General features: G+C 42.1%; 1 protein-coding gene and 1 non-coding gene across 3 annotated transcripts; one reads left to right on the forward strand and one right to left on the reverse strand.

Moving 5' to 3' along the window:
- Window positions 1-984: 984 nt before the first annotated feature.
- Window positions 985-200,736, reverse strand: JARID2 (jumonji and AT-rich interaction domain containing 2). Of its 2 annotated transcripts, XM_065752299.1 has the most exons (18): window positions 200,593-200,736; window positions 115,585-115,720; window positions 89,450-89,591; window positions 58,480-58,649; window positions 46,479-46,655; window positions 35,753-35,982; window positions 27,512-28,529; window positions 22,650-23,152; window positions 18,595-18,687; window positions 17,823-17,941; window positions 17,612-17,682; window positions 16,719-16,833; window positions 14,016-14,121; window positions 12,897-13,079; window positions 7,061-7,191; window positions 4,896-5,079; window positions 3,386-3,493; window positions 985-1,875 (listed from the first exon to the last, which is right to left on the reverse strand). In XM_065752299.1, exons 1-18 carry the CDS (start codon window positions 200,635-200,637, stop codon window positions 1,699-1,701), a joined length of 3,708 nt encoding a protein of 1,235 aa, XP_065608371.1. In that variant the 5' UTR covers window positions 200,638-200,736; the 3' UTR covers window positions 985-1,698. The 2 variants fall into 2 exon arrangements, with proteins under 2 accessions (XP_065608371.1, XP_065608372.1); XM_065752300.1 differs by lacking the exons at window positions 985-1,875; window positions 3,386-3,493; window positions 4,896-5,079; window positions 200,593-200,736 and adding an exon at window positions 164,335-164,441 and having other exon boundaries at window positions 7,057-7,191.
- Window positions 200,737-254,139: 53,403 nt separating this feature from the next.
- On the forward strand, window positions 254,140-254,229 carry TRNAY-GUA (transfer RNA tyrosine (anticodon GUA)). Its single transcript is given in 2 exon segments — window positions 254,140-254,176; window positions 254,194-254,229. It is a non-coding gene; the product is annotated as a tRNA-Tyr (tRNA).
- Window positions 254,230-288,358: the final 34,129 nt, after the last annotated feature.

Genomic DNA, 288,358 nt, shown 5'->3' on the forward strand with positions numbered 1-288,358 from the left:
AGAGCAGAGCAGCGCTAATAAATTAAATGTCAAACTGTAAGCCATAGTCAGAAGTTTACTGTCAAGAGGGAAAAAGTACACAGCAAGGCCATAAAAACCAGACAACCACATTTGAAAACACTTGACTCTGTTTATGTTATTGTTAAATATTCCAAAACAGTTCAGTCTTCTGCAACAACAACCAACAAATCGTAGTATAGGACTTTCCTGACAGTCACCACTGGCAAGCTCAGTGCAATATGGGTAGCTACGGTATCGCTGAATTCAATTACGAAACAAAACAGTTTGTGAAAACATTTTCCCTTTTTTATTCCACACATACTGTACACACAACCAGAAAAGGGCAACAGCTACTCCATTATTATTTTTTGTTGTTGTTCAGTGATGTAAGCAGCACTTATAAATGTTACAAGAAAAACCCTGTAAGCATCCAATCCAACCGATGAAGAAAGTGAAACGTAAGGCTTTTCTTCATCTCGTCTCCTCGCCGTCCCTCCCCCCACCCCAAGAAAAGGCTCAAGTATTTAAAAAAATTTACAGGCATATGTACAAAAGGTGTGATTTTTTTTTTTTTTTTTGTTACAACATGAAGAGAAAAAAGAGACAAGATGAAAGCAAATGCATTTTCACATTCAAAAGAAATACGCAGACCTGCTAGTGGCTCTAAACGTGATCCGATCATGAAACGAATTCGAAACAAAAATTAATGCTCGACGGTGTCAAGGTGTGAAAAACAGCAGTGGAATGGAAATGGAATGTTAAAAAGATTGCACGTCTATGACAAAAGAAGCACTTATGGCTTCGATCACTTTTTTTTCTTTTTCTTTTTTTTTTCTTTTTTTTTCTTTTTTTAAAGGATGCTATTGAAGGGTTTTTGATAAAGTAGCCAACAGCACCAAAAAATAACAGAATGGATTTCCTAATGAAATCAGGCACAGTTTTCCCTCGCGTGACTCCTCAAGGCAGGCAGTCTTTTTTTCCTCCTTTTTTTTTTTTTCTTAATTTTTTTTATTAGTTATTTTCCCCCTCAAAACAGATGCATAGTGATGTGCTGGTAAAAGAGAACATACTCCAACTCTCCTCCTTTTGCCTACAGTTAGGAAACAAAGTCCATCTTCAGCTGCCATAACCTCCCAAAGAAAGTGTGTATTCTCCAATTTAAAAAATTACAAAACTCCGCTTGCTGTGACAGAATAAAAGACAGCCAAAGTAAAGCAATTTCTTTCAAGTTTTTTTTTTCTTTTTTTTTTTTTTTTTTGTCTCCCATCCCTTTCCTCTCTAGAAAAATCTGCTCACATGACTGGAGAACAAATTATAAAACACAGCCAACTTTAACCTAGTCAAAAAATGGGTTAAAAGCCTTTCTTCACAGTTACCAAAAAGGCTCTTTATTTCCTCAGCCATGGGGACAATACAAATTAATATTTATCAGCCCCTCTCGCCGCTTGTAAAACAGTGAACGTACGGCAGTTTAAAAAAATCAGACTGCTGTATCTATCTATCCTAAGTACAAAAAAAAAAATAAAATTCAACAGTTTAATGCTAAAACAAAATTAGTTCTCTAAAACCAGAAGAAAATCTTCTTTAGAGCTAGTGCAAAGACAGCTTGTATTCTACAGCAAGTACTCCAAACTATGGTATAATAATTACAAAAAATATATATAAATTGACAAAATGAGAGTGTTGGCATCTTCAGGATTAACTTGAAGCACTTTTGGATGAACTGGAGGATGAAAGCCTGGATGATGGCACGTCGACTGTCGCTCTCTTCCGAGGTCCTCTTTTTGGTGTGGGCTTGCTGATACAGTTCTCAATGCTGCCATTTTTACCAGATACTTTTCCACAGATTTGATTGACCAGACTGATTATTTGTTCCTGTTCAAGGAAGTGGGAAAACAAAACACAAGTGAGCATCCTTCCTTTTTCCGGGCACTTCTGTTTGATGCAGCGATGGAGCGCTTTGAATGACAGCACCTAACCAGGAGGAAATATCTGCTTCTTTGCTAACTAACTGCACAGCAGCCCACACAACCGTGTGTACTATGTCATAGTGCCATAGCACCTAGAATGGCACCTTTGGTGCAGTTTCATGCCTCCAAATACAAAGTCAGTGATGGGTGACAGGACTGTGATGAATCAGGGCTGCACAGATACAGCGCAGCAGAGCCAAAACTTAATACTGCAGCTGACAACGCTTGCTATCTGCTGATCACTGAATACTTACTTATTTGAAACTTAGGGAGAAGGTCCTGCTTTCTCCTATCCAGACTGCTGTCATGCTATTTTGCTTTACTGCTGTCTAGCAGAAGCAGAACAGCACAGCACAGTCTCTGCACTGCATCTCCACTCCTCCTCTCGTGGCAGTCAGTGGTTTGATGAAGTCTGGGGTAGGGAACTGTCCCCCCCTGGCATGAACCTTAGGAAGCTGGTTGTGGGCAAAGCTCACGAACAGTTAAATAGATTTAACAGATGGCATCTGACGTGCAGGAGCTCTCTCTCCCTATTTGCGGCGCTCAAAAAAAATTACATAACATCCACCAGGCACACAGTATCCTGCCGAAGTGCACGACTTGAGAGAGTCTTTTCATTTGGGGAAAAAATATTATCCAGTATTGAAGGAGAGATTTTTCCTTTCCCAACGTAGCCCCAAATCCCTGCTTTGTAATTCTAAAACCAATCATTGCTTTTTGTGGTGCTGGTGAAGAGCAGCTCTGAAAACCTCAACGGAGTTATCAGTCCTGTGAAGACCTGGATATAAGAGCCTGAAGAAGCTCAGGAATTAGAGAAATACATATAAATGTCCAGGAGCCTCCTGATGCACCCATACTGTGTTACAAAGCCAGTTCCACTGTTGCCTGGACATCCTAGATTCTACCTGTCTGCAGCTGCAGCACATGAAGCACAATGGAGCCCACAGTGAAAAATCAAAGCCTGCCTGAATGGCACAACTTTTCCAAGCTTTCTCTATTTTTTAATTTCTTTTCCCCCCTCTGGACCTCTGCGCACATCAGAAGCTGCTGAGCCATCCTCCTCAGAGCTGCATGTATCAGCACTGCTCTCAAAGAGCCAATTTGGTAAATTCTCCCGCTGCGCCCCTACCCACGGCTCACGCTAACAAACAGCTCCTCCTCCATCCACCCCACCCACAACACAGTTCTTCCACAGAAGGTGCTAAGTGGGCACATAAGGAGCTGTGTCTGACTGATCCGCAATGCAGCATTTGCCCGGTGTCCAGGCACGGTCCTAAATCACCGCCGTGAGTTCTGCGCTCGTTTATCTGCCTGCACACTGACTCCTGGCCATTGCTGGGCCTCTCATCTACAAGTACTCTGTGAGCAGACTTAAAACAACAGCAGAAGAGGAAAGCTGTGACGGTTGCACAAACCTCATCGTAGCGGTACATCATTTTCAGTCCCCGACAAGACTTCTGTTTCTCCACGTGCCGCAGGGCACACTCCAAGCAGAAGACAACGTTTTCATTCTCCTGTACAACCTACCAAAATAGGAACGGGTGGGGGAAATGCAGTGAGCTCCAAGCTGAAGCCAGGTTGCGTCCTCACTCTTTCCCTTTGTGATGTATCATTATGTCTGTATTTCATTAATAAATCAGTGAAGTGGGGGGGGGAGGGGCGTGGTTAACAAGATGCACACGCATTGTGAAGTGAGTGCTAATGCTGGCCAATGCCTATCAATTAAAAAACACCAGTAGTAACGAAGGATAAATCTAATAAGTGTTACTGCATGAAGCCTTACTGGTATCTAACATGTGTCCTGACAGCTTCCTGAAAGCAGCAGTTTCTCATTACTTTAAACGCCACCTTGAGTCCGAACAAAACCAGCAGTGTGGCCCCAGGACCCCCAGCTGCCATCTGAGCCAGTGGGGGTCACACTCAGCTGCTGGCTGCCACTCCTGCAAATTCAGCCTGGAAGCAAGTTGGCTGCTTCCTGTCACTCGCTGCCATTAAGAATGAGAAAGAAAAATTATTTCCTTGATTATATTTACACGATTTCAGTGTGTCCACAGCAAGCTGACCAGAATCAGAGTTTCTGGTTTGGTTCAGTATTGTTTTTTTTTTTTACAACTCATTTTGAAGTAACTTCAAACTAGTTCTGCTTAAACGTGTCTGGCATTCTGTCCTAGGGAGAGAAACAGCTACAGCTCATCATTTAACATTGTATTTCCCTTAAAAAAATTAATATTTAGGTTGGAAAAAAAACTAAAGATTACAGAACAGAAAGGATGGAATATGGAGATACTGTATCACATGTATTTAAGTATTTAATCTTGGCATTAGATGGTGCAGGGAGCAGTGGGAAGGGCTTTTTGTGTGTTCAATGAAACCTGCCATATTTCTGATTGTTCTGCATACAGCCAAGAACCTGACCACTGGCACGCCTTTACAAGCAGCAGGCAGCTGCCTCTGACAAAGTTATCATGTGTGACTTTCTGTTTTCAGACAGAAGTTGTTACAGCATCTCAGCTTGATGGGTAAGGGGACATCCAGGGCAACCAGCAGCACGGGCTGTGTGCCCGCAGCTCGAGGCACGCATTTTTGTTGCTGGTTCATTCATCCTGAGAAGTGCTGTGCTGTGACTCGCTGCTGTCAGCAGCCTACAGATACCTTTGTTACCTCTTTGTGCAACATGGACACACTTGAGTGCCTGAAAGTGGCTCAGATGACTCCTTCCTTCCTTATGGGGGAGGAAGCTAGCTGACACTAACCCTTGTTTTCTGTCACCACTGCCTAAGGTGACACAAACCGACACCGGCAGCCTGTGTGATGTGTGTGAGGTGACCCCAGAGTCATGAATTTTCCCTCCAATGCTTACAGACCGCTGCAGTGTGTTACAACAGAGGCTGCAGGCCCCCAGGAGCGGCTCGGGACTGTACTCACCATGGACAGATAGCACAGGTGCTGACAAATCTGACACCTTCTCTCTGACGTTTCTAACTGCAACCACTTTCGAGGCTTTTTCTTTCCATCCACTGCCGTGCTGCTGCTGTCGTGGCTGCCGTAGCGTGCCGAGGAGTGGAGACCTGCCTCGTAAAGCTGCTGCCGCTGCCTCAGCTCCGTGTCCCTGTGAACAGTGGATGCAATCAGAAACCAGCAGTTCCTCGCAGCACCACAAAGCCAACCACAGTCACCCTTTTACCACCATCGTCCCTGAAGTCGTAACTGCACGCAGCAAAGCCCTGAGTGTTGCTGGAGGTTGGTGCCATTCCCTATATGCATGCTGAGAGCCAGCCAGCACCACAGGGATGCTGCCTAACTGCAAAAGGCGTCTCAAGATTTAACTGTGACCACTGTATCAAGCCAGTGGTTCTCAAACTGCTCCGCAAAGCACCGGGGGCTGCCGAGTACTTCCTCGAGGTCAGTGGGTGCCCGGGGAGTGTGGAGAGCTGAGCGACGTGGCTGACAACGCGGCTGCCTTTCCTGAAGTTGCCAAAAGCTACCTTGAGGAGGAGGAGCCGTTGCCACACACAGCCACCTTCAGCAGGAGGCCGGAGAACCAAGGACCTGCTGCCGGGAGGTGCTTCAGGCAGGAAAGGGGGAGCAGGGCAAGCTGCTGTGCCAAAAGACGAAGACCTTGCTGTATACCCGGGGGAAAAAGAAGGACATATCAACTAAAAACAATCACTGAGCCCTCGGGCCGCCCTCCACCCACTGTATCTGCAAGGCGGCCAGCGCGTCCTGTACGGAACTGTGCAGCGTTGCGAGAGCAGGTGGGGCCGGAGCTGCGTGGAGTGAGCTGAGCACGTGGAAGGGGAGCATAGGGATGCTCACCACCAGACACTGCCGAAGATGGGTGGAGAGCCATGCTAAGCAAGTGGCACGGCGGGTCAGGAGAGGAGAAAGCGAGACACAGAACAAACAAGCAAAACAGAACGGAGAAAAAATATATATATATGGTGCATTGTTCCACTTTGGTTGTGCTTTTCAGGTTTGGGGTTTTGTTTTACATAAGCAGCCACGGGAAGGACTGATATTCTCCAGAGAATTCCAACCTCAGTATAAGAACAAGTTTGAGAACCACTCTGATAGAGGTCGATGTGATCTCTTACAGCGAGCACCAACATCTCTGTTTCACCTTTCACACTTGCAGACTTTTCCTCTTCAAGGAAAAAGAAGTGCTCATGGAAGTGATTATTCCTGCAGGGGAACCAGCTGCAGGTAAAGCAGTCAGCACACCTGGGAGGGGGAGTCAGCACACCTCTTTGTATTTCTTTCTGAACACTATAACAACACATGGGCTGTATTCCCCTTCAATATGTCACTGGAAATTTTCCAAATGAACATGCTAGTTAGTTAAATACAGTTTGTAGATTCCATTCATCAAAACTTTCTTGGCATCTCGAGTACCAGTTGTCACAAACTTGAAAGATAGGTAGCAACTACATGGTAGGGAACAAAAGAGAAGAACATTACACAGGAAGCCAGGCAACATCATATTTTCTATTTTACCTATCTTAAGAGAAACCCTAAACATGTTTCCTTAATCACTGTGGAGAGAAAAAGGAGCGTGAAGCATTTGTTCTTATAAGTGTTCAAATGCATACAAGCTGCTCACTGACTGGTTTAAAAAAAAGACATCTCTCTGCATACAAAGTACATTGTGCAACTGCAGTATAACAATCTTGAAGCTGAAGACAAGGGTTCCTGCTGCAAAACCCATACAACTGGCATGGATTGACAGTGGCTACTGATGCCAAGAGGTTAAAAACTAAGCGGTGCTTAACTGCTTGGCACCATGTAGCCCACGTAACACATCAGGAAGTCTCGACTCTCAGCACCAAGGATCAACAGAATAAAAACCCAAGCTAAGCCGTACTTAATTCTTTGATGGTGCCAGAAGTATGGAATTCTTAGAGTAAGACATCCTAACCACGGGCACCCTCACATCAGCCAGGGAAATTGCTTCTTCCACATGTGGCTGTCTTCAAATAGATTTGCTCAGTTAAGTAGGAGCGAGATACGCGTCTAAAATGGTTACTTACATTATCCACCTCTGGAGTCTGTCAATGAAAAGAAAATAGGTACAACAGGCCCCGATTCATTACCTGAGCTCTCCAAGAAGTGATGATATCGTACTCAGAGTCGGTCCATTTTCCTTTTTTGCTTCTGCTGTTGCAATCTGATAAAGCAACTTTTCCATTGAAAATGGTTTGGCTATACGTCGTCTCTTCATTTCCTGAGACAGAAAGTTCCCAATTAGTTCTTCAGCAAATTTGAAAACAAAAAAAAGTTACCCAGGATTAATTCAATACAGCAAAAAGTACCCTTCTAAAACAACAAGAAGCAGAAGTTTTCTGTATTGCAAGTTAAGCAAAGTGCTTATGCTGCTAACTGAAAGTCAGCTTAGAACCAACTTCACACTGAAATAAAGGTGGTTATAAATCAGACCTTTCAGTGAAAAGCCAAGTACCCAAATGCTCTGCTGAACTGGACCTCTTCTTTCTGTTGCAAGGACTATGAAGAAAGATTTTCTGCAAATGCTTTAAAGTGAACCAATGCCACAGATTAAAAAACACCAGAACCAAATACATTTAGAACCATGTACTAATGCTACTCTCAGCTATTAAGACCTCTTCTTCTGACCTTCTGAAGACTCCAGCTCTCAAAGCACAAGATACCACAGTCGGTTAAGAAATACAGACGACAGCCACAGAACAGGCACGTGCCAGGAAAAGGAGACAACTGGCAGAAGAGTGAGCTTTAATTCTGCTCGGTTCTCCCTTGTACTGACTGCTCTGTGCAGAAGCTGTCAGGAGTTTGTTTTGTTACTGAGCAATTTCGGTAGCTTAAGCCCTTCTTGTATTTCTTACGTAGGCAAATTACTTGATTTGCTCTGCAGCTGGAAGAAACCTGACGTTTCCCTGTGTCTGAGGAGGCATACATTCGACTACACAGCCTGAGAATCTTCAAATGACACTAATGCTGGTGTGTAATGTGAAGGTACCACTTTGGTTAGGAGCTAAGCCCGCCAAATCATCACAAACAAAAAAGATTCGTCTTCAGCCTCAAAATGTTAATCCTGTTTTAGCCCACTCACACGCTCTCCTATTTCTTTTATTAGAGCCAATGCACCATTTTATAATAGCGAAGACTGCATGCATTGAAATGATAGCAAGATCTATCTTAACACGAATTAATAACCTTTGCTGATCCAAAAGCATTCAAAGAATGTTCACAGGTAAGGGAAGCGTTCTTCACAATGCATCCTCTTTGGCAGAGCTAGCTCTCTGGTTGGAGCAGCTGCACTTTTGGGAACTGGGGGAGTTTTGTTGTGTGGCAGATCTGCTTTGTGTATTGTACGGGGCTGCTTAAGAACAGGCACCAAAAGTGACCGGCTGCAAAATGCTGCAACAAGGGAATGCACTGCTGTGGTGCACAGCTGCTGCCTGGCAGTACAGGGACCTGAGCCGTGCACATTTGTTCTGTGACACAACTCACTGCATCTGTGCCTTTATCTGAATTCCTGAATCCATGTACATTATTCTCTTCCATACAGTACTGAAATACACGGATGAGTATTTTAAAACAGACTTCTGCTTGGTCTCGACCTGCTGCCTAATTGTTTCTTTTAATGACATATGAGTGACGCTGAACGTTCACATAACAACAGTCATCTCCCTGCTACTTTATATTTGGTCTTACTATCATCTGCTTCCATTGGTCATCGATTTTCCACGGTCTTCTATCTAACAGAGGGGCTAATTCAAACCTCTAATCATCGGTTTCTGCTTTACTTTTTCTAGTTCCATTCTCTTCTTTCTGCAATTAGTGATTCAGAATTGCAGTCTTCAAGTCATGGCCATGCCAAAAGTCAGTCTGTGTAGCGACACAGCAATGTTTTTGCTGTTTTCTATTCCATCCCTGTAATTCTTAACATAGAGATTTTTTTTAACCTCTCTGTAGCACTGTGCCAACAGTTACACAGGAAGCCAAAAATCTCTTCCCTCAGTACAAGAGTTTGTTTTGAGCCCACCACTGTGTCTGTCAAATTAGGATTATTTTCTTACTCTCATGAAAGTCATTTAAAATTTATCAGCATTGAATTTCGTCTACCATTTTCTCACTCAGACCACTCAGTCTCGTGCAGTCTCTCTGTAACACCACACTGCTTTAATTTTTGCTGCTAGTAACATTAACATCCTCAGTATAAAAGATTAGTTCTGCTTTGCACTTCATTTTCTAGCTTAGTTATGGATGTGTTGAACTGTTCTGAGGGACAAAGTAAGAGCCCTCCCTCCTCAACAACACCTGATCACGTGCTCCCATCCTCTGCTTATCTTTACATCGGTTGAGTTATTGTGTGACAGGTTAGTTTCTTTAAGAGCCTTTTCTGAGGGACCTCACCAAAAACCTTGCAGAAACTCTAGCAGATTCTGTCAACTGGATCTCTTTTGTCCATACATCCTTCAAAAAGTTTCAAGGCCTGGAGGGCGTGAACTCTCCACAAAAGCTGTGTTTGACTGCCCCTTTCTCATTCTTTTATACATTTTTTTTTCCCTTGTGCCTTTAGCAAGTTGTTCTTTAGAATCTCTTTTTGGACTGCATTAGCCTGTGTTTACCTTCATTTTGCTAGAGCCCTGGGAGGGTGAGCAGTTGTGTTATTTGCATTTTCAACTTCTGGACACAAAAGGGATTTTTTTTTTTTTGGTCCTATTTCAAATGGACTCCTTTGTCCTAGTGTTCAGCCGTGCCAAGTTTAGTGGGGGGCTGGCCCGTTGTTTTGCGAGGCAACATGCATATGTTGTGTTGTGACCCTCTCACACAGCATCTTAAAGCAATTTCTAAGCTGCACGCAATCGCTTGATCCTTCTTGCTGCATTTTCAATTTAACAAGCTTCCTTGATTTTATGCAAGGCTGTCTTCTGAAATGAAACACCACGGTAGTGGGTATTTCAGTTTTTTACTGTTCTTTCAAGCTGTGTAATCTCTGCTCACCATCACAGAGCAGCTCTTTGATACCGATGTTCTGAACCACCAAAGGTTTGTCCAACATTGCTGGGAAGTGAAAAGGCAGCTTCTCCTCATGTAAGTTTCCTGACTACTTGCTCCTTGAAGCCATTTCAGTTCTTGTATCTCACCCCAAACATGAGCACTGTTATCTAGTTGGGGAAGGACACCAGCATCTCCATTATCGCTGTGTTTCCTGTCCCATCTCCTTTTGTATGACACACTCTATGTGCTATTGAGCACTGAGAAACAGGAGAAGTGGATGTGCAGAGCAGTATGGCCAATGCTGAGGACCTCAATACCAAGAGGATGTGCCTGTAAAGCATTATGGCTCGATTTCAGAGCAGTGAAGCCAAGTCCTGAGGTCATACCACTGTTACTGCTGGACATCACGTGCAATTCATATGACGGCAACTCTGTCTGCTCAGGGTAAGCCAGCTCTGTGACAGAAATCAAGGAGTGACAATTGTGTGGTGTTTTAAAAGCACATCCCTAACCCAAACTCAAAGTTCGGGGGAAACACATAAAGGCCCTGCCAGCATGTGGCTGGACAGTCAGGAGCACAGTGCTTCTGCTGTTCTGGACTGGAAGATCAGTGCTCAAGGGTTATATTCCTTGTGGCAGAGTTAAACCCAGCTGATTTGTCTGCAAGCTCTCTCTTGTGTAACAGCCACACTGCCCCAACAGGATGACTAGCTCCATCTTTCCTATGCATTTCTTGTTTTACACTATCTGCTGAATCTCTTCTTTCCACCAAGTTTCTGGCAGGCCCTGTGCTACCAAAGCCCTCCTGGAAAACCACACATTCTAACTCATTTCCATTGCCTCCTGACAAGCGAGCATTTATGTAGACCGATTTTCTTTTTTCCTATTTCCTAAATGAATTCTACTGTCTCAGCAAAGTGCCTTATTTGGAGTTACTCCTTTGCCACTGAAAAAAACACTCTTCCATACCCTGAAGCTTTCTCAGTTTAAAAACTCAAAAGCTCTTTAGGTGTTTTACCAAAGCCAGCAACCTGGTCTGACGTTTGGTGTCAGTCGACCTTTGGTGAAACCTGTCTGTCCCTTTACACAAGGCTTTATGCAAAGTCCCTTTACCCCAGCGATTATCCCAAGTCCTTACGAACTGGAATCAATGCAATTTCAGATGCAGAATTTCTTTTTTCTTTTTCTTTTTTTTGCATATATTAAAGAAGACTGAGCAGTCATTCAATACATGAAGTGAAACAACATTATTTAGTTATATAAAGAGTCACTATAAAAATCAAGTCACAGTATCACAGAGGGAAAACAAGGTTAATATATCAAACAGCTAAAAACTGTCAAGTATTGCTGTCCAGAACTGAAAGACAGTAGGGTACAGTTGTTTGTCAGAGTTCGTTAACAGTCCAAAAGGGGAATCTTGCTCATTACACAGAACTTTTCATAACCTCTGAAAAGCGTAATCCCGGTCAGCGTTTGAAAATGGCAAAGCGCCTTGACAAAGGCAGAACTTCCAAAGGGAGAATTTCCAAAAGTTAAAGAGAGTTGAGAATAGAGGAGAGTTTGAAGAAAGATGAGGAGGAAAAGAAAAGACGGAAAGGAGCAATGTAGTAGGTGTTTCCAGAGTTATTTTGATATAAACACGCATCTGTGGATCTTGTAAAGTTTGTAAGAGCTGTGACTTCGATTTCCAAGGTAGGTTATCACAGATTAGCATCTGCTGGATTTTCAGTCATATTATATCTACCCAGTGCAAAGCTCTTAAAAGTTAATCAAAAGAAACTGTTCTTCAGAATTTGAGGCACCAGGAAGAGCTTTTTAATTGCTGCATAGTGGTTTCTGTCTCACAAGAGTAGCATTTTCACAATATCGAACAAGTATTCAGTACAGCAATAAATACAGTATATGAAGATAATATAATAGTATACCTTCGGACACAAAAGGTTAGTTCAGGATTCTCATTCCTTACCTACACACATATACAATTCCCACCTTCTCCCAAAATAAATCTGTAATAAAATAACTTTTATTTCCAAGTAAGTTAATATACAGTATATTAGTATAGCCAGGCTGGAAGAATTCCATTAACTCTAAAGAACCAAAACCTAGGTGTGGGCATATTATATTTAATTACTTTCTAACCACTTGGTCTGCAGCTGTAAATAATAATTTACTATTGGCTTAGCTAGAAAAGAGAACCAAAATAACATCTGTAACCCATAGTGTATCTGAGGAGGTTGGACACGCAGTTAGTAGCATACATTGCTTGACCCAGAACACAGAAACTTAGCAAAAAAAACAATGCCTGGGCCATTCAGCTGTTTGTTTCTGCAGACAGTCAACCTCAGCTGCGTGAAAAAGGGACTGGAAGTCTTATAGACAGCTTGGTATCAGATGGGCTGGCCAGTGAACCTAAGAACTTTCAAGTTGATTAAAATTGAAATTGCCCTGATCAACAGCATTTCCTGAATAAAGGGGCAGAGGAAGACAAGCAGTACAGCTGTGAGTGTTAACTGACTCTGCCTACCATAAAAGCTAATAAGCACAGTTATCCAGATACTTGCACCTGAGATTCTAATGGTTCTAGAAAACATCACCTAAAAAATGTAGTAAGCATCATACAATATATTATTGGTAGCTCTGACAGGATTTTTGAAAAGCTTCCTTGCAAACCGGTCTGCAGGCATAACAACCTTCTGATTGTTACAAATATACAGAAGTTTTTAGTTAACGATTATTAACTCTCTTGCTTTTCTGAAAACACTGTATCATCTTATGCCTTGCAGAGTGTTTTGTTTTTGATTTTTTTTTTCCTTTTTTTTTATTTAATGCTCCACAAAAATAGACATCGTTGCACTAGTATCACAATACTATCTGTCCTGGAATGTCTGTTCTGCTGTTGTTTTAGATGGCAGGGTGCTGAATCCATTTTAACTCCTTTTCTCAACTTACCTTGGCTGTTTTAAAACCCATACTTGTCCACTGGGTGGTAGCAAAGTGCACTGTTTCAGAAACACTATAGCCACAACACACTTTAGACACAAAGGATCCAGGAAAACAGACAACAAACTGCCCGCTCTGCTGTACAGTACGGTGCACCCTGATCCCCTCCTTACACAAGATTTCTGGGGAGATCTGGAAAGACATAAAAGCAGTGAACAAAGAAGCATCAGACCTTTGCTGTACAGTTCAATCTCTTCCTTCCCAGCTACTGCTGCACGTTACTTGCTCTGGAGAAAAGTTACGCTCTGCTAACAGCTCTGCACCGTTTCCTTTCTCTCTTCCCTTTAGCGCATGTGGAAATTTAAGTTATCTGAAGTGAGAATTACACGTGACTCTTCTGAAACCTTTCACTTGCAACCGCAAAACACGAAGACCCAAAAACAACGTTTGTAAAAAGTAATGCAGGCCATTTGCTTCTCCATCTACAACTTTTCAGACAGGCTTGTCACTGCACTTTTCAAGGCAAGGCTGGGTGTGGCTCTGAGCAGCCTGCTCTGGCTGTTGGTGACCCTGCCCACGGCACAGGCCTTGAAACTAGTTGATCTTTGAGGTCCTTTTCAATCCAAGCCATTCTATGGTTCATGCTATGATTCTATGAATCCATCTTGCTTTTACATTTCTGTTAGAGATGTTCACGAGGACAACCAAGGAATCTGCTGAGGGTTCTCAAATTCATTCTCAAATGCACTGAATGGAAATTATAAAATAAACGGGAGCTAAAAAAAGCACTCTGAAATCCTTCAAAGTATTTGGCTTCTCACATTCATGACCATTACCGTAAATTGTCAGCCACGGCAGATGAACTGATTACAAATTTCACTCTGTGAATTTTATACATCTTAGATGTATAATACATCACTTAAACGGGCACTTACAGTTCTGTCATGTTTGTTTCTTATTTCAGTATTGTAACACATAAGCCTTGTTAAAAAAATGCCAATATGAAGCATCCAGATTTTCAAAACAGCATCAGTATGACGTAAGGAGAAAAAAAGAAGTCTGAACACCAGTATTCCCATTACCCTTGGATTCTCAGCTGGGAATACCTCTCCCCCAGTGTTAACCTACCATTACGTTACTTTCAAGCATTTCCAGCCCTGGAGTGCCATTGGCTTGCAGCAGGGTATGTACCACATCATCAAGTTTGTTCTCCTCCGCAGCAGGAATGCAATACCTGTAGTTTTGTCAGAGGAAAAGACAGAGATGTACTGTGAAATAAATAATGGTCCCCAGTAACGGGCAATTTAGACCAGGACATTGATTAAAAGGAAGAAATTAAGCACAGGCATTCCCACACAGTTCTGTTTTTTTGTGTTTTTTTTTCTTTTTTGCAAAACATGGAGGATTAATGGAAAGCTGTTTATTTAAATTCGGTCTGATGGTGTTCACTAGATGCTGAAGGACACAAAATCCCCAATCAGAGCAAATTCAATGCTCTATACAACCGGAGTAGAAAAATCAGCAATAGCATGATGCGCATCGTAATGGCACTGGAACACCTCATTATGAGCAGAAGTTTGCATCTCTTCAGCACCATTGTACGTGCTGTTTTATCACAAGTGATTATATTTATTACCTGTGTACGAACAATTTCTGTTCGTAACAATCAAGAAACCACAAATCAGACAAATTGGCAGCACACAAGATGGCTTAACAACACCTCTTTTCCTTTCTTACTAAACAAATCTCGCATTTTTTTCCCTTGCAATGAACGAAAGACCTGATTAAAAGCAGCCAAAACAGCAAGAGAAATTTAAAACCATGGGGTATATCGCAGAGTTGCACATCCTCCTGTGAAGCCAACAAACCAGCAGTCTTCTCTGTGCTCCCTTCACAGAAATGACAAAAAGGAACAAAGACAACTGAGGACTTTGCCTCACACATCTGGAGAACTGCTACTTTGTTGGATGCAGGGATGAAATACAGTGAGAGTTCACTGCTATTCTATGTCCCACTCCTGCTTGCACCCTGCTGGAAGGGTATTACTTGATGACCAGTGTGGAAATGCCTGTTCCTAAGACGTGGCACTTGGTGCCTGAGCACTACAAACTGTGCAGCACAACTTGGTTGGAAACACAATGAAAATCCCAGGGTTGCCATACTTGCCTTGAGTTTCTGCCTCGGTAGGGTTTATCTGCAACATTACTTTATTTGGATTTGTTATGCTCAGGCAAATAAAAAGCATCACCTAATTTATCAAGACTTATCAGAGTTCACTTATCATGTCCCAAAGGAATTTTACATGCAAGTTGTGTATCAAATACTTCACAGAACCTGTGCTGTCAACAGCACGTGCTGCAGAACAGCTGCACTTGTATAGAATATCAGTTACACTACAAAAGACGTTTTAATGGATATTAAAATATTTTAAATTTAAACTCAGAGTCAGAGTCAGAAAATATAGTGGGAACAGCCTACAGACTCAAGCCTGCAGTCCTTTAAACCATGGGCCCAGGAAAATGCATGGAAAGGATGTGTGAAAAGGTGGAGCAGCACTGAAATGCATGGTACTGACTCACTATCAGCAGGACTGAGGGAATTCAGATCCCTTCCAGCTACGGCATATTCTGCCATTTCATCCACTTGATATACCCATCAAAAATATGAAGTGAGGAGCCAAAATAGACCTCTGAGTGTCATGGCAGAACAAGATCATTTCTCTTTTCAATGTTTGCTCTTTAATGGGCTCTGAAGATAACTGACAATGCAGCCTGGCAGCCTCACAGAAGAATAGTTTTGACAAAGTAATGCTACTTCTTCTCTGGTCTGAGCTACTCCTGTTTATGACCCACGTTTCATCAAGGCAAGCATTCTTAAGTACATCTGAAACTGTCTGTATATAAGTTAACCCATCTATGATGGGTATGCAAATGGCTTCTTTGTTTTCTTCTTCTTGGCTTGGGAAAACAGAAGTAGTACCCTCCCCTAAAACTCTGGCCGGATGCATTCCAATCTTTTCAACTCCAAAACACTGCATTTTACAAGCACAGCATAAAGAATGACCTCAGAATTTAGTCCAGATATCTTGAATTTACAGTCATTAAAGCCTATACCTATGTCACAGAGGGAAACAGACACAGAGCAGGCATTAAAGGTGACTTGGCACACACTTAGCACACGAACAAAGAACGGCTGACACTGCCAGTGCCACTCCATGGGGAACTCCTGGATGCAAAGGCCTTTGCTGACTCCAGCAGGGCAGCACATGCACTCCAGGCCCTGCACATCTTCTCCTGCAACACTGCTCGATGAGCCAATGGCTCCCATTGTTCAGGGTTTCAGAGAACTGCTGAAACTGATGAAAAATTCTCATCTTTGGAGGGGTCAGCATTTTGGTAACTTTTACTCTCCATCTGATTGATTTTCTCTGGTCAAGAAATAGTTATATTCCTTATCTGTTCTCACTGATGATCCTCTTGAGTAATAACACTATTATCATTGGAATGTAACAGAAAGGTATGTGACATCCCAGCAGCACCTGCTTCCACTATTCTCTCCATCAGTTTGTAATCTAATTCATCATGATCTGAAGCAGTACACATGCACTGAATTCAGGAAGGATTCACCACGGAAGATAAACTGAAACTTTTCTTCCAAAAAAGGTTTTTGACACTTAGTTTATACTATAGTTTTCATTAAATCTGCAGTCACGAAGACTACACTCCTAGATGACTTTCATTCATGCAAAAGGTACTACACAAACTGCTGCTAACACCAGCTTACAGAGAGCCACCGTGGTGAGCACGCAAACAAACATGCTATAATACCTACCAAATGCAATCAGCACCAGTGTGTAAGTAGTCAATGTATGGAAGGTGATTTTGGTCTCGAGACCAGCATGAGGTAGAAAAGACCATGCCAATATTTAGCCAAGGAATTGTCACTCCTGAAACAGAGATTGAAAATGAGTTTTCAGCAACTGCAATTTCTAATTAAAGGAGTTTGAGGGTATTTCAGTTGAAATTCTTCTACCTGTGAGCTGTCTTCCTACCAGAGTGAATAATTTATTTAACAAAGTCAGCATTTTCCACTACTGCAATATCTGCCAGATGAATACAGTGCCCTTGAACATATTTTCTAAGAGCTGCAAAGTTTTATCCTTTAGTTTACTTACAAATATCCATAACGCAAGCTCAATGATCAAAGGAGATTGCTTCACATTGTCAAGTGTAGACATAACATGTAAACGTGAACCCTTTGTCCCCACTGGCATGGTCCAGGCTCAACATCTGTACAGGTGACTGGATTTTGCTGTCAGCTGATGTTTCTAATGGTACAGATGCAGCTGGAGCTCGTGACACTTGCAACAATTCATTTAAAAAAACTAGTGTGTGGCTTTACCCAACATTTGTCTAGGTTTGCACACAAAAAAGCTGTATGTCTTTCACCGCCCTGACACAAAACAAGAACACTGACGTACTGACAACAGTACACAGTGATATTGCAAGCACAACCAGTTCCTCCCAGGTATATGGTCTTAACTGTTCATTAATTCTTTATCTACACACCTGATTTCCACCCCACAAGCACCAACTGCTACTTACAACTGCATCTCTACCTGGGCAGCTGCTCAACAAAAGGACCGAAAAGATCAAGGCCTTGATGACTACGCTACCACATTCAGAGGGCACAAAGGACAAACACAGAAAAAGAGACCTGCTTACCAGGCACAGCACCAAGATGTCGCAGGATGGATCCTGTATTATTAGGAAGGACTGTGAGGTTCCACCCATGCCTGTTCAAGGGGACACAGAGAGAAACACACGTCAGCACCATGCCCCTGCTGCCAAACCAGCTCTGTGCCGCCCTGCAGGCTGCACGTTCCCACTTCTGGTCACACAAATGGGGCAGCTGGCACAGACTTGGTGACCTTACCTAGAAAATGGTTCAGATTTCCCCACAGGAAAGCCACTCCCATGGGTGTTGGTATCTACTTTTCCACAATGCACTGCTACATGGCTATCTTTCTGTTCCACTAACCGCCAATATTCTTGCTGTTGGGAGAGAAAGAGTTGATGGGTTTTGAATTCATTGAACCAAGTACTTCTCATAAAATGTAAGTCACCTCAATGAAACTCAACATGAAACACCACTTAGAAATAAGGACGAGAGGTAATGGCCTCAAGTTGTGCCAGAGTGAGTTCAGGTTGGATATTAGGGGAAATTTTATCTTGGAAAGAGAAGCATTGGTTAAGCATTGGAACAGGCTTTCCAGAGAAGTGGAGGAATCACCACCCCTAGAGGTATTCAAGAAACATGCAGATGTGGTACTGAGGGATGTGGTTTACTGGGCATGGTGGGGATGGATCGACAGTTGGACTAGATGAGCTTAGAGGTCTCTTCCAACCTTAATGATTCTGTGATCTGACTATTTAAAAGTATCAGTGGATTGTGAAGACAGAAATGAGACCCCCTTACTCCTGTGCTTCACTGCGAAATGTCTTAAAATGTCTTTCTCTGTTCATCAGCAACTTTATTAAAAACATTAAAAAAAATGAAGGGAAGAATCACTACCATGCCTACATAATAAATTACTTTTCTCCCACACTAAATTGTTAATGATACTGTCTAAATACCAATTACAAAGAACCCCTATGCACATCTCCACGCCAACAAAAACATTCACCACCCCTCGTGCTGGTCTCACCTCTACTTCAGCTACTGTAGGCTCCTTTGTGAAGCACATGTTCATGATGTTTCTTGCTGTTCGGTAGAAGGTTGTTAAAGAAACAGACCTACCCTGTGGAAAAACAAAGCAAAATTAAAAGAGAAAATAAAATCAGGTGTCTCCATCTCCCCTGACCTCACTCTTTTCCTTACATACTCAATCTCTAATCACAAAAGAGGAAAATATCTTCAGGAAGCATGTGATGTTTTCTTATTAGATTCCTCAAAGCTTAGAGAAATCTCATTATATAAAGTGACATTTAATCTCCCAAAGTAATATTGACAAACCAATCCTTTAGAAGACCAACTGAGCATTCACAGAAAGCCTCGTACACCGCTTCATCCAGCACAATGCTCTGTGTCTGAAAGCTACAGCAGATGGATGCGTGACCTCGCAGTCTACGACATGCTGCAAATGAAGCAGTACCCAGCCCTACCTGAATTTCAGACTCAGATCCAAAGGGCTGTGTGGCAATGCTCTTGACATACAGAGAAACGGACAAAAACAATTAAGAAAATTCACAGAAATGTTCAGCATTAAACCAGTACTGTCTGAGATAGAAGGGGTGGGGTCACAAAATGGTAGTTTACTGAGATTACAGTAATCATCTGAACACAAAAAACTAGGTATGCTCCATCCAGTAGAAGTGGCACAACTACAAGGAACCATTCATTACAAGGCTGAGAAAACTAAAATACAGTAAAATTGCCAAATGAGCGCATCTTTCTTGGCACCGCTGCAGGACGCCTGCTGCATGAGAAGAAGATATGCCTTGGTTTGCTGCTTGAGCTACATCTAACTTTCTGGGTACCTGCTCTTGTCCATCTGTAACAGCTGCAGCTCTGTAAGGCATCCTCTGCAGACACTGAAGGCGGGAGCACCGCAAGTGCCCAAGACTGAATTGGGAACAACTACCCAGCAGCCTATCTATCACTTTGCAAAGCTCCTACAGCTGTAACGCTGTCACTTTTTTAATTGATCGCAAAGCAATCAGCTGTAACAAAAGTTTATGAAATGCCCACGTCCTGGGGCCCTCCAATTCCCATAAACTTGGATGCTCGGTGATACAATAAGCAATTCCCTTCATCTTTTAATGCCCTCATGAATCAGTTACCGAGGCATCCCCTTAAAACAAAGGCTCTCATAAAATGCAGGGCCCACACCAACAGTCATCAAACTTGAGCATATACATCACAGCTCGCATGCTGACAAACGGTCTGCAGCAGCTTTCTCTCATCTTACAAAGAGAAGCAAGAATGAGGACTGATCTTCCAAGATTAAGCACATCCTTCCTTTGAGTTGCAGCAAGCAAGGAAAGAAAGAAAAATTCAACAGTTTAGCCCTTTAAAATTGCAGTTACCAATTTTCCCTCAATCAAAATGTGCTGTCTTGTTAGCCTCTCAGAAGCTGTGAAACAAATGTAACAGCTGAGGGTTTCTGTCTTTTTTTTTGTTTCTTACGTTAGGGATCTTACCAAAATTTTCTAATGATTATTCTGAAAATAATTTTAAATGCTCTAGTGGAGCATCTTGATCAGAACACGAAATTAGGCGCTAAGAAGTAAAGTTTCCTTTGAAATGCCCTCACAAAAAATGCTTCAACAGCTCAGCAGCTGCCCTGGGAACTTCAAGCTACTCAGCAGAGTCTCTGTTGCTGTGACAATATGACAGGCAATGGCTTAAGGGACTAAATTTCCTCTTCTGATTTTTTTTTTTCCTCATGGCCTCTATCAGCCTTGAGAATTAACCCAGGGCACCATCAGTAAGTCTGCATGGAGCACAGCACTCCCGGCCACGGTGTGGAAATGGGAGGAAAGGCAAAGAGAAGGATCCTACAGTGCTACAAACATTCAAGATGTTAGAGGGACTAGAAAAATGAGCAAGAAAATGAGATATCGCCACGGTTGCAGGTGGGAATGAGAAACCTATGCTAAGCAGAGGGTAAAGCTAGGTGAAGAGAGTTCAGCGTGGGGTTTCTGGGCCAGTTTCCTGCAAGTGCTGGTAAAACTTGCTTTGGTGATTTCTCCTGCTTGTCCATGCAACAGATCTGCTAAGAAGCCTTCAGGTCATCCTGTACAACAACCAGTGCTGTTTTCAGTCAGCTCCACTACGGATTTTTAAACTGTTTTCAGAGCTCACACTGGGGAAGAAGAGGATAGTGAAAATCTTGCAACAGACAGCCCTCTGATGACTGCAATTTACTTAGTGTACGTACACCAACAACACAGTATCACAGTTGAGTAGAAAAGCCATACATTAAGGGAGCAAAGAAAGCAAGCGCAGCAGCCCTCAACATACATTTAAAAAAAGCACAGCAGGCCTTATAGCCTGGAAAGGAGCAACACTGAAAATAATTTGGGAGTCCTGGCAGAAAATCAGCCAAACACAAAGGAGATTTACTCTAACCTTGACACACGATACAACGGTAACTGCTCCTGGAAGACTGCATGTCTCTTTCTAAAATCGTGTTCCAGCTCAAGCACATGCTGACTGCAAAAATCACTCTGCAAAACCCTAAATTTATGACCTCTCCCATATGGTCTGAGGTATAGACTTTATGGTATGAACTGGGCTACACCCATATGATTATCTAACACACTACTGACCTGGACGTTTGCAGCAGGGGGTGGCTTTGTTTTGTTTTAAAGCGAATTAGAAATGTACCATTACAATCCCATCATCTGCTGAAACTGTAACATGAGGATGTGTTCTGTTAAAGAAGACTTTCTCAGAAACATTAGTAGGAAAGTAGCACTCCCCTGTCCACACACACACGCACAGAAAAGGAAACCATAATTTCAAGTGAGAAAAAGGAGAATGGAGGATTAAAAAGCGTGTTCTGTAAAACTCTGTAACGTACTCTCCACCTAAATGCTTCAGCCAAGCACCACCTCGGCTTAAGTCTCCTCAAACACCCTAGTAACAAACAGTGCTCATTCCACAAGTCTTGTGAGTTACTCCATTGCATGATTTTCTTCTATTTATATTTCCCTCCACCATGCTGGAGGTGATTCATACAGCAGAGGCAGAAGAAGTTATATTGAACTTTTCACTTAACGTTATTAAGAACAGTATATTAAGCTCGGAAATGCCACTTCAGTATTCACAAATGCCGCTGTCATTAGATAAGCTTCTGTCCAATAAGAACATGGCAAAGAGCTTGCTTTTCAGAGGTAGAATTGAGGACAGAGTCCCCAGACAAAAGAATTTTTGGCTGATAAATCATAATAAGCTGCAAAGAAGCCTGTAGCAAGCTTTTAAAGCCCAAGTCATGAGCTCATGCAGTGTCTTAAACTGCTTAACGATAAGCCACTTCCGACTATATGGCTTCACTTACAGTGATGGAAGCAAGATTGGGGGAAGAACAACGTATTCCTTTACCGGGCACTGACACTGAATGCTATATATCTCCTCGAGTTTGGCTTAACAATTCAACACAACTCAAAACTGTACTGCAGGCTGCAGTGCCAAATACTGCTCAAGAGTCAGAGACTGCCAAATAAAATACAGCCAACGAGTCAGCATTCTTTTGTAAATGGGTGTACTTGACATGTGGAGGACTAAGCACTCATGTGACTGTTAGTGCTGAGCAAAATTTGGCATCAGAGATGAAAACAGTGTTTGCATTTCAATTTGCCCTTTCTAAATGTAGTGCATTGCCAGTGACGCTAGTTTTGATGTGGAGCACTACTACTACTACAAGAGACTCGCAAAGAAGCAAGATTGAGAAGGCAGAACATCGCTCTGAATGTCACTAGAAAATGAAAACAAAAATTGTGTCTGCAAGGATAATTGGACAGAGAGATTCAAGGAACCTCTCACAAGGAGACGGAGTGGGGAGCCTAGTGCAGCATGTCTTACAATGACAGTAACAGCCTCTAATTTTCAGACACGCCACAGGAGCCAGGCAGATGAGAACAAAGCTAACAGAGCAGCCCAAGGTGACAGCCCACCAGCTCCCCAACACCCAGGTGCGACCCAGACTGCAGCAAGGGCAGTTCTCCGCAGCCAAACCAGCAGAGCTCGCCTCGTTACCTTGTATATACACTTGTGTAAGTCACTAAGAACTCCCTCCTCCTCTTCCTCCTCGTCCTCCTTTGTGGTCTCCTTTTCCTGAGCGAAGAGCCGCCGCCTGCCCGTCTTCAGTGGGACGTCGACCTCTTTTAACTTGTTGCGGAAGCCATTTTTGTGAACCACGCCGTTGATGAGTCCGTTTTTGGGCTCAAACCGGGGCAAGGAATGGAACTTGTAGGCATTCTCCGAATGTCCCTCCAAAGGTCCTTTCCTCTTCTCCAAGATTTCTTTTTCCAGCAAGACCTCCTTCTCCAGTTTCTTGTGCTCCTCGGGGGAGAGGGAGTCATAGGAGAGCAAGTACTGGCAGTAGGCTTCCTGCAGCTTGGCCAGCCTGTCCTGTGCAGTTTTGGGGATGCGTAGCATGTCTGCCAGTTTGTTCCATTTCTTGAGGTCAGTCACTTGCTGCATCCCCCCCATCTCGTTGATCAGCTGGACAAAGCAGGCCAGATCGAGCTCGCAGCCTCCTGAGGTATGCATGCACGGAGCAGCAGAAGAGGGAAAGGGAAACACAGGAGCTGGTTAGGAAACCTGAAGGCCTCAAGCAACAAGCATTCCTGCCAGTGGCACAGAACCAGGCTGAGCACATACAAAATGTGCCACCCGTACAGCTCTGGTCACCTGGGCGCTGCAGCAGAATGCTCCCTGTCTTGTATGCGTCCCACTCAAGACAGGAACACACCACTTTTTTGGTAACTTGATTGATTTGGTGAATTATACAATTAGCAATAGCATCCCCTTCAGCTGAATTTACTCTTTCAACACCATCTCTTTTCAGAGTATCCCCAGCCATCAGCTGGCATGCGTCTTTCCTTTGTAACTGTGCACTGGTACAGGAGGCAAGAGTTATCCAACTCCTGAGCATCCACACTGCCACCCTCCCCAACTCATCTGCCACCAGTCCCACAGTTATTTCATACAGGGAAGAAGCAAAACAATTGTCAAGAAAGGAGCTGGCAATCAAAACAAGTATCTGTCCTTCCTGGAGATGAAACATCTGTTACCTGACATCTGTACAACTCTTTGAAGACAATGAGTATTTAAAGGAAGCACAATAACATCATCATCTTCACTACAGGTAGAAAAAAAACTCTTTTTTTTTTTTTTTAACAATGTTTTCATAAGAAGAGGGGAGGAGGAGGAGAAGGGCTGGTGCCTGCAAGAAAGCTGGCAACTGCTACTATGTAAAAAGTTCCAGATGCATTCTCCCACTTTGAGGCCATCCATATTTTATATTCCATTACGGTTTTGTATGTTTTAAGATGACTAGCACATTTCACACCCCAGTCAAAAAAATAAAAACAGAAGATTATACAAACTTCAGCATAAAAAAGCAGCCAAATGGATGACGAACAATAAAAGAAGCATCGTAAATACTCTCAAAGCACAGAAATGAATCACTGCAGAATTAAGAAGCTGGCCAAAGACAACCTACAATTCAACAGGACACCGCTGAATGGAAAAAAGAAAAAAATTAATATAATACAAAACTGGTGTTGGCATCGCTGTCACATTGTCTCTCCTTCCTGTTTTTTTTTTCTTTGACTGAGGTATAAAATCATTAGGCCGCAGCAGTTTCAAAGCACTTAGAAATGCTATTACAAAACAGAAGTGCAAGAAGCAGCATTATGGTAAATATGCCCTGTTGGATGCGCAGCTACAGCACCTTTAAGGTCCAGCTTTATCACTCTGCTTGCTTATGCAAGCAGTATTACTTTCTTCAAATCTCCCCATGCTGGATCTCAGTTGTCGATCCCAATTTTCAGCCTCCTTCATTCTTCTTCCTTCTGCCCTTCCCCCTCTTCCCACAGCTTGCACCAATCCCTCACGTCCAGATGACATCGGCTGCAGAGGTTGCGTGCTAGCAGTGCCCGCACAACACCGGTCAGGAAGGTGAGAAAAGGGGGAAGGGTTTCTGGCTGCAGACAGGACAAATGTGAAGGCTCTGAGGTGTACATGACAAAACTGGAGGCAGAGCCACAAGGTAGCTCGTTAATCTTGGTGATTTATTTATAAATTTACTATTTTTTAATAGCCACAACGTTTAAGTTCTTGAGGAAAGAATAGGTCAGCGTCGCTGGAAAAAAAATTTTAAAGGTTTTCTTTCTTTCCTCTTTAATCTTCCCTAAAAAGTAACACTCAAGCTGGCCTCTATTACAGAAAGTACTTTTTTTGGTCTAGTAATATATACATGCACAGTTCAAATACAGGGAAGATATAATTTAAGATGGCTTGTCATCCCAATCGATTCAGCCGAATACATAAAGTTGAGTAACATACTCCAAACTTGGAAAAAAGCATGTTTCAGGTTTCCTATGATGCGTGTTCTGCAGTGCAACAAATTGTGCACACCTAGTTGAAGGTCCTAGTTTCAACACTATTTACAGTGTATTTAAGAAACGCAATATTCTCCAGCATAATGGAATGATAGCTCATAATCACTCTGCAATATAAGAGCATAAGTATCACATCATTCAATCAAGTCTCATATATCTAGCAGATGCTCCACAGGGCCAGCTACAGCTCAGGTTTACAAAATGGTCTCAATTATAATTCCATTTATGCAGTCATAGCTTTTGGAAGCATTTATATCTCATGCTGATGTTTTCCAGGCCCGGCATTAGTGTGTTGTTTAAACTTTCCTTGAAAGGTTGAAGAGGGAAAAAAATAAAATAAAATAATAATAAAATAACGATAAATAAAATAAAGATAAAAAATAAAATAAAATAAAATAAAATAAAATAAAATAAAATAAAATAAAATAAAATAAAATAAAATAAAATAAAATAAAATAAAATAAAATAAAATAAAATAAAATAAAATAAAATAAAATAAAATAAAATAAAATAAAATAAAATAAAATAAAATAAAATAAAATAAAATAAAATAAAATAAAATGAGACCTGGCACATGTCATGCAAGAAGAATCTTTAAAATAAAGTCTCAGTTTCGCTACATTACGAATAATTCCCAATTGTTTGGTGAGCAAGCCTGTTAAAAAAATATTAAATCTTAAGGTATGTGTTTAATACCAAGCCCTAGCACTACACCAAGTTATTGGCAAAACTCCCATTTGCTTCTATGGAAATGTGATTTGACCCTGAAAGGGGGGGGGGAATACGTATGAATGACTACTTAAATAAGCGTACATTTATCATCACGGATGATTTTATATCTTCCCTGCCGGAGCCAACAATTTTCTAATCTTTGTACAGCGATGATCTCCAATTTCTTTACTTGATTTTGCTTTTAATTTTAAACCAAGATAGGTAGGAAATTACTGCAGAAAGGATATATAGGATGCAAATTTTATAAGAGATCTCTGTTTGCTCCAGTTATATAGTACCCAGCAGAATAGAAACCTTGCCTATTAATTAGGCTCTTAGGCTCTTAAATAATACAAATAATTAACAGTAATGCTATCCTAATGCCGAGTTAAGGTATTTCATTAAAAAGTTAACATTGTTCCAGGAGTGTTAATCGAGCTGTCTTGCACATTTTCTTCTCACTCTCGCCAATGTAAATTTAATTCATTACTCTTCTCTATTAGCATATAACCATTGCATACATTAGGCATACAAAATGTTCACTTATTGCTGCTTGAGTGATTTTAATTTTCAGATTTCCTTGAACGTTTTTACGTGGCTGTTGCAACAGAGCACTAACCCTCACTCCTCCTCCTCCTCCAATTCTGTCATCCTCTGTAGTGCCCTTCGCTGGTTCATCATAAACTTCATCATCTCTTTGTGTGCTTTTACGCATTTGCACCCACTTACTATACGTGATATAAGATGGAAGTTTTATAATTCAGGGTGGAGGGAGTGGAAGGGAGAGGACGGAACAATTGTGAACAATTTAAACAGAAAAGTGTGTCTTTAATCCAGCTAGCGTTGATAGCTGCCTCTGACGGGATAATGCCTCAAAGGCAAAACTCTAGCCTCAAGTTGCAACATGCAGACCCTGCATGCTCTGACTCAAAACACTTCAAAAGCAAAGAAGAAGGTTAACGCAAATCAACAACAAAACTTTGTTGTTATGTCACGGCTGTAAAGGCAGCCGAGATGGAAGTGAATCATTCCACAGTTCATTTGTATGCTGCTGTTGTCGTGTTTTTACAAACTACTGTCACATTTTTGTCACGTGTCATATTTGACAGCAGACCATAAACCAAGAATTCTGTTAAATAAGTGATTCTTACTCGGGCATTAGCCCCGGCAGACACCTGCTGCGAGAAATAATGAAACCTCCATTTTGCAATCAACCACATTTTACTGCCTATTCTTGACACTTAATGGTTGTTAAATGTCAGCAGGTCACTGCATATTTGTGATTTGAAGTGTCTGAGTACCCAAATAGAAATCAGTTTCAAGATATTTTTTCCCCTTGGTTAAATGCTTTTAAAGAAAGGGGGGGAAAATATTTGTATTCTAGCTTGGCAGCATTGTAACCTGTTTGGAAAACATCTTTGGTACAGTCCAAGAACATTCTGAAGTAACCTTTAAACGAAGACTATTAATATCCACAGCTGTACTACTTAAACAGTAGGGGAGAAGACCCTGAAATGTTAAGACCAGGATGCCGTAGCAGCATTTTTCCCTGAGCAAAATGGAGAACTGGAAGGAGGAAGGTGGCAACGCAAAGCCTCCTGGCAAAGCTCTCCCACGACCTACCCGCACCAGGTCTGACTGATGGACAAAGAAAGAGAGCCAGGCTCTGCAATGTTAATTCAACAGGGGTTTGGTTAAGCAAACAGGCAAACAGAGCATAAGGTTGCACATGGATTCTAACAAGCAGCTGCAAAATGCCAAGGAATCCACAGCCCTTACCTATGAGTGGGAGTTCGTCCATGGTAATGCCCTGAGATTTGAGGTGCTTCTTGATACAGGCCAGCCGCTGCACGTTGGGTCCCCAGCGCCTGCCTAGCTTGTGTATGTGCTGAATCTGTGTCACAAACCGCATTTCATCATTTAGCTTGCACTCAGGTCTCCAGTCTGGAGGAGGAATCACCCTGCACATCCCATACTTCTCTACCTGAGCTCGGACTGACTCAATGTATATCAGTGGGTCATGAAATTCCTTGGTGGAGGGCCTAAGTATGGGAATCTCCCCCAGCATCCCCCACCCAGACTTACTACTGCCCTTTTCGTGCTTTCCCATTGAGTCTTGTGGCTTGTGCAAGGACTCCGCTTGAGAGGTAGAACGATTTTCACAGGAGGCATTTTCAGTTTTGCCATGTGCTTGTTTCCCCGGCGTACTCTTTCCAGCAGTGGCTCTTTTCGGCCTATTTCTTTCCAAATTCTTCTCTGGCACTTCCTTTTTAAGGTGTCCATTCAGCAAAGGCTTTTCGACGACTGTCTTTTTGCTCGCAGCTTCTGCCAAGTTGACGGCCCCTTTCATTCTCTTGGTGGGCGACTGTGTTTTGTCTATGTGATTAGTCTCTTCCAGCCTCCTCTTCGAATTGCGCAGCCCCTCCCTCAACTGTCTCCCCACCTCCTTAGTGCATGTCTTTTGGTTCAACTTGCCATTGACTTTTACACCATTAACAGCGGTATTGTTAGACTTGGATGCTCCAAGGGATAGCACCTGTTTGCGGGTTTTTGCATTGCTACTTTCTAGTTTCCCTGAGATTGTGTGGTTGACAGGTGAACTGGGTTTGTGGTGATTTAGTTTGGTTTCCTTGACCAGTTCTTTCTTGGCTTTGGTGTATGTGACAGTTCCCTTTGTCACCGTTGCAGTGTACTTCACAGTTTTGGACGGTGAAGGTCTGACGTCTCTCATCTTTTTGGCACTGGCTGCATTTGCACTCGGGGATGACATTCGAGTGATTCCGTTGACTTTAGAAACCTACAAAGCCAGGAGCATTGCAGGGGGAGCAGAAGGAAGGAAACATAAAACAGAAAAGTAAGTTAATAAGGTTGCCATTCTGCCACGGTTTCCCGTTTGCTGGATAACCATATTCTGCAGTCCTGACTCCTGGCCCTTTAGTACAGTCTTCCTATAATAATTTTCACCCAGATAAGAGGAGAGATTGGGCATTCAGAATATGAAATACACATTAATATTATTGTACAATAAACCAAACAGTCCCCAGAAAGGTGATCTTGCTTTTGGAGGGTATAAAGACTCTAGCATTAAGAAGGGTGTGGTCACTTGCTAGCAGTACCCTCTTCTTTCCCTACCAGGAAGCAAGTTACACTATCTACAAACTGATACTGTTAATTATCTTCTTTTCCAGCCCTCAAAGACTAACCCCTCACCCACCCAACTTCCCTTAAGTAAGTGCACACACATTTTCCTATATAGTAAACAGACTAGCCAGTGTGTACCATCTACTCTAACTGGAACGGGCACATTTTGCAAAAACCACATACTTGGATTCAAACAAACCTCCTCTCTATGCATACGTACATATAAAAATATACACTGAACACTTTATTCACCCAACAGATCAGGATAGCCGTGAGGGGTCCAGTCTGTCTTATATATCAAATCCAGGGAGGTGTGCCTTGTTGCTGAAGTCATTGATACGGAATAAAAACGTATACAGGAGCTCAGTGCATTTTTAAAAAGGTGCTTTTGCTCATTTGGTTTTGAAGTTTGATATCTGGGCAGTTTTAATGACATATTTTATCATTACTCACTAACGTGCCAATGCAATTTACAAGAACTGGACTCCGCTTCTCTCTGCTAGGCACTTCAATCCCATTATAAAACTAAAATTAGTATTTTAATTATAAGACGTGTTAAGCACTGAGAGCAACCCCTTCAGAAAGCAGCCTTCAGCTTCAAAGGAAATTGTGACAGCTGAGCACTGTCAAAGCAAGCCCCACTGCTAAGAAAACGAAAATTCAAGTTTAAACCTTTAGAAAGTATAGCATTTAAACAAGTTTGAACATTTTTTTCTGACCTCCTTAAACTACCATGAGCAAGGAAAAATACAGCCCAAAATCAAAGGAACATTGATAAATGTGCTCAAAGTGAAAGCATACAATACAACAATCACCCCTTACTGGCACTCAGGTGAGTAGCACGATTTCTGCAAAGTTACAGTACTTTCCTGTGGGATTTCAAAATGCTTGTCGAGTCAGTAAGCATGGCAGCTTCAAATAAAGAATCCAAGAACTTGAATCACTTACAAAATTGGGATGTTATAAAGTAGAGATGAAATAGAGACCGAAAAGATCACACTACAGTCTCCCATTAAGTGTGTATTCACCATTTTCCCTTGAAATTTAGACAGTAACATTTGAAATGGAGGCCTGAGTTTGACTTTTACAGAGCCTTTTCACACTGCAGAACAAACACAGGTAGAGATCTGCTGAGACATTGCCTCCTGCCTGCAGCTGTCAGCACAAGAACTCTGGCTTTATAAATAGCCAGGAACATCGATTACAGATTTGATCTAGACTAATTGAGAAGAATTGATTGAGGACTGGAAGGGGAAGGTGATCCGGATGACAGTGATTATGAAATGAGTTTTCAATTCTAACATATGACAATAGGAGAGAAAAGACAACAGATTTTATGGGGAAAAAGAAATGTGCAGGAAAAAAACAAACCCCAAACCCAAACAATTCCCACTCAGAAGAAGGATACAAAGTATAGACCATTATGCTTGTTCATAAAGTTCTAAAAAACTGTAAGGCCACAGTTAAAATGGAAGCAGAATTATGTGACTAAGAGCAGCTATAGTGGAATAGGAAAAGCACGTAGGAATAAAATCAGAAAGGTCAAGGTGCTAAAGGAATTTCACTTAGCAGAACAAAACACAGAAGATTTTATAAATACTTTGACAATATCAAGCTAACGAAGGAAGGAAACAAATGAAACTACAAGTGCTTGCACTTCTTTTGGTTTGTCCTCAACACAAGTACCACTGTTTAAGCCAATACTTACCAGACATAAAAAAATCAACTTAAAAAAATAAAAAATAAAAAGCCATAGGAAGGCAACTGCAACAATCTAAGGTGTATTTAGTTAACTTATGGCATGGGTCCCAGATAGAAATGCAGGAGGCAGGCAGACTGCTAACTTCAATCCCTAAAATGATTCCAGAACCAACGACAAACAGTTAATTTGTAAACACATAAAACACAGTAAGATAATGATAAAAACAAACAAAGCAAACACACACATACACTCCACCTCACAGTTTAACACTTCAAGCTCATTTAATCTTTTTTGGATAGACACCTGGTTGAGCAGGTAAAGAGGCATCTTTGCTTCAGTAGAGCTGCCATTAGTATCCCATTAAACAAGCTCTGGAGGTACAACCTTAGTGTAATTACTATGAAGTGGTTTTACAGTAGATTGAAGAAAGACTTTCATCATTGTCATAGCTCCTGGTCATCCTGAGAGGGCATTTCAGGCAATTTTTGGCAGATTTCTGTCCTGGCCTCAGTTCCACTAAGTCCTCCCATTAGTAACTTAGACCATCATAAAACGTGCCTGTGTTGCACACTTGAAAGGAACTGTAAATATTCTGAAGAAAAGGTCAAAATCAAAGGCAATCTCAACGTACTTATGTCAGAACATTTCTAAAATAAGAGGAAATGCTAATTTTAGGAAGGACAAATCAAACACAGGTAGGGAGGAATAATATTTGGAGTACACGGTAAGCTGCTAAACGCAGCAGCAGTGAAAAGAAGCAAATCTCTCTGTGAAAACTATAAATCAAAACGTCAAAAGCAAGAGGCAGGAGCACAGGCTTTCCTACGAAGGGCTGTGCTCAGTGCTAGGCCTGCCCTGTAACAAGAAGTTACACACTGGAGCCAGTCTAGAACAAAACATTTAGGTATTTAGATAGTAAGGTTTTTATTGAACAGCCAAGGGAGCTGGGCTTATTTTGTATAAGAGACTACTAAGAAAGAACTCTGTAATGGTCTTCTGATGCATAAGGATCTCCTCTGAAAAGAGACAGTAAACACTACTTCCATGTATGAAAAAAACGATGAAAATAACCCCTTAAGTGTCTACAAAGATAATCTAAAGCGCAACTTGGAAAACTTTGGAAATTGGAAAATATTATAAGAAGCTGACAGTGGATGTCGTGGAATCTCTACTAACTGGAGGTTTTCAAGAAGGTTTCAAGGATATCATAGTTATAGCACTGTGCTATGGTTAGGTTACAGTGAAGAAAACACCTTAGAGAATGTCCACGCTATTTGGAGGTGCTGTCATCCCAGATTTCCTACAACTTTTTTTTGAAGAGTCATAACCAGAATGCTGAAGGGACATCCATGTCGCTCCTTCAGAGAGATAATGGTGGCAGTCGGCCTACATAAATACCAGTCACGGAGCAAGTGCTAATGGAGAAAGGCAAGATCCTCACAACTCATACTCTGAAAGAAAGCACACCATCAGCACCCTCAGCTTAAGGCCAGAATTAAAACTGCCAAGATATGAAACTTGGAAACTGAATTTATTAATAAATATATTAAGAAAACAGCGACTTCTCACAACTGGTTAGAGTTGTCAGAATACCTCCACACAATGAAAGCTTAGATCTCTCAGGGCTAAACCTTGCACTGAACAGGTACATAAGCTTCAGCTATCTAGCCTGCTATCCTACATTATAAACTCATTTCTATTCAGACCAAATGAAGTCATTCAGGATGAACTAGTCCTGAAGTAGAGGAACACTTGGCTTTGAGAGTACCATAATGAATTGAATTGTTTCTGTCTGGTTGCTAACTAAGAAGACCCAATAAGAAAGAAACACTTCTGGAAGCTTTCTCAGAACCATCATCTTTCCAGAACAGACACAACTCAAGTTTTCAAATGCTTCTCCCTCTCCCCTCCCCAAATGTCCACAGGTATCAAGCGCATTGAGAGAGTGTAGCGTGAAAGTTAAGATACAGCTGTAGTATATAGACCATTGCAGACCACACTTCAAATGGGAATGGGCTGCAACAAGCATCCTCCAGCTGGAAACAAAGGGAACAAACAATGTGGTCATTGCCCACCATCAAAGCAATGGATAGATTCAGGATTTCACACTGACAAATGCAAAACTCTGCCTGGTCAGCAAACACCTACATGTTCCTGGTCTGTACTTGTCTCTGAGGACCCATCAGACGATTGGAACCAAAAGAAACAAGAAATTGTGGTAGCCATTTTCTTACCTTTCTACTGTTGATATGTCTCCCCCCAAACCAAACAAACACACACAGAGTCAGCCTAAAAAACTGGCCACACTGCCAGGTGCGCAGGTTCACCAAATGGGAGTCTATGCCACAGCTCCATTCCGAGGCAGTGCTTACACTGAGCGCATAAGAAAGAAGTCAATTTAATTCAAATAGTAACAAAATGATTGACATTAGCCTTACATGACTCAAAAGTCTCGAGCTAAAGGTGAAACTAGGGATACGGATAATATCAGCAGTTTTCAGCTATCTTCTCAGTTGTACTGACATATTTTTGTCTTCAGAACACTCTTTCCTCCACTTTACTGAACACTCTCCTTGCAGTAAAAGATGGTACAATAACTTTTAAAAACTGTCGGCTGTTAACAGGTAAATAACACAGTATTGTAGAAATTTGTACATTGGATTCGAACTGGTCTACATACACACCTCTGTATAGCACCTGGGATCCACCCTGCAGACATAGACACACACACGCACGCACAAAATAAGGACAACAAGCAACTTATTAGGTAACAGCAACAGTAGCAATACCAACAACAATTCTGGTCTCCAAGAAATTTATGTTACACAGCTGATCTTGAATTCATTCATAAAAATACTTCCATTGATGTATGTGTTTTGCAGATCTAAATTACTATATTAGGCCAAGAGAGGGCCCCATTGAACTACATCTGGTTTGCCTACAATCCCTTTGAAGAAGGGAGTTCGGAAAGATAGCAAGGGAGGAAGAAAGAGAGAGGAAACGTGACAAGTGCAAATGCACACCAGAAGAGGAAAAAAAGAGAGGAAAAAAGAAACTCTTGTAATTTCCTGCATTCTGCTTTTATTTTCTCTAAGACTTAACAAAAAAAAGGACATGTACATAAATAAGCTGGTAAATGCACACAAACATGAAACAAAAACATACTGGAAAGAGGACAAACATGCAGCGGATATCTTGAGAAAACAACTCTCCTTTAGGAAAGCACCAAAGCTGTCAACAAAGACTCCCAACGAGCAGAAATTCAGTGATGCCTCAATTGTTATGACTAAGGTTTTGCAGAAAGCTAGATTACTTTATCAAGCAAAATGCATAAATCACTTTCAAAATCACTTTTACAGCCACACTTTTGTTAAAATTAGAAAGAAAGGACTTATATCACTGTGGACTGCAGAAGAAAACCAAAATATTTATACTTTCACTTAAACAACAACAAAAAAATCACCATCTGAGCTTACAGCCCCTTTACTTTCTGAAGCTTGAGGATCACTTCATGAGGTGTCTATGTAGTGTTACCGTTGGTTGCAGCACATTGTGCTTAAGCTTCTCTAATTTTTTTTTTTCAAAATGTAATAACAAATATCTAGTATTCTATAATACAAACCCAGTTGGATCACAGACAGAATTTTTCTACAGCTGTTTTTTTCCTTCTTAGAACTGCCTTCACAAGAGATAGCTGTAAACTTTTAGAAGAATTTTAACCATTCATACTTTTAGAACAAAACGATAAAGTATTTCATACGAGTGTTCCTGCAAGGTGTTCTCAAGTGTCTTTACATTCTGTGAAACTTCTTTGACATGAAGAGCTCATGGCTGAGCATGTCACAGCAAGGACAACGGGATGTTGGCAGTCACAAGAAAAGATACAAAAAGAAGGCAGGTATTCAAGCTGATGACTCGATAAGCAAAAACTGCCACGGGGGAATCAAGATTGGAAGGTTACACGGGTACAGAGAAATACACTGCACGTACCCTTAGGATCTCAGATTTGATTTTAAAGGTAATACAAGACCAGTAGAGGCGTTTCAGGAGAAGCTGAACATCACTGAGTTACAGGGCATGGAAGATTTCCTTGGCAAGAGCAATGGTGTTTTTCTTCTTGCTTTTTTAAATTGCCAAGCCTATGACTGAAAAGTGCCTTCCAAGGCCTTGACAGCTCTCAGAAATGAAAATTCCAGCTCCAGTGAAATCCAGCCTAGCCTATTTGGAAGAAAAACCTATGCATGCCAGCAAATAAAAACTGCCTTTAAGTGGCTTGCTGAGAATTAACCACCAGAAAAGAGGGAAAAAAAGTGTAAGTGCAGGAAGCCTTCTGTACCACACTGCCCCAGTTCAGATACTCCACTAACCCACCCCCCAGACTGAATTATCTAATGAAATATAACAGCTGAAAGAATTTAAAAGGACACTAATTGAGGTTTTTAAAACTTTTTAATAAGAAAATGAATTTATCAGTTACTATACTGGAAGTTTAATAATCTATCCTCCAAAATACTCACAAAGACACATCCTGCCCAAATGCAGGTCACAAGCATCAAAAGACTTCTGGACCCAAATCAAAGTCAGACAACTTCTTGATGAGTCTTCAACTAGCTAACATGAAGTCCTGAAATGCTTCCCTCCTGGTATGTCCACTAGCAAGAAGACAAAATCCTGGAACATTTTATACACTGAGCAAGGTATTTTTCACAGACTGTGAGGTTTCAATTGCCCACACGCAACAGAAGACAACTGAGCATAATGTCAGCTTCTCCACAATGTCAGTAAGCCTCTAAGATAACCCAAGCAGACCAGCTGTACACTAGAGGAATTCATTTCCTCTGTGCGCTGCCAGCCTTGGTGTTGTCAGCCAAGAGGCCAACAAAAGTATCAGTCAGGAAGGCTTAAAGTGATGTTTAAACTTCTAGCTTTCATATCTACACACTATATAATACAGAGAGTTGCAAAGCATATTTTAAGCAACTTACTATACATAATACTTTTCTTTTTTCCTTTCTCTCTTTCTCTCTCTCTCTTTTCCACTAGAAATTAACTCCCCACTATCTTCATATCATGCTTTGAAGGACCACAGTGTTTCCTCTGTGCCATGCAGTGAAAAATGAAACTAGCACCTTAAAAATCTGTTTCCCACGTGTCCACAGTACAGTATAATTCATTACCTGTTTTCTTAAGTCCTGAGCCGATCTATGAAGAGTGTGGGGGTTGTTAGCAGTGAGCCCTTTCGTAGAGGAGCCAGTGTTTGTAGTAGGATGGTGATTAGCAGCAGCCTGGTCTTTTCGGCTCTCAGCCTTATGTTCGCTGTTCTTCTCCTTCCCTGGTGTGGCCTCTTTGCTTTTGTGTTTCTGGGCAGCTTCTTTCTCCTTCAATGATTTGCTGGATCCATTGAAAACTGAGAAGAGGGAAAATCAGAGCATTAAAGGAAAAAGAAGTACATACAAGATGAAACAGATGAAACCTTTGATTGAAAACAACCCAACTTTTTTTTGCTGTCAGTGTTCGATAATTTAGTGAATGCTTTATTATAACTAAAGTAAAAGCAACACAGAAATAGAAGCACAATTTTGCATATTTATCTATATGAACAGATTTACCAAAGCAAGCTACTTCCTTTGATTCTTAAGGTACCTAAATTAAAACATATAAGGTATGTTACTATTTTGATTGCCCTAAATATAGACTTATCCTTTTGATTTTTATTTACGACAGGTTTAATCAACTTCCTGCTGTGGCAGTGAGGAAGTGCTGAACACAAACAAAAAAATGACTTGATTTTGCTTTAACATAATGAAACGTTCCATGAAAAAGAATGTTTTGTGTTCATCATATCCAAACTGCTCAACTAAACTGACTGCAGCTTGCTAATAGCAGACACGGTGCAAATAGGGAAAGGTACTTCACAAATAAAGGAAAACAGTAACCTGGAACACATCATACAAAGTAATGCAGGGACCTAAGCTGAGCATCGTAGCTTTCTGCTGAAAGGCATAAGAATGAACAGAAACCGTATTTTTTTATACAATAAATGTTATGAACGTGTATAAAACTATATCTCAAAAAAGTTTTGTTCTTTTCCCACTGCTGAATTTATTTAGAGGGATATACATTCATCTTTCATTGTCAGGGATCATCAAAACCATCACAATCCTTTTGTCTGATTGCTAATCAAAAAACATAGTAAATATATGCCAGTGCTGCCTGTTCATCAGTGAAGCACTTGACAGAGGTCTGTGAGGTGTGTGATCCGACATCCACAATGGCAAGTGCTCTCCTGACTTCTCCATTCATCTAGCCTTGTTTGTCACTCATCTGTTTTGACATTGTTTAAGAAAGGAGGTAAATAAGAAAATTCATAAATACTTAACAGCACAAACACCTAAGAATAGTAAGTATTACACACAACACACACTATCTGTTCGAGAACATTGATAGAATGAATTAAGACGTTGCTTTCTCAGGAAATGAAAGCCTTATTTAGTCAATAAGTATGATATACCAATGACACATTCCTTTTTATCTAAATTGCAAAGCTTAGCTGTGTCTGCAATGGTATTACAGGAGCAGCAGCAGTAACAGTAGTAATTTAAGCAACCAAAAATCCTGCTGGACAGAGGAGCTGCTGCTGAGGTGCATCAGGGCTGCTTTAGCTACCCCTCTACCTTCCCACCATGCCTCTAAAAGGAAAAATTCCAGCAAGTTATCAACAGAATCGATATTTGCATCACTTATCACATTCAGGTAGAGGTAAGCACTACAGCAGATGATGTTAAAAACAAAACAAAACTCACAAAAAAAAAAAGACACTACCACCTGCAAGCACAAGCCTGCATTATTGCACTTCTCTCCCTGCTGCATAAATTCAATAGGAATGAGAGAAATCCCGTCAGCAGTCAAGTCACCACCAACTCCCCCATGGCTTGGGAGCTTGGGAGCAACTGGCGCTGCCCCAGACAGCTGAGGACTTCTCCCTGATTTTAGTCAAAGTCTCATAACCTCTCTGTCTCATTTCCAGTGATGGAACTGACAATAATTGCCAACCCCTCTCGGGGAGTTCACGACAATACATTTATCCTCCTTTGTAAGGAGTTCTCACATCAGACGGAAGGCACCACAAACGCACAAAGTGTGACTATTTATTTTTAACAGGATATGGCACAAACAAATGATGGCAGCTTCGTTAATACGTATTTCATCACTGAGAGTGATATTCCTCTTCAGAGGGTACAAACTGTATATACCGACCTGCTCACGTGGAAACGTTAAGTCAGAGAGATTAGTCTTCTGTATTTGGTTGCCACTTTAGAACTAGAAATTACTAAAACAGAAAACACAGCCAAAAAGCCAAACTGTGCACTTTTATGGTTCACCAAAAAATAAAAATAAAATCCAAACCCAGTGAACATGAGAAAAGGTATATTTTATATGCAACAGCTCATTAATTTTAAGTGTCGTGGGAACCCTGCCAGTTTTACCCTCTGAGTAATTATCTTTTGTCTTAATTTGTAAGATTCTTGAAAGGGGAAAGAGAGAAATGGGAGAGAAAAAACGTTCGCTCTCACAGGAAAAGCTTAAAAAGCTTAAACCCTGAGAACATTAAAAAAAGGGCAAGGTGTAGATGCAAAACAGTCCTTGCCATGCTGCCTCTAGTTAAAGAATAGAGTATTAATTTATAAAACAACCAGTATTTCTTTCTTTGAGCACCTGTAATACTGTTATATGCAGGTGTAAAACTCTTCCTGAAAATACAAGGTCTGCCAAATTCATGATTGTGCTATGTGAACAAGAATCAGCTGATTAATTACCAAAAATATCATCAGTCAAGCATGCAAGGTAAAAAAAAATATATATATAACCCCCAGAGCACGATTTTGCTCCCATCTGATTAAAAAGTTATTTTGACTTACAAAGTATGATACAGGATTAAACCTTGGCCCAAATAACTAGTTAGACATTTCCAGTAAGAGAGAAAAGATGAAATCACCAGGGAAAGAAGACCAAAAAGTGCCTCAAGAAACATCACTGTAGAAAAGTAACTAAGAATGAAAAACTCACATCTCAAAGGAAAACAAACAAACAAACAACAACCTTTCATGGATTATCACTGAGCCCAGATCTGCTTTATGAATTAAATGATTACTAATTCTTTGTGTCTTCTTATACAGCAAATTGCATTTCCCATGAGGCCTGCCAGCCTTTTTCTGAGGCACTTAGAAAAGCAGGAAAGGTGTATCTCATATTTTACTGAGCTCAGATAAGGATGTGCTACAGCTGCAGTCTTCCATCCTAGGTATAACTCTTGACACGCGCAATATCCAGCATTCAGCTCCCAGTTACATTTTTTCCTTGTGCAAGAGTAGTCAATAAAGGTTTCACCCTTGAAGCAATTCTTTCATTTAAAGAACATTAAAAAAAAAAAAAAGGAAAAAGAAACAGACAAGAACAATCTACAACCCACACCAGAAATAAAATTCATACTGTTAAAGGAGAAATTTTTTGGAATCTTGAATCACCATCATTTTATGCTACCTTAACCAGCTTTTTATTTCCAGAACAGCTTTAAATTAGAGTCAAGAGCACTACAAACAAACGATGAAAAATACAAGCAAACAGTAAGCATTGAGAAGCTTCAAATACAACAGGAGTACATAATTTTATCTGTATCTACCTACACGTTCTTTACAAAATGCTGCTTCCTCTAAAGCAATTATTATTAAGCTGAAACAATCTGAGTCCCACAGCGAAATTCTTGTGGGCCTTTTGGTTAGCAGTGATGATCAAACACAAAGAAACTGAACCACTACATTCAAAACTTGCAAGCACTGGGGGTTTTTAAACCACTGATATAATTTATAGCAGCTGAGCAAAACCTTATGGCAAGCATGATCCCCATGGATGCAGCACAGTTCCCTCTGCATCACAGGAGCTGGACTCTGGGCACCAAATATTCACACAGTATCTCATCCAGAGATTTCAAGGCACCTTATTTGAAGTCACGATAAAGAATCCCTATACCAATCAATGTAAACTGTACAAATCATGCCTGTAACTAGGTGCAGCTGTAATAATGGCTAATAAAAAGTTTGATCAGTAAAGCCACAGACGTGCTTGATTACTACAGATTAACTTGGCATTTACTAAGAGAACTGACACTTTACTAAGCAATAAACATTTATTACATTTTCAGCAATTTTCTGAAGTATCCACAGAAATAAATACACACACAAACATTTCATAGGGTATATAACCAGCCAGCCACTCAGAAATCCATTCATAATATGTACAATAATCAGGTTTTCATTATTTAAACAGCAGAGTTACAGCACTGAGTGCAGCCAACAGCCCACTCTATGGGCAAAGCTTTCTCTCACAAGCCCTTCTTGAGCTGATTCCTGTACCAGATAGCTCTGCTGTAGACTCCCCCATTAGCTCAAGCGTAAGAAAAAGCTGAGCACTGATTTATGATCATTTTTTGTGTTGTGTTAGCATTCTGGAAGATAAAGGCATAGATCGTATACACACGCAGTATGTAGCATAGTTTGTGCTGCGTAAAGCAAGTGATTGAGAAGTCATAAAACTATCCAAAACAAAGAAGGAAGAGAAGAGTGAAAGGGAAAAGTTTTGTTTTTAGAAGAGGGAGCCTGGCCAATTTTGTGAACTGGAGTCAGCTATTCCAATGCAAACCTCATGTTGTTACACAGATCATGTTTGGGAAGAGATGTAATATTAATCAACTTTCTGGCATTAAGTATCCGTTACTGTACAAAAACATTCTTGCTCTGGCTTTAATTCAGTTTTAAGTCACTGTGAAAACATTTATGTGGCTCTCAAACTGCCTTAAAGGACCCAAGCAATAATTCTTTTCTCCTCCCGCAGGAACTAAAACAGCATTCTACTTCCATAAAACAGAATATTTTAATGCTGTCAATTGTTCTCTCTGAGTGTTGGGTCTATAAACCATTGCCAGGGATAGGAACTGTCTTCCTCAAGCAGCACCTACGTACATGGGGGCAGAGGCAAAGGAGCATTGCAGGCGAAAGACAGCACAGCACTGCTGGTGTTAAATGGTATGAAAACACACAGCACAGCTATTTCAGCACTTCTCAAGCCCTAACCCCATTTGTAGGCGGACAACTCTGCAGTGACATTTCCCTAGCTGTACACAAACAGAAGGCAAGCAGGAGAACTGTAGCTGATAACAACGGCATTTCTTTTTGCTGCTATCAATAACATAGCTCGATGCCCTTCACAGGCAACAATACACTGGCCTATTGCAAGGAGTATCATTGGTATGAGACGCCACGCCACCATTCGCAAAAATTCAATACCAAGTGTCTCATCTTAACACAAATTCATTACTCTCACCTAACCATTATGACACAAACAACATCGAAAGGGTCACTCGCTAAGCAGCAAGTCCATACGAGAAGTGCCTATCTGTTATCACAAGTCTCTCACCAGGATAACAACCCGATTTTTTTTTTGAGCAACTTCCAGCTCCCCTATTCTTCTCCATAGGTCATACATCTAGCTACTGAAAATCCGCAAATCCCCAAATGTGTTGTGTCTGATTTGCATTTTTAAATATGTAAATTACTGCAAAACGGGTAATTTTCATGTTACATATTTTTGCAGAAAAATTAAATGTGCAAAATGTTTATTGCAACAATTACTGGTTCCATGGTATTTCAACAAAAGGCAGTAAATCATCAAAATAATTGCCTACCCATTAACTATTGTAGCACTGCGCCTGAAATTTTCTCATTCTGCATTTTAGCTGGATGCAGTGAATATTTTTCTCCTAAATGTTTACCTCCTTGGGAGTAATTCTGCTGAAGAGTCCAAGACTCTGTCTTATGTACTCACCTACAAATATCTAATTTAGGTTTTCATTTGGTTGTGGGTTTTTTCAATTTTTTTTTTGTTTTTTTTTTAAACAATATTGTATGTAAAAGATCTACGACTTAAGCCAAGGATATACCAACAGCTCACTGAACTACATCCTGAAAGAAGAAAAACGTATCTGTGGTTTTTCCAACATGATCTTTGCTATTGCACAGGTAAGGAAATTACTCTGCTAAATTATCCAGTGCAAATTGAGAACTGAAACATTCTCTAGCATTTCTGGTAGGCAAGGAAGACAGCACTAATGCAGAGTATAATATTTCTAGTGATGCCTGCTTACTATGCACTACTGCCAGAATTGTTTTGAAATCTGAGCCATTAGAAAAAAGGCATCTTTACACATTCCCCCCTGCACATTTCAGGGAAAAGGCACGCAGACCAGTAACAAAACATGCCACAGATTAGTAATCGTTTTTGACACAGTTGGCCTGCTGACACACTAAAATCTGGCTTGCTCTAGATAAACAAGACTCATTCACAAAGAAGTCTGGTTACAGATAATGATGACTAACTCTGTTTTCCTAAGTATAAGAAGAATTTAAATAACAGAATCATAAAATGATAGAAAATCTCATGAGGAGGAGACCCACAAGCAAGGGCAACTAACTTTGGGCCATGACCATGACCCTGGGCAGCCTGTTTCCAGGGCCTGAACACCCTCAGGCAAAGAACCTTTCCTTAATCCCCAACCTGTCCCCTCCCAGGTCAGGGGAGCCAGTAAGCTGGCTCAAATGCATACTTCTTCCAACCTTTGAAATTTGCTGCTGGTGCCAGAAATACAAAATCCTGCAATCACTTACCTGAGGATTTTTATTTTTAGGAATTGTAACTTGTTGCATGCAACTTCAAAGTTGTCTACTCAACCGGATTGGCAGATGATGCTCCTCCTGAGGCCCATCTCCAGTCCACAAGCCCTTTCCTGCTCCATCAAGTGGAGCAATGCCTATCCCTTTTGCTCTTTTCATGGGACCAATAACCCAACAAATCCCTAAGCATATCCTCCAGCTCCACTTCCCACACTGCCTAACAAAACACTTGGCACCTGCAAACATTTTTCTTCAGGAGCCTGGGGAGAAAACCTTCTGTTGTGCCACAGAGTGAAATCAAAGGATTTATTTTTCAGATAATTAGTTTTAAAGTCATAGGGAGCTAAATCTACCCTCTTACTTACATTTGGAATTTCCTTTGAGCAGCAGGGAGATGTAGTTCAGCCATGGTACCCCCAGCCCCAGTGAAATGAAGTGTAGATCACTTGCTGAGAATATGCTTTCCCTACACATTAGTTAGCAGAAGGTTAATTTTCTATTAGATCAATGTGTTCCCATCTCCTCCTCCATGTTAGCAAGATGCCTCGTCATCCAGGCTGTGGTTGAAAAATTTCCCCCCACACCTGGCAGCCATACTGAGGAAAAAAAACACATTAAGCCAATGTAGCCACTCGGGTTCTTCCATCAAATTCCTTGCACAGAATCCGTGAGCTAGTCTCAGATGGGCTGATGTTTTTTTGGGATGGATACAAAAGGCAGGCTGGGAATTGACATCTGAGCAGCATACAGGCATCTTGTGACTGGGCATCTTGGATCTAAATACAGGGAATAACAGAGGTTCCTCTGCATGCTCAGTAGGGTCAGTAACAGGGAGGCAACTACAATAATCATTGGTATTTCTGCTTTATCTGCTGCAATATGTGCTACATCATTCCTAATTTTCCATATGCTGATTTTGAAATTCACCACAAACTTACTTGTTAAGGAGGTTGTAAGTTAAAAGGGAACAACGTACTTTAAAAAGACACGCATCTTTGACATGCTTTCCATAAAGCTCTTCTAATATCACTTCAATATACTGAAACAGCAAGATGGATTTCTCTCTTCCAATTAAACATTCTTATGGTTTCTAAGCTGAGAAAACAGTCTTCTGAAGTCAGGAGCTATACGAAAACCAAGTGATTCACTTTCTGGCTTTTCATCATTTTAATCCTGCTAGAAATCCTAACTTGATTAAAATCATTCTGGTTAGGACCAAAATTCCACATAGAGTTTTAGAAAGCTTCTTAAAAAAAAAAAATTCTCCTCCCTCTCAAAAGACACATACAATTAAAAACACAAACCTTTTCTAATTTTATTAGTGAATTTGACAGAACTGCTACTGATGGCGTTTTTAGTGTATGAGGTCAGACTAGATGACCTCCTGGGGTTCTTCTCTGACCTGAATTAATCTATGACAGCTAACTCGATCCATAAGCAAGCAATAAATATACATTTTACTCCACATTACAAGAGAACAAAACCTGAAAGCCAATGTCACTCCTTCTCTTATTGAGAAATGCTTATTGTAGATTTAAGTGAGCTGAGAAAGACAGTTACAAGAAAAGCAAGCCAAAACCTAGGCGTAAAACAACTCACAGCGTGAGAGAGATATTCCCAGAACTAATACTAGTTTCTAACCAAAGCAAAAAACCACCACCAATGACATCCAAGTCTTTATCTGCTGCTAACTTATCTCAGCAAATATAAGACCTGGCCTAATCAGTTGAAGTTTGGCAATGACATGAAACCAATTTTTAAGAGTGCAGCTCTGGCAATTTCCCTTGTGGCAACTGCAGTGATATCTTATAAAACAGTTTCACTGCAATGCTATCACTGCCTGCACTAAGACATTGCATGAAAGAAGTCTTGCATGTTGCTACATGTTCCTTTTCCAAATGACCATGGGGGTAATGGATAAAAACTTGTCACGAATTTCACTCTACTTTTTAACAGTTAGATACTTGTACAGCACATCAGTAGTACTAAGGAAGAAACAGCACAAATAACAATCTGATTATTCAAATAAACCTAGATAAGAAGCTGGAAGGTAGTAAGTTAGTTCAGCTAATTACTCCAACTTGCGCAGCAAGTCATGCCCTGTGCTATATTGGATTCTTACTCACACTTTGGCATTTTTGATTTAGTTAGCTGTCCAAAAGGTGGCTCAATCGACTAATCTGGTGTGTAACCCTAATAACATCCCCTATTGGTGTCAGAAGAGGATACTGACAAATGACTTCACTCAGGAAAGCTGTTATGGCCCCAGTTTAGTAGAATGCAATCATTTGACACTGTCTAATGACATAAATCAAGCTGTGAACCTTTGTTACTGTATGTCATAGCAAATGCTTAGCATTTTCAGGTCCAAAGTACTTAACTACACAATGTACATTAAAAACAAAAGACTTTAATTCATTAAAAATAGACTCTCACGCTAGATTAAGTTCATTTGGTGCACCCGTCCCTGGTCTGCATTTGTGTGTGGTCTCATTTAAAAGAGACACACACGTGAACCAGAACCTACTTTATTCACTGGAAACAAAAATACTACTGGCTGTCAACTAAAATAACAGACAGTGAAAAATGGGAATACCCCTGTGTAAGGAGATTTTAATTAAAAAATAAAAAGAAGAATGAAAAAAGAAAAAAAGAAAAAAGAAATGACAATGATGAAGAAGCAGCAGCAGCTGCCTTCTCTGGGAATTCCTTTTTCATCACCTTTGTCAAAACATCTCACACAGTCTCCTATGTATTTTATAAAGGTCTTTTGCACATCTATTAAAGCAGCAGTTTCGCTTATGCTCAGTCTGATCTATATTGATAAAGATTATGAATCCATTAGATGGCTCATTAAGTTTGCCTTTACTTACCCCCAATTAAGATTTCAGGTGTCTGGTTCTGAGATAATTTCAAAGTGGCAGCCATCTGGGACATTCTCAAGGAACATGATCAGCTCCTTTTGTAATGATATATCACATTTAAAACTCTAAGGCAGCAGCTCTGTTAGGCACAACCTCATTCTGTACACGCAGAAGTTTGTGGCTGTTAATTTGTTTGTTTTACTTAAAAATCAGTCCAAAGTGCAAAGTTTTGATTCATGGCTTTTACAACATTAAAGCACCTGCTTATAGCTGGCAGCTGAAATATTATTAGGTACAACATCCACTTCTCCTCAAATAGTCCACAAAAGAGAGTATTTGAGGTAGCATGTGCAATGAAAAAGCAGATTCAGACACTGTCTTGAAAAATAATTGTGGTTTATATAACAAGGGCTTCCTTTACAGAAAATTTCTTTTTGAAAAGCAGAGATGAGGACCAGCACAGTGAAGTAATTGGGATCAATTCATCTCTTCTTCAGAGCACAGAGTAGCATGAAAGAAGGAAGAAAAGAAGGCACAGGTCACAACCATCTCTCAAAAAGTATTCTGTAGAAAAACCATTCTTTCCAAACTGTTGCTAAGAAAGAAGGTGAACAAGCAGTCACCAGAAGGAAAGATTTTCAAAGTAAAACTAATACTGAGGAATCCATTTAGAAATGACATCAGCCAAAGAGGGCATAGACTTGTTACGATTCAATAGCTCTTGCTGGAGATGGAAGCACTCAAAGTACTCAGCATGGCTTTTAGGTCCTCCATTTTACACTAGGCAATGCTGCAACACACACTTATCGATTTATCGAGATATGATATGAGGACGTTGTGACAGAAAGCTTTTGCAACAAATGCAGTTTTTGTCGATTTGCAAATAAACAACTGACAATAAAACATCAGTAAAAGTTTTCCATTACCATCAGCAAAAACGCAGACCCTTTACCTATTGTAACCACAGTATCGATTTTACCATTGGAGAAATGTAATTGAGAAATTAAGGGCTGCCCCTTTCACGTATTTTGATAACACTTATGAAGTACTCAGATCCTTATATTTATCTTAGATATAATAAATTCATCCTAGATTAAACATCAGTCTCTAAAAGAGCTAGTGAGTTCCTGCACTGAGGTCAGACTGTCAGAAAAAAACAGGTTTAAACAAAAGACTCTTAACACTACATCTCATTCCATTTTCCCACTATGCCCGTGTCCTTTTTCACTCAGGTCCACAAGGATGGACAAGGATTAAGCACATGCAGTTCTTTCTTCACTAGGCAGCACATGAGAACAGCACTATTTAGGACCTACCTTGCCCATTTGGAACTTGTTTATGCGTTTTTCCTTTCCTGGGGGTTGACTGGCATGATGATGAAGCATTGTTTGTGGCTGTTTTTGTGTCCTCCGTCTCCTCCTCTTCCTCTTCTTCATCCTCATCATCCTGAGAGCTTCCAAAATATACCATGTTGCTGGGCAGGGCTGGAGAACCTGCTCATTAGAAATAAATGGCTCATTAGCATCACTGCATTCACTTATCGAACCACATTGATCATATTGTTCTCGAGCACTATGCACAGCAAGACAGAGGGGGACCCAGAGATGGAAGGTCACAGTAGCACATGACTAACTGGAATCTTTTTTTTGTTTTGTTTTGTTTCTACCAAAAGAATATGTACGTGCTTGAAAAGCAGGTTTCTCCCCCTTCAAAAAAGCACATTCTATTCATACTTTAGACAAGCAGTCTTGCTACAAGTCCTAATTAATAGGCTTGTGTATTCAGCAAATGACCAATGTGCATGCTTAATTTCAAGTGCATGCTTAAGTCCCTTACTGAAGTCTTAATGTACAAAGTAGGAGCTTACTGCCTTTCCAAACAGAAGAAAAAAAGAGCATTTACAAAACAACCTGCACCCCAGTAATATTTTTAGGTGATTGTTAGGATAAAATATTAGTGTTCAAACTTCACAGTGCTTTGCAGTCCTCTGTGGTATTGTGCACAATGCTTTACAATATTCTGATTCTGTTTTACAGAAAAACTGACACTGAGAAGTTTGAATTCGCCTTGCACACCCCTAGCAAAGGACAGAAAACAGTGAATGCCTCTTGATTTCCAGCGTGCTCCTCGTGAGGATGCTGCCTCTCACCTCTCCCTTAATTCTCATAACGTGCCTTGTTTGTGCAAGAGTAAGATACACCACTCAATACGATGAGAAATAAGTGAGGATCCACAAATCCAATAATGACATACTAATAATGATATAGAATTGTAATATAAATCTACCTTGTGCACAACATTTATTCTATGCAAGAGGACAGGCTTCCCAGGACTGCACCAGGACACATGATGTGACTTTAACACTGTCTTAGAACGCGCAAAGACTATCAACAACTAACAGATACCTTTCTTTATCCCAGATGTCAGTTTGCACTTCTAGGAGGGACGCATGCCCTAGGAGCCTCCTACTTACTCACAGAAATACTTTTTTTTTTTTTAAACCAAGAACAGGAAACAACAAAATCTACAGAAGAGTATAGTGAGGACTTATCACTCCAAATTCCCCTGTAATAAATAAGACAAATGAAAAAGACAGCTAGACTACAGACTAACACCAGATAGTGACTAATTGCCTGATGCTTCCTTACCCAACACTTTTGACTTAAAGCTCTTTCAAGCATCAATTCTGTTGAGTTCAATTCCAAACTGCTGTCGTTGCCAATGCCAACAACTAAGGAAAATAACCCAGTGGAGCAACTCCTTCAAATAAATATGAGGAAGGAGTCGAGGAAGAATGGACAGGCAAAGCTGCAGTAGGACATACAGTGGCTATTTCCAGAGGGAGCATGGGACCGTAGCTGGCATTCACAGAAATGGGGCACTACTATCCACAAGGCAAAGCCAGTAGCAGTCATCTTAGGACATAAATCTTCAGCTAGAACAACGTTTTACAATTCTTTCCAATCAAGAACTATGAACAACAATGGTTAAACTGCATTCCTTGGACAGCTGGGACTGTTTGGAGAGTACATTTGCAGAAAAATTAGACTAGCAATGTCCAATAACACAGGAGAGTCCCGCTAGTCCTCATTTTACTGATCTAATAAGAGCTCTGCAATATGAGACCTCAGAAAAGCTGCTGTTCACTCCAGGTCACCTCTTCCCCTCCTCCTCCCCCAGGCTTTTCCTGCACATTTATTAAAGTTGACTTGCTAAACAGAAAAGAAAGGAAAAAGAAAAAAAGAAAAAAAGAAAAAAAAATACTGCACTCAGACATTTTTGTTCTATTTGAGCATCATTACGGATGGAAGACACTGCAAAACTCTAAAAGCTTTAAGCTTTCTTGCACACTCTTTATATTAAAACTATTTTGATCATCACATAGCTAGGTGATCACTCACCTTCTCTATTAAAAAGATATTCCCATCCTGTCTATCCCACATCCTCTCTGAGGCAGCACAGGGATGTGCACCAGTTGCCACTGTCCACCTCTGCAGGGAATGCCTGTCATTGCTCAAAGCATCTAACTTTGTATAAACAACACTAAGTAGTGTTATTGTAGCCATAGATATCTACAACCACTGGAGATCTGGGAAAGAATGCACTCAAAAGTTCTTTTATTTTTTTTATAACCTCTATCAGTTGGTCTAATAAAATAGATGTCCCTTCCTCATATGTGTTGCCCATCTTCACCTGTAGTGAAGAACACAGTGTTTGTCCTTGCAGACAGACTTCAGTGACAGTTGTTGCTCTCATGTGTCTTCTTGTCATGACAATGACACGTGACACCAAAACAATCCAAATTCACCAAAATGGCATGAAAAATAAGGAATACTGAAAACTGCCCAGGCTCATATATGCACAAATGTTCACAGAATACACAGTTGTAGGCACTTTCTTTTTTAAACTACTGCACACTTTAATATATTAATTGTATATGTCACTTTTTCTTTCTTTGCCTAAACACTCAGCAACACACAAGCAGACGAGGCAGAGTGACACTAGAGCATTCTTACACACATTTCACCAGCCAAGCAGCATGAGAAGAGAAACGGCCATCTCCCTCTCACCCAGCACCAAGGCACGATTCTCAAAGCCTACCCAGGCCAATCGGGAGAGCAACATTAGAATTTAATTGATAACAAAAGAGCAGAAGAGAGGAGCTCCTGTACTCCAGACATTTGTGCCCAGGAGTTAGTGCTTGCCAGGTCTTATACTCTAAATACCTAATACCTGCTTCCTCACTTTCCACCCCCAAGAAATCAGCAGAACATCTGCAACAGGGTTATGAGAGCCTGCAGCTGCACTGAATTTTACAGGTATCCTTCTGTGCTGGGAGTCCCCAGTTTGTGCAGACAGCTGCAACCACAACAATTGCCATGGATGAAAGTGGAAAGCCAGGAGCCAACACTTCAGCACCTGGGCAAAGCCTGTGAGTGGCCCTTGACACTGAGGAACCCTCAGCATCGCTTGGATCAACAGGTGCCTGGAAAATGGGATAAACCCGATGGTCACCTAGAAAGCAAAGATCTAGAAAAGAAGTTGAGAAGAAATTTCCTCCATGGAACCACTGAGACATTTTTCTTGGCATCAAAATTGATCTAGGAGAGCATGCACCCCATCTGGCTCTTATTCTTAACTCCTGTGCCACCACCTTGGCTGGTCAGAATAATTTTTTTGCGGGGCCACGTGGTGATCAGGGAACCAATTCAGATTAAAATCCCAGACTAAGGAAATGAAAGTCCATTAATAAATACCGTAACGACAAAGTAATGCTAAAAGTTCTCAAGATTTTGAAAATTTCTGAGCACACTTTTTCTTATTGAGTGTGTAGCTTAATATCTCACTCTGTTATTAAACAAAATACGAAACACGGTATGTTTCCAATCTCCTGTAGGAGCATGTACATTCTGTCTTGATGATGTCTAGGCACGTGCCCTCTAACTGCACTTTTTTGGAAGACACTTCCTAAAAGCAAACGCCATCACCAAAGAACTGGATGAGGCTATTGCAGTAGGATTGGTGGGAGGAAGAAAGCATGGCAGAAAAATTAAGCCAAAAGAAAGGGCATGGAGCAGCACAGCAGAATAAGAGTGAGATGCTAGGAAGACGTGAGCTACCAGGTGACACAGGCTGCTGGAGCAATGGGAACAGGAAGATGCTGGGAGAATGACTTGACAACAAATAGCAAGAACGACATTAAAGCAGGAAGGACATGGTTTATTTATGAGCAATAGCTTCCGGATAGCTCCCCTGATAGTGGGGATAACCCACTGCCTGATCTGGACACATGCCATCCACCCTTTCCTTGGTTAACAAGGCAGTGTTATCCCACAGCCAAGTACAGAAGCACTACTGCCAAGGCCAGGAAGGCCAAGCCACCAAAGCTGGCCTGTGTGATGCAGTTCTGCAAGCCTAACAAATTGTCAAGGGACTGAAAGCCATGCAAAAAGCTCAGCCCACTAACAAAATGCCTGTCACTCAACAGTGCCAGAGCAGGATTCACCCCTAGCATGGTGGGATACCACTGTGCGTGAGAAATTTAGAGAAAATCATCCATGGTGATTTTTCTTTTTTAAATTCACACATCAGGGTTACAATGAACTATGAATTTTTATTTTTTTTTGGGGGGGGGGGGAGGGGAGAGGGGAGAATGATATTCTGTTATATAAAAAAACGAGTTTTGAAGTATTGTTGGCAACTGTTTCTGCCAGGATCTGCAGTTTCATTATTGAAATTCCCTCGAGTATTTTTGTCTTCCCTCCTATTGTGCGAGAGCAACACAAAAGAAAACCTAACTATATAGGAAAAACAATTACCACAACTTGTTGCCTAATGGATATGAAAGGATGACAAATGTATTGTGTCCTCCGTTACAACAATTTGATTCTTGTACAACAATAAGTACAAAGCAAAATACGGATTTTTAAGTTGCAGTGCTGCTTTTAGAAGCCTTCTGGGAAAGATGCTGTTCTCTGTACGTGTAAAATTCAAGCCTGCTACTAACAGCAGGCACAACTGATGCTTACACAACTTGTATGCACCGATGCACTGAAAACAGCAGCAAGTGCCTGATTAATGGAACAAACTATTCTCTTTTTCAAACATTTTACTTGACTAATGAAGCCATTAATTTTTTTTTTATTTGACAAATGCATAATTTGCCCTCCTAAATTACTGTATGTTTTGTTTCTTGTTAAATTACATTAACTTTTGTCTTGGACTAGGAAAACATACTAAAAACTCCAGATCTGGAACTGAAGACTGGAATCAGAAGTATGGAAAGCGCACACGCTTTGCCAAAAGCGCTATTTCATTACTTTTCAGAATTAGCTGGCAGCTTTTCTGCAGTATTTACTGAAGTACAAACCAAATGTTTTCATCTGGACAGGATTCAAACCGTGGTGTGTTACAACCACAACAAAAATCCTCTCAATCCAAGAGCCTTCTCTACAATTTGGGCTGTGGTTTCTGTAAAATTGGAGGAATCTTCTTTCTGAATTATTTACACCAACTCTCCCTCCAACTCCTCCATTTTTTGCTCCTAGCAATTAAACATAACCCAGATGTGCTTTGGAAAAATCTTAGAACAATTCAAGCCACCAGAACGATATAAGCACAAGGTAGGTCAAGATATGTGGGACCAAAGCCTGCCCTGATAAACACAGTGGATGCCAAGGTCCACAGCCAGAGGTTTGGCTTCCCCTCTGACACACAGCCCCATCTGGGGCTGTACACAGGTGGAAAAACCTTGCTTCCCAAACACTCTGATGTTCTGCCATCTCAGTGCTTCAAATTTAGGGCCCGATTCTCTTTTATTATACATCCTACTTATTATGTTTTGACAGGACAGCATAAAGACCCCGAAGTGCAAATAAATGTAATTTATGCCCACACTTTATGGCCGCTTTACAGAGCGAGGCTTAAAGAGAATGAACTACATAAACTCTATAGTAAAGAGCAATTGTATCTCACTTATCTCACTCCACCTGCAGGAACAGTCCCAGAGGGAGCACCGTGGTGCCTGAACAAGAGGGAGGAAAAGGCCATCTCAACCACAGAAACAAAACAGAGCTCGTAAACAAACAATTCAAAGAGTGTCTGCTGTGCCACTGCACAAATCACAGAATGCTTAGTGTTATGGCCAGTGTAATGGCCACTGTAATGACATAAAGCCCATTTTCTTCTTGTTCTGTTCCTCAGAGCAGTAGAGCAAAATCCAAATTAGAAGAAAATCGTTTCTTTCTTAGGGAAATGGAATAAGGGGAGGGAATGTGTGGATTTCCTTGAGAAAAATAAAAGGTTCACTTTCCAAAGTTAACAAAACATACACCAGAGTGACAGGCTACTGAATAATAAAAATCAATAAGAGTGGCTTCTCACATCTACAATTCATATCTGACAATCTCAAAGCAATATACCTCCAACTCATCTGGCTGGCTTTGGAGGCAAACCTCAAAACCAATCCTTCTCATGTACACTTGAACCCCTGACTTTATGATCTTCTCCACCATAAACAAGGCGTGTCTGTACATTCCCTGTCACTGTACTGACATTCCAAAAAAATCCACCAGGCTATTTTTCAAACCCTAGAGATCCTCAGCCCTATCACTTACACAAAACCTACCTTTTGGGGGGCACTGAACCTTCCCACAGGGCCACAGCTTGCTGAACCATGTGCACACCCTGCTGGTGGGAAGGAAGGGCAGGAATCCCCTTAGCCAAAATACACGAGGCTGCTCACCTGGCTATGAATTGTGGGCCCCAAGGATTTGAAGCACGGCTTCTACAATCACAGAACTGCAGTTTTCAGCTGGGTAGCTTATTCATAATCGACATCCAGCTCTGCCAATAGCTATACACACAGTTATAATGCTATCCTCATTTTACAGAAGAGCTAAGCAGCTTGCCTGGAGACTCAGATGGAGCCTTTGGCAAATACAAAGACCAAACCACAAGATTAGTCTCCCATTTCAACAAGCTAATTTTTCCTGTGGCTTTTTGCAGGAGTAAATACTGGAATCATTAACAAGGGGCCTCAAACCAGGAGGAGCCAGAGAAGGCGCTGATCCTGCTGCAGCACATGCAGGCTGCTCTGCTGTGCCTCCTGCAGCCCTTCCAGCTCCTTAACTTCCTTGGTCAGCACAAAGTGATGCCAAGGTGTACACCTCTGCAACACATCTGGAGAGGTGGCCTTACAGTGGTGCTCCCCCCCTAGCAAAGAGTAGCCTCTGCGTACCTTCTGCTCTTCTCAGAGCACTCGCTCCTTGCCTGCCCTGATTAAATTCCTCGTCCTAAATCACCATGGGAGCAGCACACTCCATAAGCAGACTAAACGGCTGCATGCTTGATGCATCCCTCATCCCACACACAGAAAGGATCTTTCACATTTCAGTGGTACCCCAACCTTAAAATAGAACTTCAAAGTTGTGAGATTACAGTCACTAAATGCAAGCTTGTTTTTATTAAATGGTTTGTGCAATGAGGACTCTACACTCCAGAGCTTATCCTTGCCTTTTCAATGCATCCTAAAATTTCATTCTCAAGCGTCATATGATTTAACAACTCAAAATCTATAAAATGTCTTCCTCCAGTATTTAAAACCAATCACCCTAAGTCTTTATGTTATGATATTACTTTGAAATTATAAAAACCAGCCTAGGCTGCAAAGCCTATAAAACCTTACATTGTCAGCATTTCACTGCATTGCTTCCAGCCCAAACAAATGGCTGTGCTGTTTACTGTGCTCATCCCAACCTGATGAGCATGAATATGTGGTCGTAATACGCTGCCTCTGAATGTTGATACCTCAAATAATGCTACTGATGCTGCAGTCTTTGACTCTCAAGGACACGAAGGATGTATCTTGGCAACTTCTCTCTTCCCAATCTGTGAGCACACATTCAGGCATGCCACAATGGCACCTCCCTTACATCCACCCATAATGCCATCTATTTCCAGAAAGGTACCTAAAGATAAAAAAAGCCCAGAGGCCGCTCAATGAGGGCGATGCATCCAAACGAGATAGGAGACACAATACTGGGATCCATGGCTCCTAAGTCTACCTCCTAACCAAGGTGGTTGAAAAAAAAATTAAATACATAGATAGATAGACAGACAGACAGGCAGGCAGATAAATAAACAGAAGGTCTCCAAGAACAAACAGCAACAGGATTGCATCACAGAAATTTAGAAGTTTCTGAAGTTTGGACAGTGCTGCTAGCAAAGTTCTCTATTTTGGTTTTGTCCAATAGTATAAATCATCATGTTGTTAAATCATTGGAGTACTCAAGGAACAGTCATGCGTTTCTCAGTTAAAACAGTCTGAAAACTCAACTTGTGAGATCTCAATTAAATTATCCTTATTTAGGAATCCCTGAAATTCTCCAGCATGTAGGTCCCAGAGGTCTGACTTAATTAGAAAATTGATCATGGGAAAACTTTTTAAAATGTAGGCTCCTAATCATAGCTTTTCTGTTATCACCTTTTGCCAAAGATCCATTTCCCATGAGGGCTTCCTTCTCCTTCCCTTTTTAGCTCTGCATTACTCAAATTGCAGTATTTTAAAATTGTAAATAATTACGGAGAATAAAGGCAACTTAAATGCACTGTAATGGAAGCTATTAAGAAAAGTCTGATCAGAAGCAAAAAATACAGTAAAAGTGAATGCCGTTGTGTGTCAGCATGCAGATGACACGCCGTATCTACACACTACTGAAAGATACTAATTAAGCCCCTGGCAAAGGGCGTACAGGCTCCTTCAAATAAGCTATTTAAAGATAAGAACACTGCAGACAAACACTTCAGAGATATCCGCTCTATTCCCTTCCTTCTTGTGCTGGAAATTCTAGGTCACAATTAAAAAACAAATGAAAAATAAAAAGGAGGAAGGCTTTATAATAATTCACAGAAGGTGGTGCTTGCCAAATCTGGTCAGCTAGACGTATTCCTGGGTGCACAGATATTCATCAGTTGGTACAGCTTTTCATTTTACTCTGCTTACCTTCTAAGAAGTAATTAGCACACTGCATTGTCAAATTGAGGATTCAAAAAACAAACTCTAATTAAAAATATGTTTAAAGCCCCTAGTATTCTTGATAATGAAACCAAGCAGGTCATCTCGGTTAAATTACCTCCCTTTGAAACTCCAGGATGCTATAAATAAATAAATAAAGACATAAATAGAAGTGCCGTGGAGCATTAGATTTTCTGACACATAGTTGAAGCCCAGTTAAATAGGATTCCACTTCCTAAATGCTGGAGCTTGCACACATAAAGGGTCGTGCTTCCAAACTGTGGCACGACAGTCCTGCTCCACTGTGTGTAAAATTCAGCTGCTGCCGCCTAAAGTAAACTCCACAGAGTACTGAAGAGTGAACTTCTAGATTTGACTGTGATTTTTACATTTCTCTGTTTAAAAATGGAAAACGAAAGTACAACTTGATACATCAAACACAAATCTTACACCATGCTTCTGACACTGCTGCTGGGTGTGGAGGTATAAGCGGAGAGATGTGACCACAGAGCCATTTCCCCACTGGTCCTGGTGAACACACTTTCACCAAAGCAAAGCTTTGACCATGAGCATACTATGATGATGAGAAAACTTAGAAGGAATAGGACTTGAGATCTCTCATTTTAAGAACTACACATATTTACACAAATATGAAGATTCACTGTCTGGTATTTTACAACTACTACCACACTTCATACAAAACAGTTTTCAAGGATCTGAACTTACATCTTGTCACCAGGCACTTGTGAGTGATGCGGCACATTTCCACGTGGCTCTGTCTCACTTTGTACAAATACAAGTTTTTCTGATGCAGAGGCTAAGCAAGATACTCTTCGTCTCTCCAAGCTCACCAGGTACCACCAGAAGAGTGCCACCAAAACAAGCCAGCCCACACCCTTGGAGGCCACTGATTTGTCCCTTCTGGAGCTGTATGTACCAGTGGCCTGATGCATGAACTCCCTACAAACACATGAAGAACCAGCTTCCATTTCTTTTATTACAACAGGCACATCAAGAGGGTCTGCCAGTGCCTGCACAATTTCAAGCAGCCGGGATTGCCTCACGAAACACAGCAATTCAGACACAGAAGCTAACACCAATCTCAACCACCACACTCCCTTGTCCCTCCAAGTCACAGCCTCTGCTTCTCCACAGAAATGCATTCTGGTACCACATGTCCAAGATTTCTCCCTGTCTTTTACAAGATTTTCTCAGGCTTTGTACAACAGGGGGGATGGAGCTATGAGCTTGTGAGGGATGAAACACAAGGCCAACAGACTCTTTCTGGTTTTCTTCAGTCTCTTTAACCAGATCAAGAACACGCCATGTGTGACACTCATGTGTCACACATCAACTAGTGTTGATTTTCCGTTCCTGGTTTTTAAAGTAACTGTAATTGGGATCTTAGCGTCTGAATGCACATGTTGTCTGAAATACACAAGTACTTCTGCCTACTGAAGAAATTGGAATGAATTTCAAGTCCTTAATTGACAGTACAAAACATCAATTATTCTACAGATGAATAACAAAGAAGAAAATTACAGGTGCAAGAGCTAAACAGCCACTGATTAAAATTTGAAAAAAACACAAAAACACCTTCTGAATGAAGCACTAAAATAGGACTAAAGTACCCATGCTTTGTGTTTCCAACGTAAAAGCAGAGCACTAAGAGACAGTAGGAAATGAAAGCGGAGATAAGTCACATCCCCACTTAGGTTGCCTTTTTTAAGTGCAAGTGCCTTCAAAGCTATAAATAACACATGCTTAGTTAGCAAGCAGTGGAAACAAGCGTGTGAATGCAGCCATGTGTGCTCATACACATACACACCCTTCTGAATTTTCCCACCAACAACTGTGGCAGTTGGCCCAGATCACAGCAGTGACATGCTGCCAACAGACCGATCAACCTCACAGCAGACTAAATTAGAAATACATTTCCACAGATTAAATTTCAGAGAACTGCGATGCTACTTTAAACTCCATTAATTTCTGCTCCTTGTGATCCTTTAAACAAACATAAAAGCTAGGTAACAAACCCTTCCACCCATCTGCTTTATCAGAAGTCCCAATAGGAAGGAGGCTTCATTTCAGACCACTGTCTAAATTAGCTACCAGTCTGAAGATGCTCACAGAATAAAACAATAAAAATAAATAAATAAATAAAAACGATGCTGCATTAAGGGAAGATTATCTCGTCAGAAAGCTACAAGTAGTGTTGACCAGTGCTGTCACCAGATGCAACACTGGAGATCTCAGAACTAGAAACAGTAGCTTAAACACAAGTGGGAGCAACTGGCTATGAAGGATTCAACCCCCTACATAAGACTTTTGCAGACAAGCAATATCTGAAACAAACACAGAACCCTTCACTTTCAAAATCCTTTTTGTTTTCATGACGAAATAACAGCACGAGGCACTACTCCATCATTTCAAGGACAGAGCAGCAACTAACTACAGTTAGGCACCTGCCAAAACAGAAACACACCACGGGATCCAACATAACAATTAAGGTTTAATTGAATTACATTGTCTTCAGGACCTGACTTGGGGCACAGAGGCAAAAAGAGTCCCAATAAAGATGACCACCAGGATAAAGTGTCTTTAGCTTAATCTGGATGGTTAGCCATACTTCAACATAAGGATCCCCAACTCTGCCACGCAAACTTGCAGACACATACCAATAACTGCTCCCACTAGGCTCAGGCACCTGCTATGAAATAAGCTGGAAAAGTGGGCTGTCTCTCAGCACAACTTCAGATACCTTATCTTCACTAGGTTTGCACAGTGGAACAGTTAACGTTTTAATTATTACCATGGTAACAGTCCTGCTTTTAGGGCAGTTATGATTAAGAACAATGGCAATACTTCTCCATCAGATGAAAATTATCACCCAGATAGAACAGCAAAGACAGTAAATTGGAAGAAAAAGAGAATTTCCAATCACATTTTTTTCACTGCAAGGATAATCACTCGATAAAGTTAAGTACCTCTTCAGTTTACAGTTAGGCAAAAAAATGAGGGTGGGGAGAACTTAAGAGGGAGCTAGAGGAAAATCCATTCAAGGCAAGAGTGCTAAGCATAAAAAGAAACTCCTTCTGCACTATTACAGACTCGTTTTATGGTCTTCACAACCACAAACTTGGATGCTCCTTCTCCAGATATACTCAAATTGCAGGAGCTGAAACGCACATAATACATTCAAGCACAATACCAGGACATTTGTCTAGCTGCTATGCAGCATATCGTGCTGCTGCTTAGTTCCTGAATGAGATTGTGCCCCCAGGCTGCCGCAAGAGTCCTACCTCGAAGACAGAGGAAAGTAAGAAAATCTTCTGTCTTGGGCTTCCTTTTGGAGAGGTCAGAAATCTGAGTGGCGGGAGGGGGCAACAACGGTTCCACTATCTTTATCGGAGTTGTGCTGGGACTGTTTGGCTGGGACTGAGCAAACTTCCTTTGTGCTTGCAGCCTTGGCCTGTGGAAACAAGGGCACACCAGAAGCATGTTAGACAGAACTTGCAGGAGATACATCAGAGTATCAAAATCAGTTTGAACAGAGATAGACTACAGTATACGTAACTGGGTCGATTGTGATACTTTTGGTATCTTCCACAGCAATTCAGGAAACCAGAAAGCAAACATCTTGATTATAAAATCTGTGACTACTGTTTCATATGTTCCAAATATTTTCTTGCACATCACACACAGTTTACTATTTGCTTATTTGGAAATTAATTAAGATCTGCTTTTTGCATGGGGAAAGTGTCTGGTTTTTTGTGTTGTTTTCTTTTAAGTGTTAAGTTTTCTTCACCTCTTGTTATTTGGGTGTTCTTTTTTAATCTCAACCAATCTAAAATGAGATGTATTTTAACCTCATTAAAATTCTGAATTTATTCCAATCTGTTAGATCTTATTCAGATAATACAATACATATTAGTATGGTATCTGTATTTGTGTCCATACCTGCAAAAACAAAGCAAAACCTTCAGGAAAATAAGTTTTCAGTTATGAAAGTATCAGGCAAAAGCCATTAAATTTTCATTCCAGCTTGGAAAACCATAAGCAAGGAGGTGTAGTTATTAAGTATTTGTGACAAATTCATAATAACAAAGGACATGCACAGACTGAATTTGTACCAGTCCTGGTACTGGCCATACTGGCCATTGCCTGACACCCTTTGCTAAGTTTTAGAGCGTGACCATATGTACGATTATGGGAAATGAACAGAAGCAAGTGGTTTTGGCAGTCAGACTGCAAATTATTTCAAGCCTATCTGAAGGTTTTGATTAACTACTAGGTGGCAATGAATATGATTTTCTTTAATACGTCTGGAACACAAATTGGCATTAGGGAAGGTGCTCTGGGGCAGGACAGATACCCAGAGGGGGTCTCGCCAGGAACCTGACTCAGCTCAGCATTTAAGAACATGCTAATTTCTCACTTAAGCAACTGGGACTCTAATTATGACTGTTATTACAGCTTCAAAAAGGAGAGAATCTCCTGAAAGAACTTAAAATCTCATTGAGAAAGGATGCAATTTTATGTCATTTTCTTCCCTAATAGCAGCGTATTTACATAATGTAGAACTTAAACATGTATCAAATAACACTAAAGAAAAAGCCAGGTCTTGTCATTCCACTGCAGACTTTTGTGTTACAACACAGCAAAAGCACAGTTATCACTCAGCACAGAAGAAACACATAACTGGTAAACAACTTTTGCACAGATATTACACTTAAGTAGCTAGGTAGGAAGAAGTCTGAAAGCATATTTTAAACTTCCTTAGTTTTGTCTCAGCAATGTTTATACCCATCTCCTAATGACAGCAGAGAACAAAAACAGCATTCAGCAATTTTCTCCCTAAGCTGCACATAAAATTGTCTGTGTCCTCATGATTCACTCCCCTCTCAAATAACAAGAAAAAAATCCCCACCCAGTTCTCACAGCCATTCGTACTGTTTATTGGCATTTCTTTAACAGCAGGTATATTATGGTGTTTATATATATATATATTTAACATAGTGTTTTTCTGTGAACTGGAACTAAAAGACAACACATATATTTCCTATTATCTACGAACAATTATCTTTCCAGAATGGAGGTCTTATTTACAACTACCTATATATCCCCCAAATTACTCAAATTGCATCACAAAGCACTGTTCCTCCAAGAAGACTCTTGCACAGGATGAATGAGATTTTAATTTCAACCAACTACACTCCTATCAGCAAAACCACACATAGCCAGAAAAAAAATTCTTTGTGTTGGCTTCTGTTCTGCACAAAACATACACTCTAGCCAAAAAAGCAGACTATAAAAAGGTCAGAAAGTGAGATCCCCGCTGTCATCTGCGGAGCAATTTTTCCCCACAGCCACGGTGTTCTGGCTGGGATGTTAAAAGCACACACAGCCTCGGTCGGCCAAATGTTTCTCAGAAACTGTCTGCTGCAGTGCAATGTGATCACAGCTAAGTAGTGAGGAAGACTCTGCAGCCCCTTCAGAAAGCCTGTTTCATGGTTCAGAATCAACCCTCTGCAGCAAGGCCAGGCCAGGCCTGCCTGCAGCATCCCAGTTACTGGTCCCTGGAGCAGTGGAAAGGGATTAGGGACAGCCACTTCTCACCATCCTCCATGCTCTGGCAGGAGTCCTTCATCTCAGTGCCCACAGCTGAAAAGCTAGGTCTTTCTCCAGCTTCATTCCAGGCCACAGCCATGAACTTTTGCCACTCGCTGGGAAGGCTGCGTAATCAAACGTGTCAGAGATGCCTCCTCTCATGCAGACAAATGTGGAGCACCACTGCTGATGTGTGTCATACACACACTTGGCTTTCATACACCAGATCCCCAGAAACAGGCCTGTCCCTTCCAAACACTAATATCTTAGTATCCCCAACAGTAAGTATTACCAATTCATTTTAGAAAAGCTAGCAAATGAAGGTGCCCTCTTACAACTACCATATTGTCAAGGTTTCTGCAATAACTCCTGTTTTATGTATATTTGCTCCACGGGCTTCCACCTTAATGTCATCAAGCAGCTCTTGCTCAGGTCTGTGTAAAGATGGCCAGTTTCAATGGTGGGCCAGAAAAGGAAAACACACACATTTCAAAACACGGCCCCTTGTGAAGGAATGTATGCATCTTAACAACCTGATATTTCACCATGAAAACCTCCAGAAGCATAAAACCAATTATTTGGGGTATGGTTTCATGTTACACTTAATCCAATGTAAGTGTGAAGCTGTGCCAAAAAAGGAGGCCGGGCCCTCTGCTAGGGCAGATCAGACCTAACAGGCCACAGTGCTCTGAGCTGGGCAGAAAAAATAAAGGAAGGACAGAAGTGCTTAGAAAGACTTTTTGCGTATGATAAGCACATTACACCACTGGTGTGGTTTCACTCTTCAATTGTTAAGGCAGGAGATTCTGCTGGAATGGCCTGCTTAGCATACATCGGGCAACAGGGGACAGACTGGCACAAGTGGAAAAAAGAATAACAACCACCATGTTTCCTTCCTCAAAATAAATTGCTCTCCCTGTCCTCATCTAAAGGGTACATGCTACATAAGGCTTGCAAATATTCAAACTGAGGAACTATGCAAGAAGGAAAAGGATGCGGGAAAGTTCAATACCACATCTAAACATCGTGCACACACCAAACAAACAGCCAGAAATAACTAGACTATTTAAAAATAAATAGTAATTCACCTTCTCTCAACAGAAAGTTGTTTTCCCCTTCTACTATTTTTGACAGACCTTACACACCTCCCTATGACATGAAGTTCAAAAAATCCTCTGTCTGAGAAAGTCTTCGCTTCCCTTTGGTGTGCTTCTCCTCTACATAACCTACTGTTTAGGACTGAGTCTGCAAATTACAACTCGAGACTAAAGCCGCACAGCAAAAATATCCCTACAAACTCAGACTAGGCTAAAAATCATCTCTCTCCAATGTGAAATACACTATTTGATGTTTTTCTAGACAATTTATTTTTGTAGAACATTTTAAGCAAAAGATGTTATTTATAATCAAAACACTACAGTTTTCATTTAGCTAAAAATACTTCAGAAATGTCTTTTAAAATAGAATCTCCTAGCACCATTTCTTCACCACACAGGCATATTTAGTAAGAAAACACTAACTATACAAAGGCCGGATTTTCTTTGCAAAGTACAGGTTGGTTATGCCAGTTTGTAAATATATTTACTAAACATTAACATTCCAGATAACGTGCATGCTGCGTTAGCTACAACGCATATTAAATATCATATAGTTATTATATTATAGTTACACATTTATATAATCACAATTATTAGTCATAATTCTTATTTTAGTTATAATTATTATATATAAAATCATATAGCAGATGCACAATTGAATTTATACAAGAATCTTCCACTGTTTTCAATTTATTACCCTGTAACTCCTAAGTGAAAGCAAAGCATAGGAACTGTAAAACACACAGAGTGAAGAGCCTTATGGTAATATGTACTATTGAAGTGATACCATGCACTCACATATATCTTTTTAAGGAAAATTTAGGGGCTGAGAAGCATTTTGCATACCTAGACATCTCAACTGGAAAATGATCTGCAAAACAAACTTTATCTTTTTCAAATATTCTCCTATGTCTAGTAATGTGCAGATTTTCATAAAACTTCCTGCTTGTGATAAGCTGCAGTGTTTGCTTTCTGTTTCCATCTCAAAACCTTTAGCTTACTCTTTGAACTTCATTTTTATCCTTGTTGTTGCCTGATGTTTATGTCCTTTTTTCTTTTTCAGGGCACCAATAGAGTTACATTTCTAAACACTAAAGGAACAGTAGCTTGAGTGTCACCATTTCAAGATTAATTCACATTTCCCTTTTTGATACAGCCTGTTTTCCACTTTTTGAGCTGCTAGGGAGCAGCCCGCAAGCTACCACACTAAGGACTCTGTGCCTCTTCCTCGAAGAAGTGTCAGCATTTTTGACTGATACTTTTGATTGCTTCTGTTGCTTCTCCGACTAAGCGATTGCAAGGCAAGTATTTGTAGATAAGTAATTTTGTTACATTAAAGTGGCTACTAGCTGGTATGAGTTTTCACCAAATGCTGTTTAGTAGTTACAGGATCACTGCCTGACCTAGGATTGGATATTGAGGAAACACACTGTATTGCAATACATCCTGTAATTATGTGCAGACAGCTTGGGCTCTTTATTATTCCTTTGTGAGGCTTTGCAGTTCCCAGGTCTGCTGACCTACCAAAGCATTTTTTTGTGTCTTTTACTTATTTCCATTGATATGGATCCTGCTTGGAGTTTACCATCTTCTGCTCTCATCATAATCAAAACAAACTACACATTCACTTTAATAGCACTGCATGACATGACACTCAACCATGCAAAACGTGCTTGTATGCAAAGATTCCTGTATGCATACAGCTTTGTTTAATAAGGCATACATATCTTGAAGTGTGATGCTTTAAGATAGGTTCAGCTCCCCTGTAGATGCTGCAAGGCAAGCCCAAGATGAGCATGAGAAATAAAGTGCTGGAGGCACCATTCTTACGAGACTGTGGAAAAATTCTGACTTATTCTGACCACATGCCAGTAGGAAGTGCGGCCAAATTACATTTTGCCCTTTCATTCCCAAGAACAAGCCTAAGATATTCACCACAAACAGAATCATCACAACAACAGGGCTCCAGAATTCAAACCAACAAGTTGTCAAAAGCAAAACTGCAAAACGGCAAAAACAAACAAAAAACAAACAAACAAACAAACGGTTTAAATATAACAATATCAAAAAATGACACAGACTACAAGAAGATGATTTTGGCTCTCCCTGAAACACATTCGAGACCGATGCTTATCTCTAGCAATACTAAGCAGTGTTTCTACCTGCACAGATCCTCACAACTGTGCCCTGGTTTATGACTTCAGGCAAAGTTCTGTGAATACACAACATTACACCAGGAGCAGAAAGATGGAGAACAAAGAAGTGCTATGAAATGCATTTCTTCTCCAGCATCCCTCTAGCTTTTTGGGTAATATTTTTTGCCCATATCAATGGTAACTATTGTCTTTCCAGGACCATATTTTGCTCAGCAAGTTCACAGCAAAGGAAATGGGGAGTATGCCTTTTTTTTTCTCTCCATTTATGTGTACTAAGGATTTAGAAGCTAAGACCATTATGTGCTTCTGTTAACACAATTGCAGGTAACCAGTGTAAACCATAATAACACTGCCTGATTACTTCAAAATGACTTCCAAGACCATGTAATCCAAGACACAACTGAGACCTGCCTAACTAGGTGAGAACATAATCCTTAATCCATTTGTTTGGTTTGAAAAATCTGGGTTAATTTTTTTTTAGGAAAGTAAAAGAGTTACAGTACACTTGGACATAAAACTTTTTTCAGAAATGACTTCTACTGAGCCCTTTATTCACTTAATCTTCCCAACTTTCTCAGGTCTAAAGTTTTTTACATTGAGCCTAATTTAGTACCATCATTCTAAGACAGCCTTAAAATTTCAAGAGAACAGATCATCATAAAACATGAAGAACACCTCCACTCAGTCCTTCACTATGGATCCTTAGAGAGCACATTCCATATACAACATTTCTTGCTCTAAAACCTTAGCCACAATGAATGGATATTCATTTTCCTTTAGTGACTTTTTTCCCTTTTTTTTTTTTTTTAATGGAAAACAGTTGGTGTCTGAGAATCCCCTCTCCTACAAACAACAAAAAAAGTGCTTGGGAATGACATTTAATGAATGATAATCAAACTAACCCATATGCTCAAGGACTAGATCAAAGTACAGCTGCCACCTTAAATGTATGCTAAATACTGCTCAAATTATTGTTAATTCTGGAATTATCTACTTTTCCTGACCACATTGATATCTCCAAAACTGCCTCACTTCATGTGGTTTAGCAGGAATACTTACATCCAGTAAGTGAAATAGCTTGCTGCTAAACACTTAAGATAGCCCTGGGCAAAGAGGGAGCTTTTAGAAGTCTCTGCAAACTGTTGACCACTTGCCATTATGTTAACAGTGAAGGAGCTGACAGATTGTAGCTCTTGATTCAAACAGTTCAAGTGTTTACATGGTCCAGATAACCTTTCCAGAAATTAATCACACTGGGTACTAAATGTCACCTGAGACATCCATGGTGGCCAGGAATTTTTGACAGCACCCTGACAAAACAGTACAATTTCCTGGCCTGAGTTTGAATTTCAAGACACACAGAGAAAAGAAGAGCAAGAAGCAACCCAAAAATAGGAGACCAGTTAGCCAAGCTTGCAGTCCTTCTCCAGGAACCCAGGCCTCCTCTCATCCTACTGGCACTGCTGCTTGCAGCTGGACTCTGATTGCAAGAACCATCCATGGTTATCATAAGCAATTTGAATTGCTGCCACGCTCTGCAGAAGGTTACAAGCACTTGTCATGCTCAAGCTAAAATGGCACTCTGAGTTACCAAGGTGTACTCCAGCCCAATGTGATCACAAAACCACAGACCTATCTTTGAGCACCTCAACGATGAGATGCTTCAAGCCCAACTTCCAGCTGTTGGACAAAGGCTGAGTCTCACCAAGACTGGACAAGAATGTTTTCTCATCCATATGGGCATGTGGTGAACTGTATACGGCAATAGATGGCAGAAGAGATCCTTGTGAACACCAGAGACAGGTGGTGCCACCCTTCCTTTGTCCTGCAGTGGTTCTTAAAATTTCCTGTTCTGTAGTAGCTTCATTTCTGCTATAAGAATACAAGTGCAGGCATTTTAACCTTTGACAGTGCTATGGGTTGTAAATCAAGCTGTGATTATATTGCAACAACATTGCTGGTTGCACAAAACTACCCAGGTTAAGCCTTCAAATTTACCAGGTCACGTAGGAACCTAAGAAAGCTGCAGACATCATATTGGTCCTGCAACGGTTCTCTCCCAAGTTCCTGGTTACTGCTGCCACAACCAGAAGCATTCATTTGGGCCAGCTCAGCTATGCTTGCAAAAGTTACAAGTGTGAAAGATCACCCTCACAGACAAGGGGCAAGAAACAGCAGCACACTACAGCAGTTCATTTTGACAAGGGCTGTGCACTGGGCACATCTCCCTTCTTGCTCTTCTTCAGGCACTGAAACCCACATTAATTGATTAGCAAACCGAGATCTGAGTTACTGAACGATACGCTCAGAAAAGAGAATGACTTGAGGTTAGGTCTGCCCTTTTATGCCACACTGATGGTCAAAGAGCATCACTGCGTGCTAGAAAATGAAAATGTAAACCCAAAGCAGCAGAAACATAGAAGAGAACTTGTTCGTGCTATTTTGTGTTTTAATAATCGTTAGCAGATGTCTGATTGGTTATGTCCTGACAATCCTTTCTTCAAGGAGAAAACCACAAATATATATATTTTTTCTACATTAAGCACTGTCCCATGTCCTGGAGGCATACAAAGTGAACTCCAAAGTAATAAAATACCTTCCACCCTGGGAGGATTTAATTTCCACTTCCCTTGCAAGGCCTCCACCTACTGGCAAAAAACCTGCAACGTCCTGCTGTCTGGGCTCCTTGCAGGTGGAAGAGAAAAGCAACCCCCTTATTTTTCTCATACGTTCAGTAAAACCAGTGTGGAGAAGCCTAAAGGCATTAAATGCCCCTTTCATTTCACCTGCTCTGTAATGCTATCCTTTTCTCTGTGTGGATCTTGAGCAACTGAGGTCCCACAGATAAATTTTTGAAGAAATCTTTCTGGTCCTACTGAAAGATTTTCCTTCAGAAAGATTTACTGCAGAAAAGATTCTTCAGAATGTTAGAAGGCACCTATTCTTCTTCAATTTCAGCCTTTCCCCCTCTTCAGTTACATGGAATCAATACTATTTTTAGCACACACAAGGTACCTTGCAACCTCAGTATTCTCCTAATGGCATTTTTAGTGTTCTAAGACATCCAAGGGACTTTAGCAAAACATATTTGCTTCCCAGTTCCTAAACCAGGAAACACTAAACAACACTGAAATGGTTCAGATGACAGTGCTTCTTACTTCATTACTCACGCAACACCCTCCTGTACTTTATCTGAAAATCAAATCTGTGACAAATTCAGTGCAATCCTTTGTTCCATATTCCTCTCCAAAATGGTTGCACATTCAGACTGAATGGAGAATGAGACACCAATACCAACTGTATCAGCAGCTCCCTCTCTAGTTACCTGATCAAACACTAAAAATTAAGAGCGCAAGATTAAAGCCAGGCAACAGAACAACAACAACAAAAATCTCTTCTCACTTTGAGCAGCCTTTTGTCTGCCAGTGTGCCTTAAAAAAGAAAGAAAAAAAGGTTACTTTACAGTTACTTTACAGATCATTTCATTCTTGTTTTCCAATCCTCAGAAAAACATGCTTACTTCATCTGTTGCAATCTTTCACCTTTTGTCCTAAAAGCAACCTCTGCTAGCCACAGAGCCAGAGACTGCTTCTGGCAGAGATGTCAGAAGTAACAGTGTATGGATCATTTTAGCCATCATCCGAATGGCTGAAAAACTTCCTGTTCAATTAAGTCCTCCATTAATCCCTACCATTTGAATACAATTTTCCGTCTGCTGGCAGGAAGTGATAAAAGTCACACGGTCAGTAGGTTGCGGGCATTTTAACCTCTCGCAGAGGTTGCTGCTTGCAATCTAACCATACCTGAAACCAGATATCCCCACTTCCCATGGGGCTGGCCTCCCGAAGGCTCCACTGCATCTGGCTTTTACTAGGGACTCAATGTTTGTAAGACTGCAGCATTTAGAGAAAGCTAAAGAAAAGACGTGAGACACCCTATACCTGCCTCACAGACTTTGCTCTGATAAGCAGCAAAGTGACCATTTCTGCACAGAACACCCATCAATCATGTTCACTGTCTTGCCAACATAGATTACTAAATAGAAACACACAAATGAGCTAATAAAACAAAATAAAAAAAAAAGCATTGTCAGTGAAGTTTAATCTATACTATCCTAATGCTTTTGAGGGGTAAAAAAAACCCCAAAACTTCAGCAAGTGCTATCTGCACTTTTTTATCACTACTCTTTTCCTACAACAGTCTTTTTTTCATGAAGGATTTCTTGGAAACAAACTGCCACCCTCCCCAGGCATCAAACAGCCCATTCTTGTAAGTCAATCAGGCAGATGCAGTCAATTGTCACAGTAACTCTCCTCATGCCTTCTTTCAATCCACGCCACATCCTGCTACCAGACAAATTTGCCTGAAAAGAAAAGGGGCCACGCACCCTGCACCTCTTCTTTGAGGCACGCTAAATCCGATGAGAGGGGGCTGGCTAGACTGCAAGAGCATGCTGTCTTTCTCTTCCTCCTAAAAGCCAGATAAAGTGGTTGGGAACTAATGATATGATGGAAACTATGGTAACAATTCCTGTGCCACCACAATCTATAACCTTCCCTGCAGATTTTCTTTCTCTACCTGCTGTAAGAAGTATACTCAATACTTTCTTGATTCTTGCAGCCTGAGTTGCCCTGCCTTGGGAAACTTGAAAAAAGAGATGATAAATACATACTGAACCCATTTTGATACCAGGTGATTATAGTAAAAGCATATTCATGCCAATTGTGCATGCACAGCACTGATTTGTCAGGGGATCGGATACAATTCCTCTGAGCAAAGGTTAGATTTATCAAATGCTTCACCTTCCCTAAAACCCTTCTTACTTTTACTCTTAGGATATGGCAGCATCTCAGAAGCTGGATGCCTGACATTTGATGGCACAAAAAAGAAATATTGCTGCTGGCAGATGTGGAAACCCACATTCTTCCTAGTCCATATCCTACCACGAAGGGTGAGAACACAACATCCAGCTAGGAAGCAAAGACGCAGGACCATACCCTTCCAGTGCAGCAAACCACTACACTGGCCCAGCTGCGTATTCCTGCCCTAAAGGAGGGGCTTGGCTCAGTTTAAACTGGTTTCAGCAAGGGCTGCTGATGAAAAAATGTATGGTATATGCTCTTTGCTTCATCTCCAGCCACACGTTCCTGTTTATGCAAGTGCTAGAGCTCCAGAGACCCAGTAATCAGCTGGCTGAGGAAGGCAATCTAGCTTAAAATTAATTTATAGGTTGATTTTTTTTTTCTTTGCTAGGTTGGGTTTCATAGCCACAGAAGTGCCAGTGTTGGCACAGAAAGGTGGTGAGAACTCATGGGAGGAAGAACAGGACTGCCTTTTCCAGTAGCAGCTTGCATTAAGATCACCTTAAGCTGACTGAGAAACACATTGTTACTGAACTGTAAAATTTGAGCAGAAAATGTGTCTGGCAGCAATGCCAGTGCTGTCCCCTTTCTTGTCAGCCCTCCTGCTGTGGCAACCTTGTCTTCATGAAGATTTTGAAGCAAGGAAGAAATTTCATTTTTACATGATAAATTGATTTTTTGCTGAAGTAATGATGAAGTCTGGTTTCCTGAAAGCGTGCTGCCATAAGAGGATCACCATTCTTTCCTACACAGTCTGTCATAAGCTCAGCTTACAAATGTGAAAACAAGAAAGAGAGGACAGCATCCCAGATACTGCAAGCACCAATGGTGCTAAGCACAGCTGAGCTGCATGAAAGCTGAATATTTGCTGATCTAGATAGCCAAAACCAACAACAGCCCTACCCAACAACAGCTGGCGTGCTGGTTTCAAATGGAGTTTCTTTGGAAATGTTCCTGATGTGAAATTGCCCCATCCTGGCCTGCTGCCTGTCACTTGTGTCTGACCACTACTTCCTTCCATGCTCAGACATCTAATGGCAGAGAAAATGGCTGACATAAAGCAAGGAAAGGCTCCCACAAAAGACTACCAGTGATTTCCAGGAACACGAGTCCCTCATCTCACCCAGCAGAGTCTTGTATACTTGTAAAGGTCCAAAACCCTTTGGGGTTGCCACGTGCCTATCCTACTTTACCCACAGTCAGTTTTCAACAGGGAAGCACCACGCTGAGTCAACAGAAGAGCAGCTTTAACGTTTGGTCAATGATTTACTGTACGTCCTTGGGCAAACCACGTTTCTGTCACACTTCCTCAGCAGAACTTAGACATTAGCCAAAAGAGGGCAGGCAAAAGGATTAAAATCCAATGGAAAACTGTTGTGGTGGGTTGGTATGGGCATGCTGCTGTGTTTAAATCAGATCACAACTCAGACCTGGATTACTACACGACTGTGCAATAAGCTGTGGCTGTGTGCTCCCACGCAGGAGCAGGGAGAAATTGGCAATTACTTCAGCCACGACTGCCACGGCTTGATGAACTCTCAGCATCAGTTCATTTAGATCTAAAAACCCATGCATCTGCAAGGCAACTGGTGAAAATGTCATCCAAAAAAACACTGAAGAGTGAAAAATCAAAATTGGAAAGAACACTTGAGCAGTGAGAGAAGCAAGCAATAAGGCCAGGAGCAACTAAAGAAAAGAAAACACTGCTAGAGAGTGCAAAGAGCCATGAGTATACTCAGGAAATAAAATGGAAACCCTACAAGGGCCAGAAGATGGAGTGAGGCAGAGAACTACGATACAGCTGACAACACACCTGACCAGAAAAAAATATTGCAGAAAAAATATTTTCCATAACCAGTCAGTTGCTGAGAAGAACCTAACCTAAGGTAAACACATTCATAGAGTATTTATATATATATAAATATAACATAAGTATATATATATATACATATATATATATATATAACATAAGTATATATAACATAAAAAAAATTGTATTTTGAATTATGTTACTTTATGGATTCAGAAACTTGGGATACCATTCAAAATAACAACAAACGCAACCACAATAGATTGTATAAGTGACTGCCCTTAGGATTAAGGAAATCTGAATAGCTTGAAGGTGAGAATTAAGTCAACAAAGTCAAGAAATAAAATAAATGCATCTTTCATCACTCCATTACCAGGGGAAGAAAATGCCAAAAGGCAGAACAAGATATGCTTCTCCTGAGGCCTCGTTTGGAACACAAGATTGCCCCAATTTAATTAAATAAGTTTTGTTAAATCAGTTCTAATCCACATGGACTGTTATGGGTTAAGAGTAGGTTAAATCAGTGCTTTGTTGACAGATAAATCAAAAAGACAGCTTGTCCAAATAAGTCTCTTGCTCTGGTTCAACATCATTAATTTAAAGGCTATGTCTTGAGTTAAATTAACAAAACGCATCTAGAAAATTTCCATGACTGATGCTCAATTTGACTTTGGATCCAAAATCACTTCTAAAATGACCCCAGCCTCCAGCCCACCTACTCCATGGGTTCTGTAATGCTTTTCTACTTCAGACATAGCCCAGATTTTATGTTAGGTAGAAATACAGACTCTGATTTCTCAAAATGTACAAATTCTGTACTTCAGAAAAGGCATTACCTCCAATTTCATGTTTTGAATGCAAAAGGAAAATTTTAAAAACGAACCAGACTGCGACATCTCTGGCCTCGTAAAGGGCTCCAAGCGTAGTTTTGAGTTTTGCCAAACACATTCATGCACAAATATGTATCTTGTGCTTTCACAAAGGCTCTTCCCTCCCATGAAGAACTCCTCAGAACAAGGCACTTTTAAAAGCATTCCAGCTATTCAGTGCCTCATTATTACATAAATCTACTAGATGAGGAGCTACACTGGAAGAAACTGGGTCACCATGAGTATCACTCCTGATAGACACTGCGTGGCCCCAGCCAGCATATGACTAATCTGGCTCACAGTGCTTAAGCTGAATGAAATTCAACTATATACCTAAGTTCTACTCTAATCAGTACTTTATATGTGCATATACATACACAAACATGCACACACAAGCACACATATAGATTTATAATTTGCAATAAAAAGCATTAAAGATCAGAAAAAGTCGAAGTTTAGATTAATAAACTCTGCAAAAGGTATTTCATAATATAATGACACAACCAACCATCATAGTTAAGTGCACTTTATATACTTCTCCCCTTCGAAAACAAAATGCCAAAGTCTACACTCACTGGCACTGAGGAACCCACTACCAAATAGGTGAACCAGACATCCCAGTTCCAGCAAAGCTGGGCACTGAGGGAAACTTCAGGTTTAAGACCCTTTCCAGCTCTAGTTCTTTAAATAAAGTTTTCTAAAACTGGCTGTGGATGAACTGTCCTCACTCCCAAGTGTAGATGCAAAGAAAAGCAGCTGCTGCTGCTCACATCCTCACCCAGCATCAGGAGTGCCAAATTAAAAACCAGTCACAGTTTCACCAAGCACTGTCTTTAGAAGGATTTAGCAGCCAATTATTACATACAAATATTTCCCTAAATGCAGGAGGTTTCAAAACAAAAGTCATTTGGGGAAAAAAAATAGAACAAACAGATAGTGAATTATGTCTTCTTTGTAATCAGCTAAGAGAAGCAGAGAAAGAGATCAGCAGTGCCAATCCACACCACAGCGGCCATGAGGTTCCCTGGGTTGTAGGGGAAAAGCAGTAAGTCAGAGTAGCTCTTACTCCATATCCTCTTCTCAGCTGACAGCAAGAAACACATAACTATTTCTTGGCAATGTTTCCAAGCTCTCCATTCTTGCAGTGAACAAAACTCATGCAAGAAGCACAGCCAACTTGATCAGCTATTGGCCAGAACAATCTCCCTGGTCTAGAGAGCTGCTATGGAAAATGAGACGTGTCAAAAGCTAGGGTTTGTTATTATTTAAATGAATCACACAACACCACAATAAAACAAAGTGCTACTCTCTCTAACTTGTCAGGTTTCTAGACAAGAAACAGAATGAAAACTACAGTAGCTTAATTTATAGCATCTCAGGAATGACCCCTAGGGAAAAAAACCCATCAGTCTACAAACACTGCTCAGGTAACAACATAAATAGGAAAATGGAACTACTCAGCCTCATAACACAGTAGGGCAACAACAGCTACAAGAAAAACGTGGGCTAACCATAGTTTCCTGATGCTGACAGCAACTGTCAGTAAGGTAAACATGATTTCTTGATGCTGAAGTTGGCATAACAAAGCAATCTGCTTGCAAAGCACAGGACTCAGCCTGGAGAAAGGTGAGCCACTTTGGCACTGAGATGCAAACAAAAAAAACCCAAAGCACTTTTTTTTTTTTTGGGGGGGGGGAACCTCCTGCAAAAACTTTAACTTTCACTATGGGAAACTGAGCTATTCTGCTGCCACCTGGTACAGAAAGGCTCTGGGATGCCATCAGTCAGGGAGTGGTTTATGCAGATATCAGTAAGCAGTTTGTTTTCATCAATAACACAATATGCCTAGAGTATCACCAGTTTTTCAATGCTTGTTGTTTACTATAAAACACAACTGTCTTATCTCTGACTAGCTGGCTTTTCTCAAGGTTCCTCAATCTTTATTTTTTTTCCCCCAAAATCCAATAAGCATATTTACAAATAATACAAATAACATAGGCTAAGGAGAAAATAATGCTCATGCTGTGGGAAGACGGTTGTATGAGTCTGGAAAATTTAAAGCAACAATTAATGTATTATATTATGTTTCACATATCATTAGATAAGGCCAAACTCTGTAAGACACTGGCTTGATGATGCTCCCCTCTGTAACAGGCAGATGAGCCCCAGACAGACCCAGAGACGTGCCACACTGCATTATATAATAATGCTTTCCAAAGGAACAAGCAGAGAGTACTTTCTGCAGTGAGTGGAGAGCTTATGAGCTGTCACTGTGCACTCAGCAGCATCTCCTGCAAGGACTGCATAACAGAATCAAGTAACTTGTGGGTGTTTTAAGGAAGAAGAAATGACTGTCAAGTTAACCCATACATTTTGAAAAGCAAGCAGTGCTAGCTTCACTGCAACAGCTAATTAAAATCCCTGTGAACACCAAGTGGAACCTATCCGTAGTTAAGGAAGTCACTTATTCACCTCAGATATTTGTGATGCCCACCTATTACAATGACAGAGAGCAGCTGTATCACAACATGCCCTTGATACACCAGCACAGTGCCACTGATTTCTGTGTACACACACATCGGTGAACAGAACATAGAAAGCCATCCCATCCCATCAAAGAATCCCAATTGACTGCCAGATGACGAGGTGTGCTGCTGAGGCTGAGCGTTGCCAATGCTCGGGGCTCCTTGCTCCATGCTTCACCCACCTCAGCAATCCAGCTGAATTCTTTATAAATCCTCCCTGTGATATTCAATCTGGAAAATAACAACTGCGATGCAATGCTTTGGAGCTTTTCACTTCTACACTCATTAAAATAATTAAGGAACTAAGACTGACATTAGTTTTTCTTGTGGAGTTTTCCACGTCCTCGTTAAAAGGTTCTATGGCCGACATGACTCAGAAATTCAGAGCTCATTATACAGAGGCACCTAAATTAGTATTCCGTTCATGGGCTTAATAGGTATTTAAACAATGTAAGAGACAGGTTTTGTTTTGTTCTTTTTTAATTGATAGAATAAACTGTATTCAAATGCTCTGAAACTCTCAATTGTCTGTGAAGTAGAGCGGGCTGAATGAGTCCAGTGCAAACAGTTCTACAATCCTTTGTTGCCAATAAGGCAAATGAAATGAGTGGGTTTCCTCCTCCATCTCCAGGTCGTTCGTAATTAAAGACAACAGCTCACCTATCAGGAAACACCATAAACATTTGGTTTCATTAAGGTTCACATTGAGAAACCATGCAGATTCTGTTGATAAAACCTAGCAGAAAAACATTTTAGTAGAAAAGGTTGGGATGGTCCAAAGAAACAGCAAAGTAAGGAATAAACATGGAAGCAAACAAAGCAGACAAGTCAGCAACCACTTCACACATCCTGGGACTGTCTAATATCTCCAAAAAGCACAGAGAGGAACACAAACAGAAAATTTGTTTCTTTTAAGGACTAAATGGCTCAGTGCTTTTCATATGAAATTAAAGCAAAAGTTAACCCTCAGAAGATGTTAATTCAGAAAATCAGAACATTCTTCATATCATGTTAGCAACAGGAACCTGAGCAGAAAACAGAAATTGTGGAAAGAGACCCTGATGTTCTTATTACTAGGAAGAAAAAAAAAAAACCCAAGAAGTCAAAAGAAGGCTTTCTTTTTCCCACATTTTATTTGGAATCAAGAATAATGCTGTTTTCAACAAGTGCCGCTGAAGTTCTGCCTTCTCGATATCTATCAGTCTCTCTCCTTATAAGCTCCCTTTCAAGTAATGGAAGCCCATAATGAGGTCTCCCCAGTGCCTTTTCTTCTGTAAGCTGAACAAGTCCAGCTCTCTCAATATAGGTTCACTGGAGAGGTGTTCCTGCCCTCTGACCATCTTCATGGCCCTCAGCTGGACCCAATCCAACAGTTCTATGTCTTTCTTGTGCTGGGCCCCAGGCTTGGACACAATACTGCAGATGGGCCAAGTAGAGGGGGATAATCACCTCCCTCTCCCTGCTTCCACCTCTCTTTTAATTCAGTCCAGGACATAGTTGGCCTTCCAGGCTACAAGAGAACACTGCTGGTTCATGTCCAACTTTTTGACCATTAGGAACCCTAAGGCATTCCCAGCAGGGCTGCTCTCAGTTCTTCTCCTTATCTGTACACATATATCTGCGACTGCCACAGCCCAAGTGCAACATCTTGCACTTGGCCTTCTTGAAGCTCATTAGGTTCTCGTGTGTCCACTTCTCAACATGTCCAGGTCCCTTTGGATGGCACTCCTTCTATCGTGTCAAGTGCACCACTCAGTTTGGTGTCATCAGCAGACTTGCTGAGGGTACACTCAATTCATCTATCTATGACACTGAAACAGATGCTGTAGATCAATAGTCCCAAAATTGATCCCTGGGGGATACCACTCACGACCAACCTGCACCTGGACACAGAGCCATTGACAACAACCTTCCGGCTATGACCATCCAAAGAATTATTTTTTCACCTAACAGCTCAGCCTGCAAATTCATATCCCTCCAATTTAGAGATAAGGATGTGATGCAGGACCATGTTGAAGGCCTTCCACAAGTCCAAGTAGTTGGCATTATTTGTCCTTCCTTCATCCACAGATGCTGTCACTCCATCATAGGCCACCAGATTAATCAGGCACAATTTGCCCCTAGTGAAGTTGTGCTGGCTGTCTCAAATCACCTCTTCATCTTACATGTGCCTTAACATATCTTCCCAGAGGATCTGCTCCATGCAGGCACAGATGTAAAGTTCAGTGGCCTTTAGTTCCCCAGGTATTCCTTTCTCCCTTTCTTAAAAATGAGAAAATGACTAGAGACTTCACCTGACAGCTACGACATCTCAAATATGATGGAGTGTGACTTGGCAACCAGACCAACCAGTTCCTTCAGGACCCTACAATTATTAAAGGGGGAGAGGGGACACAAATCTCTGAACAGACATTACCTTTGCACTACTATTTACTAGTAGGGAAATACAATTTTTCTTCTAGGAATCATTTTGCTAGAAAGCCTTGCATGATTTCCGACCCCCCCAAAAAGTGCCTGACTCAACAGGTATCTGTAATAGAAGAAAAAAAAAGGATTATGGAAGGTGTCCATGTTCTCCAAATTCCACTTCAGGAAGTTTTTGTTGGTTTGCCTATCAAGTAAGGAACTATATATTCTAAAAGGCTGAGCAGTTAGAAGAATCTTATAAGCACACTCCAAGGACAGGAGAGATCAGAACAAGCTGAAGTATCTGCATCTGGAAATCTGCTCAGTTACTGAAATATTGTTGCCTGCCCTCATGTCAAATCCTACTTAAGTCCAAAGAGCCTTTCAAAATTGCTGTATGAAGATATGGTACATAAAGATTAAATTTGCACTTCATTTTAGAAGAAAGAGTAACAAGACCTTCTAAAAAGTTCCCTTTTAACTTGCCTTTTTGATCTTAAAAATTAGAAATAATGATGTGATAGAACTGCAATTCTAAAAACATCAGAGTGCAGGTTCAGGAAAAGATACAAGAAGAGTGTGTCTCTTCCAGAACTAAGAAGACATACAGCAACAGGCCCAAACTCTACCTATCTCACTCACTAAGCCCAGCCCAGAAATGTCCTTCCTTCATGGCAAGCAGATCGAATACTTCAGCAGTTTTGTAGAAACTGAGAAATTAGCATACAGCTGCATCCCCAGTCAGGCAGAGCTGTGAACGGCATATAAAAACTCAACAGAGAAGCAAATCAATCTAAAGGCTTGAACTGAAGACAGCACATAACACCAAAGAATGAGAGGCACAAACCACAGCAGCTAGAGCGGTTAAATTTCCTACAAATGAACAGTTAAAAAGCAAAAGAGGGTGAGATGCAGCACTTAAGAAGATGCAGCTACAAAGAAAAAAAAAAAAGTGATGATTATAATTTGGAATAAATTCCATACTAGGAAGTTTCTATGCCTGAAATTGAGACATACAATGAGCTTTAGGAGATGCAAGGAATGTTCTTGTTATCTATTAAAAAAAAACAAAAAACTATTTGCATTGAACAACTGTGCAACATCAAATAAAAATGTAAAGGAAAGATTATTTAATTTTTACTAAGAATGTCATTCGCTCTCTGTATTTCCACTAAACTATTAAACCTACACATAAGCTTCAGAGGAAATGTTGCAGCATAGACCTTCAAACAACACATGGCTCTGAATTAACAGTCCAGCAGGTGAAGAAGACATCTTTCCCTGCAACTAAAATAGTCAAGTATCCAACAAATACGAGACACAGACTGTCAGCAATTTGTTCAGTAATGCTTGGATGTGGCCCTGGGCAACCTGGAGGGTGGTAATCCTGTCCACAGCAGGAGAGCAGGAACCCAAACCATTGAACTTCTTGGAGTTCACACTGACCAGCTCCGCAGCAACATGAGGCTGATAAAAGCCTGGTGGATAATACCTTGCATCACTTCCTAATACCTTGTTCTGTGGTATAAAACTCCAGCTTCTGTAGGAAAGTATCACTGAAAAAGAAAACAGGACTCCCCACTGGAGAATCCAGAAAAAAACGAGGATAATAGGAAGTGCTGCTCCAAGTGCTGCTTCAACCAGAGGCACTTTACAGTAGTTTTCAATTTTCAGGTATCTTAAGAGAATGTTTGTCCCACTGAAATCACTAACAAATACATTCTTTCAGCAAATCCAGAGATTAACTCTTGCTGTTTAAAAATGGATTCGAATGAATATCAACTGATAAAACACTGTCAATATCCTCCTTTAGGGAGAGAATTTTTACTTTAGTGATATACATCTCCATTAATTTTATATCACCACATGGAAGTAGAAAGATAAATACATAAAGCAGAAGAGACATTTCTTACATCTAAACAAAACGAAAAGAACTAAATAATACACTTTAATTTTGCATTTCCCTTTGAAACTATAAATAAATACTACTCCAACCTCAAAACTTTCAAGAATACAGACTAAATCTGAAGGTAGAAAAGAGGTACAGAGATTAAGTGACATGCAAGAGAATGCTGTTTAGCAAGATTTTGAATATACATCTTCCCTACCCCGCACCTAGGCTACTGGGAAGTACTGTGGATTTACTGCACGAGTATTTGAATTCTTCTAGTAGTTGGGCCCTGTGACTTTAGGCATAATGGTAGAAACAACCTTTCAGTTTGTGTGTTCTTTTTCTAAATTATTCCAGTCAATTCCCCTGATGAGAATAGCGTGGCTTTTACTGAAGTGCTAGTTCTTCTGTTTTTCCACTTCTCATCTGATTTGCCATTTAACATTATTTTGCAGTCCATCTGGAAGCTGGAAGGAATTAAATACTCTTAACCTGTTTTTGCATGTGGTACAGTATCAAGAGTAAGCCTGACAAGAGGATTTCTAGATAACAGGAATGAAATGATACTGAAATAAAAAACAAACCACCCTTGCATATGTCTACTTATGGCTTAGGCTTAATGCTTACGATCTAATTTTCAGGTAATGAGAGGACTTCATGTAGCTAGAGATATAAAAGTGAGGTTCTTGGAAATTTTGCCACATCTCATTTGCCTCCTTTTTGTTTTATTAATCCTTCAGTTGAGAGGAATTAGATTTCAAGAAAAATCAATAGTGGTCATTTTTTCTAGCTTAAGACAAACATGAGAAGTCCAAGCACAGGAAGATACTGCAATTAGCAGGCCAGCTTAGCTTCAGGTTTCTGATGGAAGAGCCAAAGTTTTTGTAAGATTTCTCAATCACAGTTAGAAAACTTCATGATTTTCTATGTGCAGGTGTAAAGAAGATGACACTAAAAATAGAAGTCATCAAGGAAGTCCCAGCTGCTCATTTTCACAGTAAACTAGACGAATGCAGAAGAAAAACATGAGACTCCTTTCTAAAAAAAGAGTTGATTAAAATTTTAGAGTAATTTATTTTTAAACACACATTTTGCTTGACAACTTGCAGGACAAATTGTCTCATGGCCAAGAGAAATCTAAGGCATAAGAAATAGCACAGACACAGAAGCACAGGGTTTATGAGTCTCTTCCTCACTTTACTAAGGAAAAGGAGGCAATGATGACTATGTTACCCAAGCAGGGTCCTGATCTGACATGGCTCTTGCCAGGTGAAAAGCTGAGCCAGAGCCAGCACAGGGGCACAGAGAAGCACACATCCTTGTCATACACTCCCTGGCTCACAATGAGCCACTAGGCCATAATTTCATCCCAATGATATCAAGAGGAGATGAAGTGATTTTCACTAGCTGGCCAGCAACCCAAGGCAGGGTATTCACACAGTTGCAGAACAGAGGGACTTCTCAGTAGGCTCCTGAGTATGGAAAGGCATCAAAGGAAAAGAGCACACCACCACAGTTCATGGTCCCCTAGGGCAAAGGCTCCATAGGGAAAGAGGGAAAACCTCTGAAGATGCAGCCCCGATAAAAAAAAAAGGCCGTTGTCAGAAGAGCTGCACAGCTTCACCAGCACTGGGATAGTCCATAGGACAGGTAGCTGTGGTCAAGCTTCCTGCCTAGAGAACGTATTACAAGCGTCTATTTAAACCATCTACCAAACCATCACATCCACGTTTCTCTGTTAAAGCTGGAATATATAAAGCTGGATATCGAAATTATAATGAAGTGCAAAGAAAAGCCTCTCAAAAGGATAACGATGTGTTGTCTCAGTTTTCGTTTCTTCATCAGGGAAGTTTTAACTTGCACCAGAATATGTTTATACTGAATGCTAAAAGCTGTCATTTATAATAAATAAATTCTAAAGCCTATCCTAGACACTCAGCATACATACACATACAGACATTACCAGTTAATCCATTTTACAGACTTATGACTCCAGTGACCAACTATTCAACTGTGAAAACAGATCAGATCAGATAATAATTTCAGCAATGACCCTTTAACTAGGGATCTTCTCACTCCTATCCCAATATTTTATTCATATAAACAAGTATCAACAGGATTTCATAAAAGAGAGAGAATTAGAAGCAAATAAGATGTCACAGAAGAAGAGACATTAAAAAGGAGATCACTACAAACTTCACTTCATTGAAAAGAGAAATAACAGCTGCAGAAGCTCAAGGAAAGCAGGAGGATAAGGGAGAAGAAGAGTGGACAGTCACCTCCATTGTAACTACCATGAAGAAACTCTGAGGAGAACTTGTCTTCAATCTTAAAGAAAGAAGCTACTAGTGGAAATGGACTAAATCACAAGTGGGGAAGAAGTTGCAAACAACTTGCCAATGATCCCTTAAGCTTTAGTTTATATAACCAGAGCCAAGAACAAACACTAAAAGAGAAAAGCAAGGAAGGAAAGCATAAAATAATAACATAATGATAATCTGGTCATTACTGTACAATGTATTTAATAATAAGCATACTGCTAAAATGGTTAAAATGTAAGCATTCGAGTTAAGAAGAGAAATGAACAAAAGCCAGCTTCTATTAGGAGATTCAGTGTTATTGGATGCAGCCAGCAATGGAGGAAAATAAAGGAAAAGAACTATTTCAGTGTAATTACACCAGATACATACAAAATGCCCAGGCCTTCTATATCAGCACCAGAGACATGGGAAGATTCAAAAGAAGTTATCTGTAGTAAAAGAGAGCTGTGCTTTTGAAATTCAGTTCAGAGCTAGAAAACCCTTACCCTCTTAAGCTACACAGTTAACAAGGGACTGCTCAATCACTGACCAGAGCTCACACTACTCCACACTTCTCTCAGTGAGAGGGCCTCACCCCTTACTTTGTACAAAACCTGATTTGATCTGATACAAAACAATACCAACACACACACTAGAGTCATTTTTGGTGAATCAGCAGCCATCCATGTTCACACTGTCATTTCCAAGTAACAAGTCAAGAACATATTCCTACCACTCACTGTGCAGGATCTGGATGAGCACACTGTTTGCAGAGCATATATGACAAAAGTAGTCAAACCCAGGTCAGCTTTTATCTCAGCATATATATATGAAACACTTCGTTAGAATAACAGTGAAATTACTTTGTGTACAAACTGCCCATAGTAAATCTCCTCTAGGCAGCACTTGTCTAAATCTTAACATAACTAGAGGCCTCAATCATAGGTTCACTTAAATTTTGGTGAAAATGCAAGCTAGGTCTTAGTGTGCTTAGAAGCAACATCTTCAGAGATTTTGTGTGGAGAATGAAGAAGCTATACCAATGAAACCTACTAACTAAAGCATATTCAGCCCGCCAAAAAAAAAAAAAAAATCTAAAAATACCTTCTGGCAAGCCAGCTTTGTTTTCCAAGCACTGGGCTAAATTAGAAGATTAGGAGCCCTCTATTACTGCATATTATAAAACAATCTTCAGATTGTCCTTCTCTTCCCATACCTTTTGCTTCCTAATCCTCTGAAAGACCGCTATAATTGTTAGTAAGTGTCATCTAAGCAAAACTACTTCCTGACAACTATGATTGCATTTTAAATGCTTATTTCAGAAACAGGTTTCAGCCTCTTTGTTCTTTACCATTTATCCTCACTACAATTATTTTTACCCGTTGACACCTTTTTAAGCTCCACATTGAATTTTATGCAGGAAACTGAGTCGGTTCCATTTAATTCTGGAAACTCATCCATACTTGAAGGTGCTGAATGCTTTACTAAGTATTCTCTTCCTTTTGAAGAGAATAAGACCGCTGCAAATGTATGGCTAATTCTAGGTATCAACATTTTAAAACAGACTCTCATTCATTAAAATAACCTAAAAGAAAACAAACAAGGCATTGTGATGATATTAAAAATGCAATTCAATGCCTTTTTTTTTCCTCTTGGCTTTGATTTTAAATTCATTTTGGGGAATTATGAATGGAGGTATAAAAATGTAAAGACACTCATCTGTAATTATGTGTTTGTTTCTTTCTCCACTCATGCTGCAGGACCAGAAATAGGCAAAGCACAGCAACGCAACTAGGCCATTTCTGCTGAGGTTATGAAATCCCTGGAAACATCCGTCACAAGCAACTTTTCTTCTGATGTAGCATGGAACTTTGGGAAGAAAAAGCACTCGTAGACTGTTCAAATATAGACCTCGATAGAAAATGATTTACTATCAGCTTGTCTTTTTGAAATGCCATTAAGTAGATTGGCAACAAATGCCTTACTGTTTGGACAGGAGAGGAATAGAAAGATAATTTTCAGAGATGTGTGAAGTCAAGAAAGTTCTGAAAAGGATCAAATCAGAGAGATGCCTCCTCTGCCCCTAGTGATGGCAGGCTGAGCACTGGGCTGGCAACAGCTGAACTGTAGCCTCAAGGTAAGAGATGGCCAAACAACAGCACAGATGCACATGGAAAAATGACAGAAGACAGACACAACAAAGAGTTGATGTTACTCCAAAACACTGGCGTAAGTATACTACTGACATTCATCTAAAAACCTCTTTGTCATTGATACAAATTTGCTAGTAAGAAGTGCATCTCAGTGCAGGTTCAGCTAGATCCTACACTAGTTTAGAGAAACCTCTCACCAGTGTTCAAGCAACCACCATTTGGCCTGCCTCTCTCAGGGGTCAGAATAAAAGCAAATGACAATAAGGATGAGTTATCAAGCAGTGAAAGAGCATTCACCAGAGAAAGAACCACAGAACCAGCTGCACCCACTTGGTCTGGCTGCGGAAACCCCCTTGGAAACCACCTGGGAGAGGCAGGGAATTGGAGCTGGAGCCCAGGATCACAATGTCCTCCGCCTGCAACCCTGTCTCCTGAAGAGAGGATGGCAGGTGAGGACAAGCGAGTTTATGCTTAATGTTCCTCTGCTGCTATAAATCATACCCACACAATTACTAAATCACTACCAGGACAAGTTGTTTACATAGCTGTCTACCCACAAAGTTAAAGTGTTCCCAAATTCTTGTACGCTGTTATATCTTGGGCTGTCAGAGAGAAGAATCCATGTCAACAACTTCTGTTTGTTTCTTATGAAAACGCTGAATGAACATTAATCACCTGCTTTTTTCTTCTCATACTACATAGAATGATCTCATTGACTGGCATTATAAAGAAGGTGATCCATCTTTTTGCTATTCTTGCATAAACCCGCTCCAATGGACTATTATTGTTTTGTTTATAAGGCTTGTTATTTAAATATAAACGTGCTGCACTAGAAATATATTCCACTCATACAAGAATTTCCAGAGGGAGTAAAAAAAATTATGAAACATAAATCTTACTGCCATTTTGCTTTTACTGTGGATTAATATAGTACTTCTTCATAACCCAACAAGTACTGTAGATTTGCATAGCCTACTAAAATTACAAAAAGATAATGTGAGCACTTGGTTGATAAGTGGGATTACATTATATAGTAGCAGGCAACAGCTGAATGCAAACACATTATATAGTGTTTCAATTAGAGAAAAGACAATTCCCTAAAAAGGTCCTGGAAAACACTTATTAGATATTACAAGCGATGTCCTCCTTTCACACCTGAGTCATAATACATGGTTCCCTCTCATTGCCCAGAATATTCAACAGCAATCCCTCACATATGGGAACATGAGTGACCTTGTTTAATGTCTTGCATGGAAGGTGCTAAATCTAGTGCTCGAGAGACTATCATTACTAACTATAAAAACAATCTGACAAAAAAAAAAAGAAAAAAAAAAAGAACTAGAAAAAAAAAAACACTAACCCCAAGACTTCCCAGTCTTTTGACAGTTCTGCTGTGAACAAGACTTTTGCAGCCCAAGTTGAAAGGGATTACAAGAAACCACTTGCCTAATGCACAGAACCTGGCTTACCCTCACTGGCTTTTTGTTGTGTCGAAGCTATAACACAGCACTGCCAGTCCTGAAGCAGTGCAGTCACCAGCTCCTCCTATTCCTTGGCCACATACTCCCACCCCTTGGCTTGGCAAGCTTCACCACTCATCTAGCCCCACAGTGAGCCAGCTTGGGGAGCTAAAATTAATAAAAGGAAAAGGAAAATTGAACAGGCAGCAGAAAGCCAGCATGATGCAAGGGTTAGAAGCACATCCTACATCTTGGCCTTGCTGTAACACAGAACCACGCTTGCCTGAGACCATTAGCAGAAAGCAGCTGTATTAATTAAAGGCCTCAGAGGGTTCCTAATAAACAATTTCTGCCTAATCCAGCTGTGGCAGCTTGCAACACTACCACTCCACAGCGGCTGTGCCTTCCTCCCACTGGCAACAACCTTCCCTAGGGCAGAAGAGAACAAGGAGTGCTGTCTCTCAGGAGCTGCGGGTGACTGGGATCCAGGTGGGATGCGCATCCACTCTGCTGCTCCTGCAACAGGGTGCCAGGGGCCACTAGGGACAGAGAAGGTAGCAAGAACATGCAGAATCCAGTGGCACAGCTGTAATGCAGAGAAATGCTGGAGGACAGATGGGAGAAAGACTGTGCACGTTCCATGCAAAAGCTTCAATCCCTCCTTCCCCTGTCTCTTAACTTCACTTCCCAGGCACTCATGTTTGAGTCTGCATGCAGGACACTGTCAATAATTAGGCCAGCATGGAGACATTACATGCAAGAACAGAGCAGAAACTATACCCTAAGTGGTCCAGGGACCCCCCAAGCTTTAAGAGCATCATACTGGTGTCAACCACAGCAACCAACTTCACCTGACACAGCAGATGAGGGTAAGGTTGCCATCACCGAATGAATCTGAAATAACAGAGAGCAGCTGTGAAGAACAACAGGCTTCCTACTGGAAAAACTGACACAAGACTGGAAGTATGGGGACTGGTGAACATTTTCAGACTTTCTCCCCTGTGTTTTGTGTTGAAATTTCTTTGAGACGATTTTTCTTCCTTCTAACTAAATGAATCCTTTTCTCTTCCTTCTGGAGAAAATATATTGACAGTGAGTATAAAAACATAATGTAAAGCTTAGTGGCTACTCAAATCAGCCTCTTGCTTCTCAGAGCCTCATCATAACAGAACTTTACTGTAAAAGAGGAAAGTGTTCAGCAATTCCTCATGTACACTGCTGGGGAAGGGCTCATGAGAGTGAATAGCCCTGTCACCTATAATGAACGTACTGTCACATCCAGCCTGATCTGTACAATATCACCCTGGGTAAGGTGAACAACTGTTGCTAAAAACCATACAACTGCACTACGTTATAAATACTTCAGTGGATGTACTCTTCAGAGAAGGCTCATAGAAATGTAACAACATCCTCCGCACAGTGACTCAAAACCCTTTGGTCTGTTACCTATTGCCCTTCTCAGCTGGGAATTAGAGCTACAAAGATGGAGAGTGATACCAAAAAGAACATGCAGTTACACTGAAGTTACACTTCTCCTTCTGGGGCAGCTACCTTTGTCACTGCTTTTTCAAGTAGCCTTTACTCTGCAAAGATCATCCAATTTTTGTTCATCTCTCACAAAAATATCTTAAAATAAGTAGCACCTGCTCTCTCACACACAGCAATTAGATGACAACGTATAACACAACAGATTCTGTGGAGCATTTTTAATGCAATATTTGAATGCTTTTACTAAAGGTTACAATAATGTTGACACTAAAAGTAGTATTTCCTACTCAACATTCACCCCCTTCCATCCAAACCTGAACAAAAGCAATGAACAGCTCAGACCAAAGCAAGTCTTTTCCATTCTCTGAGTTGGAATTCAAACCTATGCACTTGGGTGACCTGTTGCTACCAGTCCCTCAAGCTCTATTTATTCTATAAACAGGGTTTATGTGACAGATTTGGAGACCTTACACAGGCGAAGTCATGAGTACTTCTGTTCTTCCTTGCCACCACCAAGCAATCACAGCTGAAACCTTAGCTTCAGAAAACGTAAGTTGTGCATGCTCTGTTGAAATCTAAAATCCTACAGTTGAAAAACACGCACACACACACACAAAAAAAAGGAAATGGGACTTTCCCCATTGACTGCAAACTCAGCTGAATAGAAAGATGTCTCCAGTTTCCAGATAAAGGTGTTAATTACTGGCAAAGTCCCCATAAAGTCTTGTTTGAGGCAACTGAAGCCTCAGTGCTACATTCAAAAGCCTGGTCCATCAAAGAGATTTCCTATGCAAGCTTCTGAATAAAAACTGAAGCATTATACCATCATACTTTCACCAGAAGTCCTTTATCCCATTATGATGCTCTCTTCATGATGTATGGGGCTGTTCAATTGTTTCTGAGCTGAAACTGATCAAACCACAGATGTGATAAACCCGGAGCTGTGCTTGGCTGGGTGCTCTAATGTTACATTATGTGATTATGTGGGAAACTCAGCAAGAATCTTTTCATCAGACAGGCAGGTATGGTTTACCACCCCACAGATGCCTGTCACCACCTACCTATCAACAACTAATCCCCTCATCAGTAATCCACTGGAAGCACATAAGAAAGTCCTGCCAGATCAGTCACTTGAACCACCCAATCTGGAAGCCTGCAGACTGCCAGGCAGGATAGATGGAAAAGAGACCTCCACAATACCAACTTGTCATTACACTGAAGAACTACAAGCTTGAAACTTCTAAACAAACTGGGACCCTTACAAGAGCAGTTAAAAGACAACCAACCATGCAACTCCAGTCCTGGGAAGGGCAAAAAACTTAATGGAGTACATGTGACAGCCAGTGTTTCAGCACTAAAGCACCATTAGTTGTACACACAGATGAACAGACAATTAGAAGTTTGATTTTGAGGAAGCACAAGGGGAAGACAAGGAGGACATTACCCCATAAACATCCTCTCTGTCAGACAAGTTTAGAACAGCGGCCATTTCAAATCCTGTCCCCTCTCATGACACTCTTGGGTATCTTTCATCTGCCCAGTATTTACGATACAACTCTTTGTGGGATCCTAAGATGACCATGTTCAAGGAAACATTACATGTGCAGCAAAAGAAAAAAAGAAAAAAAAGAAGAAAAAAAAAAAAAGGAAGGAAGGAAGAGGATGATGCCAGAACACTCAGCATACTTATGAGAAAAAGCCCAGAAGAGGTATGTCTGCAGAGGAAGCCAGAAGAGGAAGAGAGACAAAAGTTAGGTGTCAATGGAAACAAAATAGGAACATTTCCCTTCACAGTAACTGCAGCAGCAGAACTAATGCTATTTCAACAAATCATGAGGTATGAAGAACTGAAATGGTGTCTCATCTTCCACAGAAGACAAAAATATTTTCCATCTTGGCTTCTGTTTTCTTTGTTTCATTTTTAGCTTGAAAAGTACCCTATGGTTTTTCACTAAAGATCTGAAGGATTGAATATCCAGTAAATGAAACAACTGTGGGCCTACACCACTGAACTTCTGCTCCAATATCTGAATCTCACAGGCAAAACTAGCAGATATTCCTCCAGAAAAATTTCTCCCACAGCACTCGAGTGCAGTTTCTTGGGATGGGTGATGTAACAATCCCACTCATTTCTGCAATTGGACCATGAACAGTATCTGAAGCAGGGGTGGAGCAAGGGAGCCCCATCCTGCCCTTCCACACCCACATCCCACCCCCAGGAGGGAGCAGGGGGTGACTCTTGGTCGCACTGGCAGCTGTTCCTGCAGCCAGGCTGTGAGCAAGAGATGCAAACACGCATCTTAAAACAAAGAACCCTGGTAAAAAGCCTGAATTCATTTTCCTCCCACTATTGGTTCTAATCCTAAGCAGCTCCTTCAATATATTCAACGTGTGACCTTGCAAGCGGTAGTGTCAGCACAGCTGAGAAACACCGGCACTGAACTGAGGGAACGACAGAGCAAGCACAGAGAATGGTAAAACTTCCGAAGATAACGTGCTAACATCAGTGGCAACAGCATTAAATGATGATCACTGTCTCCCAGGGCTATTATTTCTACATTTCTAAGAAGAAATCATTTTCAAGCCTCTGTTTTAACTCATAAAGCTAAAAAATAAACATACATATATTCTTCCCTTGACCTGCAGTAGGATGCAATAAGCCTTACAGAATTTCTACTAGTATGGAAAATAGCAGAGATTTTATTTAGATACACCAGAAAAGTTAGTAAGAATATTCAGAGCTAGATTTTGGGTTTGTTGCTTTGGAGTTAAGAACAAGAACTTGTTGGGAAAGGGGTGAGAAGCACAGGGGCATCCAGAAGAGCATCCATCCTCCCAGAGAAATCATAAGGTCACACAGAATACTTCTTTTGTTTGAAAGAGAACTTATGTTACAGTTCATTTTGGCTGGGACTAGGGTGACAGGAGTGTGGAGGAAAAACGATAGAATTGGAAAATGCTTTCTCAATCCTTTAAATGGCATTTTTTAGGCAGCCTGTTTTGGTTCTCACTTCATAGAGGGGACAACTCCCAGCCTCTGCCTGCATTTTCAGCATATTTTCTGTAAGAGATTGGCTTGGTTCCTACAGTTTTAACCCACATTTAACACATTCAGAGTAAGAACTTGTAAGAGTTCAACAAGGGCTTCATAACCGACTTCTAGGAAAGAAGTACTTTATGACAAGTAGTCCTTTGCAATCAAATACCCACAACACTGCATAACTCTAGTTTCTCTTTTCAGAAGCCTTTTTTTTTTTCCTTAACTTACTATGGTTTCATTCACAGAAAATTAAAAACAACTAACACTACTTTAACGATACTTTCCTTGAAATTATGCACATATACTTACTGATATGTCCCTAAGATGCAACGCAGGTGGACAGCGGAGGCAAAGAGAATACCAAGCCATATAATTTAGCAATCATTTACCACTTTTCCAAGTTCTCCAAACAAACAAACCAGCAAGTACTATGCTAATGGATGAAGCCCAAACTTATACTATTACCAGAGGGACTCCACACTGTAAATAGTAGGGCAGTATTTAACACATATATATTTTAACGCATATATAACACAATCACAACCTTATAGCACAAAAGAGACAAAGCAGAGAGGCTACTTCTTTAATTGTGATGCACTACTGACCTTTTCCTTGAAGGCCCTTCTTCAAAATCTGAGGAACTAATATCGTTGCTCGTTGAGGACACCTGCGATGCATCGTCCTTTTCATTCTCCAGCTGTTCTGAACCTGGTCCTAATCCTTTAGATTGGCCATTAGTGAGAAGTCCTGCAAAGATGACAAAGCAGTACACAATATTCAAAACCTGCATTTCCAGCACCAAATGGATTTTATTAAAATTCACACATTACACTATCAGTAGAGAGTCAACTCCCAAAGCAATTGTCTTGCAAAGAGATATGCTGATAACATTGATTTTGCACAGAGGTACTTCAGTAAGAAACTGGCTGATTGCATGTTTCTGATTTGGTTAACTGCAAGCCACCGGTTCCAAACAACTCTACTACAGGTGTCTGCAATCACATTTATAATCTTGTCACATCCCTTACGCTAAAAGGGGCACAGTTTAGAGTCAAACTCATCCCTGTGTAACAGAATGTCTGTTTACTAGCACAGTACAGAATCTTTTTCATTTATCTGTAGATCAGTATAAAATTAAGTTGCCATTTGGTTAATCTGTCATCTTCGTGATCTTCATTCTGCTGCTTCCAACTATTGTAATTTATAATCCTTTAAAGAATCCATAATCCGAAAGGAGTTAACAGTAAACATCCATTTCTCGACACTGAATCTCTGACTCAATATCACTCAGACACAGACTCCAGATCACAGGCTGAGGTGTGCATCACAGGGGAAACACATGCTACAGTTACCTTCCATTTTGTGTCTTTTCTCTGCTGGAAGAACAGTATAGCAATAAAAATCAAGTAGATGGAAGAATGCATGGGCCTCCATGTGCCCAACCACCCCCTGGTTAAGAACCTTTCCCTAATGCTCCCCTGATGCAGCACCATGCCATTCCTTCGGGTGCTGTCGCTGTCACCAGGGAGCAGAGCTCAGCACTGCCCCTACACTCCCTTTCTAAGGAGCTGCAGTGGCCATGAGGCCTCCCCTCAGCTCCTCTGCTCTGAGCTGAACCACCCAAGGGACCTCATCTGCTCCTCATGCACCTTGCACTGCAGACCCTTTCCCATTTTCATGGTCCTCCTTTAGACACTCTCTAATACCTTTACATTCTCCTTATACTGTGCAAACCTGCACCCATTGCTCTAGGCGAGGCCACACAGTGCAGTGCAGTAGAGTATATGTGTGTATATATATACATATACTTTTTTTTTCCCTTAGCAGTATTTGGGACAGGAGAAAGGAATGTTACTAACAATATTATCAGCTCAGTATTTATTCACTGTTTACAGTGCTTGGTACCAGAGAAGCTGCAATTTCATCCCATTCTCAACTCTTTGAGGGAGGGGGCTGACTGGTTCCAAGATAAGCTGGGAAGCAAGGCTGGTAAGAAAACAAAACCAGAAATGCTTACTAATAACAGCAGTTCAAACAGCATCAGAAGTATTGCACCAGCACTATGCCACTTCAGACCTTCTGTTTTCAGGAAAATATCGCTTAGCATTCTCAATACGTTAATCACATAATGTAATATTCATGCAAACTCAGCTTCAGGGAACCCATTGGCAGAACTACCTTAACAGCAAAGGCCCTGTTAGGCCACGCTGCCTGCGGAAAGCCCAGTGCTCTCCCCCCTCCTCAAGCTCTTTGCTCAGTGCTGCTTGGACACTGTGACCTGGTACGATGTATTACCTGCAACCAGGCTCCCAAGCACTCAGCCCTTCTGATTCCAGTCTAGCCTAATGCTCAATATGAAGACCACAAAATAGAAGTCAAAATGGAGCGAGGCACTGATTTCAGCATTAAAATGTCTCTTCTAACCAGCCCGAGACGGACACAGCAAAGTTCAATGACCACATTTACATTTTAACTCCCTTTTTGTGAAATTGCTTTTGGCATTTCCTTCCCTTAAAGAGATCCCAAATTGTGACCTAGGAGGTTTCGGGGGTTGATACTATGCAGTGCAACCCGGTGATATGACATGGGTGACAGCATTCCTTCACCGCATTCCAGAGGAACAAAAGTAGACCTTTTAAAAAACATTAAAAGGATTTTATGTTTAGCTGACTGCGCCCTCACTGGAAGCAGCAATACCCAAATCTATTCCTAAACAAGAATAAACTTCTGCTCTGCCTTTTTCCATGAAACTACTGCTGATATAATTTACCATTTTAAAACTCCAGAGAAGCCTAAATCAAGCATATCATTTGAGACCTGATACTCAGTAATTTAACTCTTATGACAGAATTTGAATAGGTTTTCCAAAAGCAATATTTGTTCTGGAGACTTGCCACATGTAAAACCCAGCAAACTGAAGTATATGAGTCAAGAAAATCACCTTTTGGGCTGTCAACTTGCATGCACTTGGAAGGCAATTCTTTTTAGTTCTTTCTCCCTGCCAAACCATCAGTGCACTTGGAAGACAAGCATGATTTGTGCCCCTTAAGGAGAAATATCAGTTTGTCTTCTATTATTCATCATAACCAGCACCTTCCCAAACTGCAATAATACTGCAGATAACCAAAGTTAGCTATCGTCAACCGAAACCAATTAAAACAAGTGCCCTAGAAGGGAGACATAAAACTACAAATGAGAGATACTGAAAAATAATGGGAGCGGGTGTCATGTTCTATAGCTTTTCAGGGTCAGCGTAATTGCAAAATTCACTCAGAAGTGATGAAAGGCACAGACATCCACAGTCCATGGGAGCTGTCTCCTTCCAAGTACTGGAGAGAAAGCACATGCTGAATTAAGCTGTTATAAAGTTTACTGTCACTCAATCATTTTTAGATCAAATGCGTTCAGTTTGCCCCCAGATACCTGTCCCCTCAAACACCATTCCTGCTATCTCTAACTGCAATAAACTGCATTCTCTGCCACGCATCAATCCAGAGCTACCAAGGGCCTGGAGCCCAGATGCATCCCAGGTTGTGGTGAGGACCTCACAGATGTGCCAGGTGACACTCAGACATCCCATGGCCCTTAGTGGGCTGAACACACAGCAGGAACAGAGGGCAACTCTTGTATCTCTGTGTGGCTTTGGCTCTGCATAGTTAACCAAGCACTAGGAAGCAGCATGCATTTGCATTTCTTAAAAAGCAGAGTACTGCATGCTGTATGGATGTAAAGAGGGAAAAGCAACCAAGCAAGAAAATGCTTTTTTGCTTAGCCTGAAGAACGGAACCTCTTTTTAATACAGATACTTCAGAATACTCAGCAAGCCAAGGAACCAGCACACCATCAGAGAGAGAAATAAAATCAGAAGGGACAACACTTCCTCAGATGCTTTTCTGCACTCTCCAACCTCTAAACCAGGGTGCAGGCGAGCTCTGGTCCTCGGTGCACCCCATGACCGCCTCAGCTCCCAGCAGTCAGCAGCTGGCACCGGCTGCCTGCCCATTCCCAATGGGCTCCACTACGCCCGGGCTCTTACCACTCCTTCCCCAGCCACTGGGCTTGTGGCCAAACACCAGGCCTGGATAACTGGCAGAATAAAGCAGAGCTGGAAAAGATATATTCTGTAGCACAGAGAGTAAAGCGTTTGTTTTTATAACAAAGTCTAATGTGACTTTTTAATATTTTTTCAAAACTACGTGACATTTAATTTAAATTTGAAAGTATGGCAACGCAGATCGTAAATCAGTGTAGAATTTCACGTATGAAAATGACATACATGAAATAATAAATCATACATATAGTGATACAGTACATGATTTGCTGCCAAAGTTTTAAAAGAACTGAAACTCTTTTTTGCTCAAAGTAACAGAATAAACACTGCTTTAACTGAACCACTAATAATGAGTTCCTTAATTAAGTCAAATAACAGAAACTCACATATCAAATGGTCCCATAAATTGACTATTCTGGCTTTAACAAAACAGGATTAGTTATTTTAAACAAAAGGCCAACTACTGGTTTCTAGTAATTAAAAAGGCTGCCTTAAATTTGATCCACATTAACATATTTTCTAAAATGCATCTTAGACGCATGAATCTGCCTTCACAGTTTTGGCTGAATTCTTTTCTAAACTTCTGCATAACCTGTGATAGCAAACTGCACGCTGTTTAAAACACACACATAAAAAAAATCAGCTTCTAACTGCACTGAGAAAACAGCAGATGCAAATATTACACCCACTCTGCCGCAGCCGTGAGAAGCAGAAGAGCCCTTCCTGCACACCAGGGTTAGGAGACTGTACTGCTGCCACCTTCCTTCTATCTGCCTTTCACGTACTGAGTCTTTTTGATCCCACCTGTGGCTACAGGCATGTTTTTGGTTTGGTTTCCCCCCACAGCTGCCCCACCACCTCTCCACTTGAGCAGAGGTCTTATTAACCCTTCTTCAGTGATGGCCCTTTCACCAAAAAGCAGTATTTGCAAAATGCAGTTAAATCATCTTAAATGAGCTTACGTTTGGGGGCTTTCATGGATCTAAGCAGACTGCTTTTCACAACAGTCTAGCAAGCAGACTTACTATTTCAGTGTGGCAGAACTTCATTTGTATTGGTTCAGATGTGCTAACTGAACCATTTTTGGTGATACACACACAACTCTGTGCTCCTGAGCTGGAACTAACACATTTCTGGAAACCTGAGAAACACATAGGGCTGGCTTGAGGAACACCAGGCTGTCTGAATACATATATGATGCACAGCAGTGCTGCAGAACACACAGAGAAGAGAAGGGAGGGAAAAGCAGGAAGGAACAACACAAGGCAAGATGCAGAAAATGCAAAGGACAGTTTGAGGTCGGTTAGGCAATTTTAAGAACAGGTAAAATTACTGGTACGTTCAACGTTATTAAAGCTACTGAACAGTCAGGAAACCAAAGGGGAGGAGCATCTGAACAAATCTCAGTATCATGTGGTTAGCTGGACACCGTGGTTGGGTGAAGGGGCTTTCATCATATTTCCAAAACAGTTTCTGCATCGCTTACTCTAATGTCAATGAGGCACCCAAATCTGAATGTTTCCATGACCTCAGGCAACATGAGAACAGGCACCTATTTTGGTTCCCTGTGCTCAGGCTGCTCAAGAAACAAAAAGGTCTCGAAGGCAGAGGCAGCCCACAGAGTCACCTCCGGAGAAAATCAACAGTCAACAATACACAAACGAAAGCCAAAGACATCAAAACTGACCTAAATAAGGGGGATTTCAACACAACCTTATTCACAGCTTTCTGTCTGGGATGAGGCCTTGTGCCAGCCGGCCCACCCAGATGGCTGGAGGCAGGGAAGCTGTGCTGCACAGCTCAGCTCCATGTGAAACCCACAGCTTGCCCCACAGCAGTCCTTGCCCATGCACTTGCCACTCCTCCTGCATTCTTCCCTGAATGCTGCAGGCTGGCTGGTACAAAGGGCCCAGTTTCCAGGGCAATTGGCAAAACAAATAAACACAAGCTAAAAGGAGCTAAAAAAAGTGGTTTTACTCAAGCAGTCACACTCTGGCCACACCAGGATGACAGTGTTATGTATGAGGACGTGCAATAGTACCTAGTAGTAGCACATCTCAGCTACGTCAGCCTTCTTTGCTGAAGGAGTAATATGCCTGTCTCAGCTTCAGCTATGTAGTCTTGGCATTACACGGGAAAGCTTTGTAGAAATATAAATACATAAAAATGGCAATTTAGGTTCCATCTTTTTGCAGCGTTCCTTTTAGGACAGCTGACCACACGTTACAGCAACGCCACTGCACAGGTATAAAGGGATTAACCACCCGCACCATGGCTGACAGGAGACCACACTGCACGACCCCACCAAAGTGGAGTACTCTGTGACTGATCCTGAGAAATAACAGAACCATCTCCAGCTCTTTAGGTAATTACTCTGACCCTTAGTTTCAAGCAGATGATATTCTGTGTGAAGATCAACATAAAACGAACCAAAGCCACCACCCATACCCTGTTCTATTTCAACCTGAACACTAACTAACAGCTTGTTATGAGCTGTAAGGTAACCACGAGCTTATTCATGAAGCTTCCTCAACGACCAGTCCTCGCCCATTTTCCAGAAGTAACAACAAAAAAAACCAGCTGAAACACAACACAATTTCACATCCCATTGTCCATAACTCTAAATATCCTCTTCCAAAAAGCCCTTACAAGCCAGAAGAGAAGCTGAAATACTACCAAAATCTCAGTAGGCATGTTAAATAAAACCATTAATCATCTGATGCCAAGTTAAACCATCCTGGTATCTCTAAAACATCTGCAACAGCCTGCATTAATCAGCACATCGTACAGAGTTACTGTATTTAGCTGTTGTATAGCTATGCACAAAAGATAATTTAGTTTTATAGTGCAAATGCCATCTGTCACGTTGTCACAGCGTGACAAGGTATCACATTACATATTAAACAGACAACACGCCTTGAAAATAAGGCTTATTTTCATGCCACGGTTGTCTTAGAGACTAAAGAACTAGGTTTTCATGGTACTAACGTAATCTAAAAAAAATTATCTAGGGTAAGAGATACCTATCTGCCTATTTTTTAAAAGGAATATATAACATTAAAAATGCTGGTTTTGATCTCACTCGGTAATGCAGAACTACAGCAGCTTTCCATCTCTAAATAAATTAACCAGAGCACAAAACAGTCATTGTTTATAACACACGATGCTCTGCATCGCTGCTATAATGGTAATTAACATTATGAGGGCTTTTCAGATGACAAGCCACTGGGCATTAGGTTGATTGTGGAATGTAACAGAGCATATGCATCAAGTAGTTCTGTTATGCCAAAAACTGTTAGCAAACAGCTCGTACAGTCTTGGTAAATGGCTGGGACAGTGCTTTTAGATGTAGATATACATCATTACTACGGAAGCCAAGCATGAATGACATTGCAGCACAAGATGGTTTTGTCAGCCTGTCAAAAGACAAGATCACCAAAGAGAACTGATTAAATAACACAGGCTGAAGGAAGCTCCTTACTCCCATTACATCTCCATCCAAAATCACTATTAAGCAACCCAAGTGACTTTGGTCCCTATGTAAGAGCTTATATCAAGGACCTCTTAGCATCCTTAATTATATTGCTCTCTTGCTTCAACACAAACAGTTATAAGCTTTATTTTGCTTCCTTCAACTGTCATGTTTTGTTGGGGGCTTTTTCTTTCTGTTGGCTTGTTTCGTAATAAACTGGTAAAAACAAGAATAAAACAGCCAAAAAACAAACTTAATTTACTTCCACCTGGAAACTACCCCAGGCTCTAGCAAAAACTTCAAGCCTCAGTTTCATTTATTAAATACGCATCTGGAAAAAATAAATAACAAAACAGAGCCAATACAACACAAAACATATCATACACAGAGAAAACCCTTCAATTATTTTATGTTTATATAAAAAATCAATTTGAAAGGACACACCTCTGTGATTAAAGGCATTTCTTAGCTTGTAAGGATGCAGTGAAAAACACAGTCCACCTGCTTCCCCCAAGCAAGACACACAGCCTATGCAGGCACCAGTTTATTTATTTTGCAAGACAGATTGGAGAAGGTAAACTTGTGCACACTGGTAGGATGGGCCGGACAGGTTTAGAGGCAGAAGCCCAAAGATGAGCAGCAGGGCAGGACTTGTCACAGGCAAAGGAGATACAAGCAGTAACACTGACTGCTGAATGCTGGTGGAACAAATAGACCTCTCCTAAATCCCCATCTTACAGATCAAAGGAGCTAAAACAAGAAATAAAGCCAACAAACAGCTACCTTGCATTTCTGTGTGTTTTTTTCCAAATTAAAAAAGAAAAAAGAAAAAAAATCCACAAAATGGTTGCACCGCATCCCAAAAATCTAGTGCAACTTCATGAATGAGGTCAAAAGAAGGGAGGAAAGAGCTGATGGCAAACAGCATGCCAGCTGCTCCCTATCTATTTTATCAGTACCATGTCACTACTGAGCCTCTCCCAGTTGCTAGCAGAGCAGTGTGATAAGGGAAGAGTAGCAGCTTTTCTAGTAAGCAGGTACAGGCCATGCAAAGATCACAAGTTTTGACAAAGAGAAACACAGCTAATTTTACAGCACTTCAAGCACCCACTGCTAGCACTGGGGGAATGTGTTTGTGCCCTCATCCTGCATGTTGACAAGGCAGAGCAGACCAGAATGTTGCTCTGCAAGGTCCTAGCCATAGACCTCTGCTGTTCAGATGGACAGCAGCAAAGAAGGCATAAAAAAGTCAATGGAAGAAGCATGGGAGCTCCATCTCCTGGGGGAGGGCTGGGTTGGGAGGCAGGGACCGGCACTCCTGTTGGCCTTGCTGGTGGTCCTGGAGCACGTCACTTCCCGCCATGCTGTGCAGCTCACAAGGCAGAGCTGGTGAGACCAATCTCCAGGGTTCAGTGCCCAGGGATGTACAGATAGCATGCACTGTGCACCGAGAGGGGTAGTGCTGAAGTTCTGCAGTGGTGTGTGCATTATGTTGGTTTTTGGCATTGGACACAATGGCTTTATTTCTCCCTGACGAGAACAAATGCCTTTCAATTTGCAGCTATGCCAAGGACATCTGTCCTACAGGACATCTCCTACCAGCTCCTCTTGGTAGTAGCATATGCAATCTGAAAACAGAATTAAATGTACATTTTATTTGAAATTACAGGCACAAGCAGCTCCAGAAGTGCAATTTATCTCTTCTCAGGGAAGGGCATCAGCAATATAAAAATGTGCATCATCACCATGATAGAGAAAAGTCTGAATCAGATCTTGGGTATTAACAAAATTATCAGTGACATACGAATACATTATTCTTTGTTATTGATGCCAGAACCATCATGTTGCGTTTGTCCTCTCTTTTTCTGGGGAATTTTATGGCTGAATGGAGTACCAGGGGGGGAATATCCCAAGAGAGGAGACAGAAAAATAAACCCTCAACATGCCTGTGAAATAAAGCATTCTGCTTTTTAATGGTTTCTTTCTTCCACCATTATTTGGTTTAACTCTATTTGATATACAGAGAAATATTAGTGACTCTGTTGGCCAACATATTCGTCCTGTTCTTCACAAGAGTCTCCTTATATAACAGAGAGCATATATTACCCTGTTAAATAAGAATTAAGTCAAGAAATCTAGTCAGTATTTTTAGTCTTTATCACTCAAGTGGAGTGCTGGGTGAGGGCAATTTCTTCCTCTTTTGAATTACTTCTACAGATCCATCTTAACCTTAGCATGCCATCAGCAGTCCCATTGTTCAATCCCCTATTTCCCATCCTCAGCATTGCAGGGATATGCTTTTACACTGGGTGATACAGCTCACCTTGTTTCAGAGACAAGCTTCTGCTAGGAGAGGATGGACAAAGAACAATACATTCTGACTTCAAAAGCACCCACACCTTGGCACCAAGGAATGAGGCAGATCAGTAAAAACAAGAAAATAAAGGCATTTCTAGTATTTTAAGTAACATGAGAGGGAAAGCTCTGCCAAGAGCATGTCTCTAGACAACAGCTATTCTACACTAGAAAGAAAAAAATTAGCAAATACATCTCCACAGAGTATAAATGAAGGAGGGAGAAAGAAGGTAAAGGCAAACATGCTGAAGCAGGGAAGAGTTCATTAATTGGAAAAAAAATATAACGTATGAATGTGCAAACAAAGCAACAAGACAAATAAACAAGCATACGTTTCCCTGCTAGCAGTGACTACTTGGAGCTTTAAAAAGAAGAGCCGTGCAGCTAAAACCCAAAGGCTTAGAACAGCCTGCCTATATGCGTTACGATTTCTAGGAAACCCTTACAGACTGCCTAATTTGAAAACAGCCTATCTGCATGAAACTGGATACAACAGCAGAACAGCACCCTGATTAACATTTGGTACACACTTTTCCTCTAATGAAGCGTGGTTCCTGCAGATCTGCAGGGACGGATGACTCCAGCAGGCTGGGCTCACGATGTCAGCAGGCAGACATGACACGATGCCACGTCCTGAGCACAGGCACGGTTCCCCCCCGCGCTCCTCACTGCAACGAGGCCACTGCTGGCACGCAGTGCACAGACCAGGAGCATGAGAAAACGCTTCTGAGGAGGTTACCCTCCGTGTAATTGTCTGCAATTCTGCCTGTGTGTGACAAAAGCCGTGAAAGGCAAACGCTGAACAACACGGTTCTAATTGTACAGCCCCACTTAACATCTGAACGCACGGCACTGAGGCTTTGCCTTTCATGACTTGCGCCAGGAGCACGGGCAGCCTTCCAGAATGACAGAAGCAGCATTTTTCCTAATGTGACATGAGCTATGAAAACTTCCTTTGCTGGAGAACACGCAGCCCCATAGCGCTCCCACAGAACGAGCAGAGGTGGGTGTTGAGAAGTCCTCCCCCTGAGCTGGGAAAAAATAACTGAGCTCAATGCTATGCATTTCTCAAGAACTCATGTCACATATGACAGATATTTGAATTAAACCATTTAAATTACTTTCAATCCATGTTTTCAGTAACTTTTCAGTGAGCGCGCCCTCCCTAACTCTAGGAACATCCATCAGCTGGCTCCAGCAGTCAAGTTGTCAACCCTTTTGCTGACAAGGACTTTTTTGCTTTGGCATGCCACTTCCTTCTACCAAACACTTGAATGATGATCTATGCATTTAGAGCAACTAAACACCTACTAACTTTCATGTAGATTTCAGCCATTATGCTAGGGCAAAAGCAATTCTTGTCAGGGCAAAGCCAGCAGCTGCTCTTCCTGGGAATAAAGCCTTCCCCAAAACACCCAGTGCCACTCTGAGCCCACTTCCTTCACCAAATGCAGCTTAAAGAAAAGCAGGAACTCAAACTCCTGCAAGATTCCCTCCTGCATTTGGCCCTTGAGCTTTTGGGACTCCCTCCTCTCCATCACAGGTTCAACTTCTATATAGTTAAAACAATAACTTAGAAAATGAAATAAGCATGTATTCAGCATGATTTTTAGCATATGAAATAGTAATGTGGCTTTAAGTAGACTTTAAGAATTTAATTTAAGGGTGGGAGCAGCACAGGCCATGCTCAGGATGCAGTGCCAAGCTGCCCCTTAGCCTCAGTCCCTGCAGTCCCCTTGCAGAGTTATTGCCTGAGTAGAGGATGCTAGAGTCAGTGATGGTAAAACATTTCAACTAATCGCTGCAAACCCAAATCACAAGCATGAGATGGAAGCCCCATGGAGAAGGAAAGAATTGTTCTGCCAAACATGTGCTGACATTTCACCTCCATTTCAGTCCTAATGCTTTGCTCAAGGTAAGGATTCTGGTGCACCTCCTGTGCGACATGCTAGCAGCAGCCCCTGCAACGCACAGCAGCTGCCAGGAACGACCATGGAGGAAGCACACTGAGAAACTGCTCAGTGACTGTGAGGAAGGCAGAGGGGAAGAAGCAGGGCTCTCCCACGCTGGCTGCACGCTGCAGGAGGAGGCAAAGAAACATGCCAGACAGTTTCCCATCTCTATATCCTGATACCAGCAGCTTAACCTCACTTTCCCCTCCCTTCTGCAAGGCCTGCACACAAGCCATGGGAGAACGAGATGAAAGCTGGCATAGGGGAGGCACTGCCTGAGTCTTCCCTCACACTGCTGCAGCTTTTGAGTTGGTTAAAGAGACTTCAGGCACAGCACCTCTCAGAGGTCTCAAAGAGATTCTAAAACGTTCTGTTGCTTCTAAAAAGCTTTCTTGTTCAAGTTTTGGGGCACTGGAAGGCAGAGTAATACAAGTAAAACATCACTTGCTGTCTCTTGACTTAACAGAAACTTTGGAACAGCCATCAGCAGTTAAGAATATAAAGTGATGCATGTTTAAGAACTTTATTTCTGAGTAAGCAAAGGAGATGATCATGCAATTTTTAAAGAATACTGTTTTTTTTTTTCCTGAACACTGGGAAACTGAGGTGGACAAGAATTCACTACACATAATCTTCCTTCCATTCTTCCCCTAACCAAAACCCATTAGCGTGTTTCTTGTTTCAAGCACAGCATCAGACATGCAGGGGTAGGGAGATGGGAGTTGCTTACATTTGAATGGCACAAAAATGTTGGATGAAAACATCGATGGAGATTTCAAAATAACGCCCAAGAGATTCTATGTATGCCAAAGTTCACCATTGTGTTAGTATAATAATAATAATTACGAAAAATTAAGACCAAAAATACACTATTGGAATTCAAAGAAAACCAACACAACACACAATGATGTGAAAACATAAAGAAAAAAAGAAAGAGGGAAAAAAATATGTAGGCTGAAATCTGTCTATAAATTCACAGTACCCTATAAAATGTTCAGAGCCATATTAAACTGAAACCGTCCAGGCAACAAAAGCCAGCCTGGAGTCAGATCATCCCCTGTCCTGCATTACAAGCTGTATACCAAGAGAAACTCAAGCTACAAGGATCTTAAAAGGTATCAACGCTTAGCACATGCTTAGCACTATGTGAGTTCAAACTGCTTGAAACAGAAAACTTACACATCAAACAAATGGGAGAATAACTGTACATTCCAGCCCCGCATAGGCCCTGCTGCAGCATGTCTGTCCTCCAGTGGGAGAAGATGGTGTGCTTTGCAGCCCTGCCCTTCCCTCAAGCAGTGGGACATTGCAGAAAGCATGGCATCCAGCAAGCAGGTGCATGCCTCCATTTAATGGGAAAAAGAATACGTATGGCTGAATCCTAAATGGTGAGGGGAAAAACAGAAAGAAGGGCAGTGACTTTTTCTTTCTGTCCTGGTATCAAGAATGGTTTTTGTAAAAGCTCAATAGATAGGAGACCACTTGTAAGGGAACAAAGTGGATTTTTCACATTTTTTTCCCCTAAACTTAAAACCTGCATTAGAGATATTATGGATAACACTTACAAGCTAGGGGAAAAAAAAGTCATAGGGGACATGAAGGCCTCATTGTTTTTTCCAAACTTTGTATGTCAACACGTACACACACATAAAATCCTTACCTCCCTTCTGAGACATTATATCCACACAATGTCTCATGGAGAGGGTAAAAAGAAAATGTAGGTCAAGATGTTAAGATAGGGATTGCTTCAGAAAGATGAAAGCGTAAGAGGACTAAGCTTTCATTCCTTATGTTTCTTTGAGATTTCAAACAGAGTGTTATTTGATAATGGTTCCTTTCAGAAAATTGGAATTTAATACAGCTAATTATAAGTTAGAGAATTAATGTAGAGTCAGTACTCCAAGTGACCTGCTATACCATGCTGATGCTTTTTACCAGCATGTCCCCAGTGCTTATTATAGATCTTTTCTCCAAACACTGAGGCCAATCTGCTCTCACATTAGGCTGGATGGGCTGGGATTTGGGGGTGGGGGAGGAGGATGGAAAGAAAGAAATCGATGATTTGCAAGGCTGTAACACTGAGCCTGCAGCGAGCAGGCTGGAGCTGTGCTCGCAGTAAGGTGAAATGCAGGTAGAGATCCCACTCTGAAAGAAAAAAGCACAGAAAACAGAGGACAAAGAATGAAAAATAAAAGGAGAGGATAAGTGCTCTCTCATTTCTCGGCATACATTTAAAAAGACTGAAGAGAGGGAAAAGTACAAATAGAGAGAACAAGCAGCACAGAAAAGTAGAGAGGGGAGTACTTCTAATTGTCTATTATTAACATGGAAGCATCTGAAAATTATCTGACCTTGGAGTAATTGCGAGTTAAAAATGCTGACCTACATTTCACAGGGAACAAGCAGTATAAATCGGAATACCCCTCCAATCAGACACTGGCAACAGAGGCAGCTTTGATTTGGACCGCAAGCGATTCAGAAGCAAGCCACGCATCACTGTTTCAGAGACCTAAGTAAGTTTGAAATGCTCTATTTCTAGAGATAGCACAAAATGTGTTTGGTAACATCTGCTGCACATCACTGGTGAGAATATAAAGTAAAACTGCAGCTTGCAGAGTCTTAAGCAGGCACAGTGCTTGAGTGAGCTTTGAGGGGAAAAAATTTGCATTGCAGGAAGTTCTTCAATCAACAAGGTTCCAGCAGCATTCAGTTTTTTTTTCACTAGAGTTCTGGCTAAATACTAGTCAATATATACATTTAAGTTTTCCAATGGATGCGTGAGCGCCTCTTCTGAAGACTCCTCACTGAGTAAGTGAAGCTCTGTTTAAAGTCTCAATAAGAAGGGCCATAGCCAGTTTCTTTCTCAAAATGGTACCTACATTCAGCTACATTATAAGGTCATCTGGGAGAGAAGGGGGCGTTTCAACTTATCAGCAAAGACTTCTTACTTAATGGAGCAGATTAATTCCTCTGAAGTCATATTCTTATTTGGGATACCCCTACCTAGGTTAGAGCAGGACGTTCCCTGTGTCTGGTATCTGTCACCTTCCAAAATATTCTTCTACTGTCAGGAATAGCCTCATGTCCTGGCAGAAAACAACTCTCCTCTTGAATTTCTTCAGTTGCCTAATTCCTCAAAAGCTTCAGCTAAACAGGGCTCTACAGCCTGGTCCCTGGGCCTGGTGCTGAGGAGCACTAACCTCTGTTGAGCTTCTGTCTTCTGCAGAATAGCACCCACTTCTACAAGCAAAAGCACAGTGAGGGCCTTCCTATCACACTTAGAGCTTCAGGGAACTGAAGTCTCTCTGTAAAAAGACACAAAAGCAGTACTTTTCTTTCAACCTGAGTAAAGGGAACCAGTCCTGTGGGCAACACACTCTCCTCCAGTTTGCTTTTTGATTCCCATTGCCTGAATGATCTGGTAAACATAGCTTCAGGAGGGAAAATGGTCACTAGACAAGAGCTGAAAGAGCTGAAAGCTATTTTCCTAGAACAATTAGTAACATTTGAGTCTTAGTTTGCAGTGGCAGAATTTCAGTGGAAGTAGGAGAGCGCAAACCGAAGAGCAGTCTGTCCTTCTCAGCAGTCTGTTCCTTTTCAAGTCTCCCTGCAAATTTAGCAGGAAGTCTTCATGAGACTATCACCACTGAGTCCAAGACGATGTGAGAAACTTTAAATAGGAATTTAGTTAGCAGTTATAATTTTGATCCAGACAGATGGTAATCCAGCACCATCTCAACACCCGCTGCACCAAGAAAAAAAAAATAAAGACAGCAAAACCACCTTCCCAATAGTCCCCAAAACTCAAGTTCACAGCAAACACCTCGAACTCTAGCCTCCCCAGCAATTAACTAACCCCCCCACAAAAGTCTGCTTTCCAGGACATTCATAGCAGGCACCTCAATTTGTAACAGAAACCAAGGGAGTTTTCTATGCTAAACAGTGCAATTTATTCTACTTCATAAGCAAAGTACTTGTATACAACCCTGTGCTATGGTCTGGTTGCTAACGAACCTTCAAGATTCTTGCATGCCAGATTTACTGCACTGCCTCCTTCCATGCTGCCATCAAGAGAACTTTGTACCAAACTGTCTTCTTCCAGCCTGAGAGAGATCAACATCAGCTCATAGCTCAGAAACCTTTTTTCCAACAGGAACTTTTACTCTTCAGTTCTGCTCTCTTGCTAGTCAGGTTCTAAATATTCAAGGACACCACTATACTGTGCAAAGATCATCTATGAAAGCGTGCATTTAAATCTGCAATTGCAAATGGGCTCTGTTTATCTACTTATTTAAGACAGCACTGTTCTTTTCAATTAGAGATGGTCATCTCCGGGTAAATGTAAACTGGCATTTGAAGTTCATCTCAGCAGCACAATGGGATAAGGCAAAGCATCAGGGACAGGTTTCCATTCAAATAAAACTTGACAAGTAGTCCCTAACCACAAGGACCACAGGCACAGCTGCACAAAGGGCCATCTTCAATTGATCTGGGGGATGAGGAGAAGAGTAGCAACAGCTACGTTTCAAGAAAATCTGGAGTTCAAGCCATATTCTGTTCTATTCTTTATTCATAGCTTCCACCTGATGGTAATCTTTGCTGACCTCCTGAGACGTAGGGGCAGAACAACTAGGTAGAAGGCACCACATTTTAATTATGCTGGCAAAACTAAACTGTTCTTTGGTTATCAATAGATCATAACATTAAAGGGAAGCATCGAGGCACCTGAAAGAGGAACAGCACATGCCTGGATGGACACACCACAAAAATGGGCAGGAGGGAAGGGACATTAAGCCCTCCATGCACACTCACAACAGGAATATGTTCCTCACCCCCAGTCCACCCCCATATGCATCAGTTTTGAGGCTTTGCACAACACTACTGTTTCTTTCTGCCATATGGAGCCATAGAATGAGAGCTTGCATAAGGCTCTGAAACAAGATCCCAGCATCACAGCAAGGGAGCAGGAGTCAAGGAAACACTGACAGGGATGGAATTTCTCTTGACCTCTCTCTCCCATCCAGCAAACCTGCAGCTGAAATGCTTCAGTACAACTACGATGCCCTTTCCCAACGTCCTAAAGGAGAGGTAAAATGCTTCTACCATTGCTCTAACTCTCTTGATAACGCTGTGGTAACGTTTCTTCTCTAAAAAGAAAAAAAATCCTACGTTCTGAAGAAAGTGAGAAATTGTTTTCCTCCTGAGCCATCTCCTTTAAACTTCCTTCGATCTCTCCACATACGCAGCAGGCACAACATAAAACTACTGTGATGCTGATCAGCCCCGGCAAACAAAGCATCTTTAAAAACAGCTGACCATGAGAGCCTTTGCCTTTCACAGAATGAGAAAAACGGGATTAGATGCCGGTGTGGTCTTCAGGCACTGCTCCGAATGGCTGGCAGAGGCCAAGTCTTCCACAGGAAAAGTGGCTTATCTCCTGGCTTCCCGAATTGCAGCAGAGGTCAGCTGAAGAGGCTTCAGGAGCCTGCCAGCTCTGTCCCTCTGTGGAATCCTTGGCAGATTGCTCCAGCTGGGCTCCTTCCAGCTTTTCCCTTTTTTCCATTTTAGCGTATAGCTCGAATAAAGAAAACAAGATGAAGGCTTTCAAAGATAACGCAGTCATTCACAAACAGATGCAGAACAAAGCACAGGAAATTCTGAGCAAAGTAAAAAATGCATCTTGTCTGTTCAAGCCTTATCTGGAAGGACTTAGCCTCTTAGTGGACAGATCTGAAACATCCCAACTGCAGTGCTCGCTTAATGGTCTTGTGGGGGAAGCAAACAGGATGGGTGAGGGTGGAAATCCAACTGCCTTCAGCTCTTGGAGCAAGCTACTCCTTTCTATGTACCAGTGCTGTAAGCTCAGTCCGTGGGGTCTGGCCTGGCTTGACACTATCATCCCCTGCCACCTAAGTACAGGGCTGATACACTGCAGCTATGGATGGACACCCCCTTCACAGTATTAAAGTCATTTAAAATGAGAAATAATGGGCATCAAAGGCAGATTATTGAAAATGTTTATTCATCTAATTCTGGATACAACAGCACATTAACTGCCTGTAACAAATCTGTGCTAGTCAGACACAAAAAGAGATAAGTGAAAAATGTATGCGCATTTATTACGATGTAGAACGATCTGCTATGACTGAGCAGTATATGTGCTAAGCTCTATTTGTTTTCTAGAAAACATTTACCCTCAAACACTGGGAAATATCTGCAGTGTGATCAACCTCTCACCACCACCACCAGTCATCGAAAGGCAGCAGTTATTTCAGAATGCTTTCCCGGAGACCTTAAAATCAAACAGATTTCATAAAGACCAAACCAAAATGTGGAGGGGTTTGGGCTCAGGATGCAGACTCTCAGAGGTTGTTCTGAGCAGTAAAATGAAGGTGACTAATTCCTGCTTCTGTTACTTAAAAAGGAGACAGATTTTCGAGCTTTTCACAGTAGAAATGCCATGTTTGAGCGTGGGCTGATGACACCCAAGAAGAACTCAGCATCCATCTACAGAATTGTTCTGATTGCTCCAGATCCATTTCCACAGGCAACCTCTTCTTCTACAAGTCAGAGCCCAGAAACACACAAAATGGACAGTGTCTGAGGCCGCAATTAGGTGCTCTGGCAGCTGTGCCTGGCAACTTGTGGGAAAGGTTGCCCATCAGCAATTACAGCCAGCTGTCATTAATGTCTACTTTTTCTTTTAAAACTACTTTATTGCCAGTGCTGACGTGACAAGGCTTACAGCACGCGTGACATCTGTGCTGATTAAACACACCCTAATGGCCTGAAAAAAAATGTCCTGCTGGACCAACTATTTTCACTCTTCCAAAAAGCAAGCCATTTCTAAAACACCCCCCATGCCAAGAAAAAGTTGCTCCGGAGGTTATGGGACACCGGATAAACCCTCTGAAGTTCAAACCTATTAAATGCAGCCTTGCTCTAATACCTCAGAGCTATATGGTAAAAATAATTAACAAAAGCTTTATTCAAAGCTAAGCATGGACAGCCATGAGCAGTTTCAGATAATACAATTCCTCTTAGGACCATCTACAGCAAACTGTATTACACAGTCTGCAAGCTTGACCAAAACTCCTCTCGAGCTTTATGCTACTTCCCATTGTGCTGCTATTTTCTTCATGAAGTAGAGCATGCTGCCTCAATAACTGACTTTTTCTTTTCCCCTGTTGCCTTACTGGTTATATTCCTTGTTGTCAGTCCTTAAAATTAAAAGCACTACTTATTCAACGCATGATTTCTTTCTGCCAATTATGGGTAACAGAGCAACTACACGAGTAGTGAAATTTAACCCCCCTTTTACAACAGCAGATAAGGGCTCCAATCTGCAGACATTTTTCTCCACTGCAGTTTTAATAAACACTAAAATAACACTATTGATAAACACTGGCTATGGGACAGATGGAAAAAGCTGAAGTATCCTTCTCCCCACTTCTGTGCCTCCCGACAACTATTGTTGCTAAACAGAAAGGGACTTTGCTTACTTCTTCGGAGCGCACCATTGTGTCACTGCCTTCATCTCCAACTTGTGTCCAAATTTCACACAAAGAATTTTCCATCCCTTTTGACAGCACGATCCACCATGCTATGGCACTCCATCGTTTACATTACCTTTAACAGCTGCTTAATTATGTTTTGATTTCTATGAAAACCACAAGCTACCTCTTTATCACCTCTCAACGCAACTCAACAGCTGGAGAAAGCTGCCAGCATCATCATTTCCCATCCCAACACATCACCAGCATGCTTCTTCATCCACCCCAGGCTGCCAGAGTTTGAAACAATGTTCTCAAGTAGATCTCTCTGATTGTCAACATCCCGACAAAAAATTTGTCATCTAATAATAAAAGCAGTCAAGTTTGTTTAAACTTCCGTATCAGATAACCAGAGGAATGGCTGGTTTTCAGTACAAAGCACTACATCTCACCAGAGAAGGTACCAAGCCCATTTAATTTTCCATCACCTTGTGTGTATTTTGCCAAGCATTCCTCCAGATAACAGGTAAGAAAGACAAAATCCAATGTACACCTTGCTACAAAAACTTACAGACTTGATGTATTGTCAAAGAAGTTAAGTCTCACTCATTTACAAAGCATGCAAATAAGGACTGACAGAAGCTCCACCTTTTGACAGCTGCCAGTTCTACAAGGTATTTGAAAAAGCACTGTCCTTTTGGATGTGTATGCCTGACAAAAAGATGCCAGAGACTATGTTTAGGTTGCCAATTTTACAGCTGCAGAAAAACAGAAGGAAGCAGTCTACTTCTCTGCACTCAAGGATGTTCTCTGTACCGCTGATACAAACAATAAATCCAAGGCAGCAACTATGCAGAAACAACCCCAAATCAAGGAAAATAAAACTGTCCCCTAGTTGAGGCTAAGGCAAAGTTTTATTTTGTGGACACTTTAATATTCTGAATCGAGTTCACTGCATGGGCTGACAAGCAGCAGAACCACTACAAGACAGTGAGGAAATGGAAGACCAGCAGCTCTTACACCCACCGAACGCTTCTGATCCTTTTCCTCACCTTATTTATTTTAAGCCTACAATAACTCAGTCTCCTGCAGACTACATACACTCTTCTGTGGATAATTCATTGCTTTTAAAAAAGATTTTCCACTACCTACAATTAACAATATGCAGAGAGGCACAATTATTTTTAAAATTACTTTGACTAGAAATACACTCAAGGGCAATAGCAACTCCTTTTAGTGGTAGTGAAAAGACATTTTAAGGAAATTAATTATGCAATTCTGCTGTTTTCCCTATTAGAAAAATATGCACCTCTCATCTTTGAGAGAAAAGGGATGGCAGGTGTCCTGCAAGAGAAAATGTTCTGGCAGTCCTGGGAAATACAGAAATCGAATCAAGATGGGAGCACAATTTGGACATAATCAAATTGGGTAGAGATTACAGAGGGTATAATTTGGCCTACAGAATTTTTTAAGTGGTGATGATGGAAAAGGTAAAAAGAGCCTGTATCAGCTGATGAACAAGAGAGACCCTGGCAGGCTCAAGAACAAATTCTGCTCTAAAAACAAAGAAAGGAAGAGATATTTGGAAATTTTCAATGGAGCCCAGCCCCAACATCCTGTTATTTATTTGTTAATCTTTAAATGCACTTTCCAGCAAGCTCCAAAGTGAAAGTGACGTTGAGTGCCATGACAAATTTGCTCAAATGCTTATTTTCTGAACCTTTCAGTTGAAAACATCTATATTTAATCACAGTTTAAAACTAGTCAAACAGGCAGTTTACTCCAAATGTAAAGGGAAAACACTGTGAGACTGAAGGAGGTATTTCAGCTTCTGCAAATGCATTTTAAAAATCCACTTACGCTGACAAGGGTCCTTGGCACGCTTACAATCTGCTACTAAAGCTTAGGAGAGAGACAGACAGACATTACCTACTGTCAACAAATGCAATTTCATATCACTGATGGAGTGAAAAGCTCCCTAGACAAACATTAGCGTAAAACCTTCCTCCAATATTTAATTGAAGCTTTCAAAAATAAGAGAAATGAAGTTACTGTATCTGAATCATCACAGTGAAGGACAGGGGCTACCTTCTTTTTTTAAAAACACAGCCCCCTGGGGAGCAGAGCTGAAAACCTTAGGGCAGTGAGTATGAAAACACTTGAAACTGGACACATCAAACAAAAATAGCTCCCTGCTCCAGTCAGCGTGGTAGACATGGGATGGGTAGCCTTAGACATGGGAATGCAATGCTTCAGGGGCTCCCTGTTCCTCGCGTTGACCCATTTCAGCTCTTCAGTGGAGGGGACAACCTATAGCAAAAGTTGCCCTGGCATTTGTGTGGAAGTGGTTCAGGACAGGAACAGAACAGCACAAGAAAGGAATGGGCACCACAGCCAACTGTGGTCCAACTACTACCTCCATCCAAAGATCACATGAAGTTCCTCCACTGCTTAAGAACCTACATAAATGAAATAAATGACTTTAGGAAGTCTAAATGTAAGGTGAAGAATGTCAGAATGGAAATATTACATATTCTTACTTGTGACTTTATGATTTATTAGGCGTGCAAGACTTCTGCCTTGAACCAAAATACTCCCTCACGTACATTCAATTCCCCAACAAGCTTATGTGTGCCACACATTTAACCTAGTTGACACATTTGGAAATTGTCACGACACCTTTTGTATAGCTACTGTCAATGCACTCTATGCTTGAATAATTCTATTGTCTAGTTTGTCGTTTCTGAAGAATTACTAACCACCTTAAACAAACACATAAACTTGTGCACTTTTCTCATTTATGAAATGCCAGCACTTTTGGCCTTATCACTACTTTCTAAAAAGAGAGTTTAAGATCCATGACATAAAAGCTTGCTTTATGATGCACTCTTTTGACGTACTGGTTTTATTCTCATTAACCAACCAACAATTAACAGCTTTTATTGTGTGCAGGTTTCCCCCACCTCCCCCCCCATACACAGGCTTATTTCTCATCCTAAGCTACACAAGAAAGCTATGTTCCAGGAGAATTAGCTTACCTCTTAGATGAGGATCTCTGATATCACCATTCCAAACACCAATCCCTATTCTTAAAATCCTAATGCAAATGACAGGCAGCAATAATCAAAGTCTGTAAAGAGGTCCCTCAGGTTTTCCTGGGTGCAACCCTCTCTCCATAATCAGAAATCCAGTATCTCACTTAGGTTACAAAGGGTTTGCAGACAACTTACAGAGGCATTCCCTTCGGATTTTATACTCCCACACGCTGGACGAGAACATTGCAAATGTAGGCACTGCAGAGTGTCATTCTATACCTAGCAGGGTACCTAGAGCCAACACAAATATGCATGCAATACATCCACTGATACAAACTGCCATCTGAAATCCTTCTGGCTGGAGGGCTGGGAAACAAAAGCCAACCCACCAACAAAAACTCAGGAGTAAAGAAGGCAGGATAAAGAGAAGGAAAAACAACTATAGCAGGACAAAGACATAAGCAAAAATCCTCAATTGAAAAGGGTATGTAAAGAAGGGTAGGAGCAAGACAATTCATTACTCTGTTCTTAACAGCCCTTCCCAAACAAAACTATTGTGCAAGACTACTTTCAGGATAACATCTTTAATTGTGAGGTGGAGACAGCCATAGCATTATAACAGAGTTAGTCTTCAAAGCTTGTTTGAATTCTTCCATTTTTTATTTTATTAATTTGTATCATTCAGAGAGACATGGAAGTTAATTGTCTCTGTGCCACCACTGGCCTCTCTTTCAGCATGCAGAAACTCCAGTACAGAGAAGACTCCTGTCAATGGGTTCACCTCTTACAACGCTTAAGATGAGCATGCTTTTCACACTATCAATAAGAAAAGCACCACTGCTCTGGCTGCCATATCATTAGGTGTACTACTCTACTAACCGGCTGAAATATTTTGATAATAACGTTCATGCAAGTTCAGCAGCAGAACTTACATGAACTATAGGAGAAAACTGGCAAGCAACTACTGTAGCGTATTTATGCAACTTCTGTAGCATATTTATACAACTTCAGACACTCTGAAGCCATGAAAGTACTTAAAGACTACAACTGCAAGAGGATAGTGCATATTTTATCTTTTCCTATTGCCAGAAATCAGTACTTCCTAAGGAAGAAGTATACATTGCAAGCTTGAAAATATGTATAGGGGGATGACAGTTATAAAACCAGAAGAAAAAAAAAAAAGCTGCACTACAGATGGCAGCACCAAGATCAAATCTTACTGTACAGATGCTTTGCAAACATTGCACTCCTCTGAACTCTTACAAGTACAGGAGACCAACCTACAATTTTGCTTCTAGCGAGGAGCTCAGAGGGCTTAAACTGCTGTCAGGGCTATTCTTCCCACTCCTGGAAACGGTCAGATACTAGAAGGTGATGTATTCAATTTCCAGCAACAGAAGGAGCAGTACCCTTTAAGTTCACTAGGGACAGTGACAGGGTTGTGCAGCAAAAAACCTAAAATGGATGCAACCCTTGCCTTGAAAAGAATACGGAGTAGGAAGGGGAGTGGGGATGTTCAAGGTCATGGCATTCATCTTCCCAAGAAACCACAATGCATGATGTGGCTGAACATCTGCCTGCCGATGGGAAGCAGCAAGCAAATGCCTTGCTCTCCTTTGCAGGCAGCTTTTACTTTACTCAGTAAACTGTCTGTATCTCAACCCACGAGTTCTCATTCTTTTACCTTTCTGATTCTCTCCCCCATCCCATGGGAGGAGAGTGAGTGAGAAGCCATGCAGAGCTGAGCTGCCTGCTGGGGTTAAGTCACAGCCAGAAGCATAGAACACCTTTACATTTCAGCTAGGAGTTTTGGTTCCCCCCTGCAGAGCTGCAGGTGCTGAACACTAATAAAGAGATGATATTTAACTGCAGTATTATCTTTTGGAGCAATGCACTAGAAACACTGCTCCAATATGAAGACTACAATCAAAACATAATCAACAGATTTATTTATTATTATTATTATTCAACTCTAGCAATATGAAGCCATGGATCTAAAGCTAATCTCTAAAGTATTATAAATTCAAAACAGCTTGGTAATTTTTTAGGATGACCTCATTTTTTCTCGGTCCACAAAGACCTGTGGATTTGAAAACACATGGTTAACATTTCTTCAAAAGATGCAACGAGCAAACTTCATGCATTAATTGATTTTCTTAGTGTCACTGCACTGTATCAATCCTTCTCCCTTTTTCAAAGCTTTCTTTTATATGATGACACGCTCTTCTAAATACTATTGGATAAACAGAGCAGTGCTGAGACTGGACATTTAAAGCATCATGTAACAAACAGAAGGAATACAACAGAGTGTAATTCTAACTCAAAATCAGCAAATAAATAAGCCAAAACCCCCACAGAACTGATCACCAATTTTTGTGAAGGAGAAAAGGCACCCAGCAATACAATTCTTAACACCAGAGGCAAGCTCGGAAGACATGAGCCATGCCACTGCCAGAGAAAAACTGTGGCATATTCCATGCCTGGTACCTGCACTCACACAGCATTCCCAGCCAACTCACTTTTCATCTCAGCTGCCTTTGGAGAAACTAGACACCATAAAAACCTCAGTCATCCTGTAACCTGGCACACCATCAAAGCCTCCTAACACACAATTACTGTGCTTCACGCCTTTAGACTTTTTCCTTTGACTAAACAAAATCCCCACAATGGAGTAAGAAACTTTCCAAGAGAAATTGTGTTTGACAGAAGATCAATGATGCAGAGGTGTTGGAGGGGAAAAAAGGCAGCACTGTTTTGTGTACACCTCCAAGCTTATTAATCGCTTGCTGCTAAAGCTAGATGCCCCTTCCCATCAGATCAGTATTTGATGTTATTACTGAACTCAGAAGGCTGAGGTTGTCTTTAATCACATTAAGGAATTCACAATTGCTTACGCAATACAGTAACTTTATTGTGTTGTCTGCAGTTCTCCAGCCATTTGCTTAGGTTTTTGCCTAGTCAGCAATAAGCCTCAGTGAAAACGCAGTGAAATCTGACTCACCATGTCAAAAAATCAAGCTACATATAAATATGAATAACCTAACAAGTAAGCACCCAGCTGCTGCTGTAATGCATTAGCACATGTATAGTTATGCACATGCTTAAAATGAATTGCCATAAACTTCCATAAAGAAGCAAATAAGCTCTTGTGAGTGAAGAGAGAATTGTAAGCCTCTGCTCAGAAATCTGAATCCTGCTACTCATTGCTTTGAAGGCTCAAGCTAGCATGACAAAGCCTTTTTAAAAAGGGGTCCTGTGTCAGTCAGCAACTCTGCAAGAGATGCACTTAGGTTCACCTCCAGGCTACCATAGGGAAGGGGACAAGAAACAAGTGATAATGACAACAACAGTAATAGTAATCATCCTAACTCCTTTGCCACCTCCGGTCAATGTCAAAGGATGACATTAAAAAAACTGAACTCCCTTCAAGTCCTTATCATCTAGCTTTGTCTGCATCTCTTTTTAATGCTTTTAAACTCCCTGAAGAGCTAGCTACCAGAATCCAGTGTCTCAGTACATCTGCCCTCAGTCCTCTACATCTTTTTCACAGAATCATAGAATGGTTGAAAAGGGTTGAAAAGGACCTCATGGATCATCTAGCTTCAACCCCTGGCAATGGGCAGGGTCAACAACCACTAGACCAGGCTGCCCAGAGCCACATCCAGCCCAACTTTGCATGCCTCCAGGGATAGGGCAGCCACAACCTCTCTGGGCAACCTGTTCCGATAAGTCGCCACCCTCTAAGAGAAAAACTCTCACCTAACATCCAAACTAAACCACTCTGTCTTCATTTAAAACTGTTTCCCTTTGTCCTATCATTGTCAACCCACATAAACGTAGGTTATGTAGGTCCCATGTCACTTCACCTTTGGGCAACGGAGGACCTGAACCAAGCCCGCTCCAGAGTTGCAGGTCCTGGTTAGCCAGTTGCTTCCACTTGAATGACACTGAACAAGTACATTCTGTCTATCTGTCCTTCACCACCATAACTGATTCACTTTTCAGTTATCTCCTCATAAATTTTCACTGTGTTTGTAAGAAATCAGTTACCTTTAACTAGATACCATTGCTGTTGACATACACAGCGTATCAATGATCATGCAAATCAGAGAAGCCTACTTTTCTAACGAACAGCTTTGCTCTGGCATCCTGTCCGGCACCTACTTTTCATCCTTAACCCTATCTACAACAGTTCACCAGAAACAGAAACACATCGATTGTTCAAATTGGGCACTTTGAGTACTTTAGAAATGACCTCTTCTTTGTATTCTGAAAGGACACAGTGCATGCCAGATGGTGCACTGCTCACCTTTCTTGCTACAGTAAAGGAACTGCATTTGAAACAGCTGAGTTCTCGCAGAGATAGCAGGGAGGCAGCTTACCATTCACTGCCTTCAGGCTTCCACTAATGCCATCGCCATGTTGTCGCTTCTGTGCGTTCTTGAACTCCTTCAGAGATAAATAAAGGACCTTCCGCACCACCCTCTCCTCTGACCAGGGAATCCCATCGCTGTCATCCTGAAGAAGAAAGAAACAAAAAGATGTTAATTGTATGTATCTGAAAGAACAAATAACAAAAACAAACAACACTAGCTTAGAGCTAGACAGGTGATTTAAAAGAAAAAAAGAGAAATTAAAATACTGTGCAACAACATGCAGTCTAACCTCAAGAAGTACTAGCAGATAACCATTATCATCAAATCAGACCATCAGTTCCTCTAATCCCTTATCCTGCGAACAGCAGTAGCTGTTTGCCAGGTGTTAGACAGGAGGTAAAAACTTATTTGTTAAAATTTTCATAATGAATCTTTCTGCCTTGTGGAGAAATTTTAACAGACGGGAACTGCTCTCCCAGACAATTAAAATAAGGGGAAAAAAATTCCAAACCATTAAATTAAATCAAATGTTGCATAAAACTGGGTGGAAAGTTCTGTGAACCAACCTCACTTATTGCCATTTTGGCCTTGGCTTTTGCCTCTCAGCTCAGGATTTTACATACTGATATTCCATTATCAGTTCTCTGCTTAAGTGATTTATATTTATTGCAGAACTACAGTGCACTTGATAACAATGAAGTTGTTCTGAATTTATCTTAGCATAAAGTAAAGTGGAATTTGGCCCATGGGGCATGTGTTTTCTACTTCATTTTTAGAAGACAAATGCTATATTGTCAAAAGGAATACTAGTGTATGTCATATTTAGTATTTGCTTTAGTTAAAAGATTAATCCCTTGGAAAAGCGTTTCCCTAAAGCCTTTAGCATTCAAATAAATTAAGTCAGCAAATTGATATAAAGACGTAAGTGAAAACAGGTGCATTTAAAAAAAAAAGTACATCATTTTCACATGCCCTATTATTATTGTCTCGGGGTCTTTAAAGTCATTATTTGAGCACTCCTGTTCTTGAATTTCCCACAGGCTACATGACTGCAAAGCCAAAAAAAAAAAAATAGCACTTCCAGAGAGGACTTGTGTAGGTAAGTACAGCACAGCACATGGCCACATTGCACAGGAAAGCCCCAGCACCCACTCCAGGAATCATTAGAGCTTGTACCATACTGTGTGATCAAGAAGTGGCAAACACAAACAACTTACAGATTAAGCTTAGTTTAGGGTGCCCACTAGTAGTTTTTCCTTTACTCCCCTAGTAAGCATTCAGCTGCTGAATCAACTGAGATCAAAACCATTTCTCCCCCCCCCCCAGTCAAAAGACAAATGACTTGGTCACAAAAAAAAAAAAAAAGAAAAGAAAAGAAAAAAAGCCAAAACAATGACTGCAGCAGAGCACTTAGCATTTTGGCAGTGCAATCTGCCTTTCACACTACGGACCAGCTACTACGCTCTGAAAAGCACTGAGCTGTGCCCAGAGAGCTTCAGCACGCAGGGACCTCCAAGCCAAGAAAGCTAACTTTGTAACTGAATATCCATAGCAAAGAAGAAAAAAAGAGTCTCCAGGCAAGCATTTTAGAAGGACTAGTACTTCTAGTTGTTTGTAAAAACTGCTGTTGACAAAACAAGTTAGGTTTACAATTTTCCTGCCAACACAACTTTAAACCTCACCAGAACAAACGATACTGATTTTAATAGAAACGGCCCAGGAATCAACATTTATGTTCCTAGAGACAGAACATACTGAAAGTAAAGCAAGAAGGGAAACCTTCCTGGCAGGGCCTGGCTGGGCTTCACGCATTCAGTTTTACAACAGATCATGAGGTAACTAATTGAATCCCTAAGGAAACTGCTGAGTTAGGAAACACTCATGAACATCCATGGTATTTATTTGTCCACATTACAGACACAAGCCTGAGGTTGCCTCTTATTCCCTTCAGATGTAGAAATTCTTTATACAGAGGGCAGTAAACAAGAGGACAAGGACAAGCTCTAGCCATTAATCTGAGGCCAAGGTGAGGTATGCAGAGCCCTACATGAGACAGCACACCCCTCACTGCTTGTTTTTATGCACTTTAAGCCAGGTATGCAAAGGACATGAGCATGTAATTCTCCACTTCAGCCAACATATGTCCTACTGGAAGATGTGTTGCCTTTCTCAGTCTCCTTCAGGCCAAGGCTCATGAAACACCAGGACTGCCCCAAAACACTTAGGTTACCATCACCCAACTGCTCCTCCATCTCTCTGGGAGTGTTCCCCAAAGACGTGGAAGTGACACCAAAACAGCCATTAGTTCCTGATGCAATTAGCCCTTCATTCCCGCTCAAAACACACCAGAAAAAAAAGAACAAAACCACATCAAGCAATGAATTCCACTTAAGTGCCCTTCATCATGCCAAAGCTCGCCACAAAGAACACGTGGTGGTGCCTGTTGGTTCAGCGGCAGCACGGTGAGATCAGCTGATGGGACTGACCTTGGAAGATCTCCAGGCACTCGCTGCCAAGTGGCAGCAGGGTGAGCAACTTCTGCAGGGCTCAGCCAGGTCCCTGGGATGCACTGGTTGCAGCTGCTGCTCAGGAGGGTAGGAGACGACCATCACACAGAAGAGGCCTTATAGTTTGAAGGCCACCACCTCCTTGAAGTGCTTTAGTAAATGGTTGGAGGTCATCTCCCCCCCACAAACAACCAGGGAAGGAGCAGGACCCAGGAAACAGCACCAAGGCCTCTTCTGGCAACCCCTGAAGAGGCATAGCAATACTTCACAGCGCTTTCAATGCATGGAGCACACATCAGGCAGAACCGTATCAGCCTCATCCCCACATCTGTACCAGCGGCAGACTCAACAGAACTGCTTACAGAGGAGGACCTCCACATCACAGCCTGTGCCAGCCCATTTGTGCCAAGGCTGTAATCGCCATCGCTTTGTTGTGGGCTTTCCTCATTCCCATTGCCTGCCTTGCATAAAAGACCTCAAGCCCTCCAACACCGTGTTATCCAAGGTCAGCAAAATAAGAGGCTAAACCAGTGCCAGTGCCCACATTCATGTGGCTCCATATGTAAGAGCAATAAAAATCTTTCACAATCATCGGCTGCATCTCCCCTCTAGCGTGCAGCACAAAAGCAGCCACAAGCCAGAGAGCAGCTGACTCGGCGCCCAGCTGGGCTCTTGCAGGGAAGCAGCTCTGGCTCCCGACACTTTTAACCATAATTACATGGGTCAGAACATCCCTTCCTCGCCATGCCGCCGAGGGAGAGCCGCACCGCGCCTCGCTCCGCACTACCACAGTCGGCTGCAGAGTCGCCTCACCGCAGCAACGCGGCATGTGCACACCCAGAGCTGCTCAGAAACACTGTCGAGTGAAAGCCTTAAGTGATTTAATCTCTGTAGATTCTCAAAACAAAAAGAAAAAAAAAAGAAAGGAAAAAAAAATCGAACAAAGAGAAAACCACCAATCCCCAAAGAGACTGACTTGATCACTGCCTTTAAACATTTTCACGGGGAGTAGAGATTTGATAATAGATGACTCTCGAGGCTGGCAGAGAGGAGTACAGTAACGTCCAACAGCTGGAATTTGAATTCAGAAAAATTTAAGTTGGAATTAGAGAACAATTTCTTCAACTGTGCAAGTAATTAGCCATTGAAACAACTTATGGGGAACTAATGGACTGTCCATTATTGATTTAGACCCAAAAAAGCACTGAGTAACATCTAATACAGTGCATTCGTTGCTGCAAGCTCAGAGCCTTTGCAGTGTGGAAGGTCAACCTAGATTGTTTCTGCCTCCCAGTCTGGTAGCAAGATTAGCAAATACACTTGGTGTAAAAAAATAATAATAATAAAGGAAGAAAATTACCAGGGACTGAAAAAACAAACCTGGGACAGAATCAAAAAACCAAACTCGATCATTTCCTTTAAAATGCAAAAAAAAAAAAAAAAAAAATCAAGTCATGTCGCCTTCTCTGTTATGCCATTTCACGGAAAGAACATGTCATACATTTATATCTGAACTTCAGCTGGCAGGGCAGCCAAGTCAGAGGTCAGCAAGTTCAGTGCCAGAGGACGGGCACGAACACAGCCTCCTTGCACCTACATGGTGCAATCGTGCAGAGGGCTCCTCCTGGCTGGCAGCTTGCCTCCAGCTCCACAGCTTAAAGGGTACTGCATGCACAACATCAGCTCTACATGCTCCCCACTTGGGAAGAATTCTATGTATCGGTGTGTTTTTATATACATTTAGACTGTACGTAGTAATGCTTTATACATAACACTTACGTATTAGTATACAGATGTGCTACAATACACATATGCATTAATATATAACACATGCATAAATATAACTGCATGAAAATATGTAATACACTTCAATACGCAACTACATATTTGTACATGCATATACAAACATAAATGTCTGTATCTGTGTATATATTTGTAATGAAATCAAAACACCACCCACATCTCCCACCCTTCACCTACAGATTGGTGCTTGCTCACTGCAGCACAGCTGAACAGCTTGCTCGCGTGGCCTTCCTATTTCTGACATGAAATCCCCCCAAAGCAGATAGAAGCAGGAGGCAGGGCTCATGCTGCTCTCTGCTGCAAGCATCCCAAGTGCACACCAACTGGTGACTGGCTTCTCCATTCATTCATCACCAGATACCACATTCCTCAGCCTGGCCCAGCCTTGCCTTAAGCAAACAGGAGTCACAGTTCACAGGGTAAAAGTATGGCTAGAACAAGGGAGAATGCAGGCAGCACTCAAAGCTATTTGTTTTACTTTATGTAAATACTTTAACAGCAGTGATGGCTTTATTTGAAAAGTCAGGACTTTATAAGGTACAAAGATACTTATGAGTATGTGTGTTGTGACTCAGAGCAGCTGGCGTATTTCCAGCTCCCTCTTTGGACCTTTCCCGAGCACGCATCTCCTGACCCCATTCTTCATGCCAGGTTGCAGAAAGCAAAGTAACAAAACGCAAAACCTCCTTTTTTTTCTTTCCAGTGCCGTAGCCAATGCTCAGTCAAAATGACTGTGGCACCCAGTGCCCTAAATGAATATGCCTTCATGGTTCAACAACCCCCTGAGAGTTTTTCTTGCAGATGTTAAGAAGGTCATTTTGAAGCAATGGGAAAAATAAACCACAAGCTTCTACCCTTTCCTCAAGGATATTTTCAAGGGAAAACTATTTCAAAGGGTTGGTTTCCTTTTTTCCCCTGTGTTTAGCTAAGCAACAAAATGAAAATCTGTCTCCTGCATGAAAAACAGACAACATATTTTCAAAGATCATATAAATTACTTTTCATTTGAAGGACCAAAATGGAAATGTTTGTTTACTAAATTCAAGACCTGCAACAGATTTTGCCTTTTGGCTGCGTATTATCAATGGAAAACAGCTAGACCTGTTTTTCTCTACAAGCAAGCCAGACCTAAGAGAAATAAGTGGAAAACCTAGATACGACTTCCAAGACTGACAGAGATCGCTCATGCAGTCCCAGCCCAGTTACCACCACTGAGCACGATTAACACACATTGATTTACAGAGCCCACTACCTCTATGCACACATGGCATAGGGTGAGCCTCCTGAGAAAGTGCAAAGACTTACTGCTCAAGCAGCATGCAGACTCCTGTTGTGCTGTCCTAAGGTCCCATCAGCCTTCTGATCATCCCAAACATGCTGCTCCCATTGGACTGGCAGAGGAAATCCCCTGCTCTGGCAATGCGGTGTCAGCTCCGTCCCCATGCAGCTTGCAAGGACCAGACGACAGAAACTTCCCAGCTGAAACTCCCGAGCTCTCAGGACAATGATTTGAAAACAGATTCTAATTTATTCAAATGAAGCTGAATAAATAAAGATTTTTCTACTCCTTCTGGCAGCTATCAAGCAGCTTCAACTTCTTACAGCCAAGCACAGCACCTTGCAAACTGGATATCCCCATACATATCCCGAGCAGCATCTACGCAGCTTACTGCTTACTATCAAGGTCCTTCCACTCCCGTTTCCTCTGTGAATAAAGTTCACACCTACTTAATATTTAACCTTTTAATCAAGATTAACTACCCAGAGAGGATGTAGCAGTTTCTCGTTTAAAACAAACTGCTTATATTCAGTGAGAAAAAAATAAAACCTCATGAATGGCTTAAGTTGATGAAGATTGATACAGCTTGGAGACTTTATAGCACACTGACTCATGCCTTCTGGAAAATGTAATCTGTTCTGTCTACTTTAGGAAAATAGGTCATGTTTTAAAAATGTGCTAGCTAACATGAGGAAAGGGGAAATTTTCTTTATTAATGGTTCTGTTATAGTATTAAGTGCATCTGATAATTATAGCGACCTTTTTCCTTCCAAACAACTTCCCCAAAAAACTCATACTACATTATAGCTCCTGATTAGCAGAACTGGTGTTAATATGGCAAAGAAACAATGAAGGAAAATAGAAACTTCTCATCTCCCAACTTTTGCGCTCCTTCTGCAGCTTTCATCCCCTGCAGTCTCTGTTGGTTAGTGAAAATTTGCTGTTCCTGCCACATTGGGGATTTTGTTTCCTCCAAATTCTTCTAAAAGCAGCATAGAAGAGAAATGATCTGTTTTTTGGGTCACTAAAGGCCTAGGGCCTTTTTTAGCCCAGTGAGCTTCAACCTGCTCCTGCAAGAACACACGAGTAGGAAAAAAAAAAAATGCAGCCAGTATTTTCTGTCCAAACACAACCCACTAGTGGCTTAACACAGCCTCCCAGAATTGAGACAAAAAATAATTCTCAAATTTACCTCAGGCCTAAAAATAGAATATTTAGACAGTGGGTTTATGTGCTAATTGGCCCTTTTACATGAACTCAAGAGACCTCAGCTACATGTCTGCATCTCTAGCAATGTACTACTCAATATGAAACTAGTGAAACCTTACAAGACATCAACTGCTTCCCTTGCTGGTCTGCCAAGATAAACACTTGAAAGAAAAAATAAAGAAGAAGAAAAAAAAAACACTGCACCCAAACAAAGTGGGAGCAAAGCCAGGTTGAAAGTTGCCTGATTTATCATCTCAGAGCAGAAGTTCCCTCAAATCATCTCATACTGGAAGCAGCACCAGGAAGCTGCTCAGTCATCTGGCATCCTGAGAGCAGGCATTTCTAGCACTGCTGAGAACCAGCAGCGTGCACAAACTAGTCATGAAAGATGGCAGAGCACTGGACAAAAGGTTAGATGGTACCAGGTATCGCTCACACGTGGGCAGCAGATTTTGTCATCAGCGAAAGCACAATCCACCTTGTCCCCAGGCAAGGTGCAATGCCAATGCCAGCTCTTACGTGGCCGTCTGGCCAGCCTGAATGTGGGAAGTGTTAAAATCTCACCCCAAAGACAAGAAAAATGACTGTTCCCAGCCAAGTGAGCTCCCTCTCTACTAAGCATGTGGCCACATAGGAGCTACCTCTGGTGTGCAGGGAAAGCATGATGGCTCCCTTCAGCAGCAATCCCTGCTGTAGCACTGTAGACTGAAAAGGCCTGACTACCTTCAGAAGAACTGCCTTCTCCCACAGTGCTGAAGCAAAGGCCAGTTATTTCTGCTGGGGAAGTGAACAAATATATGAAGGGTATTTCTGTTAGAGAGACGCAGCTTGCAATGTTTCAGCTAGTTCAAAGCCTAATAAGGTATGATCCCCTTGACTATTCCTTGTAACCAACTTAGGCTCAAACAAAAGCTTCAATTTGATAAACAGGTTTCTTATTTGCCACTCTTAAAAAGGCTTAACCACCTTCAAAAGGGTATGCTGTACACAAACACACACCACCCGAGTATAATTTAAGCATCATTTCCTACACAGGTGAGAGCAGGACTAAAAGGAAAATCACACAAACAAATCTGAGGGGACAACACTAACATGTCATACTTTAACTTCCTGAAATGCCACAAAATAATGCGTACTTTTCTCTGATTACAGACTAAGAAAAAACTGCAGGTGAAATTGGATTGGAAACTTCTGCTAAGAAAAACAAACAATTTATTGCATAATACAGCCCTGACAGCCTGGGTTTCTGGATACCTATTGAGCCTTAAAAAAAAACGTGCTGGGCAGCTGCCAAGTCAACTCTTGGAGCCCTGGCACATCAGACATCTCAGACAGTAGTCAAGGCAGCCACACGCATGGCAACGTCCACATCTCCATGCTTATATGGGAAAGTGGTACAGTTGAAGAACTGAGGGTACAAGCCATTAAACACAAAGGTAGAAGGCTTCCGTGGCTGTCGATCTGACAATTCCAATCACGCTGCCGAAGACTGAGAACCACAGCAGGATTTTCTTTTTAAGGATCTGGCATTAATTTGAAAATAGCAGTAGCTTATTAGGAAGAGAGAAGGAAAGAAGTGAGGAATAGAAGGGAGCTCCAAAAAATAAAAATAATAATTAAAAAAAAAACAACACATCACATTTCTAGTTAAAAAACAATTTATAAATTTCACATTCTAAATAACCTACCTCCAATTCTAATTAAAACTCTCCACCATGCACACTTCAGGCACACATATAAAACCCGGTATGCAGAGAGAGTATTCAGCAGCTCAAGATAATTAAATTCAAATATATTCTAATTAATTTCATTTTGATTCAGTTCATATTTTTATAAGATGTTTGAGTTCCAGTATGCAACCGTGTCAATACGGTCCAATAAAAAACGATGATTTGCCATTTAAACATTTGGTAATAAGACCTACAGATGTGAACTTTAATATGGCTAATCCAATCTTGCTGCATACTACTAATTATCTTAAGACCTTTTCCTGTCCTCAAACAGAAAGGCAGATCCTTGACTTGAAAAATACTAACCACTTCCAAAAGCCAAAATAGCACTGAGGTTGTACAAAAGAAAGAAAGCCAATTGTTAAGTTAAAAATTTGCTTTCACCACTTCTACAAGAATTTTAAGTTGAAGAAATCTAATTTTTAGCATCTTGCAGCATCTCAAAGGTCAGTAGGAGTAACGATAGAGACGAGTGTGGGGAACTGTCTTTAGGATATTGAGGCCCGATCTGCACATTTGCCTGAACTCAATCAATTTTACTCAACCGGAGGGAGAAAAGAATCAGTTATATTGACAGAGGCTCCTGGGACAGGCAGGTATTGGCCTAAGAGCAAGACATGTTGATTTTGCTTGATGTACCACTAAAATTGAGATTTTTATCAGGAACCTTTCACCCTTGTTTGCAGTCCCAACTGGTAGAATATCCTTTAAAGCTGGGAGAAGTAGGCTAAACCTGCACTCTTTGCTCAGAAGACAATTAAAGAAGACACAAGGAGACTAGATACAAAGCTCCATGTATTTAGACTAGGTTTAGTCTCCATGTATTTTCAGGTCAGTTCATTTACATCAGCAACCCTTTGCACAAAGATAAGCAATATAATGGAAAGTAACCGCCCTCTCAAGTTTTCCCAAGTTCATCCTTCAGGGTTACATGCATTTGACTTCCAAAATTCCTCTCAGAAAACAAACGATGGTGTCCTAGGACCACTGCAAAGCAAATAACAAGAAAAAGCCTTTGCTCCATGAGGCAATCACTGTGTAACAAGTCAGACGAATACATGTGAGTAGCTTCCTAGAAGGACTGCAGAACATTCTTCTGAATAATCAGTGCCAAAGGAGGGTAAAGGACATTACCTGGAACTGAACTTGCAGCTGATTGCTCGGGGCCAAAGAGCTTGAATTGGACTTAGGTTCAATTATGCTGCTCTGCTGTGTGCATATTTCAGTGCTGGCTACCATATACAAGAAGAGCTGAGAGCTCCTGGTAACTGTAAGATTTGTGAGGCCACACAACATGCCCCTGAATAGTTTACAATAAGATTATGAGCAGCTGGGAGGCTTTTTGGGTAAAAAAGAAAAAAAAATCTGATGGAGATAGCAGATTTTCACATTGCACAGAATGTTTTTCAAACACACAGGTGTTTCATAACAACAGGATCTATGTTACACTGATAAGGAATGACACAACTATGTTGCGACCTTTCCATGATCTCTTCCCCTTTATTATTAAACCAACTTGCTGAACTTCCTATTCTATCCTTGTGTGGGAACTTACACCATGATGACAAGATTACGCCCCGAGGTTTGAGTTGTGGTGAGCACCTCACGGTGCAGAACAAGTCCTTAGTTCCATGAGTCATAGACTCATAGACCACTAAGGTCACCTAAATCCAACTGCCAACCCATCCCACTAGCTCGTGTCTCTCAGTACCACATCCACACTGTTTCTTGAACGCCTCCGTGGCCTGTGACTACACCACCGCCCTGGGCAGCCCCTTCTAATTGTTTTGTCTTCAGCTCCCCTCGTCCTCCCTCCCTCCCTGATCAGTGGCAACATTCAAACTTTACAGAAGATATTAGAAGCACATCAAAGACAACTATTAAGCTTTTAAGTGCACTAATTGACATTTTAGCACTTACAAATCCATCTGTGTGTTCTATCACTCAATTTAAGAGACTCGCTCCTACGCCTGTTCAGAGTTCCTTATATTTTTAGTGGGGAGAGGGGGACTTTCAAAGCTATTTTTTTCGCAGAGACAATTTTAGAGAATTCAAATTACAAATATAATGCACTTCAAAAAGTAACACGTTTCACAAATTTAAGAGCTTTCCCATAAAAGCTGTAAATGGCATCACAGCTATAACTCACAGGCTTCTAAACTCCAATGAATTCTGCAGCTGTTACGGCATGTCAAAGCCAAATCATTGTTACCTTCACACCAGCACAACTGCAAAACCCAGCTATGATATTACAAACCGCATAGTGCTACATAAGAAAGGGGAGGGGGGAAAACGAAAAAGAGAGTAAAAGAACCCACCAGTGATTTTGCAGCTTCTTTTTTTCTTCCCTTGCAAAGTTAGCACAAAGCAGAAGTTAAACCATGAATGGTGGCTCTGTTTTTTTCCTATGGTGAGCATCCCACAGCAGGATCCAGGTAAACCAGAACCTCCCACACAGTATGCTGCGAAATCAGAGCACGCAGCTCTCAGGTACTCGGATTTACAGCACAAAACCCACTCCGTGGCGGCCAAGACCAGCCTCTGATCGCAGAAGACAGTCTCAATGACAGCAGGTCTGGACCCTTCCTCTATTACTGTCACATACCAACATGTTCACCTTCTGTTCTGTTAGAGAAATTCAGTCCCAATATTTAAGGCAACAAGAAAGATCGAATTAAATTCTCAGGGTTTTGAGCCATTCAGTTCATTGCTGGATCTATTTTGGGGTCTCAGGCTGCCAGCCACCCCCACAGAATCTGCGTGCTAAACAAGGCTTTTGACAGGCTTGTTTATGCCTTCTGCAGCAAGCAAAGGCAAAACATTACCAAGCTAAGAACTGAGAGACAAATACAGCACTGCGCGCAGCAGAAACCTCAAAGAGCTAGCCAGCAGCAAACCTGCTGCTCCCCAGCCAGAGCGACACGAGGGAAGTGGACAGCTCCAGTGAGAAGGCAGCTGTGCTGCATGCAGAAAGCACCAGAGGTCTTCCTTTTTGGGGGAGCTGCTGCAGGCAGCACCTCTGAAACAAACATCCCTTAAAAGGATTGGGTGGATGCGGAGCCTCATGGCAAAGATCAGGCATGAGCAGCCACAGGAAAAACACTGCTAAAATCAAGGCGGGGGGAGGGGAATAAAATAAAACAAGAAGACATGAACAACACAATATTTCTGAGGCCAAGGAATCAACATAAATACAATGCCAGCATGTTGGGACCACAGCAGCTACAACATGCAGGGTAACAGCCTCCAGTCCACACCTCTCTTTATAGGAGACGACAATCTCTTTTCAGGTTCTTCCCTACACTGAACTTGTTATAAGGAGGGAGTCTGTGGGTTTTCTTGGTAACAAACACTGTAAAGGGTTTCACTGGCGCTTCAGCAAAGCCAGCACACCAGGAAAGTGCTGAAGATAAATGTTAAAATTACACCCAGAAGGAATTCAGTGGTACGCCTTTGCTACTGTGTTCTTTTAAACCTTTCACCTCTTTAACTGTGAGTTCAATGTCAGATTATAAACATCATAAAAGCTTGTAAAATCCAATCATAAAACTGCCAGCTCATTTCAAGATTATTTGCTTTCAGCCTTGCAAAAACATCATGAGCAGTGCGAGAATTGCATCACCTCTCTACAAGTCCCAAAACCTTGTTGCCTGCATCAGCTCAGGTCACTGCAATCACCCTGTTAGTGTCAATGGGACACAAGCAGGTGTCTCAGCCTTAGCATCGCAGGCCTCTGCAAGTATGTCTAAGCCACTCTGCACTGCCAACCCTACCAGCAGCTGCTCAGGAAAACACCTGCTAATGCCCTTTCCTCCTGAAAAACCCAGCTTTTTGTATCATCAGCAAACCTGTCAGCCACAAGAACCTCCTGCAAACTCAGCAGAAACTAACACCACGTCAAGACTTCAGGGTTTCTCCGTGTGCCCCTCCATCTCATGCAGCATCCACCCCTAGCCTCTCCTAGGCTGACCCCAGAGAGCACAGCAGCTGCCCACACAGTGGAAATAAGCATGGGGCAACAACAGACTGTGTGGGGAAATGCCCCTTTGTCAGCACCGGGTTCTGGCTCTTCGCATTAGCCTGCAATAGGAAAAAAGGCAGCATTTTGTTCCTTGGGTTGGGTTTCCTGCAAAGACAGTCACATCATTTCATCACTCCCTAGGGAGAAGTCTGTGAACTGGATGAAAGCATCTGTTGGCTTTTCAGTGGAAAAAAAAAAAAACATGCTTTAGCAAAATGAAATTTTCTTCGGAGGTCTAGGCATAGCAGAGCTTATCACTACCAAGCTTACTCCAAGTCATTCCAGGAACTGGCTAACTCATACTTCGTGCAATGCAGCAGTAAAATGCCCCTTTTCAGTGCAGACTGTAAGCAAGCCTGCGATGTGTAGGACAGGCAATAGGTGATACCCACCCCACTCGCAGCATACACAGTCTGATCTTCACACTTCCCATGCATACCACCACCACCCTGGTTTTCAGCTCTGCTGTGTACTCTGCTGTGTACAGAATGCAAAACTACTGCAGGCTTGCCAGAAGAGCTCCAGAAAGTCCAACCAGAAACTGGCTTAGAGAGCAGCAGTACATTATAAGCACTGGATCATCTCTTACAGTCTCTCTTGGCAAATGAGAAGGCAGCAGAGAATCACCAAGTCAAATTGCTGTTTATTTTCACCATTTATTTCCTATGGTTCTGTGAACTCACTCGCAAGTAATACTGGAGGTAAATGCTGACTGCAGCGCACCTCCTCTCTCAGCAAAGCGGAAGTGATGAGCCCAGCAGCACAGTGTGCTGTGCTGCCTCATGAAATCTCCCTGACAGATCCAAGGAGGAAGGGCCCAGAGACTGCTCCGCTCCTGTTGTGGGCAGGCACTAACTCAGCAGCAGCTCAATTTTGCTGCTGGATGCTCCGGCCACGTGACTGCATGCAGTCATGTCACAAGAATGCAACAGCCACTGACAGTGGCAGCTCTGACAGGAGGAGGGATGGAGCCAAGTATGCCTTGGAGAGTGCATCATGCTGCATCCTAATTTAAAGGGGAAAAAGGCGGAAGAGCTGTGGCTTGCGGAAATGCAAGGTGCCCTGCTCCTCCCTGTGCCCCAGCCATCTCACATTGCTGCATACAGATGTAGCCGCAGTGGTACAGCTTAATCAGTCAATGTTTTCACAACACATATTTCAAATATTAAGCACTTATTGAAGACTTAGAAGTTACTGTGTAAATATTTGTATTATATTATTCTGCTAACGCTTCCTCACCAACTGTGGAATTTTAAATCCATCTAGCCTGATAAATTTTTATTTACATATCACACTGCTCTTGATATTCAACAAAGTGAACTGCCTAAATTTACACCAACTCCATTCCAGCAGCTCATGTCAGAAAAAGAGCAATCCATCGATTTCCATCTCTGGTATGTGACTGAATGGAACAACAGGCACAGGGCTCCTTCGGGGCCAGTGCTATGAGAAAGGAACAAGGTCTCTGAACATCCCAGTGCCTGGCAGTGGTCCTTGCTATGGGGCTGTGGGAGCAGTGCTGTGAGGCTGGACAGGAAGGCAGGACTTCTCACAGCCAATGGATGTGAAGGCGAGCAGAATGCCTTGCTTGATGATCATCTGCCATTATTTTACAAAAGGAACTCAGTAAGAAGCTGCTGGTGCTCAAACAAGCAGCTATCGCCTGGGAAAACATAATCAAGATGTAACCACTAGCAAATGCAGAGCACCATTATTAGTCCCAAACAAAGTGTCCTGTGCAGGGCAGGGAAAAAAAAAGCCCACCAAACACAGGCAAGTTTTCGCTACTTAGAAAAAAGACAGCAAACTGGAAACGGGCTGTGGCACTTGCTGCACTAAACCCTTTTCCTGCCTCCTCTCCTCCCAAAAAGCAAAACAGAGACTGCAGGGCTGCAAGTAACAGCCAATACCAAGTTGATCATCACATCAGCTCTGAAAAATCTGTGTGTCTCAAGCACCCACTACACCGAAGGAAACCCCGTAGTGCTGCATTCTGTTTACTCACTGAATCCAACTTGCAGATTTATTCTTTATTTTACATACTGAATGAATATTTACTCTCCAATGAATTTACTTAGACTTGCACGATCATATGCTGAAAAGAAGAAAAAACAGAGTTGAAGTTGTGCGCTACCTTTCGACAGTTCTGCCAGCTGGAAATGCGCCATCAATTGTCTGTTCAGTACGTGATACGAAAGCAGAGGAGCTTGCTTAATAGAAATTCACTCAATTTCACCATGTTTACTTCAGGTTTAAGAAAATGGCCATGAAGAAGATAGATCCTTTTTTTTTTTTCCCCCCTTTTACCAATCGTCCTTTCTTATTTTTTAACAACCTTCTAGCGTCCTACTTTATGACATTCCTAATTTAAAATGTTATGGAAATTGGAAACACAAAGAGAAATGGAAACATTAGCACACATTTTCCTTCATTTTAAAACCAAGACAATATCTTACTATGAACAAGAAACATGGCCAAGTATTCCAAACATGCTACCAGAAAGCTATATGCTAACGATACTCAAATTTATGTTCTGGAGAAATAAGTCCCACTTGCAAGAAAATAAACAGCAGAAAGCAGCAGTTCCCATCAGCCAGTTTACTCAAGGACAGACAAATACCTCAAGTGACAGTTCAGCACAGTCTTTCTCCCACCTGTCACTGTGTGCCCAAGAACAGACACACAACGAGGAGCACACCACATCGTATGTGATGCTGCGATGTCTCAAGCTGCAGGGGGCTGAGCTGAAGCTCACAGACCTGCTACAGGGGCCAATTTCCTTTCCTGAGCCCAGCACGGATAAATAAACAAGCAGCACGTTGTTCAGAGACAGCTGGCGTAGATTTTATTCCTTACCACTCAAGAAACGTTACTAATACAACAATTACTTAACCGTATAAATTTGAGGTTAATAAAAAGACCGTGCTTTGAGTGACAACATCTACTCTGCCATCACAGAAGTAACTCTTTATTCCCTACAAATAAATGTTATTATCCAGGAATTGAACTCTGAGTGGTGAACCACTAGCTTGCTTCCTTAGATGCTTCAATACATTAAGTGCTTCACATTATGGGCAGATCAACTGCCCATTCACTGAGAAAGGTTACCAAAGCAATGCTGTAATCTTATTTAGTTTCCCCAGTGTTTAACTTCTATAATCGGTCTAGGACAGCAGGCAAAGAAACATAACGTAAGAATAAAGCTGGGATATTCACATGTGACATGGGAAGAGAAAACATTTCCTTCCTATCTTGCAGTCCTTTCGCTCCAGCTCCTCATCTGGCTCATCAAAAAGGTACAGAGCCAAAAGCACCAGCAGACAGACTAGATACATTTCAAAATGTAGGTGGGAAAAAAAAAAGAATGTAAATTGAACTTTGTGAGTGATCTAGTACACTGTACAGCAAATTCCACTAGCTAAAAATCTAGCTCTGTGACCAAAAATACACACACACATCATAGCACTGAAGAGGAAAGTGCAAAAAACACTAACTATGAAAGCACTCACTCCCTTTGCTCTCTTCTCCATCTCTGTCCTCTAATTCTTGCCATGGATGGCAATCAGGGAAGATTCCTGCAACAAAGCCTGCTGCCTATGACAACCAAACCCCTCATTCCTGTTGCAGAACTGGTTTCTGAACTGAAGAGAGCTGCTATATGGAAAAGAGAAGGGCAGAGAGGAAGAGAGCTCAGAATTCAGCCCCAGAAGGATTGAGAAGGTAAGGATATTAGGTCTAATTACGAATAAAGGTACTGATGCAAAGAGGGCATATTTTGCCTCTGCCAGGTGAGAAATATGAAAGAAGATTTTAGAGGAAAAAAAGAAGAAAAATCTGAGAGAGAAGTCTGATTAGAGCCTTTACTTGAAGCAAAATATCCACTTAGGGAGCAGTTTTTGACTCCACACCAAATCATCTGCTACTGTCTTCTGTGCACCAGTAACTGGGAGCTTGCCAAGGGGGGAAGAGAAGGAGGGCAGGGACAGGTGAAACACAGCAGAGCACTGGGAAAACCACTAGGAACTTACCCCAACAAAAGAAGAGTTCACATATGTCAAAGTATTTAACATTACAATGTTTAACAAAAGCACATGTACAGCAAGCCTCTGCTCAACGCCTTGTGAAATTTCAATCACAAATTAATCATTTTTACACAGACTTGGTGGAAGCTTACATGTGCTTGCCCACCTCTGCTAAAATCGTCCCCTGATTTCGTTTTGCAGACATATAAACATACTTGGTCCAGGACAGGCAGGCAACAGCAGAACAGAATCTATGATTCAGATGGCACCACAATCAAGTTGTACAGTAAATCCTATTTTGTATTTAGGAAACAGTCACGTGATCCTGCGTGTGCTATTAGCCAAGACCAGGTGATACTTATTGAGGGACCTGGAGCTGAACAAGAGGATACAGAGAAAGCACAGCAGCTGCCAAGGAAGTGGAAAGAGTTTATGACAGCTACCAGCACAGCCAGACATACACTTACATGGCTGGGGAAAGCTGCCCAGGGACAGACAGACACTTTCAGACACTTATCACTCAGAGAAAAGGGCTCTCAAACGGTCCCTGGGGACTGATGCTGGTGGGCTGCAGCTGCAGGACTGGACAGTAGGAGGCAAGGCACCCTTCCTGATGGAGAGGTGGGCAAAGGACTCTCCAAGCACAGATGACCCTGCCTGCAAAGATGCTGGAGCTGCCAGGCAGGAATGAGTCTGGGAAGGAGGAGACAAAATGGCTTCACTTGCTTTTTGCTTTGTTTTCTCCCTTCCTCTGCCTTATCTCTCCTGCTACATGTAGCTGAAAATAAAACCATTACGGAAGTTTGAAAGCGGAATCAATTAGTAAATGGAACAAGTCTCTCTCCATTTTAGCCAAGCATCTTGCAGGGCCCAGCTGCTGCATCTTCGCAATAAAAGCGGGGCTATTTGTTTAATTACTCATTTATCAGAATCGGGCTCGCCGCTGCTCTGAAACAGCCACGCATTTCCCTCACACTCACTGGAGAAAGGCAGGGCAATGCTCTCGTAGCTGCATCCGTGCCTGCTGTGCCAAGCAACACCCAAATAAAAGATTTATCTTGCGCACCATGGTCATAAACATAAATTGAACTTAATTAAAACAAGTTGCTCTGTGAGCAGCTGAATTAATGAGAACCCGACTGCCCGCAGCCCCGTGCCTGCCCCAGCAGCTCAGGGCCAACCCATCTGCGCCCACTCTGAGCCCAGCACTCCTCAGGCAGGGCCACCCGCTCCCCTCAGCTCGGCTCAGCTCCTCCACTTGCAGGAATTTAATGAATGAAAATGGGAAAGGATCAGCTGAGTCCACTGTGCTGCTCCTACAGGGCACACACACTGCCCACCTCCCTCGTATTTTAGGTGTTTCTCTAAATAAAACTTCCAGCTGCTTTTCCCCCTTGGGTTCAGATGGTTCAAACTCCTTTTCCTTCTCAACGTGAAGGCAGAACAAAACTTTTCAAATATTAGCAGCAAGTTTAGGAGCAAGGTGGTCAAATCTTACAAGTATTCAAGAACAGGTGCTCCTTTTCTTATGTTTCCCACAAACTGATATTGTTTTCCTCAGTTTCATAGACAAAGTGTCTGGGACATCCCAGCACACAAAGGCACAGGTTTAGGTCTAGGCGAACATCTTCTGTGCATCACTCTTCATGAAATGGAAGCTGGGGAAGGATGCTACCAAACCTGTGAGGGATTCAGGACTTCCAAAACTTAATGGCTTTTTCAGTTTGTTTTTTTGTTTTGTCATGCCCAGCACTGAGCTGCTTCTTTTCCATTTCCCTGTCAGAAAAAAATATTTTGAATAAGTTTTATGTTTTCCTTAATAAACTGGAGGCAGGGAGGAAAACACCACAGCAACGACAACAAATTTAAAATATAACATCATTTTGAGGTCAAATAAACAGGTTTATTGTAGATGAAGACTCTTCTATTTATTCTAATACTTATATGGAGCTGAAAATTAGTACAACAGAGTGGCCCAACAGGAAGAGTTCATAAATAAGAAAGGATACAAGTTCTCTTGTGTCTGTTAAGGCAGTCACCGTCAAGATCAAGTTCCTTCTTGTATATTGCTGTTAGAGATTTCATCACTGTTGTGGTAAGAATGTCACTGGAAGAGACTACTGAAGAAAGTCAACTAGGACACTATTGCACAGCGTGTCCGTGGCATGCACACAAAAGCATGGCAGCAGAAAATATGAAATAATTGTCAAAAATAAGCCGGTATTGAAGAGAAAATGAGGACATCTGTCACGGCCAAAGAGAACAAAACACGCTAATATGAGGTCTCCTCTTGCCCCCAGTTCCCAACTACTTAGTTCAGCTGTTCCCAAAAACTGTTTTTAAAATCAATAGTAAAAAATAAAATCAGAAGCTGATTTCACACTGCTACTTGTGAAGGAGGTCAGAGAAGCTCATGGCAAACCTTCCTTTCCTTCCATGTTGGAAATGAACTTGACTTCTAAGAGAACGTAGAACATCAATTCAGGCTAACCTGAGGACCGAATCTTACATTTGAGCAAAGCCAACATGCTTCAGGGCTGACAGCTGATTTAATTTCTCTTTCAGATGCAGATCCAGCTCCCTCCAAACAGAGCTACACAGAATAAGTGTTCTGTTGCTCACAGCAAGCAGCTATAAACTTGCTTCTCATACTCCTAGCTTAACGAATCTTTGAGAGAGATCTTCCAAGTATGTCTGCATAATTTCCTCAAGGTTTTTATTAATTCAAGTGAAAGCAGCATTAAGGCTGTGATGGCACGAGCTTCAGCCTCAGCTCTCAAACCAGTACCTAATCTGCATCCCCCAGGGCTTGTGCTCTAGTTGCTCGTCCAGGCTGAAAGCCATGCTGCTGCATGCTCAAACATTTTACTTTCTTCGTCTATTTACACCTCTGATGCTAGGTTAAAGCCAGAGCAGGTGACACCTATTCATGTTGAAATCACACCTTCATTTTATGACACAGAAACACATCATTATAAACGCAGTCAAGCTGGGAAATGCAGTTACAACAGCCCAGTATCTCGTACAAACAGGACTGTAAATCAGGCCCTGCAATCAACCTTGCACTCGGGAAAATGCTTTCAAGATCCCACCCTACTCAACTGCAATGGTGCTGCATGCTGATGGGAGAGCCTGCAGCTCCAGCACAAGCATAGATGAAAAACAGATGGGCTGCAGCACTGCTCAGAGCAGGCTAAAACATACACACGCCGGGAGCTGGAGCTGCATGAGCAGTGAGAAAAATTAGAGAAGGTACACACGTCTGCAAATCTGATGGAAGTTCCTGCCTCCATCAGTGGTAACTCAAAGACGTCTGACTGCAGAAACAGTATAGTCAGACACAAACGAGGAGCCCACAAAGTTAAGAACAAATGTGAGGGGGTTTTGCCTCCTGGTTCTTTAGCACCTTATTGCTGAGCCATCACTGGCAATGCTTGAACAGATACACAGATGAAAACAGAAGGCCATATACATGGTTCAATGGATTCTGTGTCGTTACACTTTAATATGTCTGCAAATCCTTACACACAGTATAAAAAACCCACAGATACACCAACACCACACACACGATAATCACCTTAGCAGCTGGAGGGAAAAACAGGTTTTTTGGTCTGTTAAAATTAGAAGGCATATACATCCAGAAGAACACATGGTGTAAAAATCACAGTATCTGGAAGCTAAAGGTAGAAGTCTGGGATGTTTTAATCAGCTGACAATTTCACTTAAAAGCACTTAAACTGCTCCCATGACGTTAAGGGAAGCGAGCAGCAAAGGTATGCTTAAGTATTTCAGCAGAAAATCAGCTGGAGGGAAGCAGGCTAAGTTATAAAGTTATACTCCTCTTACTATACACTTAAGTGCTCCCTGGCAATGCAAGCTGAGTTTGGGGGGGGAAAAAAATGCAGTAGTGAATTTAGAATGTGCTTGGTATTCTCTATCTGACTCTTTCCTGCCCTAGCAACAAAGCTGGGCAGGAAGCAGCCTGCTATCAGTGCTGCTGCGTTTGGGAAGACACTCCAGCTCACTGCCTTGTCAGACAGGCGAGAGCAAATGGAGTCACACACACATATGAATGCAGATGTATCTGCCACTCGCTGATTCAGGCTGTGCACCAATTACTCCTAAGCTGGTCCTCGTGCAGCTTTACATGTTTGCAACGTTTCCTTTCCTTTAGTTCTGCATGGGAAGAGAGAAAGGCAAAGAGGACCTGAGTTTAGGCAAAGTTGTTGATGCCTTTTTGTCTGCTTTACTGAGAGAAATTTGCTGCATACAAGTGCAGCTGCGGGAAACCCTGCACACTTTAATACAAGAAGGAAAACAAAAGGATGCACAAAATTAAAACCAGAGGTGGAAGCTGAAAATTGATTTTTGAGTCACCTGCATTTTTCTCTTTGTTTAGCTGATAGAAAACAAAGGAGGGGGAAAAAAAGGAAGAAAGAAAAAAAAACTTGGCATTTTTTTCACAGACTTAATTTCCCTTTATGGTATCCTTTTCCTTCAGCTGTTCCACAGGAGTTACCCTTCAGTCTGCAAGCCAAGACCTATAAACGTTGTCCAAAACTACATTTCTGAAGCTGATGGTGCCAAAATCCAGCTCTATTTCTATGACAACTTCACTTTTCTTACCAGTTTAAAGCTTAGCCTTTACATCAAACTATTCACTGGAAACAGAAAAATATTTCCAAAGAGGATACATTTCATCGTGAAGCCTTTCTTCACCAATCTGCTAAATTAGGTAATTTATTGTGAGGAATTAAGCAGAGAAGTATGGTTAGCTACATGGAAAAAGGAAAGGCGTCTGGAACTGGTCCTGTCCTTCTAGAAGTATTCAGAATTTCCCACCAGGCTCCAGATGCTCCTTCATTAAAAAGAGAACAAATCAATCCTCAAGTCTCTTTACCTTCTACCACCCATTTTCTGCAGTGGCAGAAAGGATCCCATGAACTCCTGCTCTGAACACTCCTTGCAACAACTCGGTGGGGCCAGCAGCGGTGTAGGCATGTAGGAATCAGAGGCCCCAGCAGGTAGGATGGAAGGTAAGGGCACTGCTGTTCATGCTTGAAAGTCAAAAGATAATGTTTAACTGTTCACTGAAACAGACCACAACAAGAAGTGGGGAAAATCCCACTAAATACTGTATTTCCTCTGAAAAGATTAGCTTGTCTTGATCTTTATGTACTTTCATAACTTGTCCTTGAAGCAAAAAAAACGCAGAAAGAAGATTTGCTACTACTTTACTGCTACAATCACAAGTGCTTTCAATTCATTTTATTTTTCAGCTTTCCCCCAAAAACTTGTCTCAAAAACTGACATCGTTATATCTATCCTTGACACAGTCACTTGAGATTATTCTTCCATTCCCAGTGAGATAAACTATGTAGATGACTACTTCTCACTCAACCTGAAAGTAGTGCTGTGTGTCTTTAAGTCCCCAAAATCTTCCACCACAAGTAAGGAAGCTAAACCTTTCCATCCAGCTCTCCTCTCTCACTACAGCTGCTTCTCCTATTGTTCCAGCTGTACTTACAGAGCTGCAACATGATGCTCTGGTCTGGAAGAATTTAGATTTATTTATTTTTTAACTGGGGACTTCGGTGGGCTTTTTATCCCGCAGTACAAGTATCAGGCTAGAATGACTCTTTACATCTTTCTTCCAAAACACTAGCTCTCGATGAAACACTGACAGCTGAATAGCTCTTTGTATTTTATAAGTTTTCAAGACCTCCTCTTCCTGAGGAGGACAACAGACTGCACCACAAACCGGTGAGGTACAGATTTCTATCTTCTTAAGACAAAGTTACTCATTCTCCGCTACTCTCTCTGGTGGATAATTTGTTACAAGCCTAACGTTGCTAAAAAGCACTTATAATAAATAAAGGGAAGAAGATACTGCAGCTGATCAGAAAGTCTGAAAAAGTTTGAAAAATAGTCATCATTTCTAGTAGGTTTCAGAGGTTATGGGCCATTCAGGATTTAGGCTGAGACAAATGCTTCAAGAATCTGTCTTAAAGAATATAGAACATAATGGCAGCAATTTACATTTTGGAGTTAAAAAAAAAAAAAAAAGAAAAAAGGCATGCATGTTGCACAGAGGGAAAACACAAAGAAAGAATTACTTCAATAGCTATGAAAATCCCTCGGGAAAATAGTATTTCAATTTGAATGTGTTTCTTCCTATTTCTTTCCCCTTCTGGAAAGAATTACTACTTTTTTTTTTGTCTTTTAACAAGTATACACATATAATACACACGTATGAACTGCATTTAAAATTGTTCAGTAAAATTACTACATTAAAGAAACCACACAAGGGAATCAGAGAAGAAAGACAGGCCCTGCTCTCACAAACCAGAAACCCCTGCCAGATACATAGGATGGCCCAACGTGGCAGAACAAAGAGAACTCGCACAGATGAGCAACATGTGGCAAACCTTTAATCAGCCATTTTTCTGTGCGTGCTCGCAGCAGCAAAGGCCAGCACCGGGAACGTCAATATTTCAAGCAGCAGAACAAAACCAGCCCTGACAGCGTGGGGACATCTCGCAGAGCCAGCACGCTGCAGCACTGAAGGAGAAACACCTTCGAAAGATCAAAAACATAAACCGCCTTACTATCATCTTACAACTGATGATTTCAGGCCTCACAACAAAAACAAGTTAAATTATACTGTTCGGTGCCATCAGGATTCAAACAAAATAACTGCAAGAAGCTGTGTCGGCATCAAAGCTGGATGTAAAACAAAGGCAGAGTGCAGCTACATGACATTTATAGGGGTGCAAAAGGAGACCTGGACTGCCAGCAGTGTGGGGCTGGCCACGCTTGTCCCCAAGCAGAAGGGCAGCAGGAGAAGCGGCAGGCCGCAAGTGACACCCCCTTCCCCAAGGTCTTGCCATCCCTCACCTATTCTGTGAGGGGACCGGCTCTGTGCACAAAAATTCTGCTGCCTCCCCAGAGTCCACAGCAAAATGTCAGGAGGGGGGGGAGGGGAGGACCGGGGGGGGGGAACCAACACTTTATAGATGGAAAATGATCAGCACGAGGGAGGGAGGTTATCTGTAGCCAACCATGAGTCAAACCAGCCGTAACGATGGAGAGAGGCGTTTCCTATAGCTGCTGCTGGAACTTGTATTGTACTTTTTAAAAATTCTCCTACTGGCAAGGCTTTGTTCAGTTGTTGCCCATTAGATCTCCGCTGCTCCTGCCCCCGATCTGACATGACAGGCTGCTCTAACCCACGCGGAACGTCAGCGCTGCGACAGAAGTCTGAAGGAGCAGCCAGATGAACAACATAAATTGTTTCTCGGGCTGTGGCTTTGTTCCCTCTTTACCTCTGATCTGGCAAATTAAATTCCGTTTAACCTAAGAGTTGATAGAGTTACCAATTTGCATGTGCTTATTACATATGATTGTCTGTGAGGTCATGTTTTTCAGAGCAACCTGATAAAGATTAAGGTAATTTTGCTGGGAAATTCATAAACAAATCTTAAATGTATATACCTAGAAAAGCTAATTTCATTGTCATAACCTTAGTATTAGACACTAGTCTACGTATTTAAGCATTAAACAGAACAGTGTTTCCAGCATCAGCGTTTTTACCCTCCTCTTTTCCTCTGCACACTCTCAGCCATACAACATTTCCCAGTGAGAGCTCCTGCTCCCCACTAGAAGCTCTGAGTACAAGATCACAGAGGCACCACACCCATTTCAGATGTACAGAATTTGTGTTTAGTTGTTTGTTTCCTGCCTTAAAGCAACCCGATTTTAAAATAATTTCTGAACCTTGAGTTTTTATTTGTATATTTTTACGAACTGTGTGGCAGCGTGGTGAGCACAGCTTTGTAAAAAGCCTTGGATGTTCCTGCACAGAAGGCAGTCAGCTCCTGGTTTAATTATTCACCATGAAAATAAAATTCCTTTTAACCTTCTTGAATGTTGCCTTTCAGCTTAACTTAATGCCTCCTTGTGTGTATGCCCCTGCCATTTTTTAAAGGATAGTGTCACAAAAGTCTTGCTGAAACAGTAACAGAGGCAGGCCGGCCTATGGCACAGCAAGGTTAAATAAAGCAGCAAACCGTTGACTTTCCTTCCACACTGCTTGCTAATTTGCACACTTGTGTCACTGGATTTCTACAAGAGCATTACGCATTCCTTCATTAAAGCTGGGTGCCCACATGCCATAAGCATTTTACCTTTTCATCCCAAACTCTTCAGTTCCACCCTCCAACCAGTCCTCTATTCATTTCATTACTCATCCCTGGCCAGCTTTTTATTCAGTCACTATTCCAAGATCATCAGAACTGAACAGGTTTAGAGGTGACAACAGACAGCTGAATTACCTAATAACACGAGAAGTTTCAAAATCACCTCCTGGTTTGTTCTGCACCATTTTGTTTCTGTTCAACAACACACACTGTAATGCAACACAAAAAGGTCTGCAAGGAGCTGCGCTCGGTGATGCCCGTGTCTTTTTTCCTCAGTAGTTACAGTTAATTTATAACCCAGTAACGTGCATGTCTCATTCAGATTATTCCTTCCAACGTGCATTACTCAAAAATTAATTTTATCTTCCAGCAAGCTGCCCATCGAGCCTACTGTGGTTGTATATCACATTAGAGAGGGAGGAAGACACTTACTTGGTCTCTGGGCTACAGCATGCGTAGCTCCACGACCAAAGCACACAGCAACAGCACCGGCCGCATACAGATAAGAGGAGCAGGGTCAGCTCTGAAGCTGCTCTGAAACAACCAAGCTTCTTGTGCTCTGCTTCGCCACGTGGGGACTGATGGAGGCAAACCCATGACGGGGCTCAAGGCTGGCAGTGAATTCAAGGACCCGAAACCCCAGCTCGAGGGGGCTAGGGGTTGATGGCAGTGTCGATGTAGTGGGGCCCAGGTCCCATTTAACCAAAGCAGGCATTTTTTCTTATTTTTTTTTCCCTGTTAAATCTCTGTGTACACTTGCAGAGCTGCATAAATAAAAAACATGTGCATTTATCTCCAATTAAAGTCTTATGTAAATTTATATGCAAATTAAGCACAACCCTCAGGCTGCTGGTGAGGTGCCAGCTTAGCCCCCCCCAGGTCCTGCAAAACTGCTGCACCCCTCTCGTGAGAAGCCCCCCCCACACACACCCTCCGTCATGATGAGCCCACATTCCACCAGCGGAAAGCACGGTGCTGCTGCAGAGGGAGGGGAGAGCAAAACTGAGGGTGGGGGCTGCAGGCTTCAAAACCTCTGAAAACGCTGATTCCCCCACATAAGGAAAGCACACATGTCACTCAAAGGCAAGGAAAAAATGCGAATGAATGTGTCATTTTGTGAAGAGCAGGAGATTTCTTTTAAGCTCCTCTGCTCCCCTCCCCCCTGGCTCTTTAACACTTCACCCAAGCCTGCACAGTGGGAGCTAAAACCTTTTCATACGCTCTGTATACAGGTGCAGTAACAACCAAAAAAAACCCACCAGGAAGACAAGCAGGCAGCTATAGGGGAAGAAGAAAAAAAACATTTCAAAAGCACATTAATCTGCTTGACAAGCCATGAACCACATCGCCGCTCTAATTAGAACCAGGATCTCGGGAAGCTGAGGGAACACGGAGGTGCAAGCATTTATAACAAAAAAGGGACTTGTGATTTAATGACCTCCTCTGCTAGTTTAAAAATTAATGGGGCCAAATCAGATTAAAGCATTTTTAATACAAACCAGCCCGACATTTATCACTGGTGTTAACTGTAAGGTAGCTCCCCTATCATTTCTACGGAACAAAAAATTCTGCTTCTGTCTCATCCAAGCCTGCTCCAAAGTTACTTCTCAATGTCTCTGCAGGTTTGAAGTATTTCTGCCACAGCTCAATGCAAGCTGTGGACTTCCAGCCTCCAACACGCGTCACGGGGGAAGATCCTTCTCTTGCCCTTCAGAAGGGAGGAGGAGGCAGCAGGGCAGACAGAAGCCTCCTCGGCCACCTGGCACCATCCCACTTCAGCCCACATGGATGACTTCAACAAGTCTGTCCTCCTCACACCCCACAGACTCTCCGCGTGCCAAGGATCATGGCTTCAGTTTCTTGCTCCAAGGGGCTTTTTTTCACTTTTCTTTGCAACCAGGCCCAATGCAAAATCAAGGTAAAAGCAAAGCCCCTCACTCACATGCTGCCTGTGCTTCCTAGCCTTCAGATGTGCTCTTCGTTTCTGGTTTGGGATCCACGCCCCACTAGAGGCTGCACAGGAATGGAGGAAGCACAGCAGGCAATATCCTCCCAGAAAGTCTTTCCATATGCAGCATTTCTGCTGTGCTCTGAAGGTTGATAATGGCTGGAGAGTTCCATGTGCCAAGAGCATGGGCTTCCACGTACCTCCACACATGGAAACAGTCTGCCATACAAAGGCATGTCACTGGACTAGGGACCACTACTCCCGTCTTCTCTGCTCTCCTCCAGCCTTATCGGTCTGGCTCAGCTTAAACGAGAAAAGATACTAAAGCAATAATCTGAACTTCAGGCTTTTTCATCAGAAATTATACCACAGCTACTTCTTAGAAAAGTAATTTACTAAGTCCTGAGTACAAAATCCGGAATATTCAATTAAAATACTGAAAAAGTCAACCAACTGCAGACAAAAGTCAATTTCCTCCAGAAAGGTGTACAAAGAGCCCTAAGGTTTAAAGCCTAACATCAGAACTTTAAATAATTATTTCAAATCAAACTACCAAGAGCATTTCTAAACTCAGGTGACTTATTCCTCAAGCATATCAGATTTCTATTTGCTTGCTTACCATTGAGGGATCAATTTCCTTAAGATAAGCCACTTATAGAAAAATCTTCATTCACAGACTATCAAAACTTGAACTTCACTTCTTACAGATACACAGCGCTCATCAAAAATTATTACAGCTGCATTACAGGGAGGAGCTTCAAGCCACTGAACAAAAACCATATTGGGATCAAACCAACACAAGCTTTGGATGTAACAAAGACAAGGAACAACAGTTAGCCCAATAAAGAATCTAGTATTTTGCTCTCTGCCCCAGCCAGATATTATCCCACCTCAAGCCTAATGTTTCTAGGGAACACTAGCAGGCACAAGAGAAATCTCTCTTTCCTCATTAGTCCATAAGCTGCCCCAGAGTTATAAAAAACACCCCATAAGTTTTATCAAGCAGACGCAGCTCTGAAGAGCAGCATTGCTTCTGGAGCAGGTGCCCACCATCCTACTCTTAAACAGCAGGAAAGGCAAGGATACAGCTTCTCAGGAGCACCCATGCTGCCCACTGCTTGCTCTCCCAGCACCCTGTACTTAGGCAGCATCTTCACAACCCCAAAATTAAATGTACCAAAAAAAGCTTATTAAACAGCAGTGACTAGTTACACCATGGAGAAGGAAGTCACACTGCTGGATTTAGCAGGTAAATGGCCTTACCTGTTTCACTACCTTCCTTGGAAAAATACAAAGAGACAGAATAGGAAAACCATGCAGTGACATTACTTTCTGGCAATGACAACTGTTGAAAGGAACTCAATCTGAAAAGAAAGGTAGAAAGCTTTCCCTGGCTTGCACCTTATCCACACGGATGGTGCTTCATATTACATGTGAAAGCAACATTTATTTTTAAAACCAAAGAATACAGTATTAGTGCATACTGCCTCAGGGGTTACATTAATTTCCTGCTTATTAATTAATTGGCTTGTTAATACAACAATTTGCAGGCCTGTGCTGCCTAGCAAGCTCAAGGAGCCTGTGTTCTCCCTGCCAAGATCAATGTACATTAGTCTGAACCATCTGATGTTGAGCAGACTCTGCCTCCGTCAAAGATAACTGAGAAGTGACACTAACTCTTAGGAACATCTGCTCTATACTGAAGGGACAAACGACAAGGCAGAGTTAGACTACAAAAATGCCATTATTTAAAACATCAGATGAAATGTACCTGCAGGATCAGTAAAAAAAAATAATAATAAAAAAATAATAATAAAAAAAACCCCTTACTTTCTCTGCCAGCAATGCTAACAATGCATTATAAAAATGAGACTTGTAACCATCTAGTAGGTTAGACTTTAAAAAGCCCTATGGCTCTCACACTCCCTATGGTCTGGACCTCCAGATAACATGAAACTCACATTACTGAAGTGTATCTGTAGAAAACACTCAGCCGCAATCTGAATACAAATAAGGCATCTTTGAGGCACTTCCCTAACATGCGAGCTTTGTTCTTCTGGTTGCGTTAACGTTAACTCAATTAGACCCTTTCACTCAGCACATATCAATTCCCAAATACTCCTGGATAAATTTAAGAGGTGTCAGGACACAGCATATTCATACATTGTTTCCATCTATGTTTTACAAGGGCTCACATAATGAAGACTAAAGGGAAAAATTTAGCTCCGAAACCTCATCTAGTGAGAAACGGAACTGCCTGCTAACTTAGCAGCTATTTGTGCGGGAAGCGTGCAGACCACATGCTCCTCGTGCTACACTGCCCTCCACTTTGTTCCTGCATTCACATCTCAGCACTGTTCTGATGCTGTGTTCAGAACGTGACCAGTGCAGCCACCTAAGAGAGCACTTCTGCCTCATAGCTAAGCTCCACAATGGGACCCCAAGCCCAGCGCTTATGAACACAGTGCTCGGCACCCTGAGCACACACAGCATCCTCATCTCTGCTGCACACTGAAGCAAGTCTCCAGAGTTATACTTCAGCTTTCCAAACGTTTTCCAAATTGAATGAGTGAGCAGAACAGAGACAACTTTCATATGAACGCCATCTTTCCACATATACAAAAGCACACTTACTCCTAACAGGACTGATGTCATTTTTCTACTTGCATCTCTTTTTCTGGCTCATTCAGAACTCTCTTCAGCTGCATGTTCGTTCAACCTTTACATTGTTGTGATTTTTCATGTATTGCCTCAAAACAGAGCTATTGCCAAACAAGGACTGAGCATTTTTTACTCCTTATGCTCACATAAAGCTGAAGAAGAGATCTTAGCATAGCCCCTCAAGATGCCTGAGCCACCTCAGAGTGTCATGAACAAGCCACAGCCTGGTGGATAAATCCTCAGGCTGCAGCACAGACACTTGAGTTGACAGAAAATTAGGGGCAGGGAGAAACCACACATACATACCTCCCAAATTACAGACTGAAAGCAAAGGCAAGCAGAGCAATGGGCTCCCAGCCTGGCAGGCACTCAGCCTGGATGCTGTGTAGCTGTGGGCAGGAGTGCAGCAAACAGCCAGTATTGCAAGCTGCTGCCAACTCCTCCCACCGACCTCCCCCCACCACCAAACAAAACAAAACATCCAGCAACCTTCCGCAAATAAGCAGACTCCAATTCCACTTTTTTTCGGCTGTTCCTTGTAGCTGTGGTGCTCTGATGTCTTTTTTATTTCCCCATTAGTTCATTTTTACATAAATACCTTTGGAAGGAAAGCTTTCAGTGATGGTCAAACTTAGATACGGTTTCTTTCCTGGCTTCAGCTGTTCTACTGTCAGGCTATTGTTGATAGGGGCACTCCTGTTCTCCACTAAATTATCCCTACATTTATTTCAAGCCAAATGATCTCTACAAGGTAGAAAGGAAGGACAAGCTGCCAGACATAAGGGGAAAAATAGATCTTGAGCGGGTTAACATCACTCATGAAGTCACACCCGAAATCCCACATAGCCATCCTTGCACCTTTTCACATTATTTACAGCCCATTCCATTTGTCTCCACATCCAGGCAACAACAAGTAAGAAACTCAGAACAATTTAATACAGCACCTTGACACCGCCTGCACTAATTTTATCTCCAGCAGCAGCCAGCTGTTTTCCAGGTCAAATACTTTGTACCAGAACTATGGAAAGGCTACAGTATTTTCTCAAGGCCTTGGCTTCCATAACCTGAAATTATGTACAAATATAGCACATAGGAAAATCCAAAGCTGGACCACAGTAATGGGCGGTCTTCCTCGCTCTGACCCATCCTGACATGACATGCTGTAGAAAGGAAGAAATCTGTGATAGTGGATACAGGCTGCACCACCATGTAACTGGTGAGGAGAAAGCTGACAAAGTGTGTATGTATATATATATATATATTAAAGCATCTCTCTACATATGCCTGCCTATATATATGTTCCCTACTCAACAGACCCATTTTCACATTATGGGGAAAAAAATTAATTGAGGACTTCTGTTGACATTTTCACAAATGTAGTGCAAGAATTACACAAGTGTCTCCCAGTCTTCCAGATATCAATCCCATAGCTTTTCAAACTTTAGGAAAAATAAAAAAGCAAAAAAACCACCATGTTCTTAATAATGAGAATTTTTCCAGAATCACTGTTTGCAAAGCAGCTCAGTGGTAATTAGATTCCTTTTAAGCATATATCAAAGCTTTAGTCTCAAAATGCTTTTTTTGTGATGTGGCCAATATCTCTTACTTATAATAATCACGCAATTATAGAATATCCTGCGGGAACCAATAAGGATCGCTCCTGGCTCCACACAGGACCACCCAAAGTCAAACACAACATCTGAATGTTCTCCCAGCACTTGGGGCCCCAACCACTGCCCAGAGCAGCCTGTTCCAAGGCCCTACCACTCTCTGATGAAGAACCTTTCCCTAATGCCCAGGCCAAATCTCCCCTTATGCAGCCCCATGCCATTCCCTCGGGTGCTGTCGCTGTCACCAGAGAGCAGAGCTCAGCACTGTCCCTCCATTCCCCTCATGAAGAGTTTGGCAGCTGCCATGAGGCCTCCCCTCAGCTCCTCTGCTCTGGGTTGAATAAACCAAGGGTCCTCAGCAGCTCCTCAATGCATCTTACCCTTCAGACCATCCTCTGTCCTAGAGCCCTCCTTTGCAGGCTCTCTAATACCTTTATGTCCTTATCTTGTGGCACCCAGACCTGCTCCCCAGTGTGTTTCACAGCACAGAACAGAGGGGACAATCCCTCCCCTCGCCTGGAGGCAGTGCTGGGCCTGGTGCACCCTGGGATACAGTTGGCCCTTGGGCTGCCAGGGCACGCTGCTGGCTCACATTCATCTTGTCAAAAAGTAAGAACCTCAACAGCTGGCTCTGCAAAAAATCAGTTATTAAATGCACAGAAGCCGACAAGTTTCTCTCTAGAATGCTTCTGTTATCTCCCTCTACATTAAAACACACGTGATTTTAAAAACTCTGCAGACTGCTCTGTCTCTCATTCTCTCTGGGTGAGTGCTTCAGAAGATAGTGTCGGGACTAAACACGGTCATTTCATTTTCACAGCAACGGAAGATGACAGGACACACAAGCTCTTTCACTACCTAACAGCCATGCAGGTACTTCATTTACAGCTAGGCCTGACCAGATAACATGTTGCTGGTTAAGTGAACAGAAGGAAGCACAAAACAAACACCATTTTTGCATGGTTAATCTCTATCAGCATTACAAGTTTCCTTAAAACAGCTCCCACGAACCAACAATGAATCACATCAAACTTGAACCTCCAGCATCCCGTAGTAAGACTAGCTCCATAAGCATCTTTCAGGGTTTGGTTTGATAAAAATGTTGTACATATTATAAATATGGTTTATTACCTGTAAACTCCTATGACAAAATGCTGCAATAATGATAGCTAAATGTACAAGAAGACCAAGTGAGGAAGGCCCTGAAGGCATTTGGAGGAGCAGAAGGTTCCAGCCAGCCTCTGGGCAGTGCTCCATGTGCACAGACCTGGGCAGATAGAGGGGACATGCTGCCAAAGCTTCAGAAGCAGAGAGAAAGGTGAACCACCAGCACTGGTAGCAGGGCACACAAATATAATACTTCTCATGAGGATTTGGACCGGAAATAAGGGGGTGGGAAGCACAAACCACCTGCTGTACAACACAAACTCAACACAGTCCCCCATCTTGGGGAAGAACAAGAAGATGATGCAGTGTAGCAATCCATTCAAAATAAAACCTGTGCTATACAAATTAGCTACTATCACCAGGGCCATGGATCTTCAACATCACCCACTTGCACCCAGAGGAACAAAGCTCCATAGAGCTTCAGCTTCTTTTAGCCCAGGTGGCAAGGAAAGCCTCATCCCCATGCTTCCTCCCCCCCCAGCCATCACCACCTTCTCTCTGAGGGCAGAGCAGTTAACACGACCCACAGCTGAGCATCCTGAGGGAAGACACTTCAATATGACCAGAGACAAAGTGCTAAATCTCAAACTCAAAACAGAGACTGTAAAAAATGACACGTAAGCAGACAAAATCCCCTGCAGCAGTAAAGGACTGGGGGACAAAAAGAGAGAAAGCAAATCATTTTGTAGTCAGAGAATGCATCTACAGGCAACGTGACCTGCTACAAACAGGTAAGGATTTTTCTTAGTAAGCAACACATGGTGCAACCTGTAACAAAAGTCATCAGTAACTCTGCAGAAAGAGTTATTACTCATAAGCTGGCTGGGCTAAGTGAGAAGGTAAAACAAGGAAAAGCAAAAGACAGGACACTGATGTGCCTAATTGTAGACACTGAAAAATCTAATTTTGGCAGAGTGTCTGGTAATCAGATGGAGATAGCTTTTGTGTTACTTCTGCATTCCAGTACATGCGCTGCAATTCCCCTTTCCCCCCACACCTTAAAATAGGAACACAGTCACTCCAGCTGACTGGTGTGTCTCAACTAGGGGATCCCAGCAGATTTGTGAAGCTAGCCAAGCTGTCCCTCAAGCAAGAGGCAAGGGTTTAATCAAATACAAGGTGTGCCAGCTTAGCAGAAGCCTCTCTCCCAGAGATTACATAAACTTTTTAAAACACTCATAGAAAAACACCTCAGAAGATTTAGAGGATTTGTAAATTGAATGCCTGATGATACCCTGAAGGAAAGAAGGACTTAAAGATAAGATGTGGGCTTGACCTTACACAGAACGAACGCATCCTTGAGCGGAACAGAAAGGACTGCATTTGAAGGATGGTGAAGGCAAAAGGATCCCCACATTTTGCCATCGACTGTGAAAGCATTACAGAGAATTCAATTTTCTGGTGCACTCTGAGCTCAGAGAAATATAGATGAATTAATTCACTCGCACACTATGAAGAACTGAAGACTGATTTGCAAACGTTCTTCCCAATAGTGAGACTGCAAAAAAAGGAAAGTTCTTCAAATGCTGCCTTTCTGTATACTCAGATTCTCTCAGTACAATCACAACAATGCAGACAAAGCCAGAACCTCTTATCCGAAAGATCAGACAATGATTTTCTCAAAGGAAAAACAACAAGTAGAAGCATGGGCAAATCCAGAAGTTACAAAGGGTCAACCTTCCTTCCAGCAAACGAAGAAAAGCTGTATTTACAAAGTAACATGGAAACCAGGGATTTTAAATATTACAGCAGATTGACCACAAGCATTAATAAAGTTTGTGTTGTGCCAACATTCCCCTTATAAAACTCGTATTTCCAGAGCTCTGCTCCATGCTGAGCACGTCATTCAACATTTCAGACCGCAGTGCATCTAATGATGGTTTCCTCAAATCAAGGGTATCAAAAGAACAAAGAATAAACCTTTCAGGGTTTAAAAAAATAGTCTCCAATGACTTTGTCTAAATGCCCAAAGTTTCAGACACTACAGTAGTTACAGAATTTTCCAAGTTGGTTCAGGACAAATTTGACCTCTCTGTTAAGGTTTCTGCAAAGCAAACGTTTTTATTTTCCAAGTGAAAGGCCTTGCACTGGAAGCTGTACTTGCACACCAGCTGTTGTGATACTCCACTACCAGGCTTTTTACCAAGAGGACATTTCTCAAATACTCACATGTATTATTTCCAAGTATTTCTTTTCAACCAGCACGCATGCATGCACTTGCACAAGGTACCAAAGGAAGAGCCTGAGCCTACATACAAAGACACTAATAAATTGTAATATGCCTTTGAAAAGCTCTGCATCAAGCTTGGGCACTCCAACACTTTTAAACCTGGACTATACTGCTGATTATATACTTTGTAAATTCTTCACTTTAAGAGATGCTAAGAGTCAAGTTGGCAGGAGAAAATTGGAGCAAGAATGGTCAAACGTAACATTTTAAAGGGGAAATTCAATGAAAAAATTCAAAACTAAAGACACAGCATCACACCCTCTCTACCTCCCTACTCAAAAAAAAACCCCACACATACAGGTGACCATCCTAACCTATGCTGACACGAGAAACTCGGCGATAACCTCTCTTTGTCCAAATTCACGCCTGAATTGTTTTATGGGAATTAATAGTTAATCATAAATCCAGGAAGGCAAGCCTTCAGACTCACATAGGCACTCTCCCACACACACACACACACCCTTCTCTCAGCCATGCCCTGCTTATCAGTGAGGTAGTGTACAGATGGAAAGAAAGAAGATTAATTCACTGAAACCTGGTTCACATCAGACAGATCCAAAGAGGCGGTGTGAGGGAATTGAGAAACCACAAACACTTTTTTCTTTTTTTTCCCTGAAACGCTTGCTGAATCCTACACTAAATCTCCCCATCAATCTACCATGAACAACGTGTTTTGCAGTCTCCTTGTAACATCCTTACACCATTCACGTAATTGTCGCACCACAGCAGGAAATAGCACTGTATTAGCAAGCTGCACAGCCTGGGCTATCAAATTTGATAGATAAATCCAAATTTCTTTCATGTTCTGCTACAAAATGCGAAATGCTGAAAGGTTCCGTGAAACGCCGATGACGTGGAATATGCCCTTTCCCCCCCCACATAATTATACTTCCATGTTACTTTTTTTCCCCTCCACATTTCTTAATATTTTAAAGTTCTGATCAGCAAATCCAAGATGGACTCTGCTATTAAATAAAAAATTGAGATAAATATAAAAATTTAAGATCTCTTCATTAAAGAAGGTCTAGGAGTCTGAGCTGTTTAGCTTCCAGAGAGATAAAAGGAATCACTACTGTTTTAAATTGCAATCAGCGCCCAGACACAACTATACTGAAATCTCTCAGATACATTTGGATGATTTATTCCTTTTGAAATGAGTGTCACTACATGTACTGCCTAAAAACTGACACTTGGAAGCCCTGCAGTGACTTGGAGGAATGTCAGCTTAATCCTGTGCCAATATGAACAGCTATACTTGCTCTCAGGTGCAACAAGTCCTTTCTTGATCCCCAGCATGAATTCCCTTCATGCTCAAGAATTTCTCCATCAAAATTTCAGCTATGTTACAGCTTTAAAGCTACAGACAAGTATCTACTACCGCAGTATTTGGAGGCAGAAAATGCTTCAAAACCCCCAGCCGAACTCAAAGCACGATACCTTTAGTTGCCGTTCTGTCCTCCTGCAGTTATATCTCCTTCAGGTTTGTTTTCTGAGTTTCTGAAGTCCAGTGGAAAACCCACTGTGAAGCAAAACACCTTCTTGCCCGGGTGTCTGTATTGTATGGAGCTGTTGCAGTAAAGCTCAGAACAACAGAAGACTTCAATAGCTAGATTGAAAGATGGTGTTTTTAAAGCTGTTGTCTATCTGTTTGGATTTGAAGGAGCAGGAGTTTGACCGCCTGCTATTGTCTGATTTGTTACCTTTATCACTGGTCTCCAGGAAGGATGCATTAAAAACTTAAAAGTCATGCAGAATGCCTTGCAGAGGCATTTCCAGCTTTAATGTTTCAGCTACACGCCTTTGCTTTGTCTGTTGAAGTGAAGAATGATCCCTCATCCCACAAGCTGACAAAACTATTTTTCTCATTGTAGCTCTTGCTCCCTTTCTCCCATCGAACCTTGCACCTTTCTCTAAGCCTACTGGGTTTCTCAGCCAAAAATTTCTGCAGGATTCCTTCAAACCAGAAAAGACACTATAATAAATAACATTTATAAACTTAAATGACCCAAATTTACTTCTGGATAATGGAATTTTTATGTGTATATTTTTAGCGAGACTTCATTCCTAGGATTAAGTTGAAATTTATGTAGGTAATTACCATCACTGGAGAAAAATACAGGATAATCCACATATAACAGCTTCCTCTTGTAATTGTAAATACTGGCCACTGTGTCGTATCAAGAGCTGGCCACACAAGTGGATAACTTAACCACTCTGGTACTCACGCAGGATGCATACAAGGTGGTAGTAATGAAGGAAAGGGTCTGAAGTACAGCTCACCAGACCAAATAACCTCCTGACCACACAAGTAGAAAATAATTAAAACAACGCATGCTTCTAATTTGGTTTGCGGACCAGATGGTGGATGCTCAGGCAGCCAGCGTCTCAGACAGCAGCAGCAATGCTGTGATTTGGGGGGGGGGGGTGGAAAGGTGGCATCTTCTGGACACATCTCAAGACTGTCTGCTGGAGCACAAAGCCCTGGTGCAGAAGGCCATTTCAGGGCATCCCCTTTCACTCAGCAGCCTGGCAGAGCCAGCACACCACACCTTCATCCAGGAGAGAGACACGTCCTGTACTCTTGTCTGCTGCCTTCGGAGCAGAGCCTATAACATGCATGTAAACTTTCCTGCTTTGAAACGAAGGGGTTGGGGGGGGGGGGGGGGGGGTGAAGGGCAATCTTCCCCACAAAAGGCCACTCCTAACATCCCTCGGGACAGGAGGTGGGGGAGAGGGGTCACTCTCAGCTCTACATGGGCTCACGATGCAGAGAGAGGAAATCAAAATGGTAGTTTGACCTTCACAGGCTGCAGACAGCTTGAATGCAGTTTAACCCGAGTATTAAAGATGAAAGCCTCTGCTCATGAAAGGCAGGCATTAACTAATCTGCTTACTTGTATGAAAAAAAAAAAATAAAGCCACGTACACACCAAAAAACACACTGTGGTTTATGGCAAGCCTGCCAAGAATGTAGCAGCTTAATCATAACAGGGTTTATTTCAACACATCGCTGCAATCATGCTTAAACATCGCTCTTTGTGCCGAATTGGGCACACTGTCGTTATCCCTGCAAACCCTCGGCAAAGAGACAGCGGGCCCAGGCTCCTCCAGCTGCTGGGCCCCAGGTCTGCCCCCAGCCCACCCCCAGCCCACAGCAGCCACCTCCCTAAGAGCCCAGGCACACAGCCAGGGCAGGACAGGGAACTGCCAAACCAAAAATTAAAGAGTGTCTGCCTGCACGTCTGCCAGCCCCGTCAACTGAGCAAGCAGGAAGAAAGTAAGGCATGACAGGAGTGGATGCAATCATTCTTCCCTTCGTGTTTTCCTTTCTGTATCAAGTGCAATCCTTTCCTGTCATCTGACCCCTCCGCACTGAACGCTTTGACAAGCACACCCCTGCTCAAACAGTCTCTAATGAAAGATTTCTGCGTGCAAATATTTCAACTATGAACACGGCATAAGCATATTAAATAATGTTTCTTATCTCCCCCACATAGAAATCCCTCACCTTCGGACACCGCAGTCTCTGAACGAGTTTGCTTTAGTCTAGTCAGCAATGCTTTTTGGCTCAAGTTTAATTAAAATTTCAACCAGTGTATATGAGAGAGATAGCATCTTTCCTTTCAGAGACAGGAGACAATATCCTCTAAGTATTTCATATCCTCATTTAAAATCAGCTCATCAGAAAACCACACTCTCCAGCAACAAGTGTGAGATTAGCTTTAGCCACCAGCGTCAGCGTACTGAGAAACTGGAGCCATTTTATTGCCTGCACTGAGATTTTATTGAACACTTCTCTTTCCTGGTAGATTTCTTTGCCTTTCATTTTTTCAACGTTGTTTATTTTTTCCACCCATTCTGTCCGTTCAAAGGATTCTTTAATTATAAGCCAGCTTCCTAAATGAATACTGTACCTCCAAATTTCCTAAAGATAGGAATTATTCCGGGCTCTGCTCGTGTGGTTGTTTTGTTTTGGTTTTCAGTCTTTTGGCTCAGCCGCACAGTTCACACGTTTCAAACTTCCCACTACAATGGTGGGAGCTACAAACACTTATTTCAAAATGAAATCTGATTTTCCTCACACGGCGCAATACTGTCAGGACCACAAAGACTTCTAAAGACCTTCACAAATACCATGCAAAGAGCTGAAACAGGATTGCCACCAACTTCCTTCGATTCTTTCCCCATCTCCCCTCAGAGATACTTTGTTACAGGCACAATAACAGCCAGAGCTGTTAGGCCAGCTCTCACTGGAGCTGCGATTTCTTTTGTTTACCATAGGGGAAGGCCAGAGGCACCAGCCTCCCTCTCCTGCTTCTCCCCCTACACTCCAGGACTGCCTCCTGGCAGAGGGATGTGCCCCCCCCCCCCCCCCCCCCCGCAGAAAGAATAAAGGTAAATAAACCCATCAGTGCAATCCAGCCAGACCTCTGGTGGGAACAGACCAACTTAACAGCATGCTGGAGCCCAAACACAAACATCTGTCTCCAGATGTGCTTACAGAAGAGGTCTTCGCTGCTCAGAAATCCAGGTGAGTGATAAGACTGAATACCTCACCAACCCTGCAGCAAGAGCATTTCCCCCTGAGATTCAGAGGGAATGCATAGAAGCACGCAAGTGAACAGGCCTGCTCAGAGCTCCAACACACACAGCTGAGCTCCAGAAAGAACAACCTAGCTAAAAATAAACCCTCTGACTTGAAAGGAAAAGAAATTCAAACCACTTTGGCCATTAAACACACTCAAACATCTTAGGGCTGGAAGGGAGGGGGGGGAGGGCTGATGGAGACTGGATGGACTCACTTGAGTTCAATAGGATTTTCTAAAGTAAATAAGGAAAAGCAAGAATAGCAATCCTAGGCAAACTGAATTATTTGTTTCAATTCTCATGAAATACACTGCCTAATATCACATGAAGTACTCTGCATATTTGAACATCATTTTTTAAAAGCTGCTTACTGATAGGACTATTGCTTCAGCTGATGAGGCAACTTAATTATACTGCATAGCAGAAACCGCATAGTAGGTCACAGGGTTAACGCTGTCACATCAATAGATCATTATCAAATATACTATTTTCCCATTTCTGCTGTTCATTCTAGATAGCTGAAAGTCAATGGATAACGCCACTATTAAAATTCAGCACATGCACAGACCGAAGACCATGCTGGCCTGCTCATCTGCTCACGGTCCCTCATCAGGACACAGGCTTGTGCGACGGGAACTTCCAAGGGCTCTTCAAGGAAACAGTCCACACGAACTCATGATGAAGATTATAGTCTTAAGTAAATAAATTTGATTCATAGATTTAAAACAGTAGAAATTCATTGCAAGGTGCAGAGAAAAATCTCTACATCTGTATATCACACACAGATGTATGCGCAAGCACTGCTTTTAATACATTTATTTTTCAATCAGCAGTGAATTATCTTTCTTAAAAAGGCAGTAAAATTTACATTTAAACTCTGATGGTTTGTACTTCTACCATTTTAAAGTAGACAGGTATGATTCATTTAAATGAGAGTTATTCTTACAGCAGCACCACAAAAAACCTTCAGAAAGCTACTAATGTTTAACTCAGTGCTGAACTGTATGGCCAAATTACTGTTTCCAAAAGAGGCCCCAGAGTCATCCATCGGTGTTTTTCACACCTCCCTCTGAGGCTCTAGGCTATTTCCCGCGTCCGTTCTCAGAAGGGAGATCTACAGGATGGAAATGTTAGCAACTACTGTCTGCTGCAGCTTCTGAGAACGACCTCATGCAGGAAGCTCATTCCACTGACCTCATTTGATCCACGCAAAAAGTAATAATGGAGCTCCGGTGGCTAATTGCCAAGAGAGAAACACTTGAAGTACTTGTTTCCGACATTCTCCTCTCCTCTGAGGAAGATCTAAACCAGCAGCTCAAAACAGGCTTCTGATTAGATCAAAGTAGGAAACATTTCATGTTATTAGCCACATAGTTTCATCTTGTTTATGAACCGCACCATAATGGACCCCAGACAAGTTAAAATACAGTAGCTCACAAAAAGGGGAAAAACATGATTACTGGAACACGACTAATTGTGTCAAATAAGCATCTTTCTAATAAATACTTTAAAATACTTTTCCAGGCCTCTGCTCTCAATTTTATTGGCATTTAGCACAGATCTGTATCAGACTTTGTAGTTTATGACTTGACCGATATTTGAAAAGATCACTTCTGCAAATAACCCGGAATGTTGAAGAAACCAGTTTACTATATCTTCCATAAAGTCACGATGTTATCTGAATAGGAAGCAATTTCTCATAAACCGAATTCCCCCATATTCAGTTGTCTAAATAACACAGAAAATCTCCCATATATGAAAACACACACACTTGCAAAACTACGTCTCCAAATACATGTAGTCACGTTGTGCTATGTAGTGAGAGGTGCTGTAATACGTAAGAGTTAGAGGTGCCTCTGATAGCAGCTGTGAGTTTGTGGAAGCTGCGTGCCATCTCACTAAAGGTGCTGTAAGCATCCTGGCTTCCTCTGCACCACAAAGCGGGCAGAGTTGGTTGGCTGTCAAACAAAGGCAGCACAAGCAGCAGGCAAGGCAGGCAGCACGTCCTTGCATTTCTCTGCCACGCACCCCAAAGCTCCTCTACCCAGGGGGGGTGGGAGGTTGGGGAAGCAGCTTTACTAGACACTGATGCCTGTAACAACTTCTCCGCAATGCACACAGCATGCAAGCACTCTCCCAGCATTAACTTCCCATTCAGGATCTGCAACTATGCAGGAGCTTTCATCTCTCCGCTCCTCACCGAGCCCCAGCCCGACGTTACGCTTAATGAGACACAGTAGCTGGCTGAGGCAGCCAGTGAGCAACAACGGGCTGCCATAAAACATCTGAACAGACCAGAAACAAACACGCTTTCTGATTCCCTAATGGCAGCGAGACCCTAAAGGGAAGGCCTGTCTAAGCTGCTTCCTTACACCTTCTTAATAGCACCAGCCTTAAGCAAAGTAATGGAAGTGGAAAACAGGATGGAAGGTGGGTGATTTCTGCCACTTGCCCCCAACATCCTTTGGTCAAACGAACAGCATCCCTGTGACCCTTCGCCAGATCAAAAGACGGCAGCTCTATTTACAACATCCTGAGCAATTTAGGATCCCACTTGGCATTGTTTCCTACCTCCCGCCCTGTTCCTTTTCAAATTGGACGGTTTCTAATGAAACTTCGACCGTTTATGAGTTTATAGCCACTGCCAGTGAAGGAGTGCCGCGCAGGGAATCTTAGAAGAAAAAGAAATATCCATCATACCCTCGTTACATGCTAAATGGTAGTGTGTGCAAAGGGAAATAAAATTTGCTTGGTGTGTTTAATTACTACCTTGAAGGACTTCTGCTGCTGTGATTTTTAGCGTCTGCTCTCACTTCCTAGCAATGCACACGCTGACTGCAACTACTACTGCTGCTCTTGCTTTGATTTGTGTTTTAAGAAGGGCAAGAAGAAACCTTTAAACAAACGTGCTGGCTAAACCCACACAATGTTCCTGGAATCTGCTCTGTTTGCACCTTCTCCCCACTTTTTTTTTTTTTTTCCAACAAAAAACATTCACAAACTGCAGGGCCACTCCTGCATGTGCCAGCAATGGCAGTGAAAGAACAGAAGGCACGCAGACCCTACAGAGCCCCCCAAATAAACCTGTGCTTAGCCCCCCGCACAGAGCACAGTGCTGCAGAAGGAGGGGCTCGCAATAGGCAGGGCACGAAGCCAGGCACCCAGCTGCAGCACCAGGAGGCTGCCGTGGCCCTGCCCCATGTAACTGGGATGAATGAAGGCCACAAGCAAATTCCTCGTGCTCTGGCAGAGATGCATTTTTCTCATCTTAAGCAGAGAACATTAAACTGTTTAAGGAAATCCTATTTTACAAGCATATCGTTTCTTTTTCTTGTCTGCTTTTTGAGCTAAGCCAGTAGTTCAGCGTGCTTCACCTACTGTCAAATAGAATGCACCAATGTGTAAAAGTAAAGAAAACTTTAAAAAAACCCTACAAAATATTTTTTAATTTACATAAGAAAAGTTATGATTACGCTGTCATAAAATTCCTGACTTCATCAACTTATTACACGTTACTCTTCAACGGAGACAGCACTTGCAACACGAAGGGTTCTTAAATCAAAACCACACTGCCGGGGAACAATCTTCATTTTAATGATGCTCAACAACAGGGATTAAAATACTTTATGAGTCACACTTTCCATAAAAAAGCAAAACAAAAAAAGGAGAATGGTGATGATTTTGTTCAAAGCGCAGAACTTGTTCATTAAATTCCAAAAAAAGGTGTGGGGAGGAAGGGGAGGGGGGCACAGGCATCTGAAAACGAATGCTGCATTGTGCTTTAAAGCACTAACTACTTCTCACTTAATTGGCTTCCCCGGCTCAGGAGGAATCTGAGCTGCAGACTCACCAGTCCCCCCGCACAAGCGCACGCTGTCCCGGCGCTCCAGACACGGGATGAAAGAGCCCTTCAATCTAAAGATCTATTTATATTCCCTCACGTGGCGACTATAAAAAGCTTTCCTTTCAGGCTGAGGTTTCTCAGCATTAAAGTTAGCAACTGTTCAGACGTGAAAAACCCTATGTACGCTGATTTTTTTAAAAAACAGAGGAGATGCTTTTGTGTTTGGGCAAATGCAGCTTCAGGCAGTAAAGAGAACCTCGCACACCTCCAAGCTTCCCGTGTCACTGCTGTGCAAGAAGAAAACGGGTCTCTAAACCCATCCAAAACACGGTATTGCAAAACCAGCACCGCAGTTGTGTGTGCTTTTGACGGAGCTCTCTCTGCTGCAGCCCCCCCACCTTCCTGCAGGCACACCACCAGCGTGGCATTTCCGATGGCCAGGAAGGGGCTCCGTGAGCTTTGCACTGGAATTTCACATCCGACTGCCCCTGGCTTGGCTGGCTGGCCTCACACAGACCAGCTCTGTGCTTCCACTTCCTCCTATGTAAACAGGAGTAATTATATTTCCATACCTCACAGCGCGTAGAAAGGAAAGACAGTACGTACCTTCCCACAAAAAACGCCTCCCACTCTGCCATGAAAGCTGCTTCAGAAAGAGACTCGTGGTAAAAACAAATTGCTGAAATATTAAAAAGCACACAATGGAAATTTGGTGCCAACTAGTCCATGTGAAGCTCTAAGATGGGACGTGCTGCTTTTAAAGTTAGCAGCACTCCCCACTTGAAAGAAGGTCTTTCTAGCTAATATGTGTATGGCCCCAGTCTTCCTTTCAATTTGATTTAACAATTTATTCTTCCCATTAGCTCCAGAACAACAAAGACTGGCATTATTAAGAGTCAGCAGTCCCAAATTTAGAATAGAAACAAGTTTTGAGACCAAGACCGTAGGCAAACTCCAGCTCCAAAACCCACATGTTGCTTCCTCCACTCCAGCCTCACCAGCAAAAGCCCCAGCTTCCCAAACGAAATCACAGTTGTCTTGCTAAGGCAGCAACAACAGCTTGGGACACCAATTACTTTTGACTTTTTTTTTTTTTTACCTTAAATCACAAGACAGAAAAAGGGACCAGGCTGAAGAGATGCACAACTATGGCACAGAAAGCTCCAGGAAAATATCTCACACCCCAGTGCTCCTGCTCTGCTCCATCTGGCACTGCCACAAAAGACTAACATTTACCAGTTTCGGTTGTAAAAGCAGCAGTGGGATGGCTGCTCAGCCAGCAAGACAGCAGCTAATGCATCCCATTCAGAGTCCTGACTACAACACCGAGCTCAGTGACACCATTTCTGCCCCTATTTAAAGTAAGGAAACACGGAGCTACCACCAGCCTCTCGGATTTATGCCAGTCAGAAAAGTATAACAGCAGCAATATTTATCTCCAAGTGGTTACAAAACATGAGCATTTCTGTTTTGAGAGGATTTTTGTATGAATATGTATCTCATTTTGGTAGGCACACCTAGATAAAGGAATATAAATAAATCTGTCCTCATCCCATTGTTGCACAAGAAGAAACACGGTTAATCCTTAATGGCCAATTTTCCAATGGCAAAAGATGGTCTCTGCGTTCTGTTAACTAAAGTTTCTCACTAGTTGACAGAAATTCAGAATCACTCTCCACAACTTCAGCAAAGGTTCTATTGTGAGAAATCATGACAGAATTTAAAGGCCTCTTCCACCTCCCCCATAACTGCTCCATTCTCATACATGCTTCCCACTGCTACAGGGATGTCCTTAATGGAAGCAGCCAGTAATGAGGAGTCACAACAAGAAGGCCAGGTGTCCTGTGTATCAACCAGAAACAGAAATTATTCGCAGGTTTTAAATACACACTCTGTTCCAAGAGCTCTTTTATTAGTTATGCATATTTTAAATCAAATTCTGTGGAAAGTAGCTTAAAGAACATTGCAACTGAAAGCTGTGCTGGCCCAATAAAGCACATCAATCTCCCATATTCAGCAAATGAATGGCAGGTAGCAGCTGCTAGGCTGTACAAAACTCTTTTCTGACCTAGACTGAACATGCCTTTGATGAAATTGTCTCAAATAATGCCAGGAGCAGTGCTAACTGTAAGATTAAATATTCTGATTTCAGTTAAAAATAATAATAAAAACCCTGAGAAGTGATAAATATTTTTAGCTCAAAAATAGGGGGGAAAAGTACATTCTGTTTTCCCCATTCTTTGAAGTTACGCTTGAAAAAATTGACATCAGTTCTAATATCCAGATTATGTAAATCCAGCTCTGCAGAGATACAAAGCTTGCTCAGAACTGAAGAAAAATGGAAGAAACGTTCTGGGTCAGGCTGAACTGTCACGTATCTATAGGGACAAATTAAAGTAACCAGTTTTGCATTTTATCCTGAAGCAACTAAAAACAAAACTATTCTTCCTGATGTTTCCTCTAATTACAGAGATGGCCAGGCAGAAATCTACTTTACCCGAGTCCTGGTGTGCATCAAAACCAGTGTCTGAAAGCAGGTTTTGTCAGAACTTGTAAACTGATGGAAGGGTTCGCTGACTCACACTGACTGCTGCCAAAAATGCCTTTCCCATAAAGCTGCCTTAAAGGTAGTACACTCAGAAAAACGAAATTGGCAGCGTACAGAGAAAAAAAAAAACTATGCCCTTTGTTTCTTCACAGCGCACAAAGAAACCTTGAGGATGGATTGGTTGGGCTTTGCACTTCTGCTTTTGTTTTTTAAAGTATATACAGAATTGGAGGTCTCATTCCTCCTAGAAGGCCCCATGCAGTCCCAGAATGGCAGTCACTCTTATGGAAGGAAATCTGTACAAACTAGAAGAGAAGCATTTATTCATACTCTGCAGCTATTTGCTCCTTTCCTCATCTCCACCAGTGACTGATGAGCACGTCGTAGCACAACTGCCTCAAAAGATTCCTCATCCTTCCTGCTATCATAAAAGGTTTGAGAGGTTTCAGTACACTTCAAGTTCCTCCCACAATTTTCTGAAGCAATACTGATGGAGAACTGGTTTGATTTGGTGTTTGGGAAGCATTTTTGTTAACTATTCATTTGCTGTTTCTTTTCCTAAGAAAAAAAACGTGGGGGGAAACCCAAATACAGCTCTCCCACATCACAGAATTTAGGAAGAATGGCATGCAGAAAATCAAAATGGATCTTCTTATTTCCCACAGCATAAAGAACAAATTTAATTGCCATCTACTACACAGAGGTAAACTATGCATGCAGATCACAAGCTCCAGTTTTTCTAAGCAATTCCCAGCGTTCTTAAAATAAAAGCTTCCCTGGACTTCAAAAGAAAATCTGCGAAAATTCACAAACAACAGAGGACAACCACAGAGGAGAACTATGAACACTGTTAGAACTGGCATTACAGATAAATTTCCTTATCAGGCAATAGAACAGGTGTCTTAAAAGCTAGAAGAAAAGAACAGAAAACTACTAATGTGTGCTTTGAATCTCCCAACTAGCCCTGATAATAAGAAGAGAATCTATATATGAGCCTTGAGCCTTCCTGCAGGAAAGGGAAATCAATCATTCTGGCTGAAGGATGCCTGAAAAGTGGCAACAGAAAATTTCAACTCTTAAACGCATTAAGTAATGCTGTGATTCACCTGCTGTTGAAACCACCACCGAGACCAAGTTTAATATGTGCTGGATCAAAGCCTGGGAAAGGTAGCATCATGTAAGTGCTCCCTTCCCACTGCCAACTCCCAAAAGTCAACCCAAGGTGCTCTGTGGAAATGACGGAACACACACAGCCCTTCCAGGAACAGCATCTCCATTATTGCCTAATACTCATGACACAAGCACCAGGAAGACAAGGCTGGGGATGAGGGGGAAAGGCCTTACAGCTTCATGCAGAAGCACAGCAAGATAGCTGCAGACTCTGGAAAGCCTGATGGAAATGGGAAGCAAAACCCAGTGTAATACAGACTTCTGAGGATCCAGGGGTAATAATTTCCCCTTGCCCTTCCCAGGATAAAGCTTCTCTGAGGCACACCCTTACCCTTGCTAAGCAAGGCCAGGCTCACGCAGGCCGTGCTGTCGCACGGCTGGTGAAGGAGGGCAGGACAGGCCATCAGGTACTCCAGGAGCCAGGACAACCTCAATGGGATCCCAGCCACCTGGCTACCATCCTGGGGAAAACCCTGTGCTCAGCTGCCTTGTAGGCCCCCAGTCAACTCCACAGGCAGAATATAACAGGGGCTGATCCCAAATCCAAACAGAACTGGGAGTAACACGCTATCAGAGCAACACAAAAGGGGCTTCTCACAGTCAGTCTTTCATTACACACAGCAATCCTCAGGTGGCACCCCAGAAGTCTTTCCTGCACATACTTTCAATAAAGCGATGGCACAATGCTACATGACAGCTGGAAGTAAAAGGACTGGAGGGAGAAACTGAGTTTGAATTAAAAGCATCATCTACAGCCACATTTGGCAGCACTGTCCATGCTGATACAGACAGCTAGAATTCTTATTACACTCCATGCATTGCAGTGACGGTCCTAAATAAGAAACTGTCATGTGCTACACAGAACAAGAGCTATCCTGTGCTTTCCCACCCCACCACGCACACACACCAACCCACTCTGCTGAACAGATTCTTAAAGTGGTGATTATCCGGTCACACTCCTTGCCTGTATGTTTGGCTATATGCTTTGCATATTGCATTGCAGAACAGAGAGATACAGAGCAAAAAAAGAGGCATAAACATGCAAAGCAAAATTATATATATTTAAGCCATCGTGCTCCCACTCGAGAAATCTTGTGCTACATTCAAATTCCCATTTCGTAAGAAAGGCCTGGCAATATTTGGTCTGCTCAAATAAATATTTATTAATCTCAATATAAAAGACCAGACACCAAATTTATACGAGCCGAGCCCCATTTAGGCAGAAGCCAATAATAGCTGCTTTCAGACTTTGCAACGTTGGAGTTTGCCAAATGGAAGTGACAAGTCTGGACCACGAAGAAAAATGAAACCATTTGGTAAGTTATATACTGAGTAATAAACAGTCTGTCAGTTTGCTTCTAATCCCCCTTCTTCCACAAGGTTGGTTGTTGTTTTTTTTACTTCTTTCCCTTCTTCCTGATGCACACTGCAGAGCATGTGCACATTATAAATTAAACAGAAGCTACTTCAGCTCTGAGGACCACACACCATGGACAACTTAGACAGGTCATTGTTACCTAAACAGAACTTGTTTTTTGTTTGCATTGTACATTTCATTTCTGTTTTGACAGCAGATTTTAAAAAGAGGATGTTACTTTTCTTAGTGCTTTTAATCATTTGGGAAGAAAAGAGGGAAAAAAAAAGTTCTGCAACAATAGTACAGAAGTAAAGCCTTGAAATTTTTCGTTCCTTCCCATGACATCTGTGGGTAGTCCTGTTCATAACGCCTTTGTTTGGTGCTGATTTACCTCAGTTTGAGACAGGACGCTATTCACAGCCTGTTCTAGGAACTATGGAGGAAGCAGAGGGAGGATGCATCTATTTGTTACCTACCCTGACATCGCTGCTTATGATTAATGCATGTAAAAGAGCAGAACACGTTTCCTCCAACTATCTCCACCTCAGTCGCTTTTTGTACACATCGAAAAGGGTGGGGATAGAAACTCTGCCATGATAGATTAGCTCCTTGCAACACCACCTGCCAAACACACAAGGAAGGAAAACACCTTACCTATACACAACTCAGCACCCAAGCTTTACACACCCTGCAAAGCGAGCAGCAGCTGGCTCTGCCCAGCCCCAGACCCACAACGGGCTGTGCTGGTGATGGGTCACCGCTGATGCAGGCTTAGAGCAGGACAGCAGAGTGACTGCTGGATGAGGAGATCCTGCAGGAAAAACCCAACACAAAGAAGCAGCTCTGGAAAATACTCTGGCCTTACCTGCAGATGACCCCAGGCAAGCTGCTCTGCACTACAGATCTTGTTTACAGAAGCAAGATCATACTCCCTGCTGCCTGACAAGCTTTTTGGGAAGAAGAACCAAAGATCCTCAAAGAGCTTTTCATGGGAGACACTGCAAGGCTTCAGAAACATTAATTGCTTTGAACAGAGTGGGCAGAAACTGTTCAGCCCAAAACACCAAACTGGAGTTCCCAGCAAATTCCTACTGACACTCAGTCCTCTGACCAGCAGGCTATAAGACCTTACCCTGGTGATGGTAGAAGCACAGATTATCTCACCCCAGTAACTCACTCTGGTGCTGGGAACCTGTTCCTGTACCCTCCTGCAGGCCCCTCAGCCTGGCCTGCTGCATGACAGTCCCCACAATGTCAGACACAGGTTCAACTGATGACAGCTGCAGACAAAATTAACCTTAGAAAGCTTAACCTGAGCCAGTCTATTAGTACCCACCCTAAATACACGTCCTCCAGTCTTCACCTTTCTCCTGACACATTTGTTGGCACGAGGGGCTTGGATCAGCTTAAAACAACAGAGAAGCTGTTCTGTTTTCCTTGTAGCTGCCGATTCCAGGAGCTTATCAACAAAACAAGCTTGCTCAAATTGGCAACATCCCAGTTCACTAATTTTCTTAAGTAGCATGTTATCAACACAAGATGTACTTTCTGGATTAAAAAAAAAAAAAGTCCTTACAACATCTACAACAAAAGCAAGTTCCCAGCTAGCTAGGTCAGTCCTCCACCCTCACTTCAGCCTCTTCCCTTTTCTATAGGTAGGTCAAGGCATGGAGATGCTGTCAGACAGACTTCACAGCCAGCTCCTTCTCAGACTCAAGGCAGATCAGCTCAATGCATGGCCCTGTCTACTTCTATTTGCTGTCACCAAACATAGCCCTTAATTAAAAAAAATTAAAAATAAAAAAAATTATCCACAAAATAACACAGTGAACTTGAAATTATCCTTCATATTTTGGTCAGGCGTTTTTTCTGTAATATAAATTGCTCTGTCTTTAATTGTGAAATGCATCAACTGCTGTACCAGCTCAACACTATGCTGTACAACACACCTCACCTTAGCTCCTAGTAACACCTACAGCTAATTACCAATACAGACAACAGCCTCAGAGCCTGCTTTGGCTCTCCTGGTTCTCTTCAGATGCTTGCTATTAAACATTATCCTGCATGACAGCCACTCCTGGTGAAAAGGAGCAGGCAGCTCTGGGAAGGAAAACCAAATAAAATCACGTTTCGCGTGCACACCCACGCTCACGTACCCACGTCACAGGAAGCTGGAGGTTTTGCTTTGACGTGCTCTCCTGTGAGTCGGTGGCGTGCCCACTGCTACTCAGGAGGGCTCTGATGTCTTTCAGATGAAATGCAAAGGGATGATTTATTGCAGGCAGAGAGGCTGTATTTGTCCAAGGGTGCGGTTAGACAATGTAATTGAGCAAGCCTGCTGCTCTGACAGGCCTGTCCCACTTCTTTCCCATCCTCACTCCTACTTTTTTCTTTTTTTAATTAAGTTTCTGACAAATTAGCAAATTGATCTTATTTACCATACAATCAGATGAAGAACTGAGCTGCAGCAGGCAGTATAGCAGAAAACTGCAACTGTAAGCTGAGAAAGAAGGGGAAAGAAGCAGGACTTGCCATGTTAAACAGAAGCAAGCCACCAGACTAGCTCAGACATTTAGCTTCAGAAACATGTATTCCATATTCTGGCTGGATTTAATATCTTAATTATATGGGTGCTGTTCATCTTATTTCCATTTACAGTTCCAATTACTAGTTCTCTGGAGTAAATAATACAGTATTTACACCAGAAGGCTGCCCTGCTTTAGGCACATTTCATTTCCTGATCTAAGCTCCTACAAGGGCAGCAATAGGTTCATAATGTTCACCAACTCCTACTCCAGACAAAGCTGTGATCCACAACAAAAACTACAGCACCCTTTTGGAGTAAAGCAGGAAAACCAGAACCCTACAAAAGGTGGTTCCCTTCTGTGTCCCCCTGACTCACCATGTACACACAGGACTGCGTCTGGGATTGCTTTTTCTCTGCACATGGCAAGTCCTGGTGCAAAGAAGCTGACAGCACTGGTTGCATGCATTACCCCGAGGCTGAGAAATGGCTTCAGAGTATGGGAAATCACACCAATCTTGGGCATGGCCTGACACAGCTCGCAAGCAGTATCCCATAGAAGCATTTATGGAATTGGAAACCTTCCTAAGACAGACACAACCGTAACTCTCAGCAAAATAGCCTCTGACTGAAATTCTTTCTTTCTCCTCATCAGCTGTGGAAAACCAACCATCAGGAGCAAGATCAGAGGCCTTCCTCCTGGCATCACTCCTTCTGCAGAGCTGTCCCAAAGCGTAGCCAGTACTCTTCCACACGATTGGCACATCAGCCTCTGGGACACTAGATCTCCCCAGACTGTCACAGTCTTAGGGAAAACAACCAACATCAGCCATGCAGTACTTTCTCTGCCTGTCTTGCTGGCCAGGCCACTGCCCAGCAGAGACAGCTGGGCTGCCAACTTGGGATCTCGACTTCTCATTTCCAAGTGTCATAAAATAGGGGAGAGGGTGAATTATTTTAAGGACTTAAAATCCTCTCCATGTTAGGAGCATCAGGGTCAAAAAAAAAACTGTTAGGAGTAGGATGACAGAGAGAGAGAGCCACCACAGAAGCCCCATGTCCCTAAGAAACCAAGGCTTGTTCACCTCCAGGACATCAGCCCAGAGCGTTGGATGCCCACAGCTCTGGGCCTTGCTGCACTGAACTTGTACTGCACTAGTGGTATGTGAAAAAAATGTCTGATGGGAGCCCTTGTCAAATCTGAAAATAAACATGCTTTAAATGTTTAAAATGCATTCCAGATCACCAGCACTGCCCCAAGTAGCAACTCCCCAGCTCTCCTCGTCTCCGCCAAGAGGGTTCATCCATTTGGACAGAGTCAGATCTCAAATCCAATGGAGAGAAAGGAAAAAGAAGAAGAAAAGAGAGAAAGTCATGCCTGGGAGCACAAGAGGTGGAAATTAATGTGAAACAAAGGAGCCCAAACCAGGCAGCAAGTTATAAACACCAAATATTGAAATTCCAAGGCTGACCTGCAAATTTCACGGTTAATACAACGCAGATCCCTTTTCTGCTGTTGGGTTAAAAGTGCACAACCCTCTCCTAGGCAATTCTCCAAGGAATTTTAAGGCCTGAATGAAAATACTAATTAAAACATACTAAAAACTGAATGAGGAAGCATGTGAGATGACTCCTGAGCACTGTGAGGAAAAGAGAAGACAATCCAGCAGCCCACAGGCGCTCCCCTGCCAAAACACAGTCCATGAGCAGAGAGGCCTGACATCAGCATTAACTCAGTCCTTCAGTCCTAAAGAGACCCAGCAGCTAGCCAAGGACCCATACATTCCTAAATCCTTGCATCCCATCTGCTGCCACGATGCCCCAGCACTTGGAGGGTCTGAGCACAGCTCTCCATCTCCAGCACTTGGCACAGGCAGCGCAGTCATCCTCCTCTGGAATGACAGGAAGGCTGTATCTTAGCAGCTGGGTTTTTTTGTTTGCTTTTTTTTTTTTTTCCAAGGGAAAAAATATAACATTTAGTTTTTAACCAGCAAAATCCCTCATGAGGTTAACTAAAAGTGTAAACTGAATTCCATGTTAAATTATCCTCTGTACGCCAAAGCCACAACATCTAGTACTAGTTATTACTCTTTAAAAAGAAGCAGTCCAGAGTTTACACGCACATATATGTTCAGAAGAGAGTATTTTATAAACCCCACAAAAACATTTACACAAAATAACTCGATTTAGGCCAGCGGAGTAAATCTCTCACATACAAAATGTCAGCCAATTAAGCTTTTAGCAGAGCACCAGGGAGACTGATTTTAGAAAGCTAAGCAGGTTTCTCAGTCTAGGAATGCCTGAAATCTGTTTATTCTCAATCAACAATGACTTTCTGCCTTTTGCCAATTACTGAAAGTAGTGAGGGAAAATGGATTTAGTCTCTGCTTTTACAGATCAGTTGGCTTAGCAAAATTTAAACTCACACACAGATGCCTTGACTCCTCTTATTAATTTGAGCAGACAACAAGAAACAGAATTGCTCTGGCTTACCCTCTGTCCCTAATCTGTTCATCCTTGATGGCTAACAACTCTAAATACTTGTCCTCCCATGGTATCCTGCCACCCCCAGTAGTGTGTCCTCCTCCGGTGAAGGAGAAGAGCCATATCCTTGTTTCTATGCCTGGCACATAACACAAAATGTGGCTCCTCAAGTGCCCTGCAAGGCCCTAACAGCATCCTGCTGCCTGGGAAGGCCACCTCCTTCCCCTCATCCTGCCCCTCTCTTCCCTCACTCCCTGCTTCCTCCCAGCCCCAGGTAGGATGTCCCACCTTCTCTCCTCTGCTGGCCCTGACGCTCACCAGATGGCTCCATATGCCAAAATAATTGATTCGTCTGGCCTGTGTCACCCAGGACGATAGAACCTTTCTCCTTTCTGCAGCAGCAAAATAACAAAATCATCACATTTGTGACAGCAGCCCTGGTCAGTCTCCCAAGCCCTGTGTTCAGCCAGTTCTGCATACACATCTGGCAGAAAACCATTTCTTCTCCAAGCAGCTTCATCACCCAACAACTCCACACCTTCCACAAACCCAAAAAACACCAAATGCTGCTGCAGAGGTTGGGACAGTCCATTCACAGATGAACTCTGAGCACTTCACAGGCATCTTGTACTCATTAAATTATATTCCTCGTCTGTGTTTCTCTCTAGACTAAAGAAAAGGTTTGAACATAACCCTATATTGGAATGATTCCCAAACAAATTTCCATTTCCCCAAGGACAGGTTTTCTTCGTGGCAAGTAGTGGAAATTTGCAACAGTTTATTAAAAAGAGGCAGCTTTACCTCTGGCCAATATCATGTATTATCCAGATGTCATCAGAGGTCCTGGAAAGTAGCTTATACTTAAAATGCCTGGAGGCTCTATAGCACATACAATGCTTAACAAACATTCCAAAACACACTGGCTTATTTAACTTTCTCACAATAACATTTCCTGAATTAATAATTTCAAAAACTACAACACTCTAAAGGTACTTCATCTTCTCAGGACAATATAACATTTAGAAAACTCAAGTTCCAAAAAGCAAACAGATAGGCACATACAATTCCTCCCTTACCGCAGCAAAACACCACAGAGATGACAGAGCTGTAACTACAATTGTGTCTTCAGTTGCTATAGATATCCTTCCCTGGGAGCATTTTTTGACTGACAACATCCCCTAGGACTCCCCAGACCCACAGGAGAAAAGTCACCAGCAACAGAAGGTATCTATCACCTGCTAGCAAAACGCATTTAACAAATTCTAGCTATCATTCTCCTCCTCACCAAGCACTTGAAGAGGAGAAAAGCCAAAGCATAACACAGAGTATTACCTGTGAACCAAATTTCACTGACTTATGAAACCCAACCAAAACACTTCTATGTAGGTGATGCACCATGAAGGGCAAAGTAGTAAATCATTTGGTTGAACAACACCACAAGAAAGATTTTCAGCATGATCAAAAACCCTAAAATTCCTACATATGCAATTTTATTAATTAATTTATTTAAAGAAGGCCCAGGGCATTCTCGCATAATAAGAAGTCAAGGATCTAAACCCACAATCCCAGCACAGGAGAAGGCAAACTGTCAAGTCTGCACTCGAAGGGGACAGCTCATTCTCAGACCATGACAGAGGAGTGTCAGAACAGCGTGCTTTGTCCTTCCATCTCTGCTCTGTGCCTGGGATGCATGAGGTTGTGGGAATCAAGAGAATGCCTGCAGTTGAATAGAGGTTTGCATGACAGAAGCAAGGGTCCAAGCAAAAGCCAGGACCAACAGGAGGATGAGCAGCCTATGGTGTTTACACTGAAGCCAAGAAGATTATGAGAGATTGAGAGCAATCGGTTTCTACTGAAACTAGACATTTTTTCCATTTAAACTACTCAGCAGCACAAAGACAGTTCATCCTATGGAAATTATTTAGCATTTACGATATGCTGTAAGAAGCAGTGGGGAAATCCAGACAGTCATCTGTCAATCCTCCCACTGTGGGAACATCACAGGTATACAGGCTCCGAGGTAGGGTTTTTTTGTTTTGTTTTAATTTCTTCACTCAACGAATGAAGACACTTCTCAGTATGCTCCATCTCAGGGGAGATGCTACATTTGCTTAGAAATACCTCCGGATGGAGATCTCACTAGGAAATGGCAGTATATTTCTATAACTGGGTTTGCTAACCGGATACAATAATTTCTGAAAACCTCAAATGAAATACCACAGTGTGCTAATCTGCTCTTTCACTGCAAGTAACCTCAGACGTCCTGTAATTCTACTGCGTGTTGCTTCTTGCCTCATTTAAAGGCTCTGATAATTCAGACTGATAGTGCAGAGATCAACCCAATCCCTTCCTCCCGCTCCTACCAACTTCACATCTTATCAGCAACTTCATTCTGTGTTCCAGATTTCAGAAGTTACTTCATTCCTCCCAGCAGTATAAGCACCATTCCTTAATCTGGCTTTGTTTCTGTTTGCTTTCTAAATAAAAATACCATTTTAAAATTGCAGTGGAGTCAGGAAATTAACAATAAGTGTTCCCAAAGCAACTTAACTCTGCCCTGCTGCAGTCACAGTGGGCAGCACAGTACTGTCTTTCACAGCAAGCTTGAAAGACACTGCACAGGGCAGCTTCTTGCTGCAAACCCTTCTCCTGCTGCCAAATCCACAGCTGTCCCAGGAGCAATCAAACTCAGGACTGCTGAACATCCTCTCACCCTTCTGCAACTGAGTGCTTGATGCTCGCTGCTGCCCCAGCTGCTGCTTGCAGGCCTTCTCCCTCTCCTTTCCACTTCTGAGGAACCTTTGAGCTTTGTCATCCAAAACAGGAAGAAAGCAGCGACAGCAGACACGTGGTTATTCCCATCAGTCACGTAAATACGGTGTGGAAGCAATGAAGATCAGATCGATGGTTGCCCTTTAGGGAGAGAACCCTCATATTTCAAAACACCAACTAATTGCTCAGTTAAATCTTCCACTAGAGTTGAGTTAGAAGTAGTACACTTCAGGAAAGGAAATCCAAAATGAGGCATTTTAAAGGGGCTGATGAAAGGCTTTCCAAGGAAGGTATTGTTCTCATTCTTACCTCGAAACCCTCCTGCTACATGTAAGGGAGAACCCTGAACACCGTTTCGGACAGGCGCAGGGAAGTCAGAGTTTGTGTTAAGAGACTCTAATCTAATTTCACGCCTTCCTCCTGCTCTCACTACCCCGTCTTAAAAATTCATGTTTTATTAGATTCATGAAACAGCCATAGCTCATAATGAGATAAGTCAGCTGATACTGTCGATGTGGTGTTTTGTACCAGACACTAATGCTAATTGTATAAGCCTTCCGCCGCACTTTGTTTGCTGAGCCCACGTGCTTAAACCGCTTGCCGTATTACCACAAACAGTTCATTAGCAGCAAGTTTACGGGCCTGGGTGGCATTAACCTTTCCTCAAAACGTCCCAAGCTGAGATCGAGGACCTTGTGCTGCTAATTGCAGGAGGCAGGGCCGGGCTCCCGGGCGGTTATGTGATCCTGGGGCAGCCGTGCTGCCAACGCCAGCCGCCAGACCTCGCTTCCGCAAGGGGACCTCCACTGGCTCCTCCATCCCTGCCGCCAGCCCGTAAATTTCCTTCCAAACCCAGAATGGAGAAGGGGGCGAAATGAGCTATCTGTGTTTTTAAACGCTGTCATTAGACTCCTGCCTGCAAGCAGTTAAAAGGAGCCACGTGCTGCATCTGAGCCATTGGTGTGGTTTATGGCTCTGTGCAGGCCAAGCACAGCCAGTGCCTCTGCAAATGGGGTTTTCACATCCAGGCATCCTGGTTCAATTACAAATGATGCAAGGTATGCACAGACCTTGGCTTCGATACACTACACCACTCGGGTTCAGCAGACTGGGAATAAACTCACATTGCAGGCACCAAGTATGCTACAACAATTTAAATGTAATTTTAAAAGAAACATCAGGCTTGTGTTTTGTCTTCAAATTGCTCTGCACAAGCAAAAAAGGGACAGCAGATGGGAAATATGTGCAGAGCAAGCAGCTGATAAAACGCACTGACTGTCCAGCACCACACAAAAAAAACCCAGAGCATGTTTAAACAACCAAAAGACACATCCAAATAAGAAACAAAAAGCATTCCTGACCACAGAATTGCTTTCAGAGAGCAGGCAGGAGAAACATGAGCAACAACAAAAAGACAAAAATAACCCATAAGCTGCATCTCAGAGCAAGGGTTCACTGATCTTACTATGTGGTTGTACTAACATGACAAATGCTCAAAAAATTATTCACAAAACCAGAAGCAGCAATTACCCTTAAGCTTTCCTGATGATTACAGCAAGCCCCGTGGAAGCAAGTGAGAAACGTGCAGATTTCAATCCACCTTGAAGATACTGGATCGAACAAATTTTGCTATGTATACTTTTTGCCAGCCTGAACAGGAATAAGCACGTGAGGAACAGAAAGTGAATTAACGAGATGCATCGGAGCAACAGAATGCAGGCTTTGTTAGGAGCAGGCAGCAGGGGAATTCAGCTTGCTGATACCAAAAGAGAAGTATTTTAATCTCTTTCACAAGCATAATCATGGGGGAAAAAAAAATGAAAACCATGACGGACCAATTGACAGTTTGTTACTGTGAACAATGCTTTTTGTTTTCTGAAGTTTGCTTTCTCAGATCTTCTAAGTAAACAGCAACACTTCAGAGATCTGAAAGGCAACAAAGCTGTTTAAAATTAATTTCAGTTCAAGTTGCCACAGCGAAGGAAGAAAACTCATCTTCTCATATTCAGCCATTTGCTTCAAGGGATGCTTCACAAAAATGCTTTCTTCCTAGAACAACCACCAGCTCGTATGAGCTTGCCCACAGAGCCTGTCCTGCCTATGTTTAACAGTAGTTTTGTCATTTGTATTCTTTCCCAGTTTAAACTCAGGAAAGACTTCAGGAACACAGATATTCTACCCTCGAAGCACACATTTCAAGAAACTATAATCCAGCTTATTTCGCTGTGCACAAACTATTTTGTCTTGCACAATCAAAACACAAGCAAACAAATAAACAGAAGGCGATCCAACTGGAAAGATATTTTTGATGAGAGGAAAAAGACTTTGCTAACAACTATTAAGAGAATGCCAAACTGTCTAAAACAGTTCTACTATAATAAAATGGTAACTCAAAAAAGCAAGTATAAATGCACTCCACAATCCTTCAAGGATTTTGGCATATCAACTCTACAATGATTTACCTAATACCATCCCAGCAGGGCTGACAAACACCCAGTATACTCTCAAGGGATGTACTCATATCAAAGATGTGTGATAATGCTCCAGCTCAGCAAGCACCAGTCCCATGGGATACGGGTGCAGGAACACTTAACAGTCCCAACAGCTCCCTCAGCCTCTCCACACAAGACATGGGCAATCTCCCTAGGCCCACTGCATGCATCCAGGAGGACTACAGAATACTTAATGAAGCAGCAACACAGAACACCATAGCTTGTACCAGCACCAAGGGGATGCCAACCAAACCTGCATCTGTGCAGAATAAATCAGCAGAGCGCAAATCCTTTTGGTCATGCTTCAAATACACCACAGATGACCCACTTCAACTTCTGGTGCAAGGTTGAGGTCAATACGAACCCCCCGAAAAAAATCGCTCCTGAAATTCATTGGTGTTTTTGCTTTCCCTTATAAGACATCTGCTCTTCCTTTTCTTGAAAAATGACAAGAAAATCATAAATTGTGCGATTATAATAATTCACAGATTAAAAACTGCGAAGATACTATGATGCTGCAGGGGGAAGTGGTTTCCTTTTTCATATGAAGGTGTGGGAATTGAGACAGAAGCACAGACAAATGCTATACCAAGAACAAGCCACCCAATGCAAAGTAACAGGAATGACAGTAGGGTACCATCAAAAAAGGTATGACTTAATTCTGCAGGATTAGGGCTTCCTGACACACCCTTATCAACACCAACAGCCTGGTTAGCTTCTGCATTTCAGCTGCTTCTTTATATAAGTTGTAAAAGGAAGTCTCAAGCTCATGATGCAAAACTGACCTTGCCAGAGTGCAACGGAGACACTTCACTCAAGTTGAGAAAGCCCAAAATTTTGTAGGGCTCAAAACTTACAAGGTGCTTTCCAAACAGAAGACCACTGGAAACTATTCATTTACAGAATATGAGAAGAAAAAAAAAAAAGTGACCATATGGATGCCTAATAAAAAAATAAAAGTTGAATAAATTAATTAATTACTTAACAGATCTCTCTAATATATAAAAATCTTGCAGGGACCCAACACATTTGGGTATTTTGGTATAAAAGACAATAATGGTTAGCTGGCCACCTCATGTTCCTCTACCACCCCCATCATGGAATAAAACCTTTTAGAGAGCTGAACCTAATCATCACTAAATATACCTTCAGTCTTTAAAATTAAAGAGCAAACTGACTAAGTACAAAGAACCAGCAGAAAATAACAGTACAGCTGGCCACCTTTGGCAGATTTGCAACCATTACACCCCATCTTTCTGTAGCCACTTCCTTTTGACTGCTACACCTTCATTTAGCTACCAAAGTGGGAACAGCAGAAGTTGTACTTCTTTTAGGAGATTGAAAGCATTTAAACCTTTGTAAGATACGAAGAAAAGGGCTCCAATTAGAAAATGCATAGGGTTTTAGTCTCTTAAATCTATCTATTATTTGCTTGAAGAGAGCTATAGACTAAATTTATAGGGTATGACATTGTACAATGTTTTGTCCAAGACAGCTCTACACAAAGTTAGTCTACATTTCACTGTTTGGGCAGAAAAAAAAAATGAACAAACAACGTGCAGATTTTTTTTTAAAATCCAACTGCTACAAGGAAGCAGATCTCACAGAAAGCAAAGTCCCAAGCTGTTATCAATTTTGCAACCCAAACAGCAAAGAACGCACCGAACATCAATATAACTGCTCTCATGAGTTCAGCTGACTAGTTGTCATAATTCTCAGGCTCTTTATCTCTCACCACTTTCACTCAATGTTACAGAAGTAAAACTTCTTCCAAAGGAGACCACAACCTGTTTTAAGGCATTCATCAGATCTGTAAAGCAAGGCGTGTATGTAGCCATCTCCTACACAGATACAAGGGATGACAGATTAACATTTTTCAAAACATAATCAAAAGAGAACCAACGCAGCTGACAGTCCAGTCCTGCAATCAAGACAAGGGAGGGGTAAGGTCAGCAGGGCCCAGGTATTGCTCCAGCTCATCTCAACCCAAGAGCCACCACGCCACCACTGCTGAGCTGTAATCTGAGTGAGAGGGGATCTGGGTTAGAGGGCCAGCCCCAGGGCTGGAAGGCTGCACAAGTTATTTCTGGCAGTCGTGCCCAAGGGAAATTAAAGATTCAGTCACACTTCCCTGCGAGACTTGGAAAGGACAAGCAGATCAAATGCCGCTTCAAATTCGTAGGAAAAAATTCCTCCTGCCTTGACGTGACACAAAACCAAGTAAACAAGTTTTCCCAACCTATGACACGCTGTGCGCCTCACCATACGATAGGTAGATGGTATTCTTCTGACAGCTGCTCTTCTCTCAATTGCACAACCAGGCAAGAGTCTCCAGCTCTATTTGGAAATAGCCAGAGCTCTTATTTGTTTGATACATGATCATGCCCAACCTTAACCCCATATGGCTGCTGTAGGCAAAATGAAGTTCGGCATCCCTACCACAGGAAGTCACAGATAATACAACATGCACTCTCACATCTTCCAGTTAATGAGACATTAATTGATAACATACTCTCAACTACGTATACGTAATTTCTGTCTGCTTGTAGAAACAACATGGTTGGATTCTGACTGAACAACACGCCTTTTTGTCTGAAGAACGGGACCTAGCCCAGCTATGGGCTCAGCCCAGTTATACCCCCCAGCCTAGAGCAGTCCAAACAAACAACCTCAAATCCACACGATTTTAAAGCAACATTTCCTGATTAATTGAACCTAAGTGAAGTTCTGGATTCAATAAAACAGCTTTCCCATTACTATCAGACACAGGACAGGGAAAGGAACACTGCAGCACTTTACTGCAGTCACCAGTCTCAAAAAGAGATAGCAGTTTGCAAAAGTATCACAGAATCATTTTAGCATGCAAAACATACAGAAAGAAAACTGATAAAAGAAATTAGAATGATCCACTTCCTCCTCTGATCTAATAATAATAATAATAAAATTTAAAAAACCTGAGAAAGGAAGGAGAATAAAAGGAAGGAAAGATCAACTTGAAATTTCGTTTTAAAATAAAACTAAAAAAAGAAATCTCCATGCCTTTCTTTTAACACAAAAATATACTTTTCTGGCCATAATCATGTCCAGCTTCACTCCATGCACCATCCAACATTCCCTGAAGCAGCTTCTGGCACAGGAACAGGCAGATCATAAAGCTGCACGTGACTCACACCACATAACACACAGGCACCTCTCCCAGGCTACACAGCATTTATCATGCACTTTCCAGCAGAAGAACCTCTGCAATCCGAGAGCAAAATTTTGTGCAGCTCAAAGGATGCAACAGCAGAAGGACCGGTGCAATGAGAAAATACCAGGAGAACAAAAGAAAATAAGAATGTTCACTTGCCTCTGAGGATCTAGGCTTAAAGAAAATAACTCCACAGAGAAGGAATCTCCAACAAGACATCCCTCGTGAGTGGCAGTCAGCCCTTAAATGAAGTCTAAGAGGAGCAAAGCCTGGCTCCAGCCTTTCCAATTGCACAGGGGAACTGCCTTCACCTGTGCTTCCAGGGCTGATTGGTCTTTTCTCCAGATGCTCAAGCAGTGATTCAGGCCATGACTCTGCAGTCCCCATACAAAGAAGCAAGCTGAGAAGAACTGGAAAGCCAGAATTTACACTAAAAAGCAAGCCAAGAGGATAGGATTTACCTCTTGTGAAAGAGGGGATGGGCAACTCATGGAGAGAACAAAGATGATGGTTAGGATATGCAGGAAGAAAATTAGAAAAGCAAAACCCAGCTTGAACTCAACTTTGCCATTTGAACAAAAACCTTTTTTGACAAACATATTAACAGTAAGAAGGCAGATCATCTTCAGAGAGATCATACAGCATGTGTGGGACAACCAGTGGATCAGGCCTAGGTTGGACTGTCAGGAAATACTTCTCCAAGAGAGTGGTCAGGCACTGGAACAGGCTGCCCTGTGGATTCACCATCGCTTAATGTATTCAAGAAACAGTTAGATGTTGTACTGAGGGACATGGTTTAATGGGCAATATTGGTGACAGATGAACTGTTGGACTAGATGAGCTTAGAGATCTTTTCCAACCTTAGTGGTTCTATGATTCGGTATATTATACAAAGCTCAAGCAGTTCACTGAAATCTTTTATACCTAACTACCTATCTATCAATAAAGAAAAGAGCTGAGCAACAAGGCCATGCAAACATTTCCAGTTTCTACAGAGATGGAGCCAGTCAAGTTTCCCCCTTGTGGTCTGCATGTCGTCATCACAACTGCTTAATGTTTGTACAGCGTTATAGCTCAAATATGTTTTATATGTCTTTGGAGGATGAGTGCACATATATTTATGAGTTACAGTAATTGCTTTTTCGTGAGCAGTGCACAGACATGTGCAAAACAGAGGTTCCCAGGACTGTAATCCTGTCTCCAACTAGAAAGCTGAAAGAGAAGGAGAGAGGTGGGAAACCAAACTAACACAAAATACTACTGACACGTTTTATTAGGAAGGGGTGTGTACAAATTAAACAACACCACAACAAATTCAAACAACTTCACCAAATGCTCTCTGCTATAGATGATTCTCGAACAGTAACATTTCATGATGCTACAATTTAACCATCTACATCTACTAAGTATCCTTCACCTGAAAAGATTTTACAATTATTTTTTTTTCCGTATGCATATCCCTCTCTCAGCTGTCCCTTCCATCTCATTCCCACATACCCTTTGTCTCCCAGATGTTGTCAAAGCACTGCCTTCATACTAGTTGGCACGTGGGGCTGGGAGCAAAGAATTCCATGTAAAGGAATGCACAGAGGTCCATTAAAATTCATTTGCAGTTCCCACCAGAGGAAGATCTCACCTTAAAACTGAAATTTGAGTGGACGCACAGACCCAAGACCAAGGACATCTCCAGAATAAATGTTTACACTTCCTTTCTAGCTCAAGCCAGGTCCAAGCCCATTCAACTTCTGCTGACTACTGCAAATGTTGTTCGTTTCCAATCTTGTTCCTGTACTTGGTTTATTTCCAGGTGTCTTTAGGTTCCTCTCTACCGCAGAGCAGCAACAAGCAGAGCATTTGCTGCAACAATCACAATTTAACCTAAGATCAAGCAGTCTCCAGTTTACCTTCACGTCTGATAGCCTCTCGAGGCAAGCTTCCCTCCTTCCTTTTGATTACACCTTCCTCCCCTACTTAATACCTTTGAGCCGGATAAACTGGCGCTAAGAAGTGTTTAAGAACACTCCAATGTCTCTCCTTCTACCACAAGCTTGAAAGAACTGAAAAGCAGGAGCAAATTTCTCGTTCAGCAGTGTTTGACTACTTTCCACCATCAAGGCCACTGGCAGCAAGGGTTTGGGAATAGGCTGTATGCAATAAGACAATTTCTTTCCCTCTGATTCCAAAAGAGACTAAACAAATAAGGTTTTAACTCACATATACATGTGTTTCAAATTAAAATGCTAAAAATGTTCGTTTCCCCCCGTATTTCAGAAGCTGTCTATAAACAGCTCCTCTATTTATATAGTCCTAAAAGCAGCAGAGTGTCTTAGCTGTAAGACCAGACAAATGCTGAATTCACACCCACAAATTCAGAAGCAAAGCCACATGTCAGATACCGAAGACCCAGACACATGGCAGCCCACATCCTTCAGACAACATAATTTCTATTAAATTTATTTTGCCATGTTATTAGTGAAGTCCACACGTAAGTGCAAAATTTTGCCTGCACAGACAGCTCTCTTTGCTAAGCAAACCCTATTGCCAGTGAGGAGGAGGCTGACAGATCATCAACCTGACCTGCTCAGCCCCAAGAGCTGCAGAAGGATGCAGAAGAGCCCCTACAAAGAAACTTGCTTCTCAAGCCCGGCCCTGCTCTAGTAGCTTAACGCAAACTGATTCATAGAAAAAGCTATGTTACCACAGTTGCTTCTGAGCCAACATTTACTCTGGCAGGCTATCATCAGAGCTATTGAAGTTTCCCTCTCTTTATCCTACTGAAGTGTTATAATAGGAGCAATAATACATTTATGTTCACTTTATTCTTCCTTAGCACACAGTTCAAAATTCTATAAATGACACTGAAGCAGGCAGCAGAGGTGTTTTGGCTGAACTGCTTAGATCCTTCAGGCACTCAACCCATGCTCTGTAGGTCAGGGCAGAGACTAATCCTGCCACTTGTTACCAGCTATTGACATTTTGATTAAACAGTGCTGCCTACAGGAAAGATCCTCCTCCCCTCGAAACATTTACACATTACATACTGGGAGTAGGTACCATAATGTATTGACTACAGGGCTAAGGATTCCACAAGCTTATCATTTTTAAGAATCAAGTGACTATTTAACAGACTAACACATCTGTTTACACGGCGCTGAACTAAAATTTATGTAAAGGCATGCAGCACTGGTTACAATCTATTCTTGTCATTATGCATGGTTGGTCATTTTGAGGCCAAGCAATCTCACCTCGCTGGGATCTCCTTCTCCCGTATCATCAGCTACCTCCAGGTTTACGCTGCTTAGCTGAAAGATGTTGTGCAATCATTCTGACCAACACAGGACAATGACACAAGTGGCTGATGAGTGATGCTAGCCAAGAGCACTGAACCATGTGCTGGCAAGCTAGTTAACGACAGCATCCACACCACAGCATCCACACCACATGTAGGATGCCGACTCACATATAAATGAATCCCAGATTAAAACCTATATGGAAATCACTGCTGAGATGTAGAGTAAGTTGCCTGCTTATCCCAGCAAACATACTACTTTCCAGTGCCTCAGAAGACAACATCTCTGTTTTCCAAATGTTTTCGTTCTACAGTCGAAAGGAAGACAGAAGATCTAAGAGCTGGCAAGCTCTCCTCTTGCTGCTGGGAGAGGCAGAATGGAGTCAGCCTCTACTCCCATCAATGTATTTCACAGAAATCGTATTTGTAACTTCTGCATGGGCTCAACCACTTCCATCTTTTCATGTCTTAACCTTCCTCTTCTCCATCTCCCCTGCCACCTTTGTATAAGTAGCCCAAATGCTGTATCACAACTCTGGCTTGAAAAATAGGCAGCAGATTAAAGAAGCACATGAGACCAACAAAGCTTAACGTCTTTCTCAAGCTTTATCAGCCCTATTCCTGAATTTTCATCTCTACTAAAAGAAAAGAGGGCAAAGGTAGTACATCTTCTCAGGGTGCATTCAGGTTCAGAACACAGCTTTATCAGCAACACGGAAGACAGGTTTACCAGCAATCCACAGACCTTCACATCAGAACATGCAGGTACAAAAAGAGAAAAAGGATTTTTCTGTAGCTCAGATGGCAAATCAAACCATTTTCCCAACAACAATTCTAAAATTTGGCATTCTTCAATGTTCAAAGAAGCATTAATCAGAACCAAACCCCGCTCTTCGGCCTCTCTTCTGTGTGGGAAAACACACTAGCAGTACACTGTAGAAAATGCACAGGGAGCTGTCTCCAAACCCAGGTGCAGAATTAAAATTAACCTTTCTAACAGAGCATGTTTTCTTGATACAGATCTGGCCTTACTCACACTTGTATACCAAAGCAGTAACTACAACGAATTTCTGCAGAAAGTGGACGTTGTACCGTGTGAAGAATAAAACGGACAATAAAATAAGCTCTGTCAACGCATTACGAGAGTTAATGCACACAGATTTAGTTAAGTGACATATTTCACAAAAGTTTAACTGTTAAGTAGCACGGTGCTATTTTTACGTAGGCGCTCTTTTGACTAAGACCACTTATTTTTTGCTGAGAGTCCCAGCTGTACCAGCTAATGAGGTGTACATGTGCAAAGCGCTGATCTCAGTGCAATTAAACCTCTGCAGGGCCATAATAAAAAAATTCAAATACAAAAATAAAGGAAGGATACTTCAGAAATCACGACGACGAAGCATTTTCCTGCCACTTACACTAAGACAACCAACAACAGAAAAAAGCCTTTACAGAGAAGGAAAAAGGCTGTATTTAAAACTAGTTTTGCCATGAGCACTGCCACGAACTCCACGTTCCATTGCAGCAGCAGCACCCGGCTCCAGGGCAGCTGCCCTAAAAATGCCTTTCTGGAGAACAGCAATGAAAAGGTGCTGCCTTTGGAAGAGAAAGTTTTCCTCTGTCCACATATTGGGTTTTTAATTGCTGAAAACATTTTTTTTTTCCTTTTGTCAGAAGACAGAAAGATTACCTAAAATAAACGGAGGTGGGGGGATCTTAATTAAAACTAACAAAGAAACCAGTCTGACAAAGTGGAACTCCAAGTGAGTAAAACTGATGTTCTCTGTGTTCCTTATCACTCATTTTCTCCCCGTGGTTAATTCTGTTCCCACAGCCCCAGTTCCTAAGCAAAAAGAAAACAAAGCTGCTGTCCCCTTCGCTCTTGTTACCCAACAAAGCTGCATTTGGTTTCAAAACAACTTTCCCAGATTTTCAGAAGGGTGTTTCCTGCCTGCAGAATCCTCTTATTCACAGAAGGAAAAATATTTCTCTTAATGAGACGCTTAACTTCAGCCTGATCACAGAGCCAGTTTCTGCAGCAGACCTTCAAACCTGTCACCATAACGCACAGCAGCACATTAGCTGGTACCCATGGCCACATGGAGAACTGGAGAGAGAAAGGGGAAGAAAACAAGGGAATTTCTATTTCCCTCAAAAACATTTTTTGAGGGAAAAACTCCAAACTATGCTCAGATCCTGATGAAGTTTTTCTGCGTGATCTCACCCTTATTGCATCCGGTTTTGGATGAGGCTCATTCGGAAAAAAAAAAAAAAAAATTTAAATCAGATTTGCCAGTCAACAAACTATCTTTAGTTGCTAAGCTTTTTTTTTTTTTCCCTCTTCTAACTGCTAACCCGGGGCAGTTTCCTCACTCATATGTGTGACATAGCCAGGAGCTGACAGGACAAGCTCCCACACCTGTAGGAAGCGGGGAATTTCAGCTACAAATTCTGCCTGCATCCCACTTTGTGCAGACACGCTTCTGGGGGGAGGGGAGTTTCCTATAGCTGCATTAATTCTGGCTAAAAATACCCATGCTGACATGCTGTCATGTGAGAATCTCTTTGATTCCAGGAGTTTATTCAGAGCCTTCGTGTTACTTTGAACTTTTTTGTTGTTTAATATGATCATCGCTCCATTTGTCATCAGATGACAAGAGCAGACAATTACACGAGCTGAAGATATGTCTGCCAGTCATAGCATGCCATCTTGCTGCTGTCAAGCAAAGAGATGTGCCTCCACACACCTCTAGATTGAGTTCATTAAACCAGCCTGCAGGATATCCCTCAGTAATGACACAGATGAAAGACCAAATTAAAATTGCTTAATTCAGATATACAATCTCTAGCATTTTCCACCTTGCAGTCTGACTGGTTAAGCCGCATGTTTGAATAAGCTGTCCTAGCACAGAAGCAGCTCTAATTCTCCACTTCCATCACTTTTAATTAAAACATCTGAAAGATTTTCAGTTTGTTTTGTACTGCCCTCAGTCAGAAGCAGCTTCTGCAGCCACATATGAACATGCTTTCTGTCAGCAAAGATGCTCTCCCACCTATGTTTTAACTGCCAGGAAAAGGGGGAACACACTAGCAATGGAGGGACTTGAGAAAAACCCTGTGTATTACTTCAGAGAGCACATGTGGGTGCTTTCTGGGCTAAGCACCACCTTCCAAAGACCTATTTGTTGTTTGGAGAGCGTCAGCGAACAGCCAGTGACACCCTGTGAGCCCCATGCTTCACCTGGACTTCAGCTTCCCAGTGGTGTTTTGAGATAATGCTTCTGAGCATTTATATTTCTTCCTGAGGTAAAATAGTAAGTCTTTGCTATACATTTGTCTCTCTCTCATATAAACAAGACAGGAGAACTAGTATGCTTAAAAGCAAGCGCCCAGCAATTTTGAGTTAAGTCCACAGGGAAGTAACACCTACCTCCATTAGCAGACAGAGCCATGTTTTCAAACAAAGCCTAATTAAAACAAGCTCTTCTGAATCTCCATCAAGAACCAATTCACCAACAAGGGGACAATTGCTTAAACATGGCCTCGTATGACAAAATACATTCCAGACATGGGCATAGTAAGCATCAACATTAACACTGACAAGGGTACTTCCACTGCCAATGCTTTTACAAGGCTGAGTCCCAATTTCCATTATTTCCTCATTAGTGGCTTAACGTATCAGAGCAGAGGGAAATCATCATAAAGAATAAAAAAGCACTTCTTATACCTAAAACATTACTACCGCATTTTTCAGGGCAGCTAAACCCAAGGCTATGCGTAACTACTGAAGTGTTTTCTTTAGCAACACAATTTGGCACAGAACCAGCAACCCAAAGGGCAATGAGAAACCACAAAGTTGATTTGGCTCAAAACAGGGAGGTTTTTTTTTTTTTTTAAAAGGCCGGTTATACAACAATGCATGCTTTTAAAGAAGAAATTATACTGTAGATGATTTCATTTCATTTAAAATACATTCCCGTGAAGCAGCTCCAACTCGAGTTCACTCACAACAGCGTGACATTCCTTCTGAAATAAAGATCTGCAGTGGGTTTTTTAATTTCTTCACATGAATTCCCTTATGAAACGAAAGCACCTCAGAACCAAACACGTATAACACACCGGCATTTTTATTTTTGTTTCTACTGTTACTCCGTAAGCAAAGGCTAACAATTACTCAGAAGTAAGCAAGAAAGCCTCAGCCCAAGCCAGAGCCTTAGCCAGCACAACAGAAACGGCACTTTTGAGCACGGCCTGGCCTGCACCAGCCCCCAGCAGCAGCAGCACTCAGGCACCATTTCCATTTCACCAACTAACAGGGATGCTACCAGCAGCACGCTGAGCGAGGCACCATTTGCCCAGCGCAGGAATCTGCCTGCATTGCAGCAGTGGAGCTGAGCACGACCGCAGCTTTGCCCAGCCATGACGAGCAGCCAGAATAAATCTCATAATCTAATTTGTGCACGGCTGTGCCTCTGCTGCTCCAAACTCACGTTGCTCAGCCCGCCCGGCACATGCCCACTGGAGCCCTGGCAGGCAGCGAGCACGTTTGCAGACAGACGTGCCTCCCCACAAATCAAGCCCAGCCCCGCCGATGACAATATTGCTCCCCAACCGGGGAGGCGAGGGCTGCGCGAGCATTTCCCCAGCACTATTAAACTCGTTTCATTTCCAAATGGAAAAAAGATGGGTCTCCAATACACAGAAAACAAATCCCCACCAGCCCATTCTTTCATTCAATTTGCATAACAGATCACTGCAGCATTAGCAAAATTCCATGCTGCAAGCACATTTAATAAAATCATAGCGGCGACGGCTTAACCAGCGCATTAGTTAAAATTCCTGCAATGCCTATTACCAGAGGAGTTACATGATACGGGGAACGGTGGCGTGCCCTAATGAAACCTCATGCACGCAGCCAGCAGACTGCAACGAAGACAAAAAGATCACATGAACACTGCAGGGAGAAACAATTTCAGAACCAAACAGCCCCCATCTCCCCCCAAAAAAGCCAGCCTGGCATTATGTAAGCAAAAGCTCTGCTCCGTGTTACATTCCTGGGGCCCTGAGCAAAGGAAGCTCGCGTTGGTGCTGGACCACGCTCAGCCCCACAGCGTGGGCATGCTTTGCATTCTTAAGAGGCACCCTCTGAAACCAATCAGCGTTGCTCTCTAATTGGCTGGAAAGAACCTTGTTTGAGCCTTGACAGCCCAAAGAAATGCTCTGACTTCTGGAAACTGAAGGAGACCGCGCGCAACTCATCCTGCTTACATGTAAGAAGAAAAAAATAACCTGCATTAAAGCTTTGCAATTATTTAATTGTGTTTGCTTGTAATAAAGTTCAGGCAGAAAAAAACAAAACAAAACACAAGGCAGGAGAAGCAAATTACTCACAACAAAACCAGATTCAGAACAGCAACGCAGATACACGTTTTACATGAGTCAGGTCAAGCGCTGGTAGATGATCGCATCAGACCCAAGAGGGTCCTGAAACGATCTTACTTTTAAAATATTTTGCTCTGAGGCAAAATATGCACCAAGTATTTTAAAGCATTAAGGCACTAATTCTGTAAACAATGCCTACAGCATGCGCACCGCGCACTGGAATGGATTCCTCAACTTGGCCTCATCACTTATGCATCTGATGAAACAAACACTGACAGCTTTTTTGCATTTGTAAAGGCCCCACAGCAGCTGTGGTGATCCCACCATAGAGCAATGAATTAAGCCTGAAACCCAGCTGGGTCTGCACAGAAGCCTTTTTTGCACAATACAGCAAGACTATCATTGTTAACCTAGGCATTATTGTAAAATAGTCTGCATTGCATTACAAACTGAGATAGAGACGCCCTGTAAAATTAGCCCTAATAGGCAATTTATAACATTTAAAAATATGGATACCACATTGATTGCTAATTGACACCAGATTTCATATTGATTGCTAATTCACAACAGATTTGGTCGTTTCATTTGCACACAACCACAGTGAATCAGGTAATTACAGAACATTGTTTAAGTGGGAAACAAAGTGAAATTAAGAAATAACGCCCATTAAAGCTATAAAACAAACTTCTGTACAACGAACATGCGAACAGCTAGCTGTTAAAATAACTACCAAAACTGCCCATCTTGATATCAGAAGGAATTGGAGAGACCTTTGGAGGAAATGGAATTATGCACGTTTTCATCAAATGTCACTCTTTTGGGACTAAGCACGCAGCCTGACACATTAAATGGTAGTATCTAGTTAGAGATAGATTTCATTATTTTTCCAGTTTACAAGCATATAAATGTAAAGTGAGAAGAGATTTGGGAATTAGTTAGAAAAGGACATTTGTAAGTAATTAATTGGAAAGGAGCTATCATATGCCAAATACATTGTTTCAGAACTGAAACTCCATTCTTTCACTGCATTTACCATTGTCTTTTAAAAGAAAGGCCAGGAGATCCAAATAAAGATGTGCACAACATGTGCTACAAGGAAGATGCACGCTTATAGGCTTCCTTTCTGACCCTAGTTCTCCTACAGCTGCACCACACGACCTTGGGCAAATACAGCCAACATCTGCACAAACTTCGTTTGCAAAACAGAATATTCAGCTCATCTTGCTTAGTTGTTAAAAGCACTCAGTTAAAACCGAACCATGAAAGTATGCACTTTTCCAAGAATGCACAAAGACATGCAAAACGAGTAGCTGAGTTGCATAAAGCACTGAGAAGAATCCAAGGTGCTATCCCACCACCACGAGCAATTTTTCAAGCTGTCATCACAGCACCTCAGTGTAAGGAAACCAGTTTTCTGGGCAACACGGCAGTAAGACACTTCCTAATCTCAAAGAGTACACAGACAGATACTGTGCGTGGTTTCTCTTTTCTGCGTTTCTCCTCCTTCCAGCAGATTATTTGGCTAAATATGCAGACTTCCAGATGATGATGACTTCCCTCGGGCTTCCAAATGTCAACTAGTTCTAGAGTAAAGGTGCTAAGAGCAGCAGAGTGCACTGACGAAGCACGGGAAGGAAAACAAGTCACAAGGAGCAATTTGGAAATCAGCAGCTAGCTTAGAGATGGTTACCATAAGCAGCAAAACAAAAAACATTTTCCCATGAATTTCTGATTTTTTAACCCCCTCTGTTTCTCCACAATGCAGAAGTGTTATAGCCAGAGAAACTCGTGTCTTATTAACAGAAACCACAATTACAGGCAGCAACGGCAACAAAAGTCTATTGCTTTCATTTGTGGCACTGTCTCAGTTCTTGGAGTTTTAGTATTATGAGCAGGGCGAAATGAGTGGAAGGAGGGGAGGAAAGAGCAGTAATCTAACAACAAAAAAATCAAGAAAAAAAAAATCAAGGCAGGGGAATGAACTTCAGGCTCTGTGCCACATTTGGCTAAAGTGAAGCAAGATCCAATTGGCAGCTTTTGAATATATGACCCTCCAAAGGCAAGTTGTCAGCTCGGTAACAGTTGAAGGAAATAAATGGACAACTCTGTACTGTTCTGAAAGTCTTGTGTAATGAAGTTAGTTTTGTCTTGGAAGAGGGCCAAAAAGCATAAATCAATGAGCAACCAACCTTGCACCACTTTTATAACAACAGTAATAGCCATCCAAATGCAAACTGTTAAGTTCTAGTAACATTTGCTCCACACCACAAAGTTAAATGGATGATAACAAGGGAACTCACAGTGCCAAGAACACTCGGGCAGAGGTAACTTTCATAAGGGACAATAAAGCAAATCTTCAGCCCAGCCCAGCAGAAGCCAGGCACGGGAACCTTCTACAGGAAGAACTGCTTATCTGCCCAGCTTCTCACTAGTACAGAGAGCTGGGACAGCTTACCCGGGTCAGCATCAGACAAGCCAGGCACTGGAAAGCATAACTTAGTGAAGCTGTACCCAACACATCTTGCTGAGGCATATACTGTGAGTACGAAACGCGTGGATACAAGACGACAGCTCAGGTTTTGCTACTGGTAACTTTGAGATTTGATACTCACACCTTCAGTGCCATGTGAAAGTATTTTTCAATTCTCTCTAGGGACTTCCCACATGAACAAACCACCAAACTGATTTAAATTATTAAAAAAAAAAGCAACACGACTGATGCAAATGACAGCAATCTGGGAGATACACATTTAAAACCTTCTTTTTTTTTTTTTTTGACAGCTTCCTATTCTCTTATCTATGACAGATTTCAGAGCCCTGAGAACTACTGTTATAACCAGGACTTTTCTGACTAGCCGTTGTCTTCATTTCAAGCTAAACAGTAGGCCAGACAGCCAGTCTTAAGAGTCTGTCTTGTCTCAAATAATGCCAGCTATTCAGTCTTCTTTCTTATGTACTGAAAAATTTATCAGGTATTATTTCTTTTTTAAAAGGACTGCCTCAAGAGATCACCTACTATTTTCTCCTTTCCTTATATCTAGTCTGCATGGGCTTGATGTTGTCCATGTGTGTTGAAATTAAATGACATATTAACTCCCTCAGACTGACTGAAGATCCTCATTTTCACTGAAGGAGGTGATCTAATCACTAAGAAAGTCAGTGGATTAGAAATTTGGAAAACTATCTCTATGGCATTCTTCCACAGAATAATGAGTTTTCAAAGCTGTTCAGCTTCAGCTTTGCAACATGTGGGTTCCTGATTAAAATACTGGGTCTTTCTCATGGGAAAAAATATCTGAACATTTGGGGAGCATGACAAAGAGGAAGGAAGAAGTAGAGCAATAGTATGAAACCATTTAAGGGAAAAGGACAACCTTCATCACAGACGTGACTGACTGCTCCATGGAAACCGATGAATGGTGATAAATCATCCATACACAAGATAGCTAACAACGAGTATCAGCACACCTTCAAAAGCAAGTCTGAACAAATATCTTCAGAGTCTTCTTCCAAGGTACAGGGAGCTTAAGTATTGTTCCACTGTAAAAGATGCAGAAGTACTTCTCTGCTAAGTATCATGCCCTCTACCAAAGCTGTACATGAGCTACCTTCTGAAAACAGGACCACAAGAATACAACTGCAGGAGAAATCAAAAGTAAAAGCAGCAAAGATATTACTGAGGTGGCTAAAGATATGGACACAGAGGCAGGACCTAACTGGGAGCACGGGACAAGACGCACTCCACACAAGGAGGACTCCAGCCATGGATTTACATCCCAGCCATTTTTCTCACATGACACTAACCGTGGTTTCACAAACAGCACTGGATGGCAGGTGGGCTCTCTGGAGCTCAGCATTACTCACACTTCCCTGACAAAGTCCCAAATGTAGCTGCAGTAATGCTTCTACGTGCAGGTGATGAAAAGGACAACTCAATGAAGCGCCTCTGAAAAGAGCACTCATGATGAAGATGGGTTCTGCAGTGCTGATGCCCAGGCAACCCCTCAGTTGTAGCACGTTAACTACATGCGGTTGTTAAACGGGACCAAAAGAAAGGAGCAAAAGTACACTCAGAAAAACATATTCAGAGATAACAAGCTCTGCTGTGGAATCCCTGCGGTCAACTCAATGCTATCCCGGGGGAAAGCAGGCTACACACAGATAGGCATGCATGCAGGAATGCTGGTCCCCGTCCCCTTCAGAGTGGGCAACAGACCCCAGCAGGAACAGGCTGAGCAATCATTAGGCATGAGCAGACCAAGAGATATCTTGCATTAACAGATGGGCTGTCTCTAAAGGGAGAAAATGACAGACTCATCCCTGGCAGGATCTGAGACAAGTTGGTGAAGAGAAGAAATAACAGTTTATCCCTTCACTCTCCTCCATCCAAATTAGTGAACCGGTTATTTCCAAAGTGCCCATAGGGAATTAGTTTTACTGCATTCTTGACTGCAAAAGTAATGGGCTTAAAATAATGTCACAAAAGGAAAAGGAATCAACATGGATATAAGAAAAGATGCTTGTGAGGGGGAAAAATGATTACCTACATCATAAACACATTTTCTCCTACTGGATGATACACCACCAGCTTTCACAAGAACCAGTTAATGTGGTATTATAATGAAAATCCAAGTAAAATATAAAGAAATCATATTACCTAGAAGACTTTCAGAGACCATACTTTTCTTAACAAATTTATGCTGAAAATCATATTCCTGCTCTCCAAAGCAACAGGGCACAGAAATCATTGGGACTGGTCTGCCATCCAGCCTGGGAGAAATCTAACCAACATTAGTTATCTGGAAAGGTGAACTCAAGCGGAGGCTACAAAGAAAACCTTTCCATAATGGAAGCTGTGGGCTGATTTTTAGGACTGGTCGGTTGTGCCACATAATGCTGCTCCTGACTGAAAGAGGATGTACATTAATGTTCTGTAAGTAATAGCTTTAATGTATGTGAGCTATGAAATTACCTTTTCCTGAATGCTCTCATCAGCAGGAATTGATTTCCCAAAAGCTCATGAAGGAACTGTAAAAAGGGGTGAGTGGGGCCATGTTCTCCTTCTCCTCCATGCTATTTGCTCAAATGTGCATGTCAGTTTGCTGAGCCCTTCATAACTTTAGTAAGCAGCCAGCATTTTCCATAACCGGTGCTCTTAATTGTGCACACAAGCTTGTGAAACAAGCAGAGACAGTGCAATTCTTCCCTGTCCCATGTTTTTCCCATGAAGCTGCCCCAACAATGAACTGCAGGAACTGCTCCGGGCCTCCCCCTTTGGCCTTCAGGAAAAGAAAGAAAAAACTGCAATGGCAGCATCTTGCTTTCCTGCAAAGAGATGGCAGCAGCTTCATTAAGAGCTACATTCCTCAGACAGCAACATGGATAAAGGAGAAATGCACACAAGTGAGAGGAAGAGAAAAGCATGAGACAAGAAGAGAGAAAAAAAAAGTGAACTATAAAAAATAAAATTATGCACATACACTATAATGATGCTAAGAGTAACAGATGACAAAGAACAGTGACTACATTTTAAGAAAATACTGAGACACTGGAAATAAGAAACTAAAACAAAACTGTTCATACACACACACACAAAATCAAACAGGCAGACCACATCCAGTAAAGTCATTAAAACCATTAAATGGCTATCACCCTCTTAAAAAAGTGAACATTCCAGCCTGCAAATACTTAGACACACTCTTAAACAGGAATGGTAAAATCTTGAGTCCGGAAAAGCACTTCAGCATGTGCTTAACTCACAAGCTCTGTGCACTTCAATTGATGTCACCGAAAGTATTCCTATATTGGAGTGGGGCACACACTACAGTGCCATACTGGATCAAAAGCAAGGGTGCCCATCCACACCCTCTTAATCCACAGCAAAGCCAAAGAGGAGAGGGCGAGTACTGGCATAATCACTTCTTAAGACAGATAATTTCAGTTACACTGATACGGTCAGAACAGACTGTGGACTATAGCATGCAGGAAAGATTGATAGTCACTAATGTCAGATTTGGTGGTGAGAGAAAGGTATGCGATGCCACATCACACAGGTAAAGGAAAAGCTGGGCTTTGATGCTTCTTGATTTGCCACAGTTCAACTTTCTCACACTATTTGGGAATCTGGGACAAAACACGTTAGCACTTCAGTTCTCCCACACATTCAATAGACATGACTGCTTTTCTAACAAGAAAAGCTGCTAGAACTCATCCTTCATCAGTACAAGGTAAAACAAATGAAGCCATGGGGAGTTTCTAAAGGACCTCCCTTCTATTGGCAGCTCTCTGCAGAAGGGCACAAAAGCTTAGCTCCCATGCTGGAGTGCACGTGTACACATCTGTGTGCACACATACAAATATTCCAAAGCAATGACAAAGAACATTCGTTGAGAATGCCTCTTCTACCACCTTTAATAGTGGAACTCAGCTTCCAGAAGCAGTTATAAATTTTATTTCCTTCCTCTTCTTCTTACATTGTTCCAGTTTTAAATTGGTCAAATCCCATCTAAGCAAGCATAGCATGTGACAACAGAAGCACATTCCTGACCCTCTTTCTGACATATTTTAACACTTTGGAAATGATTATGGCTCTACTGTGACCAAATACACAAACATCTCCAGCTTCATTTGTGGCCCAAATTCCTTCCAACCATATTTAATATTCAGCGTGTTCCCGGAAGGATCACACAGCAAAATCCAGGCCTGATCAATGCTTAAAAGTGATAAGGAATGCTAATTTTGTTTGCTAGGAAACAAACCATGCATCCTGACTCCTGTTTAGTCATCATTTCACAGCCCACTTAAGCTCACACTATTGCTAACAGAAGCAATCCTACTGCTCCCTTGCCACCTCATTTGCATCCCTGCAACACCTTCCCCAGCACAAGTATTTCTTACTGCTACCACACAAACTGCAACGTTAAGCAAATCCACATTAAAATTCAGCCTTATTTGGTCTGTTTGGTCTTAACGCAGGTACAGTGCCAGTGCATGTGGTGGGAGATATTACCCAGTACAAATACTGGCCAGCATTAGAGAGGGGGAACTGGCATCCAAGAGGAGGCTAGTGCGGTGCTGGTATAACCATCGTAAAGTCAGAGCATTGGGCAGCTCAGTGGTCTCCACATCCCCAAGACTGTCACCACAGGCAAAATGCAAAAGCTTTGCACAGAACATTCCCAGCACAGACAAGGAGAACGGGATCATAGAAGAGGGCAGTTCAGCTCTAATGCTACTTAGTCCATTCAGGACATCAGTGACAGACTCGAAGATACAAAAAACCAGCTTCAAAATCATTTGCCATTAGGACAACCATTATTTCTTCCATGTCATAAATAATTCACAAGCTACAGTTACTGTAACATGCTGTAACTCCAGCTTTTAAGTAACAGGAAGCCTCTTGTTCTACAAAGTGATATCACTGTCCCCATTACATGTCGAGCAACTAACAAAAAGTTAACATTGGTAAAAGCTTTTCGAACTTAATGTAAAGGTCTCAGCAGGAGAAAGACATCCTTCTCCTCACAGTTTCACTTGAGTTTAGTACAGCTTTTAATAAATGATTAGAGGAAACACTATTCCAATACATTAACTTCTGCTTTTTATCTTAAAATGAAAGGGATGTTCCCTGGTCTGAGAAAGCCAGACTGTACAATGGCCATAGGCCATGAGAATTTTCATCATTATCACTATCCTTGGAGAAGGGAAAAGAAAGACTATCAATCAGCAAACCACATCTCAGGCGTCCATCTATGTCATCTTTCTAAGAAAAACATTCCCATTATGGCCAGTCGCTTGGAACGTCACCCAAAAAGGAACTGCACATAACATGAGCTCAGCTATCGGTCAGCTTTGCAAACAATAATAGCAAACGTTCCTCTCATTTGGCTTTGAGTTTTGTAAACTTAAAGTCTGGACCAAATTTTGTATCGCTGAAACCAAAACAGAAGCGGAGCTATTTTTTTCAGCCCGAGTTGAACTAAGAAGTTAATTGATCTGGCATACAGGCAGGGTTGGAAATTCGTATTACAGGGTTTTCTGAGTGCACACTGCAGCTGAGAGATTTGGCTTAAAACTTTGATGTACCAAAATGAAGTCAATGTGACTAACTGGCTGAAAGTAATAACTGTGAAATAAAAAAGGTGAGAAAGAAGGAAGTATGCCCCTTTTCTAAATCACCATTACTCTGCTTAACAGGCACCTTATAAAAAGGAGAAAAAAAAAAAACCCAAACCCATAAGCATATGGCAGCAGCCCGCAGCAATTTAAAACTCTATATGTAATTTCTGGACGAAGTACTTTTGTGGCGCAAGGACTCCCAGTATGAGAACAGCGTAAAAAAAGGTACATTAAATAAAACAACAAATAAAAATAACGATAAGCATCTCATCAAGAGAAGCTCCGGACAGACTCTTGTCCAAGAGTCATGGTTTCTGTCCACTTTATTAACAGTGACCACAAAAAATACTCCACATGTTGCAACACATGTTCTACTTCCACACTTTACATCTTCAAGTTCCCCCTTGTATTTCTCACAAGCGCAGGCCATTCCCAAACACAGAAAGGAAAATGGTACTCTCTGCTTTGGTGCATTCCCGAGGCCAAGGGGAAGACAAATTCCTGCCACTGATGAGTCTCAAAGGCGTTCTCTCTCTGTCAGACTTCCCTAAAAGCAGCATGAAGTAGTGAGACTGAAATTTACTCAAAGTCATTGCAGACTTTTTTTATCCATAAGAGTGAAAAACACAATCCCCAGAGGGAAAAGAAAGTCTCACTTCTCCTCCAGACATACAAATGTGGGAAAGGGCAGAGAAGACAGCCCTGCTCTTGTGGGCAGCGAAGGAGAAAAATATCAAGCTAAGAGTATTGGGGAACACATACCCCAACCTGCTCACATAAATCTCCTTTCAAAACAGCACTTAGCTGATTTCCATATGTGCACTGGTGGGAGAGCTGATAACTTCTCCAAATTCACTCCCATTGTTATTCATCTGAAAGCACAAACTGTTTCAGAACTAATCTGCAAGCAAAGCTAAAAATGAATTGCTTGTGATATACAGTCATCCTAACTTGGCTCAGACAACAGTACCAAAGTGCAAAACTAAGATTAGTAGATTATGTCAGAACAAGCTCCCATGGTTTATTCTTGAACTTTACAAGTACCGTTAGCCAGTCATCACAGTGTCTGTGTGCCAAAACATGCTCATCTCCTGCAAACCTCACGTCATGCAAAAGATGTCAGAGCAGCACGGCACACTCGGAAGAACTGAAAGCAGAGCGCAGGGACGCAAATACCACAAGCCATCCCGGAGCACAGCAGCACACCACAGTCTCTCAACTCGGTGTTATATTTGCATTCCTCCTAGCTTTTGGGAAGTAAATGCAGTAAGGCACAGGTCTAAGGCTGCCTTTTTGCAGAGCAAAGCAAGGGAAGAACCTGATAGGAAAAGACCTTAGAACAAAAGGAAAACATTTTGCTTCAATGCATTTTTTTTACCCACACAAACAAGCTCATTTTTATGTCTGGCTAAATAAGGCTTTGTTCCTCCAGTTAAATCTGCGCGTTGTGGCTTACAACACCTCGGCCTGGCATGAGACATTTGCTGCAGAAATGCTGGAGATACCACTCATTTGGTACGTGCACGGGTGGAATGATTTCCATGTGAGCATTTTCCCTTTGCTCTGCACCCAGCCAAGCCAGTCCATCTGAGCTGCTTTCTGCAGCGGCATAAATTAATCCGATGAACTTCGCAGGGGAGCAGATGGGGAAGGCGCACACGATCCTTCTGCTCGTGGCCCAGGGAGTCTCGAGAGGCAGCACAGCCATGCAGCAGTGCCTGCAACTGACTACAGCCAGCCTGGGGTAAGATTAAGGGCAGTGTTGTACAGCCTTGGACCCTGCTTCTAACTGCTTAAGGAAGCAGCTGATAAACAAAAGCATACATGGGAAGGGAGGAGAGCCAGCGTGTACTCAAACAAGTTCTCCCTGCTGTAATTAAAGGGTTTATTCCCTTCCCACAGCCCACTGCTGGAAATACCAGGCCTCGACTGGCCTGTCGAAGGAACAACATCAGAACGGGATGTTGTTACAAGGGGGAAAGTGTGAAACCTGAGCAAATGAAATGGCAAATGGTTTAAAGACCTGCACCTACTGCTTCACTGAGAAAACGCTTGTACGACAGGCCAAAGGAAACCCACCCCAGCAAATGAACACTGTGGGTTCTCAAGCAAAACCTTCCTGCTACAAACCAGCAAGGACCACATCCAATATCCCCAGAAGTAGTAAGCAGGCATAAGAACCCACCAAAGATCTAAGGGAATGGCAAATACCTTAGGGTAAGCATATTACTTCTGGTGTCTGAATTTCAGTGCCAAGTGCCCCCCATATACTAGACTTGAACGTTATAAGCAGTGTTAGCTTTCCCCATGACATCCTACTAGGATGCCTGAAATAATAACCAATAGGAAGTGTAAAAAGTGTATGCATTTCATATCACATTATTTACTTTGCCATTATACTTCAGGTACACTTTGTCCTTTTATCTGAATTCCTAACAGCAGGTTAAGGGGCTTCACATCAAAGCGAATCTTTTCAACTGCCCAGGAGAATGAGGACATTCAGGGCCATCAACATCAGGAAGCATTTAATGCAAGTTCAGGTTTGGCAACACTGAAATTTTTCATTATTAGACTTGAAAGTTAATGTCCCGTTAATCTTACACAGAAGCAGTCAAATCCATCAGCACTATTGTTTTCAGACTGTCTGCCCACTAAGGCAAACAATGCATCATTTACACTCGGTTTACATTTATAGTTGGGAAGAAAGCCATGCAAAGGACTGAGTGTTTTAAATGCAAATTCGGATTTTGCAGCAACCTATGTATTCCTCTGCAAATTCCACATCTGCTAAATCACACAAAAGCTGCATGCTTGTAATAAAAATAATAATAATAATAAATGTCTCTGCTTTTCCCTTCTCTGCATTAAAATTACCTTTAAGCCTTTCTTTCACTCCAGTGCTGCAAACTATAAACTTTAGAAATGAAAGCAGCTGGTGCGTTTCCCCGTCCCTCCCCAAGTTCAAGCTGATTGAATGCAGTCACCGCACAGTATAGAAGGGGGAAAAAAAATTGTATTTCTCTCCTCAAGAACTCCCAATTGTGTTCCAACTAGGAAACACTGGTGACGTGCATAAACAAAATTCCAATTTTCAACCTGAAGTCTCTTTAGCTTCAGTCGATGGGATATTGAAATTGACCTACTTTATATAATGCTCCCACAGCTGAGTCATCACTGTATCAACTGGTCTCCATCAGCTGCAGGGTATAATCATCACTTAAAAAAAAAAAGACAAAAAACAAGTATCCACACAGAAATGCATTTTTTCCTTTTAATTATGTTAAAAATGCACTGCTAATCTAACAGTCAGGACCACAATTAGGGGGAAAAAAGTACTGAAGAAAGTTTGAACCACATCAAGCAGTCTCTGTACAGCAGATGCCATGCCTCATAGCAAGAGCCCGAAAGCCACACGGGAGACAATATTGGACCAGGCTGCAGAAAGAGATCAGTTCCATAGCTGCCGCTGTTACAGCGCATAGCTGCAGGCAAGTAATTTAGACCTCTTTCTGTTTCATCAAACAATAAAATGGAGGGAACGCAGCTACACTACAAAATGAGCTGACGTTCATACCACCCTTTAACATGCATCACATTAACAGTTATTCTACATCTTCAGAAAAGGTACGGGTAATATATTTTTAATACCAGCTTAGTAGGCCTCATAAGAGAAGGTGAGAGTGCTTAATGAACATTAGAAAGTCTTCACAGGGGCCTTGATTCACTATAATTCACTCTGGACAGCATCTTCTGGCTTGCAGTCTGTCAGAGTGAACAGGAGCACGTCGGTATTTCAGTGCAAAGCATTTGTTGCTAGCAAAAAGTAAATGCTTGCCATAAATCGAAAAAAAAAAATGGAATTACTAGTTTTCTGGTTGCGTGCTGTCATGCCTCTCACAACATAATGCTTTAGTCTCAAAGAGGCCAGCAGGAGGTTAAGAGGAATGCAAACTCAGATCTCAAGAGTGGCCAGCATCCACACACCATGAGCTCAAGTTATATACATATCTTAATAAAAAAAAATAAAAAAAAGCAGTGTGCTACAGTGATTGAAGAGGTACAATGCTGGGACTGTCTCTGCCAGCCCAAAAAAAAGAGCCAGAACAAGAAGTCTCCAGAAGGTTACTGAAACAAAACATAATACACACTGAACCAGGATGCCTCTGCCCTCACTCAGCAGTAGATTTACATTATTTCTTATAGGAAATGGGCTCACTCAGAACTCCCCTCAGTGTGGGGCAGAGGAGGCAGCACAGGCAGCAGAAGATGAGGGAACCCCACACCACAAAGAAGCTCTGGTGCACACAAACATCTCCTGTTCAGGGTTGCTGCCATGTGGTCATCGTGCTCCAGTGTGGGACCCCATGCTGCAGTGCCAAGGCCTGGCAGTGCCTCTCAGCAGGCAGCCACTCAGCTTCACATAGGATAGAATCAACCAGGGTGCTACCCACAGGACCCTGAGGACACAGCTATGAAGGACTTCACACAGCCAGCATAAGGCAGGCAGCCATCGCCCTGCTTCAGACAGGCCCTACAGCAGCTCTCCTCCTTATAGGCCACATGTGGCCTCACAAAGCACCTCAGAAGGGATGAGGAGGAGGTACACAAGGCGACAGCCAGGACTCCTCTCCTCAATGGCATTCTGCCATGTGCTACCCTGGCAGAGCCGGGCAGGCAGGTTGAGACAGTCATCCAGGCCCTCATGCGTGGAGGCTCAGGGAGGGAAGAACAGAATATGCGCTCCCCGACAGCACAAAAATACACACCTGTGAAATTACAGCCGAGACTTCAAAGCTATCCATTTAAGAACTATTCATTCAGAGCGCATACCGAATGCAGTCTGGCTTCTCAGGTGATGCTTTACAAAGCTGTCAGCTTTCTAAGGCTGGAGCCAAAAGGCAATATTTGAGATGTAAAGATGTTTGAGAAGGAGGAGGGCGAAGCGAGATGTGAATGAGTCAGCCAAGGCTCTTTCAAAAACAGAGCGATCATGTTTTTAAGATGCAGGAAAGAGAAGAAGGAAAAAAAAATAAAAAATAAAAATGAGGCATTGGTTTGTCTCCACACTCCCAGGTTATCAGTAGCAATGACCACACAAAGTTCTGGGGAATTTCTCATCTCTGCTTCTGGCAAAGCAGCAAGTGGGGCCACATGGGGCTCTCACCCCATTGTTCTCATCACCCTTCTGCTTTCAATATTTGCTCCACACACACTGCAGAGCCCAGACCGGAGCAGGCTGTGCTCAAGGGAGCAGCCTGAGGACAGCCAAAGGTCCCGGTGACACGGGGCACGCCATGGGATGGAGTTGTGTTTAGCAGAGCTGGGGGAATCTGCTCACCAGGAATGCTGCTCCGCAGTGCCCTGACCCACCAGCGTGGGTTACTGCTCAGCTCCACAGGCACGCCATGCCAAGGGTGCTGTGGCACAGCTCTCAAGCCTCCCAGGATGCCCCACGGGGACACTGAACGATCGAGCCCGGACTCGGGGAGAGTGGGCTGCTAGACACCTGCAGACAACAAAACACGCTGCGTGGCACCTGCCCGGCAGACACATCGCTTTCAGGTTATCCCCACGCGGGGCGAAGTCGGCCGGCCAAGGTCGCTCCGCTCATCCCCGCACCTGCTCACCTGGGGCCTCCCCCGCCCCGCACAGCCCCGGGGCCTCCCCCCGCTCCCGCCCCCGCCCCGCCTCGGCTGTGACGTCACGACGGAACGCTGAGCCGACGAAGCTTCCACGGCGCGTAGGCCCTTCCCTTTGTGACGTCACGGCCGCGGGGCGAACCTGGCCGGGCGGCGGCGACGACGACGAGGAGGAGGCGGCGGCGGCTGCGGCGTGGCCGACAGCCGTGGGGCTCCGTCACAGCCCCGGCAACAGGTTGCTGCCGGCGGCTGCGCGCCCGCCCCGCAGCGGGGATGTCAAGAAAAAGGGGAAAAATACACGCGGGGGAGATAAGACGGGAAATAAAGGGAAAACGGAAGGGAAACATAAAAGAGAAAATGAAGGGGGAGGAAAAAAAATAATAAAAAGGGGGGTGGGGGGAGGAATAAAGGGGAAAAAAAATGGAAGAGAAAAGAAAAAGTGCGTGTGTGTCTGTGGGGCGAGGGGAGGATAAACAAACAAATTGGGGGGAGGAAAAAAAAATGACAAACCCGAGGCGGCGTGCAGGAGGAGCGAAGTTGCAACTTGGGAGCACGCATGCAGCACAACACGGCACGCACACACGACCGCCCGCCGCGCTGTGCCCCCCTCGTGCCGGGATTCGGGGCACCTCCGCCCCGCGCCGCTTTGTCCGCCCTGTGTCCCGCAGCCGGCGGCGAACGGAGCCCCGCTCCCTCCGCAATGCGGATGTCTTCGCCCCGGCCGCCGGCCTCGGGCTGGGGGGGGTCCCGGGGAGGCACCCGGGGCCGCGCTGCGGGAGCGCAACTTTTGCCGTGCCACGGCACGCACGCACACACACACGCAGACCCTGCGGCCCCGCACCGGGTGCTGCGGGGCTGTTTGAGGCCGTGCAGCCGCTCGCTGGATGCTGGGCCGCTCCCGAACGGAACGGGGCCGCGGACATCCCCGTGCCCGGCGGAGACAATCGGCTCAGCGGCTGCATAGAGAAGCCGAACGCCGGGTCCACCCGCAGTGCCCCGTTCCGACGGCAGCGCGGGGCGATAATAACGTGGGATAGCTCCGGGACCCTGTGGGTCGGTGCTCCCCGCCGCCGTGAGTGTCACCTGAGGTCAGCGCTGCCCGCAGCCGAAGCGCGGCCGTTCCCCCCCCACCACCACCACCACCCCGGCCCGGCGGCCCCGAAGTTGACGTTCGCTGCCATTTCCTAAAAGCGCGGAGAGTCAACCGAGAGGGAGAGGGGGTCGGGCACTTACGTATTTCTTTTGAATTATATTCCTCTTGGGTCTTTCTTTGCTCATTCTGGTATCCAAATTCTGATCGCAAAAGGGGACGATTGCTTCATGAATTACGGCCGCGGCGATTCGAAAAAAAAAAAATTAAATAAAATAAAATACCGAAAAAAAAATCCTCGGAGGGCTGGGGGGGGGGGAAAGGGGGGGCTGCTCGAGGCGGTCTCCGTAATCCCACTTTCTTCCCGCACAATGTGATCCTCCTAGCAATAAATCCGAGGTGCGGGGATGGAAGAAGAAAAATAAAAATAAAAAATTCGGATGCGAAGGGAACGACCAGAAAAAAAAAAAAAAATCAAAAATCTCAAAAAAAAAAAAAAGATAAAAACACCCCTTAAAAAAAAAAAAAACACTTCAGCGAGACATGGTCACACGACGAAATATCTTCCCCCCCCCCTCCTTTTTTTTTTTTTTTTTTCTCTTTTTTTTTTTTTCACGGCACGGAAAACGACGCCCTTGCTCTCCCCTTCCCTCCGCTTGCAGGTCCGTGGCGCCGGGGCCGCCTTACATCTTGGAGGAGGCGGGCGGCGGCGGCGGGGCTGCTGCTGCTGCGGCGGCACACACAACTCGGCTCGGTGCGGGCTGCTCGCCCCGTGTGCTCCTCCGGCTCCCCCCGAGCCAATGAGCGCGGCGCTCCGGCTGCAACTTTAAATGGACCTGGGGGCTTTTTTTTTTTTTTTTTTTTTTTTGCTTTTTTTTTTTTCCGCTTTTTTTTTTTTTTAATATATATGTCTGCGTGTGCGCGCGCGCGCGCGCGCGCGTGTGCGTGTGTGTATATATACACACAGACAGGCACACGCACACACCGACGGGAGCGGCGTAAGGGTCCGTCTCGCAATTCCCAACCGGGCCGGAGCCGCAGCGGCGCCGGACCCTGCCGGCTTCTTCTCGCGTCTCTGGCGCGCGTGGAATTTGGTGACGCTCCCTCGCTCGATCGGCCGTCCGCCCCGCCCCTCCCCGCCCCCTGCCGTCTGGGGCTCTCCCTCCGCTCGGCTCTCTGCCCGTTCACCTCGGGCCGCTGCCGGCACCGGGCCCGTCCGACGAGGCAAGGCGCGGGGCCGGAGAACCGTCCCTTCGCTAGCGGGAAGGTTGTAGTTTCCTCGCCACAAAATGGCGACGGCCAAAAACTACAGCTCCCGGCGTGCCTCGCGCGCCTCTCGTGCTCGCCTCTGATTGGCCGCCCCGCCAGTAAACCCCTCGGCGACGCCCCTTCCCTCCCCGTCTTTTCGCACTTGGTTTCCCCCTCCTGCGTGCCCAGCCTCCCTTACCCACCCCCTCCTTCCCCCCCTCTCCCCACGCATCAATAAAAGCTCACACAGGGGGAACTCCGTGCCTTGCGCCTTCAGAGAAGGCAGAGAGAAGGGGGAAGGAGGGTGGAGAGTAGCGGTGGTTTCTCGGTGTGGTGTTGGGAAGGCTGCTGTACGCCACTGTTGCTTTGCAGTGCGACTCGTTGCAAACAGGGAATGCACCGCTACAGGTGCTCATCCCTGCATCCCAAATGCGGTTTTCCAAGAGTTCTGTAGGATATTGCTTCCACTTCGTAGGTGCGGGAATGTATGGAGGGCTGTTGAGTGGCTGTACTCACAGCCAGAGGTCCAGAAGGCACCGGAACCTGCAGCTGTTCTACAACCCACGGGGCTGCCCATCTTCTCTTACACTGGTATACAAGCAAAGCATTCTCCTTTTACACTATAAACAGAACACAGTAGATAGAATGGCTTGGGTTGGAAGGATCCTTAAAACCAGCTCCAACCTCATGGGAAGGGTTGCTACCCGCTACATGAGGTTGCCCAGGGCCCCATCTAACCCGGTCTTGAACACCTCTAGAGCTGGCACATCTGCAGCTTCTTTGGGCAGCCTGTGCCAGTGCCTTGTTATGCTCTCAGTGAAGAAAAACTGACGTCCCCTGATGTTGAATCTAAATCTCCCCTCTTTTAGTTTAAAACCACTCTCCCATGTTCTGTCACTATCTACCCATGTAAAAAGTTGCTTTCCTTCCATAATTATAAGCTCCTTTTATGTACTGGGTGCTTTCAATGAGGCCTCCCTGCATCCTTCTCCAACCTGAACAAGCCCAGCTCCCTCAGGCTTTACAGGAGATACATTCCAGCCCTCTGATCATCTTCCTGGCCTTCCTCTGAATCACCAACAGCTCCACATCTTTCTTATGCTGGACACAGTACTCTGGATGGGGCCTCACAAGGGCAGAGGGAAATTTCTTAATTTCCATTTTACTTCTTCATGCTTACTACTAATTACTTTAGGCATTTTTCTAGTCTTCTTCAAAAAGTAGTTAGGTGGTGTTTGGCCTCATCCATTGTTAAGCCTTTACGGTAACAAGAAATGGTAATCATGTTCACCTTTTGAAGACTTTCCTTTAGGCCTTCTCTAGGAAAATATGTATTGTGTCCAGGTGTCATTATGAAGGGAGATCTGCAGTTCATTTAAATTGAAAATATGATAAATTCTCTTATTGTTCTCCAACTTTCTGCTCTCATTTTTATTATGATATTCATGTAGCTTGAAGGCCTAGGACATATATAGAACAAAACACTTCTGTCTCAGGTTTTCTCCAGTTGAGAGTATGACTCTCCTGGAGACTTCTTAGGAAAATAGAAGAGGCAAAGATGGTCACTGACGTATTTCTAAGTCAATCATTAAACAAAAAGTTCTTGTAGCAGTCCTACCTAGCTTTTCTCAAGTAAAGTAGGGTAGCAAAACAAACTTTTCCCCTGCACACTCTTTGGAGAATACTTTTCACTGTTTGTAAATCTTGGTCTTCCTGTATCGGTACTGGCTTTTGTAGCATGTGTAGACCAAGACCCTACTGTGAAGTGCAAACTAAAAAATCTTTTTCTCAAGATTGTGTGACAGAAACCTTTTCCACAGATCAATGGCTGTATTTACATTTGTGTTGTATTTTACAGAGCATCATATGATTCAGTATCATGTATCTGCATTCTAGCAGATTCCTCTGTTTTAACTTATGTACACTTAAGACACTGACACTGAAGTTAAACTGGCTTGGAAAATTAATTACATGTTGATACAGTAGTAGTTAATATCATGGGTTAACTGCTGCTAATGTCAGTATTTGTCACTACAGTAGCTCCTGACCACTTCCACCCGTAGCATTCCTTGAAAATACTTAAGTGACTAACGTTAGCATGGTAAGAATTTCCTTGCTTGTGTCTCATTAATTTCTTCATTGTGTATCATTCTTTAACAAGGACTTTCACAGATTTGTAAAGGAGCCCTAAAATTGAATCCGCATGATCTACTGGTAGTTTTACTACTATCTAGCCAACCTTTCCAATAACTCACAAAGAACAGAAGAGGCCACGTGTCCTGCAACAAGACAGTACCATTCAAAAAGCTTTGGGTTTTCTCAGAGTGGGTTATTCTTTTGCATGAGGATAATGCATTTTATGCATTGTGCATTTGAACCTGTGTATACTAAACATCACTGGTGCTGTTTGTTGTCTCTGAGAAAGAGGTGGAAACGTGTCCTAGCACTTAAGATAAACTTGTACACAATTCCAATGAAAAGAGGGAGCTCTGTTAAGAAGGAACCTCGTTGATACCTCTCCAGCTACTAGAGCTTTCACGATATTTCCCTGCCTCACATCTCAACAGAGATAAAATCTCTTTAAGAGGTTGCAGGAAAAGAACATTAATCATAGCTGACTTGTGTGTGACTACTCTTTTAATAGGAGACTATTATTTTTTGAAACTGTTTGGCTTGGAAGGCAAATATTTTTACATGTCCTCAGAGTTTCTTGGGGCAGGATTTTCAATAAGCTAATGAAGAAGGTCTTGGTATGGTTGTCTGACAAAATTCCAAATTTTAGAAGAATATTTAGTCCTTAAGGCAAATAGGGCTGCTATAAATCAAAGCACACCTTTTTAGGCTTTTTTTTTTTTTTGGTCAAACAGATAAAATAATAGGCACAAGCAGCAAGAGAAAGGCAGAAAGAACATATAGGGTGAATTGGTGAGCCATAATTCACCAGTCAGCAAACAAAGGGCATGATGCCAGACAAGTTCAGCCATAATAGGAGTCTTGTCCTGGGGGCAGGCTGTGATTGTTTGTGGACAGATGGTTTCCAACTAGTTCATAAAAGCAACTTCTGGATACCTCTTCCTCAAATGCGGTGTACTTACCTGAATTATGCCTGCTTGAGAAAAGACAAGATTGCATTTTCTAGTGTTGAACAGGTTTTCTGCACATGAAAAGGATGCAACTTTGCCTTCTTGTATTTAGTCACTTGCGTGGATGAAAGTAAAGCTGTTTGTACACTAAGAAGGATGAGGGTGAGAATGTTGGTAGCTTCGAACTGAGGATTACAGAGCTTGCTTCTTGTCCTGATACTTCAGGCTGGTGATCTGTTGAGACACTGTAATGCACAGGGATTTCTCATTTTTAGAGGTTTGGATAGCGTCCTAGGCACTTAAAGTACTGCTCAACGTAAGTAGAAAGTTTTAGATCCTCAGGTTTGTGAAAATGAAAGATGTACCCACACAGTAGCTTTTAGTTCCACAAACAGCAACATCATTTATGTACAGTGTATTTTGTTTTGCATTTGAGAAGGTAGAACTTTACCATACACAGACAACTCTTTCTTGTATGGGTAAGAAAGAAAGACAGGAAGGTGTAAATACTCAGAATGCTGGATTTTCTGGAGTAATTCCTGCCCCCGACTTGAGTTGATGCCTAGACTCAGTATTCCAGTTTCAACATCCCATAAGTAGAGTTTCCGTCCTTTTTTTCGTGTTTCAAGGATCTCACCTTTCCCATATTCATATTCTGCCTCATTGTTTTTCATTGATCTTCAGAGTCACGTAGTTAATTTCTGTAACACTGGAGTCAAAAGTTGAAGGCAGAGTTACAAGAGAAAGATGGCAACTGCTTGAATGAATCCCTTACTGAAGAAGGAAGTAGTACTTCCTTTTATTTGTTACCTTAGGGAAATAGAGATATGTGTAGCCAGTTGCTGGCAGGCAGTTTGGCCACTTCCCCACAACTTTTTTTACTTCAAAGTTGGTGACGCGTACACATAAAATGCAAACAAAATGACCATCCAGCATATCAATTGAGCCTCCTCACGAAGTGCTGTGTCTGCATCTGAAGATTTCCAACAGGCAGCTGCCATCATGAGCTTAATCTCTACATGTGTAGAGGATTCTGTATCGCATGCACGAGTCTGGATTCATGCAATGTAGATTTATGCATGTGATTTAAAATCCTCTGTGCAATTGAGATATGGTGCCTAGCATCTCCTGGATCTTTGAGGCAGCCTTAACGTGCACATGCAGGCAGACACTACACAGATGGTTAGAGTGAAAGGATATTAAAATGGCTAAGTTAAGCACTCAGAAGTTACAAAATGCCAGAATTAGGAAATGCTTATGCAATCTTAATTCCATCCATACATCTATATATTGCTTTATAATAATCTTAAAATAGATCACATACCTTTCCCTCTTCCTTCCATAGGAAGATTGGTTTTTATACAGTGTATTAAAGGAGTCTGCTCTGGGGATGAATTAGAGTGCACGCTGGAGGAAAGCGGTGTCTGTTGAACTCTTAGCCTCATATTCCTATGAACGCAAGATGGGAAGACATAATCTCATTGTTAAGGCTGAGTGTTGCTTTGGAGAAGTTGATCCTCTGCCAAGAAGTGTGATGCTGGATAAGCCATTTACATCAATCTTTTAATACTGGCCAGGTCAGCACTTCTGATCAGTACGTAAATAGCACACTTGTCAGGTGGGTGATGAATTGCGACTTGTGACCATCATAGCTCTTTGATCCAAATCTCCTGGTGTGCAGGATACTTTGTTCCTCACTTGGAAATGTAGAAGAGGAGGTGGGGAAATAAATATATCAGTGGTTGCTAACATGTTCCTGTTGTAAGTCATGCATTGTGTTTCTCATTTTATGGATTCTCTTAGGACTACACGTGCATCTGCACCAAAGACTGCTGGAAGCTCTATTCTTTGAACTCTCTGAGAATATGTCATGCATAGTACTAGCAAAAATCAGGCTTTAGGTACTCTGAGACTCTTCAGATATTAATTTCTGACTGCCTCAGTGTGCGATCTGTAAACAGGAGCAAATATTTCTTCATCTCATGGAAATGATGAAAAACAGCGTTTATGGACAATCAATGATGCTCTTAGTACATACACTGCAGAAAAGGCTCAATCTCTTCAGTTGGCTCTTTGTCTGCTTTTTCTCTACTGCATTCAGTACTATGTCAGCTTTTCTTCACATTTTATTTCACTGCTTTTTATAGCTGGCAATATAAGGGTGTTTGTCCTTGTGATATTGTTCAGTGTTTACTGCAGTTTTCATAGTTGCTCTGCATCTGTTGAGTAAAATAGGATTGTGGGACAGTAACCATCGAAAGGCGTGCAGACACACAAGCTTGAACAAGAATAGTCAAACTGGTTGGAACTTCTGTTTCAGTTGAGTCAGTAATTTAACCAGTCTGTTAAATTAAGGTGAGACAATTTTACTCTGAAATAAGAGCTCAGCATGGATGAAGGGGAACAGGAATGTTGCTTTGAGAGAAGTATTCCACCCAGCTTTTCTTCTCTTTCTCTTCCTTCTCTTTGCACATTTGTGCTTTTCTTCCTTTCTTCATTTCTTAAAGCCTTGTGAAGAGTGTAATGCTTACTTTGAGCTATGGACAAGATGAGGCTCATGGGACCAGTGCAGTGTCTGTCAGCTGTGATCAGAGCATGGGTTGGGTAGAAGGCCAAAATGAGGATCTCTCCATGATCACCTCTGCACTCCCTTCATGTAATGACGAGGCCAGTCCTAAATGAAGCGATATGCTACTTTCCCAAGGAAGTCCACTGTGAACAGAAGAAGCATGGGGAAGAAAAGATAGTCACCCTGCTGGTATGTCTTTGTTGGGAAGGATCTCAGGAAAGCAGGGTGGGAGGGAAAGGTAGGGCAGGGGTAAGACACTAAGAGGGGAAGGTGGAAAGTAGTTTTGGAATTGGTGTAGAAAACAACATACATAGTGAGAAGGGAGTAGGACTGGAGAAGTGGGACAGGGAGGAGGTAGCTGTAAAGGAATAAGGACTAGTTCCATATAGAAGTAAAGTCAGGCGATTTTCAGGGAGGAAGGGAAGAGGCAGCACAGGTTATATTCCAGAGCGAGTTGGAGCCTACAGAGACTCTCAGTTTAGCCAATGCTACTAACATGTCATTTACATGTTTGCCTTTGTTGCCTGTGCATCAGCTCAGTCTAGGCATAGACTCTCTCCCAAGGCCATTTGCCTTAGTAGCAGGTAACACTGAGACCTTTCTACAAGAGAAACAAGGTTGACTTGATTGAGGTGGCATGTTTTGTAAAGATAGAGAGTACAGATGGCTCTGAGATGAACTGTGCCGTGCTGGAGTTCATCTTTATAGACAGTAATTATACTCCTCACAAGCACAGAACACACACAGTTTTCCTGCTGGAAAACAAAAACAAAAAAAAACAAACAAACAAAGAAAACACCACCAGTAAAAAACAACCCAGTTATTTACAGCTGATTCCAACTGATGAATGATGTGGAAAAGTGGTGACCCAACCCTCAAGCTTGGCTTCACCACAGATAGCATTAGCATTGCCATTATCCAACTTTTTAACCAAAGTTTAGCCATCATTTTGCCTTGTACCCAACCATAAGTTTCACACATTTGAAACAATTTGTATTACAGTTGAGTACAGTTAATTTTGAGCACCACAGAAACTGTATGAAGTTTTCAATAAAAGGTCATATTTGTGAGTAATCAAGTGTCACACAAATATAGCGAGGGGTCCTGCTGAAAAGACAGGAATAGCAAATGATTGTTGTAGTTCTATGGAAACTTATCAAAGAATTCAGTGTTTAACAGTAACATACCCAAGGCCTACACCTGCAGAAAGGTGGGTAGCCTCAGCTCCTAAGTTGACTAGTTTCTGAGGTATCCCAGCACCGTACAGCACTGAGAACCTGAAATCATTAAGCAAAGAGCAGGTGGTATGAACTAAATTACAGGAGCAACTTGCTTGTTCTTAGTAACATAAGTTGCCCACGAGTTGGATATGTTTATTCCTTGTTTGCATTAGCCAATTATAAGAACTCCAGTGGTGGTCTCTGTTGTTGTTATCTGTTTTTTAATATGTGCTGGCTTTGGATGCATATTCTCAAAGTCTTCTGCTGTTGTGTGCTCAGACAAGGTTTGCTGGAATCTATGTTCTAATTTTTGTTTGGTTCACACTATGTCTTCTATCATTGCAATGCATACGTAAACATGGTTGTTGCTGAGGCAATAGCTTGGTGTGAGAGGCTAAGATAAAACACCAGCTGTTTCTGAAGACATCACCTGCTGCTATCAAGAGGTTCAGGTTATCATTTTGAAGTGTTACAAGGATCTGTAGGACCTATGCTTTGAACTGCTTTCCCAAAGAGATGGTGGGAATGTACATGCCCAACTATTTTAGGAATCATTCTTTCTTGAGTGTACTTATACTTTATGAAATGCGAGCTTGGGGAATATGGATAATAAAGCTGAATTACTGTCCTTGAGTGTTTGTAGATTAAGGATATCGGGCATGAGTGAATTGTGGCAAAAGCTGAATTAGGTTTAAAATAACAGCAACAACAACAGCAAGACGACTGCCCGATGATATGTCAGTCTTAACTTGATTCTCAAGGGACTTGGGTACAAATTTACTTTCTTCACTGATGCGGCTACAGCATACCGAGAAGGCAGCAGGCTTGGTGAAGTTACCAGTCAGCCAGCTTCTACACTGCCTGCTGCCGACAAATCTGTGAAGATATCGTTATCCCCAGAACAAACTATTTGTTTTATTTCAAAGCCCAGTGGGCCCAGCTCCTTCCTGCCTAGCAGCATAGCAGGCTCCCATTGTGGCCTGGTGAAGAGATTACTTGCTGGCCCTTGAGAGTGGTTCTCAGTAATTGGCTTACAGGGAGTGCTGTATGAGAGTATCTGGCTTTTTTTAATTGTTTTCTTTATTAAAGTTTGTTTATTAAAGCAAATATCTGGTCACAATGGAAACATGTTTTTTTGAAGCCAAGAGATCAGAGCGCCGATCATGTTATTGCTTCCCTGGGATGAGCAGTGTGCACACAGCTCTGCAGGCCCCATGGGCAGTGTCCCAGCATCTCCTCTCTCTTTTCCAGTCAAGTTCTGCCTGTTCTGCTGCAGCCGTGGCTCCCTGTGGGCACCCCAGCATGGCGAGACAGGAGTAGCTTCACCCCTGGCATTTCCAAAAAGAGAGGCCTATGTCCGTATTGCAGACTGCATTGTGGTACAGGAGCGCCAAAGCTAATGTGACTCTAGCAATCAAGCCGAAAAAGTAGAGAGATGAGCTCAAGTATCCTGCTGAAAAGTGTGATTGTTTACTGTTAGGTCACTACTCTATGATAGTAAATCAGTGCAGAAAAATAAAAAATAAAAATCTGCCTCTAGTACCCACAACAACTTAGCCACTATTGCAGCATATGTGTACAAAATCAATTGCGTTTATTAATTAAAAAGTTTTCAAACTATCAGTGTTACCTGTGTATTACAAATGTGCTCGGCCTTTTGAGTTTCTTGGCCATTCCCACTTCATTTGGCTGGGAAACATGCATGCCTGCAGCTGTCATGAGAAATGTGGGTAACAGCCTGAGTAGCCCTCTTTTATCTGGTGCATTCCTGGTAATTTATACATTCAAACATGAATCACAATATTTGTCTTGCCGATCTGGGCTATGGGGTGGATCATCCTGTGAACCAGGGAAGATCAGTTTTGGAAACAAGATAATCTTGTTTAGGATTTAAGAGTTTTGGAAGTGGAGCATCTCATGACTGTGTAATTATATGTTTGTGTGTTGTAGTTTCTCTTCATGAAGCGTAACACAAATAATCTAAAGCTTTCTTAGCAAACTGTTCAGGCCCAGGGAATTGTGTGGATGGGGAAATGGCGTGGGAACACAATTACTTTCCAGTGAGTCAAAGACTGGAATTCCCTCTATAACCAGTAAAACTGTCTGGCAACTTATTATATGTTCAGAGCTGCAGTGGTTTGGTTTGCTGAAACACTTCTCGGCTAGACTGGTGTTACTCAGTCCTAATGCTAGCACTGGCTCTGTACAGCTGAGCAAAGCAAATGTTCCGAGAGAGAAGCATGAACTGGAGGTGTGAGGTTAAAGTTAAATACTTCACTGGCCTGAGGAGAGAGCAGCAGGGAGATGATTTTAAAATCCTAGTTGTGGGACCTGTGCTGTAGGCTTTGAGTGTAGGGTTCTGTATTTAGAAGAATGTAGTGTGACCTGTGTCCACAGGGACTTGTGCAAATAGGTCCACTTAGCCAAAGCAGAAGTTTCCAGTTGGTTAGTGACTTGGTTCAGTCCTGAACTGTTTGCGCTGAGCTTTCTTCAGCACCTTGCTGTGATCAGGTAGCACAGCTGGATGACAAAAGACTTCTGAAGGGAGGATTTGGGATGGACATCTCCACTTTGGAAAATTTGTTAGTGTCATGTTGCTTCTTGTCCCATGTGCTGCGTGTTGCTCTGTTGTGGTGATGCTATTGCAGAGCAATCAATCTCTAGATTGCGAGTGGGGTCTATCAGTCAGGGTCTTCACTATCTCCAGGGCTCAAGTGTTTTTTTCCTCAGCTGTTTATGTGGTTGGTAGGGTGAGAATTCCTCACCTGTTCCTATGGCAGAATTGTTTGGGGATAGGAAGGATGTGTGAGATAAACAGGAAAGGCTGTTGTGCTCCACCTTGTTGGGCAGTGGTCATATCATTGCCTGACCCAGAATGGGCAGTGACTGGAGACGGGTGTCTGTTATATTCTGCCCTTTGCCTCTCAGGCTTGCCTTCTCCAATCTTGCTTTCAGTCTGCCCCCTTAAAGAAGCAACCTAGCTGAAGAGGCCTGCAATATTACTTAGTTAATGCAGATTTTGCTAAAATACACTTATACGTACATATAGTTCTGGCTGGTGGTGTCTGTGTATGAATAAATATAACTACCCGTGATGTGGAATTAAGCTACTGTGGAAATGAAGCATGCTTTTTAATAACTGCACGTGGTGAAATAGTTATAAATGCATGACTATGCAGCGTAGACAGGGTCTGATATATCACTCATTTGTACATTTGTAATTAATTGTACGAACAAGATTGTTCTTTGCATGTGTTCTTTCTTAGCTGCCAAGCACGACAGAGCTATAACGATCTTATACCTTGAGCTTGTAATAAAATATTGTCTGTAACCTAGAAAAGAAATTTCTTAATTAAGTTTGCTACACAAAATCCCATACTGCTTTCTTATATGTCTAATATATATATGCTTTTTGTTTTTGTTTTTGTTGGAACTCCTAAGTGACTTTAACCTCTGAATGTAATGAAAAACAAAAATTTCTGATGTTTAAGAAACATTTCTGCATATTTTTTCCATCTAGATATAATGGAGCATAATTTAAGACTATTGGCAGAGGAGGGGGTAAATGATGCATGTAATGATTGTTTTAACATTTACAAGAAAATAATTTATTTAAATTGGATTAAGCCTTAATATTATCACACTTTTCTACCTGATTTAACATGGAGGAAGAGGGTGGAAGAAGGGGGAGAAGGCGATTTCATGGTAAAGTGTTTTAAGTATTTACTATTTTCTTTTCTTTTTGATCATCCAGGCATCCTGCCCCACAGCCATGTAAATTTTCCTCTATACGAATGTTCATTGTTGCTTTCTACATTCCTCTGCTGACAGTGAAGAGGTCATGCTAAATCAAACTGACGTAGAAACTGGACATCAGCTTAACCAGGATGCCCAAATTAATACTACTGAAACAAAAGGTAAAGGAACAGCAAAGAATAATTGGATTTTGTACATAAGAGGTTTTAACTTCTCCATTCATCACATTGGCATCTCTGGTGTACATATTCACAGTGAGACAGAAAAATACGTACTTGCTTAGGATACAAGTCCTCAGGGGTTGTGGCTTTTTTCTGTCCCCAGCAGTTTTCATATCTGCCCAATTATTTCTGCTGAGAATGGGAGGCCACGTCCAAACTTTATCAGCTTCATCTAATTCTTTTCCCTGCTCTGCAGGAGAGGAATCAAGTGGGATAAATTCTGTATCCGTATGGTCCTCAAGCTTTGAGTCTACCAATTGAAGTGTTTTGTTTATAATGGATGCTGGTTTGATGAGAAAAAAAAATACAAAAACACAACACCTGCTGTAGCTGAAGTTGTTCAATTAGTGGCAGAACCAGCAAAGCGTGGTTTCACATAGGTTGATATCTCATGGCTTCACAGTGAATTACAATTTTCTCTTTTCCTAAAGTAGGGTCATTTGTCAGGTCTCTCTCCCATGTGGATTCCTTAATGTTTCATAAGGTTTAAATTCATGTCAGAGACTTTTTTTCAGTTAGGGCAATTTTAAAATCTCTTTCTTATCCTAGCTATTTCTTTTTTAAATAGAACACAGGAATTTTGAAATCTTTATATCTCTACTGTGTTTGGTTGAAATAAAAAGAAAAACAAACTGGAAACTTAGTGTGTGACTGCACAAACTTCAGTGTTATAGCAAACCAGGAAAAAATGTATCTTAGTATTTCGCTAAGTACATTGCCTGATTTTGGTCTGTATTTAAATTCACAGAATCATAGAATCACAGAACCACAGAATGGCCTGGGTCAGAAGGGATCATAAAGACCATACAGTACCAGCCCCCTGCCATGGGAAGGGTTGCCACCCACTAATCAGAATGTCCAGGGCCCCATCCAACATGGCCTTGAATACCACCAGGAATTCACAGCTTCTTTGGGCAGCCTGTGCCAATGCCTCACGACTCTCACAATGAAGACTTTCTTCCTAACATCTAACCCAAATCTCCCGTCTTTTAGTTTAAAACTATTCCCTCTTGTTCTACCACTGTCATATCGGTAAAAAGTCACTCTTCATCTTGTTTATGAGCTCTTTTTAAATAGTGAAACGCCTCGATGCAGTCTCCCCAAGAGCCTTCTCTTCTCCAAACTGAACAAGCTCAGCTCCCTCAACCTTTCTTTGTAGGAGAGGTGTTCCAGCCCTCTGATCATTCTCCCTGTTGTTTAAGTCCCAGATTCATAACTCCTGAGTTCTTTTCATCTTGCAGAGCTACTGTTGTCAAGGGGGTATATTATGGCTTTATGAAGCATCAAAGAATGATTATTTCAATTCTTATTAAAATGACATTCTCTTCCAGTCCCATTCCCAATGAAGTCAATTGAAAATCTCTCATTGTCCTCAACAGGAGCTAGGTTTGCTTTTATGGCTGTGATCAATACTCGGAGATTGGGGCAAACTTGCTGTCACCAACACACTGTTAATGATTGCTCTGTAAGACAAAAAGAATTCTTTCCAATTCTACTTTCAATTCACAAGGCTGGCAGAGTTGAAAATCTCATGTTTGTAAATTGAACAAATTACCTTTGTGTATTATGGTGACATAAAAACCCATGGAATTCCACAATGCCTGTTTTGTCTAATAGATTCATTTTTTAAACTTTAAAGGCACTTCAGATAAATGAAAGGTTAACTTCTAAACACATTCTTAGTATGTGCATAAGCTCCTGTTTACTTGGGAAATACAGTATCAGTAGAGTGCTTCTTACTTGAAAGTTTATGAATTTCTTTCTTCTTCTTAATTCTTTGAGGTGTCAGTACTGAGAAGGATGAATCATTTATTAGTGGGAGGCCTGACACATGATGAAATCACTATCTGACACTTCAATGACTTCCAGTGTTGTTCTGTGAACATTCGTCTAAGCACGGCTGAAATGATGTTGCAGTTCCGTGGGTAGTGTTTTCTTCCCCTTTCTTTCCTCAGATGGATGAAATGCTTTATCATCATAGTGTGTGAGAACTTCCCCATTTGGTATGAATAGCTTTTGCCTATTATTAAGAGTGATTCAGAAACTCAGATGTAGGGAAAAAATAGAACACATCTGCAGCTGGCAGAGAAGATCTTTATGATTATATTTCTACTGAGATTCAGTGAAAAGTTGAACTCAATCCACCCTTCTGTGGATTGAATTTTGTAAAACAGATAATGTTCCAAGACTGAATGTTAGTACAGTTTGTAGCATTCCCTTATGAAGCACCATGTGAATGTCCATTCAGTTACAAATGAAATCCACCTACAGGCTGGTCATATGCTGACCACTAGATTACCTCCTGATCAGAGCAGTCCTCTCATCCCAAACATTTAGGATTTAAACTGACATCTGAAAATCAAGTAATTGGTAACAATTGACTGTATGACAATGAGATGAAAAGTTTTATGAAAAAAGAAAATTAATTCCCTTTCTAGTGTCTTCACTCCAGTAAGCAGTTCTGCAAGCATATACAGTAGAAGTTTTGCTTTACTGAACTTATTCCTGAGTAAATCATTTCCTCTCCCTCTTCTTCCCCTTATTACTATGGTTCGCTACTCTCCCCTCCAGCAAACTCTGCAGTAGTTTCAGGCTATTAAGGTATTTTCCTGCCTCACAATCTTAGCAGTTTCAATTCAAAATCTTAGCAGTCTTTCTCCCAGTCGTTTCCTAAGCCACATCACTCCAGTCATTCAGATGTGCTGCTGTAAGTGAAATGTCACAGGCTGGGAACTTGCAGGTACACACTCACCTCCACATACCAAGTCTGACACCTAAATGTGTCTTCAGGGTTTTCTTCTAACTTAACTGGTTTCTCTCTTTGCTTCCTCAAAATTACTTTTTTACTTTTTTCCCAGCGAATCCAGTCCTTCCTCTCTCATTCCTTGAACTTAAGAATGCTTTTCTCTCTCATGTACTTTATACAGTCCTCACCTGTCCGCTTTCAGAACACCTCCAAATCTTAATGTATCCATCAGCTATCCTATCACTAATGTACTCTTTACAAATATATGAGAGTCCAACAAAACTGAAAACAAGTGTGAAACTAAGGTGACAAGGGAAGAACATGGAAGAGCTGGCAATAAAACTCACCTCTCAAGGAAAAATGAAAGACATAACTTGAGAGATATTCTCCCTTGCTAGTAGAAAATTTGAGTATCCTGGGTTTTGACCTCCACATTTTTTGCTCTAAACTATTCCACAGTTACTACTGGAAAGAAGCTGGTGACTTTTGGAGATAGTAAAACTGTGTTAATCACATGCTTGCCATTTAGTATCTTGTGTTCCTTCCCATTCCTAAATGTAACAGCATGCGCACATCAGATGAAATGATGTTTGTGTGCTGCCTGACTTGTCAAAGTCTAAAGAAAAAGCCAGGTAAACTTCAGAAAAGGAGGATAGTTGTTTCTGTTTTCAGTCCAGAAAGGCTTTGATATGGTCCTTTACTATCTTCTTTCCTGAACATCTCTTTGTGACCAAATCATCTGTCACATTGGGTTTGGATCTTGATGGTTCATCACAGCCTATCCTGGCTGTTGTGGGATGCTTGGAGCTCAGCTTTGCCTCTGAGAGGATCTTCCTCAAGCTGCTCAACAGAGAGAAGCATTGATCATTCCTGACAAAAAAAAAAAACAAACAAACAGAAATTCCCTGTAGATTTGAATGGATCACACAGTGCCATTTCCACAAGAGGACAAAATCCATCACACGCACATAGGTGTGTCTGATAAGCAAGAGGAGGCAGCAACTCCTTCTGATCTGATGTGGAAGCTCCTCAGCCCCATTCCAAAACTTGAGTCAGAGTTAATCAGCATAGGTATGCTGGAGTGTGGTTCCAAGATGGTATAAGGTGATCCATACCAGAGCTTCTGCAGCCTTGCTTTGCATCATGTGTATCCCCACTCCATCTCTTACACCAACACTGGTGCTTGTTTGAGTCCACAAGGAATTGAAATGGCAGGGAAGTGTTAACAATTTTTTGTGTTGTGTTTTCTGAATCAGTTTGGTGTGGAACCAGACAAGCATTGTTGTTGGCATGGAAAAGGGCAGCAGCTGGGGATGGAAGGACCGCAGCAGCCCCAGTTTAGATCAGATTAGACTGTCATGGAACCACAGACTCATTTGGAGAGCACACATGAGCAGCTCTGGGAGATTTGAGGGGACAATACAGCCAGGAAGAGGGTGGGGGGTGGCTTGCAATAGTAATCCCTCACAGTAGCACAGCTGATCCTGAGAGCATGTTTATCTACAGTCTAAAATAAATTATTGATAAATTCTACAAACACATTTGGAAGACCTAAAAGTTTGCAGTCAGTCACTGTTCTGTAGGACAAGTTAATTCAACATAGGTTTGGACATTGTTTGTTTTATTGTTTCCCCACTCCCACTGTCTGCCCCATCCTTTTTTTGTAAGCCATATGATATCCTCCTGCTATGGCCCTGTTAAGTCATAGTATGATGGGCATCTTGCCAAATGAAGCTGATCTTCTAAGCTGCTACTGCCCTGATTGTTGCTGAGACCGTTTGCCTGATTTCTAATTCACTTCTGTGGTGCCCTCATTTTTCCTGCCTGAGTTTGAAGTGGGAGTGTGTTTAGCTGTGAACTACGCTGCTGCAAATTCATGTCCTATTAGCACTTTTTCAAAGCTCCCCTCTCTGTTCTCTGAAGGATGAGAACATAATTATATAAAAAGAAAAATCACTCAAGGCTGTAGCACGTTGTTTTGGGCTTTGTTTTTAGAATTATTACGAAGACTGGCTTGTCTGTATGTTTGCTTGCTTTCTCTGTCCTGTATTTAGATTTAGAAACAACAGCATCAGTAGTAAGATACTGATGAACCTAAGGTAGACCTGACAGCGTAATGTGGATAGTGCATATACAATTTGTCAAACCAGACAAAATAACCCCACCTTGGGCAATTTTCAAAAGAAATACACTACAGTACTTGTCAGATCTGGGTGACTACTCCATAAACATATTACCTGCTGGCATACAAATATCACTTTATATAAGGCAGTTAGGCAGTGAAAGAAAGGGGAGAAGCAGGGCAGGAACACTGATTTTGCAAAGTCCTATGAAAAACTAAGATCTCAGATTTAAAAAAAAAAACAACCTAAGATCTCAGAAAAAAAATGTTAAAATCGTTCTGATTCAGGGTAACTACAGTATGTGTAAACTATCCTCATGTCTTGATTTGTATTTCTCTTATGATAAAATAAGTCATGATGTAATTTTTATTGGTATATTTTGGGGAATGAAACTACTGTCTTAATTATGGGTACAGAATTAGGCTAGAAATAGCCTCTTTTCCATGAGCACTACTAAAAATTTCAACATTCCCCCTGCAGTTAGATATACACACTGTAGCAGGAATATGCTGCAGTACAAAATGACTAAAACCAAAGAATCAAAATCAGAAACCTAAGTTACTACACAGTGTTGACAGAGGTGTATTTAATATTTATATTAAGTATTTTATTTGTCAAGATAGAGCCATAGATATCTTAATTTATCTTTCATGGAGACAACTAGTAGGCAGAGGACAGGTGAATTGTGCTAAAACTCCTCAGTGCTTACCCGTGTATGTATGTATGTATGTGTGTGTGTGTGTGTGTGTGTGTAATTATTGTTGAAGTTTTGTTGTTGTAGTTGTTCAGGATGGGAAATAGAAGAAAGTGGCTTTCTTAATATACTCTTTGAAAAACACTGAAACACTGTCACCTTTCAACACAACTTCTGTGTGTTTGTGATACCAATTTAGACACAAATGTATCAAAGGTTATGAAAATCACACATTAGAAATCAAGAGGGACAAGTATAACCAAAACTATTAGGATCATAGCCAAAGCATGCAGTAGACTGTATAAATCATAGTTCATCTAACTCTGTGATCTTCAGTGGTTTAGTTTGCTATTTCACTCATCGTTTCCAGGAGTATGGGTGTACTTAGTTCACAAGTCCACCACCTCCATCATTTATACTAGTAGAAGTCTGGTATTTGATTAAAGAAAGTAGAATCTTTTGCAGAAGTGACAGAATAATGTAGGAACACCTTATGTTGCCCCAGATTTTGTAGGAGCGTGTTGATTTTACTTCACTGAAGCTCCCGGACAAGCTACCCTCCCTCCCCCCAAAAAGCCATAGGAAAGAATGACTTTAAAGATAAGGCATTCATTTGCCACCTAGGAATTGTTGACAAAATGCCAGCACCTTTAGCCCAAAGCACCTTGCCTTTGTCTCCCGCTGAGCCTCTGGGACTCCCTTAGACAGAGGGATAAAAGCCCAGGAACTCACAAAAACAATTGAATTTGGCGTGATTGAAAATGCTTCCTTTCACAACATGAAGGAACAAGGTTCAGGGGTATGCTCTGGGTATATCAGGAAGCTCAGCATCACCGGTTAGCCATCAAAGGATTTTACGGAGGGAAGGTTTTGTGTAGACTGTAATTTAAAATGTTACTTGTGTTATTTTCAGTTGCTGCAGTCAATGAAGCTTTTCTTTTAAGTAAGCTATGTATTGCTCTATTCTGTAACTGAGTAAGAAAAGGAAAAGCTTGACTTTGGGAAACGTTTTCATCTTGAGTTGGAGAAACAGACACTGTACAGCCAGAATATCCTTGTCTGTTATATATTCTGTAATGCTACATATGGTAAATACTGAACTGTTTCCACACCTAGCATTTCTCATTGCTTACAGAAATAACAGCCTCCAGTTGCCCACCTGGTATGACGATGACTGGAGAACCAAGAGGCTTGCTATCCTAAGATTTTGGCTAGAGCATTTCTCTCTGTTAGAAAATTTCTACCAGTGTTTCCAGTTACAAAATCCAGAAACAAGACTGTAGGTAGACCAGTCAAGTTTGTTTGCAGGACAAGAATGGCTCATGCATTGGACTATTTTACTTTTTGATAAGTAGAAGTTTGCAATTGGATGTAAAGCAGATGAAATCCTGTAATTCTAACCTTTTCATGGATATTCCTTCCTATCAAAAGGTGTGTATTTTCTACCCTCAAAATTGTTTAGAAATGAATAATTCTACATTATGCATCTTCCTTTATTATGACCTTTGCTTTCTCTTGTTGTTGGTGCATCTGAAAATTTCTAACATGTCTCTGAAAGAGAAAATGTTTGGTAGGGAAACCTAATGGAAAGCCTGGGATCAACAGTACACAGCATAACCATAATGTGCCACGGGAAAAACAAGGAAAATCAGGGTCTTACTGAGGGTCTTTAGTAGCCAGAATTCAATAAAATTCTTCAGATGTTCTTATAAGCAGTTTGTGCTCCGTAGCACAGAGGGAGGAAAAATGGGGTTGTGGCAGTCTGACGCAAGGGACAGTTCATTTATGGTGCCAGCTGTATGAAAATACTCCCTTAAGCATGCTTCATTTTTTGGTGCCTCTGTATTCATTAACCTGAAAAGTGTTGCACCCCCTTTCTGATGATGTTGGTAGACTAGGCACATTTCTGGAAAAAGTTAATCTGTGACCACAGTTGCTGGTGACAATGTCTATGTGAGAATACATACAGTATCAGAACAATTCTGGAAAATTAGGAGATATTACAGAGAGAGACAGAAAATAATTTTCTTCTGAAGGATAATATTTTGTACAGAGGTTATAAATAAGCATTTGGATGAATATTTAAGCATAAAGCCAGTCAAGCTTTTGATCTATCTATTGCTAGACTTCATAGAAAATTTGGCAAGATCTGAAATGTTGGTAAAAACCAAGGAGAAAGTGACCATGTTTGCCAGTTTAAATGGCATAGTTCATGTATTATCAAGGAAATGCCCTATGTCTAAGTCCTTGTGCCATGGTGGTTAGCAGTTGTCTGAATATGGCATCTGTTAATCTGTTATTTAATGTGTTTCATTACAGATTCATGGTAGATAATTGTAGTCATACTACTCCAGTCACGAATTACCAGCAGTAAGCTGGTATTAAGAAAGAGTGATTTGACTGGTCTTGAAAGAAGGTACTCTGGAAAATTGTGACACTTTCTAAGTTTCTAAAACACTATTGCTTTTTAATGAATGATATCAGCATTGCTAAGAGAAGTTTACTTCCAGAAGGCATCAACACTTGCATGACCTTATTGACAGAAATAATGATTCTGTTCATTCTCAGTGCCAGTGGCTTCAGTGCATTTTCATGGGAAAAAAAAAGTCATCCGAAGTATTAAATGAATTTGCCTCCCAACAGTAAAATAGCTCAGTTCAATGCCTGGCTAATATAATTCTATATGTAGTGATTTACAATCCATTGAATGTTGGGCCATAAATTCACAGAGAACCAGGATGTGCTTGGCTTGTAAACCTCGATAAAACAATAAAGCCAGGCTTCCTGCTAATGAGTGTTTAAAATTCTGCCTGGCTAAGCTTTGGACATACCTAAATGGGGAAACTAAGTGACACAACCATTATGTGACAAACTGTTCTACAAAATAATCTCCACTGTGGACGCTAATTGAGAATAAATATGATGTTTAAGTCATAGAACCGTTATTCTGTTTTATAAACTGAGTAGTGATTCCAGAATAAATGCATTTTCAGAGAAATTGTAGAAGATTACATGGTGAAGAACTTGATAATACAAATCAGAGACCAGATTATATCCTGAGGGAAAGCCTAACCAGAAGTCATACTAATGTTCAGTAATGTAGAAGGTAAATCAGACTTAAAAAATAAAATAAAATACAAAAGTAGGAAAAAAAACCAACAAAAACTAACTAAATAACAAAAAAGGAAAAAAAGAAAGAAAAAAGAAAAAGGTGTAATAATAATATATTTATTTATTTATTTATTTTTACCTGATTTTACCAAGATAATTCCACACAAGGAATAAATTCCCATTATTTTTAGTGGCAGTTTCCATGCGTATCAGAGGAAGAACATCCCTTTAAATGTTGTTATTTGATGAGCACTGAAGACCAGTGTTTGGTGGGAGTTCCCTGTGCTGATCAATATTCATAAACATAAAAATCAAGTTCATAAACAATTCACTTAACCAAACTGTATTAAGATAATGCTAAAAATCTGCAAGTCTCCTGTAAGGAAAGATTTTTTACGTTCTGATGTAACTACCTGGAGTGAAGTTTAACTTGGAAAGAGTGAATGGAGCCCCAGGGACACAGATGTGTCATCTTCAGCAGAAGTTATACAGTTATTTTCCTAACTTGATTTCCTATAGAGGTAGGTAAGTATTTAATAGTTGGACTACTACCTTTGTTAGCCATTTATATATATGTATTGGGTTTTTGTTGTTTTTTTTTTCCCCAAAAGGATGGCTGAGTTTGGAAGGAGACTCTGGAAGCCATTTTATCCAAACCATCTATTGAAGCAGACACACTTATAGCACACTGACCAGGCTTTTATTCTTCTTAACCCTGGAAATGCATGTACATAATTGTAACTGACCTTCTAGCAAGAAAGTATTAAAATGTGAATCTTGGAAACTCATGGCCACTGTTCATCTTTTTCCACAAGAGTTTTTGAGCATTGCACAGATAGCTGGAGCATGCTTATGTGATAACACTTTTCTTTACCACTTCCAGGGTCAGACTCTTACAGATCTTGGCATGAAAGTCTGTACAATCACATCTGAGTGCAGCTTTGGGACGTAGGTTTATGTTTAATAACTTCATATTTTCCAGTATGATTTTCTATGATTGCCTACTCGCAGTCTCCAGAAGGAGACTAAGTGGGGAGTTGAACTTTACCTTCTAAACAAAAAAATATTCTCTGGGACTCATTTGAGAACTGATGTGCCTAAGTCGAGCCTTTTTCCTGTATTCTTTTTAGTATTGTACCCATTTTAGTATATTTGAAAACCCAAACCCTTTTCTGAAAACTAAAAGCTCCTGAAGAATAAGCCGTCAAGATCTTCCAGCTGAACTAGGTGGAAGTTTTATGCCTGAAGGCTGTATGTAGAGTGCTAAGAATCTATCTCTCCTTAGCCTGATAAATATATAGATGAGATTTATTTACACTCTAGAGATAACAAAAAAAAAAAAAAAAAAAAAAAAAAGCAAAAAATCCTTCTAGCCTGTCTAGGAGATTTACAAACTATGCTGCTTCACTTAAACCACTCTAATCTCGGACACTTATCTGAATGGTATATAAATAATTATCACATCAGGACCTTTAGCAAAGCTCAGTGCTTTGTATTTGACTTGTTAGAAGCTTTTAATGACTAGTATGTAGTCGCAAGACGTAACCACAGATATATAGTTACACATTTTAAAGACTCTATTAAAAGCCTTTTTAACTTTACTGTGAATTTACAATTTGAGAATTTCCAAAGAATATATTTTCTGAGACAAATTTCATTGCCTTGGGATAATTTCCTTTTAATTTCTTCTTTTCCCTTCTCCTTTAATGTGATTTGTCATGGTAGAACCTAGACATTTTTCCATGTGGGCTCACTTTGTGTTTTCTGTGGCCTGCAAGGAATTAGTTTTAATTAATAAGAGCGGCAAATGCATTGTTGAAACAGTCGTTGTGGTAGACACGCCTTTGTGCTAACAGTTGGGTTAAACATGCCCTTTATCAGAGCTATTAGCACCTAATATTACTGTCTGATTAAAGATCATTCAGTGGATTATCCAGTCCCAGCGCTTCCGCATACCCCCAGACAGGTGCTCAAATAAGGAATTATGTAAAGTAAATTAGCACTAGAGTCGCATCCTTAATGGCTTTGTCTTGGCTGCTGAAAAGAAAAAGTTACTGGGCTGTTTGGATGTCTCTTTGTCACTCGTAAGCAGCAGGTTGACTTATACAACTCCTGCAGATTTACATTAGAAAAAAGGGAAGATGAGCGCTTTTGTTTTGTTGTTCACCTGGTCTTTCTTTCTCATCAGGGAGCACCGTGCCTTTCCTCCACGTAAGTAAACTAGGAGGATAGATGTGCTTTTACGCTAAAAGCGTTATATATATAAATATTTTTGTACGGTGGAGGCAAGCACTTAATGTAGGCAGTTTATCCGGTGTCTCTAGAAATGCATTTCATTTTCAGTTCATGCATTCAGACTGGGCTCATAGGTAAACTGCACGTGAGTAACTTAAGAAGGCAGGAAATCCCACAAGAGTTCACGGAGCATAGTTTAGCTGACAGTTCACTTTTTAATGGTTGAAATTAAGCCTTGACATTAATGAGCGCAGGTCGTCTGACTTCAGTGTTACTTTGTACCTTTACACCAGTCAGATTTCTGTCCCAGTTATGCTGGATGGCAATATGTAGTGCCTTTCGTGTTGCCCTGGAAAGCTGTGCTTCCGTAGGATCACTGCTGTGGGGTTGCCTGTCTGGCCTGGGCTCTATTTCAAAAAACAAGGCTGCGGAGGGGAAAATAGTGGGCTGATGACAGACAAGACCCCGAAGTTTTTGAGTGCCTTGAAACGGGAGCAGTGTGTATCTTGCCCCTGTTGGGTTCTGTGGCAAAACTCTGTTAGCTTTAAAAGGGCCAAGAGTTCCTCAGTGTAAGTAGCTGGAATGAGAACTAGCCCATAGGTAAGGGCAACATAACCAGAAGAGCTGAGTAGAGCTCTTTGTAGGATAAATATTTTTTTTTTTAGTATCTATGAAAGAAGCATAATAAAATAAGTGCTATTTATCATTGAAGTATTACTATTTGTTTGCTGCTTGCTTTAGAGAGGATGTCAAAAGGATGTATTGGTGTGAAGTGAATTTGGACATGCACTATCTCACATTGCTTAAAAACATTCAGTAAAAAAACCTCTCAGACTGTGTCTGCTTAGTTGGAGGCGTGTTCCTAAGATGCTTAGGGACTGTGACAAAAAAGGAGCTAGCTTGGAGGCTCTAGTTCAGTCTTGCTCTAAATACGCTGCCAAATAGACTGCTTCTTAGGTTAGAAAGACGGCTTTAGAGCTGCAACACAACATTAGGAGACAAACAAATTCCCCGTGCTCCCACCCCCCAGCCCCTGAAGCATCACACTCTTTAGAAGGTCCATTAGATTTATCAATAGACCTTTCTTTATTCAACTTTGCTGCAATTCCTTTTGGGAAAAATTGGATTTTCATCAAAGACACAGAAGACTATAAAATTGGAAGCAGATGTGAGTCTGGATTGGGTAGTCCTATGGCTGTTTCTTTTGTGGAAGCACTTTTGAACAAACCCAGCCTTATGTGCTTGTTACTGTCTTGCCCCATGTAACTCTCTTGCCTGCTTTCTACATTTTCCAGAGAACCAAGTGGTGCAGTGTGAGTAATTGATATAAATGTAAACTTCGTCCCTATCACGTAATCTGTCTCTTCATTTTCCAACTGTTCTTGTATTCTTTAGAAGATATGTTTAAACTACACAAAATATCAAGGGCATTGTTAACAAAATACAAAGAAATACAGCTAGTGCTCTGCACATGGAAACAGAATGTAGTCATCTTTACTAGCACTTTTGCTAACCTGGATGAACTTTATACCCAGTCTGTATATGATACCTTAATTTATTGGCATCTTTTAATTTGTTGAAAATAAGCTTAGATATCACTTACTTAAAGTCTGTCTTCTGGCATATTGACTGATTGTATTATTAACATAACTGATGAAGTAGGGGGTGGAAAACAATTTCAAAAATTAGGCATTTTTATGCAGTGCATTTGCTGCCATGTGTATTGTGCAGTAATGAAGAGGAGTCAAGCAATGTGATTTACAACATTGTTTAACTTTCGGTGATGTTTCTCCAGTACTGATTCATAGCAGAAATAACCTGAGACCAGCAAACTATGGTTTCACATTCAAAGCTTCCCAGAACTCATGCCCAAATAATACAAGATGCTATAATTCTTAGCTCTGTATTTTGTAACTGCTGTATGTAGTCTCTTGGGAGCTGATCTTTTCCCAGTGCAAGGTTAGTACCTTGAAGCCGATTCAACCTTTTTATGAGAGTTTCTGGTGCTACTGCATTTGCCCTCAAGGGCAGCCTGGCAACTGCTCTGCTTTGAGCCTTCAATGCACTGATAACTTGGCACAGAAATGCTCTGCTCTCACAGGAAATAGCAGGGAAACTGGAGGACCTGTCTGTGTTGCTCCAGGATTAGCACAGGGCAGGTTCTCTGCTTCAGTGCTGAACAAATAGATGGTTTTGCTCATCCTTCCACTTCAGGCTCCCATTACACAGCTGTGCATGCTTTCACTTCCTAGGTCTTCTCTCTCTTATTTTCTACTGTGTGCTCCCTCCAAACTGCATCTTAACTCATCAAAAACCTGCTCCTCCTCCTCCTCAATCCACCTATTCTCTGTGTGCTGTGCCTGCTCCTTCTACTACACTTCTCCTATAAGGTCAAGCTTGTCTTCTAGATTTCTTTGTTGGTGCTAGAGAGTTGATGAGCAAGAACTAAGTGGCAGGGATTGCTGGGTCTGACCTTCACTTCTGCTAAGCTGGAGCTGTACTGAAGCTATTTTAAAGAAGGTGAGATTTTAAATAAGATGAGAAATTAATATTCCTTTTCTTCTTCTTCTTTTTTTTCAGTGGTAAAATAGCCTGAGTTATCAAAGTGTGAAATTCAGACCTTGAGATTGAACTATGGGAAATCACAGGTGGGAGAATAAAGTGGCAAGTTCTCAATTAAAACATTATTTGAAATGTTCCTTATGCAAATACACATTAATGCTTTTCTGGGATAGGTGCTGAGCAAATGTTCTGTGAAAAACATACATGCTTAAAACCATGAAATCAGAATTCAGCTTGTACAATGCAGTAGAGAACAGATCCAGTTCAGCCAGAGTATAAAGTTACTCAATTAAGGCAAAGTCCACCACTGAAAAGTGTACAGTTGATGCCAGAAGATCTTCCTAACTGTGGGGTCACTTATTGAATCTCCATAGCTCACTACACTTAATACTGTAAGTGGAACACTCCAAAATTTTGTAAAATAAATTATGGTCCAGATTCTGTTCTCAACCTCACCTGTAAAAATTTTTTTTTCTCTGAAAGAGTGGTCAGGCACTGGAATGGCCTGCCTAGGGAGGTGGTTGAGGCACCGTCCCTAGCGCTGTTCAAGAAGCGTTTAGATGAGGAGCTAAGGGATTTGATTTAGTAGTTCAGTGGGTAGGGATGGAGATAGGAGGACGGTTGGACTAGATGATCTTGTAGGTCCTTTCCAACCTAATGTACCTATGAACCTATGAATTTCTATATCACAAAACAGATAAAAAATTGGGGGGTATATGTGCTTTTCTGAAAATACAGCTTTACCTTGATTCTCTCTTTTCTGAATGATTAACAATGAATCACTGTTTTTTACAAGTCTGGGTACAGTCACCATATGCCAGGTGTTGCAAGAGCATGAGAACACTTACTAAATTGAAACTGGCTAAACAACTTCACACTGGCATCACTATGTTGTTAGTAGGAGTCTAGAGAAGGAACTACTTGAGTTTCACCTTCCTACTATGGATAAGATAGCCTCATCTTCTTGAGCATAATTATCTTTCCACCCCCGCCGTTACATCCTTTCTATTTTCCCCAGTAGGAGGATCAAAAGAAAGTTAGTTAAGTGCAGCATTCATCAGATAATCCAAGAGACATTAATCTGGAAGACAGTATTACCAAATTATTAATTCATAGGTTAATTCCATTATTATTAATCTGATTTTCTTATGATTGTGAGTGTGGGTTTCTCAGCCCAAATCTTAGTACAAGGGATTCCCTGCTTGATGAGAGTTGTGTTGGAAGGGAATGAAGAGACAAGAGGGAAATATGTATCTTCTTCCAAATACTAGCTAGTAACTGATGAGTTTTAAGGGAAGTTATTATTATCAGCAAATTGCAGTAAAAAACACAAGCAGAAAATAATCCTAATTTTGTACGTGCCTGCCAAATTTCTTATGAGAGATTTGTGCTGTGACTTACTTCCTTAATCTAGATATATATATTTCTTGTTTATTTCTATTTCTCATGCCATCTCCATTTTTTGATTGTTCCAGGTCACCCCTGATAGGTGACTAGAAAAGCAGATCTGTCTTTTTGTCATTGCATTTTTCCCTGTGCGCTTCTAATGTCACCAATGGTTTAAGTGAATACACATCAAATGCAAACAGAATGGACAGGAGAGAATCACCACTTGAATAAGTCAGTCTGAGAGCAGTGGAACTCAGACCAGGTGCTTTCTGTTGGTGTGTCCTTTGTACCTTTCCTTCTCGGAGCGCTATCCCCATTTATTCTACAGCATGCCATTAGATAAAGCTGGGTGTGCATTTTGTCTAGCTCTGCTCCATGCGTGCCCAATACGAGCTGGCCAATTGGTTGCTGCCAAGTGTAACAGCTGAGCTCTGCCTGCTTTTCCCTCAGAGCAATCACTAATTTGGGTTGGCCAACAACTCAGAAAGTTTTCTGAGAGGGAGGGAGTGGGAAGAGGTAAACAGATGGAAGGAGGCAGATAGCACAATCATTTAAGGTTCATTACTTGCAGAACTAAGCTCCAAATGTCTGCCAGTGATTACTATGAATGAAAGTTTGTCCAGAATACAGCAAGAAGGTGTCAAATGTGCTTTGGCACTAGCAGTGCATTCGGACTGTGTGGCAGTAGCCTCTCCCTTCCACCTACATGCTTTAATTACAATTCTAGTAACCTCAAGAATTTGTTGATCAGTAGTTGCAATAGCCAGCTGAGCATGGCTCACCATCCAGAGTCTGTTTAGTTCCTTGCAAGAGCTGGAGATTGATGTGTGTAACTCATGAGTGCAGTGTGTAAACCTGTACTGCTTGAAACAGCTCCTCATGTGTTTGGTTCATATACTGGACAGCCCTTTTTCTCTCCTTTCCCCAGCTAGTTCCTGCATTCAGAGAATGAGTACTAGTTCCCTTCCTGCATCTTTCCAAATAGGGGCTTCGTAAGCTTTTCCTGGAAATGCTTTCTTGCAGACTTCTTCAGGCTGTTCACCCTACCTGGGAGATTGCACAAGGTTTAAGTAAGAGATGACATACTCTAGCAGCCAGTTTCAAATCATTTTGCAACTGGCGGCTTTGTCTTTAAAAGTAGACTGACTTTTTCAGTAGAAACAATAGAGATGCGTGTAACTTTGTGTGTTGTAGATAGGTAGGAGATGCTCACATTTGAGTTTATGGCCTTTTGAGTAGATGGATGCTGTATGTAGGATCCGATATGGATTAGGTGTCCAGGAAGGAAATGGTGCCTTATTACCAGTGGGTGCCTTAGCCCAGAGTTTCATTTTCTTTACATTTTATTGTGATCTATGTTGAAATTTAACTTGAGATATATAGTGCAGTACATTGTAAGGTGCTGAGTAAACAAATAGAGAACATTCATTCAGAAAGATCACAACTTTTTAACATCTATGCCTAAAATTAAGCTGATAAAGAGTATTTTCCAGGGCAGCGGGGCACCTGTGTGTCACTGTAAGCCATTTTGGACCTTCAGTTGCTGCTACCAGAGCAAAGTATGCCAATAGTAATTACTGGTTTGAAATTAACCTTAAATACCTATGTTTGAAAATGTTTGCCAATGTTTTTTGCTTTTACTGGGTATTACTCAGATCCAATATATTGATCAAAGATTTGGGAGTTTTGTAAAAGCTCTTGAAGGAGCTTATTTAAACACTTTGGTTTGAAGATGTAGATTCCAAATGGTGTGGCAGTTTCTGTGTAAAGACATGCCAAATGAAATACTGTGTGTTTGAAAGTGAGTCAAATCCCAAGTGACCTTTAGCTCACATAATAAGGTTGCTATCCAATTGTCTCGGCTTAAGAGAACTCAGCATTTAAATGTCCATTTAAAGATTGATTTGTTTGAGTGATACTGTTCATCTTGTCCTAGAGGAGAGTGAAAGGAATGTTTTTCTTCTAAGCATTGTCAAACCAGAAAGAATGGTTGTTCCTAAATTCTGCATATGTCAGCATAACAGAAGCTTAGTCATGCAAATCCTTATTACTTGACAGTTCTGCAGCAGAGAAAAGCAGTGTGTTACCATATTTTAGTGGTGTTTGTTGATAAAAGTATGTCTTTCATTTTGTTTTTTAAGAACAGATGTCAAGACAATCTTGAAAACATAAATGAGTGCTAAAAATATTTTTCTGATTTGAATAAAGGACAAAAAATAGTTGAATGTGTTGGTTTGCATTTCCATAAAGTCACATTAATTGTTCATATGCTTCTTTCTTTTCCCCTGGTAGATGGGGGATAAAACAATTATTCAACTAATGACATATTTTATTTTACTATTATTTTGTGATTCTTCTAAGTGCAGTGGTGTACTTAAGAGTTTCAAATCATCAAGGATTTCTTATGTCTTTGTTGGAAACAATGCATCGTGGTATCTTGAATAAATGTACTATGTTAAAACAGTAATTTACTCCTTCTGTCCATAGATAGATAATAGTTGGAGAAAAACTGGCTTTAGAAACACTAGAAATATCTTTTCCTTTCTTGTCTTTTCCTCCATGATATAATGTCAACCACTTGCAGAAGTGTCTGGTAATTCGTGTTGGCTGTATCGGGACAGATCTCACCACCTCACCATGACTCACCACAGCAAAACAGGCTGGGCCAAAGTCACGTATTTCTTCAGAGCCTAAGTAGCTAGGGAGAAGTTGTTTGCAAGTGAAGTTTTCCACTCTGGCTTTCTTATGCAATCATGATTCACCAACTTACTGCATCATGTGTGGGAATGTGAAAGAGGGTTTAGATGTTCATTTTTGCCTCTGCACGGTATTCAAATACTCTGCTTTAATTTTTAACACTGATTACGTGGTATAAGTCATTTGATGCCTGTTTGTTTCAGATCATCAGAGAAATGAATAAGACCTCTTAATGCAGCCCAGGTTTTCTGTGTAGATATGTAGAGTCATTGCACTGCCTGCCTCATCTGCTTTACAGGCAGTCTCTTCATAGGAGATATTAAATACAGGTGAAGCTCTGAATGCTGCTATAGTTAAGCTTGCTTGACACTTTTCATCACAAGGTCCTGTTGCCTATAAACTTGTCAGCTGTATGTTATTTGGACTGATAATGTACATACTGCAAGAATGCATTTCACTGAATTTTTTGCATCTAAAGCTTCAGAAAAAAAAATCAAAACAGGTTTCTTTGTTTAACCTGAGAACAAGTTTAGAGAGAAATGTGTTGCTTTTTCCCTTGTCTTAAAAATATGTCTTTCCATCTTGTTGAAAAGCTCCAACAATTTAGAGAAATAATAAGAAACAATAATTTGGAGGTAGAAATAGAACAGATGTGGTGGAAAGTAAGTGGTTACTTAATAACTACTATTTTCCAGGTTATTGTTACTGTTATGTGATCTCCTTATGCCTTTGCTCTTCACCTGTGAAAATGTAGGGAAGCTTATCCCAGTCACAAAATCACATGAATTTCATGAAAATTAATTTCATGTTTGCAAATCACTCAGGTACTTCAAGGGTGGAATGACAGAAAAGTCATCAAACAGTCATAATTCAGTCTTTGTAGCAAATCTTGAACAGGCCAGTAAATAAGATCTCACGCCTCAGTGAGGACATCTAGAATTAATAAAATATTTTATATTTTTGTGTATAATTATTATTGTCTGTTTTGTCTACTCAGTGAAGAAGGCTTCAAGAAAAAATACTTGTGTCATTCACATTCCTGCATGCAATGTGCGTGCCAAGGGGATTGAAATACAATTGTCTGTGAAATCTTGGAAGGCTGTCAGTTTTGATTGGTTGACTCTGTATCTGTAATGTTCTTTTATTACGATTATGATATTTTTACATATACCTAAGTCACTCTGGAAAGTATTACCTCCTATTTATTTACATGGAAAACACAACAGATACAAAGAGCACAATAACACTATTTGATAGAGCAAATTCTTAACTACAGAACAATTCACAACAGAGTCCCCATTGTTACCTATGCATTTCTGCCAGCAATGAACAATAGCCTGTATGCCATGCTTGTAAAAATCTGCACCAGTGAAGGCAGCCCACTGTTTCACAGCTGCCGTGATGATGTCATTGCTGGGAAAATGTTGCCCACACAGTCCATCTTCCATCAGCCTGAACAGATGGAAATTAAGGAGGCACCAGATCTGTTCTATATGGTGGATGTGTTAGGACAGTTCAGCCAAGGCAGTGTGATCAAATGCCAAGGCAGTGGTCTTCAAATGGTTATGGGTTCTGGTGTTATTGTGTTGCAAGAAAAAGTGTGTCATGTTCTCTGACCTTACTCTGGAAGTTTGAGCCTTCAGCTTAGTCAGTATTGTGATGTAGCAGTCAGAGTTGATGGTTTGTCAGAGTTCCAGGAAAACCACAAGGATCACACCTTTCCTATCTGAAAAGACAGTGCACATCACTTAACCTGCTGAGGGCTGTGTCTTGAATTTTTTCACTGATGGGGAATTCATATGCTGCCACTCTAAAGACTGCTGTTTTAACTCTGGCTCATAGTGGTGACCCCACATCTCATCACCAGGAAGCTGTCATTTTCAGCCTTGTACTGGTTCAATAGGTCCTGACAAACTTGGAAACCATGTTTTTTATCTTCCTGTGTGAGTAGTCATGGGACATACCTGACAAAAACTTTGCAATATTCCAACATCACCACTATCATTTCCAACACATAGAAATTGATATTCAGCTCCATACACAGTTCTCAGGTTGTAGTCCACGAGTTCACATGGACTAGCTGATTGAGACACTCTTCATTTCATGGCATGACAGCTGTACACGACTATCAAAATATGTTTTGTCTTTCAGGTTGCTCTTGCTGCTCCTGAAGTGCAACGCTCAGCACCTTACTGTGCTCACATCCACTGTCAGTCTCAATGAACATTCAACAGGTGTCAATGAATGTCAAAGGCAGCCATTTTTTTTTTCCTCTTGGAGGAATTGATTTAGTAGTTGGGTAGGGACAGTGATAGGAGGATGGTTGGACTAGATGGTCTTGTACGTCCTTTCCAACCTTATGAACCTATGAACCTATGAATTCCATTCCACACCTTTGCTTCATACACGCTTCCATGCCAGGTTCTATTTCATCAGTCTGCCCCTCAGCTGCCATCTGTCACATAGCAACGAAGTGTAATTAAATATCAGCAGGAAGGTTCAAACTCTGCTGCCGTATCACCAACAACTGCCTCTGATATCATGGGCCCACATAATAAAACAGAAGGTATTACTTTGACCAACCTGATCTCCTTCTACAGTCGAATGACCTACCTGGTGGATGAGGGAAAGGCTATTGAAGTAGTCTATCTAGGCTTCAGCAAAGCTTTTGATGCTGTTTCCCACAGTATTGCCCTGGAGAAGCTAGCAGCCCATGGCTTGGACAAGTGCACTGTTTGCTGGGTAAGGAACTGGCTGGAGGGCTGGGCCAAGAATGTGGTGGAGAATGGAATTACATCCAGCTGCCAACTGGTCACAAGTGGTATTCCCCAGGGATCTGTACAGGGGCCTGTCCTGTTCAATGTCTTTGTTGATGACATGGATAAGGGCATTGGGTGCACCCTCACTAAATTTGCAGATGACACCAAGTTGGGAGGAGGTGTCAATCTGCCTGGAGGTAGGAAGGCCTTACAGAGGGATCAGGACAGGCTGGATGGCTGGGCTGAGGCCAATGGGATGAAGTTCAACAAGACCAAGTGCCAGATCCTGCGCTGTGGGCACAGCAACAACCCCAGGCAACACTACAGGCATTGGGCAGAGTGGCTGAAAGACTGTGTGACTGGAAATGAACCTGGGGGTGTTGGTTGACATTCAGCTGAACATGATCCAGAAGTGTGCCCAGATGGTCAAGAAGACCTATGACATCTTGACTTGTATACCAAATAGTGTGGCCAGAAGGAGCATGTAAGTGATCATCCTCATGCTCTGTACTCAGCACTAATTAAGCCATATCTTGAGTACTGTGTTCAGTTTTGTGCCTTTCACCACAAGAAAGATACTGAGGTCCTGGAGTAGGTCCAGAGAAGGGCAACAAACTTGTGAGGGATCTGGAGCACAAGTGTTATAAGGAGCAGCTAAGGGAGCTGGGGTCATTTAGTCTGGAGAAGAAGAGGCTCAGGAGAGACCTTATTACTCTCTACAGCTACCTGAAGGGAGGTTGTGGCAAGGTGGTTGTCTGCCTCTTCTCCCATGTAACTAGTGATAGGATGAGAGGGAATGACCTCAAGTTGCGCCAGGGGAGATTCAGGTTGGATATTAGGAAAAACTCTTGCTCTGAAAGAGTGGTCAGGCATTGGGATGAGCTGCCCAGGGAGGTGGTTGGGTCATCATCCCTGAAGGCATTCAAGAAATGTTTAGATGTTTTACTGAAGAACATGGTTTAGTAGGGAATATTAGTGATAGGTGGATGGTTGGATTGGATGATCTTAGAGATCTTTTCCAACCCTGGTGATTCTATGACTTTCAGAGCGGCCCTCGTGATTGGCTACTTGGTATTAATTGTAGCTCAAGCTATAGTGGAGAGAAATGCATGAAAATAAGATAGCTCTACACTGAAAAAAAAGAAACAGCAAATTCTTTTCTTAAATCCTTGGATAACTTCCTGTTTTGTCTGCAGAATTGTGTTTTTCCTTGATGAGGAAAAAGGTGTTAGACATAGCAATTTCACTTGGATAGAATCGTCATCACATAAGTATCCTGCTGTGAATGACATTTTAGGCAACTCAATCAATATCCTGCCAAGAGAAACACACTCCTCAGAAAATAGTTGTAAATTCAATGCATTCTTTAATTGGAGATATATTGGAATTTACTTATGAATACATATTACTTATAAAACAGTGAGAAAATAAACCCTGCATTATTCTAAAGTCACAATCATTTAAATACCAATACTGATTATGTGTTGATTAAATATTTGTACAGTGGGTTTTCTTTTTTCATTATAACTTGCTAAGGAATAGGAGACCTATATCATTAATAACAATTATGATAAACACATAGCAGTTTTTGCTTAGATTCAAAGAACTGTGCAAAAAGAAGAGAAGTGAGGAGCTTGTCTAAATTTTCACATCAGACCAGAGTCTAAAGTACTGCATTCTGTCCATAGCTTGGTGCCTCCCAGCATCATTGGATGTGGACTGTGTTTTTTGCAATCTATATCCTCGGATGTGTCACACAGCATTGCAGGGTGCCCTTGCATTTCATTTTTGTTTATAGTATTGTGAACTTAGTGGAAAAGTGATCTGAAAGCTGATTAAAGCAGAACGTTGGGGTTGAAATATGACTATAATTCATTAGTTGAGTATATTCAAGGATCATAATCTCAGCATCATCAGAAAGCCAGCACGTTTAACACAATTGCCACAGTTTTAATTAGAAGGTGTTTAAGGTTAAATATTTAAGAGGAGTGTTTGGGATTTGATCTCTGGTGACACAAAAAGGCAATAAAAGTTTCGGCACTGGCAAGAAATTGTGAAAACATGCAGCCTTCTGAATGCTGGAAGTTTAAAGGTATAGGCAGGCATGAACACTTTCAGCAGCTGTGCTAGTTAGCTTAAACTGTCTAAATAGTAACACCACTCATTCTAACCTCAAGTGGCCTGGGGAGCATTTCTATAAGCAAGTTCTGCCAACAAATGTGAAGGAGCAGCAACCTCTGCAAAGAAGTGATGATCAACAGCTGGGGCTGTAACCTTCCCCTGGCAGTCTGCATCCAGCAGGGAACATCTGTCCAAAGCCTAACTTCAAAATTTACAGAACAAAGGTATAGTTTGTTTAACAAAATTGCTCATATTAGCTAAATAATGGAATGTGCTTTGATTCTGCTGATGCCAGAGCCACACAACTTTTGCTTTCCTTACCCAATTTGGAATAATTTATTCAGAAAGCTCTTTTTTTGTTTGTTTTTGTTTAAGAAAAGAAAACAGCATTTAGGTCATATGGGAGTCTTATAGCTTAGAAATAACATTAGATTACACTTATTTTTTTTCTTTTTTATCAAGCTTCATAATAGTCGAGATGTGTGAAGAAAAATGATAAATCTAGACATACTTTTGGGGGATTTTATTTGGTGTCTTTTATATATTCCAAGCAGATGAGTATATACTGCTCCCACTAAGTGAGACTTAAATGAATGCTCATGAAGAAAAACAGCAGGATAGAGGTGGTTGTTTCCTACATTTCAAGTCTTACTGGCTACTGATATTCATTAATTTCTTTACTGCCAAAACGTCACCATGAACTTCAGGTAAAGAGATTTCTCTTTTGGTTAAAAAATGACCTAAACAGCACACACAAGATTCACAGTACCATATAAAAAACCTCAGTGCACCTTGAGTCTTAACATCAGTAATCTGGATTCAGAGGGTTCTTTGTTTTCATAAATAAATAGAAATGAAACTTGGAAAACTAGGGCAAATGATCTGTGAAAATAATTTTCTTCCCAGCTCCCACCACCTCCCCCTGCTACTTACTCCCCAGGAGTTGTTCTAGCCATACTGGTGTCTGTGAAAGTACAGCAACTGCCAAAGAATTACAAGGTCAAGTTGAGTGCTAATTTTTGCCCATCATTCTTTTGAGCATCCTTTGATTAAATTGTGCATTTGAGAGCCATAGAACAAGCCAGTGCTGAACAGTTCTTTAAATAGCCTGAGTCTTGAGAAAGAGACAGGTAAAACAAAGACAGACAGAAGAGATCTTGTAAATATGTCAACTACCACCAGAACACAAATATGTAATTTGACGGCATGCTTGTGTGGACATGAGAAGAGACAATTATTTTAAACTTCTCTCTGTTCTCCTACTTTGAGATTATAGCTGTAATAAAATACTACAAATGTAATTTATTCCTCTCTATGTTTCTATGAATAAGAGTCTTAAAAGTAACAAGTATCATCTTGGAAAAAAGAAGAGTATCTGAAAACTATTAGGATTTCTGCTTACAGTGAAACAATAACGAACATAAAACAAGTGTGATAAACAATGGCTACCGAGAAATCTCATATAGAACTGCTGAGTGAGGGTTGCTGATGTCACGTAATCATGAAACTTAGTGAAGATGAGCTGTTGGAAGATCTCTAATTAGATAGTGGAGTCAGCCCTGGTAATATTTCCTACGTGCACTGAGAAGTGGTGTTATGTAAGAAAAATCGGTATGTTGTGCTCCCAGTGAAATGGCTGAGACTAGTAAAAATGGATGGAAAGGGTTTTGGTAATTTTTGTTGTTGTGACCTGTCTGATTCTCGTTTGTATTCAGCACAGTCATGAAAGAAAACCAAGTATTTGAGCATCCTTTGATTAAATTGTGCATTTTTTACTTGAAAAGCTGAGAGGTGAGTAGACATTCAGTATATAGGGTTAAAACATGATGTCCTTTTGCCTTAATTCTGCCAATTGGAAGGTGATAAAATTAACACCTTGTCCTAACTACTCACTTCACACACATCGAAGGAATGAGAGTGGCAAAAAACATTCATTATTTGTACTTTCTGTTAAAAGAAATGTCCTTTTGCACTCAGGGTAGCAATCAATAAATTTGTGTTGTGTTATGGAAGGATTCTCTAGAACTTTGCATGTAGCTCTTGTTTTAGAATTACATTTTTTTTTGTACTGGAAGGTGTTACTGATGGAAAATACACAGATATTTTGCTAGGCCTGTTCTTATGGATTGGATGTTAGGAAAAGATTCTTCACCAGAGGGTGGGGGAGTGGTCAGGCCCTGGAACAGGCTCCCCAGGGCAGTGGTTGTGGCCCCAAAATGCTGGAGTTCAAGGAGTGTTTGGCCAACACCTTCAGACGTAGGGTTTGAATTTTGGGTGGTCCTGCAGGAAACCAGGAGCTGGACACCATGAGTGGGTCCCTTTCAACTTGGGATATCCTGTATTTGGTTGACATCAGGTCATTCTTACATCTGTAGAAAGTCATAGACCTGGGTAAAGACGCTACACGTTTTAAGCATCTTTCCTTCATGCTAAGTGGTAGGAATATCTACACATGTTTTTAGCTGCTTGTAGAAAGGTAGTAATCAAGCAAAGGCTGAGCAGAATTAGGCCATGCAGTCTGAGACAGTCATTCCAAATGCATTGTTGAGTGTGAGCAGAAGAAATAAGTAAGGTAACAGGCTGTGAGCATGGTTTATGAGTGTGCAGATGATTAGGACCTTTGAAGCTTATGATGCTGGACAAGGAGGCCTGAGTGTGATCATCAATGAAAGTGGCTGCTACAGTTTGATTTTTACTTTGTGTGCTTATGTACTTTGCAAACAGCATTGTAGAAAATACGTTAATAATAATATTGATACACATATATGTATTATTACAGGGTCCAAAATTTTATGTTTTAGGAATAGCTGGGGTTTCCAGAGAGATCAGCAGGAACTGTGTGTGATTCTGAGGTATGATGGTAGTAACTTAAAGGAAAAAGGCACTGTATTGAAATAACAGTGAACATTACAGATTGAATGCTAGAGTGAAAGGTGGCAAGCTGTAACCCGTCTGCATCAAAGTTAGCAAGGAACAGGCATGTTGTGCCCTGTATAATTTGTGAAGTAGAACATGGGGGCTGGACTCGATGATCTCTAGAGGTCCCTTCCAACCCCTACAGTTCTGTGACTCTGTGATGATCATACAATTAAAGCCTTGTGTCATAAAGAATACACATAGGGAAAGCACTGCAACCTTGATACTCTCTTTGAATCCTATGCATGATGAGACACTTTTTTTTTCTTACCATGCCAGCAGCATCATTGAAATTATGGAACAAAATGGGTGGGTTTGGTATGATCTGTCCTTTATTTTGCAAGTTATTGCAAAACACTTTACGATCTTCAGAAGAAAGATGTTCAAGAGCTGTGAAATAACTTTTATTAGACCAAAGCGTGAGGAGGTGGAGAATGATGTCATAGGTTCCAACTCAGACAGTGCTGATTTAAATTTATCATGTTTGAGTGGGGCACTTAAAAGCATGCTCAATGCCAAGTGTATGAAACCTTGCTGAGTAAGTTCAGCGTGAACTGAGTCAGGTGAATGCTCATACACAGCTTGGCCTCTTCTCAGCTCTATTAGTCTGCAGTCTGAGAGACTGACTGTGAATTGGGAAAATTTGGCAGCGGGGACAGTTTTTAAACCAGTAAGTTGAGACAGGCACATTGGTGATGCTGCCTGTTAATTTAGAGGGCATTTAACACATAATCATGTTCATATAGTACAAGCTAGGAAGGACGCTGCTCTCTGCAATCCCTAATTGGGTGCCATACGTAATGTAAGCCTGAGATTGTCCCAGTCAGCAACCACACTGCCTAATCAGCACAAGTGTGTGCCCATTGGGGATCAGACAGTGAAAGCAGAAATAAGGGAGAGAGATCTGAACATATCTATGAGATGAGCAGCATGTCAGCAACGTAGAAGATGTCTAGATTTATGTGCTTTTTGGCAGTGCTAGTGAGCTATTAATCATTTCTCATGAATAGGGCTCTTGTAAATCAGAGGAGGGGAACACATTTCATGGATAATCACGGCAAAAATGTCAGCTTTGCTATTTGGTCATATGCTGATAGGATGCTTAGTGCTGGAGCAGACACAATCACACGCACAAAATCAAAACAGTGCTCACCTTACATGATAAGGGGAAGCAGGAAGACATTAGGTAGGTGAACTTCTCATCAGTATTTGGAAAGTAAGGAGCTAACATGTAATAACAAAGGGAGACCTATCTTTTTTTTTAAGGTGAAGCTTTGCTGAAGGAACCATTTCTAGTCATCATCTGGATATAATACAGTGCATATAAAAAGACACACGCTGCATCACTTTAACAGCTGGCTGATCAGTTCACGGTCTTCCTTTACTTTTATTGCCCTCCATTTACTGTATATGGCCCTTACGTGCAAAGACCTTATTAGTCACTGGGTTGCACTTTTCATGAAATGTACCAAACGTATTGTCACAATTAAATATTATTGTGATAACGAGCAAGGGTGGGGTTTTTAGCTTTATCTCTAAAAGCAACATTTGTGGCAAATAAAACAGTAAAAGCAGCTGGAAAGCAAAAAGCAGAAGGTTCCCCCTTTCAATTATGCAAGCCAACCAGCTCCTGTGCATAAAACCCGTTGCTCAAGGACTGACATTTAAAAGGCTCCTGGAAGAGAATTGTGTGAGAGGGAGGTGAGGGGGGAAGCCTCACCCAGGGCTTTTCAGTCCATTACTCACTGGAGCCAGCCAGAGCTGAAAATCTCAGTGGCTAAATCGGGATTAATGCAAAATAGTTCTTAGGTTAAACGTGGCGGTGTCCTCAGAGTGCTTTTGGCTTAAGAAATTGTCTAATGCTCATTCCTAAAGGGAGCGGTGTGTCCCCCACACCCAGTTTATTCCATCAGCCTCCAGTTCTGCAGTTTCTCTATGAATTAGCCGCATAGAGAAAATGCAGCTAAGTGTGACTTGCACAGGGTAATGCTGGTCATGCCTGCAGTGGGAAATGGAGCAGTGAATCATGCAGCAAGGCAGTGCCAGCTGGGTACTGCTGTGTTTTCAGACTGGTCCCCTGATTTTGGGGCAGATTTGAGTCCTACCATAGGAGTCCTGCACTTCCTGGACCAACAAATCACCCTCCTGCACCATCACCAACTTAACGACCTGTGGGAGATTTCTAACTGCATATCCTGGGAGTTGTGGGAAGAGAGTCCAGGAGCTTGAAACTCCTTGCAAAACATCCATAAATCCCCATGAATCACAACTACTTCTAAATCCTTTTTCAAATTAGAAGTCAGGGCTTTTGCTCAGGAAAAAATGTGCCTTGTAGAGCGCTCATGACTTAGCATGCCAACAGAAGTATCCTGACAGGGGTTGGTGCTGGTATTTTCCTGTATTTGGGTCAGCCCAAGACAAATAGGATCAGCATGGGCTCGAGAGAGACACGTGCTGACTTCAGGGGCGTAGCTGCATGTGGTTGGTGATGCGCTGTGTGCTGCGGGCATGCCAGCGTTCCTAATCTCTCCCCTTAAATGACACCAATTCGATTGCACTGGAATATTTTCTTTTACAGGGCTAGCATGCAGCCTCATGTTTTTAGGAGGATTTTATTATTACTTTAATTCTTGCTGTTTTCAAGGTTGTGAAGCTTAGGGAAAATGTGTTGCAGCAATGAGGATGAATGTGTCCTCAGATAACTCTGTCCAGCAGAAGGGGTGACTTCAGCAAGCCTGCCTTCTCAGGCAGCCTGAATTCACTGTTGCCTGGCAGAGGAGAACTTGAGGAGAAAGAACGATTCCCCTTTCCCTCTCCCCATTATTTGAAATTCAAAGTGTCCTGTCTACATTTCTTCGGATTTACTGTGTTCCTGTGGTGGCTGTAATACAGGAAAATTCCAAAACTCAACAAACAAAGCAGAAAACATACTTCTTCCAGACAGGTGTTTCAGCATCCTTTTTTTTTTTTTTTTTCCCTTTTACTATATTTTCCTCTTAAATTAAACACAAGGAGGTGTTACCTCATTTGTTGATGTGAATTAATAAATTAATTGTTTCAGCCCCCAGACCTCAGTCACAGAGTCAGAAATTTTATTGGCGTTTTCCCAGGAGCAAGGTCCAAATACCAATGTGTTTCAGAATACATTGAGAAAGTTCAAGCAGTTGATATTCTAGACTGACCTCACCCCATGCTTTTTTTTTTTTTTTTCTTTTGCTTAGATGCAGGCTAACACATTTCAGCTGTCCTTTCCTCTTGCTAGTTCACCAAACCTAATATCTTTCAGGGTGTGAGTACATGAAACAGATGAGCCACTAAATGCTTGCTGCTGCCAAAATTCAGACCTACTTCTCCTCTGCCTGATCATGGCCTCTTAGTCCTGCTCCCTTTGCCTGTTACATGTGAGCTGGCAGGGAAGGGTTTGCTTCTTGTGCTCCACTGTATCTCTGCTGGCTTAGTGAGCTGAAACAGTGCTGCACTGGTGGCACAAGGTCTGGCAGCAGATGGTGATACCCCTCTGCTCTTCAGTGCCATGGCTGTGGTGTTGGATCTATGCAGGAACCAAGCTGTGGTGACTGGTGAGGTCCTGAGCCACCTCTCAGGATGTGAGCTGCTTTTGTTCTGCTTGATGAACCTTGGGAATGCACACTTCTGCCTCTCCAGTCCATTATCTTAAGATAAAAATTTCTCTGTTGCACTTTTTCAGAAAAGATTGGGATACTTCTAATGGCTTCTTACAAAGTGGACCTGAGTGAACTGAATGAGGTTCAGCAAGGCCAAGTGTAAGGCGTTGCATTTGGGCCGAGGCAGTCCCAGGTATTTATACAGATTAGGGGAAGAACTCCTAAAGAGCAGCCCTGTGGAGTAGGACTTGGGGGTCCTGGTGGACAAGAAGCTGGACATTAGTCAGAAGTGCATGCTTACAACCCAGAGAGACAACTATATCCTGAGCTGCATTAAAAAAGGGGTGGCCAGCATGGAGAGGGAGGTGATTGTCCCCCTCTACTCAGCTCTTGTGAGGCCCCATCTGGAGTACTGTGTCCAGGCCTGGGGACCCCAGCACAAGTAAGACACAGAGCTCTTGGAAAGGGTCCAGAGGAGGGCCAATAAGATGATGCTCCAGAGGGCCGGAGCATCTCTCCTGTGAGGAAAGAGTGGAGGAAGATATTTTTCATCAAGTTCTTATTAAAAGGAGTGTAAAAAATGTTAATTGATACAAAGTCATTTAAAGATTTGGGCTTCTAGTTATTCCCAGAGCCCATAGGGTGAAATTAACCCTCAAATAGAGGATTTTCTGAGGCTTTTACAGTGTACCAGTCCCATGGGGCATCTGAATAAAGATATATTATGGAACAATTGCACTGCATAATTTTCAAGTGCTGTTTCTGCTTGGATCTCTTTGGTGTTCAGCTGACTTATGTTCTTGCAGAACATATAGTGATCCCTTGTATTAGACAGATTGAGAGCTCCCATATAAAGCCACACTAAAAATGTACCAATTTGATAAAAAAACAACACACAATAAAACAATACTTACTACTGTGTGTGTGTGTGTGTGTGTGTGTGTGTATGGCATATAAACATTTATTATCTACTTATTATATACAAACCTGAGATTAATAAGACTATATAGAATCATAGAATCACCAAGGTTGGAAAAGGCCTCTAAGATCATCTGGTCCAACAATTCACCTACCACCAATATTGACCACCTAACTGTGTTCTTTAATGCCATACCTATAGGTTTCTGAACACCTCCAGGGACAGTGACTCAACCACCTCCCTGGGCAGCTCATTCCAATGACCACTCTTTCTGAGAAGAAATTTCTCCTAATATCCAACCTGAATCTCCCCTGGTTGAACTTGTGGCCATTCTCTTTTGTCCTATCACTAATTACACAGGAGAAGAGGCTGACCTCTGCCTTGCCACAACCTCCTTTCAGACAGTCGTAGAGAGCAGTAGTCACAGATTGGCTGGGTTGAAAAGGACCTCAAATATCTAGTTTCAAACCCCCTGGTGTGCCATGGGCAAGGTCGCCAATCACTAGAGCAGGCTGCCCCAGTGCCCCATCCAGCCTTGCCTTGAATGCCTCCAGGGATGGGGCGTCCACAACCTTTCTGGGCAACCTGTTCCAGTGCATCATCTCCCAAGAGCTGAGTAGAGGGAGACAGTCACTTCCCTCTCCCTGCTGGCCACCCCTTTTTTAATGCAGCCCAGGATATAGTTGGCCCTCTGGGCTGTATGTGTGCACTTCTGACTCATGTCCAGCTTCTTGTCTACCAGGACCCCCAAGTCCTACTCCACAGGGCTGCTCTTCAGGAGTTCTTCCCCTCATCTGTATAAATACCTGGGATTGCCCTGGCCCAAATGCAACACCTTGCACTTGGCCTAGTTAAAATGTCAGTAAGGTCTCCCCTAAGCCTCCCCTTCTTCAGACTGAACAATCCCAGCTCCCTCAGCTGACTTGTGCACCAGACCCCTCACAGGTTCATTGCCCTTCTCCAGACATGCTTCAGGGCCTCAGTGTCTTTCTTCTCCTAAGGAGCATGAAACTGAACACAGTATTCAAGGTGTAGCCTAACAAGAACCGAGTACACAGGGATGAAAAATTCCCTGCTCCTGCTGGCTACACTGTTTCAGATACAAGCTAGGATGGCATTGGCCTTCTTGGCCATCTGGGCACACTGCTAGCTCACCTTCTGTTGAATGCCAGCCAACACCCCCAGATCCATTTCCTCTACACAGTCTTCCGGCCACTCTGCCCAAAGCCTGTGGTGTAGCTCGGGGTTGTTGTTGTGGCCAAAGTGCGGGACCTGGAACTTGGTCGTGTTGAACTTCACCCCACTGGCCTCAGCCCAGCCATCCAGATCCCTCTGTAGGGCCTTCCTACCTCTAGGCAGACTGACACTTCCTCCCAGCTTGGTGTCATTTGCAAACTCATTGAGGGTGCACTCACTCAGTCCCCTTGTCCAAGCCATCAATAAAGACACTGAACAGGACAAGCCCCTGTACAGATCCCTGGGGAACACCACTTGTGACTGATTGCCAACTGGATTTAATTCAGCAGCACTTTCTGGGCCGAGCCATCCAGCCAGTTCTTTAAGTAGCAAAGAGCGTACCAGTCCAAGCCACGGGCTGCCAGCTTCTCCTGGAGTACACTGATGGATGACAGAAAGCAGCTTGACGATCACCTTCACTAGCTCCCTCAGCACCCTCAGGTGGATCCCATCTGGCTCCATAGACTTGTGGCTGCCCAGGTGGAGCAGCAGGTCTCTTAACTGATTCCCTCTGCATCTTGGGGGCTTTTTTTTTACTCCACATCCCAGACTTCCAGGTCAGGGGGTTGAGTACCCCGAGGATAATTAGTCTGACATTTAAAAACAGATGTAAAATAGTAAATGTAGTAAAAGTAGATGTAAAGGCTGAGGTTCTCACCTTGAGAATTTTTCCTTACCCTCAGTGGACACATTTCCTTTGCATCCAGTAAAGGATGGAGATTCTCCTTAGCCCTTCTCTTACTGTTAATATATTTGGAATTTTTTTTTCTTCTCTGTTAATACAGTATCTATATACATGTATAGTATGCATATATGTGAATATAAATTATTTTTAGCCTTTATGGGGAAGAATCAGAGGAGAAAATGGGATGGTGAATGCTTGACTTTGAGATATACTGAATAAAGCACACTAAAATAATATTGTCATGACTTAATATGGCATTTTTATCCTTAGAATGTAACTTCAGAACAAGAGTAACTGGTTGTGCTTTCTTATAATGCTCCCTGTGATTCGATGCAACTTTTCCTCTGTATGTTTTCTTTTTTATGCTTTATGTGAAAGCTGAACAGACTGAATTTGTTTGTAATTTGGAATTTAAAGCAAGGCTCTTTGTTAAAAGCCCAGAGGAAGTTTCCATATGACTTATGGGCCATTTGGGCTCAATTGAATTTAATGGGTTTCAGCTGCACCTCCACAATGGCTTTGAAGGAAGTGAAGGGAGATCTATAGGTCTTAATTGCTCGAGACTGGCTTGTTTCTCTTGAAAAGGCTGTTCGCAAGAAGCAGGTTGGGAGTATTAAAGTATATATCCTGAAAAGGATGGAGGAGCAGCCGTCTCAGGAAGGAGCTGAGAAGAGCTCAACTGGTCTTTCTGAAGTGGTCCAATGTAAGAGCTGGCACTGCAGTTCTTGTTTGTTTGCTTAAAAGAAATCAAATAACTGGGGAAAGGGGAGTGACTAAGCCAAAATTCCTTTATAATTCTTTCTAGAAAGAAATGGAGATCCTGAGAAACCCAAATGGGTAGTCCCCCTTGGTCTCTCTGGTGACGGCTGACAGACATGAGTTGCTGAGTCTGCAGGTTCCCCTTAGAACCATGGCTTCTAAATGCAATAGTTTGTTTATCCTTCCACTGTACAAAGTGTTTCTCTGGAACATAACAAACCTAACTGGGCAAATTACCATTTCTATTTTGTGTTTCCTTGGGTGTATCGCTAGCTAGCCTCTTAGATTGTTGTTAACTGAGTTTGCTAGCATTATCACTAGCTTCACGTTAGGTGGTGTCTGACCCAAAAAGAATCTCTTATGACCCTGTTTTCCATGCAGGCAGGAGAACACGTGAGATGCAAAGTTAAGATCATAAAAGAACTATTGTCTTATTCAGGATAATCCAAGAGGCTCTATTATGGGAAGTCAAGCTTGGAGTAATCATTTTGGCCGGCATCATACAGGCAAGTAGGAAGGGAACATTCTCTTGAGGTACCCAGCAGATGAATGCCAGATGGTACTGTCATAATACACAAAAAAAATAGTTAAATACCTACTGGTGGTGTTCAATACAAAAGGAGCATTTTTATTTTTCCAAATCCTGTAGGGCAGAACTCAGACAGGCACCTTAACACAAACACTGCAGTAACTGAAATGTGAAGTTGGAAACCCAAAGAATTCTCCAAAAAGCTCTAAATCGCTTTTTAGGCTCAAATCATGTTGGGCCTAATAGATCCACAAAGGGAAGAACAGTTTATCACAGACAAGCATTTCAAGTACAGCACATTTGCATAGTAGGTAAACAGGGGGTTGTTACATCAAACAGGAAGGCTTGATAAAGAGCAAAATGATGGTGTGTTGCTGATGAGGCTGATGCTGCCCGCACGGTCTGGCTAAGCAGATCCAATCCCCAGTACAGTGCCTATGCGCCTGTGTCAAATTAAGTTTTACTTTTCTGTGAGGAAGTTTCTTCCTTGGTGGTTTCAAATCTCAGTCAGGAATGCTTAGTGAAAAATCTCAAGCTGCTGTCAGCATCATCACAGTGGCTTCTCCCATACGCTTTGCTGAGAGGAAACATGTTTACTTTTCCCATGTTAAAATACGTCCATTTCAATTTCCATGCAAGATTATAAGGGCAAAAATATGCAGCTCTCTGGGGGAATGGCATTTGGCTAAATACCATGCGTTGCTACAAACCTTAGATGTGAAGGGCCACATGCAAACATTTACATAGAGGAGCATTACGGATGTGGAGCTGAGTCCTATAGGATACATATTTCTGACTGCCAGGCTGCTTTGGGCCGTGATATTTATTGCCTACAGATAAAGGCCAAGTAGGTAGTGTGGTGCTATGACAGAATGTGAACAGTCAATTCTGCCTTTTGTCTCTTGTCCATAGATCCTCTCCACCAGGATTTATACTGCCCGTTTTCCTAACAGCCAAGTGTACCTAGTTTGCTAGTGCAATATGCTGGTATACGCACCCCTCAGTTATTAATGTTCTGTATTCTAACCCGTGCAAAGGAAGTCTTCCTCAGAGCTTTCCAGAAAGGCCACTAATGCTTGTCTGACCATTGTCTTCAGCGGTTGGATCTTCTTTCATTAGCTGGAGTAGCTGGTGCTGAAAACCAAACAGAAGGTACTGACAGACCACAGTGAGCTGTCTGTTGCTGCAGATGGAGGATACCTCTAGGATTTGGGTCAGGAAGCACTTGGCAAACGGCCCTCTGAATTCTTCTTGTCATATGTTGAGGAAGCCTGCGTAATGGCAGGGGTGAAGGAGGAAGCTGGAATCTTAAAATGGCTGTGATCTGATTTTGTTGTTGTTTAGCATCAAAGCTATTTACAGTGGATCTTGCCAATTTATTTATAGTGCTGCTGGCATGGATTTTTCCTTATTTTTTACTTTCAGGACAAAAACAAATGAACAAACAAAAAAACACTTAGGATTCTGTCCCATTGAAGTTTGCAATGGCAAGAAAAATGAGGCTTACTTCTGCCCCTTTAGGACCAGACTATGTAGAGGTGCTATAAGAAGTCATTTGTTTTCTTTCAACATAGTTCAACTTCAGACAGGCACACACACATTCAGATGGTCTCCACTTGAAATTCCTCTTCTAATCCCAGCAGCTCTCAGATGTGACTGCTGAGCTGTGAAGGGGCTCCTCCCCGCTCTCCATCCAAAGGAGCTGCAATTCCCAGGCCTGGGAAGGACCTTGCTCCCAAAGTTTGCATGCCCTCTTTTTTTTTTTTCAGATATGCTTTAAAAAGCCTTCTCTTCCTTTCTCTGCTGCTTGTGAAAAGAAGCATAGCGATGTCTGGGAGTCTCCTTCAATTTTTTGAGAGTGTCCTTAATCGTACACTGTGCTGTCTTTGGCATAGAGGTGACCTTACATGCCTTTAGGAAGAAGTGCTGTGTTTCACACTGACAATCAGGCAGATATCCATGTAGTGGGGAGAGGAAACAGGGGTGACTCATACCATTACACTGTACCCTTGCTGCTCAGTCTGCGTAAGCTAACATGCCATTTTTATAGTTCTTCAATAGACTGTTCTAAGCAAATACCTTTTTCCCTTTCCCTTTTAAAGCACAAATGGGTTACGTAAGATTCAGGATGGTAGCAGAATTGTTGTACCCTGCTGCACAACCCTGTTGGCCTTCAAACTCTTCTGCCCAGGTAGTCTCTTTCCATAGGAACAGGCAGGAACACATTCCTTTGCCAAGAAATGGCCTCTTGTCAACACTGAAGCTGCAGGCAGTGGGTATGAAGCTGGCCTGAAAGGAATACTTGGAGATGGGAGAATGCCCATGATTTGGTCCAGGCCCTGGGGATGCTGAGCTGTATTACCCAACTTCATCATATTTCTTTATTTTTATGGGATTCTGCGAATGAAATTTATCAGCCACAATGCAGTATACCAGCAGCTTGTTTCATATTTAATCAGCAGGAATTATTTTGCAGATAAATCTGTGTCCAGATATCATTTGGGGAAGCAGTTGGTGTGTAAATACATGTTGACCAGACTTTATTTATATTTATGTTGCCATACCAGTTATGTTGCTCATCAACACACATTAGACATTTCAGAGGTACAAAATCATATTTCAAGATGCATATTTTAATATATTGTGCATCTTTTTTCTCAGGAGAAGCTTTATTTGTCTTGTTCTGTGTATTCAATTGTTTATTATTTTTCAAAGCTCAAGACCACGCAAAATGAAAAAAAAAAAAATAGATCAAACGAAGAGACACAAAGCCTTCCATACTAGAATTTCACAAATTAAACTTAGATGGAGGTGATGAGTTAGGATAACAAACAGAAGTGGGGCAGGAGGTTAAGGAAGGACGAGGGTTACAGCGGTGAGATTACATGCAGTCCAGCCCGTATGCTCTCACAGACTTCCTTATGCCCTACTCCAGCCAGATGCTGCAGAGAAGTGTCCAAAGATTAACTCTCGGGGGCAGGGACCTGTCTTTGTTTTTACAGTGCTTAGTTCAATAGGACACTAATCCCTGTTTGAGGTCCCCCAGCACTAGGGCAACACAAATAATACACACAAAACAGTAGCAAAAATATCCCTTGGCCCAACTCTTTTTTTTTTTTTTTTATGTGCTGTGCCCTGCTCTTGCATGAGTGTAATCTAAGGAAAGACTGTGCAGCTCCTAGGGATGCAGCTGTTATTGCCATGTTTATTCTAATCTTTTGAGTTTCAGTCACCCCTTTCAGGAGAAGTGTTTCCACCTGGTATTAAATCAGGATTGTTACACAGTGATATCTGAAATGTCTCAGTCTGCTCGTGCAGAGGCAGGAATACCAGAAAAGAGGAAGATAATACTGGGACATAATTGCCAGGCTTAGGGAGTGCAACAGGACAGATGATTTTTGTTAGAAAGGCAGTAGTTCTCAAGCATCCGTGTTTCTCAGATTCCTGCAAAGGAGGCATCATAAGCACTCATACCTGCCCAGAGGTTCCTGCTTCAAGAAGCTCAAGTGAAGCCCAGATTTGAAACTCATTTCCTGGTCTGTCGAACCCTGGTAGGTCCAGGCCTCTCACCACCCTGCAAAGCTTACCGGAGTTAGGAAGGCAGGTAATTTCACAGGCAGTGAAAAATACGGTCAGCTCCATTAGGATTATTGTGTGCGTTTGGCTCCAATGCACTGGTCTTTGCAATTTAAGAATGACCTGGAAAAGTTACACTGTTTTTAGAGCTTATTTTTACATGTGGTCTGAGCCTAGCATTCATGTCTCAGACATGTTTCTAACATATTTTAGCCACATTGTGAGGTGTTAAAGTTTAGCTGGAAAAGAGTTTAAATGCTGCTTCTTTATTGGCTTAGGCCCCATAGCGGTCATTGTTCTCCACTCCTTACTCCACTCCTTACTCCTTACTCCTTGTTATTTCTCCTTTAAGTCCAACCACCTCCAGAAGCATGAGCTCTCACACAGCTGATAATTCTTACGTGTCCAAGTAATGTGGATTTGGGTCCAGAAGACACGGTCAGTTTGTCTAATTAGCTTCCTGCCACTATAGCCAAGGCGGAAATTTAAGGTACAGTAACTCATTTTATAGCCACTCTATATGGCACTGAATATAAATTGGAAAAATTCTTTGCTTGAGCAAGATGTGTGGTGATACTGTTATGCCATATTAAAGTGCTCTTTAAAAATAAATTAGATTCTCATGACTGAGAGAAACAGACAGACCTGGCATGGACAAGTCTCCTCCTTAAGCAGTACGGCTACATTATCTTGTGTTGCAGAAATTGGAGCAAGCTTCTAGAAGGGCATACTCCATTTCCTTTCTTGTGGGACCCATGAAGGATTTGCTTTTCAGTTAGAAAAGGCATTGGTTTTGGGGAGAACAGCCTATTGGGAACCGTTCATGTACATCAGGACTATGCAAGCGCATGTCAAACCAAGTTGGTGTATTAAAGAAGATTGATGGATGTTTAGGGCAGAAATACTTGCCTCTTTTGTAACTGCTGTGTTTTTCTTGTTTTTCATCCTTCCAAGCTCCAAAAGCTGCCCCTTAAACATGGCTTGTGAATGGTAAAAAAAAAAAAAAAAAAAAAATGCACTTACAAATTGTTTCCTGAGGAATGAGGGCTCATATCTCTCCCTCTCATGCTGATACTGTAATTTCACACTTTCCTCTCTAGCAGTTGAGCTTCTCCTCTTTATATATGACATGCATGTTTCATTTTCATTAGGGTTTTTCCAGTTTGAGGGGCTTGATGAAGAAGGGAAAGGAGGGCTGCCTCCTAGAAGGAAGCGGCAGCATGGGGTGGAGGGCTCTCTTGTGCCCCAAACTGACAGTGCCACTTTTGTGCTCTGTACCACTGCCCTCCCCCTGATGGTGCAGGGTTTTGCTAACACTGAAGCCTCCAGTGAGATTGAAACCATTACAACTGCTATCACAAAGCAGTATGTATATTCATGTCTGAACAAAAACGTCTGGAAAGGAGAAAGTGTCCACCCATCAGAAATATCCTCATTTTCCTTGACACCTTGATGAGGCCTAAACAGAGAATTAATTGGTAACAGGTGACAGGACAAGGGGAAATGGCCTCAAGTTGCACCAGGGGAGGTTTAGATTGGATATAAGGAAAAACTTTACAGAAAGGGTTGTTAAGCACTGGAACAGGCTCCCCAGGGAGGTGGTTGAGTCACCATCCCTAAATGTGTTTAAAAACCGTCTGGACGTGGTGCTCAGGGACGTGAATTAGCAGTGGGTTGTTAGCGTTAGGGTAGTACGGTTAAGCTGGACTTGGTGGTCTTGAAGGTCTTTTCCAACCCGAGCAATTCTATGATTCTATCAGCTAAGCTTTTGCTTAAACTGAAATCGGTAATCACTGAATGGAAACTAAGCTTGACTAGACTGGGGTCAGGCACTCTGCTGACTTACGATTTCCAGCAGTTAAGCACTAGTCCATTGTATCTGAATAATGTCATGTCCTTATAGTGGTTAATTGCCACCCAATTATCAAAACTTTCTGGGCCGATCATCATCTCAGACGAGCTCACACATTATTAATCTTGTCTTTCACCAGGAGAAGCGCAAGACTTGGAAGCCTTTGTGGGAGAGAAGACAGGAATGCCACTCGCTGCATTTCTTGGCTTAACTTGAATGGCCAAACACTTAACTCACTGAAGAACAGTGACAGTTACAGACAGGCTGTCTCTTTCCATGCCGGCTGATGGGGTGAGCTCTCAGGCACTTGTATAATTGCTACTAGCTGCTAAATTGTTGGCTTGCAGAGGGTTGTGCAGTCTGAACCTGATGACTGAGTACGGCTACAGAAACTTCAGTTTAATTGCTTATGGAATTGGAGATACATACGAAAAGAATTGAGTTCAAGTAATTTAGCTGTAAAAGAAATACTCTTGCATTAAAATAGGGTTATTATGTAACAAAATTAAGCTATATGTGTTTGAGTATAACCATATATAGCTTATGTTTTGAACTCCTGAGGGATACTTCCCTCTGGATTTCTATTACTGATGAGAGTGCAGCATCAGAAGTGTTAAGCGGGTTATCTGAGCACAACAAATAATGATGGCTGTAAGTAACGGCCTCTAAAACTCCGTTTCCTGAAATGCAGCCCACACACACCGACACTGCAATCAAACTTCCTTTATATGAAACCCTTGTACTCTGTACTCTCCCGGTTCCTTTCCTTCTGCATTCCCACCTTCCTGCCCCTTGGCATTCATTCACACTGTGTGTTATTAAAGTTGTATCTGAAGCTGGCCCAAGGAGTTGTACGTGTTATTTACATCACAACAGGGCCTGAGAGCATCAGACAGGTTGGGGGCCCGGTGTGCCAGCTGCTATTCAGCCTTTAAGTACAAAGCCTTAGTCTTAGCCTGACCCAAAGAGATTTTTATCTTGAATTTCAACAGGTAGATGGACAGAGATGATTGTTTCACTGATGCTTTAGACACACCATTCAAGTTGCTGTGAGTAGTAGTACTTAGCGAAACAACCTCCTTCATTGCAGAGGAGTCACAGGAGACTGCCAAATTGAGATATCCGAAGTTCATCTGTAGTTGGTGGTGCAAAAACCACAGCAATCAAACAAGGGCTTGCATCAGACCAGGTAGATAAAGAGAACACAAAAACTTCACAAATTCATTGTGAGTTGAAGCTAATGCTTGTATTCAGACCTTAAATAAGATAAAACAGCCCCATGAAGTCCCTTAGAAATGACCAGATTTTCTAAATTTTTTTGTTGAAGAAAAAACATTTAAATTTGTGGTAGAAAGTCAGCTTGCAAGTACCCAAAACACTGGAGACCATCATATAGTAACCTAAGCTTAACAAAACACATAGTATTACCAAGTGCAATTGCACAGTCCGGCTATTAGCAGCTTTACCTCTGGCTGTTCTCCATCCTGCTTTTGAGCTACATCCTTTCATCTTATTCTACACCACAAGAAACAGGTGAGCTGTTCCCTTTATACAGCTCAGGGCTCTGCTCGCATGACTCTCAAAGCTTGGTATCTTCATTTAATCAGTTAAAAGCATTGAAATAATCGGAGATCTTTCATGAACTCCACACCAGAATGTAAGTCTGTTAAGTATTCAAAGCTTAATAAGTTCAAAAAATGAAGAAAAAAATTAATTATTTTTTTCCTAGGAATGTCTACTTTGAAGACCTGCCCTGGGGGGTACACTTGTAGTTTACAAGAATATCTCTCACAAATCACCCGTGCTTTTTATTGTCAAGGCAACACTGTGGTTTCTGCATCCCATTTGTTCATGCATAGATAGTAACAGCATCCACTTTTTATCTGATTCCATTTGAATTATTATCTTGACTTAACTGCCACTGATTTTTTATAGGAAAGAACAAGAGGTTAGGGTTATCTTCCCTGCTAACAACTTTTGACAGCAAAGAAATGGTGATACTTCTCCCTAAGTCTGTATTTGGTACCTCAGCACTGGATGGCAGTGCCAGTAAGTTAAATTGAACACAGCGACGATTTTCAGTTTTAGAGCCTCTGAAAGCATGGGTGGGACTAGTGAATTACTTTAAGGGGTCTGTGAAAGGTAACTCAGATAAGGCAAACTCATGACAATAGGCTTAAATTTGCTTGAGGGGATACTGAAGTGCCCTGGAAAACGCTGTGTGGTCTGCAGACTGGAAAAGATTAAAGCCTTGGGGCTATACTATCTGCTCTGATTTAGGAGCTTGCTGATCTGTGGTCATGCATGTTATCGGTTGTGCCATTCTTTTTCCAGCAGAAGATTAACCTCACATTCTCGCATACGGGTATCTCCCAGACCTCCTCCCACCGAGACCATCCATCTGACCCTTGAGAGCTCGAATACTGCCATGCTGGCATCCAGCATTTCTCTTTCTTATATTTTCTTCACGTCATCAACCGTCCTGAAAGCTGCTTGTGTGCATGCAAATGTCGTGGCAAGTTCCAGGATTAGACCTCTGAGAAGCTGTGACAGCACCTCACACTTGAGACAAATATTTCTTCAGTGTCTGTTGCTTTCCATCCTTTTTCTTCATTCATCTGCATTCACTGTGGAGGCTGGCTGGGACTGCGTTAGCTGATTTATTTGATAACTTGTTATAGGATTTGGCTGCAGAACTGTTGTGGGGAGCTGTGTGGATATGAGTCCTCTCTGTCCTCCTAGCTCAGATTAGGAAATATGGCAAGATCGCAGAAGAGTTGGCAAATTTCTTTGTTAAGAAGTAGACAGATTTCATATGGGTCATCACAGGAACTCCAACCTTAATGCTACCACCAGCAACAATCTTACAAGAGCTGCGAACTATTTGGCAGAAAACTGGCAGTTTAATAACCAAAATCCAGCTCTGCAGGGAAGGCTAAATTTATGCCCTTTTTTTCTTATACTGTTTTGCTGTTGTGAGAAGCAATGCATATGGAAGTCCATTAGAGCCTAAGGCTATTGTTGATGTCATCTTGACTCATTCTTGGCACTCTCTCATCTTCCTTCGATAGCTCAGCTGGTAGAGCGGAGGACTGTAGGCTGACTGTAGAAAGAAATCCTTAGGTCGCTGGTTCAATTCCGGCTCGAAGGAATGGTTTTGGAGGCGGTTGTCATTTTTTAAAACAATTTTTGTCTTTCACTTACTTCTGGAATTTACAATTTGGCAAAGCTGCCCTTTCCAACCACACTCCGTGCTAGGCCCCGTGAGAGATTTGCTCTACTTTATTCCTCTACCACTTTCAAGGATTTTGTTTCCTACTTTCTGATTCTTACAGCAATGGCATTTTGACCTGTGCTGTGTGTCTGCCTAATCAGTCACTGCACATTGTATGGGATTCTCTTCTTAAGGGGCTCAACACTTTCTACAGACCCTTGTTAGCTAGAGCAGACCTGCAGCATGGAGCCCGCAGGGCGTCTTTCAGCCAAACTGGCTGTGAGAAACTGGGGGAGGTCCAGTTACTTTGCTTTGAGTGGGAAGGAAATAAAAAGAGATTGGGGAATAACTGTTTTCATGATGACAGGAACTCCATGATCTTTCAGATCCATGCGTTTGTCTGTGACTGTTATCACTACATGTGAATGTTATCAATAACCTCATGAGAGTTTTGTGAATGCTACTGTGTATGCTGTGTGAAGGTTTATCATTTCTACGCGCTGCTCATTTCAATAGTTACCTTTACAGTTTAAATCTGTTTGTGAAGGAAATGGGTAAAAAAGATGCATGTGAAAGAATACTATGGGCGAGGTTAATGAGGTTGCGTTTTAAGAGCTCATTCATACAGAAGCCAAAATGAGAAACTTTGTGAGAATAAAAAACAGGCCACTGAGAATCTGTAAAATAAAATTTTGTTTATTACAGGAAACTGACTCACGGAACTCACTTTCACAAGACACAATCAACTCATAGAGGTCTGTAAGAAACTTTATTAAATAAAAGATTAGACATTTTCAGATATTTGCATTAGATGAGATGACATTAGGGATCGAAATTTGCTCATGCAAAGCTGCTCATGCAAAGCATCTCCTTATGCAAAACACAGTGCCAAGCCAAACAAAGACAGGGAAAGGAGATGGCATCTTTGCTTACCTTTTGTTGTATTTTAAATATACTCAGGATTTTTAATAAAAAATATTTGCTAGAAGTTGGGTCAAATCCATCAAGAAACTGGTACTAAGCTAGAATGAATAATCAGGCGATGTAACTCCAGTATTTTTTTTTTAACTAATTAAAGTTGGATCAATGACCATTGATCATAGTAGAACATCAGATTTCTTTGTCCTTCCAAATTCATCTGCATTAATTCCTCTTCAGCCTGCATAGCGATACACACTTAGAACCTCATAACTGCAATGGGTTTTCAGCATAGGGAAGCACGGGATGTGAGGGAGGCAGGCTTGCTTCTCTGACCAGCACAACAGGCTCTTCAGGCCTTGTGGGACAGGCCACATATTTATTGCTCTTTGGGATGAGATTAGGAAGGCAGAGTGGGAAGGAAGCAGTCTCCTTGCAGCTCTGCTAACGATGCCAGGGAGGAGGCTGCACAACAGCAGCATTTCAGGTGGGAATCTGGCAGTCCCAACAGATGTGGAGGAGGAGGAGAGGGGTATGAGTCTGAGTGACACCACAGGAGGAACTCAGGCGCAATTGCTCCTGAGATCTTGGGACAGATTTCCTCCTCACAATGTGCCATTTATGGTTCTGGTGAACAATAACACAAAGCAGGAACCTTTCCAAATGAGTGAGTACTTGACTCATGCACTTAATTGCTGCAATATGCGTGATGCTTTTGATTCAAAATCTGCCAATAATCATGAAAAGTAAATCCTTGCATGCCAAATTTTGTGCTCATATCAGAGAAGGGCTGATATATTCCCTGAAATCAGGAAACAGTGGTGACTGGTGGAAGGACAGACTGTCTCATAGGTGTTTTGTTTGTGAACAGATCCTTGCTCACTTAATATTTTGCTCTGGTTACACAAAATGTGATTAAAAACGAGTGGAGGGAGAAAAGTTTAATTAAAAGTATGTTCTCATCATAAGGCATGTTCTTCCTCTAGTTAAAAAGGATGAGATGTTGTGTCATAGAGAATGCTCTCTGACGCAGTTAGGTTCTGTTGTCCTATGTTTGCTGTCATCCTATTGCCAGTACTGCTCCATGCTGACACAGTGATGATGCTGGAGACTCTTGGTTCTCTGCAATCACATCCACGCAAGGTAATTTCATAAAAATTCCATCAAATATATGCATCAAGCCAGAAATGTGGATTTGATAGGGACCCACTGAGTCGCCAGTAGTAAGCTCCTATTAGACAAGTTAATGTTTGTCATCATTGGGATATTCTTTCATTTTCTAAAATAACTTCCTTCTTTCTGTCTTACCTCTTGTTCCCAAACTTCTATCTTGTCCCCTAGCTTAGAAGCAGCATCCTGCGTGGTGAAGAAATTGAAGTACCTACACCCAACTTAAACATTTGGCTAAGTGTCTGTGCTTTCACCTCTCTTAGTTCTCAGCTGTACTTGCTTTGGATGACCTTGTATATCCAGAGCTTTGTTTTGATTTCCAACACAAAAGAGTCCCTACGTGCTTCCAGACACCTGATTTCACCTTGTTCCATCCAAGCCATATTACCAGGAACTGTTCTTCTGATGCAGCATGAAATGGCTGAGCAATGCATGGCCTGTCTAAGGAAATGTGGTTAACCTTAAAAAAACCACTCAGAAAAGTTGGTCGCTCTCCAGTGTTTGAGTATGTGAGCTGCATGTTCTGGCATCAGCTTCCATCCCACAGATACAGTTCTGCGGCATCAGGTCTGAAGACCTAAATTAGAATCATGGAATCATTAAGGTTGCAAAAGACCATTAAGACCATCCAGTCCAACCTTCAGCACACCCCACCATGCCCACTAACCATGTCCCTCAGTGCCACATCCACACGTTTCTTGAACACCCCCAGGGATGGTGACTCCACCACCTGAATGGGCAGACCATTCCCATGTATCACTACTTCTTCTGAGAAGAAACTATTCCTAATATCCAACCTGAATGTTCTACTGAACTTTTGCAATTTTTTGCTGCCATCACTCTGTTGCAGCCACTTGTTGTTTCTGGTCATGCAGTTTGGATGAAGCTCTTTGAGCAGGATCATATATTTGCTAAGTTTTTTGCAATGGTGAGAAAAACACAGTCCCAATTTCTGTATGGAGCAATAATGCAAATAAATGTTATCTACTAGTTAGTTCCCTTACACCTCTAGAGGTGGAATCATGGTAATTTAAACAATGTCTAATTGAAAAGAGCTTGAGGCGGCTTTAAAATAGGAAAGCAAGTAAAGATACTTCAGTGATGATTTTCTAGTTCATAGAAATCACAAACAGTTACAGACTGATCTGTTCTTACCACGAGGTAAAACTACTTCAGTGAGTGTTTGACTGAATTTATGATAGGTCTATAAGAATGGCTGGAAATGACCCAAAGCAGATGCTGCTTTTCCTTGCAACCACCAGGTCAGGTAGACTTACACCGACTGAGCAACCATTTGCACATTTCTTCGGACTATTTAGCCATCCTATACCAAACAATTTTTTCCATCCTATTGTAGTTATTATAATCAGGCCTTGATAAGGATTGCTTCCAGAGACATCCAATCAGTCCCATGTTATCATCTGGAAGTGATTTGAGTCCACAGGACAGATGAAAGCCATTTTGATAGCACTGATTAGTTCCTTATTTCAAGTTGTGCCATTTCACCATGCACTGTTTTAAAATTCTTGCCGCATTTATGAGGATACTTTTTTACGTTGTAAATAATGAAATGTATTTTGTTGTGTGAATCCAAATAAGCTTTGAAGCTTGTTGCTTTGTAATTTGAAAGTCATCTGGAGAGTGTATGCTCTCTTCCCTGCTTTAATCAATGCACGATAATCAATTATCATATCAAAGTGTTCAATTACTCCTTAGTGATGTGGTGCTGTAGCTGTTTGGCTTAATTTCCTAGAAGATTCTCAGCACTCTCACTGCAGCATTTAGGTTACTTAGCTGACTGCTCAGAGATATCTGCTGTGAAAATTAAGCTGGTGCTATCCGAACGCCAGCTTCCTCAGACAAAGCCTTGCTTCTCTGACACCACAAAATCCTTCTTCCTGTCTGGTTTGTGAGCTTGATGTATAATGTTGCTGATTCCTAAGAAGAGAGTCTGTCTGTCCATCCATCCTTAGGAGGGATGCTAAGAGTTCTGGCTCCTTTGTCAAATCCAGAGAGGTTTCAATGTTTCCTTTTCTTGCAGTACATTACCTTTCAATTATGGGAGGCTAGTTACAGCTGATTCTTGAGTCAGTGTGTTTCTTGCTTATTTGAAGACTGAATAAAGGTGAAGAAGCATGATTGCTGCTTAAGTCCCCTAAGTCTTACAGAGGTCTGAGATCTGTTTTTGTGAATAAAAGGTCTTTCGTGAACTTGGAATAGAAGAAAATCTAATAATTTTGATGTCCATATAAGGCTCTTCTGGGATCATTATATTTTGAATGCCTCCCGTCCCTGTGACGTGCAGAGGTAGCACTGTCCCTGTTTCAATTCACATTCTAGTCCTTAAGGCTATTACTGTTGAGTGATAGGTCCTAAAAGACTGCAGTGGAGAAAGAAAAGTCATCTAAGCCTTTATCAGGGACTTCTGCTGCTCTGTGTTCTGACCACCCTTCCATGCTTCTAGAGTTCTTCACTTTTGGCAAATCACGGACTTAACCTCTCCACCCTCCAAAAAACCAGCAAATAGTTTTCCTGTCTTTTCAGTTTGCAGTTTAGGTTTTGTAACTAAATACTCTCTTCACGTATCTGGAATATCCTTGATATCCAGAAAGATATCATACTATCAGTGAATAAAACTACACAGTAGAGTAAAACAGTGAATAAAAAGATACTGCTCTTTCAAATTTCAGTTTTCATAGATACTGCTCTTTCAATTTTTCAGTTAGCACCAGCTCCATGCCAGGAGAGAAAACACAAGAGGTATGTGCTGGAAGAAATAACTTCAAATGGTCAAATGGAGAAGGAGATGAGTGGTAGCAATGCAGCAGGGCTGTAGGTGCAGAAGCACTCACCTTTTGGCTGTGCATGTGAACACGCTGGCGCTCAGTCCTCCACAAGGAATGAAACAGCATATATTTCTAGGAAAGAGTGGTGGAGAAACATGAAGCTGTGTTTGAGTTGTGTTGTGTCAGCCTGAAGGAAGGCGAGCGTGAAGGGCTCTGCAGTGAGAAGATCTGTAAAAGCATAGCAATTACCCTCATCTCAGCTTACCTATTGAGAAATAATCAAACTTGTGATGAGTCTTTTGACCTGTCAGACCTCTTAACTGAAATACAGCTGGAGAGATTCACTATAAAAAGCTGTATGCTGCTTCTTATTGTTGGTTTTTAACCATGAGAGTTCCTCAGGGAAATAGCAAGTAGTAATAACATGTAATGGTCTTCTGAAGAGCATCTGGTGTTGGAGTTTTTTCCTTTTAAATTGCATTAAAATTAAGACTGCAGTATTGCACTGAGTCCTCATTTCCTGTTAGGAGAGGAATTATGATGCTGTATTGATTGGCAAAGCTGTTTCTCATCCTGCACAAGTGTGTTTAGCGGACAGAACTCCTCTCACAGACACAGACATGCCCTACCACCCTCCTCCGTTCTGAAAGTTTTTCCCTTTAAATTATTCATAACGAAACCACTGACCCTCAAAATTTAAAACATAAGAAGGAAGATATAAAATGCTGTCATGTATGCCTTTGCATTAATTTATGTGCCATCACATTGAATAAAAGGAAATAGCAAGTTAAGCATGTTCAAGAAGCCACATGATAAGTATAATTGATGCATTCAGCCTATAGAACATACATATAATAGTCCATTGTAGTTATGGGATTGGCCAGCCAATATTTTTGTCTTGGAGATCATTACTTAAGCAGATGACTCCTGACCCTTCTCTTTTAGTGCTTCAAGAAGTTTGCCAGAAACTACCCTTTTGTGCCAGTCAGCCTTTAACATCTCCCTCTGAGCAGCCTCAATTTTTCATTTAACTTACTTCTGAACGTTAATCTGCTTTTTATCCCAAGGATCTTTATGAGAAATAAATTGGAGCCTTTTCAGAAATGCAACTGTGAAAGCTTCTTCCTTGCTAGTTAAAAGCTTGTCACAATGCAGCAGAAATATATGTGTCCTAAAATGGTGTATTTAACAAAAATAAAATAAAATAAAAAGGCAACAGAGTGATGCTGAAGCAACACGCTGTGTGATTCTGTACAGAAACTGGCTTACCTGCGCAGCCCTTGGAAACTTAAGAAATTTGGTGCATAGCAGCAGATGGGAGAACAAAGAGACTTAGTGTCAGAAAGACAAAGATCTACTTCAACATAACTCTGTGTTGGTCCACATACCCCAAGGTGGCTAATGGGCAGAACAGAGGAGGTTTACCACCCAAACAACAAGTTCTGATTAAAGTATGTGTTTTAAATAGGTGCTGACTCAGGGAAGGAGTGTTGCATTAACTGGGTGGTTCATTTTTGACAGAAAAAAAAAAGCTAAAGGGATATCAATGAAGAGGATATTTGAAAAGGAATGCCAAAGAACTGGTGAGAAAGAAAGCCTCTGCAGGATGTGCTTGTAAGACTAAAGAATGAAACCATAGAGGAAAGAAGATGCATTGTGTTAGGGCAGCTATAAAAATGATTTTGTGTGTGTGTGTACAGGTGTTGTGGAGTTTGGTATTCACTCTGGTTAAAGGTTCCCCAAAAGGCATTTACAAATATTAGAGTTCCTTCATCTTCCTCCCTGTCTCATGTCCCTGCTCCAGTCCCTGGGAGCTCCTCAGGCACAGATCTGTTGCTCAGCTCTCCCTCCCATGTGTTCTTTAGGGCTGCAAAAACTGCAGTTTTGTGGTAGCTGAATGAAGAGGTATTTTCCTCATCATCTTCCTCCATATAAGGGCCGTGTGGGGAGACTTCAGGACTGAATTATAAAGAAATTTCATATCCTCCTATAAAGAGAATTGAAAAAGCTAATGTCACATCGAGTGATAAGGAATCACTCATGATTTGGGAATGGGTATCATTTGGATCCCTCTCCCCCACCTCAGAAATGACTGCTGAAAGGCCCTCTAGTATATGGGTTCATTGAAGCCAAGGTGCCAAAAGATTTCTTTCCATTTGCTTTCTTTCTGATGGGACCTTTCCTTGCTCAGTGCATGTGGTTATATCCATTTTATTGAAAACAAAAAACATCCCACACACCCAAACATTGCCTGCCCTGTCTTTGACAGGAATTACAGGCTTTGGCAAATAATTATATCTAGTTCTTATTCCTAACGTATGTATGACTTATTATGTATAGAGACTTGCAATAAAATCCGGAATGATTTTCTTGACCTGCTAAGCCACAGCTTAAACCTATAAAAGAACAAAGGAAGAGGCTGTAAGAAGAGGACATAGGAGAGTGCTTTGTTTGAAGAGTCACAGTCACATGCAAAGCTAGTAGATGTATCCAGAGAAAAGAGATAAAATAGCCCACGTTAATAGCCAGCCTTTCTGACAGTGTTTTTCTTTCTAAAGCCTTTTCTCTCTGTGGACACAGATCTGTATTAAAGATGAAGTAGTTGCAACCCACATTTTAGTCATCTCAATAATGGTGGCAACACCTCAGTTCCAAACTTGCCTCCTCCAAGGAAAGCAATCCTCTCCCTCATATTTCCAAGGGAAAAATTAATTGGGTTCACTTCTTTGGGTTACATCTGTACTCGCTGATTCACTCTTTGCTTGTCACTGCTTGACCTTTGTTGAGTTAGTCATGTAAAGCAACAAAATGCTGCTTTGAGTTCATAAATCTTGGTCCTCCTATTTCCTGAGAACAGGTCCAGCTGAGAAAGTGAAGAAGAAACTTGTCAGGATGCCATTAAAAGCACTGTATATCAGAAACCCACTGGACAGAAAACCTTGCTCAAACACTGACTTTGTTTTTGCAAAGTGGGAAACACTGCCCAAATTCATATAGTAAATATTTCTTTGTGTATCATGGGGAGCTTTCATGTAAGATCAGATTATCTAGAAATAAGGACAAAGCATGAACTTTGCTCTCTCATTGCTACAAAAGCAATAGTCTGAGAGATTTTTTGAGGAACCCCCTCAGCTTTTCAGCTAAGAAGAAGTGCACTGCAATTGATCTTAATACTGCATTCTTCAGAGATTAGAGAGAAAAGCTTTTAGGCTGATATTTAAAAATAAGGAAATGGCTTAGAAGAAGAGGGAGGGAGACGGGCAAAGATTCAGAAGACAAGAGAAGTAGCAGAGGAAAAAGTTACAAACATGGGAAAAAGAGGGATGAGGATGAGAGTGGTGTCTACTTCAAAGAGTGAAATCAGATCACAAGTGCAAGCTGAAAGAAACTCATGAAAGGTAACTCTAAAGAAGTTTGAGACTGGTGAGAAAGGAGTTGGTTCTTCCTCTTCTTCTTGCTTCATACAAATTCCAGTTCAGAAAATGCCATTGTGTGCAGCACCAACAGAAAGACAAGAATCCAGGCAGTCATGGAGGCTCCGTGGTGTTGATATCCCTCTGAGTGATGAAGGATGGGAAGCTTGAGGAAAGTAAAGGTAGTGTGGACTTAAGTCGCATGAGTATGTGCATGGGGATACAATGATTTTCACTCACAGCATTTTCCAGGGCCCAGCATCATTACATTCCTTTGCAAGTGTGTAGACCAAGTTTTCCCAGCAGTAACCTGGAGTGGCATCCTGTGATACCTCGTCTCCACCTTCACCATATGCCTAGAGGCTCTGCCTTGCACAAGCAGGACCTGGAGCCCATGGGTACATGCTACCTGTGGTAGCAGAGTGCTTCAGCCAGCAGGGCTGCTGGTACCATGCGTTTATGAACACTGATCTCACCTTGCATATTGAAAGAAATAAGCTGGTAAGTGTGCTGGGTCTCTTCCAAGGCACGTTAGTGTGTGGCTCTGAACAACACCACTGAAACAATTTAAAGGCTGCGGAGCCAGTAAGCAATTTTGCAGGGAACTGTGCCACATGCTTTGCCATCGGAGTAATTCCTTAGTCACCTCTTGCTCCAATTGCACCAATTGAGCTCCAGTGTGGCCTTCTGAATCATTCTGAGAGTCTGGGTGAACAGAGCCACATTAGCTGTAAAATCCCTAGCCAATCTTATTTTTAGGCATGAAGGTGGTTGTTACGGAATTGTTTTTATTATTCATCAAAAGGAAACTTTTCAAAGTAAATACATCAAATACCACATAGCGTAAGCTCTTCCCAACCACTGCTTCCTCTCCCTTTTTCTTTTCCCCTACCTCCTTTTTTATTTTTTATTTTTATTTTTTTATAAGCAACAGAGTTGTTACTCCAGAGTCAATTTCAGGTCATCTTTCATTTGCTCAAAATATATCCTTATTGGCAAGCTATTTTCCCATTATTCAGGAACACACATATTGTTTTACTTACAGCTGTGTGCTGTATTTTATGTTCTCATATAAATGTTATGCCTAGATTATCATAACTAGAGCAAACTGGTTTTAGGGTTTGTTGTTGTTATTTTTAGTTCTCCCCATCCTCTTTTATCTCCATCCCCCTCCCCCCCCCCCCAAGAAAAACCCCTGCAAAAAACAGCTAACAAACAAGGATGGACATGTTAATATAGCTATCTTGTGGTATTCCTAAAAAGACTCAACTTTTCACATTTCTCTCTAGTAATGTAGATCTCCCTGTGGGTTTCCCTCATTTGGGGAACAACGATAGGTGAGGTTTGAGACAGATTGACGGGTAAGCAGCATTGCTTCCATGCCATGAGGGGCACTAAAGAAGACAAGGCAGGAACAGATTCCAAAAATTAATTACCTGCCATGTAAAAAAGAAGTAGTTTTTCTTGTCTGTTTTGAATCGTTTCAAAGAGTGGTCCTGCTTTAATGCCATGAGACATGGCTAGCAGCAGCTCTGCATTCACTTACCCATCTTGATTTTGGCAGCTGATTAAAATAGAAGCTAATATTTACATATTGAGGGCCCAGTGGGGGAAAGCACCTAAGTCCCATTGGCTTCAGCACATTCATAAATACTTACCAAAATGATCAACTTACCCGAGATCTTGATGCAAAAGATTGCATTTGTAGCAACACGCACGTATTGTTATTATTAATCTTATTACAGGGTTTCCTGCCTATACATGGCAATACTCAATATGTTACAGAGATAAACAGCATGCAGAAGAGATAGATTTTCTTCTGTTTGGATCGCTAAAGACAAAACAGAACTTTCCCCTTTGTTTTTAGGGTGTATGTGACAGTAGAAGACTAATGGAGGAAATTGTGCTGCTGAATTCCCTGCAGCCCTACTTTTTAAATATATTTTTTTCATTCTTTCTTCCCTATATAGTCTTAAGCAGAAAGGCACAGCTTGTCCCCCTATCCCGTTGAGAGTAAGACCACATGCACATCTTAAGCTATTCAGTTCATTAATACTCTATGCTTGTTAACTGAATTACTTGAAGGCACTCAGAGCACTGAGGGAAGTCTCCTCCTGGAGGTTTTTAAAAGAGGTTCTTCTGGATTTTTTGAAGTTGGGATATTCATAGTTTGCGTGAGCTTATTTCTTCCGAAGAAATGTGTGCTAAATGCTAATGATGCGCTGCAAGCCAGTGTCTTATAGGAAGTATAATGTTTAACAAGTGCCTGAAATCTAAGAGCAGAGATGACACATGAACATTTGGGTCGCATTAGGTAAATTGTTCAAAAATGCTGGTCTCTTTCCTTGTTTTAACTTACAGAGAAGAAAACTCCTATAGGACAAATGTTTACTCATTAAAACAAAGAGATAAACAAACAAACCTTTTATCACTGTTGGTGAGAAGTATGCCTTATGCTTTGCAAAGCTCATAAGGAACAGCAAGTGCTTGTGGTTGCAAGTGATATTCTGTTTATTTAGTATTTTTTGGGAGGAACGATAGGCACAGCTGAATGGATTCCCAGCAGCTTCCTGACTTGAACTTCAGGATGAATGTCAAGCGAAATGCCAGAGCGAACAAAGATGACTGGGACATGTTTTCATGACCCTTTTCTTCCCCAGACTAATTTAGCAATGCCCCTTTCCACAGCAGTTCACAAGTTGTTCCTGAAACAGCAGGGGATTCCAGAGAAACAAGGTCTGCTCTCTGCCCACCTTGCCCTATTCACCTTCTTCATTGCCCCAAGAATGTTTACTGCCCAACTGATGACAGCCAGTGATCAGGGCTGTATATGCCGGATGGTGATAGCTGAACAAACAAACCAAGGGTCTGGTCTTGATTGCTGATGTCTTTACAATTTGGTTTCCCGTTGCTTGTTTGTACAGATGTAATGGTTGGTATTCCCCTTCTTTTAAATAATCACAACCATACTGGGGGGGTGGGAGGACTGATTTGCAGGGAGTTTGCTCAAGAAGCCCCCACCCTGCTCCTGTGGCTTAGCTTCTGTTCATTTCCTGCTGTGCAACCCACTGCTTTGGGTGGCAACTTCTATTTCCATCTGTCCCTCTTCAGCAATGGATTTGATTGTTCACTTCTAAAGAACAGCCTAGAAGAACTGTCATTAGAGCGACCATTGCATTTAATCACATCTTGTCTACAGATTGAAAGAACACTAACTGGCAGTCAAGGACACCAACAATGCAAAGAGCGTGAATAAATGGCCAGAGCCCATCCTGCAGCCACTCCTTGCCCCACATCATCATGGCAGAAGCTCTGCCCCACTAGCCAGCCCAGCCTGGCCACAGGAACACACCCATAGCTCATAATACAGTTTATTTTCACACAGTGCATCCCAAGCAAGCCAAAAGTTTGGACATTCGTGGTTTAAATCCTTCAGAACTATGTGGCCAGCAGGATTTGAGACACATGCTGCTGAGGAACCGAGCTCCCCGTCGAACAACTTGTCATCATATCCAAATGGCAGGGAGAAAAAAAGCTAATTGTATGCTCTCCAATTTTCTCTATTAGGAAGATCAAAAGAATTGCTGCCTTTACTGGCAAATCTCAAGGAAGAATTGTGGCAGCCAGACCAGTACTGGTCTGTGTTGAACTGTAGTCACTCAGAATAAATCAGCACTAATTGCGGTCTCAGGCTGTGATTCCAGAGGGGCCGCTTAAGCACCAAATCATGACCCCGATTCTCCTTCTATTGAAGGCACTGGCAAAACTCTTGTTGACCTCCAAAGGTGCAGGTCTGAGGCTATACCACTGCATGCCTTAAAAACAACTGCCTTGACTACCTGTTGGTGGTGGGAGAAGGAAAACAGGGAGGATACAGTGATGATGGACGGCAATACCTTGACTTTTTGATCTCTGCAGGAGTGGGTGGTCCTTCTGCAGTGGCACGGAGCAGAACCTTCTCCTTGCTGGTCTCAGTTCTGCCATGAGGGCAGTAAAAGGCACAATGGGTTGAATTTCACTCCAGCTGAGCCTTTTCCTGAGTTGCTTGTCTCCCCTTTGATTAGCTGTGTTCCTCTGGACAGAGCAGACTGCATGAATCTCCTTCAGCTGCTTGGATTGGTCTCCCTTCCCAGCTTCACACTGAGCCCACAGCAAGGCCCGTTATCCATATACTGGAGTTATCTCCTGGCCCCAGGACCTTCTGTGGCACTAGCCAGGCTGGCCACTTCCCCTAAGGGCAAGCAAACTTATCTGCTTGCCCAAAGTGCTTCCCTCCTCTTCTGTGCCTGCCTCCAGGCAGATAATTTTTTTTTCTGGGAAAAAAAAAGAAAAATAAAAAACAAAAAACACCCAAAAAACCAACAAGGCAAATGTGGGAAAAACGTTGGTGTGAAGGCACAAATGTGGTCTGCAGGAAAGCCAAGTAGACCCCTGTGGATCATCTTCCTGTTACTCACCCATGAGAAATGCTATATAGTGACAAAGAACATGGGTGTGAGTTGAACCAAAGTGACTGCAGTGGATATGAAGTATGAAAGCATGGTCTTCGGCAGCAAGAGGTAGACAGGGGCTGGCAAGGCACACACCTGCCACACTCCCACCAGACTCAAGAGCAAAGACATCACCGTGCCATAGGAGATAGCACAGGACACCACAGGGTAACTTGGCCTAGCAGGATGCAGGTGAGGACCACAGCCTTGGCTTATGAGAGAGATTTATAAGCAGCACAGCACACCATGTTGCTGTTCTTTTTATATACAATCGGAAATGTCTTGAAGCCAGATGCTCAGCTGGTGTAAATCAGTGGAGCACCACCACAGATTTGTACCAGCTGGAGACCTGGCCACTCTGTCCCACTGGGAAGGGGGTGGGGGAAAAAAGGAGAGAGGCTGTTTCTGGTAACCTCTCAACCAACATTAATTCTGGGTAAATATCTCCATATGTTAACAAATGGTAATTAAAAACAAAAGCATGGAGGAGCTCTCAGGATGCGTGTGTAACGTGAGCACCCCAGGATCTCCTACATGCTGTAATCTTTCTCCTCCCCAGGGATCCCACCTTTTATTTGGTGTTGTATCTCCTTGACTGATATTTAACCTTGCTCCCAGGGCTCTTGCTTGGAGTTTTGCCATGTGTGTTATTTTGCTCTGATAGGTGTAGGGCTCCTGGCTGGAGGCAACCCCACTGGTCAAGGGGAAAAATACATGCCGTTGCAGTATGCCTCATATTGAGTAACTGTGTTTCTCAATTGGGAAATTTGTTATCAATGGGAAGATGCCCTGGAAATGACATTTCTTTCCTGGCCTACAGTTTCTCACCAACTTCTCTGCGGTGGCTCTGAGTGTGATTGTTTCTGGGGCAAAGACATTGCTTAAAATATAAAGTGACACGAATTTCAGAATCACAGAATTGCAAGGGCTGGAAGGGACTTCAAGAAATCATTGAGTCCAATCCCTCAGCTAAAGCAGGTACCCTACAACAGGTTGCATAGATAATACTTATGATGCTCTATGCTTAATAATAAGTAAGGGCTCGTCTGCCCTGAAAAGTTTCAAAAGTGGCTGTTTAAAGTATCTATTTCTACAATGGCTGGAGCATCTCCAGAGGAAGTGGTGCACTGGAGTTGGGGTTGAAGAGTGGCATTTTCAGATTGATGGGTAGGATTCAGTATCTGATTCCTGTACTACCAATAGCAGCAGCTGAATTGTGAAAGATGTAGGTATAAATATATATTCTCAACGTGTCATTTCACAGATTTCATAGACAGAACATTTTGGAGAAGAGTCAAGCATACACGATGTGTTTCCACAAAGACCCTAGCATGTCACAAGAGGGTCAGTGCATTGATCAGTGAATCACTTTCCTCTACTCAAAAGCCTAAAGATTTATGCCTTTTTTTTTTTTATGAGGTTGTCATTATTTGATAGAACTGTCCTATGTGTTTGTATTAGAAATAGATCCAAGAAAATTATAGCAAATTGTTATGGCAGTGCAACAGAGATACATGTGTCCAAATCTAATGAAGAGTCTCTCTTTAATTCTCAGCAAGGGCCTGTTCCTGCCTTAAAGTAAGTGGCAAAAATCTGATTGATTTCCTGTGGGTCAGAAGTGGGTACAAAATACTGTTTCCCTCAATCTCCAGCCCATCAAGGCAGCCACATATTTTTGCAGCACTGGGAAGGTGGCATTAACAAGAAAACAGGAGTGAGTTGTAAAGCAGCAGTCCAGCTTTTGGGACTTTAGGAACACCCAAAGAATGGCAAGGAGGAATATGTTAGGGGTGGGAGTGGGAAGTAACAAAAGAAGGGAAGAATGTGCAAGAGGGGATTGTGGCCTTCATGCTGCTCCCCACTGCCTGCTCCGTCTGTGTACACCCAGAAATTCTCAAAAGAAGACGATACTTTAATTTTTATATGTTTTCTCCTCGGTTTTCACAACCTTCATGTTACTGAAGTGCTTGGCCTGGGTGTGTTTATGGAAATCGCAGTCTATTACTTCAGGTCTAGATGTAATCCCAAGTGACACTTGGTGAACAAATTAGCATTGATGCCAAATTCTCTTTGTTGTGGTGGCTCTGCAGCAGGTACAGCTTCTGTAAACAGATGCTGCAAGAGAGGTGGATTTTTGCATCACTCCATATCTCTTGAGGACTAAAGTGCACAGGTAAATAACTCACTGAGATGAAAAAGAAACACTGTTAACTGAGAAGTATTCTCAGACTGTTTCTTCTTAAACATTTATTACTTGTAATATCTGTTCCTTTTTCTGAATTTTGTCTTAAAGTACAACAGTAATTTTTCTTGTTTCTGCTAAGTAGAAATCCAGTTCATCTACACCATGTGAGCTTGAGTGGCAAGCAAATACTGTACAGCCAACTTCAGAATTTTTATATCCATAGACAAGTGTCAGCCAAATTTTTGAAACAGATTATTTGTTGTTGTTGATAATGCATTTCTTTCAACACTTCCATAATATATATTTAATTTTTGAAAATACTATGAACTTAAATATTGTGTGGTTCTACCAGGAGCTCAGACACCATCCAAAGCTGCTCTTTGGGTGGAGCTCCCTCGCTCTGCTACATAGATAGAACAGCCCTGTTTCTTGTGTCTTATTAAACTTCATTTGGTTGCTTAAGGGGTGGCCAATCCCTCTCTTTACCTTCTGGTAGGTATTTAATAATGCCAATGTTCATTTCCAAATTCTTATGAAATGTAATGAGTTATAAATAATGTATCCTTCTGAAAAGTTCGGACCTGTTTTTAGCTGGAATATGGAAGTATTATATGCTATAGATTCCTACTATTTTAGGTTTGCTGTATACAGCCTTTTTCTGATTGTCTGCTGGATTGGTCTCAGTAGCCCATGCAGACTACTTCACCTGTTCATCAAAGCTTCACTGTACAGTATCTCACTTTGCAAAGAGAATTCATTTTTCCTGCAGTAGTCAGGGAGTTCTGTTTAATTCTTTTTATCTTTGGGATGGCTCCCAGTGCCATGAACTGGCTTGTTGCCTAGAATTGGTGGGATCTTTGCATATATCTCAACCCCACCATTTCTGCTCAGGCCTTGATGACAAGCATATGGAGTAATGTTGTGACAAGGTGGGCTGGGATCCAGCAGTAGGCAGAGCACATCTCACTTCAGATCCTGTCCAGTTTGTCAGCCTTCTGTATCTGGAGATGAAGGCATCTACACTGTTAAACTGGCATACCTGACAACGCACCTATGACTACGAGCAAAGTGATGCACAAAACAAACCACTCATGAGTACCTTGCAGCTCTTGTCTGGCACTGACTGTGTTGATCATCACGCTCTTGGTTACAGCAAAAGAAATCACTACCAAACTGTGCACTCTGTATGACTCAGCTCTTATGCCTGCAGGAGATATGCAATCTCCAAGATGCACTGAGATAAATGCAACCTTTTTTAGTCCTCATTTCAGTGTGAATATGGTGTCAGTTCTGAAGCACTGATGGGCAATCACATGCATTAATTCTACAAAGTGTCTCTCCTGCTTACATGCAAGATCCTGCTTGGGTGCCTAGGAGCTCCTGATGACTTCAGCAGTCACAATGACGAAAAAAAGAGATTATTTGAAGCAAATCACCTAAACCTAATACACAGCTGAAATATTCTTACTGTGTTGAGCTATGGCTGATGGAAACAGGCAATAACCACTGCTGTGGTTCATCAGCAAAATGCCAGTGGACAAGTGGTAATGGACTTCACCTCAGGCTTATATCTTAAGCCAAGTGCCATGCAATAAGAGCAGCCCCTTTCAAGCCATTGGGTCTTAAAAGCAAAGCTGGGAAGGCTTCACTAGGGAACTTGATCTCTTATAGTGTTTATTCTCACCAACCAAGAGCGGCAATTAATATCTCTTTCAGATGGTGAGAATCTCTTTCAGATGGTGAGAATAAACAGTCTTGTAGACATGCAGAGGAAATGGAAATGACATATGAATTTTAATTAACCTACTTCTCTGTGGCTTTGCTGTGTAGTGCCAAAATACAGTGATAAAGAACCTTCAGTTACACATCCTGGCATTTTCCTGGGCTGCTGGCTTTAGCTGTATGTGTGTTTCATGTGTGGTTGATTACCAAAAAGTACCTGAACTCTTAGCGCTTTTGCACTATTGAGATATATCCTTGCATTACTGTCATAACAAATGGAAGATATCCCTGTTATTAAGTAAAACCACATGATCAAAAACTTCCAAAATGTTACCATGATGCCTCTGACCTTGAGACTGCAGCTTTCACTACAGTCTCAAGCAGTGTTCAGTCTTCCCTGGGTGTGTTGCATGCATTGACAGAAACCAGTATGGCAGCAAATCTGATGTCATCCGCAGCTGCCACGCCATATTTCAAAGAGAAGGTATTAAACCTTTCTAGCAACATCTCTCCTGCAAAGGACAAGCGTCATCTTGAGCTAGCAGCATATGCAGCTTAATTATTAACATTGGTACCCACTTGCTGGGCTCTGTTCCCTGTAGGGATAAACAGGCATTGCTTCATGGACGTCAGAGAGGCTGTAATTCTCACCACTGGCAGCAGATAATTTTGACCCCTATGCTTTATTTTATCAGCTTCATGTCCTCCGACATCTGGTATCATAAAAGCATTCAGCCACAGAGAAGGGATTTCTATAAATACATTTCTCCCATAAGGAGATTGACAGCCCTCAAATCACAAAGTGCTTCAGAGCTGTGTGGGAGGTGGGAGGACCAAGGTGAGCTGGGAGGCAAGGTGTCTTATTTCCCCTCTCACCTCCTTCATCTCCATCCCTGGTGTCCTCCAGGATATGCTTTTAGTGTTAGTGGCAAAGGTGCACCATAGCAGGGGTAAATGTGGGCCCCAGATGTGCGAATTCAGACTGGGCCAGGCAGGGGAATGCATGCAATATCTCATTCACTGAGGCATATCTCCGTCAGCTTCAGTGGAGGCAGAGGCTTTGCTTCTGCATTTCTGCCCTCTCCCTGTCTACCAGCTGTGGCAGCACCTTCACCCCCTCTGCTGTGGCACTGTAACAGCCATTCCCTCCTGACCCTAAAGCAGCAGAAAACTGCCTCTGGGTCTTGCACTGACTGTCTGCCCTCTTTGAGCACTGCGTAGCCTTGAGGTCAGATTGTGTCGGGTGCAAGGAGGGTGAAGGAGCGTTAAAATGAACAATGGCATCTTGGAGGTAGGAGCTGCTTAGCGATGATGGGTCCTGCCTTCAGTCTACTCTGAGGGTTGTGTGAATCAAAGAAAAATATCGCTCTCCCTTTCTATCCAGCCCTTGCGATGTAGACAGATGGCCTCACGGATGGCTGGAGGTACTAAAAATGGCATTGCATGGAAGGTGTAGGTACATATAACATGTATCATTGTCACAAACAATGAGGAATCTGGCCTTTCTTCTGTTCCCCAAAATACAGCCCTGGTGATCTGCAGCATATGCTACTGTACTATTGATTTACTGCTTGATTATAATGACATTTCTTAACACAAATGTTATTAAAGACTTGTTAATCTTGCTTGAGGATCATATTCCTCAAAATGTTTGAGCAGAAAGTTTTGTGTTTATCTCCACGTACATACTTAAATAAACTAAAACGACATGCTGTGTCAAGGTTTTAATTACCAGAACCTTGTTTTCAGAGGCAGACAGCTCAAAACTGCTGCTCCGTGACACGTGGGTTTTTCTCCTTAGCCTGTGCCTACTTTCCATTTCTTACCAGATTTCTTAAGTTTGACCACACCCTCCCAGCACTTCAGTATTTCTACATCAACCCTGTGCTCTGTATCTCTCAGTCCAGAGGCAAAGAGGACTTTCTCAAGTCTGCCTGACTCAAAGCTAAGTGGATTTTGCTGAGGTATGTGTGGGAGCTGTTCTATGGTGGATTAACAGCTGCCCTTGCTGATCAGCACAGAAAATATTCTTCAGCATATAGGACATAGGTGAGTAGTGTGTGCACTAGGCACATCTGCACTGGGCCAGCGTCTGGAGGTGGTGAGCACCTTAGAGTGTGTGCCATTTTCCAGGGGACTTTGTAGACATAAATAGGAACGTCCCAACTCTGAGCAAGTACTACATGTTGTCCTCAGTTCTTTGTACAGAAACAGCACCACCTCCAACAGCCTTATCTGCTGAAGTTTTTGTATTGTCATCCTTTACCTTGCATTTAGCAAGGGGCTTGTTTTTAAATGACAGTACACTTTGAAGTGCTTCCCGAGGGTAGGTAATTATTCCTGCTGTTAACACCTGCAAACACTGATATGCAGAGGAGGTTTTCTGTCTGCTGTGCCCTACCTGTGAGGAGTGGGTCCTAACAGCTTCATTCTAAATTCTTTGGCATGAATAGTGCTACAGGGCTCCCACAAAATATTCACACTGAGATCTCAACAGTATATGTAATCTTTGCAGCTTAACTTTGTTCAAAAACTGATTTTAGCTCAATAAGTGCAAACACCTTTGTAGGTGACCTGTTCAGTTGAATCTAGTCTTGTGTCTAGCTTAAGCATGCAGTGGTCAAGGTGCAAAGCACTCATCCTTTAACTGGGTCTTGGACATTTTTAAGAACTAGAGAAAACTGAATGAGAAACTTCCAAAACACTGGAAGTGTCCCCTCCCCATTGTAATGTTTGAAATGGGCTTTCTGCCTTTCTTGAAATGTTCACAGTCTTTCCATGTCGGGATTGTATACCCCCTGCAGAATATTAGGGACTGTTGCAAAGAAATGTTTGACAAAAGACAGGTAGGCATCAACTATTTTTGCACAGCAGCCTAGTTCTTATGATGGTTAAAGAGAAAATGATTGCTTTTCAGGTTCCTTTGGCAGCCTGTGTGTCTGTTTCCACTAGAGAGGTGAAAGACTGCAGAAACTTGGGTCTACAAGGTGAGAGCTTGCACATCAACCATGTCTGTAGATCAGCTGATGTACTGCAATTCTACTGCTCTGTATGGAAATTCACCAGTTGCTTTGTGCTAATTTGCTTTCTTCTGTCCATAACCTGACTGATTTTTTTTTTTTTCTTTTCCATTTATTTATTTTGATTTTGGTCAAGGAGCTGGTTGAGCTGGTTCTATCAATCCAGAAGAGTTAGGTCTAAACACACAGGTTCTCCTGCAATCCAGTGCTTGACTAATTTAACCTTCAGTGTAGGATTTAAGAGGCTTAGTTAGTCTGGAGCAGCTTTACATGATGCCTAAAGCATCAGTGTTGTCAGATCCTTTCAGTGACTTATAATCAAGTACTGCAATTAAGCCTGGATCAGTTGTGAATAATGAAAACTTGGGGAGGAAGGGTACTACAAGGATGGTAAGATGGAGTTAAAATGAAGTTTAAGCACTTTGGGTTTGGCTATACCTTATGAAGCCAGTAGTGAGTATTGGAGAACCTGAAGATGCAACTCTCATTGCTCTATTTTATTAGGTCTCTAACTTGCCATTCATTTGGCAGTCAGAACAATCACAGGTGGCTTTTACTGCTTCTGGATAATGGAGATATGAACATCTGTCATATTTAAACTAGAGAATTCCTCCTGTTAGTTTGCCACTGGCGGAAACTTCCTGATGAGAGCATTCCCTCTCTTGCACAGTGGACCTCCAGTGTCTAGAAACCAAACACTCTCTTCTCTCTGAGTTTTTCTCTCTGACAGTGCCAACATTGAAATATTTTTCTTTCCCACCACAGGGTGTTTTTTGATGTTGTTGTTGATGATTGTTTTCATTTTTGGTGTTTTCTTTTATGGCTTTTGAGTCAGCTGTCTTAAAAGAGGAAGACTTGACCATCTGGTTCTGGGAACAATCAGCATCTGAGAGGCAAGGCTGGTTTGTACATCATTCCAGGCCTGGTTAAAATAAACAGAACCATCATCCTTAGAAAATAAGATGCACCAGATGTAAAACAACCTCGAGCTCTGTGGAAAGAGGGTGAAATTCATGCAGAACTTGAGAGAGAACAAGGGATTAATGGAAGGGTGTTGTAAAATGAAATTTCAGTTGCAGTTACTTCTCATGTCTTATGGAGGAGGGTGGAGGCAGCTAAGAACCCAAAGGGATACAGGAGCCTGCAACCCACTGGTTTCCCATTATGATTTTTTCCCTTTCTCTTTCTTAACCCCAACCCCCAGTATGTTGGCCTGTAGGTGTGACATATAACCTGCTCCTCCGATGGGGAATGGGCAGAGCCTGTGAGGTGGCCATGGGTCCATGCCCAAGAAGATGCAATTACAATGCTTTTGGGAAGACCCAAGCGGCCCATTCTGTGGGCACAGGGCAGGAATGCCACACGTTCAGGTGGGTGAGTGGTTTCCCATTCCATTCAAGTGTAGTGCCCACTTGCTCCAGTATCCTCGTTTCCCTGCCTGCTGGTGCTGCTTGTTCCCACTCAGTGCCAGGATGTGTTTTTTGTTTCTGGCTACTTATTTTGACTCCTTTTTAATACTGATGCATCTCCTAGAGTCTCCTGTGAAACTGTAGTCTTGTGAGCACACTGTCTACTTTTCTTTCCTTCTTCTTTCCGTGACAAATTTTAACTCTTCTTTCAACCTTCTGCCTTTCCTCCCAAGTAGCCTTTACTGTCTGCATCAGCAACTGACAAAGAGAATAAGTTATTTCTTAACCTTTTGATGTTGAATTGCAACTGCTTTTGTGAATGGCCTTCACACCTGTTGTGATAAGCAGTGCTCCCTTCACAGCAGCAATTAAAGGGTGGCAATCTTTTTCCTTTTAAACTTACCCTTTCTTTTGGTGAATGTCAATAATTAAGGAAAAGGCTTGAGTCTATCATGGATTCTCAAGTATTTGTATAGATTGAAATGAACGGGGCAACCACTGCACCTTTCTCACTGGTGCAGTGAGAACTATCTGGAGCAGGCTCCTCACCTACATAAAACAGGATAGCCAGTTTGCTGAACTAAATTTGGCTTTACCCCACCCAGCCCTGTGTGTCCTGTTTATACCTCCAAATGGTGTTTTCCTTGTGTGAACTTGCCTAATCATGTGCAACAAAGTGTACCAAATAACTCATGCTGTCAGGAGAAATAAATCACTGCTCTTTAGCATGTTAAACAAATATATGTGCGTTTTGATGTGCTTTTTGACACGTCCCTCCTCTCTCCAATATGTGAAATACTTGTGGCTCGGGAAAGCTGTTGGTCTCCTGGGGCTGTGCTTGTGCATTTCAGCAGGATGCCCTCCCCTTCACCTGGACTGTAGGTGCCTCGGTGTGTTGGCATGATGCTGAAGGGAACCCTTGGCATTTGGGGACATATGACAAGCACATACTGTAACCACCCTTCTGCACAGGTCTGTAAAAGGCACTGCCAAGTGGAAAAAAAAAAAAAAAAAGAGAGTGGGAAGGCTACCCAGCTGCTAACACAATGCAAGGGAAGGCCTTGGCTGCTGTTCAAAGCTGTTCTGAGTGAGTGTTTCAATTTAATTCTAAATTAAAAGCAGCCAGTGTTGTATAGCACAGGGAAAAGATTATGTATTAATGCTTTTTCCCCCTGACATAATCCTAATGATCGCAGTAAGATAAATAAAAGTTAAGCCTTCTTCCTCTCTTTCCCCTGTTGCCATATTACTCTGTGACTTGCAGCCAGATTATTGTAGGTGAAAAGAAGACGATGGAGGTCCCAAAAATGTGTGATGGAGAGTGATAGGCAGTGCTTCAATGCCCTCCCTCCTCCTTTACCACTGCTGGGAATTGCTTGGAACCTCATGAGCAGCAAGGAGGAGTAGTCACCCAGCAAGGGGCTTGGGACCATGAGGTGGTGCTCGTCGTGACACAGCATCATGCTCTCAATGGTAAAAAAAACCAAACACCTTTCTGCCCAAAAGCTGGCAGTGATGCGCAATACCTCTTCGGGAACTATGCAGTCACCTGCAAGTGTGTTGGGGAAATGGTCCTTTTTGACAGAGGCATCAGGAGGTTAGGCTGTAGAGCTGGAGTGGGCAGTCCCAGTCCACAGCTGGGAGAGACTGAGTCAGAAGCCAGGTAGCAGAGATGCTGGAAACCTAGGGAGCACAGTGTGTTGGCTGCGAGTCTTTCCTCTGTTTTCTCTGTTTCTGAAGTCGTGTCTGTCAGCTCAGAAGTGACATGCAAAGTCCTGCTGCCTAGGTTTTGTGCTTTAGCACTTCCCAAGTGTTTGACTGTATTTGATATGTATCTGCAGCATTCCAAATTCCCACAATTCCTATCCAACAGACCAGCAAGGACAGGGATTTCAGAGCATCTGAGATCTGCAACAGTGTGGGCAGGTCGGCTCTCTGGTGCTGCAGGAGCCATAAAACTTTCTGATTTCAGTGGCACAGGTTCATAACTTGAGCCATCTCTTCCTCTGGTATCAGTTCTCCCATGCCAGAGTCCCTCTTTCCAGATGGGAATAGCCCTGCACAGGAGCATTCTCCACTGGCAGATCTATAAATAGAGTAATTTAAACTTTGGCGGCTATTTCACTGTTTTTCTCCCAGTCTTTCCCCTTACTGCCTCCACTCATTCCCCTGACTACATGTGTCAGGGCCCAGCATAATCTTCCTTTCCATCCGTGCCATTCTGCCCCTTCCTCAGATTTGTTTGAGTTATTTCAATTGTCAGCCACTTTGTTCAATTAAAAGCAGTGGTAAATGTGCTTTCAGACCTGAGAGCCTGGGCCCTACCATCAGCACACTTCTGCCTTTACTTTTTCTGAAAGATTGGTTGATGTTGGTTCTGCCCTCTTCCAGCTCTGCATTCTCTTCTTTCATTCAGAGAGAAATAATTGCTAATTGCAGCCCTGAAGACACTAGTATCTAAGTAAATTTTTCCCTCTGGTTAGAAGCACTTTCTTTGAGATGAACTGCATGCCAGGCCCAAACACTATGGCCCTGAATTCTACACAGAAACCCACATGTACAGCCATGCTTAGCTGTTTGCATGGGAAGGGACATCCAACTGTGCATCTCACTTTGGTGGATCTGGGCCTTAAAATAGAATCTTTATCCTAGAAAACTGCATGAGAAGCTCTAAAGCCTGGATGCGTATTTAGAAAACCTTGTGAACTTGCCTTTAGCTTGAAACAAACAGCTATCTCATAAAATCCAGAATATTTCTTCAGCTCATCCCAAAATGAGAAAGCCAGGGACAAAATGATACAAAAGAGGAAAATGCTTGTGTTGCAGATGAGGCTATTCTTGGCAGGTCTGCAGATAGGCTGTTCTGGTTTCTGTCATGCAGAACTATCTGTGATGTGCATTTGATTAAAACTCGGCAAGCATTTACGTGCAGAGCCCTGTGGGCATATTTTTGGAGCTGTTGAGCCCCAAGGACTGCTGGGTAAAAAAGGCTGTAGATATAGCCAGGACACTAAATGGGGTTCTACCTCATGTTGCATCCAAACACATGCCCATGTGGTGTGAGTGAGGGTTGGGAGGGCAATGGTCTACGTAGAGAAAGGAGAGGTGGCAGATGCTAGCCCTACTGATCTATGTCAGTGTACACATGCAAACAGACCTAGTGTGACAGTGGGATGGGGAGGGGGAGAGAGGACTAAACTGTGTCCTTTCCTTCCTGCCCACCTTTAATTTAAGGCTGATGGATTGATTACCATTTGTTATGGTAAGTCCATATGTGTGCAGATCCAAGGGTAGGATTAGGTTCCTCCTCCTTTGTTATTCGAAGTCAATCGCAGTTCATTAAATCTCTCTCATCAGTTCCACCACCTGCTCCTCTTCCTTCCCTGACCCAAAGTTGCAGGCCCATTTACCCTTTTCCCTTTGTTTCCTGTTTGTTTCTCTTTTAATTACATTTCTTGATCTTTTCCCCATCAATTATTTTGAGGAGAGAATCAGTAGGGAAACATCAATGCAAATGAAATTGTGGTTATAAATGGAAACAAAGAAGCGTTCAGAGGATCTTTGTTTCTCCTGTTCTGAACCACTCTGGCCCTGTGCAGGGAGGCCCCACACCCTCCTCTAGGCAAGAAGTGGGAAGCCCACAACTTGTTGAGAGGCCTCCACCCTTGCTCACTTCCACCACGTGTGATGAGGGATTTAACAGGGCCTGGGGTGGTTTTCAGCTTCCTCTCATTCAGACAGGTCCTGTGCACAGCTGTGTCAGATTGTAGCTGCCCATCAGTGGAAAACGCAGGGCCTGCAGCAAATGCAGTGTTGATGTAGACCCAGACCTTTTATTGGCTTTGTATACCCCTGCAAAGCTGTACTTTGCAGTTGGATGAAATAGCCGGATTGGATTTGAATAAATAGCAAATAGCCAGATTTAGGATGCAAAGGCATAGCCTCAAGTTGTGCTAGGGGAGATTTAGATGAGATACTAGGATGAATTTCTTCACAGAAAGGGTGGGTTTGGCATTGAGCTGCCTAGAGACGTTAAGAGATGTGTGGATGTGACACCCGGGGATGCGGTTTCATGATGGACTCAGTAGTGCTAGGTGATGATTGGACTAAAGGTTCTTTCCCAACCTAAAGGATTCGGTTCTATGATTCCAGGTGCATGTATGATACATAGAAAGGTTTATAGTATATATAGGTTTATAGGTGCTGCACTCCTTGTTTGGGCCCCCAGCCAACAAGGTGGCAGAGTGGTGCCTTCTCAGCAAGCCCACACAGGCTGTGCTGTCATGACCCAGCAGCCTGTATGGGCTCTGCTTTTGGGGCCCAGGGGGATGTGAGCAGCCAACAACAGCTGGAGGAAGGAGGGGCAATGCCTTAAAAGCACTCAAACACTAGTCTGGCCTGGCCCTCTACCTTCCTAGGAAAGCAGCGTTTAAAAGCATGCTGCTTTTCTGCTCAGATGAGGGGGTTGGCCTCGATCTTGATTCACAGAGTACCTTCTGACAAATTTGCATCTTGGGAGCAATGCAGAGCACCAGGCAGGCAGAGGAGAAGGTGTTTTTTATGCCTTTGCTAGACAAACCTTATGACTGGGACCTGTAGTTCAACCATCCTTTTGTCGGGCATAGTCTCATCCTTCTCATGTTTCCCCTGGGCCTCCAGAAATCCTTGTCTTCACAACCTTCTCCTTGCTGTGCATTTGTCTGTGCTGCGCGTTTGCAAGAGTAACACACACACACACGTGTTTAGATGCTGTTTAATCCCTAAATGGAAAAATAACCACAGAAACCAGGTGGCAGTTTTCACATTTTACGCCACTTATCTGGGGTCAAGATGTAAAAGAATCCATATGTTCATGCTCATAGGTGTGCATGGACAAGTAAAACCTGTGTCTCACTTAATTGCCCATTTCCATGTCTCTAAGTGCCTCTCTTGATTTCTCAAAGGGCTGTATCACATTCATATGTTGGGGTCACTGCAATGTCATGCATGGATTTTATTTTTTTTATTCTGTTTAATTTCAAATTTTTTAAGTTCACACAGCATTATGGTTCCAAAAGAAGGCTTGATTTTATTTAAGGCAGTTCAGATGCTGACAGAGCTCAACCTAGGCAGTATAGAGCACAGCCAGGTGACTCTTAAAAAGAAGAAACTCCAGTGGGTGAGTTCATTTTGGATAAGGAGCTGTTGGCCTGGATTCTTTAGCTGAACTTAATTCAAATTTCATAAATTTTCACATGGCTGGGAACCATGAGTTTCATTTCCAGAAACTTATATTTGGTTCCCTTTCTGCCCAAAGATGGGAGAGATGCTGTCTCAGGGGTCCAAGAGGCAGTAAAATATGATGAGAGTATGTGTAAAATAACCAGAAAGAGTGGCTGGCTGCATTCCCTGCTGGGGGAAAACCAGAAGAATAGCTGAACCCAGCTTGAGGGCACCATGGAGGCAGAGGCTGGGAAGTAAAATTTTTTACTGAGGGCTGTGGGATGCGCAGTGGCCCAGATATCTTCCTTGTAAGCCTCTCTCCAAGAGTGGGAGAAGAATGGTTGCGAGAATTCAAATATGATTTCATCAAATGAATCAAAATCTAAAATTCAGATCCAAATATCCACCTTCCCTGAAGACCCAGATCTGGATCAAAACACAAAGAGCTTTGTAGTTCAGTCCCAAGCCATGCTCTGAAATATTGGGGTATGGCAGACCTCAGCTCCTGCTCTAGAGAAGTATGTGGTGGCTGAACATTTCTCTGAGCACGTCAAGGTGCTGGGTTGGTGGGATGGCTGGATGCCTGTGAGACACTTGCATGTGGGATTTGCATGTCTCTCTGTTTGAAGGAAGCATATGACTGTGACGCATTTTGCAGGTATGATCAGGGAAAAAAAAAAACAACACAAAAAAACCCCACATTTGGGCAATCCCCCTTGTATCTGGAATGCACAATTTTTGAAATGAGTCATGAATTCTGAAAAAAAAATTCCCCTTTGAAGCCCTTAATCAGGCTCAGGAAACCACACTGAGATACAGACTAGCAAAAAGCAGTATGTCTTTCAGCCTGCGACAAAACACAAACTCTTACTTCTTTCCATCCCCAGCCAAACATAACCACCACAAGGGTGTTCTTGTAGTTTCTTTAAATTCTGTGTGAAGGTTTCAATGCACAACATAAAAGTGAGGAATTTTTAAGGGTCTTTTTTTTTTTTCATGATTAATTTCATCAAAGTCCCAAATGGGGAATACAGTGGGGAAAGAAATACTTTTTCAGCAGTGGGAACCCAGCCCAGCCTGCTTTGGGTACTTGAGCAGAGGCACTGAATATCACAAGATTATTCATGTGCATAAGAGTTGTCAGATCAGACTCTATCTTTGTAAAATATTTAATTGCACACCATCAGAATCATGTCAGCAATGAAAAAGCAATAAAGATACTAAAGTGTGTCAGTTGTGTCAGTGAGCAGTAGTAGTAACTGTAGTGCTATAAACCTGTTGAACTTTTACGTATCTCTCACAGACTCGGAAATCTGCAGATCTGCAAAAGGTCCACCACCCCCATAGCACATATTCAAGCACACTGTGATATCTGTTGTGCCAATTAGTGCTCAAATCATGCCATGTGGAGCATACGCTGTGCTTAGGGTGGGGAAGGGCAGCCTCAGGCCTGCTACTCAATAGATGCCGCCGTGTTGTTTTCCTTGCTGAAAAAGAGAAGGTTTTATTGCTTTACTTTGATTGATCTGTAAGAAGCACAAGTGATCCTGATGCTAAAAGCACAGCACTTCAGGCAATGCACTTCAGTGTGACCATGAAGTAGCCTGTGTGACAAAGAAAAAACACATCGTCTATGCAGTGTTTTACTCTGGCATAGCCCACCTGCAGCACTAGCAGCAGCTTAAAAGCAGAGCTGTTCAGCTCAGGAAGTCATGGGTTTTGTCCCTTTTTGTGTTGCCAATCAAAGGCAAAAGCAAAAGTCATGCTGGAAACCATCAGGGCATCCTTGTCCCATGTGTACCAGGGAAGGAACTGTGCTTCCTGGGGGTCTGCATCAGGGTTAGGGGCAGCACTTCCCAGGGCTGCATCCTTTGTGGGCACTTTCATGCACAGTTCTCATGCTGTTGGAGGAAGCTGACTCACTGATGGTCGGCTCCACGGGGAAGGTTGGGCAGCCCACAGCAGAAAGCAGAAGCTGTGGTAGGAAATAGCCAGCGCATCATGGAGTAGATGTTGGTGATGGGCAAGGAGGGTGGCCGGGAGCATGTCTGCAGCTGGCTCTGTGTGGGTGGGTGGGTGCGGGGAGTTGTGATCTTACTCTAGGTCTGTAAATAGAGACCTAAATATTGATAGGAACAGGTAACACTTCCTGCATTCGAATAGCTGTCAAGCTAGCAATCGTAGGTCATGACAGATTTGCATTTGCACAGCAAGTTTGTCTTCCTTTGCTCTTCTGTGTAAGCCCTGCCCAGACTCTGTGCCATTGGTCAGAGGCAAAACAGCTTTATATACATGTGTTCACGAACATGTTGTGCTTCAAGCTCTTGGGTCTTTGTTCAGCACACCATGCTGGCCTTCAAATGCTTTGCTGATTTCCTTCTTCCTTACTTTTTCTCCTCTCCCTTCTCCCTTCTCCCTTCTCTTCTCCCTTCCTTCTCCCTTCTCCCTTCTCTTCTCCCTTCTCCTTCCTTCCTTCCCTCCCTCCTTCCCTCCTTCCTCCCTTCCTCCCTTCCTTCCCTTCTTTCCCTTCCTTCCCTTCCTTCCCTTTTTCCTTCCTTTTTCCTTCCTTTTTCCTTCCTTTTTCCTTCTTTTTCCTTCCTTTCCTTCTCCTTTATTTTCCTTCAGATGAGTGACTGTAATCTATACCTTGTCTATGCTGTAAATAACATTACATTTCATTTGGTGGACAGCAGGGAGCAGGACTCAAGGGGCACTTCAAGAGCACACAGAAGTGGCTTTGCAGCCCCTGGGCTGCACCATCTCCTCCTTCTCCCCTTCCCCCAGGGTTTCCTGATGGCTGCTTTCAGATGGGTTTCTATCATGGGGGAAAGGCACTGATGCAAAGTGGATGACAGCAGATGTGTCCCCTTAACAGGGTCTTTCACAGAATGGCTCTGCTAATCATTATGTTTTGCTCCGTAGGATTTTTTATTCATTTAGCAGGTTTATTTCCAGATTACATATTTGTTTTTGTACTGTTTCCTCATAAATACAGGCACTGTAGAAAGAGCAGGCCCCACCATATTTTGTGCAGTATTTGTTTATAGCAAGTGGGCCTCACTGAACCTGCGCATACAATAAATACCCTTTCAGGATTCCTAGGCAGGAGAGGAGGGAACAGATGGCAAAACAGACCCTGGATTCCTGTTTACAAGGGGATCTTCAAATAACACAGGAAGAATGATAGCCATTAAAAAGCCTGCCTTCCAGTGCCTTTATTTTTAGCCATAAAAATGGGATACATTGGTTACTTTTTATTATTGTTTTTTACTCCTCTTTTACATTCAGTGGCAGGCTTTTAAGGACTTAAAGTACATCAAGGCGCAGACACTGCCATGGCCAGCCTCATCTAATCCATCTCTTCCCCACCTCCTTTTGGCAAGTCAGGTCAAAGAACTCACCGATAAGAACCAGACACAAGTCTCAAAACCACAGCCTCTGAGAGATGCTTGAGGGCCAGCCTGGTTCCAGAGGGAAGCTTTGCAAATGCTTTCTAAGCACCAGATTAGGAGGTAGCTGGTCATTTGTTCTTCTGTGTGGTGAGAAAAATGTGTGGGGCATGCTGGGGAAGAAATACAGGAGAGAAGGTTGCAAGGTAGGGTGTGTTTTCAGTACAGGCCTTCGAGCTGACCTAGGCTGAAGCTCTGTCTGGTGTTTGGTAGTGCATCAGCTAATGGCTGCTGTGGCAGACACCTGCCTGCCTGGCCCAGGCCTCCTCCTGGCTGGGTTTTGACCTCTCTTTGCAGAGAAGGTGCCTTTGAGCAGAAGGTCCTGGGTGGTGCTTTGAAGGACCTCCAGCCTGCTCTCCCCATCCCAGCTCTCACTCTCCCCAGCTCTTGAGCAGAGCCATCTGCCTTTTTTGTGCTGCATCAGGAGGTACCAGGCCAATGTCCTACTCTCCAAACAAACCCATCTCCATGTATTCACAGTCTTCAATCGTGAGCAGAACAAGGAGCACTATGCTGGGAAAAGCATTTACAATCTGTATGCGTGATTAAAATAAAAACTCCAAACAAGCCAACAGACCTGAGGTAAGGTGAATGGTGTCAGGTTTATGCAGTGTATTGGAAGCTAATTAGGGTATTTCCAGTAACAAAAGATGCTAACCACAAGCCTGGAGAGCAGCCAGCTGCTTGAAGCCCACAGGTGGTCTTGCAGCTTCCACTCCAGTGGTCAGGACATTCTGCACATCATGGGCAGTAGCAAAGCTGAGGACATTGGAAGAAACTGCAGTGGCAGTTGGAAGAGGAACCATCTCTCAGAAAAAAAACAAGAGCACTGGCATAAAATCTCACAAAAGCTGCTGAGCCAGATGGCTGAGGAAACCTTAGGTTCATGTGTCCAACCTGGCTTGGACCAGCTTTGGGGAACAGCCTGGGCTAGGATTGGGAGTACAGCAGGAATCCATCATGTTTGGTTAAGTGTTGTTTGTGATCTTTGCTAACATTAAGGGAAAAATCAAAGCTTAAGTGGGCTAGGACCTATTGAAGTATTACCATGAAGGCTACTCTTTGGCTATGATCTGGATGCAGGTTGGCAGTATGGAATCCAGCAAGGCACCTTCTGCAATGCGGACGTCCTCTGTGCTACGTGCTCTTCTCCTACATCTCAGTCTGCAGTCCTGCAACCTTATCCTTCCCAGTAATGTAGCAGCCATACACCCACTGATTTCAGGATAGGGAGAAGCCTGTTTCTCACTCTGATTGCATCAGCCAGGTGCACTGCAGCCAGGGGTTTTCCCTTAAAACCTCAAATCCTGTTCCAGCTAAACATAGCCACCAGCCTCCAAGCTGCTGCATTTTTTAATAAGTGTTTTATTTTGAGGGGGGGAGAGGTGATGCTAAAGTGAACTCTCCATATTAAATTGCTAAATACCTGGATACTACTGGCCCACTTGTAGGTGCGGCCTTGGGTGTTTACCATAGCACAGAAATTCTGCTGATCTGGTTGCTGGGATGCAACACGTGCTGCTCTGGGAGCACAGAGGCCTACGCAAGCAAAAAGTTGAGGTAAGAAGCTGTGATGCACAGCTTTTTCTCCCTGCTCTGCTGAGGTGATTCAGCTGGAAAGGAAGAAAATATTTTGCTCACCCTCCGCTGAAAAGACAGTCCTATCCCTTCGCCCAGACCATTTCTGCACTGCTGTGCATTCAGGCTGTGGGGTTAAAGCTCACCCTCCTTGAAGCGCCCTGGGGAGCATGGGCCCATGGCTGAAGTATGCCCGCTGCATGCTGTGGGGTTGCTGTTCACATCAGCAGGACTTACAGAGGTGGTTGGAGCCAGCGAGGTATGAATAGATTCATGAAGGTCTCTGCAGGGTAAGGAAAGATTTTTCGCAGCCTGCTGTTACCTGATCTAGTCGATTTGACATGGCCCCTTATCGTGGCAGATCTGAGCAATGCTTAATATTCAGAAATAGAAGTAGCAGCAAACCTCTTCCTTTTCTTCCTTCTCATTTAACAGGAAAAATATTTTGATTAGTTTGAAGGCTAGGATTTCTTCTGCGTCTGTTTAGATAAGCGAATGAATGAGTGTGTGTATGTGAGAGTGAGAGAGAAACAGAAGTTGCTGAGAGCTAATTTGAAGAAATTAGCCTTGCATTTGCTCCATTCATCTGATGCTAGATTCTATTATTAGCTCCAGAAATTTAAATGCACACCATTTCCACTGTTTTCAACAAAATGTGGACTCTCAAATTGGAAGCCCAAGCCTGTAGTCACTGCTTTTGCCAAACCCAAGTATTCCTTCCTGTAAATAGCTCTCATTGGGAAGTTAGCACAAGTTGCCTGGCCTTTGTGTCACTGGCCACTCCTGCTGCCAGCATTTCTGGTGGCCTGCTTCGGTACCCAGCATCCACCCACAGAGGGTTGTTCACCTCCTTCAACCTCCTGACCTGCTGCTTGGGGGAAACAGAAGCTCTGTATCATCAGGACTGGGATGTGCAGGCTGTGGCCATGAAGTCTGGCTGCTTCGAGGGTTGAAAGCCATGCGTGCAAAGTTAGTGCTGAATTGATGCCCGTACCTTTCATGAGATCTATTATCCACCTACAGGCTGTTTTCTCTTTGAAGTGGCATTTGCTCCATAATAAGTAACATCTCAAAATGCTGTTAATTAAAGTTTCATCTGTTTAGAGGATTTTCTTTTTCTTCCTCCCCCCTCTTTTTTTCCTTTCCTTTTCAGAAGCTAGTAATTAGTCCAATAATGTGGAGACATTGTTACTGCAGCTCATTAAATTTGGCAATGCTCACTTGGACCTTTGAGTGCTGGCAGTGTCAAGTTGACCTGAAATGCAAGGATTCCATCTGTCGGGAATTACTGATGAATTGGAAATTAAATATAAGTATATATATTTAACTCATTACTTGTGCTGGATTGACAGTCCTGTGAGTGCTGGCATTTCATGTTCATCGACAGATTAATCGTGCTCCCCCTAGGCTCCAGCCCTCATGGGGAGGGACCGGCAGCAGGGATGAGAGGAGAACCAGGTGCCACATAGATTTAATTCTTGTTCCATATGCAGAATACGCTGATGAGAGTGGCAGTTTGAGGTGAGGAGAGTATTTGGGAAACTTCAGTCTGCCTGGACTCCTGCAGACATCAGGTTAATTTAGAATCTCTGATGGTAAGCCCTCACCTGTATGCTCAGCAAGGGCCAGCTTGGCTCAAAATTCAAAGGTTCAGCCAGTGCCTATAAATTAAATTTTAGTATAGCCATTAGTTTATTATGGCAAGAGGAGTCTTGGGGGGGGGCGGGTGGGGGAGGGGGAAATGGAAAAAAAACCCAACAACTGTGAAGGGAGGAAGAAAGAAATTACTGAGAGTGGATGGGCTGCTGGGAGATGAGATGGGCACAGAGCTGCTGAAGTTAGGATCTCCCCAAAATGGACTCTTCAGCCATTATCCCCTTGCCAGATCATCATTTTGCCCATCAGGGTCTTCTGGCCCTGGGATGAGAGATCTCTGGGCAGTTAACTCCTTAAACCCAGAGCTGCCAAACCTGCCAGTAGCGGAGTTTAAATCCTGTATCTTCAGAACACATGCTGTTGCGTCAAGCTTTGATGGCTCTCTGGACACAAATCCACCTTTAGGAGCAGGAATTACTGGATCCACGCACAGAGAGGCACAACAGAACAGATGAAATGACTAAATATTTAATAATAAATATTGTTCACACATTTCCAGCCTAATGTTACCAGCCAAGGAAAGCTAGATGTTTCACATCAGGTTAGCAGGATATTGCAATATTTTGGCTGCTTATCTGAAGTGGAATGAATGGAACTGCCAAAGCTTTTGAAGTTCACTCATGAGATAATATTTTATTAATTTTCTTAGCTGAGGGCACTTTAGCATCTCCTGTGAATCTTCTGAATATTAAATACCCATAGCTCTATAGACAGGATTCTTCCAGCATTCTCTCATTCACTGTTTAAAAGCATCCGCTTCCCATAAATTGAGAGCAGTCTCCTTGGTTTTCTGAGAGTAATCTTCCATTCAATAAATTAGAAAGTATATCAATTTCTTACTGGTGCTTTTGAATTCAAAGCAGGAGCTGCTTCAGCAAAGGTGAAGATGCAGCCTGTGTTTGCCCTGTTGGGCTGCCTGATGCACAGAAAGACTCTGCAGCAAAAAGGACAGGCAGTGCCCAGATCTAATATATGGCACTTTATAAATAAGGTTAGATGAGAGGGAAAAGTAAGAAGCGTACCAAAATAAAAAGAAAGAAAATGACAGCCTTTGTCCAAAAATATCCT

The sequence above is a fragment of the Cyrtonyx montezumae genome, unplaced genomic scaffold (genome assembly GCF_038088225.1).
Source record: "Cyrtonyx montezumae isolate F1298 unplaced genomic scaffold, pur_monq_1.0 scaffold_8, whole genome shotgun sequence".
In the NCBI taxonomy this organism is placed as follows: domain Eukaryota; kingdom Metazoa; phylum Chordata; class Aves; order Galliformes; family Odontophoridae; genus Cyrtonyx; species Cyrtonyx montezumae.

Coding starts and splice junctions, on each gene's coding strand:
- JARID2 (XM_065752299.1), bottom strand. CDS start 200,637: ATGAGCAAAGAAAGACCCAAGAGGAATATAATTCAAAAGAAATAC. Junction 89,592..115,584: donor AAGCCTGAAGGCAGTGAATG/GTAAGCTGCCTC, acceptor TCATCTTTGCAG/GACTTCTCACTAATGGCCAA. Junction 18,688..22,649: donor TACACAAGTGTATATACAAG/GTAACGAGGCGA, acceptor GTTTTTCCACAG/GGTAGGTCTGTTTCTTTAAC.